Here is a 288,358-nt window from a genome sequence, read left to right as displayed (position 1 = left end):
GGAGTAACATATTGAGTCACTAATACTTTAGCATGAATTAGTTTATTGAATGTTTACTCTGCTGGGAGAAAAGATCTGAATGATAGTGGGGAATGGGGGAGGGATCGAAGGGCAAAGGACAGAGGAGCAGCAATGAAAATAGTGGAAAGGGTGCTAAAAGAGGAAAGATGGCTTTGCTTACTCCATAACTGTATCTGGGACAGACCCTGGAGTCTGGGGATGAGCCGGAAATAGCACCCCGATACTTCTCTAAACTAGGTTGGTATCTCCTAAAATGGCACATCATAAAAGCTTTCAGGCAAATCAAACTCAATACATCTCCAAAAACTATGATTTACTTCTACCATCCTCTCACCTTTCCTCTTCCAAACGACCCTAGAATTCTGATGATCTGGAGCCATTTTAGAGGTCTCTGAATTTTCTTTGGGATTCTGGGACTTTTAATGGGCCAACATGAGTGACTTCAGGCTGAATCTCTTCACTATACCATCTGATCTTCCCAGTTCAATGCCTGGGAACATATTTCCCCCTTTGATTGGCCTTTCACTTTTGGCGGATTGGTTTCCTGCATCTAAGGAATAGAAATTAAGGGGGAAAGGCATATATATATATAGTCCCTCTCTACCTCAAGTTTGAGGCAGTTGGGGATGGAGTGCTAGGGTTGGGCATGACATTTAGGAATTGTTAGTGGTGAGACTTGGTTAACACCATTCAAGACCTCTCCTGGGCCTCTCAAATGAGGGATGAAGTAGAGCTGATGGAACTAGTGCTTTCTCCAACTGAGCTTTGGAGAGCCAACTGCTTTCAGTCTAGGGCAGGAAGGGGGGGAGGGGGGAGAGAATCACTAATATGAGTCTGGGATGGGGATTATGGAGTCTAAACACAGTCTTATGGAATCTATGTGTGTAGAACAAATTACTCCTTTATCTTTGCCTTCATACTGAAAAAATTATGAGGCTCAACAGAGATGGCTAAGGCTGCTTTGACAGAGCCGTTTAAAACCAGCCTGCAGACAAAACCCTGAACAATAGACCGCGCTCTCAGGCTTGGCTCGGTGCTGAGGTAGTCAGCGGAGGGGAAGGGGAATGAATTGGGGGTGGGGGTCTCTGTGATCTAATGAGGCAGAGCCCACACTTCAGTCTGGGTGTCCATGAGCCTGTCAAAGTGAAGGAAAGCAGAATCAGATGGCTGTGGTGGTGAGGAGTAAAACCAGATTTCCACCATCAGTTTCAGTTCTGGAAGGACAAATGCAGGGTTTGCAGCTGGCTCCCGGAGCTGTCCTTGACCTTGTAGCTGGGGTAGGATATAATCGGAGGGGGTGGAGGGTGTCCTTAGTAATCCTGGGGCCAAGAGGCTGGGTGGGTCATGTTACTACCCACAGCTCAGGTGGGAGGGAGTGGGGCACAGGTGGTGTGGGGGTCGATGGAGGAGGGTGACAGCAGGAAACAAAAAACTTCAGTGGACCCAAAGCTACTGGACTTGGGGGTGTGGAATTAGAGAGTGTAGATGAGGAAGATGCCCAAATTAGCAGTTATTAAAATTGCTAGAACACAGATGGGAAACTCAGATTTAAGACTGCTTTGGGGATAGGGAAAAGGGAGATACTGACTGTCCTCCAGCCCCTTTTTTCTACATTCTCCCACAAAAAATGAAAGGAACGTGAAAAACCTAATGACTCAGACATAGAAAACACACACACACACACACACACACACAGGCTGCTGAAATGTCCATTGGAGCCAGGGTTCTTAACCTTTTTTTTTGTTCCATAAAAAATCCCTTGGTCCAAATGGTGAAGCCTGGGAATTTCTCAGAATTACGTTTTAAAATGCATAAAATAACTACATAGGATTACAAAGGAAGTCAATTATATTGAAATACAGTTATCAGAATATATTTTTTAAGTTCCAAATTCCAGTTTAAGAATTCCTGATCAGCATAAAAAAAGGAAAAAGGACCCACAAATGCAAAAATGTTTGTGGCAGTCCTTTTTGTAGTGGCAAGATACTGGAAACTGAGTTGGATAATGTAACTGCCCATCAGTTGGAGAATGGCTGAATAAGTTATAGCATATGAATGTTATGGAATATTGTTATTCTGTAAGAAACAACCGACAGGATGATTTCAGAAAGGCCTGGAGAGACTTACAGGAACTGATGCTAAGTAAAGCGAGTAGAAGCAAGAGAAAATTGTACATAGCACCAATAAGATTATGTGATGATCAGCTCTGATGGTTGTGGCTCTTTTCAACAATGAGGTGATTCAGGCCATTTCCAATATTCTTGTGATAAAAAGAGCCATCCAGAGAGAGAACTTTGGGGACTGAATGTGGATAATGACATAATTTTTTCATCTTTTTTGTTGTTCTTTGCTTGCTTTTTGTTTCCTTTCTCATTCTTTTCTTTTTGATCTGATTTTTCTTGCGCAGCATGATATTTGTGGAAATATGTATAGAAGAATTGTACATGTTTAACATATATTGGATTACTTGATATCTAGGGGAAGGAGTGGGAGAAGGGAGGGAGAAAAATTTGGAACATAAGGTTTTGCAAGGTGAATGTTGAAAACTATCATTGTATGTATTTTGAAAATGAAAAGCTACCAAAAAAAAAAAAAAAAGAGTTCCTGATCAAATGAGTATAATGATTGTAATAATACAGCCAGGAAATGTCTGTCACCACAGAAAGTTATTAAAATGCATTTGGCTGATGGCCAAACCTTCATGTGTTACAGCCAGATTAATTAAGAATAATAATAATAATAGGAATGATTAAAAGGAATTCTCCAAATTTATAATACTTCCCTTGAGGACTACATGGTACTTTGGCCAAGTGATTTAATTTATTTTCAGAGCCTTAGATAGGAGGGCAAGGTCTAGCTTTATTATTCCCATTTTTCAGATAGAAAAACTAAGACCTTGAGAAGAGTCAGAGTGTGACTGAGCTAATTATAAGGCTGCTTTTCCCTTGGCCAGGATTATATCTGAAGAAAATACTCCAGTGCAGAAACTTGTTTTGAAGACAGAATATTCAAGGATGGAAGGACATGAACGGAAGAAGGTCACACATCAAGTTGCTAAGGATAATATTAATATCTCCCATTTCTATGTTGTTTTAAGGTATACAAAGGAACCCAATAAGATGCCACCAGGATGTAGGTGCCCAAGAAAGTCAGGTTCTCCCTCAGTCCTCGGAGACCCCCTGGCAGGCCATACATAGAATGAGCACAGAACTGAGGCATTCCTGGGAACTGAACTACTCTGATCATCACTGTTACCAACATGTGGTTGTTATGGCCTTAATGACTGAGCCATCATTTCTTCAGGTCCCAAAGGCTGAATGCTTTCTGCAGTGGGAGGAAGAGGATATCTCTTTCCTGAAGAAATCAGAGCTACCTAAGACAAAAGGAAAACAACTACATACGTTACTACTGATCATGCTTTCTTCGATCAATCAATTAATAAAAATGTATTAAGTACCTACTATACATCAAGCAAAGTGCTGGGGATATAGATATATAAAACATTTTTTTTTTTAAAAAGACAAGACATTCCGTGCCCTCAAGGAGTTTACAATCCAAAGGACACACTATGCAAATAAACATGTACAAGGCAAAATAAGTAGAATAAATAAAGTACAATTAAGAGAGAAGTTGCTGGAATTAAGAGGAATTAGGGAAAGCTTCCTGTAGGAGATGGGAGGAAATTAGGGAGATTAGGAGCTAGAGAGAAGAGGGAGTGCTTTCCAGCAAATATGGATAACATCCATATTTGATATCTCAAGCATTTAATATATTTATATTTCATAGGTCTTTACCTGTTGTTCAGTTTGCTTAGTTCATATGTGACCATTTCAGTTTAGTATCTTCACTCATTTCATATACATTTAAGTAGTCAACTCACAGGTGATTATCCGAAAGTTTTGTTTATATTTAGCTGGTGGTAAAAGAGAGTACTAGGCTTCAAGTCAGGAAGTCCTGAATTCAAATCCATTCATTACCTGGGCATGTCACTTAAACTGTCTGCCTCAGTTTCCTCATCTGTAAAGTGAGGATAATAATAGAGTCCAGCTGAAAGGGTTTGTTGTAAAGGAAATCTGTAAAGCTCTTAGCACAGGGCCAGGCACATAGTAGGCTTTTTAAAAATGCTTCTTTCCTTCCTACTCAACTCATGCGAGACTGACTGCCATCGCTTCTCATGCTCAGCTCCTATGTGATTTTCCCACCGTTTAGCATGCTCAGCTCAGCTCATATGTGATGGTCACAGCTTAGCATGCTCATCTCACTTATGCGATTATCTCACAGCTCAGTGGGCTCGGTTCACATGAGACTCTCCTGGAGCTTACCATGGGAGGTTTACATATCAATAGCTCACAGCTTAGCACACTTGGATTACATGTCACTAGCCTACATTTAGTATGTTTGGCTTACATGTGAATATCCCACAGCTCAGTGTGCTCAGGCCAACTATTTAGGAGGGAACCTCCCAGTACAGAAGGAAAATATTAACTCTGTACTCTGGCTTGTCTCCCTGTCCTCTCCCCCACCTCATTTTTTTCAGTCAAGTTATAAACCCCTCTGGCTCCTTCTCCCCATTTACCTTGTTCCATGCTTTGGTGGTTCTGGGGAAGCAGGAGGTAATACTGGAGAGTTATCCAGGTAAAGCAAAAACAAAGGCATTCGTACTCTTGGGACTCTGATGGTGATTGGGAAGGACTGCAGAAGTCTCATCTCTTTTAGATTTTTTTCTCTCTGAAAATTCTAGTGATCAACAGACACTGGTCTTCCATGATTCTTCATCTCACCATGGAGCCTGTTCATTGGTCTAGGCTTGGACCATTCTCCCTCCTCACCTCTGCCTCTGCCTTTTCACAACCTCAAGAATTAACTCAATCCCACTTTCTGCAAGATGCCTCCCCTACTCCCAGGTCCCCCACCAAGTTATGTGCTCTCTCTCTCTCTCTCTCTCTCTCTCTCTCTCTTTCTCTCTTCTGTCTTTGTCACTATCTCCTTTTTTTTCTCTCTCCTCTTTTTCTCTGTATCTCCTCTCTCTTTTTCTCTCTCCTGTCTTTCTTTGCCAGTATCTGTTATCTCCTCTCTTTGTCTCTCTGTCTGTCTCTGTCTCTGTCTCTCTCTTTCTCTCTTCTGTCTTTGTCACTGTATCTCCTTTTTCTCTCTCCTCTTTTTCTCTATATCTCCTCTCTCTTTTTTTCTCTCCTGTCTTTCTTTGCCAGTCTCTGTATCTCCTCTCTTTGTCTCTCCCCTCTGTCTTTCTCTTGTCTTTGTCTGTTTCTATATCTCCTCCTCTCTCCTCTTTTTCTCTTTCCTGTCTTTCTTTATCCATTTCCTCTCTCTTTTTCTCTCTCCTGTCTTTGTCTCTCTATCTCCTCTTTGTCTCTGTCTCTCTTTCTCTCTTTTTCTCTCTTTCTTTTTTGTCTGTCTCTACACCTCCTCTCTGTTTCTCCTCTCCCTCTCTCTCCTAAAGTGTTTCTTTATGTCTCTATCTCCTCTCCTATCTTTGTCTCTCTATCTCCTCTCTCTGTGCCCCTCTCCTCTCTCTGTTTCTTCTCCCTTCCTCCCTCCTCCCCTCTCCCTCTCTGTCTCTGTCTCCATCTCTTTCCTCTTCCTCACTCTGTCTCTCTCTCTCTCCCCTATCTCCGTCTCTGTCCTCCCTTTTTCTCCGTATATACCCATCCACTTATAAATCCATATATATATTATGTGTATTAATTATCTGTACGCCTCACCCCCATAAGAAGACGAATTCCCTGTGGGCAGGGCGCGTGTTTTGGCTTTACTTCATGTCCCCAGCCCGTCGCACGGTTTCCATAGTACACCGTACGTAGTATGTCCATAGTACGCAGTAACCTCTGAATAAATGCTTATTGACCGCCCACCTGAAGCACGAGACGGGACACTGCCCTGTGTGTTTCTGAGTTCACAAATAAATCCGTCACCGGCTCAGGAGAAGCGGGCGGCCGTCTCCGATGGGACATCACCCTGCTGCTCTCCCTTAGTTTTTTCCCTCTGCTTTCTTTTCTTGGTCTTCCCCTCCTTCCTCTTTCTCCCCAACTAGTCTACTCCCCCTCCCCCCACCGTTTTCTTCTTTCTCCTCATCGTCTCTCACTTTCCTCTTTCCCAAGCCCTTCTTGGCTTTCTTCTTCGCTCCCCCTTCCTCCGCTCCCTCCTTCCCCCCCCCCCCTTCTTTTTCTCCTCTCCTTTCTTCGCTTCGGTTCCCCAGCCTGGGGCGGCCCGAGCTCGGAGTCGGCACAGTTAACTCAAGTAGCAGGAAAAACTCGCCCCATTCTCCAAGCTGCGGAACATCTGTGCCCAGACAAAGCCAGCTATTAATTCTGGGCTTTGTGTGACTGTTTGGGTGTTGAATTCCACTCGGCTCTGCTGGCGATTTTAAGGGGAGGTTGGAGGGGATTTAGCAACAACAAAAGGAACCTACTGAGGGGAGCTGGGGGCGGGAGGGGGGAGGGTGTGCAAACCTAAACCACAGTCACTCTGAGCCTTGATGAAGGGACATTGGGAAACTGGCTGCTGGAGCTTCCCGGGGTGGATCCTTTAATCTGCCCAGCATCGGGAAAGCCTAAGTACAGTAAGCGGCGGGAACAAGCCACGTCTCCGTGTGTGTGTGTGGTGTGTGTGTGTTTTGTTTTTTTGCTAGAGTTCTCAATCCCTTCCTCCACTCATCAAGAAAGAAATAGCCTTTGCCCAGTCTCTGAGCCGAGAGTCTCCTCCCCTGGCAGGCAGGGCCAATTGAGAAAGTGTGGGGAAGCCCTCCTTGCCAGACATTCTCAACAGAAAGCCTTCTGGGAAGTAGCCCCACTCCTGCCCCCACCCCAGGGGAGGGGGTCCCCCTGCCGAACCCCGAAGGAGGAGGAGGAGGAGGAGGAGGAGGAAGAGGAGAAGGAGGAGGAAGAAGAAAAGAAGGAGGAGGAGGAGGAGGAGGAGGAGGCAGGAGCCATTCCCTGTTCGGAGCCACCGAAACGCAGACAATCACAGAGAGGGGTTGTTTTAGACGGCCCAGGGTTAACGCGAGCCACAGCAGGGAGGGACTGACAGAAAAAGAGATCGAGTCATACGAAACAGGTGTATAGAGACAGATGGGGATAGAAACAGGTTACTGCCCTAGAACGCTGTCCCGGATTGGGGAGATAGCCAAAGTGGGGCTCATTCCTCCTTGTTTGTCCTACGAGACCACCTCAGGTGGGGCGGCTCCCAGAGCACTGGGCCTGAGTTCAAAACCTGACTCCGAATACTCCACTGGCTGTGTAACCCTAAACAAATCACGTAAACTCTGCCTCGGTTTTCTTGTCTGTAAAATGGGGATAAGGATAACCCCTACCACTTAGTATTGATCACAAATTCTGCCTCAGTTTTCTAGTATGCAAAATGAGGATAATAACACCTACCACCTAAGTTGTTGATCACAAACTCTGCCTCAGTTTTCTCAGCTGTAAAATGTTAACACTTACCACTTAGGTTATTGGTCACAAACTCTGCCTTCATTTTCTCATCTGTAAAATGGGAATAATAATAACACCTATCATCAGGTTGTTTTGAGGATAAAAGGAGATCACATTTGTAAAGTGCTTTGCATTCTACATTTGTTGTTGTTGTTCAGATGTTTGCAGTCATATCCGATTCTTCCTGACCCCATGGCGGGGAGGGGGTGGGTTGGAAAAGATTCTGGAATGGTTAACCATTTCCTTTGCGGGTTCTTTGTATAGATGAGGAAACTGAGGTTCTAGCTACTGTGCCACCTTGCTTCCCCCAAATGTGTTGCTAAAATCCAGGTAAACCGCATTCCTCCGGTCTACCAGCTTGATAACCATGACCAAAAACAAAAGAAAAAAAAAGCGCAATAATTTTCATTGAGCATAATGTGTTCTCCATGAAGCCAGGGCTGGCTTTTTAAAATCTGGGGCAGTCTGGAGGAAGACCTGAGTTCAAATCTACCCTCAGACACTTTCTAGCTGCATGAGCTTGGGCAAGTCACTTAAGGCTGTTTGCCTCAGTTTTCTCATCTGTAAAAACAGGAATAATAACAATAGCATCAATTTCCCAGGATTGTTATGAGGGTCAAATAAGATAATATTTATAAAATGTTTACCATAGTGGCTGGCAGGTAGGAAGGTCAACAAAAATATTATCATCATCATCTTCCTCCTAAATGTTCACCAACCATCTTTTAAAAGTATATTCTAAAACTTTCAAAAAATTTTAGCCAAACTCACCGTCCTAGATTCTGCCGATTGTCTTCTTCTCTTGTCTTTTTTTTTTCTTTTCAATATGTGTCATCTGACATTTTACAACCTTTCATTTTCTCTCCTTTTCTCCATTGCTTTTCAGATATCATTGAATTGGCTCAATAACCACATCTGCCGATTTTTTTAGGGCCTAAGAATGAATTTGTCCCAATGACTTGAATTAATTGTGGTTTGCCAAATACTCTCATGTTATCTAACACTTTACTTATCTTGGTTATTGTGAAATCATTTGAAAAACCTAGTATTCAAGTTTTTTAAAGTTTGTCCAGAATATTAAATGATATTACTATGCTTTAAAAATTCCTTTCCAAAGTCCTTGCAATAGCCTCCTGGGGGGAAAAAAAAAAAGATGATAAATCAAAGACAAAAAAGGTTTTTCTGAGGAAAATGGATTAAGGGTAACAACGAAACTTAACTCTTTATCCTCCCCATCCATATGAAGTAATTAGTGCTAAGAGCCACCCTTTTCCATAGAAAAAAAAGGATTGGGATATCCATGAAAGGGAGAAAGTTTCTTGCTTGAACTCTAGGAGGGAATAGGATAGAGACTTGATTTCTCAGTAATTCTGGAATATTGCCTAAGTTTCCTATAAATGTCACCCGACTTTATGTTGGGGAATGTGGAAGACTATGATAGTCTGGACTTTTGTCTCCAAGTTAAATTAATATTAAATTCAATTAAAATTTTTCTTTTCTGATAGGCTTGACTCTAAATTGCAGAGTACAGTATTAGTATTACTATTTTTTCTTCAACAAATATCTTGATTATTTTTGTTCTATCATTTCCAATTCCAATTCATTCTCCTGCTGTCTTCTATTCTGCCTTCTCAGATTATCATTGTCTCTCTTATTCACTCAAGCTCTTATCTTTTTGATCCTCCTTTTCTTTATATAGCTTAAAAAATATAGCTTAAATATATATATAGCTTAAATATATATTTAAATATAGCTTAAATATAGTTTAAAAAATATATAGCTTAAAATATAGCTTAAAAAATAAACTTTTTATTTCCTTTATATTCCCTTGCCAGCCTCAGCTCATTCTGAGTTTCAATGCTCTGGGTGATATTTTGAAAGGATAAGCCCACATTCTGGTCATTATTTTCTTTCCTTCCATATTCTGTATATATAAGTGTGTGTGTGTGTGTGTGTGTGTGTGTATACACAAGCATACATGTACACACACACACACACATACATTTTAACATTTAACATTTTAACATTTAACATTTGGTGTCTAATATTAAAATGTTTTGAATGCATGTACATATTTAATTTATATCAAATTGCTCACCATCTTGAATGGGCAGTGAAGAGGAAGAAAAAAATTTGGAATTCAAAATTCTTTTTATACATAATTAGAAAAATATTATTAAGGAAAAAACCAAAAATCTATGCTAGTAGGTGAGTTCCCTTCCATCCACATCAGTCTGCTCAGACAATTCCCATTTGTCTTCCTTATGCTAATCCTTTCCCTTTATATCTTCAAAATTTGATTCTCAAGGGTTTCCTACACTTCCTAGAATTTTAATTCCTGACACCCTATTTATCCTATTGTAAGCCTTTTGAAATGTGCTTCCCCAAAATCAAGCAAAGAAGACCAAGGTGGGTAGGTTTGTCAGGTCATTCAGTGAATAAATAATTATTAAATGCTATGTGTCAGCCAATGTACTAAGTGCTGGGGATACAAAAAGAGAGGTACAAGATGGTCTCTGTCTTTAAGGAACTCACAGTATAATTAGAGAGGTGGGAAGAAGACCAAGAGAAAGCAGTATTTTATAAATCCAAAATGGAGAGAGTATCCAGGAAGGAATTGTCTCAAGTACCTTGCAAAGAGATGAAGGAGGATAACTACTAAAAAATGACCATTGGGTTTGATAATTGAGAGATCCTGGCAATTTTGGAGAAAGTTGTTGCATTGGAGTGATGGAGATGAAAGTCAAATTTTAAGGGAAGGGGAGTGAGAGGTGCAAATAATTTTTTTTTTCTTTTAAAGGAATTTGGCTATGAAGAGGAGGAAGGATTCCTGTTTTAACCAATTATTCATACTAATTAAGTTATTCCAGACTGGCCCCAGGCCTGGAATGTTGTGGTAGTTGTGGAGTTGTGGAAGAGCTGTCTGTCATCCTCCTATTTTCATCCCTATCACCTTTATTGCCATTCCCCAGGTAGCTGCTGATAGTGAGAGTCTCATTCCTAGGCAGGGAGTTTTAAAGGTCTGGAAACTCCCAACAAGATGCTTAAATAATGATAAGGGTTTACTATTTATAGAAGGGAGGATGTGAGAGTTTTTGTAGTTCCTGGATCATCTCTCCTCTCCACTGCATTGCCTGGTCTAGACCTCAGTAAGGATGGGAGGAAGATCTCCCAGCCCTCTAAGAGAAGGTCCCTATTTCTGGAGCATGTAAGTTGGAGCTAGTAAAATGCTACTTTCTTTCCCCTATTTCCTGTGCCCAGCTTGGGAAGAGTAGATGTCTGGCTCCATCTCCCTCATAAAACTTCTAAGTGGGCCCTGTTCAAGTCAGTGTGGGTGGAAGGGTGGCCGTATTATTAGACCAGGCTCCATCCATACCAGAGACTGCTGACTGAAAGACTTAATGAGTGTGCTTCAGGTCGGAGTTCCTTATATTCATTTCTAAAATAGTTTAAATAAAAATCTCCTGACCCTAACTTAATCTCGTAAAGCAGTGATTTTAAAATGGTCTTAAATATGTAGAAATTGAGATGCAAAAGGAGACTCCAGCTTCTTAATCAATTTTAATTCATTTAAACTCTATAGTATTTATAGAATTCAATAGAATTACAAATTTACTATGTAGTATTAGGAATAAATATATATATATATATAAAAACTAAAAAAAAAAAAAAACTAAAATCAAAGCATTGTTACCTCTTTGGAGAAAAGTATTTAAGCTAGCTAGTGTTGAGGTTGAATTTGAACTCAGGCCTTTCTAACTCCCAAGTCCAGAATTCTTAGTACTGTCATTATTTGCTTCTAATTTTTAGTCACTTTTCTCCAGTCTCACTAACCTCCCACAATATGTTCAAAAGGAGAAATTCTAGATCTGGGCAAATTTATGAAGTCAGAGAAATTGGTCTCTGAATCCCATTTGTTCCCTTTTCCTCATTCTGTTCCAAGCTCAGAGTATCGACATTATTATTATTATTTTTAATTTGATAGTATTTTATTTTTCCAATTGCATGTAGTTTTCAACCTCATTTTTGTAAGATTTTGAGTTCCAAAACTATTTTCTCCCTCCCTCCCTTCTTCCCAAGACAGCAAGCAATCTGATATAGGTTATACATGTGAAATCATTTTAAACATATTTCCATATCAGTCATGTTGTGAAAGAAAAATCAAGCCAAAAGGGAGAAAACCATAAGAAAAAAGCAAAAAAAAAAAAAAAACAAAAGAAAAAAATGAAAATATTATCCTTCAAACCACATTCAGTCTCCATAGTTCTCTCTTTGCATGTGGACAGCATTTTCCATCCCAAGTCTATTGGAATTGTCTTGGGTCACCACATTAACAAGAAGAGCTAAGTCTATCATAGTTGATCATCACACTACCTTGCTGTTAACTATATACAACGTTCTCCTGGTTCTGCACATTTCACTTAGCATCAGTTCATGTAAGTCTTTCCAGGCTTTTCCGAAATCAGCCTGCTGGTCATTTCTTATAGAAGAGTAATCATTGCATTTGTACACTATAACTTAGCCATTCTCCAACCGATGGGCATCCTCTCACTTTCCAATTCCCTGCCAGACTCTGTTGTTCACTCACATAGCTCTCTCCTATATTATTTCACTTCGTGATTTCATCAACTTCTTTGGATTTTTTTTTTTTTTTTTTGGTTTTGTTGTTGCTGCTGAGACAATTGGGGTTAAGTGACTTGCCCAGGGTCACAAAGCTAGGAAGTATTAAGTGTCTGAGATCACATTTGAACTCAGGTCCTCCTGACTTCAGGGCTGGTGCTCTATTCACTGCACCACTTAGCTGCCTCAAAATGATTTTCTTAAAGTACAAATCTGACCTTGTCATCACTCCTTGGTCCATGTAGTAAGCTCCAGTGGCTCCCGCTTACTTTCAGGAACAATTATAAAATATTCTGTTCAGCTCTTTATTACCTTTGAGGTGTATAAAAGCATAATCTTCCTAGCTTCCTAGTCATCCAAGTCCTCTGGCATCCAGAGACAACAGTGCCCTACCTATCCTTTGCACACTCTCCATGTTCTAGGGATTTTCACCTTCTGTTCCTCATACTTGGACCTCTTTTTTCATCTCTACTTCCTGGCTTCCCACAAGTCTCAGTTAAAGTTCTATCTTGTGAAGGAATCCTTTCCCAGCCCTCCTTTAAGCTCAGTGATTATCTCCAGTTTATCTGGTCTATCTCCTCATTTTTGCATTTTGTCTCCTTGATTAGGTTAGGCTCCTCAAGGGTAGGGTGGTTTTTTTATTTTTTTATCTCCCCACATTTATCCCTGAACCCCACACAAAGTAGGTATTTAATACATCCTTGTTGACTATCTCCCAAGAAAAGCCTGCTCCTAGGAAAATAAAGGGTACTAGCTGTTTCTTTGGTTCATTCAAAAGAAAGAGCTCTAAAGTAAGAAATGGGCCACCTAATTTTTGGCATTTATTTATTATTTGTTGATTTATTTTTTCATTTATTTTGTTTGTTTCACCAACATCTAGAACAATGCCCGTCACATATTCGATGCTCAATAAATGCTAGTTGATTGGTGGACTGATTGACTAGGACTCAATAATGGCTCTGCCTTTAATTAGCTCTGAACATCCTTAGCCTCGGTTTCCCCATGAGGCCATTTTTTTTTCTCAAGCAGATTTCTCTGTTTCCTTTCTTTAATAAGACTTGTCTTCTCCCAGATGCTTGTGTCTCTCCACTGCTTGCTAGTGCTTTTATACACCTCAAGCTATCTTTCACTTACATGGGAGGTCTCTTCCAATAATTTTGGAACCCCTTGGAGGTTTTTTCCTCTCTTTGTATCCATAGGGCTTGACACAGCACCTTGCAAAATGATAAGCATTTAAAACTTGTTTGCTGAATTGACTTGAATAGTAAAATGAAGGGTCAGCGGAACTTGTCTCTTTCTTCCACAAAGTTCTGTTCTAATGTCTCATGGTACCACGTTGATGATCTCATATTCTTAGAAAGCAGGGGAGTGAAAACCAACCTCTGGTCATTTCTATCATGCTAAAAAGGCTTTGGACATGAATCTGATGGCAAATTATCTCTGTTTTCAAGGGATTCTTCCACTTAATCACGGAAGGGAGTATGACCAGTAAACTGGCCACTTAGGGGAAATTAGGTGGCAGAGTGGATGAGACAGGTCTGCAGTCAGGAAGTTCAAATCTGCCCTCAAACACTTACTAGCTGTGTCACCTTGGGCAAGTCACTTAACCCTGTTTGCCCCAGTTCCTCATTTGTAAAATGAGTTAGAGAAGGAAACGGCAAATCACTCCATTATCTATGCCTCGCAAAATCCCAAATGGCTTTGATGAGGTCTTGGGTAGCCAGGTAAGGATTTGCAGAGAAAGCAAAAAATACTGATAAGATTATACTATTCCCTTAGACAAGCAATCTAAGTCTTAAGTGGAATTTTTGTTCTTAAATGGGTCTTTTAAGTGGATTTTAGATTACAGACCCACTAACTGTGAACAAATCCAGCCATTTGGGAGATGAAGTAGGAGCTATGCTCAAAAAGTTATCAAACCGTGCACACCCTTTGACCCAGCAGTGTTTCTACTGGGCTTATACCCCAAAGAGATACTAAAGAAGGGAAAGGGACATGTATGTACAAGGCTGTTTGTGGCAGCCCTGTTTGTAGTGGCCAGAAACTGGAAACTGAGTGGATGCCCATCAATTGGAGAAAGGTTGAGTAAATTATGGTATATGAATATTATGGAATATTATTGTTCTGTAAGAAATGATCAGCAGGATGATTTCAGAAAGGCCTGGAAAAACTTACATGAACTGATGCTGAGTGAAATGAGCAGGACCAGGAGATCATTGTACACGGCAACAACACGACAATCAGTTCTGAAGGACATGGACATCAACAATGAGATGATTCAGATCATTTCTCCTCCTCCTTCTCCTTCTCCTCCTCCTCCTCCTCCTCCTTCTCTTCTTCCTTCTTCTTCTTCTTCTTCTTCCTCTTTCTTCTTTCTTTTACTGGTTTCATTTGATTTTTCTTATGTGGCACAATAATTGTATAAATATGTATGCATATATTGGATTTAACATATATTTACCATGTTTAACATATACTGGACTACTTGCCAACTAGGGGAGGATGTGGGGAAAGTGGGGGGGGAGGCAGGATTGGAACATAAGGTTTTGCAAGAGTTAATGTTGAAGAAATGTCCATGCATATGTTTTGAAAAATAAAAAGCTTTAATTAAAAAAACAAACAAACAAACATTACAGTCCCAGTGCAGGTAGAGATTTCTGGAAATTCCATTTTTATTCTATTCAATCAGAAAGCCAAATTATGATGTCAAATCCCTCAAGGTTTTATTTCCCCTATAAAAGATCTGCTCATACTGTAGATCTTCTCTAATTCTTTTTAGAGTGTTTAATCCCCTTTTAGGTAAACTGGTGTAACAGGGGCTCCTCCCTACCAACTCCCTTTGGGGCTTAGTCTCTTAAACTTCTTTAGGAATTTAGTCCAAGAAACTGGAAACCGGGTGGATGCCCATCAGCTGGGGAATGGTTGAATAAGTTACGGTATGTGAATGTTCTGGAATATTATTGTTCTGTAAGAAATGACCAGCACGAGGATTTCACAAAGGCCTGGAGAGATTTACATGAACTGATGCTGAGTGAAATGAGCAGGACCAGGAGATCATTGTATACAGCAATTACTTGATTACTCGATGATGGTTCTTTTCAACAATGAAGTGTTTCAAGCCAATTCCAATAGTCTTGTGACCAAGCAAGTCACAGAAAGAGGATTATGGGAACTGAATGGGGATCACAATGTAGTATTTTCACCTTTTTTTTGTTATTATTTGCTTGCTTTTTGTTTTCTTTCTCATTTTTTCCCCTTTTGATCTGATTTTTCCCTTGCAGCATGATAATTGTGGAAATATGTATAGAAGAATTGCACATGTTTAACCTGTATTGAATTACTTGTGGGAGGTAATGGGGGAAGGGAGAGAGAAAAATTCGAAATCCAAAGTTTTGCAGGGGTGAAAACTATCTGCATATATTTTGAAAATAAAAAGCTATTGGAGAAGCTAGGTGGCACAGTGGATAGAGCACCAGCCAGAAGTCAGGAGGACCTGAGTTCAAATCTAGCCTTAGATATTTAACACTTCTTGGCTGTGTGACCCTGGGCAAGTCACTTAATCCCACTTGCCTCAGGGGAAAAAAAGAAAGAAAAGAAAAGGCTATTATTTTAAAAAAAGAAGGAAAAAAAAGGAATTTAGCCCACCAGTCAATAGCTGTGATCCTACCTCATGGAGTCTGTCTGTTTGCTCCCATTTAACAGCGTCCTTGTTATTTCTTCCCTCCCATTAATTGCTGAAACTCCTTTCTAAAACCTCTGATGGATTTAGCTCACTCATAGCATCATAATAAAATCTTTGCTCCTTGAGTTGGAGTATTTCTGTGCCGACAGATTCTTTTAGGAAGTTTGAGACACCAGCCTGTAACCCCAACATACTTTTGAGGTCTCACCCATACCCCATCAATTCGAACTCCAGTCTTCTTGGCTTTGAAACTAGTAATCTATCCACTTCTATTCTTTAAAAAATATCAATTAATTAAGGATGTTACCGTAATGAATAACTTCATGATTTTGGTGGTCTGGCATGGGAGAGTCTTGATTGCATCTCATAACCTCAACAGGGTCAGGAAGAATCAACAACCTTGGTGATTTGACTATTTTGGTATAGTGAACTCCCAGGTAAGCAAACTCCCCCCATCAGTACAGGTGGGCAGGTTTTAAAGGAATTGCCCAGAGCATTGAGATATTAACATAGCCACTCCTTGTCAGTCAGAATTTGAACTCGAGTCTTCTTGGCTAGAAAATAGCAATCTATCCACTCCTACTCTTAAAAAAAAAATCAATTCTTTAATTAAGGGTGCTACAGCAATCGGTAAACTTTCCCTATAGGACTATGATTGCCTATGGGAAAGTAGAAAGGGCGGTGGTGTGGGAGGAGAAAAGTGATAAGGCGGGATCTTCTTATAAAAGAAGATTTAGGGGACTTCTGGTTTCTGTTTCATCTACCTCCTAAAATGTAGGGCCCTTGGCCTAATCTAGGCTATAAAAAAAGGGGGGAGATAGCTAAACCCCTACCCGCACTCCCCTTAATTTAGGCTGTTTACGTGACTGAAAGATAAAGGGAGATTAAATCAGCGACCTCTAGTCTCCTGAAATCCCCTCAGGCCTGGAGGACAGAGGTGGGAGGATGGGCCCCGCCCTTCCAGCCCAGAGAAAAAAAGCCCTTGGGCCTTTTGGGGCAGCAAAATCCTGAGGTGTGGGCAAAGCAGAGCGAGAAGGAGTCTTTGGAATCTATTTGTAAACTGGCAGCCCCAAAGGCTCCCAAATTTACAAGTTCCACCAAGAGTTATTGATTTAACCCTTTCAAGCCAAATCAGCTGGGAAAAGCCAGGGCTGGAAGATGGGGCAGAGGATTCACACTGGGGAGTAGTTAGCAACGGTCCTCCATAGGGCAGTGGAGGCAAAAGATGGAGAGCCTGGGTAGCTAAGGGACTAGCACCAAGATCTGAGGAAGGAAAAAGCAGAGTGTGACCTGGGAGTGACAGGAGAGACTAGGGGGAGGAGGGAAAGAGTGGCCCAGTTTTGTCTGGGGCCAGGTCTGGGCCCCCCAGGCTTCAAAATGGGGCTCCCATTCACACTTGTCACTAACCAGACTTAGGGGAAGAAAGCGTGATAGCTCAGGTCCAGAAATTCTTAGATCTAGGGTAAAAATGGGACCTTGGAATTACAAGCGATTAGGCTGGGGCCTTGAGAGTTTAAGTGCCTAGTCCTACTCCTTCCGGCCAGGTGTAAAGAGTAAATTCCTCCTCTCTGGAAGAAACCATGATCATTTCAATCAACCAACAACAGGTATTGATTAGGCTCCTTCTAAATCCTGGACACTCATCTAAGCACTGGGGATACAGTGTGAGGAAAAAGCAAATAGGCCATGAATTCCCTAGCAATCTGTCCTTCGTGACACTGTTTGGGGTTTAATTAGCAAAGATACTGAAGAAATTTGCCATTTACAGCTATTTTTGCAGATAAGAAAATTGAGGCAAACAGGGTTAAGTGACTTGTCCAGGGACTTACAGCTAGAAAGCCTTTGAGGCTAGATTTGAAGTTAGGAAGATGAATTCTCCATCTCCAGGCCCAGCAATTTAGTCACTGTGCCATGGTGAGGTAAACACCAGGAGAGGAGTGGGATTGGTCAGGGAGGTTGGATAGGAGAGTGGGCAGGAGGGATGGGAGAGGAGAGAATAGAGATTTTTGTTCATTTTTTAAAGTGCTAAATTTAACCTCTGAATATCCTAAATGTATAAAACTTTAGGGAACCTCAGAGTTTACTTTTAAATGTCTCTAGATCATTACCCAGGTAACAATGACCCCCTAAATAAAAATTCCATTAAACTCACTGCTCATTAATATGAGCTTGGCCCAGGGGAAGGGCTTATACTGTGCACAGGCCTCTCTATACTTTCTCCCTCAGAGATCTTATCAAATCTCCTGGGTTCAATTATCATCTCTATGCAGATGATTCCCAACTTTCTACTCTCAGCCTTAATCTCTTCCCTGAACTCCGGTTCCTCACTCCTAGCTTCCTGATAGACTTCTCCCACTAACCTGGCTATACTCTCTGGCCCTTTGATTCAAAGGATCTAAAAAGGAGTCAAAATCTCCTCCCTACAAGTTACCCCTCCTCCCAACTTCCCCATTCCTTGTTGACAGCCTCTACACCCTCCCAGACGGCTAAGTTTGTATATTTAGAATAATCTTCCCTATCTCTTGACTCCCACATTCAAATAGTTCCTAAGGCACCTCTGATTCTACTTTCACAACATAATACTAAAGATAATTACTAGCATTTACATCAAGTTTTAAAGATTGTAAAGCTCTTGACAAATATTATCTCATCAGATCCTCATAATAACTCTGGGAGATGGTTGCTATTATTATCCCCATTTTGCAGATGAGGAAATTGAGGCACACAACATTTAATTCAGTTAAACAATGTGCACAAGTTTGCATAGCTGCTAAGTATCTGAAAACACTTTTGAACTCAGCTCTTCTTGACTCCAGGTACAAAACTGTATTAATTAAGCCACCTACTATTTGCATCTCTGCTCACATATTCACTATTTTCAAAATGGTACTGAGGATGTGGTTTGACCAGGACAGAGTAGGGCAGCTCTAGTGAGATAATGTATATCAAGCTCTTTGCTCAGCTCCACTCCTGTCCCCCAGAGAAAACCTTGGAGGGCTGGAACAGTTGAATTAATATCCCCAGCATCTTGGCACTCCAGTGTTGACCTGAATCAAGGAGGGGGACCATTGCCTCCCTCATTCCCCTCATTGACATCCCCAAGACTTCTGTCCTGCTAACACAGCTTCCCCTCACAAACCCCCATTTACCTCAGGACTTTCTGCATTTTCTCTAATGGTCTTGGGAGGGGGAGTGTAAATACTCCTTGCCCATTGCTACATCCAGACTTTCCCTCCCATGATCACTCAGCAACCTTATCCTCCTTTGAAATTCATTCCATCCATATTTATCACCAGATCCAGGTCCTAGTGGCTATTATCTATGGAATCCCCAAGACATTCACCTTCCTCAATGAGTTTAGTGCCTGACTTTCAATTTTTCTCTACACCCAACTCCTACTCATACATATTGATTCTTCCTCAAATAATCTAACATTCCTGGTCCTCCTTCCCAGTGACCTATTCCAACACTCCTCATCAGCTTTTACATAGAGATGGCCATACCCTTCATCTTGGCCATCATCCATAAAGGTTCTGCTTCCATGTTTGTCTATTTATAACCATTTATCTTTCTATTTTTTTTTCTTATGCCTTACAGTCCCTGATACTCTTCTTCATATCCTAACCTGGATTCTCCATCCCTTCATCTTTTCCCATTCTATTTCTGGAGAATTTTTTTTTTTTTTTTTTTAATGCTGGTTGGGTTCACTACAAATGTTTGTTATCTAATCTCAACTGGACCCTCAATGCTGCAAGGCAAATATTCTACTTCTGTCTAATTGATTCAACATCCCAGTCTTCACGTCTGTTATTTTAACCCTATAATCTTTCTTCAAGTTTCCCCCTAGTGACATCCCTGTGCCCATGCTTTTGGCCAAGGATTCTAGCTCATCCATAGCTCAAAATATTGAGGCTATTTATTGTATCCTCTCCCCTTCCTTTTATAAAGCTCATAATTTTTTCCCACTATCTTCCTCATCTGTCTTTAAAAAAGAAGTGACCTTCTCCTTTTCAAGACAAACCTTTCTACTTGAATTCTTGATTCAGCAGTGTCACTTCTACCATACTCTCTCTGATTCTCACCCTCTCCCTGTTTATTGCTGCCTTCCTTCCTGTCTACGAATACCCCTGTGTTTCCCCTGTTCTTTAAAAACCTCTCACTTGAGCAGAACTGAGAGAACATTGTACACAGTATCAATAAGAATATGTGATGGGCATCGGTCTTTTCAGCAAAGAGGTGATTCAGGGCAATTCCAGTGGACTTGGGATGGAAGGTGCCATCCACATCCACAGAGAGAACAATGGGGACTGGATGTGACTTGAAGCATAGAGTTTTCATCTTTTTTGTTGCTATCGTTTGCTCATTTGTTGTGTTTTTCTTTTTTTTTCCTTTCTCATGTCTGATTTTTTTTTTGCACCGCATGATAAATATGGAAATATGTTTGGAAGAATTGCACACATGTTTATATCAGATTGCCTGGGAGAAGGGTGGAAGAAGGAGGGAGAAAAATTTGGACCACAAGGTTTTGTAGGAGTGAATGTTAGAACTATCTTTACATGTGTTTGGAAAAATAAAAATACTATTAAAATAAATTTTTAAAAAATACTTCTCCCTTGAGACAACAACCTCCATTAACCATCATTCTATATCTTTCTTTTTCTTCTTGGCAAAACTTCTTAATAAATATATCTATTTTAGGTGCCTTTACTTCTATTTTCACTCTCTTCTGAACTCTTTTCAATATAGCGTCTGACTTCATCATTCAGCTGAAACACCCTTACCAAAGTTATCTCTTACCCTTCCAGATCGAATATCTTTTCCCAATATGCATCCATCTCTCTGCAGTATTCAAAACTACACATTACCTTTTCCTTCTGGATATCTCCCCTTCCTAGGGTTTTTTTTAATCTCTGTTGGTTCCCCTCTTATCTATCTGATTATCCCTTCTCAATCTTTGCTGGATCATCATCCTTGGTATTTTCATTAATCAGGGGCCCTTTTTTCTTTTCTGAATATACTAACTCACTTGGTAACCTCTTCAGCTCCCATGGGTTCAATTATCTCTATACAAATGATTCCCAGATCTGAATATCAGTCTCTCCAGTGAACTCTAGCCCCATACCACCAAGTGCCTTTTGGACATCTTGAAGGGGATTTCCCTCAGACATCTCAAACTCAATGTGTCCAGTACAGAATGGCTTCCCCCTCCTCCCCCCCATCTCTCCCTTCTTCTGACTTTCCCCACCACTATCCAATGTACCACCATCCCATCTTCAACTCTTTATGGACCCCCTACCATATATCCAAATTGAGGCTAATCCTTGTCATTTCTGCCCTCACAACATCTTCTGTATAGGGCTTCTCCTCTGTTGTCATGTAGCTATCATTGGAGTCCAGGCCCTTATCACCTCTTATTTTTAACTAAGCAGTGACCTTTTCATTGGTTCCTCTTCCACACAGCTGTCAAAGGGATTTGCTAAAGCAAAGGCCTGACCCTGTCTCCATTATCCAGTAAACGTCAATAGCTCAACACCTTCAGGATTAAATGAATTTCCACAAACTGGTGGTATTAGGCAGTACAGGAAGACCTGCATTCAAATCCAGCCTGAGACACTTATTAAGCATGCATCCCTAAGCAAGTCCCAACTTTGCCTCAGTTTCCCCAGCTGTAAAAGAAGGTAATAATAACACCTTCCTCCTATGGCTGTTGTGAAGATGAAATGAGATAATATTTACAAAGAGTTTAGCCTAGTGCCTAGCACATAGTAGATACCATATATCCTCATCACCATAATTATTATTGTTATCTCCATATTGTTGGGGGGTTTTAATTTTTATTTCTAACTCTTCATGACGCCATTTGAGTTTCCTTGGAAAGATACTGAAGTAATTTGCCATCTCCCTCTCCAGCTCATTTTACTGATGAGGAAACTGAGGCAAGCAGAGTGAAGTGACTTGGCTAGAGTCACACAACTGGTTAAGTGTCTTCAGGAAAAGGAATTTTCCCAGTTCTAGGCCCAGCAGTCTACCTACAGATTTTCAAAGTTGCCTCAGGCTCCCTTCAATAATTATCTCAAATTCTGTCTTTTTCAGTTCTTCTTTCCAGGTCTCCACCAGATGCCTGTCCCCTAGATTTCTTCCCTTTTACTTTGCATGAATCCTATTATCTATCCAAGTATCTAAAAGTTTTCTTCACTTCCAGGGAGATTTCCTTGAAGTAGCAACTATTTTGATCTCTCTTTGCATCCCCAGTGGCTATTATTTATAAGGGCAGATTTAGGAATTGACAGATTAGGTTAGGTGCTCAGCACTCTCACCTGCACTACTGAAATGATCTGGATCTCCCCTCTCCAATTTCTTCCTTCTCCCACCCCACTCTTCATTTAGCTTGTTGGCTATCTTCCTAATGCACAGACCTGACCATGTCACTCCCTTCCTTAAAAAATTTTTATTTATTATTGCTCTTAGCAGAGGTGAGCTAGAGCCGGCTCAAATGGCTTGTGAGAGTCCATCGTTAAATCTTCAGAGTGAGCATTTACACTTTGAAACAAATCAGAAATTACTTTTTTGATTTGTTTTGTTTTATTGGTCAACTGGACAAAGTCTAAAAAAAAAAAGCTTCATTTGTTCTGTTAGAGTGTCAGGTCTGGGGTCAAGAAGATTCATATTCTTGAGTTCAAATCTGGCCTCAGACCCCTAGATGTTACTTAATCTTGTCTGTCTCAGTTTCCTCTTTTGTAAAATCACTCCAGTGTCTTTGCTCATAAAACCCCAAATGGAGTCCCAGAGTTGGACACAACAACAATCAAAGTGCCTACAAAAAATTTTTGAATCAATCAATCAGATTTTTCTTAAAGAAAAGTGATGGAAAAAAATGTTAAAAATGCAGATTACTGTGTTAAGCATACATTGCCCCTCCTCCCCGCCTTGGAGAATCTGTTGGTAAACATGTACCAGCTCACCACTCCTTCCAGGATAAAATATAAACTCCTTGGTCTGCCTTTTAAGAATACATGCTGTCTACAATCCCAGATTTATTTCTCAAGACTAGAAAGTCTTGCATGCACTCTTGCATGCGCTCTTAGCTTCCATGTGACCAAGTATTTGCAGACATCTTCTCCCAGGCCCAGAATGCCCTTCCTTGTTATCACTGCTTCTCAGAATCCATTATCTTCCTATAAGCCTCAGATCAGAGAGTACCTTCTCTGTGACACATTCCCGGATACTCTTTGTTGTTAAGCCAACTTCTCCCTTTTCATGGTTTCTTCCAGAACTTGGAATGATCTTTCCCTTGCCCCCTTCTTTTCTTAATATTCTCTTATCTGCGTATAGGTTGTATAGTTCAGTAGAAAATCATCTCTTTGAGGGCAGGAGCTATTTCATTTTTGTTTCTGTATCTTTAGTGCCTGGGCAGTTAGGTGGCCCAGTGGATAGAATGCCAGGCCTGGAGTCAAAAGACTCATATTCATGAGTTTAAATCAAGCCTCAGACACTGGCTGTGTGACTCCGGGTGAGTCACAGAATTGGACACAACAACAATAAATAAAGTGCCTACAAGGAGGCACAATGAGGAAACCTCAGTTTCCCTATCTGTTAAATGAGTTAGAGAAAGAAATAGCCAACCATTCCAATATCTTTGTCCAGAAAATCCCAAATGTAGTTACGAAGAATTGGACATAACAAAGTGCCTGCAAAAAAAGAAGTGTGTTGAATTGAATCAGTCAACCAATAGATATTGAATCATAGAAGACTAAAGTTGAAAGGGATTAAGAAACTATCAAGTCCTAGTCCAACCTCCCTCTTCTACATTTGAAGAAACTGAGGTCCAGAAGGGTGGGATTTTTTTTTTTTTTTTTTTTGCCTAAAATTTCTAAACCAGCCACAGAGTAGAAACTTCTTCCTTTGCCTCTTACTCAGTTTTTTTCCCCCATTTGGTAGCAAAACTTGTTTTCTTGGAACCCTACCTTCAGCAAGACTTTGTGCTAATTGAGATGGACACAAAAAGGTACTTTTATCAAGTGCCCTGTCCTGCCCTCCAGAACCTTACACTCTAACTGGGGAGAGGAATAACGTGCACTTAAAATGCTAAAGAGCAGACATAGGATTTTCCACCTCAACATTCCAGTGTTTGGTACAGTGCCTGGTACACGAGAGGTACTTGTTTCAATTGTGTGTGCCTCTGGATGCCCTTCTGGGATTTTCTTGGCAAAAATACCGGGGTGGTTTACCATTCCCTTCCCCAGTTTACAGATTAGAAAACTGAGGCAAAGAGGGTTAAGTGACTAGCCTGAGGTCAGAGGCCAGATTTGTATTCTGGAAGATGCCTTCCCGACTCCAGGCCCAGGGCTCTACCCACTGCACCACCTGGCTACCTGGCTAATGAACAGTTGCGGACTGTCTCAGAGACCGCCGCCTCCGGAGAGGCCCCAGACTAGAACCTGGGACTCTGGTCCCGAATGTGTGACTTCCGGCCCGGAGGCCTTGGGGCCTCTTTGGGCCTTAGCTAGCTACTTGTGTGGAAAGAGAGGGTCGGACCCACCCAGCTCCTGGGCCGTTCCCTGAGGCTGCACAGGTTCTCCTCGGCAGGAGGCCTTTCCTCCCGCCCCGAATGCCTTCCCCTCTCGGATGGCTCCCACCCTCCCTGCCTTGTATCTTCTCCTTCTGGGGAAAGGGCTGAGGGGAGGCTTCGACAGGAGAAGTCCCGAGCGCGGCCGGCCCGGCTGCGGGGGAGCTGCGCGCGGATCCAGAACAACAGCCCCGGGCGCCGAGGAGCTTGCACAACCCCGCGCGGAGCGCTGCCCAGAATCCAGTTCCTCCCGCTCGGCTCCCGGAGCCTGTTTGATTGTTCGGTCCCTGACAGCTCCGGGGCTGCCCCTCCCAGCCCGCCCCACAGCTAGGGGACTTCCTGGCTCCCGTCTGGGCAGGGTGGGGGCGGGGACGGAGCCGCACCGGCTCGGCTTGGACGGGGACCCGCAGGTGGCCCGGGCCCCGACTGACCGGCCCTGGGAGGTAGGGCTGTTGCGCCTCCCCTCGCCCGCCGGACAGCGAGGCCCCGGAGCTCCGCGGACCCCGGGCGCTGGGATTTTCCCTGCCCCGAGCCCCGCAGGAAAGCTCGAGGTGTGGCGAGGACTTGGGCTACGAGAGCTTGGCGCTTCTTGGCGACACGCACGGAGCGGGAAAAACTGTCAGCCTCGTTTGGTCCGAACATGGCCAGAGCTAGCCCGGCCTGGGAGCCGAGGAAGAACCGAGGTCAAATCCTGCCTTCGTGACCCTGGGCAAGCCTGGACGGCTCTCAGCCTCAGTTTCCTCCTCTGTGAAATGGGGACACTCTTAGCACCTCCTTCATAGGGCTGTAGATGTAAGGGTCAAATTAGGTAATTGTAAAACACTTAGTAAACCTTAAAATGTTATGTAGATGCTAGTTATTATTATTAATTCAATTTAATATTATTGAGTGCCTACAATATTCCAGGGACTATGCTAAGTACTGAGGATACAAAAGAGGGAAAAGACAATCTAGGGAGGGAAGCCATATACGAAGACAAGCTATGTGCAGGATATTTTATCATCAACATCATCGTCATCACCCAAGGTCCCCCAAAGTCAGTGGTAGAGCCAAAATTTAGAGGTCAGGTCCTCTGCTTCAGGCTGTAAGCTCTTTCTAGAATGAAGAAAGGGAGCCCCTGAAGTTTGGGACGGGGAAGAAGGGGAATGACCTAGGGGAGGATTGGCTTTTGGGGGCACTCTGTTTCGGAGGACAGATTGACTTGGGGCAGACTAATTTGGAGGGACAAACTGACTTGGGGGACAGAGTGATTTTGGGGGCAAACTGAAGGGTTAGACTTATTTGAAGAGGCAGATTGATTTAGGGGTGACAGCTTAATTAGGGGCAGATTAATTGGAGGGGGGCAGATTGGCTTGGGGAACGACAATTTAGGGGCAGACTGATATGGGGATATTCTGATTTGGGGTACAGACCGACTTAAGGAGGACAGATTAATTTGGAGGCAGACTGACTTGGAAGAGACAGATTAATTTGGGGTCCAGGATGTAAAAAGAATGTCAATGACTTCCCAGTTTTGTCTGCAATTGGTCCTACCTTGGCCAATGGAGGTTGAGTTCTATGGAGTTCTTCCCTATTCTCTGCACCAATAAGATGAAGCTGGCTGAGTAAATTTTGGGAATCCCCTAACAGCTCCTATGTAGGTGTGCTGACGCTGCGTGCTGAGGATGCAGGGAGGGAGCAGGAATGAACACGTATCGGAAAGACTGGAAAATCCAGCCTGGCCAGAAGAGGACCTGAGCTTCTCTGCCCAAGTTGAGGCAGTTTCCCTCCTGGGCTTGGGAGCCAACTCTGGAGCTTTGCTCAATGAGGCATAGTTGGCTATGGAGGTCGTGCCAGGACCTTGGATGGGGCCCCACCGAGGGTCCTTGGAGAGAAAAAGGGAGGTAGCTTTGGAGCAAATGGGCCCCCAGAAAGAGAAGACCCTAGATTCTTGTGCCATAGATTCCCTCCTCTCTGCAGAGTCATGGATATATATGATTTTGGAAAAAAGTGAATCTTAATCGCTTCTTACATGTCAGATTCAGAAACTGATTATTGTTGCTCAATTGTGTACCACGCTTTGTGATCCTATTTGATTTTGTTGTTTTTTTAGTAAAATTACCAGTGATTTACCATTTCCTTCTCCAGCTCATTGTACAGATGAGGGAACTGAGACAAACAGGAGTAAATGACTTGCCTAGACTCACACAGGTAACTAAGTATCAGAGGTGAGATTTGAACCCATAAAAATTAGTCTTCTAGATGTGAAGCACTCTCACTCCGCCATCTAGCTGCCATAATGATAATAACAGCTAGCACTTTGTAGAGCACTTTTAGGGTTGCAAAGAACTTTATAAATATGATTTCATTTGACCCCCACAACCCTGGTAGGTGCTATCATTAACCCCATTTTACAAATGAGGAAACTCAAGCAAGACAGATTAAGTAACTTGTCTAGGGTCACACAGCTAATAAGTTTCTGAGCCAGATTTGATCCTCAAGGACTCCAGGTCTAGAGGTCTAGTTACTATACCACCTAAATTAAAGGTTTTTTTTAAAAAATTCTTTATTATTTTCTTTATAATAATAGCTTTTTATTTTTCAAAATACATGCAAAGATGTTTTTCAACATTCACTCCTGCGAAACCTTTTGTTCCAAATTTTTCTCCCTTCTTCCCCACTCCCCCAGACAGCAAGCAATCCAATAAAGGTTAAAGATGTACAATCCTTCTAAACATACTAAATTGTAGTTCTGATAAATATAGTAAGTAAGGACAAGAAACTTTTAAACCTTCTCATTTTGCAGAAAAATAAATTGAGACTTAAAGAAGGTGATTGGCCCAAAAGTGATCTTAGCAGCAGAATTAAGTGATGAGTTTTAGTCATGAGGGCAAATCCAGAACTTTCTTCAGGCTTTCCCTCTTTTTTAAATTTTAATTTTTTAAAGTTTTTATATATATATATATATACATATATATATATATATATATACACACACACTCATTTTTTATATATTTCTGTATGAATCATATTGAGAGAAAAAGCAGAACAAAAGGGGAAAACCAAAAGAAAAAAAAACAAAAAATGGTGAAAATCATATGCTTCAATCCACATTCAGTCTCCATATTTCTTTGTCTGCATGCAGATAACGTTTTCTATCCAAAAGTTATTAGAATTGCTTTGGATCACTGAATTGCTGAGAAGAGTCAAGTTTATCAGAGTTGATCATCGCACAATCTTGCTATTTCTGTGTGCAATGTTTTCCTGATTTTGCTGGTTTCACTCAGCATCAGTTCATGTAAATCTTTCCAGGCCTTTCTAAAATCAGTCTGTTCCAAACCCTTTCTTTTACAGAGGTATCCTATAATGGATCCTGTAAGGGAAAGAACATGACAAATCCAGGAGACCTTTATTTGAGTTCCAACCTGATACTTAATAGCTGGATATCACACAAGTCATTTCTGTTGGCCTTTTGTAGCTTTTCACATACCTCACAGAGAGATATGAAAGTGCTTTGTGCACTGAAAAGCACCACATGCTACTGTTATCCCCTTTTAATAAAGGAACTCGGATTTGTTTAATGCCACGAATCACCCCAAGCCTTCAGAGTAATGGACTAGAAGGACTCCTTACACAGTCCTATACGCCACTTTCCACATGGCAAGATCTGAAGGGAGCAAAGGAATCCCATGGATTGCAGTCAGTTACTGGTTGTCCTCAAAAGGCGAGACATTGGGGTTTCTCCTTGGAGAATGCTTTATAGCTGTGCTTGTAGGTAAATGCCCCGTCCTGGAACGGGGAAAGAATTAGTCCGAATGCTCGTTGCTGCCAGCATTTATTAAGCACCTACTATGTGCTAGAAACTGCACCCACATGGGGCAAAGACTATCCCTGTCAAGACTTTCCCAAAGACAGTCTCAATAAACTCACTGTCTCCAATTCTCCCTGTGCAACAGGAGAACTGTTCGGTTCTGCAAATATATATTGTATATAGGATATACTGCAACATATTTAACATGTATAGGACTGCTTGCCATCTTGGCAGGGGGTGGAGGGAGGGAGGGGAAAAAAAGAAACGTAAGCGAATGCAAGGGATAATGTTGTAAAAAATTACCCTGGCATGGATTCTGTCAATACAAAGTTATTATTAAATAAAATAAAATTAAAATTAAAAAAAAAAAAAGAAACTCACTGTCTCATGGAGGAGAAAACATGCAAAAAGTTCTATACGGGATAACTGGGGGATAGTCAACAGGGAATGGGCCAGGATTAAGGGAGTTTAGGAAAATCTTTATGTAGAAAGTGGGATTTTAGCTGAGACTTGAGAAAACCTAGAATCCAACAGGAGTTCTACTATCCTCCCCTCTCCCCTTTCTTCTCCCTTCTGAATTAAAAAAGTTCCCAGTACTTTGGAGAAGAAGAAAAAGCTCACCTGGTGAATGAAAGGAGTGGGTGGGTCTTAAGCAATCTTGATTATGTCCATTTCCTCGTGCACAATGGCAATCTTGCTTTCCCCTCATCTGTTCCAGTCAAATGAGGGGCTTTGAATGGTTGGTAACTAAGGTCTTTCCTAGGGGCAGTTAGGTAGTTCAATGAGTGGAGCTCTGGGCCTGAAATCAGGAAGATCAGAGTTCAAATCCAACCTCAGGCACTTAATAGCTGTGACACTCTGTATCCTCCTCAGTTTATCATCTGTAAAATGGGGATACACTGAAGAAGGAAATGCAAATCCCATTCCAGTATCTTTGCCAAGAAAACCCCATGGACTTTGTCATATAGACTCTGAAATGACTGAACAACAACAGGATTTCTTCCTACTCTAAAATAAATGACTAAAATGACCTTTGTTAGGATCATAGGATTGTAGATTTGGAGGCAGAATTTAACACAACACTCATAAATAAGTTCAGGACTAGATTAAAATGTAATAGGGAAATATTTAACAAAAGAAATAAAAATACAGTAAAATATAGATAGTGTTAAAATGTAACTTTCTAAGTCAATATGCTGAATGTTATTATGTAGTGCTCTAGTTTTCTAAGGCTCTAAGGTTAGAACATATGGCCTGGAATTAGGAAGAAGGCTTTCTGAGTTCAAATGCAGCCTCAGATACGTCCTAGCTGTATGATTCTGGGCAAGTCACTTTAATCCTGTGTACCTCAGTTTCTTTGTCTGTAAAATGAACATGAGAAGGAAGTGGTAAATCAGTTCCAAGAAAACCCAAATGTGGCCACAAAAGCCAGATAAGAACTGAATAGGAAAGAACAGCAAAGTCAATATTCTGATTTAATGGCCCCGTTTCTATTTGTTTGACACCACTGGTCTAGGCCGCCTCCTTTGCTTTGTAGGTGAGGAAACGGGCCAGAGAGAGGGGGCTTGCACCTGCCCACCAGGGAATGTGGTGGCTAGGCAAGGGCTCACACTATACCTTCCCACTTCGCCTCCGTCATCTCTCCCACTGCCCTGCCTGCTTTGACACCAAAAGTCAGGTGTTCTGGATGTGCCCCAGGATGTGCTCCAGAAGAAAGGGGAGCAAGATCTGTGGAAGCGCTTTCCTAATAATAGGGGCAAGGAGGAAAGAAAAGGAAATAAAAAGGCACGGTACGGGCGAACGAGCGGCCAGGATCTGATGCTTGCTTCCGGGGTGACCGCCTGTAAAATGAGGGGGTATGACTATGTAGCTGGCCGTTCATGAAAACTAACTGTTCCCTGACCCTCTCGGTGTGGCCCATCCGTCTCTCCGAAGCTGCCCACGTGGCGTGCCATAAAGGGAGTTTGGAGGTGATGGGGAAACTGTGTATATTTTCCTGATTATGAAGTCCCCCCTTTTTCCCTCTTGGTTGGGGGAGGGGCTTACTTAGAAGGCTAATTAGTAGCAATGTGTGTTTGGAGCCCCCCAGAGAGACCAGGAGGTTTTCTGATAGGCTGAGAGTGAGCCTGACTCTTTAGGATGGATAATTGAGCTCAGACAGGAACATTTGGCTAGGCTGATCCCAAATGGGCAGGGGGAGGGAGGGGAGTGTTCTGGGAAGAAAGAGGGAATTCTCATTTTGGATCATAAGGGAATAGGATGCCATAGAGCCTAGGGAATGATTACAGGCCTGGAGAATGTTAGCTAGCTAGAATAATTAGTATACTTAGGCACCACCCAGTATATAGTTACATTATTGGAAAACAGTTTTTTTTTTTAAAGTTTTGCTGATTTTTTGGGTTTTGTTTTCACATCACCTTTAAATTATATCCATAAACAGGGTGCCTCACGTGCAGTTTCCTAGTATTTAAGCTTAAAATTGCATTAAGACTTTGGGGACACCTTGTTTATGGACACCCATCTCCTCCCCTACCCAGAAGACTGTCTCCTGTAACAAAGAGTAAGAAAGGAGAAGAATCCTTCCCCTGCCAAAAAAAAAAAAAAAAAAAGCTACATAGCAAAACTAATCAACAGTCTTCTGGGTCTGATACATATAATAATAGTTCACCCCCACCTCTGCAAATTAGGGAGGAGAGCTGTATTTTCTCATCTCTTCTTCAGGACCCAACTTGGTCGTTATAATTAATTGGGCTTTTTTGTTTGTTCGTTTTAAATTTTCTATTGCTCTTGTTCCAGTCCTTTGCATTTTGGTAGGCATTTCCTCCCCACCTCCCCTCAGTGAGTGACTCAGTGCCTGGGTCACTTGACACTAGTTTTATATGTGATTGTTGTATTTTCTATTAGAATATAAGCTCTTTTGGGGATGGTTTGTTTCCTTCGTTGCATTTATATCCCCAGTGCCTGTTCACTGCCTGCTGGCACACAGTAGTCGATTTATAAATGCTTGTTGATTAATTGATGGGCCTGTATAAAATTCCTCCTCCTTTTCTGTATTCTTCATATTCATCACTTTTTTTTTTTGGTGCTTCAATACCGTCTGATTATATTCATGCGCCACAATTTGTTTAGCCGTTGCTTAACTAATGACTATCTATCTATTCCCAGTTTTTTGCTTCTACAAAAAGTGCAGCTATGAATATTTTGGCACATGTGGATCTTTTCTTTATGTTTCTGACCTCCTTTGGGGTATACAACTAAGCAGTGGGATTTCTGGGACAAATATGATGGGTATTTTAGTCACTTTCTTAGAATTCCAGAATAGTTGGAAATTGCCAATTCAGAGTTTCACCAACCGTGTATCTGTAGCTGACTTTCCACAGCCTCTCAGGAGTGACTATTTCCATTCCTTGTCATCTTGTAATATGGTTTTATATGTACTTCTGATTAATTGGTGCATTATTTTTGAATTTGTATTCTCTTTTCCTTTGTGAACCAAACCCAGAAAAAATTCGTCTGGCCTCGATCATTGAGCAGATTCCTGGGTCCGGCTCAGGAACAAGGCACGTGGGACAGTGAGCCCAAGGTGCCGGGGCGGGGTCTGAGCTCATATCTCTGAGGTTAGAAGTCCTGGGCCAACACCAGGTTCCCATGGGCGTTGGTTCTGGGGAGCTTAAAGTCCAGCGCCCGTGGAAATACTATGGGTACCATTTAAACATCCCAAAGTTTGGTAAAATCATGTGTTATGTAAGGGCAAAGGAGAGGGCTCTGAAGAGGAGCAGAAGACCTGATTCTAGGACAAATCACTCTGAGCCTGTTTTCTTCTTGCGTAAAATAAAGGGGTAGCTCTCGGAGACTTCTAACGGAGCCCCTCCCCAGGGGGATTCCCCACTCGTGATTTTGGATATTCGTAGTTAAATGCCGAGGCAGCTGCGACTGTCTCCTGCCTGCCTCCCATAATCCTCCTTTGACCACGTCCTGAAGGAGGCCTTTGAGTGCCTCGGATTTCACTAGAGAAAGAGCAGTCTGTGGTGTAAGTGCTAATTTCAGTTCAAGTGACATCGGGGAGAAATAGTCTAGTAGGTGCTAATCCCTTCGCTTAACACCTAGGGCCTCACTCCCTAATGGAGGGCGTTTCTTCACTTAGCACAGGTACAGCAAGGTGCTGGGAGGTAATTCTAGAATGTGTTCGACAATCTCGAGGGTCTCTGGGCTGGCTTTTTTAAAGACAGGGATAATGATGTCTTGGTAGTAGGAAAAAAGACAGCAAGAAGTTTCTCTCTCTCTCTCTCTCTCTCTCTCTCTCTCTCTCTCTTTCTGTCTGTGTTGTCTCTGTTTCTCTATCTCTATCTTTATCTCTGTATGTCTGTGTGTCTGTCTTTGTCTATTTCTGTGTCCCACTTTATCTTTCTGTCTCTGTGTCTTTTTTCTCTCTCCCTCCCTCCCTCTCCCTCTGTCTTTCTATTTCTCTGTATCTCTCTCTGTCTCTTTCTCCTTTCTGAATCTGTCTTTCTCCTCTTTCCCTCCCTCGCTGTTTCCCTCCCTCTCTCTGTCTTTCTATTTCTCTTTATGTCTCTCTGTCTCTTTCTCCTTTCTGTCTCTGTGTCTTTCTCCTCCCTCCCTCCCTGTTTCCTTTCTCCCTCCCTCTCTCTCTGTTTCTCTCTCTGTCTCTTTCTCCTTTCTGTCTCTGTGTCTCTATCTTTAAATCTCTGTCTTTGTCTTTGTGTGTGTCTCTGTTTCTCTTCTCTGTCTTTCTGTCTCTGTGTGTGTCTCTGTCTGTCTTTGTCTGCTTCTGTGTCTCTCTTTATCTTTCTGTCTCTGTGTCTTTCTCCTCTCTCTCTCCCTCCCTGCTTCCCTCCCTTTCTCTCTTTCTTTCTCTCTTTTTCCTTTCTGTCTCTGTGTCTATCTTTAAATCTCAGTCTTTGTCTTTGTGAGTGTGTCTCTGTTTCTCTCTCTGTCTCTGTGGGTCTCTTTCTGTCTCTGTCTGTGTGTGTCTCTGTCTTTGTTTCTGTCTCTCTCTATCTTTCTGTCTCTGTGTCTTTCTCCTCTATCCCTCCCTCCCTGCTTCCTTTCCTCCCTCCCTCCCTTTCTGTCTTTCTATTTCTCTGTATCTCTCTCTGTCTCTTTCTCCTTTCTGTCTCTGTCTTTCTCTTCTCTCTCTCCCTCCCTGCTTCCCTCCCCCTCTCTCTTTCTCCTTTCTGTCTCTGTGTCTCTATCTTTAAATCTCAGTCTTTGTCTTTGTGTGTGTGTCTCTGTGGGTCTCTTTCTGTCTCTGTGTGTGTCTCTGTCTGCCTTTGTTTCTCTGTCTCTATCTTTCTGTCTCTGTGTCTTTCTCCTCTCTCTCTCCCTCCCTGCTTCTTTTCCTCCCTCCCTCTCTCTGTCTTTCTATCTCTTTGTTTCTCTCTCTGTCTTTCTCCTTTCTATCTCTGTTTCTATCTTTAAATCTCTGTCTTTGTCTTTGTGTGTATGTGTCTCTGTTTCTCCTCTGTCTGTGGGTCTCTTTCTGTCTCTATCTCTGTCTTTCTATGTGTTTTTCTCTATCTTTGTCTCTGTTTCTTTTCTCTGTCTCTGTGTTTCTGTCTCGGGTGCTCTCCTCTCTGTCTCTGTGCCTCTGTTTCTCTCTCTTTCAGGCTTTATTTTGGTCTCTTAGCAGCTTAGATCCAGAGTTCAAGTCATACCCGTCTCCTCATAACTTTTAGACTAGAGATTCTGAGGATATTTAATGAAATGGTCAATTTTTGACAATTCTTTAAAGTAATTTCAGAATAATATTTTTAAGCATATGAAATAGATTATAAAGGAAACCAGTTATGTTGAAATATAGTTATCAAAATATAAAAAGCCCCCAAAGTTCAGGTCCAGGAATTCTAGTCTAGAACCCCTATTTCAGACTTATTCTTTCTCTTACTTAAGCAGTTTGTTCCTTGCTTTCCATATCTGGGGCCAGTCATGCTGTTTACCCTGGCATCAAGGGGCTCCAGGGACACAGTGAGAGGGAGTCAAAGTAAATGTATGGCCGGGAGCCCAGAATTGTTGGGTTGACCCCAAGTTCCAAGGACCGGCCCTCAACCCCTCCCTCGGTGAAGTTTGGTGGTCTCTTCCTTCTTTATGTGCCCTCCCATGACTCTTGGCACCGGCTGCTTTGTATTGAGAATTATTTATTATGTGAGTCTGTCTCAGCCATACAAGCCGAGGGAGAGTTCCAGCATCGAGAGCGCACTTTCAGGTCTGCAAATAGCTTTCTATCCATGGGTTTTTCTCATCTGATTGAGATCACAACAATCCTGGCAGGTAGGTGTGTGCTACTATTATCTTCCTTTTACTGATGAGGGAACAAGATCTGAGGGGGGTAAAGTGACTTGCCCATAGTCACACATGGTAGTTAGTGTCCCAGACAGGATTTGAACTCAGTTCTTTTTGACTGAAAGTCCAAGAAGCCTCCTGCTTTATGACCTGGTGCCTCCAGATCCTATTTTTTAAGTCTGGATGCAAGGGACCTTAGAGAGATTACCTAATCATACTGAGGAGGATAAAGTCCAAGTCACACAGCTAGGACTAGAAGCAGATCTTCGGATTCCTTGCTTCTCTTTTTCCCCTTACATTTGTCCTTGCAATGACAGTCCCTCAGCACAAAGCCAGACACATAGTAAGCTTATTGATTGGCTGACGATACACAGTAGATGCTCAGTGAATATTTGTAAATTGCTTTTATTTCAGAGATTGGCAGTGCCCTCTTTAGATACTTATGGCCCCTCTCCACTCACCACTCTTCCTGGGCATTCTTTTCCCTCCTGAGTATCTTAAAAAATACAGACATCCATTTATTGCTAACCATCCCTATCAAGCAGTTCCCCAAAGGGCCCTGTTTCTCCCCTGACATCAGCAGGCTGGGTCAAACCCTTATTTCTTATTCTTTAAAAAAAAAGTCAATTAATTAATTTTTTATTGAAGCTTTTTGTTTTCAAAATATATACAAGATAATTTTTTCACTATTATATTAACCTTTGCAAAACCTTGTGTTCCAATTTCCCCCCTTTTCTCCCACCCCCTCTTTTAAAAGGCAAATAATGCAATATATGTTAAACATGGTAAAAAGATATGTAAATAAATACCAATATAGGTATATATATATATATATATATACATTTATCTTGCTGCACAAGAAAAATCAGATCAAAAAGGAAAAAAATGAGAAAGAAAATAAAATGCAAGCAAACAACAACAAAATAAGTGAAAATGCTATGTTGTGATACACACTCTGTTCCCACAGTCCTCTCTCTGGGTGTAGATGACTCTCTTCATCACAAGATAATTGGAACTGACTGGATCATTTCATTGTTGAAGAGAGCCACGTGCATCAGAATTGCTCATCATATAGCATTGTTGTTAAAGTAAATAATGATCTCCTGGTTCTGCTCATTTCACTCAGCATCAGGTCATGTGAATTTTTCCAGGCCTCTCTGAAATCCTCCTGCTGATCGTTTCTTGTACCATCTACTGTAATATTCATATAAATATGAATAAATAAATATAAACATTCTTGCCCATCAGACCCTTATTTAAAAAAAAAAAAAAAGGTCTTTGGTTGTGGAGGTTATTGACACCCAAAGTTGCCTACTTCAACATTACAATCTGGTCTGCTGAAGACCTTCATTCTCTCTGGGAGTTGAATGAAGCACCTTTAAGAAAAAAACAAAAAAAGTACAACGTCCAAGTTAGAGACCATTGTCCATACGGCTGCTGTTCGTTCAATGGGCCCAACCTGTATTTGTGTCCGACAGCCTCTGAACTCTCTCACAAAGGCTATTGAGTGTTAGACAGTGACCTAAGCACAGGCCCTGGCTTCTATCGAAGCTAGAAGCCCCAAGAATCAATGCTACTGCCGTTTCTTCAAGGACTAATGTATTTTCGTAATACAGCAAACATGACACCCCTGAATAGAGTGCAGGTGATGTCCAAAGTCCTGCCTCTGATGCACTTTGGGCTGTTGCCCCTATTTCTTTATGTCCCCAGAGAGTTTTCAGAAACTATACCTCGTGAAGCAACAGAAGAGGATGTTTTCTCTGCAGGAATTCCTGGAACACGTGAAATAGAAGTGGACCAAACAAACAAAAGCCAAGTTCGGTTTCAGGAGGATGGTTAGAATTTTAAGCACTCATAGGGTGACTATCCCAATCAAGAAATGTTTCCTAAGCATCTACTGTGTGTGAAGATACTCTCTGAATACCTACTGTTAGGGCAGAGCACATTTGGCAACGTCCTGGGAGTACTAGACATAGTAGGTAGTAAGGGCCCGGACTCCCAAGAAATTTATAACTTTGTTCGACAGATAAGATCTGTGTGAAGAAGTGGAACTGGCCCTGAAGGATCATGGAAGGTCTTCCAAGCCTGGAAGAAGAATTTGGATTTGATAATAGGAGACAAAGGCAGCTATTGAAGGCTCCTGAGTGGAGAGCATGAGGATGGTTGAGGAAGTTCTGTGTGGCAGCTGTGAGGAAGTTCAGGGCCCAGGAGACTGGTCTACAAGGATTCTGGCTTTCCTTTTGTAAAAATCATTTCACCTCTTTCTCTATAAACACTGTCTTGATTTATTTTTTGTGTGTTCCCTCCCTTGCCGCCCTCCCCCCCATTATTGTTCATTTCCCTAGTCCCTGTGGATCATCTGAAAAGTGATTTTAGGAATGCCAGGATAAGCAGGATACACTAGACAGGTAGCTGTAATACCAGCTACTTAACTTTCTTCTTCCCACCTGGGGTTGGGGTGACACAGGTAACTTATGTCCACTTCCTTTCTTTCCCCATCTCTTTTTAAAACTGCTTACATGGGGACTCACTCACTCTGATCCAGGGGTGCTGAGCCAGCTCAAGAGAGCCCTTGTTTTCATTGGGAACATTTTCTGCTCAGAAATCTGCAGATGCTATAAACAGTTGGTGATCCTCTAGACCAAAGCAGGCTGCTTGAGTGTGCTGAACCAGATTAAAAGGTAATTAAGACATGCTTAACAAAATAAAAATACAATTTTTGTTGCTGTTTTTCAGCCATTTTAGCTGTGTCTGATTTTTTTATGACGCCATTTGGGATTTTCTTGGCAAAGATACTGGAGTGGTTTGCCATTTCCTTCTTTAACTCATTTTACAATGAGGAAACTGAGGCAAAAGGGGTGCAATGTCTTGCTCAGGATCACACAGCTGTTAAGTATCTGAGGTCAAATTTGAATTTAAGTCGTCCAAACTACAAACCGGCATCCTCTGCGCCACCTAGCTGCAATAAAATACAATACAACATACATAATGTCAATTTGTGTTTTTCTAAATCAATACGCAACGTGCTAGGATCCGTTTCTATTTGAGCCTAAGCACCAATAGTAGATTTAAGAAAGCAATGGAGAAAATGTTACTAGTGCAATTTAAATTTAAATGTGTTATGCACACATTAATCTCCATCCCTCCCTCAAAAAAAAAAATTGGTTCTTAAACATCATTGTTTTTATCATTATTCTGATCATTATCTTATCACCATATTCTTATCATTCAGCTAAATCTTTGATACCAATAAGGTAGTTTTCCTCTCCAAGCTTCTGCCTGGGACTCTGTCATCATAAAAGGCAGTTTCCAGAAAAGCTAAAGGTACCTTGCTCTCTTATTTCTCCCTCCCCTCTCCACGCCTCTTTTTTCCTCCTCCTACCTTCTGGGGGAGGGGTTTAAAATAAATAAAACAAGCAATTAACCAACAAATAAGTAAATAAACAAACAACTAAATAAGAGCATCCCGGACCTTTGGAAGTGAAGGGAAGCTTAAACGTTATTTTACAGATGAGAATACTAAGGTTCATAGAAATGACCAAGTTTACACATGTAGTTAATAGAAGATCCAGGTTTATTGGTTCCCAGTTCAGCATTCCTTCTGCATTTTCTCTCTCCTTTTTAGATATTTTTTGATGAAAAGTGGCAGCTAAGAGGAAGGCTGAAACTGCATCATAATTTGTGGGGTTCAACTGGATGGTTTATGAGGTCCCTTTCAGTTCTGTGCTTCCATGAAATCAATGTGCCTCTAGCTCTATGCTCAAGCTTTTTCTTTTTCTTTTTTTTTTTTAATTAAAGCTTTTTATTTTCAGAACATATGCATGGAAAATTCTTCAACATTAACTCTTGCAAAACCCTGTGTTCCAATTTCCACTCCCTTCTCCCACATCCTCCCCTAGAGGATAAGTAGTCTAATATATGTTAAACATGGTAGAAATATATGTTAAATCCAATATGTCCATACATATTTTTACAATTATCTTACTGTACAAGAAAAATCAAATCAAAATCAAATGAGAAAGAAAATAAAATTCAAGCTTTTTCTTGTTGGAGGTCCTTTTCTGACACTCTTGGTAAAGTGGATAATTCACTCCAATTCACTATTACATTTCTTCCCATGTTTTCTTTGTTTTGTTTTATGTTCAGTTTGGGGAACAAAACAAGCATGTCCTCAATGCCCACCACAGTGGAAAATGTTTGATCAAGGTCTCTTCAAGGCACCCCAAACTCAACATGTCTAAAAAGAAACTCATTACCTTTCCCTCTAAATTCATCCCTTTCTATTTCCCTTTTTTTTTCAGTTAATAATATTACCATCCTTTTTAGTCACCCATGTTCACAACATTTTCCCCCCTTCATTCTCTGTCCCCTTCCATATCCAGTCAGTTACCAGGTCTTGACAATTGGCCTGCCATAGCTCTTGCATTCCATTTGGTTCACATCTCTACCATCTTTATTCAGACCCTCATTCCTTCACCTCTACCATTGTGCCCTCAGAACTTTACGATCTTACATCCTTTTAGTGAAGATAACAGATACTTCTTTACTTTTCGGGGCAGATCATCACCTTTTCTTGTAATATGTAATATTAAGGAGTTGTCTTGGGGCACTAAGAGGTTAAATGACTTGTCTAGGATCACGTAGACACAGTAGGCATATACATTATGCACTGAATAAATATAAATTCAAAAGAATTCGAAGAGACAGAGGTGAGGGAGTACATTCCAGGCCTGAGGGACAATGATGGCAAAGGCAGAAAGATGAGAGATGGAAAGTAAGTGTGTGTGTGTGTGTGTGTGTGTGTGTGTGTGTGTGTGTGTGTGGAGAGAGAGAGAGAGAGAGAGAGAGAGAGAGAGAGAGAGAGAGAGGAGAGAGAGAGAGAGAGAGAGAGAGAGAAAGAGAGAGAGAGAGAGAGAGAGAGAGAGAAAGAGAGAGAGAGAGAGAGAGAAAGAGAGAGAGAGAGAGAGAAAGAGAGAGAGAGAGAGAGAGAGGAGAGAGAGAGAGAGAGAGAGAGAGAGACAGAGAGAGAGAGAGAGAGACAGAGAGACAGAGAGAGAGACAGAGAGAGAAGAGGAGGGAAGAGGAGGGGAGGAGGGAAGAAGAGGAGAGAAAGGAGGAGGAGGGGAAAAGAGAGAAAAAGAGAAAGCATAAGTGAGAAACAAGGGAAAAGGAGTCAAGGGAAGAGGGAGAGGGAGAGAAAAAGGGAGTGGAGAGAGGTAGGAGGGAGACAGAAAATAGACAAAGACAGAAACAGAGAGAGACAGAGACAGAGAAGGAGAGAGAATCAAAGCTAAACTTAAAAAAAAGCACTTTGGTGGTTCTTTGGAGGAAGTTTAGAGTTTGGAGGAGGAGGGATATGCGGCACGAAGATCTTTGAGGAAACCTCTGTAATAGCTCATCCTCCATGTAGTTGCCAAATTAATATTTCTATATGACAACGTCTGGCCATGTTACTCCCCTGCTCAAGAAGCTTCTAAGGATCCCTTTTTGCTTTTAAGATAATTTAAACATATCTCTTTGCATTTAACCCTTTTATCCCTTGGTTCCAACTTATATATCTAAACTAATTTCCCTTTATTCCCTTGATGATGCCATTTCACCCCTCCCTCCCCCCGCTCCCATCTGCTTGCTCTGAATGCTCCCCCTCTCTGCCTTGCCTCTAGGAGTCCCTAAGACTTTCCAAGGCTCGGGTCACATACCCGGTCCTCAGAGGTGTTTTCTATCTCCTGAAATGGCCTTGCATTTATTTTTCACATTTTTACACATCTCTGTATTTGTCATTTTCCTCTAGTCCCTACCGTAGAGTAGGTGCTTGAAAAATGCTTGTTGAGGTGAATTTGGCTCCTGGCTCTGCCCCTTATTCCGCCTGCATGACTCTAGATCAGTCTCTAGCCCTACGTTTTCTCATCCCTACAATGTAGGATTTGGTCTTGGTCTAAAGTTTCTTCCAGCTCTAAAACGAACCATTCTATAATCCAAATCCTCCCAGTCTGAGAATCACACAAATCACAGGATTTAGACATAGAAGAGGCTTTCAGGGATCATCTAATGAAATTTAACAGATGCTTTCTATTAGGGAGTTTTGTTTAACTTTTATCCTGTATAGATTTTGTACATAGTTGTTTTCAGATGGTTTTCCCCGTTAGTTTGGAAGATCACTGAGAGAAGGGAGAGGGTTTTTTTCTTTTTCCTTTGATTCCCCAGAACTTCTTAGCACAATTCCTGGTTTCTAGTAGGTGCTTAATAACTTCATGTTGATTGATTACTATAAAGATAAGATCATTAGAAAAACTATGATGTTGAATCAGATAACTGAAAAATCTGAGGGTTAGAGATTTTACAGGTTTATAAAACTGACCCCTCATCAAGTGATGTATGGGATGTGTCATGTCTAGCCAATTGGTATCAGTCATAGTTAATGATCAGGTCATTGGCTGAATCAGGAGTCCTATCTACTCACTGCATAGGGTGGTGTTGGAAACAGGATGGGAGATAATAAAATAATGATCAAAGGTCAGGAAAGTGGTGGAAACTTGAGCCTCAAGACAGGGGACATGTTCCATCAGAATAAGAAGTTTGAGAATTTAGACTGGATTAAATTATGGAATTGAATTGAATGGGAACTTTTCCTTCCTTCCTTTCTTCCTTCCTTCCTTCTTTATTTCTTTCCTTCCTTCCTCCCTCCCTCCCTTCCCTTCCATCCCTCCATCCATCCCTTATAACAAAGAAATTTTTAAAAAATAAAAAGGAAGAAATTTTTCAGTAAAACCAATCAATATATTAAAATATTATATTAATATTATATGCCATGTTACACCCTCGTGGACACTCCCCACCCCCAGCCACACACACAAACATACATATTCTGCCAATGAGCGGGGGGAGTTTTCTCATATATCTTCAATATTGTTTTGTTTTCTAAGTGTTTTACTTAAACATGTATTCTTTCCCCAAGTAATTATATCAAAACCCATGTCTTACATTTAAAAATCCTTCCTGGGAGTCACCACAACACTCTGGCTATATTCATTGGATATCTCTTGCTAATGCTATCCATCCTCCCCCCTTTTCTGACCAAATGTGTCTTTGATGATGACTTTTGAAGATGACTTTTTATTTTATTTTATTATTTAATTTTATTATTTTTAATTTAATTTTTTGGGGGGACTGAGGCAATTGGGGCTAAGTGACTTGCCCAGGGTCACACAGTTAGGAAGTGTTAAGTGTCTGGGAGCAGATTTGAACTCGGATCCTCCTGACTTCAGGGCTGGTGCTCTGTGCACTGCAGCAACTAGCTGCCTCCAAAGATGACTTTTAAACAAAATGCTGATGGTGCAGTAAATAGAATATTGGAGTAGGAGTCAAGTAAAGCAGACCCTCCCTGAATGGCTTTATGAATCTGGGCAAGTCATCTCACCTTTCTTAGCCTCTGTCTCCTCATCTGTAAAACAGGTATAATTCTAGCACCTACTTTACAGAGTTGCCTTCCCTCACTCATTGGCAGAATGTGTATGTTTGTGTGTGTAGCTGGGGGTGGGGTGGGGAGTGTCCATGAGGATGTAACATTGCGTGTAATATTTTAATATATTGATTGGTTTTACTGAAAATTTCTTTTTATTTTTTAAAAAAATTCTTTGTTACGATGGAAGGAAGAAGGGAAAGAAGGAAGGAAGGAAGGAACTCATCAAATAAGTTCATATATAGAGCTTTGCAAACCTTAAAAACAGCATATAAATGCTAGTTATTAGTATTATTTTTACATCACACTTGAGTGTGACACAAGTCATCATTTAGTAACTTGCTGCTGCCCACTTCTATCCTGCAGAGGGTCACTTTCCATTCTTCTGAGATGGCGGTGATCCATGTCTCAGGGCCATCCTTATGGTGTGATCACTGGTATCATAAAGATGGAGTTACTGGATGGGATCCCAGGGTGCTTGCACTGGGCACAGAGCTGGGTAGCTTTCTTCAGCATTACACACTTCAGCTTGTTGAGACGTAGCCTGATGCCCCACAGTTCCTTTAGTCTAGCCTCTGGTGTTAAAAATCATAGCTCAATTTGGGTTCTGCTAGGCACCCACCTTATAAACCCAACAAGATATTAAGGGCATATTTGCAGGAGAAATAGAATGGAGGGACTTCTTTTGTACTTTGGCTTGACACCAAGTCCCATGTTGAAATGATTATCTGAAATAACCAGCTCTTGCCTACTCTTTCACAATCTTTCAAAAGCAAATCACATGACAATTAAAACCATGGACAGATGAAGGGACCTGTTTATGGAAAAGCCCGGAATGAGGATTTCTCATAAGATTTCCCCCAAACACAGAAGCCACAAACCCATTCTTGCAATAGCTTTCTTTTCTAGCTCACCCTCTCCTCCACTCTCAAATCACAAGTGAAAGGCATTTCCAGAGGTATACTGTAGTGTTCATGATTAATTTTTAAAAATCCTGAATTTAATAAACATCAAATGAGTTTTTCCATCTACAAAACAGAAGAGAAAACTAGGATTGAACTCATAACCATTAATCTGCACTGGGTATAGTTTACTTTTTCCTTTAAGAATGCAACAAAGCAACAAGTTAGTTTCAAAGCTGTCCAGTTTGTCTGTATTTCTGATTTTTCAAGGCATTTAAAAAATGCTTCAGCTATTTAAAAAGTCTTTTTTTTTTTGGAGAAGGTGTAAACCTTAATATTGCTAGTCTTTCTCTTCCCCCTAACCCTACTGAGAAAAAGAAAAAAGAAACCCTGGTAAGTAGGTACTAATAGTCGACCAAATCTAACCCCCACTGAAAATATCCACTTCTCATTCTATATACCATGAACTGGCAGGAATCAGGTAACCGCCAGTGGCTTCTAGAATCATAGCTGATTATTGCATTGGTCAGAATACTTAAGTCTTTTAAAATTGTTTATTTTAAAATGTGGTTGTTATTGAATACATTTTTCTTTGGATTCTATTCACTTTGCTTTGTATCAGTTGTTTGACTGAAATTGTTGTTTGTTGTTTTTTATGAAGCAATAGTAATCCATTGCATTCTTATGCCATAATTTGTTAGGCCCTTTCATTACTGATTAGAATCTTTAGTTTTCAGTCTGCCCTTAGAAAATTCTGCTACAAATACTTTTGTACATATGAAATCTTTTCTTTTTTCTTTGATCTCTTTGAAAGTATAAGCAGGAGTATACTAGAGCCAGCTCACAATCTAACTGCTAAATTTTCAGTGTGAAAAGTACTTTTACAAACATTGTCTCATCTGATCCTCACAACAACAATTATTCCCATTTAATAGATGAGGAAACTGGGGTATGTAGAGTTAAGTGACTTTCCCATTGTTGCACAGCTAATAAGTGTCTGAAAACATATTTTAATTCAGGTCTTCCTGACTCCAGGTCAACAAAGGCCACTTGGCCTCCATAAATCAGAAAATACTACAAATCAAGGTTTCATTAATTTAATGTTTAGTTGATTGTCTAAAATTAAAAACATCCATTAAAAAACCCTTGAAATTATAGTTATACATGTATAATCCTTATATTGATTTTAAAAGTTTATCCAAAACCATCAGCAAGCACTATTTGAAATGGGAATAATCTAGAAACAAGAATGCCCATTGTTACCAATAAAGCATATCAATAATAACCAAATTTAAATAAATATATATATATATGTATATATATATATTTTTTTTCCCCCCTTTCTGGAGAATCTGTTGTTAAACATTTAACTAGCATACTCCTGGGTATAGGCCTAATAGTGGAACTAATGGCTCAATCCATTGACTTTTGGGTTATAGTTTCCTAATTACTTTTCAGAATGGCTAGGCTAATTCACCGCTCCAACAATAAGAGATCGGTGTTTCTACTTTTGGGGCAACCAAGTGGGATTTTTTTGTCCATCGGATGAGGTAGAACCTCAGATTTGTTATAATTTTCACTTCTCTATTTATTAAGAATTTGGTGTCATTTGTTCATATAGTTTGGATTTTTTTTTCCTTTTTGAGAACTGTCTGTTTATACCCTTTGATCATTTATTGTCTGAAGAATAACTCATGTTCTTATGCATGAGAATGAGTTCCCTATATGTCTTGGATATCAGACCTTTATTGGAGAAACTCATTGTAAAGATTCACATTTCTGATCATGTTTTTTTTTTTTTTCTCTTTTCGAAATGTTGTAAAATGGGGTCAACTTGCTAATATTACATTGCTTTGAGAAACTGTAATCTGCCATTGGTGGAATTTGCAAGGATTTTTCCTTTTAAAAGTTGGAGTAAGATTCACTTAAGGTTTTCTTTTAAAATAAAAAAGTACCTCTGTTTAAATCATAGAATGGACAGAGAGAACATGGAAATGGGAAGATATTCTGGTTTCATTGAAAATGGAGCTTTCTGGATGATCTTACTAAAGATTTTTCTTTCCAAACATCTGAAACAGCAAACAGATAATAAAATAAAAGGGATCAGCAAGACAGTGGCTTAAAGAAACAGACACTTCCATATTCCTGGGGCTGAAGCAACTGCAGCTTTGTAAGCTTCCCCGAAAGTACAAGGAAACTTGAAGGCACTGAGGAAGAATGCTGGAAAGAGTCTTAGAAAAATGACCTATTCTAGTTCTCTCACTTTCCACATGTGAGAAATGGAATTCCTGGTGGTGAACTGACTTGCTCAAGGTTACAGTGGTAGTAAGAAGCAGTTGGGATTCAAACTAAATCTTTCTCCCACATCAAGACCAAAAATGTGATTAAATATTGTAAGTGATGAAGCAAACAAGGAAAAGGGAGGATTTCTTTTGCCAATGTTAGGTTAATGGGGAAATGTTTTAGGTTTTTTGTTTTGTTTTGTTTTTTTGAAAAGATTTTATTTTAAAAAGATACTAAACATTGGCCTATGTTCTTTTGAGCAAATTAATTGATGATTTCCACCCATATCAATGTTCTGGTTGCCAGGGAAACTCAGGAAAACTGCAAGGAAACAAATTGTAATGGTTCAAATGGATTCTTTCTGTGATGGCATCCTTAACCAGGGGATGAGATGCTCTCCTTCCTCCTCCCACTAAGCAAAAATATCCATTACAGAAAAAGCTGCCTCGCCTGGGAGCTGGATTCTGTTGCTGCTTAAATTTTTCAGTAAATAACTAGCAGGCAGTGCCTTTGCAGGCTTTGGGCGGCATACTTTCTCAGTAAATTGACCAGATTTATGGTCCTGGGCCCAGGAAGGGGAGCTTGGCCCCAGACATAAAAAATTTCGCCAAGATTTCAATGCTTGGAGAAACACTACCCCAACACAGACTGAGGAGAATTAAGAAATACACATCTTTTGACATGCAAAAAAAGAGTAAAAGCAAAGAAATGCTGCTCTGAGAAAAGCAAGTTAATGGCCAGAAGGAAAACTGATCCCTGACTGGGCTGCTTTCCCCTCAGAATACACCTTCCAGTCACCTTCCTTCATATCATCTGAAACTGGGGACCATGAACCTGACAGCATCTTTCGGGGGGCATCAGCAAGGCAGCTTTGCTAGCATCTGTGGCCATTCCACAGAACATGTGGTCATCCAATGCATTCTAATCTATTTAAGTGATAAATGACAACACTATAAACTTGGAGCTCACAGGGCCTCTTTACTTACAGTTTTCGCATTCTTTGGCTATAAGATGCATGTCCAAGACACTCTAGGAGAAGCTGAGGGGTCCAGAACTTGCAAGCTGAAAAACTAAGAGGCCTCTGAGGAGTCTGGGGAAAACACATCCTATACCTGTGGGACTGACTGGTACAAAGGGAATCATTCTCAGAAGTGCTTCAGGAGAAAGCCAGGCCAAGGTCTCCCACTGCATCCAGGGCCATCTCCAGTAATCCTCATCTAAATCTGGCCCTGGATCCAGATGGCTCTGGAGGGGAAAGTGAGGCAGGTGACCTTGCATAGGCCTCCCTCACTTGAACCCAAATCACTTGTGCATCACGGATGTCTTTGAGAAGGACAAACAATAACAACAGATGTGGCCTGTTGTTTCCCCTGCTGGAGGGGATGAGGATGATGGATCGATTGAGTTCTGGAGTTCTGAGTCTCAGTAGGGTTAAAGCCAATTGAATAATGTCTGTACTGAACAGGGTCCCATATGGTGAGCTTCTAGAAGGAATGGAGGGCCACTAGATCCCTAAAAAGGGGCAAACAGGTTCCGGTTGGAAAACAAAGCACTTTAACGTCTCCATGCCAATTAGCATAGAGAACAAACTGGTGGGTGACTGCTGCACTTCCAATCTAGGTGAAATAGGGAGATAAAGTCTCCCCCCACCCCAAAATGGTGATCTCAGCTCCCAATACCTATACTACTTCAGAACTGAACTAAAGTTGAGGCAGAGAGCCTTCCTATGAGAAACTGTTTTGGAAAAATAGCTTTTTTTTTTTTTTTTTTAAATACATGTCATGTTAATATATAAAGGATTTATTGTTATTTTAAAAGGAATAGATAAATGTCTTCAGTAGGGAATGAGATTCAATAGTTAACACCTTAAAATGTGTTTTGATGAAGGGGAAACCAGTATATAGTGTTTTAGGATTTATTTAGAGAGATAACTGAATCTGTTATGGTCAATGATTGGATGGAAAATTTCAGTGGAAAAAAAAAAGCAAATGAGATAATCCACAGCTTGACTTCAGCTCCTTGAGGGTTTAGAACTGGATAAGAGCTCAGGGATCATTTAGTCCAGTGGTTCTTAAAGTATGATCCTTTAGGACTCTTTGAGAGTCCCCAGGACCCCTTCAGGGGATCTGTGAGGTCAAAATTATTTTCATGATAACACTTTACTTGCCTATTAAAATAGGACTCCCTTTTCCAGCTGAGGTTGGATTTTCTTCTTACATTTCAACCAAAACAACATATCACAACAGATTGAATGCAGAAGAAGATGCAAGAATCCAGCTGTCTTCTCTTAAATCAAAGAGATTTGTAAAAATATTTTTAAAATGGCATTCTTCTTACTAATAGAAGGCCCCTGAATCTTAATTAAAAAGTTAAATTTAGGATAAAAGAAAATAAAGTTTTATTTTATAGGTAAGTTAGGTTACGGAATTCATTATTCTTATTGATAGCACAGATTATCTAGAGATTTCAAAAAAAAATTTGAATTTGTGGAAGACACATACATTTGTTTAATTTCTGGTTTGAGAAAGACAGATATATTTCCCTTTTGCTGAAATTTTTCTAGCTGCTATCACTAGAGAATATCAATTTATTAACAAGTATTTATTAAGTAGCTCTGATGTGTCAGGGTCTATGCCAAGCATTGTGGATAAAAGTATAAAGGATGAAACAGTCCTTTACATGGAAGTAGCTTACATTCGAATATGGGAGACAAATATGTATAAAAATGTACTTAGCATAAATATAAAGTGAACACATAGGAATATATATGATAAATGTAAGATAGTTGGGAGAGATAAGGAAGTGCTTCATAAATTTAAGTGCTGCATCTTAATGGAAGTGGGGGGGAGGAAGAGAAAGAGAGAGAGATAAAGACAGAGAGACAGAGAGATATGGAAGTTGAGGGGGAGGAAGAGAAAGAGATAAAGACAGAGAGACAGAGAAATATGGAAGGACAGAGGGAAGGAAGGGAAAAAAGGAAGGGAGGGAAGGAAGAAGAGGAGAAAAGAGGGAGGCTGCAGTGGTGATGAGAAGGAAGTGCATTCCAAGCAATAACAAAAGCAAGGAAATAGAGATGTGCTATGTGTGAGGAACAGAAGGAAAGGCCAGTTATATTGGAACATAGAGTATCAGAAGGGCATTAATATAGCTGAGGAGGTTGGAGAGGTGGGTTAGGGTCATATTGTGAAAAGCTTTAAAAGTAAAACAGAAGAATTTACATTTTATTCTAGAGCAGGAGTTATTAATCTGGGATCTATGGATAGGTTTCAGGGAGTCTGATCTTAGATAGGGGAATCTTTATTTCAATATGCTTGGGTTTCCTTTGTAATCCTGTGGATTTTATCTTATGCATTTGTTCTGAGAAAGAGTATGTAGGTTTCAGCAGAAAGTCAAAGAGATCCATGATACATAAAAGTTAAGAACTCTTGTGCTAGAGGAAAGAGAAAGTCACTGGAGTTAATTGTGAGGAAGTTACATGGTCAGATTTTTGCTTTGTGTAGAATACACTGGAGTGATGAGAAGCTGTGATTGGGAGAGCAGTTAGAAGATTACTGCATAATAAGAGGTAGTGGCTTTGGAAAGGAGTAGAGCGTGAGAGATGTAATATTATTATATTATAGAAATGGCAAAATTGGGCAACTCTCTAGACATGTGAGGGCAATGGAGAGTGAGGAATTCAGGATAATACTGAAATCACTCATTTAATGCCTTTGATAGAAATAAGGAAGTTTAGAAAAAGGATGGTATGGGGAAAAGATGAATTCACTATTGGATAACAAGCACAGCACAATAAGAGAAAAAAGTGCTATGGGTATCCTCCTTCCCCAAAAGTCCTCCAAGCAGTTCTAAAAGTCACTTCAGATTGAATTTTGATGAATTCCTTTAAAGTAACAGTATGTTATTTGCCCAGTCCAGGTCAGCAGAGAGAGATGCAACCTTTACTTTGGCCACAAGAACACTGAGAGGGGCATCTTAGCACTCAGGAGAGGTGTGTGCCAAGTCTCAGATCCGCAGAGGGCAACTTTGTACAGGATGTAGGTATGGGTGCCCCTGGCAGCTTTGTCCCTCACTCCCCAGTTCTGAGTCACCGATCCAGAGCAGACTCCGAAGGGTGCTACACCCAGGGGTGATGTTCTGGCACAGTCTTAGGCAGCTCAGAAGCAGGCAGAAGAGGGGTCTGGTTGATGGCCCAGTCTAAGGCCTGCAAAGAAATAACCAGGCCAGGGATCCCAAATCAAAGAGGAGCTCACAATTTGGCTACTCTGAATCAAAGGAGTTTTTGAGCTGGCTAATGGGATGGAGTCCAGTAACAGTCTGCTGATGCTCAGACCTAAACCCAAATCAGTGACTTGCAGAGCCCAGATCAGAGGGGTTAACAACCGGATTTTGTCCTGAATCAGACCACTTGGGGAACAATGAAAGTTTACAGGTCCCCATCCTATAAAAGAATTAGCTTCGTCCTTTCCCAGAAGAAACAGAGCCTAGCCCTAATATCAAATCTGAAGTGATGAAATAGGCTGGAAGAAGAAGCAAACAAAATAGTCTCACCATAAAGGCCCATTATAGTGACAGCAGCACAAGAGACATAAATCCAGAAGAAAACAATTCCAAAATATTTACAAGCAAAGCCTTAGAGAAAAATACAGCAGAGGTACAAAATCAACTAGAATTCCTGGAAGAAATGAAGCAAGATTTAAAGAAAATAATTTAAAATGTTTTTGTAAGTGAAATGTGGGCACTTGAAAAATTGGAAAAGATATAAGAGATGCAGAAGAAAGCTTGGAAAGAGAATTAACACAAGATGTATGAAACCTTGCCTGAACAATAAACTCCCTGAAAATTAGACTGGATCAAATAAATAGAAGCCAGTGACTCCAGGAGTAATATAAGAAATATTAAAACAAAATAAAAAAACTGAAAAAAATAGAAGAAAAGATAAGTCATCTCAAAAGAAATACAATTGACCTGGAAACAGATGGAGAAGAAAATTAAGAATTATTGAACTACCTGAATGCCATGACCAAAAAAGAAAGCCTGAAATCATATTGTAAAAAAAACCCCAAACTACCCATATCTCCTAGAACCAGAGAGCAAAGAACAGAAAGAATTCACTACTTATTTCCTGAAGGAAATTTTAAAATGAAAACTCTAGGAACATCATAGCTAAAATCCAGAGCTTCCTGGTCAAAGAAAAGAAAATATTGCAAGCAGTCAGAAAGAATTCAGGTACTGGGGTGGCTCGATGGCAAAGGAATATAGAGCACTAACCCTGGAATCAGGAGGACCTGAGTTCAAATCTGACCTCAGACACTTAACACTTCCTAGCTGTGTGATCCTGGGGAAGTCACAACCTCAATTACCTCACCCCCCCCCCAAAAAAAAAAAAAAAAGTATTCAGGTTTTGAGGAGCTACAGTCAAGAGTCACACATGATTTAGTAGCCTCCATTCTGAAGGAATGAGGAACATGGATTACAATATTCCAGAAGTCAAAGGATGTGGGTTTACAGCTAAAAACAAATTACCCATCAAAACTAAGTATAATGCTATAGGGGAAAAATGGTTATTCAATCCTCATGAAAATACTAGCAGTGCCCAGAAATGTTAAATTTCAAACACAGGAGTTAAAAGAAATATAAAAAAGGTAAACGTGATTGAGCAATCATAAGTGACTCAATAAGGATTAACTGTTTACATTATAATGTGAGATGGATACCAGTGTCCATTCTCAACTCTACCATCACCAGGAGTCAGAGAAGGAGTCCAATTGGACAAAGGGTTTTATTATTTGGTTCTACTGTGTTTTGATCTTAAGAGAATGGAAAGAAAGAGGAATATATCAAAGCTTCTTAAACTGTATGTTGTACCTCAATATGGGGTCATATAAATGGATGTGAGGGTCATGAAAAATTTGGCAACAATAAAATATTCTGCCAAGATTTAATTTTTTATGTAAAAAAAAGCATATCCATTTCATTCATATGGAATTTGCTTTTGTCTTTTAATATTAAAATAATGCATATATATGTATATCAAAGAATTGTTTTAAATAAGTTTATGATTTCTTATCAGTAAATGTTTGATTTGTATGCCTATCTTATATAGCTATCTATTTACCCAGGGTTGCATAAAGATGTCTTGGATGGAAAGGGGTTGTGAGTGGAAAAAGTTTTAAAAGTTTTCTACTTTTGTAATACATTTTCTCCTTGTTCATCTCCTACTTATCTGGCCACTCCTAAGTCCCTTTCCTTCAGTTTTGTTCTAGAAGGAACTTGTAAGTAGAAGCTTACAAGCAGAGGCAAATAAATAATTATCCAGAAACAATATGGTAATTTTATGTCAATATTGTCCCTTAATGCATTGTTGGAGTTGTGAACTGATCCAAGCAATCTGGAAAGCAATTTGGAACTATTCCCAAAGGGCTGTAAAACTATGTATACTCTTTGATCCAGCAGTATCTCTACTGAATCTGAATCCCAAAGAGATCATGTTTGCAGTGGCAAAGAACTGAAAAATGAATGACTACCCATCATTTGGTGAATGGCTGAGTAAATTAAGTCATGGTATACTATTGTTCTATGAAAAATGATAAACAGGCTGATTTCACAAGTCTGTAAAGGACATGAACTGATGCTAAGTGAAACGAGCAAAACCAAGAAAACACATACACAGCAACAGGATGATCATCACATGATAGACTGATCCAATGCAATTCCAATAAACTTTGGATAAAAAATACCATCCACATTCAAAGAAAGAACTATGGAGATTGAAGGTGGATTGGAGGATACTATTTCATCTTTCTTTTTTTCTTTCTCATGGCTTTTTCCTTTTATGTTTTCCTTTCCCAACATGACTCAGGAAAATATGTTTAAAATGAATGTACACCTATAATCTATATCAGATTGTCTGCTAGCATGGGGAAGGTAGAGGTAAGGGAAGGAGAGAAAAAAAGTTGGAACTCGAAATATTACAAAAATGTATGTTGAAAACCATGTTTACATATAATTGGAAAAATAATATAATATTAAAGACTGCTTCGATTAAAAAAAAGTAAATTTTGTTCCTCAAAATATGTTTAAGTACTAGATCACTAGCTTGTTAGAAGTAGAATTTCTATCTAGGATAAACTATCTAGATAATAACCTATATAGATTATTATTTAAACATAATTCTATCTAGGTAAACTAGCATTTATCTAGGAAAATCATCTATGGGATCCAGAGATATATATATTCTATTTTCATTGCAATAAATTATTTAAATCTTTTATGATATTCAATGTAGAAAAATTAAAACAGGTGCGTGTCTGTCCAGTTCAATCATTACCAAATAGTGTTATTCAAAAGACCCATTGTCAACCTGGAAGGTTTTTAGTGTTGCTGTCATGCTTATCAAACATGAACAACAAAGTTAGGAGGGATAAATAAAAAACTAAAAATATTTTGACTGACTAAACAGTAGAATTAAACTAAAAATATGAAATTTAAATTGAAATAATATAGAGATCTCTAGAATAAAAATAAATAAAATGCACAGGGATAGAATATGGGGTGATGATTTATCAGCAGTTAAATGGGTAAAAGCTTCAGGGACACAACCCGATAACAAACTTACTCAATCAGCATTGTGCCGGGGCTAGCAAAGAAGCAAATGACATCTTAGCCTATATGAATATACCTGCAGTATATTCAGAACAAAGGAAGCATACCAATATTCAATGAAATGATGACTGCTCCTCTATGTCCTCAATCTAGAGTCAGAAGATCTTTCATGGACTATATGATCACTAGACGATCACAATCTTGTAGGGCTTTAAAATGGGCAACCTGGTCCAAGTAACTAAATCTATAATCCTATTATTACAAAGGCTAAACTTGGAACATTGTGCTCAACACTTTGGAAGATATTTTGAGGGATACTGACAGAAGGTAATAGACAGAGAGGTGACTGGCCTGGAAATCATATATATGTGAGGATATATATGTAATGACATTCAGTCAGGAAGACAATAGTTAGTAGGGATGTAATTTTGATCTTCAAATAATTAAAGGGCAGTATTGCCATGAAGTAAGGGTCTATTTAGATTTATCCTGTGTGAATAAAGAAGAGGACTAGGAACAGTAATTAGAAGTTACAGGGATGCAGATTTTGCTTCTTAACATTAAAAGCTGTCTAAAAATTATAGCTACTTAAAAATGAAAGCAGTTGCCTTATTATGTACTGAGCTACATTACCTTGGTATGAATTTAAGTAGTGACTTGATGATCAGATGCTGGGTAGAAAAAGTTTCTGTACTTACTGAAAGTTTGTACTGGTAATGTTCCTTCCAAAGCTGAGATTCTATGATTCTATTTAATCTAACCCCTTGATGGAAAAGGAAACAAATATTTGTGTCTACTATGTGTCAAAGAACTGCCCTAAGTACTTTATTAAATTATCACATTTAAATATCTTCACAATTTTGGGAGGTAGATACAATTATTAAGCTATTTTATAGTTGGAAAAACTGAGGCAGATTATGTGACTTGCCCAGTCACACTGCTAGTAAGCATCTGAGAGCAGATTTGAATTCAGATCTTTCTAACTCTTAAGACCCAGGGGTTCAATTCACTGTTCCACGTACATCCCTCAATTTAGAGCTGAAGAGAGGAAGTTCAGGAAAGTTGGAAGTGGGTTTACCCATATTGATGGCAGCACCTTACTCCAAATGGAATGAATACCTATTTCACTACACTATATATACACATAACCCTATCAACAACTTTTCTAATGATCTTTCTTTAAGTGTTGCTTCAGTCAACCAACAAGCATTTATGAAGTATCTCCTATGTTGATGCAGCTAGGTGGTACAGGGGATAGATAGGAAGACTCTCCTTAATGAGAAATCCAGCCTCAGAGACTTACTAGAAGAGGAACCCTAGGCAAGTCACATCACCCCATTTGTCTCAGTTTTCTCATCTATATGAGCTGTAAAAGGAAATGGCAAACTACTCCAGTATCCTTGCCCAAAAAATCCAAAATGGGGTCATGAAGAGTCAGACAGGGCTGAAGAATACAAATGAAAAAAAAAATGTATTAAGTACTAAGGATACAAAGAAAAAGAATGAAATAATCCCTTCTCATTTACATTCTAATGGGAGAGACACATGTACACGTATACACACACACACACACACACACACACACACACAGAGTAATTAAATGGTAGTTTGGTACTTGAGGAAATCAGGAAGGATTTCATATTCAAGATGGTACTTGAATTGCATTTTAAAACAAAGAGGTGCCCTCCATGGAGGTGGGATAGCCAGTATAAAGATAGGGGTGAAGGGAGATAAAGTGGGAGCAACAGAAGAATGACTGGAGGAGCAGAATATGTGAGGGAGAGTGATATCCAATGAAGCTGAAAATATAATTTGGAAGGCAGGTTGTGGAGGGTTTTAAAAGGTAAATAAGTGAGTTTCCAAGGCACTGAAGGTTAGATTTGTTGTATGTAAGAAAGTGAAGTAGCAATAGGGTGGAGGATAGACTGGAGCCTAGAGACTAGAAGAGAGGTTAATTAGGGGGCTATTGTAACAGTCGGGGAAGAAGTGAGGGTAATTATGTGAGTGAACTTAGCAAAATGTTCTCCTAAAGTCTCAGAATATCTTAAGACTATTTGGGGTTGATAGTGGTGGTGTTTTAGGTTATGAAAGTCTACAGAAAATTCCACAAAATAGCTCAAGAAAAAATATACCAGGAAGAAAAATTCTAACTTGGACCACTGAAGCCTACTTATTTATCACAATAATTCTGCCACTTACATTAATTTTCACTCTGTTGTTTGATGAATTATTCCAAGGAGAGTCATAAGAATGAATGTGAGATACAAAAAGTACCAATTTGTTATATCAAATACAATAACCAGGAAGTTATGAAGAACAGTCTATAGAATTCATGCAATAGAAATGTCAAGGGACAGAGGACAGTTGTCTTACTTGGGAGGCAGTGTACCATGTTTGAAAAAGTACCAGATTTGGATTCAGGAGTAAGAATTCAGGCTTGAATCATATTTGTGTGTTCCCGGACAAGTCACTTAAAGATCTGTAAAATGGAAATACAACTTGTAGAACTTAACTCAGGGTTGCAAAGAGCCAGTAAGAATGAATATAAAATGTGTTCTGAACATTAAGCTATTTATAAATGTTACCTTATTATCATTATTACTATAATGACCAGGGTAGTTTGAAATCAAACTTCTCATTTTGACCTGAATTGCTCCATGACAATCCTGGTAAATGAGATTCTGGGTGGTAGATTTACTGTTTCTATGGTACTGAATCCAGTCCTTATTGCTGATTTTGATGGCTCTGGCACCAACCAGCTCCTTCAAGTCTCAATGGATTTTTTCCCTTCCCCCCACACGGCTTGGTCCTCTGGCTGTGCTTAGGAAACAAATGGGCAGCTGCCACGGCGGGCAGTTGTGTGGCTGGGTATGGAGATCAGCTTGCAGCTGGCAGCCTCTCCCTCTGCTCCCCTCCCCATATTCACTAATGTGCCAGGAGCGATGAAGAGCCTACTATGTCAAGACTCCAAACATACTTTCCTAGACAATAGACAGTGCTCTTTAATACAATTATACCACTGGTTTGGCTTGAGGCTACAAATTTTAAGTTGTACAAACTGAAGCACTGATTTTAACTTGACAACCAAATGTTAACGTGCTTCATTTAAAAGGAAAATAAAAGAAAAAGCAGGCACAAGATTAGAAAGGGAAATAACTAGCTTGTCCAGAATAAGTCCTGAGATAAAGTATGCATTACAGGAATCATTACAGTGATGTTAAGAAGGTACATCAAAGAAGGTACATTGAACCTTTTATAATTGTGAGCAGCACTGCAATCTGAAGGAAGTCACAATAACGATAATATAGCATCTTTTCCAGCACAACCTGTGAGTTAGGTAAAAAGGCAGGCAGTAGATTTGGACATGAGAAAAATCTTGGGTTCAAATTCTGCCCTGTTGGTTCTGTATCTATAAAACTGGGATAAGTCTATCTGTATGACTCATATCTGTAAGGCACTTTGCCTTACATAAATAGTCTATTTATATAAGTGCCATATACATGTTAAATATTAGCAAAATTATATTGATTTTACAGGTGAAGAAACTATGGTCATATAATTAGTAAAGGCTAAGTGCCTCACTTAGAGACCTAAACTTAAGTTCAACATTTTCTATTACACTATCTGGTTTTGGATTTAAACTCAGAAGACATAGAATCAAATCTCACAGGCACCCCTTCTCACCAAGTAATACTCCTTAAGGTCACCATCCCTTGGAGCCCAGATTATTTTTAAAATGAGTGTTGTAACAATGTTTATACTACTTACTTCACAAGGTTCCTCTGAGGATAAAAGGTGATAATATGTAACACATCAAGTAAAGCATTACATAAATGTCAGTTCATAGAGAAGAATCGTCGAACTTTCAAGCTGAAGAGATTCACTGTAACCATAAGCTTTTCACTGATGATGGCTGTTTTCCACAATGTTCTCCAAAGACTCCAGGTCTGGCCACCCTCAGCCCGGGTAGGAATATGAAAGGCTGCTACTAGTCAAGTGAGCCCTAGATCATCATAGCCAAATAATCATGAATATATGTTTTCTGATGGTTAGTATATCATCAGATATGAATATAGAATCTCCTAAGATTTGGGTCCAAGTCTTATGATAATAAGATGGATGAGCACTTGGCTGCTTCTTCCAGAGAAGTGCCATTATTTCGTAAGATTTTCAAAAGCTCAGTGTAGAATTGTTACAAATTAAATTAAAAACATTACTTTTTTAAGTAGTTAAGAACAATTCCCAAATGTGTAGCTACACAGGAACAGGCCTTGGCTAATAAATTATTGAATGAAAATCTTATAGTTTAAGATTTAAAAATTACTTTGGAGGAATTTGTCACCCTATTTGACTTGATACCCTGCTTTGTTTGGGAAAAACCAAACCAGCGCTTTACTACTTCACTGTGGCATTGTCAATATACTTAGCTGAAACCATATCACAGGGCACCTCTTTGATTATTAGTTTTTTGTCACAAGGTCACATGTCAGCACAGTTCAGCTGTGATCCAATTCTCAGGGGCCAGAATCAAATTCTCTTCTAGTTTTTAGAACAGCATAAGCCTCATCATTTTTGAAGGGCTGTTTAGTATAGAAACTAAACAGTTTTATTATCAAAGCACCCCCCCCAAAGTTCCTGAACTTTGCTCTTAAGCACAAAATGGAACTGTTAGCAGCCCCCCTTCCCAAAGAGACACCAGACTATACATCTTTTAAATTATTTTATTTCTGTATAAGCTAAAAGGAAATTTACACACTTAAATCTCAAAAGACCTGGGGCATGCATATTAACCTTGTTAGAGGTTCTTCTACATCTCTCTTTTTTTCCATAGGAATTTCCCCAAACATTGACAACCCATAGTCTTTTACTGTATATACAGCCTAAACCATAGCAATCTATGATTATGTCATTTTACACTGTGCAAAATCCTCAAACAAAATAGTGGTATAATAGAACAAAAAAAAATCAGTAACAGGTAAGTTTCATTGCAAGACATTCATATAATTTTGGTCCTTCTCCAAATCAAACTGATTAAAGCAGACACAATTTTTTCCTAATACAACCCCTCCCAATCAAGTTCTGACAATGATCCATCCCTATTAACAGAATAGCAACTGATGAAAGTACCTTATAAAAGGCCGTACAGTAATATGCCAGATTGAAAAAGATTAAAAAATAGCCCCAAATCTTCAGCAACAGCCTTTTTTTTTTTTTTTTTTTTTTTAAAGATCTGAACCAAACCCACCACATACAAAATAAAACAAAATAAACAGTGACCTTTGGAGCTCATTTGTAATAGCAAAAGTAATTCAATGTGTTAGACAAAATTAAGAGGACATTCAATGCAATCTGAAAAACACCTGAAGGGGATTTCACAGACAGTGAAGATTTTTTTTTTTAATTTTCAAAGTTTTGTAAGAAGGACACCACCAGTGTATTTCACAAAGACATAAATGTATACACCCCAGCAACACAAAAAGAATAAATCTTCAAAAATGTTCACCCCCAATTATTTACATTTTCTAATATAAATTTAGGACTTCAGTATGTAAATAAATATACATTACTATGTATATCTTTCTAGTGCTGCTTACCAACAAATCAGCTGAACTTGAAATTTGTTTTTTGTTTTTATTTTTTTTTTAAATTAAAGCAAGTATGCTTTTGGTGGTGGGAAGGGAAAGGAAGGAAGGAAAGAAATCAATAGAAACTGTCCAATTCACATCACTTATCAGTCCGCCTTCTCGTGACAGCTTGTGGAAGGTGTCAGTGTAGCTGGGAACATCAACACCTTGGCGTGCATAAAAGTTAGGTCGGGAAGGCTAGCAATCACCTTGGCGGCCTCTTCACTCAGCCGCTCTTCTCTTTTAGGCTTCCTGTTTACCAAAGAAAAAGAAAAATGTTAATCATTTTGTTGTCAATTGGAAAAACCTGCTCCATGATATGAATCAGCAATCTATAAAGGACTTAAGTGCATGTTACTCCTACTCAACACCTATATTCTCTGTCCATCTCCATTTCTGACTTGCATTTGGTTCAGCACAAGGCAGCTTTTTCAAGCTTCTTCCTTTGTCAAGTGCTAGTGCAAGCACAATTATTCTTCTAAGTAATATACAGTTTTCATTTTTGAAAAGTTTATAATTTTTCAAGTAAAAAATGTTACTAAAGGACAATAAACCTGAAGTAGTAAGTCCACTTTGCCTAACAGGACTTTCCTTATTCTCTATGAAAATATAGTAATTAAAATAACATAGGATAAAATGTTTCTGGCCTGAATCCTTGCAAGAAATTTCAACCTAGGGCTTTGTTGGTTTTCATCGGGGAATTCCAGAAAAAGACAAAGTCCTCTATGTAAAAACACCCAGACTTTGCCCCTTTGGGATTCAGAGAGAGAGCCCATTAGCAGCAGCACTGAGGATGATTTCTTCTGTTGAGGATGCTCAAAGAGCAGAGGGAGAAAGGCAGTCTCTAAGGTAACCAGAGATGAAACCATACAGGGTTTTACAGGTTATGATCAACAGGAGACCAGGAGTTTGTACTAGAGGCATATAGACAAAGGACCAATGCTTTACTTGTTAGTGAGCAGAAGCTGCCAGCACCACAGGAAATTCTAAATGATCTTCAAAAGTAGCTCAGTAAGAGCATTTTATTGTAATCCAATCTGCAGGGTATTTCATGATACTAATTGTATTAAAAAAATACTTGCAGGAGGATCCTTCTTTATGTATGTATATATGTATTTATTTTGCTCCAAAAGTTTCTGATTTTAAATGAAGGATGACTTTTCTTTGGTTGAAAAAGAAAATTGGGAGCCAAGATAATTACCACCTAATGGCTAATCATTTTTTTCTGCCAAATAATTTATTATTTACTCTTTGAATTTGGGAAGGAGGGAGAGATAAGGATAGGAAAAGTACATGTAAAACAAAACAACTGTAGTCACTATTTTACACCTAAACTGGATCCTTCTATATAACTTCATTTCTCCTTAATTCAATATAACCAAAAGGCTTTGTTAAATAAGTAGAAAAGTCAACACTAGATTTTAAGGCCAAAAGATGAAATAAAAGTGCAAGGCATCCATTAGAACTGTCATCAAAGACACTGGGAACTACATCAATAGATAAACTACTGAACTGAGCTTCTATTGCAGTGAGAAAAGAATGAGATATATCCAAAGTTTTGCAGATCCCTATGATTAGCTATGCTTGAATGGACTGCTCCATCTGGAGGGAGAGAAAGAAGAAGAGGGATGAGTGGAAGGAAAAAAAGTATTTTTGCCTCAGGATCTTCTATTACCCTACCATTTTCTCTAAAAGTCTTCATGTTGAACAATTACTTGGGGGTGCACGAAGTATTACATTTTAAGATGTCAAGTAAAAACATATGGCTTAGTGTATATGTTTAATCTGTTATCATTTTAAAAGCTGACATGACACAAGGCTACTTAGAAACTGTAAAAGAAAAAGAATTGAAAACAAAGTTTCATTGTTGAGTTTTTTCAAAGTTCTTGGCACTGAGCAGGTAGTGACCTAATTTTGGTCAATAAATTCAGGTTCTCCAGGTATCGCACTTCCAAAATCTCCGGCTAAGATCTATCCTCAGGTTTTATTTTATTTGTCTGGGTTAATTTTATTCTTTTTGAGGACAGAGGTCTTTTTTGCTATTTAAACATTTAATTTCTTATTACAAAATTTAAGTATTTTATTTTAAATAAAAGAGTTAAATTTATTTTATTATAAAATAATTTTGTTACAAACTCTAGGGTTCTGAAATACTTTTTTAAATACTTAAAAGTACTCTTGTGAATGAAATATATATAAATGGAAGATTATGCCAATGAAAATATAAATTAACACATACTCTGTTGCTCCCAAAGTGAAGAAAACAAGGTGTTTATGTGTATAACAAACAATACACACATCATTTCTTTAAAGATCAATGCATCTTCATTAGCTGAAGTTAATGTCATGTATGCTTAATTCTCATTGTAACGAGTTGATGTTTAATAAATGACAGCTATCAATGACAGTTATGATTCTACTGTTATAATCCTAAAGTCATTATAAGATCTCTTATATATTATATTATATATTAACTGACTCAAAACATAAGATGAAAATTATATGTTTGGGATCACCTTCTCTAGATAAAAAAAGATAGACCAATAGAATTCCTCATATTGTAGCTCAACAAACATGACTTTAAGTGAAAAGAAACAGAAAATCAAAGTGAACCAATACTATGCCAGTAAAAATATTTTTTTTTCCCACTGTAGATCTCCGCCCCCCCCCAAAGAACATATAACAGATTTTTATCAGAACCGTGAGATATAGTTTTTTTTTTTTTTTTTTTTTAGTGATATGAAAGCAGGCTATAAAGAACACTTCATTCAAAATAAGTATTTTCTTATAAGGCTTCTATGTGATAGAAATTCAGTTCTGAATTTCAAATATTTTGATCAATGCTATATTTCAGAAAAGGATCTAGTTGAAATAAAGTAGAGGCCAAATGGCTAAATAAATTATAGTATCTGAATGAAATGCATTATTGTACTGTAAGAAATAATGACTGTATTTGGAAGAATACAGAGAGCACAAGAAGATTTATGGCTGGCACAAAATTAAAAAATAGACAAGATTACAAGAATATAAATAAAACAACAATTATCAAAATTAAATGTGAAATTATAATGACCACATTGAGCTCCAAAGAATAAATGTGAAAATGCATTTTCCTCTCTTTGTCAAGTTGGGTGTTTACTGTTGTAGAATACGGAATACAATATCAGATTTAGTTGATGTGTTGGTTAGTTTTGCTGAAAAGCCCTCCCCCTACCTTTCTTTTTTTTTTTTTTTTTTCCTTTTTTATCCTTTACTATGAGGTATGACTTTGGGAGGGTAGATAAAGGGTGATTTAGGGAAGTGAAAGTTAATACAAAGAAAAAGAAAAATAAGAGAATAACAAATATCAAATAGCAAATGCCTTTTTGATAATAGTGACCTAAACAAGGATTATGATGACCACAGGTAGACAAAAAGACTAGACATACCTCTGTAAAGCAGAACCCAACCTCCCCCCCAATAACTGTATAACAGTAACAAATGAAGGGATGAAAGGAGAATTATAAGCAATTGGGTACTTCATTTGAAATCAGCAGCTCTAACTCTAGAAAAGATGGGGCATTATCTCAAACTTCTACTCAGATAAAATGAGAGGCCTAAACAGCAAAATTATTTATTTTCCCTAAATTTTACCTTACTTCAAAAAAATGTTTTCTCAACTAGGCAATCTCACATTTAATTGCATCCTGGATCTGTAATATTGTACTTCAAATATAGACATTTAATTCTACATTTATACATTTCTAACTTACCAAAGTCCCATACTCACAATGTTTCCATTTTTAATACAACTTTACTGAACATTAAGCACTCCACCCCACTTCCCCAAACCTTGATCTTGCCTATCAAGACCTCTCCACATGGCTGAACTAATTACATTATGTGAACCTAAAATCGAATAAATAGTATTGCTCTGTAAGAAATGATGAAGGAGATACTTTCTGAGAAAACTGATGCAGAATGAAGTGAGCAAAACCAGGAAAACAATTTAAAACCTAGCAATGATAATGTAAAGAGAAAAATTTTGAATGACCCATATGTACTCTGATCAATATGATTGTGATTTCAGAGGATTGATGATGAAGCATGTACCACCTCTGGATAAACAGGAAATAAGACTCAGAATGCATGTGAAAATTTATTTTTCTTGACAATTCAAATCATTATGTGGGTTTTTCTTTTCTTAATTTCCTTTTAACTGGAGAGATAAAAGGGAAAAGGAAATCAGGGATGAATAAACAAATTTTAAAAATACAAAAAGGACAGAAGGAAGATCAGAAGCAATCCCAGACAAAGATAGCTTTGGAAGCTAAATGATAAATTTATTAAATACTTAAAAAGAAATGCAACTTTGATAAGATAGGAGTTTCAGATGCAATCTTTTTCTTCTATTCCAAAAGATATATATGAAAATGCTAGTTTTAGGTTTGTTAAGTTCAAAATAAAAAAAAAATGCAATAAAAAAGACCTACCTTCTAAAGAATCTGGGAATTGAATCCCCTTTGCAGGGTATATGATTTGGGACTAGGGAAGGGAGGAAAAGGAAAAAGGGTTTTTTGCTGGAATAATGGCAGGGATGGTATGTTAGGAGAGATGTGTTCTTGGCATCCCAAAAGCTAGATTCACAGGGGGACAAAAGCTATAACCACAGAATTCCTGAGTTGTAAGGGATCTTCCTAGAAGGCCACCAGTTCAGCCAATCTTTATTTAAATAATTTGTCTTTTAACATATCTAAAAAGTTGTCTTTCAATCTTTACATGGAGACCTGAAGGGAGAGGCCACGGTTATGTGGGAAAGTCTTACTACTGCATGGTCAGTTCATTCTGATTGTTAGGAAATTCTGCCTTAAGATCAAATCTAAATTTGCCTCTCAATCCAATCCAACAGGCACTTAGTGCCTGTTAGTGTTAGGTACAATGATGGGTGCAGTGGCTAAAAGATGTTGGCAGATAAACACATGCACCATAACTCGAGAACAGAGGGAGCATTTACAATGATGGGGATTGGCAAAGAGCTCCTGTAGCCAATTTCAAGTGAGAAGTGAAGGTGAGAAGGCTATCCATTCCAGAAAGGTAGCACAGTTTGTAGTAAGGCAGAGATGTAGGAGATGGGATGCTAAGCTATGGAAACAGTGCGGATATCTTCAGGAGCTAAGCTGGGAATCAGGACTTTAAATGCAACTTCTGGATCTGGGTGGCCAAGCCAAGCAAATTTTCTAGTCCTCATTGATCTCATCTACTCATTGATGTCCATTCTCAGATGGGGTTGATTAGGTCTCAGCATCTCCCTGGGTCCAGATACTATCTATGTCCCTAAAAGCTTTCATACTACTGTTGGCTCTACTCCTCCGGCATTTTTGGCTAAGTTGTTGCTGTGCCTGTTCCACATTGTTCTTAGTTTCCAAAAATCAGCCTCTCAAGTACAGGAGTTGTGTTTTCACATTAACTTATGAGAATTGTTCCATCTAATAATCAAGCCAGCATATATTTTGGATTCAGAATCTTATCATCCAGTGTAGTACTATCTTTTTCAGCTATGTCTTACCTGCAAATTTGATAAATACTGCATCTATGCGTCTTTATCCAAGTGAATGATAACACCTCTCTCTCACTAAATATAGGTCAAAGCCAAAATAAAGATTTTAATTTTTAAATTGTGTGGGGGAAAAGGAGCTATCTCTAGAACATCAGAGTTTACTATAATTCACATGATATAGGCTAAACAATTTTATAGGGTTAAGTAGGAATCTAACCATGTATAACATTTATTAGAATGGGAAAATGGTATCAAATTCCAAACAACTGATTTATATTCACACTTTTGCAATATGATGTATTAATAAGTAGAAAGGAAAGGCTGCCTAAAAAACCAAGTACATGTGCTTAAGGATCATATTTTCAGGAAGCTATTATTCATTCCTTTCTAGAACACACTCCTAATTCTCCAGATTTTTTCTAGAAACCTCTTTGCCCTGAAAGTTCACTCCCCTCTGAACTTTTCACAGTGTATCTTCCACTCTTGTGGCTCCTTCCCTGGATGGGCTGGTTTCTTTCAGACCCTCTATTTTAAGTAAAAAACTCAGGTCATCTGTCTTCATTGCTCTCCAGGTATACTCCTGATTTGGTTATTCAGATTTTTTCCACCATGCACTCATGGTAAGTTGAATACCTCCCCCTTCACCTCCTTCAGCTTCCTTTTATTATGTGTCATCTTCCCCTATCAGAATGTAAACTTCTTGAAAGGAAGCTCTTTTTTTTTTTTTTTTTTGGGGGGGGGGGAAGGGGAAGGGCGCCTGTATTTTTATTTCCAGTGCTGAGAACAAGGCCTGGCACATAGGAAGTATCTAATAAATGATTACTGACTTGACCTTATGCCCATTCTATTTATTGGTAGCAGATTTTAAAGTTTATTTTTGTTTTCAGAACTTATGTCTACATATGTCAACTTGGACATATGTAGATAGAACTGTAACAGCATAACTTCACTGCAACTATGAATGAAAAGGTTTGAACCAATTTTTCTCATAGTTTCATTCATTGGGTGAGTCTTGTCTGGTGAACAGATAAGAAAACAACCATACAGCTTTTTTAGAATGAGCTGAAATGCAGAACACAAGTAGGAGGTAAACAATACTTCAAGGAGGAATATAAGAATGACTCACAGCAGGTCAGAGATTTGACCTGGGCAGACAGTGCAGCAATCAAAAAGAAAGTAGACATTTTAAGGCAAAAGTTTTCAGCTAACTCTGAGTATAAGGACAGTTGCAAACAAAATTCACCACGCATACATATGGACACTGAGTCCATGTGCCATCTGCTCCCGTGTGACTAGCAACTACCATCAATAGGATATTCTCAGTTACAATGACTGGCAATGTCCATATATCCAAGAACATATGTGAAAATTAATATGCAGTTTTATTTGAGATCCCACAAGATATATGGCACCAAACTCTGGCAGTTCTAGGATCGAGAGATTCTTAGGTTTTAAATAAATAATTTTGAGATCATTTCTATGACTGAGATAAGGCATTACAGAATTACATAGTACAATTTAAGTTGTAATTGTATAGCAGTCCATTTAAATCTTAGATAACACCACACTATACACCTTGTTATACTAGCATTAATATTGGCTTCTTTTTTTTTCTTCAAAAATGTTTCAAAACCAGTAAATGTAGGTGCTGAGTCATTATGAAGATCATGGGTATTTTTTTTTTTTAATTGTAGGAAAAATAGGAGCTATCTTTGATGAAGGTTAATGTTTGAGATGTTTGATCAACATTTTCATATCATAGAACACTAGAATAAATGAACATCTGTGCTCCCAGCCTTTTTTTTCCCAGCATATATTTAAAAAGTAACACATTCAGAAATATGCTCGTAATCACTGCCTATTTTAGTTTAGAGTTAACTTAGGCAATTCCTTCCAAAAATCGCAACTAGGTGTAGATCTTTCTGCTTTATAAGATGACTAGTTCCATTTGGAAAAAAATTGCATATAGATCTCTGAGTCATGTAGCTAAGTGTCATTAGGAATAATATCTCTATTATTCATATGAAATTTCTGAATAAATTACTTTCATTGAGGCTAGTGAAACCTTTCAGATCTCTAAGCTTATTGTCAATAAAGTTCCCATTAATCTTTCTGCCTCTTTCCCAATCTACCCTACCTATTGAGGTAAATAAATCCTTTTGGTCATATTTAATTATATCCTACACTTAATTGTAGAATTTAATGGTAGAAGACTAAGGAAATTTATAAAGAAAATGTGAAATTCCATTCTTAGTTCTTTAACAAAAATAGTTATATTGTAAAGTTTCTAATACTATCTGATTAAGACTTTTAATTTAATTGTCTTTTAATTTCAAGGAAGATCAATGACCAGAATAAGGTTTGAGTCCAAGTAAAAATTTAAGGTATAAAATTACCTATGCATTTTTCTTTAAAACTCCCTTGGTTATGATTTAACAGGCAATTTTAAAAGAATCACTGATTAAAAATCAAAATGTTTTCTTTCAAGCATCATTTGTTCCAGTTGGTCTTAGACATAGTGCTTATAGAGCTAGACTTGAAATCAGAAAGACTAAGGTTTAAATCCCACCTTAGGCATGTTTGAGCTGTGTGACCTTGGGCAAGTCACCTAAGCCCTTCCAGGGTTAAATCTGATAGACCAATTTCAACTCTTAAATCTGGAACTTTTAATTCAGTTTCCTTAATCTCACAGGTTTGTTCTGAGGCTCAAATGAAAAGAAATTAATTATGCTATAAAAGTGTTAGTTATCATTACCTGTATAACTTGCCTCTGGAAAATGAGGAAACTGGAACTGTCATTGTGCATTGTGTTTCTACAGGGGGCCTGAATTTATCCTAGATCCGTTTCATGACCCAGGTATGGTGGCTTGGAGCAATTTCATTGGCCACTTAAATTTCTATCTTTCATTTACTCATAGGGTTTGCAACTAATAACAATTCCTGAAATCTAGAAATACTGGGCTATGAAAAGCTTGGGCTTTTTTTGTTTAAGAAGTTCAATATATGCTAAAGAACTCAATATAGCTGTAAGAATGATTATAGGAAACACCCTAAAACTTTTTGCCAACTCAATCCCAAAACATCCTAAAGAATGGGAAAACACAAAGGGAAGTTTTTAAACTGATAAGGCTTAGAAAGTTTTCTAACATATAGGACTACTGTTCAGTAGCTATTTTGAAAAGCTAAAATAAAGCAAGTCAATCATGAGGTTTAGAGCTCCTCCTAATGGTTCAAAAAATAAACTTTCATCACTGGCAATTCCCAAATTTTCCAAATCGTTATCATTAATTGGACAAAATAATTAGGAAAAGAACATCAAATCAAAATTCTGATAATAAAAGGAATTATTTGGGGAAAATGAACAATTAAAAGATTCTAAAAGTTTAACCAAAAAAAAAAAAAATCCAGCTTTAACTAGTTTCACTTGATATAGATTTTTATTAATTCTACATATCTCCCTTAAACATCCTGCTAAAGAGCACAAGTCGATAAAAATGATTACTAGTGAAGTAGTGAATCTAGGAAAAAACAATGTATAGTTTAAGATTTCAACCTGGGTAGAGTTGAAAGGGTGTCCTCAGCAAGTATTAACAGCATAGCTAAAATCTAAAAATGACTATATTCCATGGTAAGTGGAATTCTGATCGGCAACGTGACTGCATGCCAAAATTTAGAGACAGATATATAGGAGAAAAAGTTTTTATGACTATTTTCTGATGACTTAAAAAACAAATGAAAAAATTTTGGTGTAAATAGGAAACTTAGGATTTGATATGCAAGTAGAATGTACTCCTTCAAAAACAAGAGCCTTAACACTCAATAGGAAGCATGAACAGGAGATGGAAGATAAACATTTCCCTTTGAATAATGTTGATAAATCATTAATCTTTTGTAGCACTGTCAATATAAGAATTAAACATGATTATTTCTGCCAAAATATGTTCTTTCGTCGACAAACAATTAACTTTAGTTTTGGTTTGAATATGAATACACAATGTGATTTAAGGGACCAACAAAATATTTTAAAATAACTTTAGTAGATACTTTCCTAGGGTTCTGCTTTTTCCAAAATCCATGACCTTAGAGTTTCCATGAAATCAAAAGAAAAAAAATTTCCCCTTCTCCAAAACCAACTGCGTTTCATAATAGCATCTTTTGGAAGTATCTAGGAAAGCTGGATTTTACTTGTCTGAATCAGGTAAAAAAGGATATAAGGGCAAAGTTCAGGTGAATTTGAGGAATGAAAAATAGCATTTCCAAGTCTAGTTTGACACACAGTACATAGTTGGGAATAGGGAAGTGGGAGAAACATTGGATTTCCAAATGTGGAGAAATTGGTATTGACAAGTTCAAAAGAAATTCACAAATATTAATCAAATAACCTTATTATAATCTCTTTCATTCCGTTATAAAAAGAGATGAATCATTATCATTTCGCTAGATTATAAATTACTTGAATGAATTTATTTAATATTCCCAATTCACAGCATTTAATTCATTTTTACCTACTTGATAATTGCCATATAAACTTTTATCTTAAAATAGTAATTCAGTTTCTTAAAATAATGGACACTTTTCATATCTTTTCATTTCAGATTTACTTTAACACGGAATCTAAGTAATACTTATGATTTGCAATAAATAATTCTTATCTTCAAGATGTTTAGTTTGTTATTGAAATTTACCTGGTAGATGTGCTTGTCTTCTCTACTGTAGACATGAGTCTTGCAAACGCATCAGTCACTTTTATGCTTGAGTTGGTGGTTTCCAATTTTGAAGTTGTTAACTCATACAACTCTGGATCCACACCTTATAGTATAAAATGATAGTCAGTGATAGCAGGATGAAAATCTGTCAATCAGCCACAGCCCAAAATGCAAAAGGATTAATTCTGTAAACATCTGAGTAATTTATAATCACCATAAATTATTTCCAGAATATTATATGATTACATTTCTCATTATAACCTTCATTCTTAATGAAAGAAATTTTACTTTTGTGCATATACCCATATCTGGGTATAAAGGATTTTATAAGAATAATTTTTTTAAAAAGTAGTGGATTAAAAAAACTGCCAAATCATAAAGAGATGCCTTCAAAATTTTAATGTTCTATATGAGATTTATAATATACAATATAAAGCTAAGGTCCTCTTAAATCTTTTTTTTGGAGATAGGCAAACACAGATAGAACTCAAACCTCAACCTACAGCATTGGATCTAGGAATTATAATATTCAGTTTAAGTAAGCTGAACTTATATTCAGGGAAACAATTTTATCTGTTTATATTAGAATGTGAGGCTATTTTTTGTGCACTCAGCACAGTGCCCTAGAACACAGAAGGTACGTAATAAATGCTTATAGATAAATGTGACTTCTTAAAAGACACATCGTCTGACAGTAAAAAAAGATCCCTAAAAAGGATTTATTTGTAAAAACTGATTAGTTACTATTGGTAGTATTCAGAATTGCCCTTTATTAACAGCAGGAACAGATGAAATAACACTGCTTCAGTGATTGTTGCTCTTGCCTTTATTAACCCTTTGTCTCAGCTGTAAGTTGTGGTAGTAATTTTTGAAAATATGATTAAATGATAACAATTCAAAGATAATTTTTTATTGGTTCAATGTGAAATTGTGTTTATCCTTTTGACTCACTTATAAATTCCTGTTAATGTAACATGCATTTTGCAAGTCCCTTCTTAGTGAACAACACTGTATTTAAATCTGATTTTTAATATAGATCAGCAAACTTTAAAAATAGATCTCAGATGTTCACAGAACCCAAACAAGCAAAAAAGCAGCAAGCCCCACATTTTCCACTTCCAATAAGGGAGGAAGGCTATAGAAAATACGAGAACTTTCACAAGTTTTTGGAATCCCATTAAGGTATAAGACATATTATTTCAAAATAAATGATTGTTCCGTTCCTATACAATTCTGTATTTATTTAGGATTACAGTTAAGAATGTTAAAATTATGGATTTGAGAGACAAGTTGGATAGAGAAAAATTTCTTTTTAAAGGTTAAATTTTGAGATTACTTTGGAATTTAAGTTAATGCTCAATGCAGTAAGATGCTGTTCTATGGAAAAATTATATCCTGACTGGCAACAGAAAGGTGTGAGAGAAAGCTTGGCTCATTTTGACAGGTTTAATAAAAGTAAAATTGGCTGCTTTACTGTCAAAACAATTAAACCAGTATGGTTATTTCTCAAAACTCAAATACCATACATATAGATATAGAGAATAATTTGTAGAACTTTCAGCAGAACCTTAATGAGGCCTGTAAATAACTCAAGTTAGCCCACCAAATTCTATGCCAACCTCCTACATAAGTTTTACACAAAAAATAATAATTGCAAGCTAAGACAAAATGACTTTCCCAGAAACAAGTCAGAAAAAAAAAATGCAGGCAAGTGGTGAAATGACCTACCAAGGAAGGTGTTTATAACTGTTGCTTGATGACAAGTTTTGAATAAAAACCCAACAGCAATAAAATAAGCCAAAACAAGATTTAAATCATATAGCAGCTAGCACATTTATGAACATACTGAAAATATAAAAATAGGTAAAAAGCAAAGTATGCTATTTTAACTGTGCTAAAATGCACTTCTATTGTTATTGTTATGAGACAGTTAAGTCTGCCCTAAGGTATGTTCTTTTGGCTTTCAGCATTAGACAGTAAGCTGGGTTATCATGTCACTTCTATATCTCCTTTTAAATTCCTTTTTTTTTTTTGCTCCTATGGATGATTTTTAAATGAGTCTGTATTATAATTTATATTTTTAAATTTATTAGGAATTCAAAAGAAAAAATAGTGAGCTCTTTTAAATTATAAAATGAAATTATGAGAAAATGAAACTAAGGAAGCTCATTTCATCCCAAGGAAGTTGCATAAGTTGTTGCATCTTTCCCTAGTAATCAATGAAACTAAATGCATGATTGCCAGTTCATTGAGTGTCCTCCAACAGCTAATTGGCAAGTTCATTGAAGCAGTGCATTTAGAAGTAATTCAAATGAACGACAAATCATTTTAAAACAAACACTGTTGGTTTTCACAAGCTTGCAAAATCTTAAAAGCAAATGAAAACATAAAGAATCACCTGGATTCCAGGGTATGGTCATTGTACCAATTGGCAGCAATAAGTTTCCATTAATGAGTGAGCAAATATTGGGGGCTAGGAAAAACATTAGGTCACACCTCAGACACCCTTCTTGGGTCCTCCCCATTTCTTAGAACTTCTCTCCGACTGGGAAGAGGGTGCTGTCAGTTCTGAAGCATCTCTTGTAGAGCAGGACAAAATTAAAATGTGCCAACAGCTAGGGTGGCCTGGAAAGTGTTATCGAAGGGGATTTGTTTACATATGGGTTTGGGTCACCAATGCTGCCCTGTGACCAGTTAGTAGGACAACCAAACCACAAGTGGAGGTAACAGAAATTTTGTCAAAATATCTTAAAGAAAATGTAACCATAAAAACACCATTACAATGTTCATCTTTTATTTAGTTAGAAAATGACAAAATACATTAATCCTTTAGTCAATGGACTGAACTTCAGCAGAGCTGAACATTCCTTTTACAGGCATTCTCCAATATATTTTCTTTGTTTCTAGCTTTTCATGTCCCATAGGCAACTATCTTTCTACAATTTAATAATACTTTTCTTCAGAGGCAACAGCATACCTGCTATTTAAGAAATAACTATAAAAACTCTAATAGAGATCTATGTGTCGACTATTTGACTAAACAACAGACTCCAATATTTTGGAACCTAATTCTATATTAGCAGCACCAAAGTACATGTAATTATCTGAATGCCAGAATTTGCAATAACACTGTAATCACAGGTACTACAATGTAAAAGATGCATATACAATTGTACTTAGATTTTTTAAAAATGGCTTTATAGAATGTGCTTTAAAAATCAGCATACAAAGTCTCACATCTTTCATAAGAGGAGGAGGGGGATATTTTTCACACACTGAATCACTAAGAAGATTAAACTTTTGATTCCTAAAAGCTATCGTCAAGCTTTATAACATTACACTTTGCCCTTAAAAATACTTCAAATTAAGGTACTTGTAGCTTGGTACTGCAAAGTAACTAACAAAAGACAGATTAAAGAAAAAAAAAAGCATTAAAAAGATATCATAGAAAAATGCAATAAAATATTTTCCTTGCTTATAGGAAAGTCAAGTGCCATGATCATGCTATTAGTAACAAGTTAGATCACAGTTGTGGTTTGAACACTCTGCTGACCTGGGATGGTGGTGGTGCTGCTAGAGCTACTGTCATCCACGGGCCCAAAGAAATCAAGGTTCAGGAGAGTGGAACCTCCACTAGCTTGGAATTCAGTGACCGTGGTGGTAGGCAGCCATACAGAAGGTAAGCCAAGGGAGGAGGGGTTATGTGTAAAAAGGGGTAAGACACACACTTGAACATGCAAGTTATAATTAGTACTCATTATACAATTTAAAAATCAATATGAAAACAATGCTTACAGAATTAGTTTGTTATATCTAAAGACAGTAACAACTTAACTCAATGTACACTTTCTCATGTACAGTGCAAGTCATTAAACACTAGCATTTTTGTAGTTAGAAAGAAAAGATTTATTTCAATTTTTAAAAAATGGAACCATATCAGAAAGACCCAGGGAAGTCTGCCTGTTAAAGGGAAACAATACTATAATTTCAGTCCATCATAAATTCATCATTGTTCATGCCCAAACCGGTCTTCCAAAGTTAGTAATGCTGACTTAGTGACTTAAAAATCTGACAAATTTACTTGCCAGTTTCAGGCTACAGATCAATACAGTATCTTAGTTTGAAATATTCTATGTGGTCTTGGATGCCACAACTGTCCTACCCTGTTACGTATAACTTCAAGTTGTACTGTTCCCCTTTAACTCTGAAACAGTAATCAGAAATGAGATACAGATTTTTTAAAGAAGTTGTTTGTTAAGAGAGAGCATGATGGTTTGACTGAAGTAATCAGACACTAGACAACAGCAAAAAAGTCCATCCAGGCTTTCCTTCATCACTAAGGTATGCAATCTGCTACAATTGAGGTATTTCTGCATCACTACTATCATGAGGGACTATGAGAGTGATTAAAAAAAAGAAAAAAGATTTAACTCTTGTTTAAACAATATAATGAAGAATCATTATTTTTATTATAACCTAAGTTTTATTACAAAAAAGAAAACCTTCTTTAACTTTCTATGTTTTTAACCTTATTTTCAACCCTTTAAATCATAGGGATAACTTGTTTTCCTTGCCAGCATTTTTAGAAGTCATAAATAACAACAATGACACAGGCAAAATTTGAATTGCTGACATTCATTACTTATTAATAATTTTGAACACTGAAGTAAACTGAATTTAGAAAATAATCATCAAAACACACTTTCCACTTTAATACTGGTATTCTAAAAAATATGAATATATCTGAAAACTTTTGAATCAAAAAAAATATGCACCATTTGCAAACTGCTTTTGGCTAAACAATTATGCTTTGAAACATCTTTATTCACTATATTTTGCATTCATCCTCTCTCCCCCATAAAAAGAAGCTTAACAGGAAAATATTTTTCCAAGTTAAATATTTCAAGAGACAATACTATTTAGCTACTTAGAGAATGCTCAGAGTTACCTAAAATTTCAATGTAGTACTTCTAGTAATTAAAATAAAAACTTTATCTAGTTCTTACTAGATATACTGTGAAATTACATCATGAATATTAACGGATGCTTTTCTGGGGGAAACTACCAATTAGAAGGAAAGCCTGAATTTCCAAAGATAAGAATAAGGAATTATGTCTTAAAAAAAAATCAGCAGAGAGAAGTTTGTCTGAACTTTGTAGCTTTCTTAACTCTAGCTCTTGTGCTAGAGGCTCTACGGAGAGACGTACCATCTAAAGGGTTAGTAAGGCCACTGCTACTCCAGTCAAACTGGACAGGTGGTAGAGATTCCTAGAGTTGGAAACCAAAAAACAAAACAAAAACAAAAACAAAAAATAAAAATTTGTCAATCCAGATTATAGTAATTTAAGATATTTAAAAGTTTTTTAAAAAAAAATCTAAATAGCATAAAAGATTAGAATATCTCATAAAACTTCATTTTACTAAAGGAATAATTATGGACGAATCTCAGATCACATTACAGTCTTCTAAATCAAGCCTTAAACTTTTTGTTAAATGGCAATAAATGGATAAAAACTTCTAGTAAAAGATGTATTTTCATTAAAGGTCAAATTTAGTCAATATCTATGAATTATATATAATAAATATATACCGTAAAACCTTAAAACATTGTCCAAGAATTAGTTACTAAAAACTTCTTAGCTGGAACCATCCTGGGAGGCAGGAGAACAGGATTCTAGTCTTATTCTACTAGTAATTAGTTGTATGACCTTGGGCAAGCCATTTATCATCTATGATCCTTTGTTTCCTTACTCATACAAAGAGTTGGCTGAAAGATAATTTTTCTGCTTTAATTTTCACATTTTTCACTTCTCTTCTAAGGAAGAAAAATTTGATAACTAATAAAACTTTTAAAGCCAAAGGTGGAAAATGATAGACAGGAACAGTTTTTAAGGTTACTTAATTTCCAATATTTACCTGTTATCATCCCTTTTAGTGGGAGAAAAAGAAACCTGAAAATAGTTACTAATTGGACAATAATTTTTCTTTTTCTCAAAAATCTGATAGCTTAGCAGACCTAGTACTAATCTACAATTTTTAAGGAATCTCAATCTACTCTGTGAATTTAGAATACTGTCTGATTCTATAAAAATTAATCAAAGATTCTGCTCCAAAATTAGAAAAAGTTACTTTTCAGGTTTTAGCATCTATAATTTTAAGTGACATATATTAAAGACAATAACATTTAGAAACAAAAATATTCCTCCAAATTTCTTGAATAATCCATGCTTTTAAATTTCTTAACTTCCATAAAACATCCCAAACTAAATTGTGGAAATAAAATACAAGCAGAAATGAGGCATAAAATGGGTGTCAAGCAATAACAAAAAGATATTGTATAAGCATACCTGGAATAAAAAATTTGTAGAGAAACTGACAATCTGAAGTTCATATGAACTGGTAAAATGAACTGTTATTTCACCAGGCTCTCATTTTAGTGAGAGAAAATTTCCTAAGAATATTTTTATTAAGATAACAAAAGTAGCTATCATTTTAATACTTTTTTTTTAAGATTTGCAAAGCACTTTACTAATATCCCAATTTAGCATTACAACAACCAGGAGCAGAGAGAGGGAGAGGCACTATTTATTAATTCCCTTTTGACAGATAAGAAACTTGAGGCAGAGGTTAAATGACTTATCAGAGAGCTAATAACAAGTGTTTGAGGTCTTCCTGAATCCAGGTCTAGCACTCTATCTATTGCATCCACTAGATGTCTCATAGAATAAACACCCCCATTCTAGAAAGGGGACTAGGCATTGTAAATTTTTTGTATTTTTGCAATGTTTTATTTTTGTATATACTAATCCACACCACCCACGCACACACTCATATATCTCAGTATATACTAGTACCATTATATGTACATGCATGCAGGTATGTCTGTACTATGTACATTTATGCATACATTTAGTAAAATCAAATCTGTGTTCCTAGTTATTATTATATAACTGCCTGGATAAACAGGATACAGATATGAATCAATAGTGCTTTAACAAATTCTGTCTGTCAGGCAACAATGTTAACTGAAATGAAAAATGCACTACCACTGAAAATTCTGTATTTTTTAAAAAGCCTATTTTTCTTATTACATATATTGTTTATCAGTTTTGTAATGTCTGTTAAGTCACCTAAAAACAAAACTAAAGCATTCAACAAACCTCCCATAATTTTGTACATGAAATTTAGGCCATATATGCCCTCCCATTCAATTTAAAAATTAGTTTTTAAAATTAATAGTCAAATCCAATATATAACAAATCAAATACTGTATATAAGGAATGCCACATCATCCAGAGAGTGTTATGTGTAGTGCAAAGAATACTGGATTTGACAAGAGCCAGAAGGCTCAGGTGTGGACCTTGCTTCTGACACTTAGTAGCTGTATCAATACAGGTAAGTCTTAAAACTTCCCTGAGCCTCAATTACCTCGTAGGTATATAAATATACAACTTACTTCACAGAGTTGCTGAAAGTCTTCTGCTTAAAAGTCATTGAAATGTATTACTATCCTGATGAAAGGTTTAAAAAAAATTGTCTTGGCTATAATATGCTAAACATCTAGACATTTTAGACTAATAAAGGACTGGCTAAGTATTTTAGTTTTTCTTCCAGATGTTTGCTCTCATTTAGACATAGCCAAAGTTGCCAATAATGATGATGTGATGTGAATGCCCCCTCCCCCCCAATCTATCTACTTAAAAATCATGAACAAGTTGAACAAAGGGACTGGCTCAACAGCAATTGCTTTGCAGTAAGCTGCTGAAGAAAATATAGTTGAAGCAAAAGGCGGAGGAAACACTACAATAAAAATTTAAGAAATGTGGCAGCTAATTGTCTGAGAGTTGTAAGAAAGATGTGTTTGTACATGGATTTCAGCCATAGCTTTCTCATTAATAATCTGTAACTTTTCCTATGAATTTGGGTAACAATGTGATGTAGGCCAAAAGGCAAACACAGCCAATGTTAAAAGTGAGTTTTATAAAGATGGAGCAGACTATACACTCATTATGAAATGTGGACTTCACCATGATTGTGATTAACATTTAGTAAGAGGTATGTGGGTAACATGACTAACAGTGCTGTCCTTAATGCAAAGGATGCAATTTAAAAAAAACCAAAGAACTGTGAGAAACAATTCCCAGCTTGTCTCTATATACTATCTTCTCAAATTAAACTGTTGGAGGCACCAAAAAGTTTTGTCTTAGAGAAAAAAGCAATGACAAACTCTTGTTGATTTTTATCAGATTCAGACAAAGAGAATGGTCATCTGTTCTAGGAGTTTAAATCAATGTGGAATGTCTCAGTGGAGGAAATAAACATAGACATTACCTATATCTGAATGGAAAAAGATCCTTTATCTCAGAAGATAAACATGTAATTACATGATTTAATTCAATCAATTTTGAACATTATAGGATAAAAAAAAAAGTTATAGGATCAAAGGATTATAGAGTTAGAGCTGAAAAGACCTGAAGTTCACTCAGTCTAAAGGGGTCATGCCAAGGAGCATGCAGCTTTAAAATGTGACCTAAGATATACTAAGTAGGAATCAAATCCATGTCTTCTTGACCCAATATCCAGTACCTTCTTTACTATGCCCTACTGCCTCTCAAAGTTATTGATTAATTAATAGTGACAGGAAGTAAAACATGAATAAGATGATCTGATCTCTGAAGATCATACACATCTCTTAGTATGTGTTGGGAAAGTAATTCCTTAAAGTTTTCCAGTTCTGATGTCATATTTGTATCAGACTAAAGCTCACATGGACTAATATTCCTATGTAAGAAATCTCACTAAAATGCACATTAATACCTATCACTGCAAATTTAAATTGTGATATTGTTAACAATATTCACTTCTTATTATAAATATATAAATTTCTCACATAGCATGAATTACATATCTTTATATTTTCTACAATCTTGGTCACTTTTTAAAATAGATAAACACTTTTAACTTCAAAACTCTTACTCTAACAAATGATCACAATCCACAATAGTACTCAAAGCCCTTATTAATGAATTTATTAATTCTGTACTTGTATATCAAAGTATTTAACAAAAGAAAGAACACTGAATGACTTGGAAAGTACACTGTATATCCATAGCAGAAATGAAACAACTTTTGGACAAACAGTGAAAGAACATTTTTCCCCCAAGGTTTTTACAAAGCACATGAGGATTAAAAAAAAATAATTAGTTCTTTTTCTAAATACAAAATTTAACCCAGACACAACTCAAGATAAAGTAGGAAATCAAAAAACCAAAAGCATTTAAGAAATAGGCTAAAAATGGAGAAGATTATGTGGCATTCACTGTAAACACAGGCTTGACTGCTTAAAAAGAGCCTCAAAACTGAAAAAAAAAATATAATGTACTCTAATCATGAAATCATAGATGAATATTTATGTCTTAGAATTATAAATTACCTCAAAAGATCAGTTACTGAATGAACGTCGATTATCTCTAGGTCATTTACTTCACATTCCCACCTCCAATTAGAACACAATGGCATCAGTATGAAGGATGAGCATATACAAGGCATGACTATAAAGTAATGAGACTGATCCTGCACACAAACACCAGTCTCATTACTTTATAGTCACACCCTGTATCTTAAAGATCTCCAGTTATGAAAAGCCACCATTTCTTTTAGACTCGGTTTTACTGTTTTTAAGGGCCCCGTTGAAACACTTTAATTGTTTAGGCATAATTTTTTGTGAACCTAGAAAGTATGGTTAAAGATCATCTTTAATAAGTCATGAAATTTTAGCTTTTCTTTGTAGGGAATGTTTGCTAATTCTTTAATCATTTTTTATTTTTCCTATCTCCTAGTTGATGACATCAAGTAGAGCGAGGCAGCACTTTTATAACTTATCTTTTAATGCTTCTGATTCATACTAATCCCAGATTTTTTTCAACTACATGTGTTAAAGAGTCAAACAGGAAACCTGTGTTCTAGGCAATATCTGGTTCTGACATGTATTTACTAGCTCTGTGGCAGTGGAAAGGCAAATGATCTATCTTTCTGGCTCTAATATTACTCATAGACTTTCCTCATAGGATGTTTGTGAGAATCAAATGTATGTAAAATGCTTTATAGTCATAAAAGTAAATATTACTATAATTTATAATGCTGCCCCTTGCTTCACGACTTAATACTTCTGTGACGCTGGACAAGTTATTTAAACTTTCTGGAGCTACACTCTCATTTGTGCAAAAACAGTTCTTCATTCTTAACAAAGCTGATATGATAATTAGATGATACTACATGGTATCTTTTTTCCTATTTTTGGCAAGGCAATTCGGGCTAAGTGACTTGCCCAGGGATACAAAGCTAGTGAGTATTAAGTGTCTGAGGCTGCATTTGAACCCAAGTTATTCTAATTCTATCCACTGTGCCAGCCATCTGCCTAGCTATTACATGTAAAAAAAAAATTTTAAACCCCATAAAAGGCTACATATTTGTTAAATACTATTAAATTGCTTAAGAAACATTATCTATCTTTATGTAATCTTTCTATCTATATAGATTTTTTAAAGTATTATTTATTTCTGCTTAATTTGCCATAAATGTATATTAATTTGATAGGATTATGACTTAGATTTATACAGTACTTTGTAATTTATGAAGCACATTTATATACACTATCTTCTTCATTACTTATAATCACCCTGTGAGGTAGGTAATAAGAAGCAATATTATGTCCATTTTAAAGAAATTAAAGAGCTTTTATAAAGTTGTAGAGGAAAAAAAATGCAAACTTGTTTCTAAGTATAGTGGGTAAGTTGCTAGTGAAATCATATTAGGTTGATGATTTATTATAATGTGAAAAAGGTTTTTTCACAGTATGATTTCTCAAAAGAGTAAGCTACCGACAGATATTTTAGGTGAGGAAAATGAATAGGTTATATCTAAAATCATCCAAGAATATTCTATGTGAGATCTATAATTACTTGAAACAGTTTGAGTAAAACAAAGTTACCTCTGCTCTTATTACTTGACAATGTTTTAGAAATATAATATAGGGGAAAAGTATAAGAGAAAAAATAAATAGGTTTAAATATTGACACTAAGAAGGTAAAAATTACCCCATCTGTAAATAATATGGTTATTTAGACATCTCCAACGAATCAGTGAAGAGAATGAGATGATTTATAATTTCAATAAAATAGGATAGAAAATAAACCTAAAAAATACCCAGCACTTCTATATAACACTAACAAATATCAAAAGAAAAAAGATATGAAATTTCATCTAAAACAACTACAAAATGCATAAATTATCTATGAAATAACCTAGAAAGGTACACAGAGAAATGAAAATATAAACATAGTTAGAAAACATTCTCCAACAAAATAAAAGAAAACAAGAAAACAAATTACAGATATGTTCAGTGTTCATGGTTGGGTCATGCCAAAATAAAAATTTAAAATTAAAATTATATCTATATAAACTATATATCCATATATATTTCTATCAAAATTCCATTTATTCAGCAAGACAAAATAGCAATAACATTGTTTAGGAACAAAAGAGTTCAGAATCTCAATGAAAATAATGGGGGAAAAACAGGAATGGAATGGGCACAGCATTACCAGACTTTAAATTATATTACCAAAAAGAAATCATCAAAGCTCTGTTTAAAAAACAGAGAAATAAAGCTTGTCTGTGGAACAATTTAGAAATGATAACCAGAAATAATAATAATTTTTTTAAAGCCCAATAAGTAGCCCAGGACTTGATAAAGCCAAAGAGAAAATGGTTTAGAGGATATATTCCCTATTTAACAAGCTCTACTGAAAAAAATGGAGAACAATTTCAAATAAATTAGGTTTATTTGGGCAAGTGTATGTGTCTTAAGACTCTTGGGACATCATATGTACAATCAAGTATTAATCCTCTTAAATAGTTTAAGGATATGTAAAGAACTACCAATAACCATGTGAAAATATGCTCCAAATGAACAATAACTGAAGAAATGCAAATTAAACCAACTTTGCTATAAACTGACAATGGTGACCAAAAGTGGCAACATGTCCATGTTGGAAGGATATGGATTGAGAGACTCACTAATACAGTTAATAGAGCTGCTCTGCAAAACAATTCAGAATTATGTGAGTAAAGTAACTAAAATGCTTATGTCCTTTGACCCATTGATCTTATTAGTGAACCTATATACCCTAGAAGACAGTAATTAAAAGAAAGTTCTACTATATACCAAAATATTCATAGTAGCAATGTGTGTGTGTGTGTGTGTGTGTGTGTGTGTGTGTGTGTGTGTGTGTGTATAAATAAAGAACTAGAAACAAAGTGGGTACCTGTCAACTGGGGAATGGCCTGTCAAATGGCCAAGTGTGTTATGTGACTATAATGCAATATTATTGTGCATTAAGAATGACAAATGTAAGGAAGTCAGAAAAACATGGTAAGATCCATTTGAAATGAAGGTGAATGGTAGAAGCAGAACTAAAAGAAAATCTACAATAATATAAACAAAAGGTATTAAGTTAAAGCCTGCCAAGCTTTGCTACAGCAAATGACTTGTACTTTCTTTTCCTTGGTAGAGAAGAGGGGGACCACAGTTAGGGATGTACTTTTATATTTGTTTAGTCACTATCTTTGTTATTTTTTGCTTACCCCTTCTTTGTTGCAAAGAAGGGTCCAATTAAAGTGAAGAATGCTACATCCAGAAATGATTAAGATAAAAATATTTTTTAAAAATTAAGAAAAATTGTAGAAAATCTACCCAATCCACATAGAAGAAAAGCCAAATGGATAAAATAATACCTACTGTCCAAACTATGACATGCAGTTATAAAGAAAACACAATGAGGGAATCCATCAATAAATATACCTTGGAAAGACATTAAACACAGACAATGAGACTGGACCAGAAATGAATAGGAAAAGAGAGGGCTAGCCTACTTTGGAGAAACTGCCTAGTACTTTGAATGTCTTTAAGATTTTTAATGACAATAATCTTTGAATAATTTTGTATTGCTATGATTTATGATGCTATGATTTATCATGGAACATTACTCTCTGAATGATTAAAGTTTCAGGTTATCTAAAGGGCAAAATTGGTACATAATACTGGTATGTTTGACTTATCAATAGATAGCAATATGTTACCAATGCAAAGCTACCAATGGCATAAAACATAAGAAATATGAATACCAAGAAAAAGTGGTAGATTTGTCATAAAGTGAGCATAGGGATAACTGATAAAGAGGCTGCATGATCCAAATGATAGCCTTGGAAGGGAAAGATCTAGAGAAAAAGCATTCAGTATGATGGGCAGATCCCCTCTGTGGAGAAAATGAACATAAGTTATACATGAAGAAAAAGCATGGATGGGTTTCAATCTGTACTGTTGGGGGAGCTTCACATCGATGATACAATTCCAGGATCAATGTGGCCTCCTTATGATCTTTCAGGTAAAGAGCAGTTAATCATACTATTTGAATAAAGTACAAAGACTGAATGAATATAAACAGATTAGGTTTATATACTTGAGATAGGAAAATACTTATTTTTCTATCACACTATTTGTGTGGTAGGTGCTAGATATCAGAAAATTCTGATAAGGTATGATCCAGGCCCTCAAAACACTGTATTTAGAAACTGATGAACAAATGGAAGAAATATGGCATGTATACAGATAATTATAATGCAGTAGAAAGGTGTAAATCACTTCTGTGAGCTCCATATGGACAAAGATAATTTTCTTTTTATCTCCTCCAGTATCTATTACAGAATACTGCATATTTAGTTCACATTTAGAGTTAAAAATTAATTATGTAACAAAGTTAATTTGATATTTAATTATACCCATGAAAGTTATGTGATTCATGAAAATTCAGTATTTGTATCATAGAAAAAAATAAATAAACAAAACAAGCATTTTTAGGGTCAACTGGAGGAAGAAGTGGTTTTGAGGAGAAAGAAACTGTGCCCCAGAATCCCTTCCTGTCAATGAGTGAATCAGTTTTACTTCTCTCTCCCTCAGTATTTGTATTATGATGGATGTATTATGAGGGATATGCCCTGCTTTAAGCCAAGACAATCTCATACCACCAGTCTGCACTGTCTCATTTCCAAAGTCATGCCAGCTTACCATAGCTTTTTTTGGATGCATGCCTTTAATTCAGAAGAAAATTAAAAATATTGAGGAACTGATTTGGAGGATCAGCAAAGACACTTTTGGGGAAAGGGTAAGAGGTGGGGTATATTTTCACGCTAGGGAAATAAGACTGAGGTGGTAGAGAGTCAAAGGGCCACAAGGGGGCACTGATCCCTGGGGAGAAAAAATGGGTATCAGACAAAATGGGACTGCTCAAGCTCTGCCCAGAGTCAGGTCCCACCTTTACTTTGCTGCCTCAAGTGCTGAGACAAAAAAGAAGTCCAACCTAGAAGATAATTAAATGGTTTTGCTTAAACCATTCCCCATACTACCAACCCAAAGCTATGGATCCTCTGAAGTAGATACTCTGAGCTGCAAGCACATGCAATCACTGGGAATCCCATCCACATGTGTAAAGCCACTTTAGCCTTTGTAGCTCACAGTGCACATGAAGTCAAAAGATAGCAATGGTTTGGTCTGCAAACTAAGAAATGAAAACTGGTAATATAGTAAAATCTTCTAAAAACTGTAAGAGGAATTAAACAAACAAATAAATAAATAAATAACAGAAAACCAAACCAATCCGAATCCATAAGAAACCCAAGGTGAACAGAAAAGATTACTTCCCTGCAATGGAAAATAGTACTGTATTATTTATTCTATAAACAGTAATTTAAGTGTATTGATGCAAAAAACAGGAAAAACAAGCCAGTTTAAATTTTACTATGAAAATTTGCACATATAAAATGATTATTTTAATAAATGTTTTGGCTTTGTTTGGAAAATAAACTTAGCCCAAAGAAGCTAACGTTTAAAAGAGCTTTTAATTCAAAATGAGTTATCAAAATCATGGCTTATGTATATATAAGTTTAAATTTAAACATGAACACATAAACGGGCTCTAATGATTTACTTCCAATATTTTTAATGCTTCCTACAAACACAATATTTCACATATTACTTTTAAAAAAAGGGGGAGGTGGGAGGAACATAAGTAGAGTATATGTTATTTTAGAGTTAAATAGAAAAAAGGACCATCCTTTCACTATACAGTTAAGAAATGGGTTGAGCTGACAAAATTAAATCCTCCTTAAAAAAAAAAAAAAAAAAAAAAAAAAACTATCCCCAACTTAGTTTTTCCACTGAAGTACACATAATAAAATTCTAAACATTACCAAATAAAAGATTTTAAGAAAAAGAAACTTAGCTATACACATATTAAAGGAGAAAAAAGGTAACAACACACACACACACACACACACACACACACACACACACACACACACACATTTATTTTTTTTACCTGTAATTGATCAGACGTACATGCACTCATCTCCGGTGATATGAGGGGAGTTTGACCAATTGAAGCTATTTTCTCTGCAGCAGACAGTGGTTTCAATGGTTCCTTTGTGGGTTCTAACATACCCTAAAAAAGTTATAGTGGCTATCAGCAAAAACTATGCAAAGGGTTGGAAGATGCTAAATATAGGATTAATCAATAAACTACAGAAGGAAAAATAGGTCAACTGGAGAATACTTCCAGAAGTAAAAGAAATTGTATTAATAAATTAATAAACTTCTAGAAATTTCTTCTAGCAACTATATCCACAGATTTTAAGACTTTTGATCTCATATAAGATCTGTTTTTAATCTTTCATCTTCAGTTAAAGTAAATCATTTTACAGGTACTTAATATTTCCCCTTTCTGTTATTACCTACAAGAATAATAATATAATAAAAGATATCACTGTAGCCTGAAAACATACAAAACAGGTGTGGGAGGGCTCAATGCAAATACTCTATTCATGCTTACATAATTCAACATACAATATTCTTAAAGTATCATATTCTCCACTTTAAAGTTCTTTTAGGATATGATTTCCCCAATGCAGGGGTTCTCAAACTATGGCCCACGGGCCAGATGCGGCAGCTGAGGACGATTATCCCCCTCACCCAGAGCTATGAAATTTCTTTATTTAAAGGTCCACAAAACAAAGTTTTTGTTTTAACTATAGTCTGGCCCTCCAACAGTCTGAGAGACAATGAACTGGCCCCCTAAAAAGTTTGAGAACCCCTGCAATGTTCTTAGATAGATTTTCAACAAAAATGTTTATTTTGAGTAAAATTTGCAAGGGCAAATTAATCAAGTAAACACTTAAACTAAATGTTTCAAAAGGCCTCTGGTTACCCTTTTTCTTGCATTCAGTTGCAGCTTAAAAGGTAAGATAGCTTTCAATTCAAACATTTTCATGCCAAAGTTTGGAGGTGTTTCTCAAAATCTATACCATTTGGGATTGGCCTAAATTTACTTAGGTTCTGATCTTATACTGGCATCTTACAGATTTCAGTCAATAGAGTTTACCAATCTGTAACATAGGTTACTCTTCTAGAACTTTAAATCCTTTACAATCTGGTTTCAGCTGGCCTTTCCAGTTTATTACACATTCAATCTCTTTATGCACTCTATGGTCCTGACAAACTGGTCTTCTTGATGGTCCATTCCAACTCATATCACCACACCTCTGCACAAACTGTCCCTCACACCTAGAAGATATTCTTTTCATACCTCCAACTCTTAAAATGCCTTTTTTCTTTCAAAATTCAGCTCAAATGTCAAACTCTATGAAGGACTTTTCCTGATCCTCCTTGTGCCACCTAGCACATTTATTTTATGTGTTTTACTTTTATTAGTATACATTTCCTTTATTGCAATGTAAATTCCCAGCGGGCAAGGGCTATTTTACTTTTGTCTTTGTATCTATAAGTCCTGGCTTAGAGCAGGCATTCAAAATATCTATTGAGTGATTTAGTGTATGTGCTAATGGGCACCTTAGAAATTCTACTGGAGCATTGTAGGAAAAGCAGAGGATACATATAGATTGATGTTCAGTGTTTTGTATGAGCATCTATATACCACCACCAAAAATTTAATTGCAATAGAATACAGCCAGGTCCTGATTAATGAGAATAATGAATCCCATGGAATGACTACATTATTCAATTTCATATCAGATATTTCCAATGAGTTGGAACCAATTGTCACATTTTTACATAATTATAACTTTAAATAGTGTGATTATGAATATATATACCACTTCATGAGATGCATTATTCATACTTATCTAGTTCTAGTTGTACATTCTGGAGATGTAGCACAGCTCTTAGTACCTGGAAGCCAACCTACTTTCTGGTGATGAACCTCAATCTTCAGCTGGCTAGAATAGTCCTAAGAAAGACACAAAGACTTCATTTCCTAGTCCATGTTTAAAACCTTTCTAGCTGAGAGGATCCAAGAGACTTTTTGCTCTAATAATATAGGGTACAGCGTTCCAGAACCCAGAACTGTTTCCACATCACAGTGAAGCAACAGAATATAAGTTAGAATAGTTCAAACTATCTCAAAAATGACAAAAACTTCAAGCTGCTAAACCACTAATATGAGATAACATTTCTACATAAGCTATCAGGGGAGTTTATCCTTCAAGTGTGGCATAAGGAAAGTTTAACTGACAAGATTTAGATGTTAATCCTTATCAGAAGAGCATACAGAAGCCTTTGACTTAGCAGCCAGGGACAATTTAAAATAAAATTTATGTCTTATGTGATAATGTGCTAATTGTTCTTCAGCAGACTTTAAATTGCCAATTATATTTTCCAAAGAGTTACTGTAATTTTTTAAACTCCTAGTTTCATTCATTAAATAACAATGAAATTAATAAATTTCAGAGATCAAATTAATAAATTTTTAGGCCTATCACTTTTAAGTTAATCAGTAAGATGTTATGAAATTCAGATTCAAAAATCTAAGCCTTCTTTGGCTTATGGTAGTGGGAAAAGAGGAAAGGATAAAGGAAAGAGAGAGAACCCCAAAGAAACTTTCATAATGCAAGCTGGTTTTAGTTTCATTTTGTAAAATACACTGTATACAAAGTAATAGCAATGTTCTAAGATGACCAGCTATAAATTACTTTGTTATTTTCAGTAGTACCCAACTACTCTGAAGGACTTATAATGAAAAAATCCTATTCCTACTCAGAGAAGGAACTGATCGAGTCTGAATACAGATCAAAGCATTCTCTATTTCTCTCTCCATCTTTCTCTCCATTTTTAACTTAATTTTTCTTGAGGGTTTTTATTTTCATTAGGGTAGTATATTTTCTTTTACAACTTGACTTTTATGGAAATGTTTTACATAACACTTCATCTTTGGTTTCTTAATATGGTGGGGCTAAGGGAAAGAACCTAGAACTCAAAAATCTGAAAAACAAATGAAAACAATTGTTTTGAATGTAACTAGGGAAAAATATTAAATAACTAGATTTAGAATTGAAGAGTTTCATTTTGTACTTTGTCATTAAACTTAAATGGTGCAAGCTATTACATGGTCTACCACATCTATGACTATTAAAAAAGCTTTCTGTTAATTGGGGAAAAAAGGAGACAAATCTTACTAATATCTCTATTTCACTATCCCCCCAAATATCTGGGGGGTGGAGGGGAGAGACACAATAATGCTATGCATATGCTTTCACAAATGCATACAAATCATAATCTCCTCTACATGAAACTCTCAGTTCCTGCATCAGATTTTGTTAAAATAGTAAGAGATTCAGTATTCTTAAAAAATAAAAATAATATTTTGGATTATGAGTATCTATGTCAACAACAGAAACTTAAAATAATAACAAAGTAAAATTCACTAAAAAGAACAAATTTCACTAAATTACTTGGTCCTCTCATAAGACAATAATGATCATCTTTTAGAGAAACAGCAAAGATTCAAGAAAATATTTACTAAAATTTATATGATATAAACAGCAATCCAAATGTAAAAATACTACACCGTCCCTTCCTCTAAAACAGCATGATTCATTTGAAAAAGATTTTTAACATGTAATGTCTACAAAGATATATACTGAGAATCTTAGTCTTGTTGATTAGTAAAACTATATATTATATAGTAAAACTATGTAATATACACATGCATATGTTTATGCATGTGTGTATGTATATATACATATACATTCAACTTCTTTTGTAAATTCAGTTTATACTTCTACAAATAAGTTCAGTTCTTTAGCTTAAAGTTACTCCCCTGCCCTTTTTGTTTAGTGGGCCTTTTCTTTAGTGATTTTTCCTCTAGCTAAAAAGTTATTGGTGATAGGATTTTTGAAATATTTTTATTTCACACAGATAATTGTTTTGGCTACCAATAATTCATAGGCACATCAAAAAAGAAAACAAACTTTAAAGTACTATTTAGTCCTTCATAAAAAAAGAATAATTTCTTTTTAATTATTCCAGACTACCTGGCATATCTGGGGAAAAAAAACCCCAAACAATCCACAAAATAATAAAATTCAACTAGTTTAAGTGACTGATCAATTTACAAATATGTTCAATAGGAATTCATTTTAGTATGATTAAACCCAGTGTTTTTCTTGAAGCCTTCAAGTAAAGTTTAAAGAGGCAAAAATGAGCTTTAGTTTAGGATTAAATGGCTTTTAGGATCTTCATGGGAGAAAGGAAGTGAATATTAAAAGTATTTCTGAAGTTAACAGAAAGATTTTTCATATTTCCTAATTTCCATGCTAATTTAATATAAGAGCTTCTTTCTATGTGATTTTAAAAAATTGAAGACATCAAAGATTAAAGGTTTATGAGGATATTCCTACACTTACCAGTCCTGCTGCATACATGGGCACTATAACAGGTTGCTTCTTATTGCCTGTAAAAAGCTACATGTGAAAGAGAAAGAACAAAAATTTAAAGAATGCTTTACCATACCTTAAAAAAAAAAACTCTATTGTTTTCCAAAATATTCAATTGTCACTTGTTGTTTATTTTGAATTATGTTAAGAAGTTTTAAGATGACCTTTGATTATCTTTCTTTAAACCAACAAATTATTTTAAATAACAGAATTCTGATGTGCTGATAGCTAATTTGGGGGGAAAAAAAAGGGAAACAGCTCTTTAGGAAAAAAAAAACCAATCACATTTAAATTACAAATGTTTGTTACATATTAATGTGTCTTCTTAAGAAACTAATTCCTTACACTTAAAAAATATTAGAGTAAGGTTTACTTAACTGTTAAGGCATTTCTAATATGATTATCAAACTCACAATATTACGTGTGTCGATTCCCAAAGAGCACAAAAGTTTCTTGTTGCTATGGGAGCCACCCCACTGGTATCTCAGGCCATATGCATCATGGATATCCTGTAGTTCTGTCCACACATCCAGTAGTTCCCTATAATGGCCACAACCAATTGAAAGTCATCAGGATGAAGACTAGTTGATTCAGGAACTTTTACCATATATTGCAACTGTAATGTGACTGAGATATCATTATTATTTCTTTAAGCTTGTGCCTATACATGAGTACCTAGGAAACTAAAATTACTAGTGTTCTTAAAATAATTATTAACCTGTGTGATCCTGGGCAAGTCATTTAAACCCAACTGTCTCAGAAAGGAAAAAAAAAAAAAAAGCAAAAAACCTACTAACAAACCAGTTAATCAGACTTAAAATTGGAAATTAGTACTCATAGCAGATAGAATCAATCTACTTAAATTTCATCAATGTATAAAAATAGCAATTTATAGAAACTATAGATTATATAATATTCAATTCATTTAGGCATTGTCAAAAAAACTATTATCTGTATGGTGTTCAATAACAAATGTGATCATTATTAACGTGCTCTGATTTATATATACAATAGTAGAGGATCAAGTTTTGGAGTTAGAAAGACCTGGGTTCAAATCTTATTTTTGAGAATTAACTATATGTGACCATGGGAAAGTTCCTTAATTTAATCTTTGAGTACTCCTAACAATTCTTTAAAACTATAAATTATAGAAAATTTCAAAAATCTGCCTTAGCAGAGGTAATTTCCACATAAGAAATTTTCTACCCTTATGAAATTACAAATCTAGATTAAAAAATCTGTAACATAACTGATAGGAATTTAATCAGGAAAGTTAAATTTTTATAATCTTACTTCTAAGCTCATCTTGACAATCTGTTAATGGCTAAATCCAATGGCCTTTTGCCAAATCTTCAGCTTTGACACCCCCAAATCACCTGCTTCTCAAGTATTCTCTCTCTTTTCTTCCACCCCTCCTTTTCCCCCACTTTCTGCTCTTGCAGCTCTTTCCTATTTAACCCTATACCTGTATGATGATTCCTTTGCAAGTCTCCTAATTGTATGCATATGGAAGGATACTATCCTAAGCCTTCTCTCTTCCTTGGTAAACTCTCTTCAGTTACTATGGATTTCACCATTTCTATACCGGTAACTCCTAAATCTACAAAGAAGTTCTCCCTCTCCTTGCTTCAGTTCTGTATCTCCAATTACCTGCTAGACATCTACTTGGGATGCCCCACAGGTACCTGAAACCTCCCCCTCCTAATTTCCCTATTTGTTCAGGGCTTCAGCAACTGCTTAACAAGTTGCCTGGCATAATATAGGTACTTCATTAAGGACTATGACTAGGTGAACGGGCATGTCAATTCTCCGAGAGCCTCTATAGCGGTCAATCATAACACTTGAAGGAGCTGCAAAGCAGCCTTTGCAGATGTTTCTTGTGGATTGGGAATGAAACAAATTGGAGGCAAGAGGGAAGAGGACAGAGGTCAGAGAATGCAACTACCTCTCAGTCTCCTTGTATCACCATCATCATTATCATCCTTTCACATGAAGAGATCAATTCTACAGGTCTGAGTTAGACCTCCAGCAGCCACTGGCAGGTGGTTCCCACATCACAACACTATATAAATGTTTATTCTCTCACCTTTCTTCATTTACAGACTCTATCTTAACTCAAATCTTAATAGACTTTTTCTTGGACTATTGCAAACAGCTTCCTGATTTGCATCCCTGAACACAATCCCTCCCCTTTTCAATTCATCCTCCAGCTAGCTGCCAAAATTACCTTCCTAAAACACAGGACTGATTGCTGCTTCCTCCCTGCTCAAAAATTTTCAATACCTCTCTATTACCTTAAAGATAAAGTTTAAATTCCTATTTGATATTTAAGGCTAGCTTGAACTTATTTTCCATATTTATTTCACACTATGTACTCCAACTAAAACCAATCACTTTTTGTTCCCAATCCAGGACACTTCATTTTCTATTCCTATGCCTTTGTTTCCTATGAGCCGTGCTTGGAATATACTTCCTCACTTCTCCCCAAACATCCTTCAGAATTTCAGCTGAGCTGCCACTTCCTCCACAAGGTCTTTCCTGATCACCTTAAATTTCTTTATAGTTTGTATTTATTTACATGTTTACATATTGTATCACAACAGGAGAATGTTTGCTGAGGGCAAGAACTATTTCTGTCTTTCTTGTATTTCTAGCACTGTGCCTTATATATAGCAGACAGTCAATAAATTACATGCTGAATTAAATTTAAAATGTCAGTTACTCACCACTTCTCACCCAAAGAATCTCTTGTTCTGATCTGCGTATTGCTTGCTTCTAGCAAATGTTCCAGGGAGGTAACTCCTTCTTTAGTTTCAGGAACAGGTAAGGAAGGAAAACAGGCTTCAAATATTCGTTCAAGGCGGTTTAGCAATGCTATCTGCATCAAAACAACCCCCCAAAAAATTACTTTCATTTTTCTAAATATAATTAATTCAATTTCAAAAAGAAACAATAATCAGTGTGAGAAATTTAAAAACAATAAAAAACAAAACAGCAAATAGTGACAGAATTTATGAATGCTTTCCACAGAGTGTAGGATTGACTAAAAGGGGTCTTGGGTCACCTCAGTCCAATCCCCTCATTTTACCTATAAGGAAACCGAGATCCAGAAGTAAAGTGAATTGTCCAAAACCATAGAGATAGATAGCAGATGAGATTTGAAAACCCAGATTCTCTTTAAATCCAGGGAGGGTTCCTTCTTCTAAACTGTACTTTGAAAAGCACTGGGGATTTCTGTAGTGGAAATAAGTAAATTGCTTTAAAGTAAAGAGTCTTCAGTTTCAAGTTGGATGATATAGTTCTAGTCCTGACTCTTTATTAGCTATGTGACCTCTAGAAACTTACATTCTCTGGAATCTAGTTTTATTATGAGTAAAATGAGGTGGTTGAATAAATAAGATGATCTTCCAGAGCCCACTGACCATTCTGGAAGCACTTAAGAACTTTTTCACCTAATATATGCCCTTTATAGTCAGCTCCAGGACATGCTATCTGATTTACAACTTCCCAGCCCTAAGATGCCAGACTCTGACTGGTAAGTACTGAATGTATCTTGCTTGATTTCAAGCCTATCAAGTCTCTTCCCAACTTCCTGTCTCTCAACCCCAGTTCTGAAAACAACAATCAACTCAACGCCAGAATTCCTGGAAAGGATGTGTCGATCATTCATCCTATGGTATTCATAATATCTCTTTTCTTACCCTCCTCAATGGTGGCCTTTGTAAAAACGAGCAGATATAGGGAAGTATACTTCCCTATATCTGCTCGTTTTTACATATTTAAAATGTGAACTCCCTGAAGGTGGAAATTATCTTGCTTGTTTGTATTTGTATTTCCAGTCAATCAATGAATATTTATTCAGCACCTCCTAGGTTCCAAGCAATTCCAGTGGCAAATGGCAAGGATTCAAAAAACAGCAAAAGACAGTAATCTCTGCTCCTATGGAGCTCACAGTTTAATGAGTGAGATAACATGTAAATACCTATGTACAAACAAAACATATAGTGGATAAATAGAAAACAGAAGAAAAACACTAAAACTAAAGGGGAGAGGGAAAGAAAGGCTTTTCACAGAGGATGGGATTTCATAGAGGGAGGGAAGTCAGATGGTAAAGATGAGGAGGGAGGGCATTCCAATCATGGGGGAAGGGTCAATGAAAATGGTGCCAGGAACAGCAGAAGTATTGACAAGGATGTGATGGAACTGGGGAGAAAGCAGGTTATGAATGTGAATGAGAAGATTTTGTATTAGATCCTAAAGGTGACACAGAACTACTGGAGTTTATCAAATAGGGGGTGACACAGATCACTCTGACAGCCAGGTAGAGGATGTATTAGAGTGGAGAGAGACTTGTGGTAGTCAGACTATACAGCAGACTACTATAGCAATTCAACCATGGGATTTGATAAGAATCTGCACCAAGGTGGTTCAGAGGATGGAAGAAGGTGTATATCAGAGCTAACAAGGTAAAATTTAGAGGCCTTGGTGACAGACTGGATATGTGATGAGTAAGGGGAGGTAAGAGAGTGAAGAGTCAAGGATGACATATAGGTAGCAGGGGTGTCTAGTCAGCCAGATGACTGGAAGGATGATGGTACTTTCATCATAACAGGGAAGTCAGGAAGAAGGAAGAGTCAGCAGGGAAAGATGAGTTTAGTTTTTCTGGACATAATGAATTTAAGGTAATTCAAGGATATCCATTTTAAGATGTATTGTGCATATTAGAGAAATGTGCAATTTGGTGATCAGCAGAGATTAGGGATGATTAAAGTCAGTTTTTGAGAATCTCATCAGCATAGAATTACTAACTGAATTCATTAAACCGGATCACCAAGTGAGCAGTAGGGGTGGTGGGCTGGGGGAGAGAGCCAGAACAGAGTCCTGTGAGTCACTCAAAGTCTTTAGGTACAACCTGAATGAAGATCTGGCAAAGGAGATTAAGGATAAGGTCAGATAGGCAGGAGGAGAACCAGGAGAGAGGAATATCCTGAAAATCTAGACAGAGGAAAGAAATGAGTGTGATTTACATTGAAAAAAGCTGCAGATGTCAAATGGGATGAAGATTGAGAAAATTAAATTAGTTGTTTCTTTCCTCCTAAAGAAAAGGCCATTTAAGAGATCATTAGTAACTTTGGAGAGGGCAGATTTAGTTGAATAAATTTGGAAGTCAGAGAATGAGAGGAAAGGAAATAGAGGCATCTTTATAGATGGTTTTCTCATGGAGTTTAGACACCAAACAAGGAGGAGAGATGTGGGACAACAGATGGCAGGGATGGATGAATCAAGTGAATTTTTTTTGAAGATGAATAAGATATGGACAAGCATGTCAGGAGTAAGTAGTCTGCAGATAGGGAGAAATTGAAGACAAGTGAGAAAATAAGGATGATAGAGGAGCCCATCAAAAGTGGGATGGAAGGGATAGTAAGCACTTTCAATAAGTGCTTTTTTGTTTATTTGTATGCATTTGAATTCTGGAATCATGTTAAAAATTCATCCAGTACTAGTAGAAGATGTTTTAATCCTCTAACACAGAAGTTTCTATTATTCATAGACTAGTTTAATCTTAAATGTGATTGCTTTGATTTCAGTTTTACATAATAATACAACATATAACATATATAACATTTGTGTGAAAATAGTCATCATGAATTATTATGTAATACTATGTCATAATGAAATCTGAGCACTACCTTATACCAAGTCTACAATAATTCTATTAAGATGAGCTTTTTCATCTACTTTATCCTTTAATATCTTCAATACTTCAGTATGGGGAAATAATATTCTTACAAATGGGGAAAACTGAAATTAAGAATGAATGGACTCACAATCCCTGGACTCATGCAACTTGAGTATGTCAAGAGGGTTAGATATTTACTTTCTTCAACAGAGGGACATGAAATTAGCTCTAAAGGGATTAGATAACTTGTCTAATTGGAAATATGATGCAGCCTTTGCTTCTCTTGGGCAAAATAAACAAAAACCACATATATAAGGTTCTCCAAAATGTAATTTTGTATATTAGAACTAGATCTCTTTCCAGTATATTGAAATACTGGAATTTTGAAATACTTGGAATATTGAAATATTCTAGTACTCTCTCCAAAACAAGTAGAAACAAAAGCTGGGTTCTAGTAGAACCACATCCTCTCCTCCTTTTGACATTGTGTTGTTCTGTCATGTAAGCCTACTTGATCGGTGTGAGGTAGTATCTAAGAGTTGCTTAAATTGCACTTCCCTAACTTGTAATCTAAAGCATTTTTTTTCATGTGACTATAGATAACTTTGATTTCTTTCACATCCTCTTACCATTTATCAACTAGAGAATGACTTATTTTTACTAATTGTATGAGTTCCTCTATTAGACCTTTATGGTCTATTTCTACTGTAGTGATGTGTTTGTTTGTTTTTTTTCCTGAAGCAATTGGGGTAAAGTGACTTGCCCAATAGTGATGTATTTTAAGAGATACACTTCCCTCTAGGTTACTACTGCTTTTGTAGCATATCCCAAATTTTGTAATGTTGCCATTCTCTTAAAAAAAAATTTTTTTTTGTTTTCTGTGATTTGTTCTTAATTTCCCTCATTATTGAGGATCAGATGATTTGGTTTTCAATACATTTTTACTTTTGTTTTTATGGCCCTATATAAAAATTGTTTTGGTTTTTTTTGGTCTGAAAAGGACGGATTAACATTTTTGCCTTTCTGCATTTAGATGTGAGGTTTTTTATGATGCAGTATATGATCAAATTTTATGAAAGTGCCATATATAGCTGAGAAAAAAGTATACTACCTTTTATTCCCATTAAATTTTCTCCATTCTACCATATCTAATTTTCCTAAGGTTCTATTCATGCTTATTTATTTTTATGGTTAAACTGATTTAATTCTAAGAGGGAAAAATTGAAGTCCCTTTACAGTATAGTTTTATTTCCTCTTATAATTTGCTTAACTTCTCCTTTAAAATTTGGATACTATGTCATTTGGTGTAGATGTTGTTCATTCTTTGTTTTCAAAGAGAATCAATGATATTACAATGTTGGGGTAAAGTGATAGGTGATGCCTTTTTGATTTGCACGTGAATTAGTTTTAACGAAGGCAGAATTGTGCAAAATCTTATCAGGCTTGCTCACTCTTCTAGCTTCATCAAAGTTTAGTGATAGGACAAAAGACAAGATAACAGGTGATGGCCCAGGATGCAGACCTTGCTGTCTTTGATGTCTGACCAAACTCTTGAGTCCTCCACAGAAGTACAGGTACTTTTGTCACCTTCATGGCCACTGTAACAAGATGTTCTCATCTGCCCATTCTGCTCAGGAAAGTCTTCACATGCTTGGTGTAGGCACCTCCTAATTCACTAATAGGTTTGAAGCCTGCTGGTTACCCTCAATCTGGTTTAGCCGGCCTGCTGAGCCTGTTTAACAGTGTAGTTGCTGTATGTGCTACAGCTTCTTGGTGCCATAGGTGGCAGGCACCAAAGCAGATAAACAGCGCTGAAAAGGGCTTAGCAAGCATTCACACCAGAGGTGCTAGTCCTCCCTGAACATTCCATATCACCCAGTTATATACCAAATATCAGAATGTTGCCCTTTCTTCAATGAGTTCAGTGCTTGGCTCACTATCTTTCTCTCCTTCTCAACTCTTCCCTGTATATCAGCACTTCAACATATATATTGATACACAGTTTGAAACTTCTGGCTTCCCAGTTTCTCAATTTCTATAGTTGACTCATTTTCTATAACCAGACCTCAGCTACTATCTTACACTTACTTTGCCACGACCCATAAGTATTCCACTTCTGTGTTTGTTGCTATGGTTCCTTTTTTCCTCCCAATAGTCTTTTATTTGTTGAAATACATATATAGTTTTCAACAGTCATTTTTGTAAGACTTTTGTGCTCTAATTTTCCCTTTCCAAGATAGTAAGCAATCTAAGTTAAATACGTGCAATTCTTTTAAACATATCTCCATATTTGTGATGCTGTGCAAGAAAAAAATCAGGCCAGAAGGGGGGAAAAAAGCCAAGAAAACAACAAAAAGGTGAAAATACTATGCTTCAAATCACATTCAGTCTCTATTTTTCTCTGAATGTGATTGTCATTTTCCATCCCAAGTTTATTGGAAATGCCTTAAATCACCATATTTTTGAGAAATACCAAGTCCATCACAATTGATCATCACATAATCTTGCTGTTGCTGTGAACAATGATCTCCTGGTTCTGCTCACTTTACTTAGCATCAATTCATGTAAGTCCTTCCAGGATTTTTTGAAATCTTCTATTATTTCTTATAGAACAATAATATTCCACCACCTTCACATACCATAACTTATTTAGCCTTTCCCCAACTCATGGGCATCCACTCAATTTCTTGTTCCTTACTGCTACAAAAAGAGTTGCTACAAACATTTTTGCATATCTGGGTCCCTTTCTCTCCTTTATGATCCTTTTGGGATACAAACCTAGTGGTAAGGCTGCCAAGTTTTATAACCCTTTGAGCACTATTCCAAAATGCTCTCCAGAATGGATTCTATCAATAATGTATTAAATGTATTAAGTGTTCCAATTTTCCCAAATCCCCTTCATTATCTTTTTCTATCATCTTAGCCAAAATATGGGTGTGAGATAGTTCTTCAGTTGTCTTAATTTGCACTTCTTAAATTAATACTGAATGTTTAATGTCTTTAATCCCTTTAATCAAGATGTAATTTTGTTCCTCTTTTTACAATTGGCTAATTCTACTTTTAAAGTTTTTCTTTTTTTTCTTTTCTTTTTTAGGCAAACAAAACTGCAAGGCTCACTATCAGAACCTGTCAACAGCAGCTTTTTATGTGCCACTGCAATCTTCCCATGGAGAGTTTCAACAACAAAAGGCTAACAATTCTCTCTCTTTTTAAAGTTTTTCATTTTTTTTTTGGCATCGCTTTTACCAAAATGTTAATTGTCTTTTCATTATTTTCTTCTTTTGCTTTCATTTCTTTACCTAATTTTCCCCAACTATGCTTAGGTGGTTTTGAAAAAGTTTCAGGTCTTGCAGGAATTCTTGTTCAGCTTATATCCAATTTCCCTTTTGTAAAATTTGCATCTTTGCTTGTACCTATTTTAATTTCACTGCCTTCTCTTTCCAGTCACCATAGTAGACTTTTATGGTCAGGTTCTTTTTTCGTTGTTTGCACATTAAAAAAAAAAAAAAAAAAAAAAAAATTCTAAAACTTGATTTTGAACTTTGTGTCAATGTTGGGCTGTTTCCAGTTTTTTTTTGTATGTTTATATGTGTATGTTTGTGTGTGTGGGGGGGGGGAAGAGAGTGTCACAAATTTCAGGCTTTTTTGTACTTCTGTTTTCAGAGTTAGTTCAGGGGAAGTTCCCACTGCTTTCAAGGTTTTGTGTTCTGGGGAGAGCTGTGCTCACTAATCTGTACTCTGGTCCTTACACAGGAAAGGCCTTTGCTCCCTTAGAATTGCAACTGATACTGTTCCTCAGATCCTCTTAACCCATGGGACCAAAAGTGATACCATTCCTCAAGGTTCCCAGTCCTTTGAGACCAAAAATCATATTGCCTCTCTGGGGTTCCACTCACCCACATCTATACTTACACACAAAATTCAATTCACACACGAGAGAGAGAAAGAAAGAGAGAGAGAGAGAGAGAGAGAGAGAGAGAGAGAGAAAACTGGATATATATTATAGATTTGCCAGTGTCTGTCCTGTGGCTACTGCTAACCCAGGGATAAGCCTATGGACTGTCATTGTAACACTTTTCCTTGTAATTGTTTATAAACCACAGAAAGCATTCTTACATCTCATCACCCTCTTTTAAATTTGTCATGTTCATGCTACTCAGTTACATCATATTTTGCCTAAAACTCTGGTAAAGAATATTATCATAAAACAGGCAGGCAAAATTTTTTTTAAAAAAAGGCAATTTGCACTAGCTTTTTGTGGCCTACAAACAATTATAAAAGTGTTACAATGACAGAATTGAACCATCTTTTTGCTATATAGGAGATTGCAATATTTTCCAAATTATCCCTTTTAGCAGAGCAGCTAGTCAGAAAAAATCTTAAGTTTATTTAAAGCAGTAAAACAAAATGGAAATGAAGTAGATAGTAAAACACATTTTTTTGCAAGTACTGATTGATTCTGTGCTTTAAAAATGGAGTTCACTTGGGTAATGTTAAAATTACCAGAGATGTGTCCAGTGCAGATGAGAATGCGGCAACTAAATATACTGATGGTTTGGAGAAAATAAAATTGAACAAAGTACACACATTGATAACAAATTTTCAATGTAGAAAAAACAGGTTTATCCTGGAAAAGGAAGTCTTCTTTAGAACTTATATTTTTTTCTAATTTGCAGTGTAATCTGGATGTAATGTCTAAGAATTGCTTAACCCTTTTATTGATGGTAAAATCAGAAGACTTTAAATTAAAAATAATGCTTATTTATCTGTCTCAAAATCTTCAGTTCTGGGAATTTCCAACCATTAATTACCTGCAGTTCTTTGGTGATCAAGTAAGAAAGCACAGGTGTTTAAAGCTACTTTCAACAACTGACATTCAATTAACTCAGCTATTGAAAAATGATTGCAAGGACAATAATTTCACATTTAATGCATTAATTATTTTAAGATAATGAATTCACTGTGTGAAAAAGTAAGCATGCAAATTTGCCAAGATGTGGTTAAACCCTGTACCTAACTAACATATATGTAGGAAGATCTAAAGAAAAACAGTTCAGTCTATACTATTAAAAATTTTCAATAGCAATAATGATATCTTTGTTGTATCCTCAACATAGGTTTACATTGAAAGATAATATTCAGTAATATTTTTATTCTTAAATTTTGCTTTCTATAAAGACTATTCGTTTGTAATAGATTTTAATCAAAATTTTTAAATCTTTTCCTATATCACAATATTAGATTTTTAAACTAACTTAAAAATTTTTTTCATTGGATACTTCCATTAAGCTAGAACCAATGACCACATATGTAATTTATAACTTTGAATAGTGCAAATCTGAACAATGTGATCAATTTCATGAGGTTCATTCACACTGATCAAATTCTGGAGCAAAAGAGTATATATAAGCCTAGTTGTGCTATAGGCTCAGTACACTAGACTACAAGGTTTTTCTAAGCAAAATGCACTGGTTTAAAGCCAAGTACAATCCATTGCAAAGTGCCAAACTCTTTTGTCTCTCTCAGTACCAAATACGTATGAAGCCAAAGAGGATGGTATGGTGCCTATAAAGAAATATGATGGTTCTCACTTGGGTTCCCACTTGTAAAACTATTTGATGAATAGTTGTTTTTGTTCTCAGAACAGCCTCTCACATGAGTACATTGCCAAGAGGAAGCTCAAAGTACAATTCCACATGGTTGACCAATTACCCTATTATCTTCAACTGTTTCCTTTTAGATTTTGAGAACTACCTTCATTTGTTCATTTATTAAGTAGCAAAGTACTGTGCAAGGTGTTGAGTAGATATGAAGATAATTAGGTCAGGGTCTCTCTGTCTTCCCTTACAGAACTTAAAATCTCACTGAGGAACAGAACGTGCACACAACAATGGTTCAGAAGAAAAAGACAAGATAACAAAATGGATAGTGTATAGAGTGCTAAAAGAGATCAGAAGGAAGAGGGATAGGTTTTGATTGGAGAGAAATGAAGGAAGATTTTACAAGCAGAAGGACTTATCTGATCTGGGAAGGATAAATGTTGTTGCTGCTGTTCAGCTGTTGCATGACTCTTTGAGACCTCCTGAACAATAATGTTCATGGGCTTTTCTTGACAAAGATACTAGAGTGGTTTGCCATTTCTTCAGACATTAAATAACTTGTTAAAGACTTCACACAATTTGTTCTGAAGTTGGATTTGAATGTGGGTCTTCCTGGTACCAGGTCCAGTACCTTATTCACTAAATCATCTGGCTGCCTCTTCCAGGTATAGAAAAATACTATGAATACTGAATTGTCTAAGGAGCAGCTATAACAGTTGAGTTAGGCTGTAATATGACATGTGAAAGGGAACAAAGAAAGGAAAAAAGGTTCCAGGTTATAAAGGTTTAGAATGCCAATGATAAGAGTCTAGATTACTTTGCTATAATATGAAAGGCAGATTTTGGGGATAAGGAAACCTATGTTTCTGCATGTCATTAAACAGATACTCTGTGGCATCTTGGTTGCTAGGTGTCCCAGCGGAGAGAGTGTTAGGTTTGAAATCAGGAAGATTTCCTCTTCCTGATTTTAAATCTAGCCTCAGATACTTAGTAGCTGTGTAATCCTGAACAAGTCACTTAACCCTGCTTATCTCAGTTTCCTCATGTGTAAAATGATCTGGAGAAATTTCAAACCATTCCAATATTTTTGCCCAAAAAATCCCAAATGAAGTCATGATGACTTGGATAGTATTGAAATAACTGAATAACAACTTGGTATTTTCCTGGCCAGGTTCTACTCCTTAGTAGAATGTCTGGGCATAGAGTAAATGCTCATTAAATGCTTGTTCACTTGATATAGTCTACAAATAAATAAGTAATCTACTTTAAAAATAGATTGTTTTCTCTAATATTTGCTTCTTTTCTTTTACATCGTCTTTCTTTAATTGGGCTGAATGTTGATTTTTTTATTTGTCAAATTATATTGATTTAAATTTCTTGCTATCTTTTTGCTACCTATTTTTGCAAAAACAGTATGAAAATGGAAAACAACACTTAAATGCAATAAAAAAATACTGCTTAAATTTACCAGTCCTGGTCCAAGTCTCTTAAATTTTACCAGCTCTCTAATTTGATCTTTGTCAGGTCTGAGGTTCAGTGAGGAAAGTTCCTATTATTTCATATTATTTCATTCTTCCCTCATTAATAACACTTCAATGGATTGTGATCTCATCTGTGTAGATACTGTCTCCACTAACAATTTGCTTGTCTGTAAATTTAGCATTCTAAACTAAACCACATTGCCTCTCAAAGTCTCAAATGGTTTAACTTAAAGTTAAGCCACATCTCATTCTGTAACTTTTGTCCATTTCCTTCCGTAAATCTTTCATAAAGGGTCCACACTATATGCAGAAGGCCTTACTTTAGACCTCTTGATATTACATATGTGCTCAATTCAGCACAGAGCTATCTAGCTCCTATTTCTCTCCATTTCTATTCTTCCTTTTCTAGTTATATATCTGCTATCTTTTATCTTGGTGTCCACAATTCATCATTAGTAATATGCTGCAGCCTATTTATACCCATAATGCAGTCCTCCATTTCTTTTTGGATGACACATGATTTTGATTCCTTATAAAATGAGATATTCTATAATTTGCAGTCATATAGTATTAGTGAATGAATATTCATTTTTAAAAGATGGGGGTTTCTGTTTTACGCAGAAGCTTAGGTTTCCAACAAGAACTATATATTTTCCCAAATGAAATACAGTCTATTCTTTTCACCCAAGTATTTCTAGGCCCAGTTTGCCATTTATTTGCTTGTCTGAGTATGATATTATGTGTTGAGAAACCAGTTCTGTGGGTTGTCCATTTAACTCCATCAACTTCTATAACTGAGAATTATATCTACTGTTTATTGTTACAGAAATTCTGTGAGGTACACACACACACACAAAACATGTCTTTACAGACTGACCTAGGAATAAATCACATCCAGGTCTCCAGATTTTTAATATGGTGTTATTGTTCCTACTATTTACATCATCTTAAAGAGACCCTTAAAATTACTCTGAAAGGCTTCAAGCTATTTTTCCATACTTCCTTAAGCATAAAGGGAATAGCTCTTACTGATCTTTGTTGACACTACAAGATCCTGCACATATATGGAAGGTTAAAAAGCAATCTAAAAGCAAATGTCATTTAATCTTCCATTTAAGATGATACCATACACCTTAACATCATTAAATATTGAGTAGTGTTTCAGGTAGAAATCTACAATTGTATCTTTATCAGCCCTCAATTTATATTGAAGTATAGCTAATTGGTTTAAAGTAAAAACAGTCATACATATTGACTGCTCTTTTGAATAAGAATCAAATTGTAAATTCTTTTGCTGTAAATCTTTTTTTTTAAAGGACTACAACAATAACTACTTGAAATATAATAAAAATTATCATGCTCAAATTCTGAATATACACTTCAAAAGGTATCTGTCATCCTTAAATAGCTTACAAATAACTAAAATAGGCAGAAAAACTGTTTAGTGAGTTAAATAGAACTAGGGCAAATAACTAGGAATTAATATGTTCTCCCAAGTCAGACAAGAACGTTGTTCTGACTTCCAAGTGTTAAGAAGGCTTCTCCCTTCCCCTTTCCCTCCCCCCCCCCCCAATTTAGTTTTCCTTCTATTCTTCAACTAAATGCTGGGAAGAAGTCTAAGTTTTCTACTGCAGATGACCTTCGGGGTCTCAGACTCAATTTATGGCCTTAGGATATAAAAAAAAAAAAAAAATCTGTTTTTTTTTTTTTATTAGAGTTTTTCAAGAAAATTTTAAAAAATGTTTAAAACACACTTCAGTCTTACTTTATAAAAGTTGTAATTTAAATTTGAAAGGTTTTTTCTTAAACAAGATTTTCCTTCCTATTCAAGAGTTTTTCAAGTCAGTGTTTTCATAGTGAGGACCACACCATGACCACAATGCTGTTTGATCTACCAGAGGGTGTGAATATAGGATGCATTCCACTTTCACAATGACTATACCATATACTTCATCTACTATCCCTATAAACTCCCCTACTCTGACCAGTATTTCTTAGATGATTAAAAGTACTGATCTTTCAGAATGTTAATAAGCTAGTTGATTCCCAGGTATTTGATTGCACTTAGGAAGGCATAATTTTCTAATCTTTTGGTATAGCCATCCCTATCCCTAGAACTCTATCCCTAGTTCTACTCCCCCATCATCTTGGGATGTAGTAAATGACCAGAGGACAGGTTCTGTTCTAGGGCAAGGCTAATGAACAAGACTACTCTCTTTTTCCATTTTAACTAGGTCAGGATACACTGAAATCTATATTGCAATTCTCATGTCACTTTTCCCCCAAATCCCTCCCTCTTGATTATGAGGGCATCACCATGCTTGTAACCTCAATATATTGCTCAATAATTTACTTGTTCTACAACTCTAATTAGTTGTCAAAACCTTTTTCACTATCTTTACAATCTCTCATATCTATAATCATCTCTACTTATAGAGCTACCACACTAGTTTAAGCTCTCATTACTTCTTACTACTTTGTAACAGTTTCCTAATGGTCTGCCACAAGTCTTTTTCTTTCTAATTCATCTTCCACTCACCTGCTGACTTGATATTCTTAAAAGTACAAGTTTAATCATGTCACTCAAATTCTAGCTGCTCTCTATTTAAAATGATTTTTAAGTTTCAAACTTTTTTATCTTGGATAAATATTAGAATGCACATAATTATTAGTATAGGTGTATCTTTACAAGAAATAAACACATTGGGGGATTCTAAAAATTTTTACCATCAAAGAAATTTGTAGACCACTGATCTAAATAATTGCAAGCAGGATAATGCATTAAAAGCTAATATTAGAAATAAAAGCATTTGTCAATTATACCAAAGTTCTTTGGGCACACTAAAATATAAGAATGCTATTATCATTATACTAGGTGTATTCAAATGAGAATAAATGGGAATTGATTTATTCAAATAAATGTTCCCAGTTGAACACAGGCCAAGCAACAGATTGCAGCCTGAGGATAAACTTGAATGGCTAAAAAATGATTAGTTTCTTTTTTGACCACTGTAATCCTTAGGGACAGTTACAAAAAATGCCTTTTCTTTTTGCAGACTGGAGAGCAGAATTGGGATAAAGGATGCTAAAATTCACATTCTTTAGTCTGCCAATCTTAACGATAATAGTATCTACACATAATGCTTTAAAGGTTTGCAAAGCATTTTACAATTATCTCAATTTATCTGCAGAAAGAAGTTAGGGGAATTGTTTGGTATCTCAAGAAAATATAGGGCTGAGGCCAGATCTGATCTCAGGTGTTCCTGATTGCAAGACTAGTGCTCTATAGCTGCCTCACTACCTGCCTCTTGACTAATTAACTACTGGCACTCCGTGCATAATGTCAAAAACTAAATAAGGTAAAGGTAAGTGTAAAGTACATTGAAAACTACAGTGTTTTAGTTATTAAAACTAAAAAACTATAATACTTTTGGAACATCACGTCTAAAAATGTTAAGCTAACATCATCATCATCATCATCATCATCACTATATTTATCTAATGGGCAATAATATGATACAATACTGGAGGAAATGATCCAGGTTTCTTCAGTGAGGCAAAAATAAATAAGTTGTATAATTAGTTTCATCTTGCATCCAAAGGAAACAAGAAACAAACATTTTATGAGATGTTTGGTCACCAAGGTCTTCCAAGACAATCTCAGAAGAACAGACCATCATAAAAATAACTACTACAGCAACTCACCAACATGTTATGCAGAGGAAGTACAAAAATTGCACAAATAATTTGAGCAGACATTCCATATTATTTATACTTCAATATGAGAGGTTACATGGCATAATGGATGGAGATGGCATCAAAGCCAGAAAGATTTGGGCTCAAGTCTCTCAATTAACACTGGCTATGTGATTCTGAGCCAATCATTTTACTTCATAGTACTTTAATTTGCAGAAAAGCTGCTGCCTTTCATTAGTAGAAAGAACGTCTAGGATTTTCCTGTACTGATGAAATCTAATCTAGTCTTGATGCCTATACTTTGATGCTAACTTCAATACAAAGGTAGGCCTAAGGAAGGACACTCTGTTGGACAATATGGGCTTATTACTACTTAGAAGCGTCATATCTATATATATCACAACTACTTTTCTTTTCGAAAATAGTCAGAAGATATTAAATGTAGCTGTACAAGATGAAAAAAAATGAACTCAGCATACCTTTGTTATGCCACAGTTCTCTTTAACTGTCCTGTCTCAGTTTCCCTGCACTAGTTTCCCTTGTCTCAGTTTCCTTAATTGTTCTGTCTCAATCCCCTAAGCTGTAAAACTCCCCCTCTGGTCCATTAAGACTGAGGTTATAAATTGCTCTAAAGTTATAAATTGTTAGCAAGATAAACAAGAGAGTAGACTTCTTGATTCTTTTCTATCCTCAAGAATTTACAATATCCTTCTAAAATATTCCAAGATATCTCACTGATATCTTTATTTCTGTGTATTCAGACATCCAGTCTCTGGGTTTTTAGGATTTATGGCCTCCCCCATCCTGACAGAAGTTTTCCTGCGTTTCTTACCCCTTCCTTTGTTTAGAGAAAAGGTATTTAAGAAGTTGGGGTTCCCCCATTCATTGCTGGAGGCTGGATGCTGGATACTGGATTCTTTGAGATGACAGTCTCCTCCAGCCCTGGGACCAACATGGATCCCTTGGTCCCAGTATATCTTTATCTCTGTCTCACTGGATAATTTGAGACGAGAGTCCTGTCCAATCAATTATGCTCTCCAATTAATAAAATATTAAAAACTCTCTAATCTCTCTCCTGCCTCAGTTTCTCCGGCATTACACCTTAACAGATAGGAAATCTAGCAATTATTTCAGTCTTAGTACACTCAGATTATTAACTGGTTAGAGAACAAGTCAAGGAAAATGCCTACTTTGAAAAAAAGATATAAAGATATATGCATTTCCAACTTTTATGTAAAAAGTTAGTGATGAAAAGGCAATTTAAGGGGATAGAGTGAGAGGAAAAAGAGATGGGTAAAAGTAATGATTATCATTATTTTTCAACAATATTTTTATTTATTTTGAATAAAGTTGATGCAAAAACTTCAACCTCCTGTCATGTGGAGAGGGATGGTAGCCAAGGGTTGATGCCACTTTAGTAGTATAAGCACCAAATACTGGAAAGCATCTGAGGAGAAAATGAATCTACAAAAACTTGGCATGGGATCTAGCTAAGTCAAATGACTATTTGAATATGGAAAAGAAAAGGAAGATACAAACAGACTTTAAATGGAACAGATCTGCCAACATTTTATTTTCTCATCAACACTGCTACGGCAACAACATTATACACCTATCCCAGGACTTGATGTACCAGTTGTTACAAGGTACAACAACAGACTACAGCAAAATACATCTGAAAGAAATCCATCACAAAGACAAACTTTTTAATACTCTATTTTTAAGGTTTTAAAAATTAATAAGTATTTATTTTTGCTTTTTATCCTACCCTCCTCACTAAAGAAAAAAAAAATTCCCAAATTGGTTCTGTCCAAAAATGTGACATTGTATACTTGTCTTTTAGAATTTTTTAAAATTTCTTTTAAAAAATCTCATTTTACCTTTCTTAGTGAAAATCTACCTTCTTTCTCTTTCCCACTTTTCCTTTCCCCACCCCCCAACTGAAAAAGAAAAAGAAAACCCTTATAACAAATATGCATAGTTTAGCAAAACAAATTTCTGCATTGGTTATATCCATAAAATATATGTATCAATATATACCCTGAGTCTATCATGGAGGTGACAATTTTAAAGGCAATCAGGAGTAATTTTCAAGATATTAAAGAAGAAAAGAATAAACTGACTGGAGGAGAAAAAAGGGTATCTTCATTTTCAATAACTCAACCTTATATATAAAACATCAAAAGAATTCACTAACCCTAGAAATTGGCTCTGAAAATGTAATGGAGTCTTCCTTCCTTCATCCTAAATTCCAGATAGTAACAGACAATAGATATTGGACAGAAGAGGGGAGGAAATTTTGATTGCTTAATTTAAAGAAGGTATTCTTAATATCTTTTTTTCCTATCATTCACCCCCTCCCTCCTTGGTAGTTAGGTAAAACTAATGGATTTCTTCTTAGAATAATGTTTCTATTCACAAAACATAAAATCTTACAAACCATACATTTATAGTGAAACACAACTATCAAAATGCAAAAACAAAAAAACCAACCAAACAAAAACCACACCCCCCCCCAAAAAAAAAATTTTTTTTGATATAGTTCATGGACTTTCTGAAATCCATCCCAAGGAATCTGTAGACCCTAGGTTAAGAATTTCTGCTAAGACTTACTTATCAAGTTCAGCAGACTATGTTGCTCTTTTCCTTTAAAGAAATTGAACTTTTAAACTTCAAATTCTTTTTCAATCTAATGTATATTATAACTCCCAAATAATTTACAATTTACTCAAATTTGTTATTAAATGAAATAATTTAAGTCATGTATTAAGTAGCTGAGCAACTTACAAATGACGTAAATGAATCCCTAACTGAAAAAATACAACTTTTAAATATAGTTTCCTTAAAATGTACATGGATAATGATGAACATCTGCAAAAAATAGAAGTCCAACTCTAAAATGGATAAGGCATTTGTCCACAATAACACTAGTTAGGAACAGAGGCAGGATTATTAGGCTCCAAGTCACCTCAGTCTTAGTCCAGTGGTCTTTCCACTTCACTAAACTTGGGAAAACCTTTATCTTCACAGGGTCATAGATTTAGAACTGGAAATGATCTCAGAGGCTATCCAGTCTCATACTGTCATTTTACAACCATCAACTTTCGTTTGTTTATAATGTCCTCCTCCTTCCCATATCTTTCTCTGCTGAATTTTTATTAAAATCCAACTAAAATGCCATCTCTTTTATGAAGATCCCTCTCCCCAGTTCCTCATCTATATTTATAATAATTCAGTTTATAATCATCTAGAGCAATATTGATTGTCAACTTTGGTTTCAGAACACTGTGTATTCAATTATCTCAAGTGCTGAGAATCATAAAATTTCAACTTTTAAAAAATATTATTACAATATTATTTGCCTAACTATTCATATAAGCATGTTGCTCACATTGGGCTTAATGAGTCTCCTTAGAATCCCAGAGAAGAAGTTCTTGCCACCAAAATGTGATTGTCTATATAAAAATATCATTTTTTCCCCAGGAGAAATGATTTTATATGTTTCTAGCATCTCTGGGTTGGATCTGATTTTCACTACAGAATTTCAGTTACATTATAGTTTAATTGGCTTTTGTGGACTGGCTTAGTAACTTAACTGACAGAATATTGTTTCCTTGAAAAAAAAATGCTTACTTCCTAAGAATTGACCTTCCAAACATGTATTTAGGACAAAAATTATCAAGGATCTTCCTCAATATGCCACAACTTTTCTGCCTTAAAAGTTGAGACCAAGTGGTTAAAAATCAAGTTTAATGTTCAATACAATGCTTCTTACACTGCTGGAATTTAAAATGGAAATGTGTTAATTTAAGATCAAGATTTCACAGCTGAAGGTACAAGTTTATGTTTAATAGAGGACATGTGCCAAAGATTTATTAAATCACATCATTTTAAGCAAGAAGTTCACAAATATCAATGCTGCTCCTTTCTATCTACTTTCATTTCGGCAAAAACAATTACTCTCCTTCAAATTAAGGTGAAGTTTTAAACATCAAATTGGAAACTCTTTGAGATAATGTAAATATATTTTCAAGAAATTTATCAAAATAGTAAAATATGTACTGGATATAGAATTATAACATAAGATAGAGAGCAAGGTGAAGGGTATTTTAAGTAAAACTCATCAGTCAAAAAAAAATAATAGAAGTTAACTTTTAAGTAATGTTAGCATCACTGTATTACACAGAAGCAAAAAAAAGGAGGCAATTATTTCAGCACCTTACAACTAAATTCAAGTGACTTGTCACTGCCAATTCACATGGATTTAGCAATTTAAAAAATACTATACATATATCAGAACAGTCACAACAAGGGAAGCCTGATTTTAAGAAAGTGTAGAACAATTAGTGACAGCTCTAAAGGACAGTGAAGGATTGATAATAAGACAAATTAACATGGATAGTGACAAGTATGTAAATGCACTAAATGACATATGTATGTATATAAGTATACTGAAGTCCAACTAGATTAGGATAGAGATTTTGTCAAGGGGAATAAGCTAAAATAACTAAGATTGGAAAGGCAGGTGGGAAACATTGTGGAGGGCTTTAAATGACAGAGAACATGTTTTATCTTAGAGATAATGGGGAAGAGGGGGAGACAAAGAGAGGGAAAGGAGGAGAGATGGAGGGAAGAAGACAAGAAGAGAGATGGTCAGATCTGTAGTTTAAGAGAAATTAAAGCTAAATATACTGACTTTGGAGTCATCTACACATAAATAATTCAACTCAGGAAAACTAAAGGGAGCACTAAAAGAGAATAAGTGGAAAGAGAAGTGAGCTGGAGAAAGCTTCTTCTCACTTAATAATCAGGAGGAAGAATATGATAATCCGACAAGGACAAAGAACCATAAGAGAGTAGTGTTACAGAAAGTAAGGAGGAAAAGTCTAGGTTAGGGATGGAGTATAAGAGTATTAATGGTCAAGTGCCAAATGCTATAGAGAAGTCAAAATGGATTCGAACTTGGGAAGGGGGTGGGGGAGAGAGAGAAACCTTTTTTTAATGATTAAAAGTTTGCTAGTAATCTTGGGAGGAATAATTTTATTGTAGTGGTGGGGTTGGAAATTAGGCCACAAAAAACTGAAAGGCAAATGGGAGTCAAGGAAATGGAGCTTTGTGTGTGTATATAATTTAGGATTTTGGCTCCGAGAGAATACAGAGTGTTATAACATGAGGGATTCAGATTTTGAAGTTTTCTTTTCTTTTTTTAAGAGTTGGGAGCATCTGAAAATATTTGTATGTGACAGGGAAGAAGTCAGTGGCTATGGAAAAGTTGAAGATGAGAAAAAAAGAGGGGATAATAGAATGAAAAAGCTCCCAAAGGAAACAAGAAGGAATAAGATTAAGAGCATAAATGGAACATTTGAAAAGAAGTCTTACCTTTTCATCACTAAATAGGGAGAAAATGGGAGAATGATGAAAAAGTAGGGTTTTGAGGTAAGGAATGAAGAAGAGGAGCTTCAGATGAATGGTCTCATTTCTCAGTAAAACAGCATGTGAAATCCTCTGCTGAAAAGAAGGGAAGGAAAAAAAGGTGGCATAGAAAAGCTAAAGAAAATGAACCCGATTTAGAACAGCTGTGGAGAATGTGATCAGCAAATTAAACAAGGAAAAAATAAACACTTTACCCAGTAGTGAGGGCCCAGATGATAAGAACATAACCAGCAGGGAACCCAGTTGACAGTTATAAAACATTCTTCCACAATCGTATGGAGCATGGAGGTAGGAATGGAAAAACAGTTCATTAGCACTAACACAAGAGAGTGAGAGATTCAAAGGTACTTACTAGTAATACATAAGTGAAATAGTTGATAATAGGTTCTAGACTGAAGGGACGATGCTCTGGGAGACTAGGGAGGAAAGAACAAAAAACCTGGAAGTCTCACTTGGCCAGGATGAGAAATACACAGAAAACAGAAGGATAGGAGGTATAGTTAAATAAAGATAGATCACTGTTCTGGACAATGAAAGTGAAACAATTGTATGGCTGTGGTAGAATCAATATTGGGGGGGAGGGGGAGAGTCATGTGAAATTCGGGGACTGATGACCTTGGAGCTTAAAAGCGGACATCAATATAGATGTTAAAATTTGAAGGGGTGAGCTGGAAAGGAAGGCTGACTTAGGTATTGAATTTCTCAGGAAGGGAAAACCTCCTGGAGTTTGGCAGTTTACTTAGTCAATTTGATAAAAGAAGTGAATCTCTTAGTGAGGTTACTGAGTGATGATACAAAAGTACAATCTGGAATGGAAATGAGGAGCAAGGAATATTCCTATTCCATTGCTTGTCTTTGCAATCCTGGCTCTTATTAAAGTTCTTCAAACACAGTAAGAACTTACTAAGTACTTGTTAACTGCCTCCTACTCCTCCTGCCCAATGCTTATGGGATATCCAGTATCAGACAAGGTATCTAGGGACAAACTTTTCTGGGAAGAGCTAGCTTAAGAAGGTGAAAAGAACGTAAACCTTTTTATCCTTTATCTAGGATAAAAGGAAACTTGTTTATAAGAGGAAGGATTTCAGAAGGCACAAAGGCACTGAAGGGCAGAGGATGATATAGCCTTGAAAGGGTAAGATTGAGGTGGGTAGGGATGAGTATATGGGGAGAGAATTTTCATTTCAACATGGGGATAAATGGAATTCTAACTGGAATCTGTTTATTTTAGAAAGATGAATGATCAGGTGATAGGGTGCAGGCACTATTTAGTGTCCTGCTATGTCTAAGTTAGTCAGAATGAGCACTCATTGTTTCCCAGAATGCCAGAGTCTCCCAGTTCTGAAACCTTCATGCTTGAGGAAAATTAGTTGGTGATCTTGTCCTTGGAGGCTGGACTAAACTAAAGCTGTCCAACCTTCATTCCCCTTGCACCTGCTTTCTCCCATATAATCCTCAAATTTGAGGAAAAGCCAAACTGGTCAATTCTTTTATTCCCAGCTCTTTACTCCCTACTCCTCAGCCTTTTGTGACTGTTTTTTTTAGAATTTAAGCTCCTCAAGGACAGAGACTGCCTTTCTTTTTGTTTGTGTGTGTGTATGTATGTGTGTGTGTGTGTGTGTGTGTGTGTATCCCTAATGCCTGCTCCACTGTAAGCACTTGAAAATGATTGTTTACTTCTATAGTCTCAAAAATGGTGGGTTTCCATCCATTTCATGTTACACTGACATTTAGCTCCTATTCATAAGTCTTAGAAGCAAAGGCCCTCATAGTATCTTAGGTACAAGCAGCTTGGGACATAGGTGGCTTAAATATTTTTCAGAACAGTTTGTTCTCTGATCCCCTAGGTGCCTAGAGACTGAACTCTGAGATGGCAGAAAACCTTTCAGAGCAGGCACTCTCTAGCCTCAGAGGATAAGTGGTTGAGGCCTATAAATGTCCTTAGGGAACACCTGTATGGGATGATGTGTGTAAGTAAACAGAGAGATACAAACATACACACAAACACACACAGAATAATATGTAGTAAAGACAAAAAAAAAAAAAAAAAAAAAAGTCAGACCAAGCACTACAAGAAAATTTGAAGAAAATCTATTAATGGTTCTACTTTTCTATGACTTGCTCAACAAAATCTTGTAGTTTTTACTTCCATCACCTTATCCCTCAAGAAAAACTTTCCTTTAAAAAGAAGGAGAAAGAAAAGGAAAGAACAAAAGAAAAAATACTCTACTACTATTCTGCTTCATCTAAGAAACTTTAAACAAACATTATTATTTATGGACTTCTGGATCTCATCAAGCTTCAAAAACCTAATTTAAATGCTTAGTGGTTTTTATTTTGTTTTTTTTTAAGGGGTAAAGTTAAGAATTAGAGGTTTCAGTGTAATAACTGAGCTATCTCATATTACACTTTTGGGAAGTTTTAAATGCATTTGTAAAGGAACAATCACCTAACATTATAAACTAAAATATAACAACATTTTCTGTAATCATAGAAATTCATTTTGTCATGTAAGAGAAAATTTTTAGATATAAGCTAGCACCACTTTCAATCTAGAAAGTATGAAAAATCTAGAAAAATATAACGAATCTATAAATCTATCAAGAGATATTTGTCAAAATAACATTTTTAACATATCCATTAAAAACATCTTTTGAACATCTGAACTGTTTCCAAAGCAATTCACATCACAGAAAAAAAGGGGAAAATATAATAAATTACCTGAACTGAAGATGCTGATTCATGTGAATGGTCACTAACAGCTGCTCCTTGTGAAGTTGCCAGAGAGATCGTGTGAGTCTTTGGGGTCAATGGACTAACAATACTTTCACCTGTCCTATGTGACTGGCAGGCCTCTTTTTTAAGTGGCGATGCCACAGACTGCTCATCTCCAAATGCTGCCCAAGAGCAACTTTCTTTCTGTTCATCCTCAAAGGCATTCCAATCAGCAGCTTGATTAGGACCAGCTGAACTAAAATCGGCAAAATCATCAGGGTCTTGAAAAACACTGCACTCATCTTGAATTTTTGGCCCCAAATCAAGATTCTCAAATTGACTGTAACCACCATTCTTTAGCTCTGAAAGAGATTCAATTCCTGACACAGAAGACTTTCTTGTTACTTCATATCCTTCAGGTACAATATCAGAAGTCTGTTTCAGTTCTAACTGAGAACATGTTATTTCCTCTTGGCAAATAGCAGCATCTGTATCCCCAAAATCACCAAAGTCATCACCGGTTCACTAAAATGTAGAAACTGTTCTGAGGATTCTTCAAAAGTTATGTCACTCATTGAATCTTGAGTACCACTAATAAAAGGTGGAGTTGCACCGCTGACTGTGCCAAAGTCACCAAAGTCATCTTCATTTGTATCGCTACAAGATACAAAATCATTACTACTATCCCCATTTTTCAAATCTGTAGAATTATCCAAAACATTTTCTTCTGTCAGATTTATGCTGGTGCTTTGGATGTTTGTAAATTTAACAGTTTCTTCTTTGGGATGATAACTAATGTTGTCATTGGTTTCAGAAGTTTTAATACTGTCCATACACAGGGCTGCACGTTTAAACATTAAGAAATCAAGTTTCTCATCAGTTTCACACTGTTCTCTCCTACTAACTATTTCTGTGTTATCAGTTGTGTGTACTGAATTCAGGGCTGATTGTGCGCTTGTATTTGATTCAATTTGTTCCAGTGTTGAAGGGTCATATTTTTCATTACTTACTACATTGATTTCTGAAATGCAAACCTGATTCTCTTGACCAAGAGTCTTTTCTTCATTTTCACGGCTTCTATCCAGAGAAGCTTGTTTTGCAGAACTTTCTTCATGGATCCTGTTTATTTTATTGTTTTCCTGAATAGTTAGTGCTTCTCTGACATTTAAAACTTCACATCTTGTTTCTTCCAGTTGTATCTTTTCTTTTTTCGAAAATGTGGCAAAATCTGCAAATTCCTCAGCAGGGCTAGATGTAGAGTCTAAATGAAGTTCAGTGCTGTGATTCTTTATTCTCTTTGAGTCAAGAATGTCTAAATCTTCCTTTCCCTGAGGATTTACAGTGTCCAGTGCTGCAAACCCATTTGTTAGAATCTCTATACATGTAGGTTTCTCACCATTACAGCTATCTATTTGCTTGTCATGACTAACTACTTTCATATCAATTCTAAAGCTGTCAGAAGAGAAACTTTCAGATGTTCCAACATTCTCTTTCTGCCCTACTACTGCATTAAAATCTCCAGGACTTCCTATACTGTCAATTAAAGCATCTGAAGTTCTGGACTGAATTATTTCTTTGCTGGTGGTAGAAGGTAAAATATCAGATTGTTCTTTCGTGAGACTAGGAAGTTCAGCAATGCTGTCTTTATCATTACCATTTTTAATGGGCTTAAAGCTTGTAAAGTTATCTACATTTTCTGAGAAACCATGAATAGGCATAAAATGATTTGAAGGTATAAATTCTTCCTTAGAATTAGTAAACTCTGGGGCATCAAAATCAACAAATCCTATACCAGATGGGCTCACTTCAGAAAACCCACCAAATTCTCCAAATTCATCTTCATCATCATCATCAGCTCCATTGTCTAATGGTGGTGGAGATGAAGAGTACATTCGAATGATATCTGGTTCCATTGTTCGGCTGCTTTTAGAAGATTAATTTATACCTGCCCAAAAAGAGGAAGAAAAAAAAAGTAATTTTTTTATTCTAATTATGTTTTAATATTCTCAAAATTTTAAAAGGTGAAGCAAAATTATGTGGAGATTTTTTTTTTTTTGCTTTCTTTTAAGGAGTAACTATTTTTAAAAAGCTGCATTACAATAGACAGGAAAGAGTTCTAAATTTTAGGATTTTGGGTGGAAGGGTTTAATTACTATGATAAAAATGGAAGGATTTCGTTAAAATATTGTGCATATTTATATAATTAAAAATTTTATAATGTATCATAAAAAAATTTGGCTATGGTTCTAAAAAGTAATCAATGACTAAAATATCAATACCTTTAATAACCTCAGACTTAAAGCCTTATATGAACCACAGAAAAAGAAAAGTCATTGACATTCCCTAATACTTCTGGTACAGGGACACTAATTGACACTAGGAATGAAAGAGGAAGAATCTAAATTTTCAAGAAAGTGGGAATAAATTAATTAAATTTTATTTCAACCATCTACGAATTTTTAAAAATTATGACATACCTAATGCTTTTACTTGTTCTTAAAACCTAATGTAATTTTCTTATTGAAGAAAAAAAAAAGTAGCTTAATTCAGCAAAAGCTTAAATGACAAAATGATGCATATTTCTTGGCATATTCCTTCAGTTACACGTAAAGCTTTCTTCTAAAATGTCTAAAACCCAATTATATTAATACTTTCTATTACTATAGAATAATATAAAATTTTAAAAAATTATGAAATGTACTTGATTGTGTATGAAGTTTCAATCTTGTGTATTAATGCCAAATAAGAAACATAATATGAAATACAAAAAATTATTTTTTTAAAACTAAAAAATTTGCTAATGAAAACTACATAGGCTTTTTAATAGCAATACTTCACAGTAGAGAAAATTCAATCTTTAAACTTAAAAAATGCTAAATGCTGATTTTTAAGCAGGTTTTTGAGATATCTAAAACAACAAACCAAACAAACAACATGGCAAATACAAAATACCAGATGTAGATTCAAATTCCTCATGCCATACACTAATATTTTACAAATTCCTCCTTCCTCTACTACAAAGAAATAAAGCAATTTGTGATTCAAAAATAAGCCAGTCAACCTGAACTCAAGAAAATAATTTGGGATAGTCAGAACAGCTCTATCTTCAAGCTACACAAAAAGCTTTAGAATAAAAGTTAAAAAAAAAAAACAAAAAACCAAGGAGTTCAGCATATCCTATCATGTATGTCTCCAAAGAAACAGGGAATATTAAGACAATCCAACTAACATAAATTTTCATTTTAAATCTACACTACCAATAAATAAATAAAGGTAAGAACTAGGCACCTGAAGGGGTGGGGGGGTGGGGGAAAGTGAGTGTAGTTCCTAAGTCTTATAAAATTCCTTACTTTATTTAGGAGATGCTTTTAAGGTGATCCAAGTTTTTAAAACTGGGGAGAAAAAAAGGATCAGAGAATTATTCTAGTCGTTTCATGTGTAAAAAAATTTCTTACCAATGCTTATTATTTTATTTGCAAAATAAGTGTTACTAATACCATTTTAGATAACATGATTAGGTATTCCTCTGACAACTCTGTAAGTGAAGGACAAAGAGTCATGAAGATGTGGATTTAAACACCAGTTCATTTAGCCTTTATCTTATCTATAAAATATGATTAACAGCACCTACCTTAAGTGTTGAGAGAATCAAATGAAAATTATGTAAGGTGATATATAAATGTGTGATTATTAATTAGACCCCTATTTTATTCCAAACAATATTAATCAGTATGATATGATTCCATAGGGGTGATGATTATAAATTCTGTATATTAGGCTTCAGAGCTGTGAACTGTGGATTGCAAAATTCACTTGTTTAATCACAGGAAGGTAACTAGAAGACCTCCCCTCTTGTTTTCACTTTTTATGGTAACCAAACCCAGCTTAAGGAAGTGATTCAAATGGAAAGTCCCCTATTTTTGTTTCCCCTCTGTCCCATGTCATCTATTGTCAACATGGGGAGAAAACTATGAGCACTTGACCCTGGTTAAGTCACCATGGGAATATACCTCAATTCCTTATCTTTCTCCTTCCATGAAGACCTTTTTCACTAAGCCAATTAAAATCATTAAGTAGGTATTAAGAAGATATTGCCTTCTCCATTACCACATACTTTTCTCTATATCAATCCTCTAATTCTTTCTTCTAGGCTCCAAGGAAGAGACTCCTTTCTCTTAAAACTAAACCATTAACTATGTTCAAGAATACAATATTTTTGGTTCCTGCAGGATCTTGCTCCAATCATTATCCTCTTCAAACTTTCTAAGCGTGTTTGGCTCCTCTTCCTGTCTTTAAACAATACATCTTCATTATCTATCCTGGAGGTAGGAAGGAAAAAGAGATCTAACTATAATTCTATTTCTTTCCTTTAGATGCTACTGTTCATATAAGTTGTCTCTAATCTCCTTCATCTCCAAATCTCCACATTTACTTTCAGTCTGGCTTTGTTTCCAATGTATTCACACTTTTCTGAAAAATCACCACTGACCCAATTATAGGATCTTTTCCTACCCCTCCTACCTCTCCATCCTCATTAAGTGTCTTCCTTGTATTCTTCCTGATTTTAACTACCGTCTTCATGAAAATGCCATTCAAATTGATATTCTAGTTCTATCCTCAACTAAGACCTAGTTATTTATTTTCAATTAGACAACTCCATCAGACTTCTTCAGGTCATATCAAATTCAATAGATATGGAGTAAAACTTCTCACCTTCCCCAAACTAGCTTCCTTTTAATGCATCCTTGTTTCTACCAGTAACATCATTTTATCATTTAACCAGGCTCACAGTCACAAAGCGACTCTGACTCATTTCATTCTGTCTCTACCATTCAGTCTTTATTAAAGTTATTTCATTTTTTTTCTTCAAACAATCTGTCCCTTCCTACCTTTGACTCTAATCATCAGGTCACTGACTTAATTAAGTCACCTTAAGGAACCTTCTAGGTGATATCATTGATCGTTCCCCTCTATAATTTATCCTGCCAATCAATAGCAGTAAAACTTTTTAGCATCATTTTCATCATGGCAGAACACTGATCAGTTTTCAGTAACTTCCAATTTCTTGCAATATCAAGTCTAAATTTCTCTATGTCGTTTTCACATCCTCCACACTATAATCCACATTTACTTCTCTTTAGAATAAGCCTTTTACTCTGATAAAGTGTCATACTCATCCCTATGAAATTATGGCTTCAATCATCTCACCCTTTTACCTGGTTCTTTCCCTCTTTCTTCTCTTTATCTAGTTAGATGGTAGTCATCCTTCAAATCTAGTTCAAGATTCATTTCATTCATGAAACATTTTGTCTTGTCTACTCACAGATCTGTTCAGAACTTCTACAGGACTTAGAAGTCCTTAGGAGTCAATTTAGCACTGAACAGGTTTTTCTGGTTTATAAAGCGCTTATGAATATGAATATATAATTCATCACCACAATCGTGCAAAGAAAGGAAATTATTTCAGTTTTACTCAAACTAGTGATAATGGTGACAAGCATTAAAGTGTTAAATTTAGCTAGATAAAGCTCCTTATCCAGAAGACACTCAAGAATTTAATAAAGATGGTCTTCATCTCAGGTCCATGAATTTAAAAACAAAAAAACATTTTGCCAGCTATATTTCAACAAACTGTTATCCCTTCTATATCACAACTTTTTCCATTGGTTTTGATATATTGCAAGTTGGCATAAGACATTAAGTGGGCATTTTTTCAGAGTTTTGTGGAAGCCACAGATGACCCAGAGAAAGTTTAAAAACTCAGAAATGCATAAAATGTGTGGTACTAATAATACCAACATATTTTAATCTTTCAGAATTATAGTAATTCAGATTTTTTCTCTGGTAGCAAGGGAGGGCCAAAAAATTTTACATCGAGTTTTTAGAGCATGTAGGTATTGTGTGCCCTAAACTCCATAATGTGGAAGTTATAGTTGGTTTTCTTTGTAATTCTACATATTTTCCATTATACCTTTAAAAATGATTCTGAGAAAAGGGGTTTGGGACCAAGAAAAATAGCTCAGAACTTCTAGTCTAATCAATATCAGCCTTGGTAGCACCTCTCTTACTTTTTTATGTGAGCCATAGGAATACTTCCTGCCTGTCAGGTAGATTCAGACTTAGCTCTTGAGAAAGACAGTCATTTTCCCTTTTTTAGTCACTGCTGCTAATTAGTGCAATTAGACCAAACCTATATTATCTTTTCCACCTCAAGCCAACTGTTTTAGAAAAGGTCTTGTCTCCAAAGGATATTATTAATTTAGGTTATTAATGTGTAACTGAATGTGTACATAGAAATTCTTAATCCGACCATAAATGAGCACTTTGAAGCACCTTTAATATGCCAGAACTGGAGACTAAAATGCAAAAAAGCAAGACAAGTTTCTGACCACAAAGAGTTTACAATATTCAACCATCTGCCCCCAACTCGTGTGTGTGTGTGTGTGTGTGTGTGTGTGTGTGTGTGTGTGTGTGTGTATAAAAAAGCTGACCTTCAAATTATACAACACTAAGTGAAGAGGAAAGAGGCAGTTCCTTGTTTCTTGTTCTACATAAGATACTCCTGCCCTGCTTTCTTAACTTACTCTATCATCAGGAGAAGCACAAGACAGTGTGCTGTGCTACACTGAGAAGAATGCTAGATTGGAAATCGGAGGACTTGGGTTCCAGTTTTGATCCTGCTACAGGTTATTTTCATTGTTTTAGGTAAAAAAATCTATTCTCTCCAAATAAATTTCTTCATCTGTCAAAATGAGGGGCATGGACTAAATGCCCCTCCAAGGATTTTAAAAATTCTGAATCTTGGGTTTTGTGGTCTGGTACTTGTGTGTGATATATTATTATTAACAATGGATCATGCCATTTGAAAATTATTTCTCAGAAGAAAAACTCTTAGAAGGATTCTAAATGTATTAGCTATATTATACATATAAAATTATTGTACTTCTTAGTAATAAGAGGAAAATCTCTTGCAATATGCAACATATTTTTTTATGTAACTTATAGTTGAACCAAAATCTCACAACTGTTTTAAAAAATAAGTCTGCTGATACAGAAATGTTTAAATGACTATCACAAAATGTAAGGAAGTATTTTAAAAACAAAAAATTAGTTCCCTCATTAAGATTATATAAAATAACCCCTAGCCATAATACACATTCAAAATTATAATCTACTTTATTCTTTTGAAAATAATTTTCCTGTTATCTTTTTTTTGGTCAATCATCATTATTTCCATCAGTACCTCTCCCTCTTTCAAAGAACCATCCTATATTACAAATATTCTTTATGAACCCAAAGGGGGAATCAGCACATCTTTTTAATATTATCAAAAAAAAACTTGAAAATATATGCAATGTATATTTGTGAACCTTTTGCCTCTGCGAAGTAGAATGGTGTTATCTTCTCATATCTTTTCTTTCAAGTCATGGTTTTTCTTCATAATTTTGCAATATTCAGTTTTGTAACTATTCTTTCACTTTTTATGTAGTACTCATTAGTAATTTCCTCTCTCTGCTTACTTCATCTTCATCAATTCATATAGATCTTCCCATATTTTCTGTATTTATCCCATTCTTCATTTCTTACAGCAGAATAATACTGTGTTATATTCATGTACCACAATTTATTTAGCCATTCCCCAGTTTTTTCCCAACACAAAAAAATGTTGCTATATTTTGATGTTTATTGGGACTTTCTTCCTATACATGGCCTCCTATACATTGGGGTATAAATATAGTTAACAGAAATTTTTTTTAATCAAAGGTATTATTATTATACATTTTAGTTTCTCTATATGTAGAACTCTAAATTGCTTTCAAAATGGTTGTACCACTACAGATCTCTGATTGGCTAAGATGACAGGAAAAGATGATTACTTTTGGAGGGAATGAGGAAAAACTAATAGGTTGCTGGTGAAGTAGTGAATTGATCTGACCACTCAAGAGAAATTTGGAAATATGTCCAAAGGGCTATCAAACTGTGCATACCCTTTGATCTAGCAGTGTCTCTACTGGGCCTGTATCCCAAAGAGCATAAAAAAGGGAAAAGGATCTACATGTGCAAAAATGTTTGTAGTAGCTCTTTTTGTAATGGCAAGGAACTGGAAAATGAGTGGATGCCCATCAGTTGGAGAATGGCTAAATAAGTAAAGGTATAGGAATGTTATAGACTATTATTGTTCTATAAGAAACGATCAGCAGGAAGATTTCAGAGAGACCTGCAAAGACTTATATGAACTTTATGCTAAGTGAGTAGAGCTAGAACATTGTATACAGCAATAGCAAGATTATACAATGATCAATTCTAATGGATGTAGCTCTTTTCAAGAGCAAAGTGATTCAGGCTGGTTCCAATGGTCTTGTGATGAAGACAGCCATTTGCACCCAGAGAGAGGAATGTGGATCACAACATAGTGTTTTCACTTTTGTTGTGTTTGCTTGCATTTTGTTTTCTTTCTCCTTTTTGATCTGATTTTTCTTGTGTAGCATGACAATTGTGGAAATCTGTATAGAAGAATTGCACATATTTAACATATACTGAATCACTTGCCATCTATGGGGGAAGGGAAAAATTTGGAACACAAGGTTTTACAAGGATGAAATGTTGAAAATTATCTATACATGTTTTGAAAATAAAAAGCTTGAATTTGAAAAATTGGTTGTACTGATTCACAGCATCATCAACAATATAATTCCCACAATTCCTCTAACATTGATTAGTCCTATATTTTGTGATTTTTGCCAATTTGCAAACTAAGATGAAATCTTTGGGTTATTTAGATTTATATTTCTTTCAAATGGCTGTTAACAGTTGGCAATTTTTCTTCTAAGAATTGCCTCTTCATCTCCCCTCACCATCTATCTACGGGGAGATTTTTGGTTTTATATATTTATCAATTGTTTATAAAGATTTTCTCCCTACTGTACATATTTCATTTGTTATCCTAAGTAGATTAATTTTATTTGTGCAGTAGCTTTTCAGTCTCATGTAATCAAATTTGTCTATTTTATTTTTTAATTAATTATTTCTTATCTCTTATTTGGTTAAGAATATATCTCTTACCCATAATTGTGAAAAGTGTATTATCTCTTTCTATTTCAGTTTTTATTTTTATTTTTGTAATATAATCTTTAATACTAAGTTCATGTATCCATTTAGAAGGTATTGTGGAATATGGTATTAGGTGGCAGTCTAATTTCTGCCAGACTGTTTTCTATTTTCCCAGCAGTTTTTATCAAATAGTAATTTACTTTTTCTCATTTATCAAACACTAGGTTATTAAGTTTCAACATTTTTGAATTCCCCTTATCTAGTTTGTTCCATTCATCAATCTATTTTTTAACCAACAGCATATGTTTAACAACTTTATTTCATCAGTTTGAGTTCCAAAAGTATCATTCCCCTTTGTTCCCACCTCTTTTCATTTTTCCTTTTGATAATCTAGATCTTTTATTTTTCCAAATGGATTTTCTAATTATTTTATCAAGTTCTGTAGAGCCCAGCTTCTTAAACTTCTAAACCCCATATGGATTCTCATAACTCAATATGGAAGTCACAGAATTTTCATTTATTATCAGTGCATGTTTGATTTGAATACCTATTTTATATACTTCATACATGGGATTATATAAAAATTTCTCAGACAACTAAGAGCCAAAAGTGGAAAAAAAAACTTAAGTAGAGGACCCCTTTGATAATTTAATTGACCTTAAAACAATAATCTAGATTATCATTTTTATTATATTGACACAGGTCAGCTGTTAGCGCTGAATAGTCTCACGAAGTATTTTGAGTGCTCTTATAGGCTGATTTAAAGATATCTTATGTATTTTGTAGTATTTGGATTGAGATTTCCCTATTATTGCCTTTTTTATTTTGCTATTATTATATTAAAATGCAGTTGATTTAACAACTCTGTTAAAGCTATTATTTCAATGAGTGTTTTCTTTAATTCCCGAAGATTTTTAAAGTAAGCTATCATATCAAATATGGATAGTTTTATCTCCTTTTAAACTATCTTTATGCCCTTAAAAGCTGCCACGTGGTAAAGTAGATAAAGTACCAGGCCTGGAGTCAGGAAAACTCATCTCCCAGAGTTCAAATCTAGCTTCAGATACTTATTAACTGTGTGACTCTAGGCAAGTCACTTAATCCTGTTTGCTCCAATTTCCTCAACCTGTAAAATAAGCTGGAGAAGAAAATGGCAAACCATTCGAGTATTTTTGCCAAGAAAACCCCAAATAGGGACATGAAAAATCAGACAACACTGAAAAACAACTGAAAAACACTGAACAATAATGCCTTTAATTCCCTTCTATTTGCTATTGCTAAAATTTTTGGAACTGTATCAAACAAGAGTGGACATCCCTGCTTTACTGCCACATTTATCATAAAAGGTTCTAGTTATACCTATTTTACATGACCCTTGATTTTGGTTTCAGATATTTTTAATGATATTTTTAAAAGGTCACTTTATGCCTATATTTTGTAGATTTTTGAGGATAAATGAACACTGCATTTGTTCAAAGCCTTTTTCCTTAAGACTTACTGAGGTAGTCAAATAGTTTTGAATGTTTTTTGTTTATATGTGATTAATTATGCCTGACTTTCCATGAAGTAAAACATCCTTGTGTTCTTGGTATAAATCCAAGTTGGTTAAAATGAACGATTCCTTGGTGAAATGCTTTGGTCTGATAGGATTTCATTTAAAATTTTAAAATCTTGATTACTACCTATATGAGCCTGGACAAGTTACTTAATCCCTGTTTCGCTTAGTTTCTTCAACTATAAAATGGGGATAATGCTAGCACTTACTTTCCAGGATGGTTATGAGAATTAAAAGAGATAATAATTGTGAAATATTTAGCACAGTATCTGGCACATAGTAAGTGTTATACAAACAAGTATTCCCCTTCCTTGACTCTTATTCTCTGTATTTTCTTTTTTTTTTTGTTATGAACTTAAATAATTTATCAAACACCAACACTTTAACATCCAAAAGAACAGAAAAGAGGATTAAATATAAAATCAAATTTCTATCATATACAGTTTAAGTTTAGATTACATCCTACAAGATAATAACAAAACTGATATTTTTCTCTTGCTCAAGTTCCTTTTGCTTATTTATATTTTTTCCAGTATTTTTTTTTCTATCATTAAGTCCTCATCTACCAATTCCCTCCTCACTACTGTTTCCTAAAAAACTATGGATCTAAGCTCCTGTTCAACATCTTCAAATGGGATGTCCCATAAGCATTTAAAACAATACCCTTTCAAATACCATCACTGTGGTAGGCACCACTATTGCTCTAGAAAATTGGAAATGGAAACTTCGAAGTCAGTCTCTCTTATGTCTGAATCAGTTTCCCAGTTTTACTGATTCAATTTCTACAATATAGCGTGTATCCAAAGTTATCTCTGCATTAAAACAGCCACTACCCAGGTCAGATTCTAATCATCTTTTATCTAGACTACTACTACTGTAACATACTAATGGGTTTTCCTGTTTCCCCTCTCTTTCTTCTCCAATCTGTCTGCTATAAAGCTGCCAAATTGGTATTTCTAAAGCTATCACAAAACTGGATATGGGAAAATGTCTCAAATTTAAAAAAAAAAAGGGGGGGGGGTTTGCAAAAAATAGACCACGGAGACCAACTTCTGGGAAAATTCTACAAAGTATCACTAAAGACATGGTTGCTGAATATCAAGAAAGATAAATGTTGATTACAAACAGCTAGCAGAGTTTCATCAAGAACCCATCTTGGCTAAAAATCAAGCTCTTTTTTATTTTAATGGGATTACTAACTAGTAGGTAAGGGGAAATGCTATGGATGGATTGTAACTGGAATTTAGAAAAGCTTCTGATAAAAGATATCATGCTATTCTTGTGGATAAAATGGAGAGATTCAGAACTGGATGAATGGCTAGATTCCAAAAGAAGGTGTTCATAGTTCAATGTAAACATAGAATGATGTCTTCAGTGAGGCTCTGAAGGGAATCTTCCCTTTTGCCTGTTGCTATTTTTAACATTTTTATCAATGACTTGAATAAAGGCACAGACAGCACACTTGTTTGCATTTGACACAAAGCTAGTAGAGATAACTAAGTAAAGCACTGGACTGGATTTATTAAGATAAATTTAATAAGCAAAATAAATGTAAAGTCCTGCACTTGGATACCAAAAAAATCAACTTCATTCACAATTACAAGATGGAATGGGAAGCATGGCTGGGGATATCAGTTGTCCTGAAAGATTTTAATAGAAAACAAGTTCAATGTAAATCGCCAGTGTGATGTGGAAGCCAAAACAAAAACAAAAACATTGATTCTTTACTAGGCTGTATTAAAGGAAGACATAGCAACCAAGAAAAAAAGTAAACAATAGTTCCATTGTACCATGTCCATTAGATCTCACCTGGTCTTTTTTAGTTCTAGGTACCACTAATAAACTAGAGAGAAAATGAGTGCAAAAGATGGTAAAGGATCTTGAGTTCTTATCACAGAAGGATTTGGTTAAAGCAAACAGGGATATTTGGTCTCAGAGGCCAGAACCATTAGTAGTGAATAGAAATCACAGAGATCCAATTAATTTTGATGTTAGAAAAAATTTTACAACAATGTGACTTGTTAAAAAAGCAGAATAGGCTGGTAATTTACCACCTCCTCCTTCCTTGGAGGTCTTCAAGGATAAGCAACACTAACTGCTTGATGAGCATACTAAAAGGTTTCTTCTGGTGCTTGGGTTTAACTAAATTGGGCTCCCTCTAACTCTCAAATTTTATGATTATATAAAAACAAATTTTTAACTATCATCCTCCTGACCCCAAGAAGCTCCAGTAACTTCTCTTGGCTCTATAATTAAAACATAAATTCTCCAGTCTGGCATTTAAAGGCCTTTACAATCTTGCTTCAACTTACCTTTTTGCCTCATTACTTGTTCCTTCATGTACATGTACACACACAATACATACACACACTCGTCCAAACAGTATTCCAAATAGATCCAGAAAACACACCAGAATTAATCTGGATGGTGAAATCCAAACAAGATCACAATGACTTACTTTTCCAGCCCAGATCAATGTGGGGAAACAAAAAAGGCTCTGGGCACTGGGGATGGCAATTTGCTAATGACTTACTTTTCCAGCCCAGATCAATGTGGGGAAACAAAAAAGGCTCTGGGCACTGGGGATGGCAATTTGCTAAGAGAACTATTTGTAGAGCATTCCGGCACAGGAGACTGTTGACCAAAATAAGAAGTTTAAGACCTTTATATCAGGATGTCTGTAGACTCATAATAGAGCACTTCAATGAAGATAGGTACCCCCTATCCAATTCCAGGGCAAAGATCCATAGCATACTGATGAAAGTTCTTATTTTCAGAGGTGGCATTCCCAAGTGGGGAGGCCCTGGGAAGTGAACTAAAAAAGAAGCAAGTTCAGAAGTGAGCATTAGCAGCAAGCAAGTGGCTCTGAAATCTACAAAGGAATAACCATGGCAAGAATTTCTAATCCAAGAGAAATCCATGCTTCTGTCACTGAAATAGCAGTTTCCCATCTGAATCCAGCAACATTCTACTATTGCCAAGAACCAAACCCAGGTCAGAAAATCACATAGCTTATACCAAGGAGGCAGCAATAAAACTTTACTCTAGATCAGACCATTGTGGGAACACTGAAAGCTTGCAGATTGCTAGCTTAAGCGTACCCTGATAATCATTATAACCCTCCAATTCTTCAAAAAGCAGCAACAGATCAGCCCAGATGTCTCCAGAGAGGCACAATGCCTGGCCCTAACATCAAAGCCAAAGTCAAAGGGGAGAGGGAGGAGGAAGAAGAATTTCACCATAAAAAGCTATTATAGTAACAGGGATGTTCAAGGCAAGCACAGGAATATTCCAAAGTATCTACAAGCAAAGCCTCAAATAAAAATACATTACATGTACAAATTCGACAAGAATTCCTGGAAGAAATGAAGCAATAATTTTTTTAAAAAAAGTTAAAAATACTTGTCAATGAAATGAGAGTTCTAGAGGGGGAAAATTGGAAAAGAAATGAGTTACAGAAGAAATTATTGGAAAGGTAATTTAACAGTTTGACACAAAAGATACAAAACCTTGGTTAAGCAACAAACTCCTGGAAAAATAGAATGGACTAAATAAAGTCAGTGACTCCATTTGACAACAAGAAATAATAAAACAAAATCAAAAGCAAAAACAGCTCATCTAGAAAACAAATTGAGAAAAATAATTAAGAATTATTTGACTACCTAAATGCCATGACCAAAACAATAACCTCATTATTTCATAAAATCTTAAAAGAAAACTGCCTGGATTTCTAAGAACCAGAGGGCGGAATAGAAATAGAAAGAATCTATGGTAACCTTTCAAAAGAATATCCAAAATGAAAACTCCCAGGTGCATTTATAGCCAAACCCATAGCTTCCACGTTAAAAAACAAAACCAAACACCAAGATCAGATATGATTCTTAAGGACAAAAAGAGGAATTTTAATGAAATAGAGGATTTCCAAGCATTCCTGATATAAAATCCAGAGCTGTGTAGCAATAGTGAAGTCCAAACACAAGAGTTCAAAGAAACATTAAAAACAAACAAACAAACAAACAAACAAGATAAAGAACCAAACATAAACTGCTTACATTTTAAGATGAAGAACTGATACAGGTATTTCCACTGAACCCTTTCATTAGGGGGACACAAGAGTGACTAATTAAAGAATGATTCTGTTATGTCCTGATAATCTTAAGTATCTTAAGATACCCTTTGATCCAACAGTGTCTTTACTAGATCTGTACCCTAAAGAGGTCATAAAAAAGGGAAAGGACCCACATGTGCAAAAATATTTGTAGAAGCCCTTTTTGTAGTGGCAAGGAACTGGAAAATGAGTGGATGCTCATCAGTTGGGGAATGGCTAAATAGACTATGGTATATGAATATAATAGAATATTAGTGTTCTATAAGAAATGATCAGCAGGAAGATTTCAGAAGGCTTGTAGAGACATGAATTGATACTAAGTGAAGTGAGTAGACAATAGAACATTGTACATGGCAACAATAAGATTATATGATAATCAATTCTGATGGACATAGCTCTTTTCAACAATGAGATAATTCAGATTAGTTCCAATGGTCATGTGATGGAAAGAGCCATCTGTATGCATGGAAAGCACAGTAGGAAGTGAGTATTTTTCACTTTTGTTGTTTGCTTCTTTGTTTTCTTTCTCAATTTTTTCCTTTTTGATCTGATTTTTCTTGTGCTGCATTGCTAATTGTAGAAATATGTATAGAAGAACTGCACATGTTTAACATATAATGGATTACTTGCCATCTAGGGGAGGAAGAAGGGGGAAGGGAGAAGAAAAAACAAGGTTTTGCAAGAATGAGTATTGAAAATAATCTATGTACATATTTTGAAAATAAAAAGCTTAAAAAAAAGAATGCAGAGAGGAAGAACAATACACTGGAGGTGGAGCAGTGGGTAAGAGAAGGTGAGAGTGAATCATCTCACAAAATCAAGGTGTACATGTAGACATGTACATAAACATGGAGGAAAGAGCTGTGGAAGAATTGGCTGACCCATGTACTTCACTGTCATTTGAACAAGTTAAAAAAGGGAAACAGATACACTTAGATTTGGTAACAAAAATACAACTTACTTAACAGGAAAACCAGAGAACATGGAATGAATGAGAGGATATTTTAAGAATATCACAAGCAAAGTAAACATATGGTTTCAGTCATTATCTGACCCTTCATGGCCCCATTTGGGATTTTCTTAGCAAAAATACTGGAGTGCTTTGCCATATACTTTTCCAGCTCTTTTTATAGATGAGAAAACTAAAGCAGATAAGGTTAAATGACATGCCCAGGATCACACATAGCTAGGATGATGCCAGATTTGATCTTGGAAAAATGAACTAGCTTATTTCAGGCCTGGTTCTCTGTCCAACTGGCTAAATTAACTCTAAGGATGTATAAAATATAGCTCCTTTTGATGTGGCAAAGAATGAAAATCTGAGAGGACACCCATAAACTGGGTAACAGACAAACAACTTAATAGTATATAAATGTAATATTTTTGTCTCATAATAATGGAATTAGTTTCAGAGAAATCTAGGAAGACTTGCATGAACTGATTAAGAGTGAAGCAAAGAAAACCAGAGGAAGAATCTGTACACTGACAGCAAGCAATAAGGACAAATAGCTTTAAAAGAATTAGAGATTTTGATCGGTGTAATCTTCAGTCATGATTCCAAAGGACTAATTAATGGACCATACTACTCACTTCCAGATAGAGAAAGATCCAAATTGTAGAATGAGCCGTGTGTGTGTGTTGTGTGTGTATGTAGTTGGAATGGTAGCTTTTTCTTTTCTTTTCAATAGCAGTGGGAGAAAGGAGATGGGAAGGAGGTGGATTTCAGCTGACTTTTTTAAAAATATAAGTTTTTTTTAAAGAGCAGGAATTCATCTTTTGTACTTATATTTGTGGCACCTAGCATCATGCCTAAAATGCCTAACACATTTTAGATACATAAATTCATTCTTCTTGACTGATTCTAGACAAACTGGATTGTTTGCTGTTCTTCAAACAGGATTTTCTGTTCCTTTGTCCAGGCTAAAAACAGAATTTTCTCCCTCCACACCTCCCGCTAGAAACCTATTTCCTGAAAATTTTTAAGCTCAATTCACAGGTATCCTGATCCTTCCAGTTTTTAATCCCAACCCTCCCTCCCTTCCCTGGAAATTATTCTGTATACATTTTGTATTTCATTTTCTGCTAATAGAATATATGTTCCTTGAGGTTTCTGTATATGTCTTCTCAGACTTAGTACATTTAGTACCTGGCACACAGCAAAAGCTTAATACTTTTTGAATGAATAGATATGTACAATTTTGCTTTTTTCTTAAATTTTCTCATGGATCTTGACGTTATTTCACCTCATTAAGATGATCTAACATTATACTTTCTGAAAAAGAAAAACTCAAAATACCACAAGACCACAATCATGGGCTATGAAATGTGTACTGCATAGCTCACATGTGTCTATATATGTATAAATACATATATAATTTTTTATTTACATAAGTAAAATGACTTTATACTCATGTAAAACATGACTTCTTTTAAAGGTAAAAGATAAATCACTTATCTTCCATTTGGCTTCACTCCTTTTTTCTTGATGTTACATTAAAGTATGCTTATATAAAAAACTAAAAACATAACAACTTTGAAAAACATTCATTATCAGAAAAAAATTCAGAACAATTAAAACAACCCAAGACTATTTCTTAAGACCTTACCTATCCTATCTTTTTCATACTATTCATCAACCCCCCGAAAAAACTGAATTCATGTTTTTTAAAAAAAAAAAACCTAGCAAAATAAATCCCAGCAAGCAAAGCTGAAGTCTCTTGTTTCAATATTTATATGCATGGCAATTAATAACAAACAATAGTGACTATGGGTCTATTTGAAGCAGCTTGAAATAGTAGGAAAATGTGCTTATTTTAAAATTCAAACAATCAAAATTTATGTGATTATTATCCTTACATCCATAGACCAGGCTACAGTTTATCTATCAAGTTCTAGGGAGTTTTGAAGATCCACAGATGGAAGTTAAATACCTTTACTGCTCCAAAGAATAGTGTCAGAGAAGAAATCTGAACTCAGTTTTTTTTTTTTTTAAAGTAAAATTTTATTCCTCTCTCCTCAATTAAGTATTAAAACAATCCTTAATTGTCTCAGCATCTCCTACAAGATTAGTAGGGTATTCCTGAGAAATGACAAGTTGGCTAGGACAACCTGACCTTGTCACATCGTTAACAATGAAAGTGGTCTTTGTTTGATGTAGCTAATAATAATCATTCATCTTTGTAATGCTGGCCAATTAGATGGCTTCTGTTCTGTTCTTTGTTCTATGCTTATCAAAATGTATGTATTGCAGCCTTAATCAGTGGTCACATTCCCCTTATAATGAATGACAGCTAGCTCCAAAAAATTTTCCTTAACATTTGTTTTCTTTTAAGTTTTGAGTTCCAAATTCTATTCTTTTTCTTTCTCCTTCCCTGAGATGGCAAACAATCTGACATAGGTTCTATCTGTACAAATCATGCAAAACATTTCCATATTAATAATTTTGTACCTGAATAACAAAAAAGAATTAAAGTGAAAAATAGTATGCTTCAATCTATATTCAGACATCACTTGTTTCTCTGGAGGCAGACAGCATGTTTCATCATGGGTTCTTTGGGACAGTTTTAGATTATGGTTTTGCTGAGAATGTGCTAGTCATTTACAATTCTTCACCTTACAATATTGCTGTTGCTGGGTACAATGTTCTCTCTGCTCACTTCACTTTATATTAGTTCCTATATGTCTTCCCAGATTTTTCTGAAATCATCTGCTTGTCATTTCTCATAATACAATAATATTCCATCACAATCATATACCACAACTTATTCAGCCATTCCCCAGTTGATGGGTATCCCCTCAAAGTCCAATTCTTAGCTGCTACCAAAAAAGTTGCTATTCCTATTTTTGTATAAGTGGGTCCTTTTTTTTTTTTTTGGATCTCTCTGAAATCCTGAACTAACAATGGTATTTGTCGATTCAAAGGGTATGCAGGAACTCAGATCTTAACTCAAGCACAGCCCTCTATTTACTACACCATACCGTCTAGATAATCCCAGGGCCTGGATCTGAATCTTGACTCTGCCACTTATTGTCTGTATATAACTTCTCTGGACTTCAGTTTCATGTCTAAAAAAGTGAAGATAATGAACTGGATGATCTCAAAGGTTCCTTTCAGAAACATAAGGGACCTATGATCCTATTATTAAAGCTATGCTTTCAAATATTTTAAAAACTGGGCAGTCAAATATTCTTTCAAATTTTCTCAATTTTAATAATAAAAGATTACACATATACATCACAGTGTTAACAAACTGATGATAGATATAACATTATTTAAATTGAATGAAATAACATCAACAACCAAATATGACCAAATTGTTCATTTTTGAGAGGAAGTACAGAAATGCTTTTAATAACCTAATTAGAGTTGAACAGCAAAACAAGACCAACACTAAAATTATCATAGAGAAATAAGAAAAAGCTTTATTTATTTTAAAAATTCATATTAGAAGTATTTAAAATATTCATTTTGAAATTTAAAAAAATCTATCTGGGACAAGACTGGAAAACTAAGAAAATAAATACAGAACTGAAGACAGCTGAAGAAAAGAAATGAAATTTTCAAGGATGGAATCAATGACATTTTTCTTGGGTACAAGTTTTTTGTTTGTCTTCAACATTTGTTTTTGTAAGATTTTGTGTTTCAATTATTTTTACCTGATATGGATTAAACATTTATAATTCTTTTAAATATATTTCCCTATCTGTCATTTAAATTGTAAAAATTGAAGATGCCAATTTTTAGACTTAGATTAATTTCTCCTAGGGAGTATTTTAGTTTATATTTTATAGTATAAAATTTATACTTTATAGATAAAAAATAAAGTGACTTGACTTTTTCAGTTTTCCAGTCTTCACTGTTTTGGCAGAATGTTGCAATAGCAAAGCTGTGCATTAGGAATCAGGAATCCTAGGGTTCTAGTCTTAGCTCTGCTGCTGACCTTGAGCAATCTACTTATTTCTCAGCTTCTGGTACCTCAACTGTAAAATGAAGATTATCCAAAGACATCCTTTAGAGCTTTAACCTTTCATAATTCTAAGCCTACTGGTTATTCTCTGCTTCTTAATTTCCAATTCCCCTCACACTCTAAAATTCTTCCAATTTGTTCTATCCTTACTTTCTAATTTTTGTTTCTCTGCAACTATTTCAATAGTTCACATGCTTTAACCAGGTTTATCTTTTGGGATTAAAAATTCTTCATGAAATCAGTTCTTGCTTGAGACCTGGATTTATTTCTACAAAGTGTATCAAAAATATCAGAAATTAAAAATAACAGAAATTATGGTGGTAGTAACCATGAGCCAAGAAAAGATATTCTCTGCATATACCTGTAAGTTGTATTTCACGCTAAACTGCAATTATCATTACAGATCTTTCACTGATAGAAATATTATACAGAGGTCATAAAATAATTAACAAAATGTAATCAACTCAACATTATCCACATTATTTGAGGACAAGTGATGTCATGGATAATCTAAAAACGGTGCTTTATATTTGACTTATCATATGCTATATGAGTTTGGAGACAGGCTTTATTTTCTCCATTATGTGTCTGTTAAGGTAATGAAAAAAATAAGTTTCCATTTCCTAAAAATTTGACCTGTCATATTTCAGTTAGCAAAGGAAAACTAGTCACTGGTTTGTTTGTTTTTTTAAAAATAAATCACTACATATCATTTAAGTAGTGTATATGTATATAACTCCTATGTATATAAAGAATAATTGAATTAAGAACTGACATTTTTAAAAGCTGTCAAGAAATTTTGTAACAGTTTCAAATGAAGTTATGTTTACTCATTAGTTATCTGGCAAAGTGGTATGGAAAAAACACAGCTCATCTGGAGTCAGAGCATCTGGGTTCAAATTCCAGCCCTGTCAATTACTATCTGTGGGATCTCACACAAGGCACTTAATCCCTGTGGGCTTCAGTTTTCTCATCCATAAAAAGAGGATGCTGGAACCTATCACTTTTAACTCTAACTCTGACCCTATGGACCTTCTTGGATATCCATTCTCTATATGTAAAGTAAGAAAGTTGAACTAGATTGTCTCTAGTTCTTCTTGTTCTAGATCCTACAAATTAAAAAATTATTTGGGGAGAAGGGAAGGAAAACAGCCCTTAAATTCTAGACTAATACTTATAAGCCTATATATTCACTTTTTATTTATATGTATACGTATGTTTATATAGTATATATTTACCTATATAAGATTCAAGAAATTCTACATTCTTCTAGAAGGCAGGAGTCCTTTTGGCACATAGGGCAGAAATGTAAAAGTATAAATTTAATTAGGCTATTATTTGTAAGTCAAAATAAAAGATTACCTGTACTTCCAACCCAACTAGCTGGTTGATCTTTTATGATGTTTTTCCCTTGGTTTAAAATTTTGCTTTTTACTGGGAAAAGAAAATAGTTAAGAGTTAGAAGTCAAGAAATAAGTAACTTATTTTATTAATGGTTATAATACCAAGGAGTTTGTAGGAGTTATCTTAAAGACTTTTTCCCCCCTTTTCTTTCTTTATTGGGAGGAGGAAAAGGGGAAGCTATATATCAATGATATATATTAGCAAAGGAGAATTCTTTGTATAGAAACTACTTCCTCAAATGAAGTCTGAACTTAGTCCTTAAGCCTGGGACTGAGAAATGGAATGAATAACTTTCCATGTTCAGATAACTAATATAAAGTAAAAGGAAACACTTAAATCCAAGGCTTATTTACTTTAAAGAAAGACAGCTGCCTATGCATATTCCATGCGGATTCAAATTGAAAGATTATGTAAATTATGGAAAATATTATTGAAAAGCTATAAAATGATGGTAACATCTATCACCACAAAATTGTTTGTGTGTGTGTATGGGGGGGGGGGGAAGAGGGGAGGAATTACCTTACAATGGTGCTGTGAGCAATTATGTTTAGTTTATAGCAGATCTTTTTTGAACAATAAGTCATGATGTTTCTCCTAGCTTTTAAACTATATGAAAAGTGACTTGAGAAAAATCTAAATTTCAAAAGTATTTCTATGCCAGATATTCTTAAGACTTGCTTCTTGAAAGATTTTAGAGAATAAATAGAGCAGCGGACAAAGCATGTGCCTTGAAGCCATAAACCCAGTCTCAGATACTAAACCTTCCTAGCTGTCTGACTCTAAGCAAGCCACCCAATTCCAATTGCCATCAAAAGAAAAAAGAGGAAATAATTATTTTACATTCTATAAGTTCCTGTGGGGGAAAAAAATTGTTAACATTCAATTCAATAAATATTTATTGTGCGGCTTCTGTTGTTAAACAACAAAAAATTTTTTTAGATCTCTTTTGGAGAAAGACTAGAAAAAAAGAGCATGTTAAATGACTCCAGAACAAATCAAGAATACGATAAGAATAGTTTATATGCAACAATTTACATAACATTAGCTGGACTGACACACAAAAAATAAACAAATAAAAGAAGTTAAAGAGTTTTCTGTTCCCAATGGCCTTTCCTATCTCTATTTAAAAATTCCCTTTCTTCTCAGTATTCTTTTCCCTTAAGGCCATTCAAGGCAGCTACCTAACAGGATCTTACAGGATTACTTTTTCTTTTTTCAAGGATTTACTTTCAAAAATCAGCTTCATAATAGTCTAGAAATCAACACTGTACAAAGTAAAAACTAAATCATTTGCACTTTCCTTACACAGGGCAGAATTAAAGCTCAATTATATGGCTTAGGAATACATAAATAATTTAAGGGAAAACAAAACAAAACAAAACTGCTGTCTTCAGACAGAATAGTTACTACGTAGCTGACTTCCTTAAAAATCTTTGACTATCTGTATACAAATGAAGTCAGAAAGAAATGTCACTTGTGTAATATCCTCAATTTACAGATGAGAAAAAAGGCCTAGAAGGCTTACTCTACTCATCCAAAATTACATAAGATTCTAAAGGGCAGAGTTAGGATTTTAACCCCACATTGAAACAACTCCTATATCTTGCTGGTTTTCTTCCACAATACTTCTTGAATCTTCTATCTACTCATACAGTTATGACCTACTTAAGATCCTCCTATTACCTATTGCCTAGATTACTATAAAAGTTTCTCAATGAGTTTGTTTCAAGTATCTCAATATTCCAGTGTAAATCTATTCAGTAAACTTTCTCTCAAACCATTTGAATAATGGTATTAAATACCTGTTTAAAAGTACTTCACAATCTTACCCTAACCTATTATCCCCGCTTCCCTCCCCTCCTTTCCCCTCCCCTTTCCCACAATCTCTAATCCAACCAAACAGCTCTTTCAGTTTCTCTTATTTCTTTTCACTTGCTTTTGCATTGAGGCTCTTTGTGCCTATAATGCTATGCTCCTCACCTCCACTTCAAGGAATCATTTTCTTCAAAAAGCTCAATTTTGAGTATTAGCTTTTAGAAGCCTCCAACTGCTAGGGTTCTCTCTTTGTAACTACTTTGTAACTAGTAGCTTTGTGTTTATACTTTTTTCAGTAAATTGTCCCATTTTTTAAATTTGAATTTTGGTATGAGGCCTGGCAAACAGGATGTACTTATTTGTTGTTTGGTCCTTCCTCTTAGAAGAGGATCAATGGTATTATAGAGTGATCTTGAATTGCTAATGAATTAGATTTAATTACACAAAGTCTCACTCTCTCTTCCAGTCACAGAAGTCCAATTTGGCAAGAAAAATGTCAAGATGATTGACCATGGCTCAGAATGCAATGCCATACTAAAAAAAAAAAAAAAAAAAAAAAAATTAATTATAGCTTTTTATTTATAAGTTATATGCATGGATAATTTTACAGCACTGACAATGCAATGCCATATTTGATGTCTGACTAAGCACTCCAAAGCACCTGCTTCAGTCAACTTCATGACCATTGAACAAATTGTTCTCATCCACTGGGTGGTCTTTACATGTTTGGGGTAGACATCCTATTAACTCACTGATGGATTTGAGGCTTGTTACTGTCAACCTGGTTAAACCCATCTACCAAGAAGTTTTTAATAGGGTGTGCTACATGCTACAGATTCTTGGAGCCAGGTGAATACCAAAAGTGGATGAAGAAGTCCTCATACCAGAGGTACTGGTCATATTTTAACAACTAACTCATATGTCCTGGGTCCCTAACAAGGGCTTAGTAAATTCTAATTTCCAAATCAATGTTCTTCTCAATACACTGCATACTCATTCTAAAAAAGAAAAGGCCAAGTGAAAAAACTAATGAAAACAACGGCTTAAGAGGTTTTTTTTTTTTTTTTTAAACTAGTTCAAACATTCTTTTTTCACAAAACAGGGTACTGATGTTATAAATTGACTAATGAAAATACTTTAGTATAATTAACAAATTCTTCAAAAATAATGACAAACTATTACAGTCAGCTCATAACTAGTCAGTCAACAAACATTTATTAAGTGTTCACTGTGATATGCACTGGGAATATAAATTCTCAAGGAGTCACATTCTAACGGGGCAGAAAATATCCAAATACCTAAGTACATAAAAAAACACATACATGGGGTAGAAAAATAAGGTGGGGATAAGGAAAGACTTCTTGTAGTAGACAGGATTTGAAGTGAATCTCAAAGGAAGCTTGGGGAAAAAGGAGGATTTGAAGGTGAAAAAAAATGGAATTCCTCCAGGAACTAGGAGCAGCCAATTCTGAGGTGGAGAGCCAGGGGATGGATCATCCTATGTGAGGAACAGCAAATAAGCATGCCAGTATAGGTGGGTTACAGAGTAAAGTAAAATGTAAGAAAGGATCCAGTTTGTGAAAGATTTACATGTCAAACAAATGTTTTCCTTTTTTCTATATTTAGGAAAATCACTTTGGCAACTGAGATGAGAGATTATGGTAAGGAGACCTGATAAAGGGAGATCAATTAAAGACCTACTGCAACATTCCAAGTGAAAAGTGATAAATATCTTATAATCTATCTAGAGCTGGATGAGTGAAGAGAAGAAATAAGAAAAAGAGCAGAGGGAAAAAAGTACTATTTGACAATAGAATGGTTATGTACCATAGATGCAAGAGCTGAAGATGATACCCAAGTTGGGGGTAGCCTCAATAACAATACATTTTGGACGAGGAAAGGTTTATATGTGTCTTGGGGAAGATAAATTTCTGTTTTGGATATATTTGTTTAAGTTTAATTTGTTTAATAGAATAATCAGTTTGAGATGTCCAAGGAGGATCAGGTGTGAAAAAAGGTCATTAGATAGAACAATTGAAAGATCATGGTTAATTTGGAGAAGGCAATTTCATTTGAATAATTAAGGGCCAAAAGCCAGATTATAGACAGTTTATAAGACAAAGAATAAGTTGAAGTAGCAACTGTAGAAGACTTTCTCAGGTAATTTAATCAAGGAGGTGAGGACAGCTATAAGATAGTAGTATCAAAGATGGGGTACATAGAAAAGACTGAATATGAGATATTGGGGATGAGACTAGTGACCATTTGCGAGAAAAGTAAGTAGGGGATTAGATCACTGGTGCATGCAGAAACATTAGTTTTGGCAAGAAGGGCACATCTTTTTGGCAGACAAGGTGGAGCGGATAACGGAGGAAGATGTCTGAGTGCTGTTTGTCTTCCACAACATTTTTTGAATCTTCTATCTATTCATACAACCTACTTAAGACCCTCCCATTACCTACAATATTAAAGAAAAGTTAGTAATAATTCTATTATTCCAATGTTTTTTAAAAGTCAATTTAATTCAGCTTCTATGATTAAAGTAATCCCCCCCCCCAATTTTATAACTAGCTATGAAAAACAAAAGTCTGCCTCCAAAGTCAAATTGGGAGGGAGGAAAAATGCCCTCTCCCCCATTCTGAGTATATTACTGCAACAAGAATATCTTGTCTGCATGTACTGAGACCAACAACTGTTTGCAGACAATAAATAGTTAAGAAGGAAAAAGATTTTTAAAAGCCAAAGTAAATAAGATGATCTATTAGATATAAGCACTGACCAAAAACATTTAACATAGTTGTGGGAAAAAACAGAAACATTTTGTTTCATAACATAAAAACCTCTTTAAGGTTTAATTAAGTCTTATCAACTAACAAGCACTTATAAAACAACCACTGTACCATGTAAAGAGGATTCAAAGACAAAAAACAATTAGGCAAGAGAACAAGCATTTATATAGCAACTACTTTTTGCTAGGCACTTTGACACTTCTGCAAAAGAGATGCTACTCATATCTAAAATACTAAGGCAAGGCAAATAGAAGCTAAATGAATTGACTAGAGTCAAAAAATTAGTAAATAGGGCTATTCTGAACTCAGGTTTTTCTGACTATAAGCCCAGTTTTCTATTCACTGTGCCTCTAGATCAGAAAAGATTTTCACTATTGTAAGCCATTCTTTGAAAAGGTTAACTACCGAACACCTTTCAAATATTCAACTAAGGAATGACCTCCAATATTATATAAACAATATTAACAGCGCCATATTAATAAAAATGTCACCTTTATAACCAACATTCCTTTAGCTTAAAAACACAACCCTCACCAACTTCCAGTTTTATAAAGGTATCACAGATTTTTTATCTGGCATTTTATTCCTCCAGATACAAAACAATATTAAACATACTTCCTGGTTCTTCAGTAAATCTTTGCAATTTATAACACTGCCTGAGATTAAAAGACTTGATTTTTAGAAATAAAAGTCATATAGTTATCTTAACTAAATTTCATCATGCTACAGTAGTTGCAAAGTCTTTATTATGTACTCAGCTCTGGGGAAGGAACTTGTTTCCTAAGAATTAAATATGCATTGTGTAAGATGATCTACACACACATAAAAGAATAAGTATTTAACTCATTTGGCCTAACTTATCTCTCAGCTTGACTTTTATAAATGTTTTTTTCTAAGTAGCCTGAATGTTTCTCACAAATGCCTTTAAAAATAATTTAAAAGAATGATGAAACATTTTATTAACATCAGGGTTACATTAGATTATCTATTCCTAGTAAAAATAAGATTCCCATTTTTTTAAATTAGGGATAAATTCATCCTTTATGTTATATGGCATATGATATGCCATATCAACTTTCAGCTGTATTTGATAAAGAGAAAAAATCAAGGTAAGGTTGCTCCACAGTGGATTTCTCTGTTTAAATGTTATACTCACTAGCTGATCGGACAAACACTTTAGCAAAAGGCAGAAGAGCTCTTATTACCCTTTCATTATCAAAGAGCTTACTAGTTTAGGAAAAGAGAGCTATATTAAAGGAAGAAGTGAAATGCCAAATGACCAACTATTTGAGCTGTGCACACTACAACATATATTTGTTTAAATAATACATAAACTCTTAAGAGTCTACTTAGTTTCTAAAATAATAAAGTGTTGTATTCTTTGTCCACAGCATACCCACCTCAAAAAATTTTTTAAAAATTTCTATGATTATATAACGAAACTTTGAGTTTTATTATAAACAAATAGAAACAAATCATTGCTCTAAACTAGAAACATACCTTTCTGAAACACTCATTTCAAAGAACTCAAAAGCTAAAAGTAAAATAGGGCTGTTTTGACTATTATGAAGTTTCAATCTAGAGTTGCCATTTTTATAATGATAAAAACTTTACAATCTTTACTGTTTTAAAGTATACATTAAAAAAATTCTACCTGGGGCAGCCGGGTAGTGCCCAAGCTAGGTGGCTCTAGTGGATAGAGCACCAACCCCGAAGTCAGAAGGACCTGAGTTTAAATCTAATCTCAGACACCTAACACTTCCTAGCTGTGTGACCCTAGGCAAGTCACTTAACCCCAGTTGCTTCAGGGGAAAAAAATTCTACTGAAAATTTATATTTTACTGAAAATTGCTTATGACAAAGTCATAAGGATTTAAAGTCATAAATCATTTATGTTACTATAATGTCTAGGGGATATTTCTCCTGCTGATAGCTACTGCATTTTCAAAGCAGAGAAGTGGAGATAGGGGCTGGAGCTGTGATTTCATTGATACAGGAAACTTGGGAAGGTGATGAAAACTCTACCAAGGAGAGTGAATGCCATCCTAGGGCACTGGTTAATTTGCATAGGATCACACAAGCAGCATGTGTCAGAGGCAGGTTATCCAGGTCTTCATAATACTCTATGTACTCTATCATTCTACCTCTCCAATGTATATTAAAAACACTAAAAGAAAAACAAACTCTACTAATTTACGACCTAATTGTCTCTCTGTAAATTACTTATTTAGAACTGGGACAAAAGCAGTGAAAGTTGGTTTTAGCCTACAGTTGGTAAAAATAAAGAGAATCTGGAGGCTAGAAGAGAAGCACCTGAGATGCACTTGGGGAGAAGGGGCTTGTAAAGAAAGAGCTGCAACAGAGGCCTGGGGAGAAAGGTCGAGGTGAGGGTTCTGATAGGAATAGTAGGAATGGGAAGGGAAAGAATTAGGCCTCAAGACTCCTCACCTGTAAAATGACTGGCTGGGCGATATAAACTAAGTCTCTTTTACTTCTTACTATCTGGTCCTAAAATGAGGTCGTCCTTCCTCTTACAATCATATCAACCAGTGATTAGAAGGATGGAGAGGATATTTTGTGGATGGGGGAAAGTAAAAACCCCCAAAGATTCAAGTTTTATTAGGAAGGAAAGGGAAAAGAAATTCTAAGCTCTACCCCTTTTGTAATGTAAAAGAGAAGTCTTGAAAGATAATCATTTATGTTTTAATGTGAATTATCAGATACCTATCTCAAACTTTCAAACCAACTAATTCTTTAAGGCATTTAAGAATTTTTGGTAACTGCTTTTTTTCTTTATACAAAGTGTGACTAGAAATTCTAATTACATAACAACTGTAAAGTCTCAGATATACATGCCAAGCATGGGATGGGGAAGAGGGGGGAAATAGGAGACATTAAAATCATTTTATAACTAACTAGATACAAATCAAACACACGGAATGCATGACATTTTGGAGTACACATAGAATACTAATAAATTCTTCATTCAATAGAGTGAATACAAAAATTTCTGCCTGGAAACTCATACACTGGGGAAAATAACGTTTTGCATTGTCTAATAGGAAAAATATAAAATACAAAATAACAGATTAATAATTTACTAATAGTAAATGCAGTTGGGTAATAAAGTTTTCAATTGAAAAATTTTATAATAGATTTTTAAAAGATCTTAACATTTAGTACTTTCTATCGTTAGGCATTTTTAAAAATTCTTGAGGAAAAGCAGAACACTTCATATGGTGATAACTGCCGATTAGTTTCCTTGGGGTAGGCTTTAGTAGTTATACAAAGTATACATTCCATACTGATACACAGCAATGTTTTTTTCTTGAATTAGTTAATTAGCTTTTAACTAAATGAACTCAATTAAAAAAAGAAACTTTGTAGGACTACAAACCTGGCTTACAATAATTCTTACATTCCTACATAAATTTCAGAGAATGAAGTTCCAAACTGTTTAACAAATAAGATTCATCTGATTTTGTAAAAGACAATGTGATTACTGATAACTTCTGTCCCTGCAACATCTAAATTAATAAAGTCACTGCTTTATAACACTTAAATAACTGTACATATCAAGAAATTGAACTATGCAATACTAAATATCTACTGTAAATACTAAATAAATGTCCACTGTACTCATGATTAAAAGAGTAGAAAGAAAAAACAAAGATACATTTTCAAAACTAATCTTTCCTGAATTCTACCAAAAAGTCTGACCTTCAATAGTTTTCACAACATAACATTTTATAAATTTTACCTATGTCCTCTACAGAGGAACACATACGATTTATTATACATGCTTTTCTTCTACAAATTTAAAATACAATTTTGTAATGATTACACCATCTAATGCTTCTGTGGATAAAATGTTAAGACAATGTTCAGGAAACTGATGTTTTATTTACTATAGTTAATAATGATGAGTTAATGTCAAGAATATTTCAGTAAAAGTTAAAATAATTTATTATACTGGCAAAAACAAAGGCTTTAGAGTCAGAAGGACCTGGGTTCAAATGTGAGCTATCACGTACTGCTTATGTGACCTTGGATAAATCACCTCTGATCTCATGTCCTCATACGTAAAATGAGGGGATTGTACTAAACTGCTTCTAAAGTTTCTTCCAACTATGATCTCTACAACAAAAGACATCATTTTAAGTTAGTAAAGTACGAAAACTTTTGATCCATCCTACTAGCCAAGTTAGCATTTCAGTGTTGTGACATTAGTTTCTATTAATGGCTAAAAAGGCAACTTCAAAATTACAAACAAGTTTCATTTTCAAAGGTAAACCCTATTCTTTTAAAAAAAAAAAAAAGGAATCAAAAGTTGGGGAAGTTCGCTGGCAGGAAGGGAAAGCTTAACTTTAGGTACAGTTCAAAAGCTTAATTCGACTTAACTTCCCTCTAGGAGGAAGAAATTTAAACACAAACAAAAAAGCACGAAAGCAACTTCAACGCTGCTTCCGCTTGCAAACTACTCAGTGAAAAAAGATAAATTAAATTCCTTTTTTTTCCAACCCAAATTGGAGGCTTATCCGGACACAGAAACAGGCCAGATCTTCTCTCCAGTCCCACAGAGGGGTAAAACCCCAGCAGAATTTAGGACCACCCTCCTAGGCATTTAAACCAATCCCCTCTTGAGGCGAGGCCATCCTACCTCTCAAACCGGTGAGGTCCGCTCGGACCTCACTAAATTAATCGTAATCCGAGGCACAAATGATTTGAGTAGGGTGACAGGGGGAGGAGGGCACGCGGAGAGGGGCAGGTGGCTCGGCGGGTTCACGGGCGGCGGCCTCGGGGAAGGGGGCAGTGTTTACACCTGTCACGAGGAAGGGGCGAAGGGTGGGGAAGAGAAAGCAAAGCTCCCAACTTCACAACTGTGCATATCTGTGTCTGTGTCTGGTGTGTGTGCGTTTGCCTTTTTTCCGAGGGAGCGGAAGAGGAGGAAATCAGGGCAGGTATAGAGGAGTTGGGAGCAGGAGAAGGGCGAGGGCTGGGTCCAGGTGGGAATGGGGCCCAGTCGGGGAGGGGGAGAGATCGCCCCGGCCCGGGGCTGGAGAATAGGGGCGCAAGGAGTGTCAGGGCGGCGGCCGGAGCTTCCGCAGCACGGTGCGGGGAAGGAAGCGGCCCCAGCCCCGGCCCCCGAGGACGGGCTCGCCCGCAGGGCCGCAGAGCCACTTCCTTCCCCGCACCCCCCGGGCAGGAGCCCCTCGCCGCAGCCGCCACCGCCCGCCACTCGTCACTCTCGGCCCATGCCCCTACCACCCGCGGGTCGGCCGCGGAGACCGCGCGGCGGGAGTTTCCAGCGCCGCGGCAGCCCCGACCTCGGAGGGGAGGAGACCCGGCGCGGCGGCCGCTTCTTACCTGGCTCCTCCAGGGCGGCCGCGATGGGCATGGCTCGGGGCCGGGGGAGGAACTGGCTCCTCCGGGGCGGAGCGGAGTGGGCGACTAGGGAGGGTAACCTTCCCGCCGCCCTCTCAGCGGAGCGGCGCCATCTACACCGACCTGGACTTTCAGCGCCGCCGTGGTGCCCCCATCCCGCTACCCTCCGCTTGCCGCTGCCGCCGCCGCCGCCGCCGCCGCCGCCGCCGCCTCCTCCTCCTCCGCGGAGATTCCCCCCTCCCACTCCACACATTCTCCCATCATGCAGCGGAGGAACCGCCGCTGGGGCCACGTCATTTCCGGGCGCAAGGTGGCTGGGTCGGGGCTGGGTGGGTGAAATGGGGAGGAACCCGTGGAAGAGAACGAGTGTCACAGACGCTCTTGTCGAGTTTGGAGCTCTCCCCGCCATTTTAGTTGCGGGTCAAATTGCCCTTTTCTTGGTGCGGAGGTAAGTGGAGAAAAAGTCCTCCTTCTTTCCTCCCCGTCCCGGAAGAGCCCGAGACCGGTGAACTGTTCGGACGGTTAGAAGTAACGGCTAAAGCGGCTCCTCGGTGGAGGGCCTCTTCTCGGCCGCCCCTGTCCTAGGGTAACACTGAATGAAAAGGGTCCAGAATCTGGCTTATCGCTCTCTGAGGAACCTGAGAAAATCCCATTCTAATTTGAATTCCCTCCTCCTGCCTTTCTTCCTTCTGAGCTCTGACCCCCATACCCGCTCCTATTTTCACTTCTTCCCCTATGGACTTGGCTACTCTGCTACTACTCCTAAAGATGCGGGACAGATTTAGGAAGCCCTGGGGTCAAAGGTGAAGTCGATTATTGTGTCTGCTTCTAAATGGAAAGAGGGGAATAGGGAGAAGGGCTGGAAGGAGCTGACTGTCCCGTGGGTCTAGGAGAATAATCGAGACAGGGACTATCGTATAGACTGTTTAGGTTGTAACCTTAATGAGGAGAGTAAATGACTCAACGAAAAGGTGAGAGAAATCAGATTGGATTCTTATCATGGAGCGATCTTCAAATGCTCCTGCCCTCTCAACGCTTATATTTTCTTTCGAGTATCCCGTTCATTCAGCAAAATTAATTACCTGGGTATATATAAGCATTATTGCAATCACGCAAAATAAGCCTTCTCTTCTTAACCTCCAAATCACATTTAGTTGTGCTCATTACAATGTATGATCTATCTGCTACAACATTCCTAGGTAATTTGAATAGTTTAAGATATTTTCGAAACTTTAGCAGAGACATTGAGAAAATCCCACTGAAACACTCAAGTGGGAGGGTGATGTGATACATGATGTGGGGTTTTACACCAAATACAGGACGATAACAGGGTATCATAATTTATCCCCTCATTTGCAATCTATTGAGAACTATAATTCTTTCCATTCAGTCCTTGCAAAACATGGAGAAATTGCATCACTGGAGATTGGTGGACTAATGGATTTTTTTCCTGCTTACCCTAATAAGAAGAAAAATCAATACTCTCTAATTTATCCTATTATTTTTTCCACCTGCTAATTCAACATATATTCTTGCAAATAACCCAACAGTATTTTACTACAAAGTGAAAGGAAGTTAAAAAAAAAAAAAAAGATTTAGGAAGAAAAAAGTAGATTGCACAAAAGTATATATGTGTTATTTTAAAAATTGTGCTAAGTGGTAGGATTCTGAGTAGAACATAAGTAAAAGAAATGCCACTATGATTTAGTTGTCTGATTACCTGTTCTCCATTTGGAGATAGGTTGCCAGATCACAAATTCAATTATCCAGGGTTCCACTTTGGGGAAAAGTTTGTTCTTGATCTAATCTAGTGTTTTATTTATGACTACAACATGAAGATTTTAAAAGACTTGTTTAGCCTGACCATTAGACTTGCAAAATTCTCCTTATAGGAATCCTTTTTATGTCAGGCAGTAGCTCAAAGAGGGTCAGGTGAGGTATAGTGGATGGAGGATCAGGTTCTGGAAGGCTCATTTAAAATCTGTGTGTCGTGGAGAAGTCACCTTGCCTCTATTTCCTCAAATGTAAAATAAGCTACAATAAATCATGCCAGTTATCTTTGCCAAGAAATCGCCAAATGGGGTTACTAGAGTCACAGGTGTTACCCACTGAATAATATTGCATTAAACTGTGAAGGCTTTTTATCCTTTTAAAAATTGTTAATATAAAGCAGGAGTTTTTCCAACTTTTTTTGTGTGTTATGGTCATTTTTAGTCTGTTGAAGACCTTTACTCAGAATAATGTTTTAAAATGCATAGGCTTACAGTACAGATGAATTATATTGAAATCTAGATATCAATATTTAAAGAAGGAACAAAACAAGTTCCTACAACCCAAGTTAAAAACTCCTGCTTTAAAAGAAAACTTCAGTGAGCTGATTTTTTGCTAAATGATAGATATATCCTTCATAGCATTAAGTAAAAATAAGATTCTAAATCATAATTCAGTAGGTTTTTTTGTTTTTGTTTTGTTTTGTTTTTTGTAAAAAAGTATTTCAGAATTTTCTACTTCAGAAGCAATTATTTTTAAAACTGGCTCCCATTTCTAGTTTGAGTTTGACACACTGATCTACTCCAACCCCCTCATTTTATATATAAGGGAATTGAACCTTAGAATATTTGGTTGGTTATTCACACAAGAAATTAGTGACATAGGCAAGGTCTAAAATCCAAATCAGACTCCTAAGACTTTACTGTATATCACACTGTTTATTAAGACATATCTGTTTTTTCAAATTTACATATATGGTCTTGATTTCCTTCAGTTCATTTTCCAAAAAAATGTTAACCTTAAGTGGATCTTGAAAAGAGTAGTAATTTGTAAAGGAGTTTTTCTTAAATGTGAAAATTGAAAGAAATAGGGACTATCTTTTATTTTAAATTTTTTATTCGTTTTGAACTTAAATACAAAAGATAAAATTTTCATTTAAATAGCACAACACAGAGGATTTAATATGAAACCATGATTCCATTTCAGACTGTTTACTTAAAAATAAAAAATAAATTATGTAATAAATACTATGCGTTGTTTTAAAAGCTCTCCTGTTTTTCTGTTTCCTTCTGAATTTTTTGTTCTGCTTTACACTTTTTTCCCTCCCTTCCACTCTTATCTTGCCCTAGAAAAGGCTATTATTAAACAGATGTGTGTATATTTGTAAAATTTAACCCATGTATATTCACTTTGTCAAGTTAGCAAACATTAAGGACTATGTTCAAAGAAAGTTAATTTTGCTTGATTCTGGGAATAAAAATACAATCCCAAAAGAGAGACAACCAGTGCCTTTGAGGAAATATAATGGTGGACAATAACACATAAAAGAAAACTGAAAATTCATCTTGGCTAAATTGAGAACCAGAGCCTGAGGAGGAATAAGACATGATTTACCTGAGCCTTTCCTAAAAGTGGAGGTTCTTGGAGAAACTCATTAATGAGAGAAAAGGACAATAGGGATGTAGCATACTTTCAATAAGAGTTCACAAGATGGATAGCATCTTTTTTCATGGGTCTTTTGTAGTTGATTTGAGTATCATATTCACAATAATTCACAGTTGTTAAACAGTATTGATGTTATTATATACACTATTCTCTTGGTTCTGCTTATTTCACTCTCCATTATTTCCAGCAAGTCTATCCATGTTGTTGTTTTTTCCCCTAAAAAGAACCCAAGTCATCATTTCTTATAGTTCAGTAGTATTGTAGTACCATTGAGAAGACATCAAGAATTACATTGATAAAAGGAGTACATAGTTTGAATAGTAAACTAAAGTTGGCAGTAATAATAAAAATCATGTAACACTTAAGGTTTACATTTTATAGTTAACTTTCATCCTCCCAACAGCCTTGGGAAGTAAGTGCTATTCCCATTCTACAGATGAGAAAACTTTGTCAGAGATATTAAATGACCTTCCCACCTGTGCTATGTGAAATTTATCGTTTATCATAGAATCATAGTCCCATATATCTGAAAATGACCTGAGTTCATCTTAACCAATACTTTGCTGAAGCCACAATCTCTAAATTTCCAAGTGATCACCTATCTGGTGTTTACTTAAAGATTTCTATTGATGGGGCTGAGGGGGAGTGTGGGGATGTGGGGCTAGGGTGGGTATGGTTTCCCTCATTAGAACGTAAGCAAGCTCCTTAAGGGCAGAAATGTCTTTTGTCTTTGTATCCCGGTCAGTGCCTGACAGTGGATGTTTGCCTCCTTATTTGATTTGCTGTTCTGAGGAGCAAGCTATTTCAGAGTACCAAAACAATAATAAAACTTTACCAAAAAATTTCCTAACCCTAATTTAAATGTATGTTGTAAGTGAATATCTTGGCATATTTGGGCATCAAAAAACAAAAAGCACTCACATATATACACTGTGTAGATATGGGTAGATGTTTAATGTTTGTTGAATAAGCACGAGAAGTTATCTAAGTATAACCTGTGGTGCTGATGTGGCATCATAAGTTACCTTTCAAAACCCATGTATATTCACTTTGTCAAGTTAGCAAACATTAAGGATTATGTTCAAAGAAAGTTAATTTTGCTTGATTCTGGGAATAAAAATACAATCCCAAAAGAGAGACAACCAGTGCCTTTGAGGAAATATAATGGTGGACAATAACACATAAAAGAAAACTGAAAATTCATCTTGGCTAAATTGAGAACCAGAGCCTGAGGAGGAATAAGACATGATTTACCTGAGCCTTTCCTCAAAGTGGAGGTTCTTGGAGAAACTCATTAATGAGAGAAGAGGACAATAGGGATGTAGGATGTCTCAAAATGACAAAGTTAAAAGGGTTGAGAGAACTCAGGAGAGAGTATAAAGATTAGACAAGTCAGAAGATGATGAAGAGGAAGGGTGAATGGCCTCCTCCTTTCTTCAAAGATTCTGGGAAAAATTCCTTGAGGGAAACTCCAGAGCCAGGAGAGCAAAGGCATTGAGGGGACTTTCAAGATAAGGTAGTTGAGGCATGGTGGCAGAGTCCAAAGGGTCAATAGAAATCTTGATTAGTTCAAGATACTTGTAATGTTAATTCTAAGAGGAAACTTAGAAGAGTGAATTGAGTCTGTTAATACAAAAGTTGATATATGATACCCTTCCACCAAATTTACTTACCAATTAACATCAAGTACATGGCAGGATTTATGACTATAAAGAGGTGTAAGACAAAACTGTTTCCTAGCAACTGGAAAGAACAGAGAAGATGGCTAAGCTATTGCCAGTGATCTTGAAATATGAAAAAGCCAAAAGTCCCAATTACAGAAAGGGGAGCATGAATGTTACAAACTATGTCAGGAATCCTGACAGTTCTATCAGTTTGTTCAACTTTCCGTTGTGTCCATTTATGTCTTATTCTTATGGTATGCAGACCAGCCTAGGTTATCAAAGGCCATGATGTCAGTACCAATTGCTAGCTTGAAAAGCTAACCTGAAAAGCTTTGATTATTCAAGTTTGGAGAAGACTAAAGTTGACTACAAGTATTGGAAGTTTTCTTCCACAGCAACTCATGAAGGTAAATATTAAAGCATAGAGGTTTAATCATTAGATGAGTCATCTTTTAAAATATTTCTCAGGCTGCTGCTGTGGTTTTGCAGACTTATCAAATCTCATTTGGAATATTTTAATGGAGAAAAGACATAGGGACTGGTAACATAGGGAGAGAACTTGGTCTTCATTTCCCCTACCAAGGCAGCTTTGGGGCCAAGAGCTAACTTCCAAAGATGGAGCAGAAGAGATAACCTGATATTCTACAAGAGTCTACAGCTCAATCACTGTGTTAGTAACAAAATAGGAAAGAAACTTGGGTTATATAGGAAGGCTATAGTCACTAAGACCCACTTAGGCACATCTGATTAGTAACCCCCTTCTATTGTCAGAGGCCTGGAGATGTTGGGGTTTTACTAGCAAGTTAGTAAATTTACTGAGCATTGGGTTATAGGAAAGGGAAATGTATTTAGAATAGTCAGCCTACTAGACATGATTGCAAAGATCCTTTGAACCAGAGGATTTTTAAAATTCTCATTCTACTGTTCTCATTCTCATTCTACATTCTACCCTCAAAAGGCTGTAATGAGGCAACCATATATGACTGGATACTCAAGCTCTCATTACCAATAAGATGAAATTAAAGCAAACAAAATAATAGCATACAATGGGTCAGCATACAAATCCCATGATCAGGATGAGTTCCCAGCTTTCAAAGTTAAGATGGTGTGCCTCAGTCTGTCCATCAGGCCATTCTTTTTTTACTGTGTGCCACTTAGTTCTAAGTGCTGGGAATACAAAAGGTGTCTGTTCTTGGACTATACATTCTAATTAGTGAACATGTAAATAATACATATGCAGTGAAGGTCTGACCAATGGGAGCCCCATTCTCATAGTAGGTGTAACATGTTTTGCCTAATGTTGGGGGAAACAGAGAAACTTGCTTCTATAAAGACAATGTGTAATGAAAGGGCTCTGCTTCCTACCCATATTCTGATTATTTTTGGTCTCCTTATCATGTAAAGAGAATATCCAGCCAAGTTTTTTTCTCCTTGATAAATATATACCCCCAAAATATTTTGCCCTGATTCCTGATATGCAAATGAATCAGCTCCAGGAAGATCATTTAAAATCAGTAAAAGAACCCCTCTCAGAGGGACCCGAACATATTCTCCCTTTCAGTAGGAGCACACCTTCCTCCTTAATAAACTTATATCTCTTTACTACTCAGTGCTGCACTACTCCTGTAGAAGATAGACTCAGTTAATATGTATGCCTGAGTTTTATATCAGATCTCTTTTTCTTCTTTCCCCATTGTATTCAATAAAGCTTTTGTTTTACATGTTATTTTAAGCACCTGAACTTATAAAGAAGTTAATTTTCCCCCGTCTCTGCCTGGCCCAGGAACCTTTCCTTAAACATAAATTGGGTATCTGGACAAGGATTTAGCCTATTAATAGTTGCACCTATAATGAGAGAATTATAGAAAGCAAAGGGTCAATAGGGGAACCTTTTATCCTCCCAGGAGATACTCTTTTAGGCTCATATTGATCTGATTAGCCATAGATCTAACTTGACAGTCATGTCATTTTGGTTCCCTTTAAGAACAAAGGACAACAAACCAATGTGGATATTGTGTCTCAAAAGTCTTAATGTGTAATGTGGAAAGGGAAGGAAAAGTGTTTTCTGGGGAAAGCTTCCCATAAAAGGCAAGAACTGAGTTCATCCATGAAGAAAGCTAGAAGAACTAAGAATTAGAGGTGAAGAAATAGAACAAAGAGAGGTAAGAGGGAGTGATGTGGTTGAGGGACTGCAAGAGGATCAGTGTCACTAAATTTTTGAGTGTATTGAGAGGAATAAAGTAGACTAGAGAGGGAGACAGAGCCAAGATGATAAAGTAGAAGAAAGAAATACTGTGAGGCTACCTCTTTACCCCTACCCCAGTTCCTCTAAACAGATATAGAAAACATACCAGATTGAATCCTGATAAGAAAATCCAACAGAAATCACAGTAATTTTTTCAGCCAATCTTGGGAGATAAGTTTGTGGAAACTAGAGACAGGATCTGATGAGTAAAGGCTATGCAAAACATTCCAGCACAGAAAGAGACTTTGTACCAAAGAAAGAAGAGGTATAAATCTAGCCTAGAAGGACTTAAAATTTGTTCAGAGTTTAGGAATAGGTGAAAACTAATAGCTCTTTCTACCCAGATTTGGATCAAAGATCCAGGGAGTGATACGTAAGTGTAGCATTCTAAAAGGAGCAGTTGCATTAGGCACTAGGATGTGTCCTGAGTAAAGAACAAGTTTAGCGGTAAACTGCTGCTGTGTGGCTTGGTCCCCAGTAGTCTAACTTCCAACCCAATGGAAATACTTCAGTGGAATTACCACCGCAAGACTATCAGACCAGTTCTGTTACTCTACGCTAGCAGATTTTTGGCATCCTGGTGGTAAACTAATTCTAAGCACACTAGAAACTAAACGGATACAGTCCCTAGATCAGGAACTTCCAGAGTTCTGACCAGGAGGGTAGAAATCAGATTTTATCCTAGATCAAACCACTTTGAGATCATTGAAAGCTTGTAGGTCCCCAATCTGAGTTATTCCTGAAATCTTAGAATAACACAATAATCAGTACCCCAAGAGAGCAACCCATCCATTCCTTTTAGTAGTGGGAAAATGAAAAAATGAAAAAATGAAAAGTCTGAAGTCAGTAGGCTAGAAGAAAAAAACAATCCTACCATAAAAAACATGACAGAGAAGTTCAAAACATAAAACTAAAAGAATGACTCCAAGACATATACAAATAAAGCCTTAAGAAAAGCATAACTTGGGCACATATTCAATAGAATTTCTAGAAGAAATAAAGCAAGAGTTTTTGGTTTTTTTAATCAAGTTAGTGCTAGAGAAAAAAAAATCAGAAAAGAGATGGGAGCCAAGATGATGGAGTAAGTAGTAAATCACTGTAATTCTCCTTTATTTACCTCCAGTCATAAAATGCTGCAATACTCCGCTCCCTTCAGCAAATCATGGGACAGCAAAACCAGCAAAAAGACAAAGTGAAACAATCTTTGAACCCCCAAAACTTGGAAAATGGGCAGAAAAGGTCTGTCTTATTTGGCTAAAAGAAGAGTGCAGTTCAGGACCAGAAGACTCTCGGTAGCAAATCCCACCTCAGCAAAACAGTGGAAGATCCAGAGCCCCAGTGCAGTGGAGGGGATAAACTTCAATTGGAACCTCCATTCCCATCATATGCCTCAAAATAGGGGAACAGTTAAGACTCCAGCTCTAAGAACCTCTATTGTGAGTCACAATAGCTGTGGACAAACATACTAACCCTTAAGCAAAGAGCAAGCTACAGTACTTCAGTGTAGCCTTGGGTAAACAAGCAGCTGCTAGCTATCTAGACCTCTGTGTGCTTCATTTTATCCTGGGGAAAACACAGAAACACCTTAAGGCCTCAGCACATATCAGATACCAACTGTAGGATCCCAGCTCAGCAGTAGATAAGCTATCAGACCTTTATGACCTCCAGCAACTTCAGCCAAACCCCCCCCCCCCCCCACCCTACTTCCTCAGTATAGTACCAGACATGAGGGTTCCCCCATGGGCCTCAGGGCAAATTTAGTGCAGTACCAGATAAATAGCCAGGGCCTGCATTCCCTAGCACAAGAAGATTGAGAGTACTCTTTCTACTCTGGGAGCAGAGCTCAAATTTAAAAGAAAAAGATCCTCCCCAAAAAACAAAAGAAAGCCCCCAAAAGAATCTAATCATAGAAAATGATTATGATAACAAGAAAGATAAAGACAAACTCAGAAAAGGATAATGTCAAAATAATGTCAAAATAACTACTGGCAAAACCCAAAGAAAAATGGGAAGTGGTCTCAAGCCCAGAAGGAGTTCATAGGAGATCTTAGAAAGACATTTAAAAATCACATAAGAAAGGTAGAAGAAAAATTGAGGGGAAAATAAGACTGATGTGAGAGAATTATGAAAAAAAAGATTGGAAAAAGAAAGCAAAATTGCTTAAAAGAATAGAATTGGCCAAATGGAAAAAGAGATACAAAAGTCTACTAAAGAAAACAACTCCTTAAAAAGTGCAACTGGGGGCAACTAGTTGATATAGTAGATAGAGCATCAGCCCTGAAGTCAGGAGAATCTGAGTTCAAATCTGCCTCAGTCACTTACGTCCTGGCTATGTGACTCTGGGCAAGTCACTTAACCCTAATTACCTCAACTTAAAAAAAAAAAAAATTAGGAGGAAAAAACAAGAGAAGGATCCTTAGAGGTAGGATAGGTAAAGTAATAGCAGGGTAAGGTAGTGGGTAGAAGTAAAGTAGAGGAGTCGCAGGAACAGGAAAGAAAAGATACACAGAAACATAATAATGATCAGGAGTAGAATTTATTGGGGAAAAAGTAAGGGTAATAATCATTCATCTCAGACAAAGTTAAAGTTAAAATAGATTCAATCAAAAGAGAAAAATTAGGGAAACTCTACTATATGTCAGCCATATTAGTTAATATTGTTTTAGACTAAAACAATTAAATAGTATAAGGTTGGAATATTACTATGGTATAGGCAATGATGAATTGATGGATTTAGGAAAATATGGAAAGATTTGAACCTAAGAAGGATGATGTTATCCACCTTCAAAGAAAGGGAAGACAAACAAGTGTAAAATAATATTACATAGATGTATATGAATAAATATATGTATGTGATTATAGATATATATATATATATTCATGCATGTGTATATGTGTGCGTGTGTGTAAATATATCCAAGGGATAGTCTACCTGTCCCATCTATGGGGAAAGGAAGAAATCATGACCCAATAAGAGTAAAGAATACATAAAATATAAAATACAGAATTTTGATCATATTAAAATAAAAACTTTTTGTACAAACAAAGCTAATACAACCAAGATTAGAAGGAAAGCAGAAAGCTGAGAAACAATAAAAACTATCTAGTATTAGATTATAGTAGCCTTGTGTTTGATAAACCTAAAACTCTGGCTTTTGGGATAAGGACACACTATTTGACAAAAACCTGTGGGAAAACTGAAAAACAATAGACACAAACTAGATATATATCAACATCTTACACAGTCTACCAAGATAAGGTCCAAATGGGCACATGAGTTCAATATAAAGGGGGAAAATAAAGAAATTAGAAGAGCAAAGAATAGTCAGAAATAGAAAGCATTATGAAATATAAAATAGATAATTTTGTACATGTTAAATTAATTGTACAAACAAAACCAAGTTTAGAAGAAAATCAAAAAGTTGGGAAACAATCTTTATAGAAAGTGTCTCAGATAAAGGCCTCATTTCTCCAATATATAGAGAACTGAGCCAAAATTATAAGCAATTTCCCAATAGATAAAAAGTAAAAGGATATGAATAGGCAGTTTCAGATGAAGTTTTCACACCTATCAGATTGATTAATATCCAAAAAAGGAAAATGATAAATGTTGGAAAGGATGTGGAAAATTGGGATGCTATTGCATTGTTGGTGGAGTTGTAAACTGATCCAACTGTTCTATAGAGCAGTTCCCCATGCTCAAAGGGAAACCAAATTGCACCCTCCTTTGATTCAGAAATATCATTCCTAGGTCTATATCTCAAAGAGATCATTAAAAAGGGGAAAAGGACCTATGTGTGCAAAAATATTTATAGTAGCCCTTTTCATAGTGGCAAAATCTTGAAAAACTAAGGAGATGCTCATTAATTGGGCAATTGCTAAATAATGTGTGGTGTTTGAATATAATGGAAAACTATTTTGCAATAAAAAATGATAAATAGGCAAATTTCAGAGAAATCTGGAGAGACTTGTGTGAACCAATGCAAAGTAAAATGTGTAGAACTAGGAAAACATTATATATTGTATCAGGAATATTGTGACTCAGCTCTTTATAACACAAAGGGCTCACAAAGGAAAATACTATCCATATCCAATTAAAGAATTATGGACTCTGAATGTATATTGATGCATATTTATTTTCACTTTGTTATTTTTTGTTTTTCCCCCTTTTGATTTATTTTTTCTTTTACAACTGTAACTAATATGGAAATATGTTTTATATGATAATACATGCAAAAAGTGAGGAAAGGAGAAAAATTTGGAACTCAAAATCTTGTAAAAATGAATGCTAAAGGGCAGCTAGGTGGCACAGTAGATAGAGCACCAGCCCTGAAGTCAGGAGTACCTGAGTTCAAATCTGGTCTCAGACACTTAACACTTCCTAGCTGTGTGATCCTGGGCAAGTCACTTAATCTCAATTGTCTCAGCAGGAAAAAAAAAAAAAAGGTAAAAAAATTATCTTAACATATAATTGGGGGGAAATATTATAAAAAAAGAAATGAGAGTTATAACAGAAAGGATTGGAAAGAAATTGAACAGATGGCACAAAAGATGCAAAAACCTAACCAACCAACAAATTTCCTAAAAACGACAGTGGATCAAATGGAAGCCAATGACTCCATGAGACAACAAGAAGCATTAAAGTTAGAAGACTGAAAAAAAATAAAAGAAGATGTAAAACATCTCATAGCAAAATCGAAGCAAAGATATGGAAAACACATCAAGAAAAGATAATTTAAAAATCATTAGATTACCTAAAAGCCATAACCAAAAAAAGTCTAGATACTACATTTTAAAAAATCATAAAAGAAAATTGTTCTTATCTCTTAGAACCAGAGGACAAAGTATAAATAGAAAGAATCCATTAGTCACCTCCTAAAAGGAACCTCAAAAAAGAAAACTCCCCAAATCCAGATTGTTCAGATCAAAGAAAAAATACTCCAATCATCCAGAAAGAAAAAATTCAAGTATTGAGGGACCACAGTCAAGATTACTCACAATTTATAACTACTACTCAAACTTCAGTCAGACAAATAGTGTCTCTTAAGTGTCTACTATGTACTTAAAACCCTGTGCAAAGTGCTGAAAATACAAAGAAAGCCACCTCTTCCCTCCCCCCCCCCAAGTTTCTGCTCTCAAGAAGCTCCCAATTTAATGGAGGAAGATAACATTAAAACTATTATGTACAAATTACACATGTATGCACACAAACACACACATATACACATACACATTGAGGATAATCTCAGAGGAAAGGTGCCAAGTTTAAGAAGGACTGGAAAAGGCTTATTGTAGAAGGTAAGACTTTAAGACATGAAGGAAACCCAAGAATCTAGGAGGTAGATAAGAGGAGGGAGAGCATTCTATATTTTAGGAACAGCCAGTAAAAATGCTTGGAGTTAGAAGATAGTGGATCGTATACTAGGAAGAGTAAGAATGCAAGTGTCATTGGATCACAGAATATATGAAGGAGAATAAGGTATATTGGGGGCAGCTAGATGGCCCAGTGAATTGAATGTTAGGCTTGGCTTAAAGAAGACCTAAGTTCAAATCTAGCCTCACACAATTACTTGTTGTACAACCTTAGGCAAGTGACTTAACCTCTATTTGTCTTATTCTACTGGAGAAGGAAATGGCAAAACACTGTAATAACTTTGTATCAAGACTTGAAAAAGTAGGAGATGCCTAGGATATAAAAGAGCTTTAAAAGCCAAACAGTATATGATATGTAGTCAATAGAAGCTGCTGAAATGTGTTAAATTGGGTAGAGGGTGATATGGTCAAACCTGAATTTAGGAAACGCATTTTGATAGCCCAGTAAAAGATTGGAGTGGAGAAAGACTTAACGGCAAGGAGACCAATCATCAGGCTGTTGCATATGTAGTTAGGAGTGAGGTTGGAAGAAGAGAAAAAGGATCATATAGGAAAGATGTTATGAAGGTAGGAACAAGAAGACTTGGCCACTGATTGAATATGTTGGTTGAGATTAAAGAGTTGAGGATGATGCCTAGTTTAGGTGCCTGGGTAATTGAGAAAAAGTGGCACATTTGATAGTAATAGAGTTCGGAAAAGGAGTGGATATAAGGGAAAGAATAATGAGTTCAGTGTTAGATATATTGAATTTAAGATGTCTATGCAATGTCCAGTTCAAGATGTTACATAGGCTGGAGAAGTAAGACTGGAGTTTAGAAGAGAAGTTAAAGCTGAACAAATAGATCAGACAATCATCTATAGAGATAGAGTTGAAACCATGAGAGCTGGTGAAATCATGAAATGAAATAGTTGGAGGAACACAAGGAATAGGAAGTTTAGAATGATATATTTCAGAAAACAAAAGAATATAAGCTCACAACTAAGAATAACTTAACCGGTAAAACTGAGTATAATCTTATGGGGGAAGAAGACATCTTTAAGAAAATGGAGGACATCAATGCATTCCTGATAAAAAGACCAGAGCTGCATAAGAATTTGAAGTGCAAGCACAAAAATCATGAGAAATATTAAAAGGTAAATGTGAGACACTTGACCCACTCTCAGACACTAGCTGTGTGATAATTTCTATGTTCTAATACAGGAAGATGCTATTTGTCCCTTCTGAACTCCATCATCAGGAGTCATAGAAGGAGTCTAATTAGAAGACCCAAGAATTATGCTATTTTTGTCTTGATCTTAAAAGAAAAATTGAAAAGGAGGAGAAGAGGAATACAGGTGAGAGAGATGAAGGATAAATCTCATTTCATCAGGGTATATGCAAGTAGAAATCTGTACAAACAAGGATGAAGGAGGAGTGGGGAGCATGTGACACTTGAACTTCCCATTTGAATTAATCAAAGGAAAAAACACACATATATATTTAGGCACATTCAACAAGAGAAATGAAGAAAATAGAAGGAAGAGGGAGGAATAAGAGGAATGATAGATTAAGGAGGGGATTTGTTTTCCAGTCTTTTTCAATTGTGTCTGACTGCTTTGTGATTCTTTTGGAGTTTTCTTTTTTAAAGATACTGGAATGTCTTGACAGCTCATTTTGCAGATGAGAAACTGAGGCAAACAGAGTGAAGTGACTTGCTAAGGGAAACACAACTAGTAATTGTCTAAGGCCAGATTTGAAATTGGGAGATGAGTCTTTCTGACTCAGGCTCAGCACATTATCCACTGTGCCACCTAAAGAATCCAAAAAGCTTAGGTCTAAGCAAAACAAACTAGGGATGCACAACAATATTTATAGCAGCTTTTTATGGTAGCAAACAATTGGAAATTGAGGCAGTGCCCACCAATTTGAGAATGGCTGATCAAAGTATGATAAATGAATGTAATAGAATATTATTATGCTGTATGAATTTATGAAGGAGATAATTTCATAGAATCCCAGGAAGCCTTAAATTAACTGAAGCAGATTGAAGTAAATAGAGTCAGGAGAACAGTTTTTTTTTCTTTTTTTAAATTAAAGCTTTTTATTTTCAAAACATAAGCATGAATAATTTTTCGACATTGACTCTTGCAAAACTTTATGTTCCAAATTTTCCCCTCCTTTCCCTCACCCCCTTCTCTAGATAGCAAGTAATACAATACATGTTATCCAATATATGTATACATATTCATAAAATTGTCTTGCTGCACAAGAAAAATCAGATCAAAAAAGAAAGAAATGACAAAGAAAACAAAATGTAAGCAAACAACAACAAAAAGAGTGAAAATGCTATGTTGTGGTCCACACTCATTTCTCACAGTCCTTTCTCTGGGTGTAGATGTCTCTCTTCATCACAAGATTATTGGAACTGGCCTCAATCATGTCACTGTTGGAAAGAGTCACATCTATAAGAAATGATCATCATATAATCTTGTTGTTGCTGTGTATATCTGTTCATTTCATTTAGCATCAGTTCATGTAGGTCTCTCCAGGCTTCTCTAAAATCATCCTACTGATTGTTTCTTATAGAACAATAATATTCTATAACATTCATATACAATAACTTATTCAGCCATTCTTCAATTGATGGGTATCCACCCAGTTTCCAGTTTCTTGCTCCTACAAAAAGGGCTACCACAAACATTTATGCACATGTGGGTTTCTTAGAACAGTTTATATAACATGAATAAATAGTCATGGAAAAAAATTATCCAAATCACTATTGATGAAAGAAATGCAGATTAAAATAACTCTGATCTATTACTTCATACCTGTCAAAATGGCTACTATGAGAAGAAAATAACATGTTGGAGGGTATGTGAGAAAATTAAAACCAATATATTATTAGTGAAGTTGTACCACTCTGGAGAACAATTTGCAACTATGGCCAAAGGACTATAAAACCATGCATACCCTCTGACCACATTACTAGATTTGTATCCCAAAGGAATAAAAAAGAAAAAGGACCTACCTGTACAAAAATATTTATAGCAGCTCTTTTAATAGTGGCAAAGAATTGAAAAGTAAAAGGGATATCCATCAGGAAGTTGCTGTAACAGAATACTATGCTTTAAGAAATGATGACCAGAATGCCCTCAGAAAACCATGAAAAGACTTACATGAACTAATAAAAAGTGAAATAAGCAGAACCAGAAGAACATCGTGTGTGTGTGTGTGTGTGTGTGTGTGTGTATACATATATATATATATATATATATATAGTAATTAGCAATATTATCTGATGATCTACTATGGATAGCTTAGCTATTCTCCACAATACAATGATACAAGACAATTCTGTAGGACTTTTGATGAAAGGCATTGTCCAAATCCACAGAAAGAACTGGTAAAAGCCTAAAGACAGATCAAAGAAACTGCACTCTATTTTTCTTTTCTTTTTTTAAATTTGTGTTTTCTTTCACAATGATTTACGTAGAAAATTTTAAATTACTATACATGTATAACCGATATCAAATTGCTTGCCTTCTCAATGGCAGCTGGGGAGGGGGAAAATTAGAGGAAAAAGAGAATTTGGAACTCAAAATTTAAAAAAAAGATTAAAGTTGTTTTAACATATAATTGGGGATAAAATGGTAACTTTGGAGAAAGTTGTCATTAATTAAATGATGAAATTGGAAGCTAGATGTATAGAAGTGAGTGAGAGAAAAAGTGGAGGCTCCAGATATATGGATAGTTTTCTTGAGGAATTGAGCTAAGAAGGGGAGAAGAGATAGAGGATGATAGCTGCCAGGATAGTAGGATCAAATGAGGTTTGTGTTTCAAGGATGGGGTGCCTATGAGTGTATTTGTAGGGAACAAGGAAGAAGTCAGTAAATAGAGAAAGACTGAAGGTGAGAAAGTAGGAAGGATAGTGGTGACAATTTTCTGGAGAAGTAAGGAGGGGATCAAGGATACATATAAAGGGGCTGAACTTAGCAAGGAGAAAATTGTTATGTCATCTGAGAATGGAATAGAGGAGAAATAGTAAAGAAAGATATCTGAATGATGTGAGATGGGGTGGCGGTGAAGGAAGAGCTGCTCTTTGTACATGATCTATCTCATAGTATCCAGATGGATTTAGAGCTGAAAGAACCTTCAAAGATCATCCTAGTCCAGTGGTTCTCAAAGTATGGTCTAGAGAATTCTGGGGATCTCTGAAATCCTTTTAGAGAGTCTACAGATTCAAAAATAGTTTTTATTTCCAATATGGTAAATGTCTATAAATATAATCCAGATAAACAAAAACGCTTTGGAAATATCATCAATAATTTTTAATAGGATAAAGATACTGAAAACAAAAGTTTGAGAACCACTGATCTAGTCTATCTCTTTGTAGCCCAGAGATGCTTAGTGACTTGTCTGTTATTGTCCATGTGGAAAACACCAGAATTAGAGTGAGAGTCTATGTCTTTTGACTCCAGAGCCATCATTGATCACTTATTTTCCCAAGCTGCCTCTGGTTTAATTCGGTGCAGAGGGAAGGAATGGTGTCCATTTTTGAAAACTGGAGACAATGTTAGCTCTTCTACTTCTCCATCCCTCCAGCACACATAAACCTACACTCTCAGAGATATGTCAAGGAAGAAACCTCTGGTAACTATAAACTCCTTGCCAGAGGACTGCTTTTTATCCCTAATCCTTACTTTATATAGCTTCAAAACTTTTGCAGCATTTCCTTTGTTCTTGAAGAGGATGAAAATGACATCACTACGTATAGTGTGTCCAATTGTGGCTGATCAGACCAATATGAACACATAAAGCTCAGCCACAGGTCAGACACACATGAACATCTGGGTGGAAATGTCTCTAAATTTGATCATCTCACATTTCTTTTGGGCTACTGCAATTCTCCTTCACTCATAGAATACATCTTCCTGTGATGGGGGCATGCCATGCCCCAGTCTTTGCCAGCATATCTCATGCCAAGCAATCAGTTTCAAAGTGAGAGTGTCCTTGTATTCCTTCTTCTGAACATCACGTGAATGTTCTTTGTATGAGTTACCCTTAAAACAGAGATAGCAGGAAGCCTTGTGAAACGTGTTTGGTGGTATGGTGGATAGAGTGCTTGGCTTGGAATCAGGAAGGCTGAGTTCAAATCCACTTCTCAAACACTTACTGTGTGACTCTAGACAAGTCAGTTAATTAATCTAAAATTTCATTCACTCTACTCTTTTGCCACTCTCGATTAACAGCATGTTGGAACCTCTCCTATTTTGTCTTTTAGCTGCTTTGTCTTGAGAGTATTTGTTATATTTTCTCAGACAGTAGGTGATTAGTCCTTTTTTTTCCTCAATACTTCAGTCCTTAGTTTAGGTGATAAAGTTTTGGTCCAGAATTACTAATCTTTACAGTGTAATTTCACATTATCCAAGGGGTACAATATACAAACCTGTAGTCAACTAGGGAAAATTGGAGCGGGGAGGAGGGGGAGTCACTTCTCATTTCAAAATGTATATAAGAAAGTTCAGTTTCCTTCCAAAAAATTTTGCCATCAATTCTGTACTTTTTCAAAATTTCCCACTTTTAAAGTTACCACATAGTATAAGTATTACTCTTATCTTTTCTGTTTTCTTTTTCATATGTGTATACTTAGTTTTCTTTCTTTTAAAAATGGTGATGATTTTCTTTTACTGTCTCTTCCCAGTCCCTTCTATCCTCTCTCCTACAAAACAACTAACTCCAATTAGGGAAAGCAAATGAACACATTGGCTTGATGAAACTATATGTTACTTCTACCTTTCCTATACTATTTTTTTGGTTAAGAGGTGAAGGCATATTTGATCATCATTACTTTATAATCATAATCAGTCACTACCTTGAACAGAATTCCGAAGCCTTTGTTATTTTCTCTTTCATTTGGAACTAATATCCAAGGTTTCCCAAGACCCTGAACTCATACAGACTGGATATTTTATTTATTTATTTTTGGCCTACTAGCTCTACCTGCAGATATCTGGGAGAAATCACTTAATATTTTCATGGTATAGTTTGTATGTAGTTTTCCCCAAATGTGGGTGAAAGGGGTTGCCAGCTCCTGAATAAGTAGTAGCACATGCAGATTAGGTATGAGAGCCCTTTTTTATTCCACAGACAAATGCAAGACATAGGAATTTATGGCAGACACTACAACAAAAAGAAGATTCAAATAGTTCATCAGGTCACCTTAAAAGGGAACTGAAATTAGAATAGCCATTAGAAAACCCTTTGACATTTCAGTGAATTCTTCTTTTCCAGAATCCTACATAATACCTTCTAAAACTCAAGGCTTAGACTTCTTCGGGTAGGTACTATATTATCTCTTTCCTCCCTCCTCACATTTTCCGACTTTCTATACCTGGAGTTAGATCCCCATAGGACAATTACAATTTTTCCTCCCTGGAATCTAAGTTAGGGAGATTTAAAAAAAAAATACTGTCACTCATGAGACCCCATCTGTAGTTCTACTCTTTGATTATCAATCAGCCAGCCAGAATTAATTCACTTTCAGAAACTCAAATCTTCCAGGCTTTCATATTTAGTACTGTTATCTTCTCATCAATGTGGGAATTTGGAAGATCAGTAAATTAATTCCCCTTTTTATCCTACCTAAAGACAATTCCTTTCACCGCCATTACATTGACTAGCTAGTGGAATCTCCTGCTGGAATGCAACTGTTGAAATGATCCAGTAAACAGAGGACTAGGAGACATTGTCTGATGCTTTCAACCATTCTCACTTTATTTCTATTATGATGTGGTCTGATTTCATACAGTGATCAAAATGCTTTACATTTCCTATTTATACCTCATAAAAACACCGTATGAAATATTTAAGATGCAAGAACAAAATGAAAAAGTCTCAGCCCTCAGGGAACTTAAATTCTATGGTCTAGAGATAAGTAAATTATGAAATCATAAAGTATGAATTATGGAAATAATGACTACTGGGAAAATTAGAAAAGCTTATCAGAGAAGGTGCCCCATGAGCTGATCTGTAAAGGAAGCCAAGAAGCAAATGCAAGAAAGGGTTTAATTTGAAATTTAATATTATTATTTATTATTATAAATTTGGGATATTATTATTATTTATTCTAGACAATGCTTTATGTAAAGATAAGGAGCATAGAGAGATGGAATGCCAAGTTAAGGGAACAACAATTAGGTGAGTTTGGCTGGAATGCAAAGTGTTTGAAATAGAAAATCAGCTAGAGCTAGATCATGAAAGGCTTTGAATGGCAAGCTAAAGAGTTTGTAATTTTATTCTAAAAGCCATAGAGGACTTGAATAACCTTTTTGAGGAGAATAGTGATGTGATCAGATTTGAGTGGCAGAAGATTTTTTGAGATTTAGAGAAAAAAGACACTGTTAGTTGTGAGTTCAATTAGGATTATAACAGTCTTGGTGAAAAGTGATAAAGGCCAGAGGAAGGTGATAGGCATGAGATAGAGAAAATGGGTAAATATAAAATATGTTGTGGAGCTAGAATCAGCAAGATGTGGGAACTGATCATATACTGGTGTGAAGGAAAGGGAAGAATCTAGGACAGGGGCTCCTAGCCCTTTTTTGTGTCATGGACTTCTTTGGCAGTCTAATGAAACCTGTGAACCTTCTTTCTCAGAATAATGTTTTATTGCCTTCATTCCTTTTAGGAGGAAAAGCTAAATTTCAGTTAGAGGTGAGTGAAAATGATAATGTAATTTTTTCTTTCCAAGTTCATGAACTCCAGGTCAAGAACCCCTGCTTTAGGATGACTTTGAGTTGGAAAGCTAGCTTGCTAGATAGCTAGATAGATAGATAGATAGATAGATGGTCAAAGAGACAGAAAGAGAAATATGATTGGCTATAAATCAATGAATAAACATTTAGGATCCTCCTATGTGCCAGGCATTATGCTGGGCATTGGGGATACAATATGTAAACAAATATATACAAAGCAAGCTATATACAGAATAAAAAAGAAATAATTAACAGAGAGAGGTAAGGGTAGGAAAAATTAGGAAAAATTTCCTATAAATGATGGGATTTTAATTGGGACTTAAAGGGAGTTAAGGAATTCAGCAGGCTTAATTAAGGAAGAACATTCCAGGCAGGGAGAACAGCCAGGAAAAATGTCTGGGGCTAAGATAGAGCATTTTATTGGTGGAGAAGCCAGGAGGCCAGTGTCCCTAGATAGAAGAGTACCTTTTGGGGAATAAGGTGTAAGAAGACTGGAAAAGTGGCAGGGAGATATGTGTTGAAGGGCCTTTGAATACTAAGCAGAGCATTTGTATTTGACCCTGGAGGTAATAGGGAGCAATTGGAGTTTATGAAGTGGGAGAGTGGCAAGGTCAGATCTGTGTTTTAGGAAAATCACTGGTGTGATTGAAGTGGGGAAAGACCTGAGGTAAGCAGACCCACAAGCAGACTATTGGAATAGTCCAGTGATGAGGGCCTTCATTAGAATGGCGGTAATGTCAGAAGAGGAGTGTATATGAGAGATCTTGTAGAAAAATAAATCCTAGAAAAGGAACTTCAAAATTTGAAGGAAAAAAAGAGGATTTAATGATTTGGCAAGGGGGCACTAATAATTGGGAACTAGCATTTGAACTGAGCCAGGAATTCTAAGATGTGAAAATTATAAGTAAGTGTATTCCAGGCATGATGGACAGTCAGTCTTTACAAAGGCACAAATGATAGATGAAATATTGTTCACACAATATTGTTCGAGTGCTGGGCATAGCATCAGTTTGAGGACAGTAACAGATCTCACTGTTATTAAATCCAAGTCATTAAGCTCAAGAACATGGTGTTGTGGGTGCTAATCTATAAGACCTAGCTTATGTACGAAGGTACATGATTATTAACTGTTCATCAATTTTAAAAAATCATTTTTCAAGTCAGGTGTCCTAGGTTTTAGTTAAGGAAATAAAGTCACCTTATAGAGAGTCATAGTACATAGATATAAACCCTGATGTCATCTGCTATACTTTAGAAATACTCAAAGGCCCATATTTGTATTTTTCTCATATTACTATAGCCACCATTGGGGGGAAGGGGACATTTTCCCATAAGAAACATTCTCAAGAGGGCATAAGTAACAGTAATAATAAGGCTACATTTTATCTTATAGGATATAGGTGATATAATACTAACTTGAATAGCAAGTGGTGTCAACTTGAGATTCATCTCTTGTGATATCTAAAGCAATCAATTAGTCAATCAATTAACAAGTTAAAAATTATGCATGTACTATATGCCAGGTACTATGGATACAAATACAATGAATGAAACAATCCCTACTTACAAGAAACATTCATTCCAATGCAGGAGACAAGTACATATATAAACCTATACCATGTAAATATGTAGTGGGGTTCTAGCACATGCCTAGACTCTTGACTACTTGCTAAGCTGTTGACTAGTGCAATTAAAAGGAGGTGGGGAATGAATCATGTGTGAGGAATAGAGACCAGATCACAGTGAAGGAAGGGGACAGATATAGTGAGGACAAAAAGATAAATTAGGGTGAGTTTTTTTAAGAGCTTTAGAAGCTAAACAGAAGAATTCATATTTTAAAAACAAATTGAAGTCCCTAAAGTTGACTGAGTAAATGAGTGACATGGTCGGTTATGAATATAGTTTTCAGGATGGACTCAAGTGATTTGAGGTAGAGAGACCAATTAGTAGATTGCTGTAATAATCTACATTATTGAGATTATTGAGACATTAAGGGCCTGAACTAAGGTGGTAGCTGTGTGAGTGGAAAGGATTTACTAGATTCAAGTTATGTTGTAGAGATAGAGACAGCAAGATTTGGGCAATGATTATGTACTTGGGATATAAGACTGAGGAGTAAGAAAAAAATACTGAAATTGTAAACTTGGGAGACCAGGATGGGGTGCCTTTAACAAATACAGAAAATTTAGAAGAGGAAAGGGTTTAGGGGGAAAGATAACATGTCTAGTTTTAGATATGGTAAGTTTAAGATGTCTCCTGGACATCCATTTTACATGAGGCAGTATGATGTTTTAGAAATGAGATAATACTTTTGAAGTCAAGCCTTTCAAGTTCTGCCACTGACAAATACTGTCTGTATGTCTCAGAGGCTCTCCACCAGTCAGTAAGTCACCATCCATATGTGGGACCACTGGTCACAATAAATGGAGAAATTCTGAATGTTTGGATAATTTCACTTACCCTGGCAGTACACTCTCCAGGGCTGTCCCACATAAATCATGAGGTTGACATATGCATCACCAGAGCTGGCTCAGCATTTGGTAGATGCCAAAAGAAACCATGGGAGAGAAGAAGCATTAGGCTGCATATCAAGGTGAAGGTCTCCAGGGCCCTTGTGCTGACTACACTGCTGTCTATCAGCACCATGCCAGAAAATTGAATGTTATCCACTTGAGTTGTTTCCAGAAGATCCTGAAGATTACCTGACAAAATAAGGCACCAAACATGAGGTCTTATCTAGAGTTTAAGTGCCAGGCATTCTAATTCTAGTGCAGAGAGCATAATGCCAATAAGTTGGCATGAAATTCTAATGCTAAACACACACTTACCCCCCAAAAACTATTATATGGAGAACTTGCAAAAGGTAAATGCTTATATGGGGTCAGAAGAAGTGGTATAAGGACACTCTTTGCAGATCTTTAATATTGACTGCCTGACATAGAAATCTGACCCAGGATCATCCAGGATGGCTTGACAGTAAGGAGACACTGTACTCCATGAGCAAAGCAGAATCATAGGAGAACAAAAGAAACATCAACTGTGCAAATGCAGAGCTACTTCCACTCTAAATGTTCTAATGGACCACTTGTGCTTTTCAAACTTTAATTGGACTGATCAACCATAGCTGAACATACTGTGCTCTAATTCCAACATTAGGATATCATTGATCTTTAAAAATGAAGGATGAGGGCAGCTAAAAGGCACGTGGGATAAGAGTACCAACCCTGAATTTAGGAGGATCTGGTTCAAACTGGCCTCAGACACTTAGCACTTACAGTTATGTGACCTTGGGCAAGTCACTTAACCCCTCAGTTGCCTCAAAACACACACACAAAAATTTAAAAATTGAAAATAAAAGATGAACAACATATGACTCAGGACAAATTACTTCATTTCTCAGTGACCCTAAACAATTCTTTAAACCCTCAATTGCAGAGGAGTTGGTAGGACGAGGAAGTTTCTCACAAGGAATTCACTACACTTATGGAATCCCTAAAATAGAGAAAAACAAAATGAAGCCAGGAGGTAGGTGAACTTGTCAAGGGACAGATGGGAAGAAGAGGGTCAAATGCAGAGCCATAAGAGCTATCAACTTAGAGAGCAAGAGGAGAACTAGTGAGAAGGGATGTTCCTAGATGTAGAAGGACCAAGAAAGATTAATGTTGCAGGTCAACCAATATTGAATCACAGATTTAAAGATGGAAGAGGCCTCAGAGATGATCTAATCCAAGCCTCTAATTTTACAGATGAGGAAACTGAGCCAGGAAGGTTAAATGACTTCACCAAATGGCCACAAATCTAGCACTTTCCCCCCATGCATCAATGAAGAAGACATGATAATTCACAGCAAATCTTTGAAAATGTCAAGAAAGATGAGACTTGAAAAGAGGCAACTGGTTTTGTGAATTACAAGGTCAGTGATGACCTTAGAGAGTTTTCAAGAGGTTGAAATGTGAATGGTTAAGAATAGGGAAGCATTAAGTACATTATTCCCTCTAAAAGTTTTGAAGTATATGAGAGGAGAAAATGAGGAGGGTTATCTGGTGGATAAGAGGTGTGGAAGAAAGATTAAAGATAAATAAATGAGGAGATGATGGATGAAGCAAGATCCAAGAGGAAATGGGAGGATGAGAAGTGGAATAGGATTAAAGGCACAGGACACAGGTACATTTGTCCCCTGTAACTGGAGGAGAAAATAGTTGAAGATAGAGTTTGAAGCATAGAAGAGGGAAGTTGTCCCCTGTAACTGGAGGAGAAAATAGGTGAAGATAGAGTTTGAAGCATAGAAGAGGGAAGATTCTCAAAACAATCCTACCTGTTCTCTAGTTGAGGAGACTGAAGTTCTAGTCTAGGGTCACACTTTGAGGCTGGATTTGAACTCAGGTCTTTCTGACTCCAGACCTAGTATTCTATCCACTGCACCACCAGCTACCTCATATAATATCTGTTTCTAGTATTTCCACTCAATGTTAAATTCAGCCTTAGTTCAAACCACTGTCAGATGTCTTAAGGCACCAGGTTGACTTAGCTCATCAAGCTAAATTTCTATCTTGATTCTTATCTCCATAGTACTCAAATTGTAATCTGAAAGAAGTAGAGCTATTTCTGTCCCAGAAATAAATGGTGGCAAATTTATACAGCCTTTCATCAACAAATTCAATCCATCTAACATTTAAGTCCCTACTATATTCAACTTATTCTTTTGGCCCTCAAGATGACTTTCCTTGCTCCATCTTACAAGAATTATTCCTTTTCAGCTTTAAACCTGCTCCACAATTCTAGGGTCTCTTTGCCCAGGAAAAATGATTTTCTCTTCTTTTCATAGAATGGAAGCAGAAATTAACTGGCATCTAATTCATCCAAGTGTTTGAGAATACATACCAATAATATTAAGGCATTCTCTGACAAAAACAAGAACCTGATGTCATTGGAATCATATAGAATTTTACTTCACTTGGAATCATTATTGATAGAGTTATCAAAAAAAAAAACAATGAAGGAATTCTTATTGAATGGTGAAATTATTTATTTTGGGGTATATATGAGTACAGTATGTGTGGTTTACCTCCTTAAAAATTGTTTTCTAAAATATAGAGGGCAAGAATCCAAGGAAATAATTATGATCTTAACAGCTTACCATGAGTGGGAAATTTCATTTTTTAAGTATTGAAGAGTACATGCTAATTGTTATTCCCAGGCATGAATTAATCTCCCAAAGATATCCATCTGAGAACATTCAGATAGATGTTCCAACAAGTACCACAATCTGCATAGACCTGTAAAGACTTTTCTATTATTAATCAATCCATCCCCAATGCATTATCTAGGCATGTTTATTTTTCATGAATCATAAGTCATCTTGTTGTCAGGGAAATGTGTCTGTGATTTTGCTCCATATTTTCCCAGTTTCTATGGTACTGGAGGATGATTTTTTTCAATTTAAAAACTTGCAGATTTAAAGTTGGGAAGAACCCTAGAGACCTAGTCCAATGTATTCATTTTACAGATGAGGAAATTGAGGCCCAGAATGATGAAGTGACTGGACTGCAATTATTCAAGTGATCAGTAACAGAACTGGAATTTGAAGTGAGATTCTTTGATGTAAAATCTGGTATTCTTTCCATTATGCCAAGGGCCTCTCCTTAAAGCCCCAAAACCCAATAATTTTAGAGATGAAAGGCTTATAATTATGATAACTCTGTGATCTCTGTTGTTCAGCCTTTTTTTTTTTTTTGCGGGGGGGGGGGGGTGTTTGACTCTTTGTGATCCCATTGGGGGTTTTCTTGCCAAAGATACTGAAGTAATTTGTGGAGTTATTTCCTTCTTCAACTCCAGTGATCTTCAGATAAGACCAAAAATTAAGCTGATCTAATAGTCCTGCTTTGCAGTTTTTGCCATTTCAGATGTTTCCCCAAAGTGTCCTCTTCTAGAAGTTTCCTAAATTAACAAAGGACTTCTTAAACTATGGTACCCAGAACTGATCCCAATGTTCTAGAGGTTTAATGATGGTGATAGAATGCAGAGGGACTATCATCTCCTTATTCCAGGGATTTTTGGCTTTTGTAATGCAGTTTTTTAATCTGCATTTCAGAATGTGGACTCATTAGGACAAATTAGGAATTTAGCATTCCTAAATTTTACAAGATTCAATTCAGTGCTGTCTAGTCTGTCAAGATAGTTTTGGATTCTGTCTTTGTCATTCAGTGTGCTATCCCTCCACCTTGGTGTGATCTAGTATCTCTTTAATAATCTTTTAAAAAATTTCACTGTAACTGAAATCATTTGAACTTATTGGTTTAGAGCTTACAAAATACATACATATATATATATATTAAATCAAGACAATATTTGTCATTTTCTTTTTCTTTGGTATTTTTTCCTTTCTCTGATTTTTTGCTGTATCTCCTATTCTCTATACTCTCAAACGTTACTGACTTCCTAATGCTATCTACCATTTTTTTCATTACTTATGGATGTCATTAGTCTGGGCCAGGAAACTTGAATTCATCAAGAACATCTACTTGCTCTCTTACTGAAAATATTAACTTTTTGTTATTCAGTGAACTCAGCATGTTCATCAGAGAACTCATTATCTTTGTCCCTAAATACAGCCTTCCTCTTAACTTCCTTTTTTATGTCAAGGCAACTGCCATTCTTCCAATTACTCATATTCACAATCTAAACTCACCCTCAAACTCTTCACTCATTTATTCTTCATGCTCAATCAATTGCTAGTCTTGTAGATGCTACTTCTTCAACATCTCTTGCATCTTTCTCTCAAATCATACTATAACTGTTACTCTATGCTAGCCCAGCCTATCTCATCAGGATGCTTCAGTGATCCTCCATTGCCTTTAGGATAAAATGAAGTCTTCTGCTTGGCATTAAAAGCCTTTCATAGTGTGGAAGGCTTTCCAGACCAATTGTACATTACTACACTGACTCATACTTAAGCCAAACTATCCTCCTTACTCTTCCCCATACCTGACATTCTATTTGCTCCTATCCTTTTGCTCTTACCTCTGGAACAATTAGTTTCCTTTAAGGCTCAACTCAAGTAGTACTTCCTTCCATAGGCATTTCTCAGTTCTCCCAGTTTTTTTAGTACCCCTCAATTCACCCATATTTTTAATTTATTCTTTATTTAATTCTCTGGCAACATGTTCACTTCCTAGCACAATGTAAGCTTATTTTCTACTGAAAATCTCTCTAATATCTCTATAAGCATTTAATAAATGCTTAGTTTCCATGTCTAGATTACTTAATTAATTATTCATTTCCATGTCTAGATTACTGTTAACTACTTCAGATTTATAATGATTCTGCCTAACCCTGCATTATAACCCTTTTACGGAGGTTCATGATTTTATTGCTATGAATATCTCCTTCAGTGGTGCAGATGGCAACCCATCTATGTCCCCTTATCCTGTGTGACTCTTGTCCATACTCTTCCACCAATTCTTGATAAGAGTGCTCAATGGTCAATCTCTAGGTTTTTGATTATAGGAATACTAATAGTACTTGGGCTATGCATTTGTTATTCTTCATTTTTACTGTGCCAACTTCCTTGTTTACTTAAATGTTTATTGGATGCTATTTTTATGCCACTTCTTGTACATAAATCATTAGCAATATGCTGCAGCCCATATATACTCCCATATATCCCTCCATTGTACTTTGGGTAAGGGGCAAGAGGAAGAATAAGCATTTACCTAGGTGCCAGGCACTATAGTAAACACATTTACCAATGTCGTTTCATTTGATCTTCACAACAACCCTGTGAAATTTATGCTATTATTACCCCCATTTTACAGTTAAGGAAACAGAAGTTAAGTGACTTGCCACAGCTAAAATGTGTCTGAGGAAGGATTTGGTTTCAGATCTTCCTGATTTGAAGTCCAGAGCTCTACCCAGTGTGCCGCCTAGCTGGGTAACCCACAATTTGGACAGATGGTAAGATCCTCCTGCTGCTCTCATTTGAGAATTATAAATGCCTCTATTGCACCAAAGCCCCAAACACTACAGAGCTTTTCTGAATATGGTGTTCCTTTCTTTTCCCTCATTCCTAACTCCTGAGTTTCAGAATCCCTCTGATTAATAATGAGGCTATCTCCCTCTGATTAACAATAACAATTAACACAATAAGGTATAATTAACAACTCTATCCCCAACATGACCTTCCAACAGTATCCTTCATTTATATGTATGAATCTAGTTATTTAGCAGATTTTTACAACTTCAGTATAAAGGAAGCCCATTCTGCCTCCCCCCAAAACCTCATACAATGAATACAATGTATACAATATAATGAATCATGTATCTTGAAGGAGCCCTGCATTCATTCCCCATTGCAAGAAGCTGAGGGACTTTAGTTTCCTTTAGAGGGTGGGAAGAGGATGGTCATTTTTTACAATCTTAATTTCTCCTATAGTGCTTCTTTTTTTTTTTTTTTATTTTTTTTTTATTTTTTTAAATTTTTTATTTAATAATTACATTATATTGACACTCATTTCTGTTCCGATTTTTTTTTCCCCTCCCTCCCTCCACCCCCTCCCCTAGATGGCAAGCAGTCCTTTATATGTTGGATATGTTGCAGTATATCCTAGATACAATATATGTTTGCAGAACCGAACAGTTCTCTTGATGCGTAGGGAGAATTGGATTCAGAAGGTATAAATAATCCGGGAAGAAAAACAAAAATGCAGATAGTTCACATTCGTTTCCCAGTGTTCTTTCTTTGGGTGTAGCTGCTTTTGTCCGTCATTTATCAATTGAAACTCAGGTCTCTTTGTCAAAGAAATCCACTTCCATCAAAATATGTCCTCATACAATATCGTTGTCGAAGTGTATAATGATCTCCTGGTTCTGCTCATTTCACTTAGCATCAGTTCATGTAGTTCTCTCCAAGCCTCTCTGTATTCATCCTGCTGGTCATTTCTTACAGAACAATAATATTCCATAACATTCATATACCACAATTTACCCAGCCATTCTCCAATTGATGGGCATCCATTCATTTTCCAGTTTCTAGCCACTACAAACAGGGCTGCTACAAATATTTTGGCACATACAGGTCCCTTTCCCTTCTTTAGTATTTCTTTGGGATATAAGCCCAATAGAAACACTGCTGGATCAAAGGATATGCACATTTTGATAATTTTTTGGGCATAATTCCAGATTGCTCTCCAGAATGGTTGGATTCGTTCACAACTCCACCAACAATGCATTAGTGTCCCAGTTTTCCCGCATCCCCTCCAACATTCATCATTATTTTTTCCTGTCATCTTAGCCAATCTGACAGGTGTGTAGTGGTATCTCAGAGTTGTCTTAATTTGCATTTCTCTGATCAATAATGATTTGGAACACTCTTTCATATGAGTGGTAATAGTTTCAATCTCATCCTCTGAAAATTGTCTGTTCATATCCTTTGACCATTTATCAATTGGAGAATGGCTTGATTTCTTATAAATTTGAGTCAGTTCTCTATATATTTTGGAAATGAGGCCTTTATCAGAACCTTTAACTGTGAAAATGTTTTCCCAGTTTGTTGCTTCCCTTCTAATCTTGTTTGCATTAGTTTTATTTGTACAAAGGCTTTTTAATTTGATGTAATCGAAATTTTCTATTCTGTGATCAGTAATGGTCTCTAGTTCATCTTTGGTCACAAATTTCTTTCTCCTCCACAAGTCTGAGAGATAAACTATTCTATGTTCCTCTAATTTATTTATAATCTCGTTCTTTATGCCTAGGTCATAGACCCATTTTGATCTTATCTTGGTGTATGGTATAGTGCTTCTTTTATAAATTTAGCTACAACATTTGATGAAGACTTCTCAGTTATAAAGGGGGTAAGCCTTTCATTGTTTCTAGACTCACCTAACATTAATACCAGTGTAAACTCTTGCCTGCCTTCTATTGACCTAGGAGAAGCCTGTGGAATAATGTATGTATGTTCTGAAAGTGAGAGGTAAAGGTTTCATGACAGTGGCTACAGTGAACCAAGACACTTGACAGCCACACCATAGATTTAGTGGCTCATTAGCATTTCCACTGCACAGAATTCTCTCTTCCCAGCCAATCATTTTCTATACTTTGAGAGTGAAAACTATATCTTCAAAGCCTAATCTGCCCATTGGGATCCAAACACTTTTCTTTGATGTGGATTCATAAGGAAATTAACATTAATAAGAATGCTTTTCTTTTCTTTTCCTTATTGTAGATTTGAGGTCATATACTTCTACTTGTAAGTATCAGAGGGAGATAAAACATCATTGTTTTATCCTTTTATTCTTGGGCCATTTTTCTAGTTATTATTATTTTTTTTTTGGAGGGGGGTCTGAGCTCTGAGCAGAAAGCAGAGAAATTAAGATTAAAAACAAGAGAGAGCATAATTATCCCAGATAAGGAGAAGGAAAACTAAAGCTTGTACCAACTTGAGTACCATTTCACAAATGTGTTTTAAGGTTCTCTATTAGGCTAATTCTCATGATGCCAGTCAGTACTTGGGCAATCCTTAGAGGTGACCACTGGTATTTCCTTCTAGTTGCCTACCTACACCCTTCCTCAACAAAGGGGAAATAAGGGAAGGGAAGTAGTATTTATATAGGGCTTGATATTAAGTATTTTATAAATATTATCTAACTTAATCCACAAAGCAACCTTGGGAAGTAGGAACTCACTCCCACTTTAGAGTTAGAGAAAATGAGGCAAACTGTTTAAACGACCTGGCCAGGTTTGCACCAGTGATTAGGGTGTCTGAGGCCAAATTTGAACTCAGGTCTGAGTCCAAGTCCAATGCTCTATGCACTGGGCTGCCAAGGTGCCTCTGAAAAAGAGCATCCCATAAACTCTTAGGTAAATGGGTAAATGATTGGTTATCCTCTGGGATGATCACAACCTATTAGCTGAACTTGATCCTCAAAATGTGAGCCCAACAAAGCCAACCAAATAGGAATGCCCCCAAGAATAGAACTTTTTATTGTCATCCCCAGAGGCCAGTTTATTTTAACCTTCAGCCTCAGAAGTTAAGATCAGAACTAGACAAACAAAAGTCTAGATTTCAGGTATATTTCAAAAGAATTAAATTGTTTTGAGTTCCACCCCAGGAGTTCAATTCTTCCCAGGTTTTTTAAAATTATTGAACCATTGGTCCATATTTACAACTGCAGAGCTTAACAAGAATAAAAGCAGCTTCTAATAGCACTATTAACCTCAGCATTTACTGTGGTACATCTATTACTTGCTGAATCTTGATTTAGAACTACCTATATGAGGACATTCTCCAAATAATCATTTGGGATATAATATAAGAAAATGAGGGCCATTGCCAATTGTATTAACCTTTGTCTTGCCAATGACTCTGGAGCAGAGAGTAAGGTTGATGACTTTGAACAGCTCTGTTCCACTCATATCCAATTCTCTCACTAGTCAAACCATCATCCTCATATTACTAGTCTTCTTTGAGAATGAAGGAAGAACTGATATATGAATGTTATGGAATATTATTGTTCTGTAAGAAATGACCAGCAGGATGAATACAGAGAGGCTTGGAGAGACTTACATGAACTGATGCTAAGTGAAATGAGCAGAACCAGGAGATCATTATATACCTCAACAACGATACTGTTTGAGGATGTACTCTGATGGAAGTGGATTTCATTGACAAAGAGACCTAACTCAGTTTCAATTGATAAATGATGGACAGAAGCAGCTACACCCAAAGAAAGAACACTGGGAAATGAATGTGAACTATTTGCATTTTTGTTTTTCTTCCCAGGTTATTTTTACCTTCTGAATCCAATTCTCTCTGTACAACAAGAGAACTGTTCCATTCTGCAAACATATATTGTATCTAGGATATACTGCAACATATTTAATATATATAGGACTGCTTGCCATCTAGGGGAGGGGGGTGGAGGAAGGGAGGGGAAAAATTGGAACAGAAGCGACTACAAGGGATAATATTGTAAAAAAATTACCCTGGCATGGATTCTATCAATAAAAAGTTATTATAAAATTAAAAGAGAGAGAGAGAGAGAGAGAGAGAGAGAGAGAGAGAGAGAGAGAGAGAGAGAGAGAGAGAATGAAGGAAGAACAACAGTAAGAAAAAGAAGATAATGAAATGAGTTTTGGAAAAATGGAAATTTTGATGACTGGTTTTGGAGATGATATGTAACAATGATCACTCTGGCCTTGCCTAAGGCCAAATAGTTACATTTTAGTTGTCCCCCAAGGTTTGCAGGTATCTTATGAGAGTTTCTGAGACAAATGGTGAGGGGCATAACAGACTACTACTCAGTTCTAACTCTAGGGCATAAAATTAGCATATCAGTGACATGAAGAACTAAATCTCTCTTGTTTTTTTCTATAAATTTGTCTTCTTGCTCCTGGTTCTTTGCTAAATCCTTTTTGGAATTCAGCCCACTTTAATGGACTTAGGGGATGTGGGTTAGAAGTCATGAATGAAATAAGGTGAGATCTTTCAAGACAGTTGTGAAAATAGAGTAAGGCTTCATCTATTTCAAAGTTTGAGTAGGCCTGAAGGACTTTAAGCATTAAGTCAAGGGCATACTTAAAGTGTCTCCTCTCTGCCATCCTCCTAAGGACATACTTAAAGTCTTCTCCCTGTTATCCCCCTAAGGGCATACTTAAGCCCCTTTCTTATTATCCTCCCTATTTCAGCCAAATATGGGCAACTGTGACCAGTAGGTCAAGTTCAATTTCTTGGGTAGTTCCCTTGTTTAGAATGTAAGATCCTCAGCCAATAAGGATGAGGGTCAGTGGTGGGAGGGGAATTTGCGTTAGGGATTAAAAGCATTGACCCTGCCCCCTACGGTGCTTCCTCCCCTTCGATTGTCTGCTCGATGGGTGGGATGCCTGATTCTCGCGAGAATGTATAATAAACTTTGCTTTGCTTCTAGAGATCTATCCAGTCTTTTTTTTTTTATTAATGGTTTCTGACCCACACAGTCTTGGGGGCTCGTCTGGGATTACACTACTTGTGGTGAGTAGGTGAACCCTTGGGGTGCTGGTGGGCTGGCGCCCTGCCATGATTTAGGCAGCCCACCAGTGTCCAGGGCTTCTCCTTACTGCCCAAGGTAAAGTGGGCCCCAAGTGGAGAAACTCAGAGCAAAGCAAAGGGAGAAACTCCGCAGTAAAAGGTAGAAATCCCGACAAGTTGGTGGAGGACAGGTATCAGTCAAGCAATTTGTTGCGCAACAACCCAGAGGTAAGCCCCCTGTGAGACCCTTGAGTCATAAACTCTGCAGGGATCTCTGGACAGGAGCCTGTGAGACCTGGAGTCTTAAACTCTGGGTCTCTGGACAGGATAGGCTTGGCTAGGCCTTCTAGGGTGACTGGAGTCAATTGGCGACAATTGGCGTGTTTGGGAGTTTTGGAATTTAGATTCCGTCCAAATTCAATGGATGTGGCCCAGTCCCAGACAACCCTCGTGGAGAGAAATGAGAGAAATGATCAGAAAATACCGGTAGATAGTCCCTTGGGAGATAAATTAAGTAATTGGAACAAACTGCCCAAATATATAAGGAAAAAGCAAGGAAAAAGAAGAAGATGATAAGGTATTGCTGTTTTGTCTGGGGTGAAAAAGATATTGGTGAAGGCACTATTGAAGACTGGGGTACCAAAACCTACATTTGTACCTGAAAGAGAAGGAAAGGATTTAATTCCTTTAGCCCCTCCAAGGGCCCTCAGGGTTGGGAGGAGAACTTAGGTCTATTTTGAATTCTCTCCTCTTACTAGAGGAGAGGGGACTAATTAGGGGTGCAGCTATGAAGGAATGGGACAGGAGAAACCCTCTAGCTGCAGGAGTAGTTTTAGCTGACCAGAAATACCCTTAGCAGATCCCAATTGGGAGCATAATCACCCTATACATCAGGGAAGTATGTGGGATCGAGAGAGTGAAGACGTGGCTTCTTTCTTTTCCCTCCCCTGGGTCCTAACTGCAGCAGAGCCCCGTGGGACCAAGGGAAAGAAACTGCTATTTGGTGAAATTCATTATTTTAAATATGATGGCAAAAGTGGTTTTATATTATTGGGAATTTAAAGCTGTGTTTGGGATTTTAAGTTAAAATATAGGTTATTAAAACAAAATGCTGGTAGTTTACCTTGGGGGAGGTTGGGGTTGTATCTCCCTACTTAGATGATGTGTGTTTTCTAGAGGTATTGGATAATTTGTAACTGAGTTATGCCTTAAAATTTGTCATCTCTGTTGGGCAATTATAAGTTTTATGAAATTTGGTTCAGTTATTTGAGAATCTTGAAGTTAAAAAAAATTTTTTTTCTTTGACTTAAAGACAAGGGACAAAAAAGATTGATTTGCAAAAGCAATCAATAATTTAAATGGAGCATCTAGTATTGGTTTGGGCGTGTTTAACATATGTCGGAGAAGGTTTAAGCAAATAAGCTTTGGAAGGAGAGAGATGGGACAGGAAGAGATGGTGGGAGAGAAAAAGAGAGAAAAATAGCTCTCCAGAAATGGGGAAGAAAAAGGTAAATTCCCTAGTGAATCTGCCATTTGCCATGGGAAAAGGAGATATGTCCCATGAGATTGGGACCTGTCTTGAGCTGGCAGATTGGATCCTGAGGAAATGGCACCCTAAAAAGTTAACTGTGATAAGTTAGGGTTGGGAAGCATAATGGAGTGGGGGAAGGGTGGCCACATGGAGAGGGACCTTGTCAGGTGATCTAATCCCCTTTCCCCATTAAGTATGGTGGCTGCAACACCTTGCTGGTTCAGATATCAATTGCTTCTACTGCTTAAAAGAACAGCCTACATGTATATAGTGTTAATAACTGAATGTTTTATTTTTATTTTTCAAGTCTGTTCTAAGAAGTTTGTTGGAACTGTAAGTTATCTGAAAGTGATTTATTTCTACTAAGATTCCATCTGTCTAAAGCAAATTATTTAATGCTTATTTACGTGCATGTTAGTCTCCTTGTTTAAGGAAGATGATAAAAAATCTAGATCAGGATTTTAATTTGATCTGATAATTTGATAGGGTTATTTCCAAAAATTCTTTTTTTTAGAATGAAGAGAGTATTAATGTTAAATCTGAAAGATTTAAACGGGATGCACAACATGCGATTTAGAATTTTTTTTCTTTGTATTTCAGTATTTTAAAGGTAAATGATCTGTGTAATGTTAAATTTAGAACTATCTACTTAGATAAGAAAGGTAGCTGTGTAAGCTGTAAACCCTTTACTGTGATTCTTGAGAACTAGATTCATCTGAAGCCCTTGATTAATGATAATTGCTGTAGAAGATAAAATCCTTTGGGACTGCAGCTAATATTTGCTGGGAGTTTTGAATTCAGGTGTGACTGCATAGGTTATAAGGTGGAATGGTTAAAACTTAAGGACAGTTACCTGAAGTAAAACTGCCTTAAATAGATATTTTATTTTGCGGCCAGAGTTTGGTTGCTGCTATTAATCTTTTAACCTTTTTACTTCCTGGGGCTAGAGTTTCTTCATTTAAAGATTTACTTCGCCCAAGTACTTGGGGCCACTCCCACCCTGCCTTTTGAGAAAGCTGGGAATCTCTTCCTCCCTGATTAGGCTAAGGTTTAGGCCTAGAGCCTTTTACACTGTGTGTTGATGGAAGGCAGGGCTATCTCTGGAACCCCAATCCTAGGCCCCTGACTTACTTATCAAAGATCTGTATTGTCAGATGCATTTTTCATGTTTTGAATGAGCATGGGGGGGGGGGGGAGGGGAAGGTTATATGGGAAGAGAACATTTGATACCCACACAATTCCCCATTATATACGTGGAGAAAATGAAATGAAGGGGAATTCATTCTAGGTGAAGGGGATAGGATCAGCTGCCCATGTTGCATTGCTGGAGCAAAGGCTCCTGACGTGGCTTTTCTTTCTAAAGTATTAGATCTGGTAGCCAAAGGATGGCTGATCTGTGTACCAGCAGTAGCTGCTACCACTCTCTTGGTAGAAGAGAGTGGGAAGCTCACCTTTGGAGGCAGTATTATATTAAGTGTCCCACACCAAGTAAGAGCTATATTAAATCAGAGGGCTGGGAAATAGCTCACAGATTTTAGAATGTTGATAATCTTAATCCTGCCTCCTGTCCCCAGGAACAGAACCACCCCAGTAGAGGAATATTGTTGTTTAGAGTTAAATCGATTTTCAAATGAAAGTAAGAGGATTCATAAGACTCCCCAATGCCTGGGGGAGTAAATTGGTTTATAGATGGATCCTCTAGAGTGGTAGATGGGAAAAGGAAAAATAGGTTTGCTATTGTGGATGGAGATAGGACTTCCACTGTTACTTGGAGCAGTCTACCTGCCCATTGGTCTGCTCAAACTTGTGAATTGTATGCCTTAAATCAAACCTTGAAGTTATTGAGGGACATCAGATGGGAAGCTCTTTTGAGGCAAGGGATTAAAAGTAGATTAAAGGCCAAGGGAGCTGGAGACCAGGAGATTTCTCATATGATGGCTCTGATACCTGTACTTCCCCCAGTCTACCCTCTCCCAGCTTTACCCAGAAGGAAAAAGAGAAGGCCTCGACACTTGGAGCAGTTGGGAACTCGAAAGGACGATGGCTCTTACCTGATGGGAGAGAGGTACTGACCAAAGCAAGTATGAGGCAGGTCCTTCAGCAACTGCACCAGGGCAGTCTCTGGGATGTCCAAAACCTGTGTGATGCTATGCTGACAAGGTATGTTACCCCTGGCCTATATAGCATGGCCCAATAACTGGTGGACGGCTGTCTCGTTTGTCGAAGGACTAATAAGGCTGCTCAATGCCAGATCCCAGAAGGGAGACGACCTCCGGGAATCAGACCATTCCAAAGCATCCAGGTGGACTTCACTGAGCTGCCACCAGTGGGTTACCTCAAATACTTCTTGGTCATAGTGGACCATCTGACCTCATGGGTGGAGGCATTTCCCTCAGCCTGAGCAACTGCCTCGACAGTAAGGTCTTATTAGAACAAATTATTCCTAGATATGGAATAGTGGAGAGGATAGACTCGGATCAGGGTTTCTGCCCAGGTGTTGCAGAATGTGATTGGGGCTTTAGAAATCACTTGGGATCTCCACATCCCTTGGCATCCTCCCTCTTCTGGCAAAGTAGAAAGGATGAATCAGGAAATAAAATGGCAACTGACTAAATTATGTTTAGAGACCCAACTACCTTGGACTAAATGTCTTCCTCTTGCTCTGGTCAGAATCAGAACCAAGCATGTTTTCACCTTATGAATTATTGTACATCATCCTTTCCAGGCTTGTCCTATGGGAAACTGGGACCCTATCTTAGAGACAAAGAGTTTATTTCTTAAGAGATGTTAAATCATTGCTAAGACATTTACAAGGACTTCAACAAAAGAGTTAATAGCTCAGACTCCTCTAGGTTTCCCTGTTCATAGAATTCAGGTGGAGATTGGGTGTTGATCCTTTCCTGGAAGGATGAGAAGCTGACTCTGTGCTGGGACAGACCCTGATGGACCCTACCAGATAATACTGACCTCTCAGACACTGCAATTCGCACCCAGGGATGAGGCTGGACACACCACACCAGAACAAAAGGACCTGTGGTGCCACCTTTATCCGAGTGGACAGTTGAAGATGGGGAGACCTCAAATTACATTTGAGGAGGGGACCTCCACTGAATGGGAACACAAATTCTGAATCCAGTGCATTGTAACTGTATGACTTTTCTTACATTAATTACTTTGGGAAACTCTCATGGGGCTTTCCCTGAGCTTTGGGTCTGCCTATTTCCTCATGATAGCCATAGAAACCAGACCTTTATCTTCCAGAGATGAGAACCAGCTCCTCCTATTCATGCAGAATACAGGGAGAACTTTTAACTTATCAAATTGTTGGATCTGTGGTGGATCCCAATGACTGAGCTAATGGCCATGGGTACCTATCCCCTTAAGCCCAGCCTGGATCCTTAGTAACTGATCCCAAATTCATAATGGGACTGATTTCTGGAACTTAGAAGAGAAACATCAGTGGCCATTGACAGAAGATAGGATTTGTTAAACAGGGCAAAGTTTGAAGCTGGGAAATAGTGTATGTGAGTGGACTTAACTCTGGACAAGGTAAAAGACTTTCTTTCCTTATCTTGTAGTGGACACTGCAGTCGTTGTTTGGAGCTCTTGGGAGCTCTGGCACAATTCCTGAGGAATTGCTGTGGATTGACAAAGGACTTCCTTTGTCTGCTCTGTCTCTAGGAGACACGAGGGAGGATGCAAAGATTTGGAAAACTTAAATTTTTACCTGTCTAGACATCAATGGGGTTGGTACCATGTCACCCCAGGGACATCTGGGAAACATGGGACTCTGTTTCCCACATTTTGGAATACCTCTAATGTAATAGGTCAATGGCCAGTTGCCAATTGTAGGAGGAAGGATCAGGCTTTGTAGGGGAAGCTTCCCTAGGGAGGAGAGACCAGCAATATTGCCCTTTTACAAGGAATAGTTCAGACATATTTTCGAGGGAACAACCTATTCTAATGGGTCATTATTGGATCTGTGGTTTAACTGCTTATACTCACCTACTTCTTAATTGGACAGGGATTTGCTATATTGGACTAATAAGGCCAAAATTTTTCTTTCTTCCTGAATAGGCAAACCAATATTTAGGGATTCAGTTGTATGATGATTTGGGAAGAGAGAAATGGGGTTTAGATACCTCCATTACTCAGACTGGAGATGCAAATGGTTGGGGTGATGCGTGGCCTCCAGAAAGAATAGAGTATGACTTTGATAAAGAGAGCCTTAATTGATCAAAGGTGGACAGAAGCAGCTACACCCAGAGAAAGAACACTGGGAAATGAATATAAACTGCTTGCATTTTTGTTTTTCCTCCCGGGTTATTTATACCTTCTGAATTCAATTCTCCCTGTGCAACAAGAAAACTGTTCCGTTTTGCACACATATATTGTATCCAGGATATACTGCAACCCATTCAACATGTAAAGGACTCTTGCCATCTGGGGGGAAGGGGTGGAGGGAGGGAGGGGAAAAATCGGAACAGAAATGAATGCAAGGGATAATGCTGTAAGAAATTATACTGGCATGCGTTCTATCAATAAAAAATTATTTAAAAAAAAAAAGAATAGAGTATGAGCCAGCCACTTGGGCTTAAGATGGAAGTTGGGGATATAGAACCCCAATATATATGTTGAACAGTATAATTAAGCTTCAAGCAGTTGTAGAGATTATCACCAATCAGACGGCTGAGGCTCTAGATCTTTTGGCTGACCAAGCTCCTCAAACAAGAGAGGCTGTTTTACAACAGCCTTGTGCTGGATTATTTGTTAGCTGAGGAAGGGGAAGTTTGTGTGAAAATAAATTTGTATATTTTATTGTATAAAGATGTTGAAGAGATCTCAGTGTATAAATAAGAGGGGGGACTGAACGAGATAAGGTGAGATCTTTCGAGACAGTTGTGAAAATCGAGTAAGGCTTCATCTATTTCAAAGTTTGAATAGGCCTGAAGGACTTTAAACATTAAGTCAAGGTCATACTTAAAGTGTCTCCTCCCAGCTATTCTCCTAAGGACATACTTAAAGTGTCTCCTCTCTGCCATCTTCCTAAGGACATACTTAAAGCCCCCTCCCTGTTATCCCCCTAAGGACATACTTAAGCCCCCTTCTTGTTATCCTCCCTATTTCAACCAAATATGGGTAACTATGTACTTATTGGTCAAGTTCAATTTCTTGGGTAGGTCCCTTGTTTAGAATGTAAGATCCTCAGCCAATAAGGATGAGGGTCAGTGGTGGGAGGGGAATTTGCGTTAGGGATTAAAAGCATTGACCCTGCCTCCTACGGTGCTTCCTCCCTTCGTTTGTCTGCTCGATAGATGGGAAGCCAATTCTCGGGAGAAAGTATAATAAACTTTGCTTTGCTTCTAGACATCTATCCAGTCTTTTTTTTTTTTTTTTAATTAATGGTTTCTGACCCACACAGTTGTATAAAAGCAAATTTAATTTTGAGGAGAAGACATTTCTCAATAATTAGAGCTATTGCCCCAAATGAAAAGACATTCCCTCTTTCTTTTTCCCTCCAACTTCCCCATTCAAAGGTCCTTATACATTAGCTAGATGATTATATGTGGGTGAAGATTCTTGTTCTGAAAGAGGTTGGGTTGACTATTGGGGTTTCTTCCAATTTGGAGATTCTCTGATTATATTAGAAGATCAACAACCAGTTAACATTTTGGGCCACAGCAGTTCACCAAATTGTCTATGGAAGCATGGAGGGGTTTTTATTTGAACTGGCAGAGGCAATACCCATACAAATGAAATAATGGATCCTTAAAGTATTATAGAAGGAAAATAAAGGCATAGGAAAATTAGAGAGGAAGAAAAGGACAGGGATAGAACCGGAATATCTCTATTCAGCAGAATAGTCTGAATAATGCTGAATGAACCAGCAGAGGGAGCAAGAATCATTATATAATAGACTCATTAAACTCTGGAACTGAGTAGTTTGTTGACCACACCTATATTACTCCCAGACTAATAAAAATCTACTCTATTTGCAAAGACTTTTAGATCTTTGATAGTTTCCACAAATTTTCCATTTTGATGATTAACTTCCCTAGTCAGAAATCCTTTCTCCCCAATAACTTAAATTCATCTGACTATAATTTAAACTTATTTTATTTTATCAGTAGATAAGTAAAGTATTCATTATTTGTCGGATATTATGTTCTGGTGATACAAGTACAAACAAGCAAGATAGTCCTGGTTCTCAGAGAGATAACATTCTAATGGAGAAGCCAAAACTCAAAAGAGGTAGAAAACAGGAGCAGGGAGAGGATAAGTTCAACAGTGAGCTGTGGAAGTGGCTGGGAAGTTGTTTGGATTCCTGGTTCTGGATAAGAAGTGAAAGCTCACCTCCAGAGGCAGAACTTAGGCTTCCAGGAAGAAGGTGACAAGAAGATGGCCAAAATGCAGGTAACACGGCACAGAAATGGTATCTTCTGTTCTTTTAAAAGAAAGGTGCGTGGTGGCCTAGTCATAAATGTTCATGAGTCTAAAGACTTGTTCAAAACAACTTTTTCTCTGCAGATATGTTTTCTCAGCCTAAATACCACTAAGTCCTCCTTGAGCATTTTCTCACATGTCCTATTTTGCCTTTGCAACATTAACAGCTGCTACCAAGGCCACTGAATCCTCTCCCTCTTCACTGAGACTTTTCTCAGCAAATGACTCACACCTGTGGACCAGGTTCAAACTTGAAGGAATGTGATCTCCAAAGAGAAGGGTCAACTTCTTTTGTCTCATTGTTTTTGGCATGGTAATAATAGTAATAATGTGACTAAAATCATATACCTGAAACTCATCACCCTTTTTATTCTTTAATTTTTTTTAAATTTTTAAATTTTTTACCTTTTAGAAACTGATGACAAATCTGGCTTCAGACACTTAGCTGTGTGACCCTGGGCAAGTCAAATAATCCTGTATGCTTCAGTTTCCTCAATCCTAATTTAAGTTTGAGAAGGAAATGGGTTAAACTCCTCCAGTATCCCTGCCAATAAAAACCCAAATTGGGGTCATGAGAGTCAGACTCAACTGAACAATAACAACAAATTAACAGCATATTACAACTACAACCCCACAATATCCATGCGAGTTCAACCAGCAAACCAAGCATCATTACCAATAAAACTATTGCCCATAATTACTTGGTCATAATAGAGATTTAAAAAAATATGAGAACAATATTTTAAATAGATGTTACAACACAGAATTTTCATAGTATTCTGACTTGGTAGAATGACAAGTTTCAAAGCCTACAGATCTAAGAGAAGACAATGAAACCATCTGGGAGCAAGACATGTTCCCCCTCTACCATCCTACTGGAGTTATCTATTATGTCCCAAGGATGTGTTTGGTGAGTATGTAGGTGATGAGCATATGTTCCAGTGAACTGCCATTTACGCCACCTGCACAATAAGTTACAGAAGATTAAATATAAAAGAATAGCAAGCATAGACTTTTCTTAGATTCCCATAGTTTAGCTTCATTATTTTAACCCCCTTTATCTTAGCCTCATTAAAAAAAAGATGAGATGAATAAGATCATTATCATGAACATAATAAGTGATATCGTTTGACTATTTTGGAAAGAGGAGAAAGAGTGCTTGCTATCTTTGGAATAAAAAGCTGAATTCAAACCCCAGCTCTGCCACTTATTATTTGTATGATTTTTCCACATTTCCTTTCTGATCTTTTATTAATCTGTAAAATAAAGTAGCTGGGCCAGGCTAAATGGCCTTGAATATCTCTTTCCTCTCTAAATCTGAGATGCTATGATCCAATTATAATCAATAATCTCTCAAAAGTTATGGAGTATGGGGGAATGGCAAAGAAAGAGAGAGGCAGGCTGGATGATGGACAGCAGAAAATTTGTCTGCTCTGAGTATGGCAGTACTATCAAAAGCTCTCCCCTTTCTCTCTCAAATCTCCCTCAAAAATGAAAAAGAGAAAGATGTGTTCCCTGAAACAAATAAGTATAATCTGGGAAAACAAACTAAAGTATTACCTTGTCTAAAAATATATGTCTCTGGTTAATATATGGGAACTTGCTTTTCTGGATTATGCATCTATTTATTAAGGACTTTATTTTTCATTTTTAAAAATTCTGTGAAGGTGGAATAGTAAGAGGACATTGCTAAATAAAAATTTTTTTAATGGAGAGCTTTCTGGGAAGATGGTGGAGTAGATCCAAAAATTCAATGCTCTCTCAGATTTCTTCCACAAAAAAGACAAAATAGTATCTCAGAGTGAATTAGAGCAATAAAAATAAACAAAGGTTGGGGCAGAACAGTGGTCCTCCTGGGAGAACCAAGAAGATCTGAAGAAAAATCCTAGGAAGAAAGTTTGGCCCACTTGAAGTGTCAACACCTCTAAGAGTTAGAAGATGAGGGAACTTCTGCCTGTAAGCGTTGCCAGGCCCAATGATGCTGCTGAGACTGGCCCTGAGTTTTTAAAAAGCCCTGTGAATGCAGAAGTAGTGGGGCAGGAACACTGCTGGCTGTGGGTCCTTACCGTGTTTCCCTGATAATAAGACCTATCCCGAAAATAAGCCCTCCCCTTACTGTGTAAGAGTCCTCTAAAATAAGCCCTCCCCCGAAAATAAGCCCTATTGAGATTGCTACTGTAGTGAAGATGATCTCCTGCGCTACACGCTACATTACGGTACCCTCTGTATGCACCGTCTCTCCCCTCCCCTCTCCCTGGGGTGAAATGCACGCCGCGCTCCGAGCTGCATCCAATCAGAGCTGCAGCAGTGAGCGCGTCATCTTGCTCTTCCCCAGTGATTTGCTGGCTGGCGCCATTGAGAGCAGTGCCGCGGAGGAGAGCTGAGGCAGGACAACATAAAAACCCAGTATGTAAGTGGGAATGAGGGGGCATGATGGAGGATAAAAGAAGAACTCAGCCAGCACTCACTGCGCTAAAGAAATGAAGAACTTCCTTGCAGAGAGAAGAATAGATCAAGTAATGATTCCTGCAGGAATGACTGCCTATCTCCACACCCTTGATATTGCAATAAACAAGCCATTCAGGGACCATTTGCGCATGGAAGTCAATGACTACATTGAAAATAGAATGGAAAGAAATCAGCGTGGAAACTTTGTGAAGCCCTGTCTGCAAGAAGTCGTGACTTGGGTGAAGAAGTCATGGGATAAAATGACTGACAGCTGTGTCACCAAGGCACTACGAGCAGGTTACCTGGACAAGACATGTTCATTTAAAGAGAGCTATATTGCTGGACATGACAGATTGGGCCCACTTCTTCTGAAGGAAATAGAGGCGCAATACATCCAGGATGGAATTCAGGGTATGGACACTTATGACGATGTTGTTGAAGAAGATGACATGATCATTATTGAATAAAGGTACTTTTTTTTGTTCACATTTACCTGTTTATTAAAATTGCTGTCAATGTTCATTAAAATAAGCCCTCCCCTGAAAATAAGCCCTCTGGTGTTTTTCTGTCCAAAAAAAATTTAATAAGACAGTGTCTTATTATCGGGGAAACACGGTATAAGAAGTCAGGGTTCTTAATTTCTACGCCAGTGGGAAGAACTGAAGGAAGACCTGAGACCAGAGGCTCTATCATCTGGCTTCCTAGGATGAGAGGTGATTATAATAAGTTCCTATTTTTGAAAAATGAGCAGACAAAGGAGAAAGAAACCAACCATAGAAATTTAGTATGGGAATAGAAAAGACCTAGATTTATCTTCAGAGGAGAATACTGAAACAAAAAAAGCCTCAACTACCCCAAAGAATAATGTGAAATGGTTACCTACCCCACCAAAACATCCATAAAAGAACTTTCAAAAGTCTTTAAAAATAAAATAAAAGATTAAGGAAAAATATTTTAAAAATAAGAACAATCCAAGAAAAACAAGATGATTATGAAAAGAAAGTCAACCAGCTAGAAAAGGACATTCAGTATTTTAAAGAAGAAGATGACTCCTTGAAAATCAGAGCTGGGCAAGGAGAAGCAAACAAAGTTGAGATCAAGAAATAATAAAACAAAATATAACGAATGGAAAAAATAGAAGAGAATGAGAAGTAACTCACAAAAAACACCAATCGAGAACAGATCAAGAAGAGCAGACTATCTAAAAGTTACAATAAGAAAAAGAATTTTGATACAATAATATAAGAAATAAAGAAAAATATCCTAAAATGTTAGAACAAGAAAGGAAAATAGACACAGAAAAAAATCCATTGATCACTACCTGAAAAAGATTCTACAAGAAAAAAAAAATTCAAATATGATGGAGCTACAATTAGAATCAAACTACACTAAAAAGCTACACTAAAAGACAGCAGGTCTTGAAACATTATCTATTGAAGAGCAAAAGAACTGGCATTGTAGTTGAAAATATACCCACCAAAGTTAAACATAATTTTGAATAAAAAAGTAGGCATTCAATGAATTGCTAGATTTTTAGGATTTTATTGCAAAAAAACTTGAGCTTAATGGAAAATTTGACATAGAAGATAAACTCCAAAGACTAATTACAAGGGACTCAATAAGGACAAACTTTATTTTTTTTATACATGGAAATGTAAGCCATATGTCTAAGATGGGTAGTTTGAAAGAAAGATTGGGATAGAGTTAAATATGATATGATCCTAAAAATCAAAATCGTGTTGGAAAAGGTAAAAAGAATAATTATACAGATGAGGTGCAAGAGGAAGAATTGACTTAAATAAATTAGATGGGGGAGGAGGACTGGTGGTTCCTGAACCTTATTTTCAGCAGGAATAGGTTAAAGAGGGAGCAATACTGTTATCTAGAAAGGTAAAATGTCTTCTAAATTCAGAAAGAAATAAGAAGCTAAGGGAATAGAGAAAGGCAAGAGGATAAGGGATGTATTTTCAGAGAGAACCCTATTCAGATCTGGGTTAGAGAGAGAGAGAGAGAGAGAGATTTGGAAAGGAATAAAAGTTTTCTAAATTTATAAAAAATAAAAGGGTGAGGGAATAGGATGGGAGGGTATAAAAGGGTGTGTAGATTAATGAGAATTGGGATAAAGAGGGAACAACATATATATTCAGGAAGCTAAAAAAAGTCTTCTAAATTTGCATAGAAATAAAGAGAACAAGGGTAAAAGGGGAGGGGAGAAGATAAGGGAAGGATCCTTGGAGTAGGTGAGTAGGTTAAGTAATAGAGCAAGGTAATGTTTAGAATTACAGCAGAGAAGGCAGCTAAATGGTACAGTGAATAGAACACCAGCCTTGAAGACAGGAGGACTTGAGTTCAAACCTGGCCTCAACTACTTAACACTTCCTAGCTGTGTGACCCTGGGCAAGTCACTTAACCCCAATTGCCTCAGCAAAAAAAAAAAAAAAAAGCAGAGGAGTTAGGAGGGATAGGAAATGAGATACACACACAAATTTAATAACTCAGGAATAGAATTTATTAGCTTAAATAAAAAGCAGGGGGTAGTAATCATGATCTCAGACAAAATTAAAGCTAAAATAGACTTAATAAAAAGAGAAAAATAGGGAAACTACATTATATGCCCACCACATATTAGTTATTATTGATATTATATTATTATTATATTAATTATTATTTAAAATAAGTAAGGTTGGAATATTGTGGTGATGTAGGAAATGATGAGTTGCTAGATTTAGAAAAATAGGAAAGATTTGGATTTATGAAGGAAGATGTTATTGACTTTCAGAGAAACAGATGACAAACAAGCAATATAGTCTTAAATAGATGTATATGAATGAATGTGCATATATGTATACGATTATAGATATCTGTGTATGTGTATATAGATATATATGCATATATAAACATATTCACCCTTAATTGTAATCTTCTTTAGGGTGGGGGAGTTAAGAAAAGGAGAAAAAGAATAAAATAAAATATGCACAACAGAGGACAAAGAAAACCAAAAAGGAAGCAAAAAAAAGATGGACATCTCTAAACAAAATGTGTAATATTTATTATATAGGTTTTCTTAAAATGGAAATTTATTGCTTTATATTTTGAGTCTTCTCTTATGTTTTGCTGTGCACATGGCAGTCTTGTTTTTTTTCTATTCTATATGTTTAAAGAGGATGAAATAAAACAAAAAACAAAGATGAATATCTCATTCTAAATCTTAGGTCCATCATCCCTCCATGAATAGAATCAGTACTCCCAAGTAGTGGTTGGGCATTGCATGTTTAATGAATCAGAGTTCTTAAGTCTTTCAAAATTGTTTTTCTTTACACTGTTTTTAGAGTATAAATTGTTCTTTGCATTCTGCTCACTTCATTTCGCATTAGTTTATACTGAAACTCTGTCCCTTTCAAGATTTCTTACAGTAAAATCAAATTTCTTGCTAGCATAATTCATTATATTACTATGCATTAACTCATCAGTTATTCCATAAATGATGATCATCCCCTTTATTTCTAGTTAATTGTTACAGTACAAGCATAAGTAATGAACATCTTTGATTTGGGTGGGAATAGTGCAAAGAGAGGAAGATGGGAAGTAGAATGCAATGGTAAGGAGCAGAGAAAAGCCCAGTGTGGTTTAATCTCAGAATGTAGGAGATGGGCAGTAATGTGCAAGCAGTGAGGGTGGAAAGATCAATTGATTCAGGATTATGAAGGTCTTTTTACAGTATTTTTTAATTAATTAATTAATTTTTGTGGAGGCAATTAGGGTTAAGTGACTTGCCCAGGGTCACATGGCTTTTTATTTTCAAAACATGCATAGATAGTTTCCAACATTTACCCTTGTAAAACCTTGTGTTCTAATTTTTCTTTCTCCCTCCCTTCCCTCCACACCTTCTTGGGATGGCAAGTGCAATATATATTAAATATTTACAATTCTTTAATTGTCTTTAAACATTAAAAAGAGAAGTTTTTATTTTATCTGAATAGCAATACAAAATCACTGGAATTGTTGAGCAGGATAGTGACATGGTCACATCTGTACATATAGAAAGTTACTTAGGCAGCATTGTATAATAAAATGAACCAGTCATGAGAGATTGAAGGCAGGGATTTGGGAATAATTAAATCAAGAGGTGATGAGGACCTGAATGAAGGTGGTAACTGTGAGTAAAGAAAAAGGGCTGGATTCTAGAGATGTCATACGGTAAAAATGGCAAGAGTTGGCAACTGATTTGATGAATAGGATGAAGAAGAGTGAGTGATGACTTGTTGTGCCACAGTTTTCTTTTATTGTCCTAACTCAGTTTCCCTAATTGTCCTGCTTTGGTTTCCCTGAATTGTTCTGCCTGGTTCCTAATTGTTCTGCAACACCACCCCTCCCTCTTAATCATGATGATCCAGATAAGGAGAAAGACCTTACATCTTAGACATCATGACCCCAGCCCTTCCCTACTTATCAGAATGCTTCCCCTGACCCTGTCAGAACCAGATTGAGAATAGTCCCATTCCTGCTTTCAGCACTCTGACTCTGCCCCTGCTTCAGTCTACCCCTGTAGCTGAGCCACCTGCATATATCTTATTGAGAACTTGCATTGGCTGCTGTACTCTTGGATTCCATAGTCTCATTCAGTCCTGGAACCAAACCATGGATAAATTTGGTTCCAGTAAATTTCTCCCTTTCAAATAAAATATTAAAAATTCTCTAATCTCTATCTTATCTCAGTTTTTCTGGCATTACAGACTCAGAGATTATAAACCTGGGAAACTGGAAGAATTGTGTTTACTTTGTGTGACATTACTTCCAGTTATATAGTTTACAAACTAGTCCAAGAATATGAAACCTGACAAAGTAGTAATAGTTTTTAGTTTATGAAAGAGCTCCTTCAAAGATAAACATTAAAATTCTCTATTTTTCCCTAATGCTGCTCTTCCCCCTATTTCTATCAAACAATAGATGCAAGCTGAATACATCTGAAAAGAAATTCCTGCTTTCTCCTGCTAGTTAGTCATATTCTTTCCCCATTAAGACAAAAATTATTTAACCTAATAAAGGCAGAGCACCACCTATTCGAAATGAACTATTTGCACTAATTTCTAAACCTATGACAATGATGGGAAACCCAGAACTGCTTTTTTATGAAAGAGAAGATTTATGTGGCATTGTTTGCAATGCCTTTGGGAGGTAGCAAAACCAAAGAGAGCATCCCTGGACCTTTTCCTCCAGATTCAGAAAGTCATAGCCTGGGCTCTTCATAAGATGCCAAACCATAACAATTTGAGAGAAATTCTATCAGCCTATTTGATTTCTTTAGTAAATCTTTATAAAGTCAAAACCAGATGAACAAAAGAAATCATAGAAAAGTGATATCTTAGGGATGTTGTTTAGGCTGAGTCATCCCTGAAACTTAGCAAGATAAATTTATATAGGTCATTCCTTCATAATTAGTTTCTGCTCTAAAGAGGGTGAAGAAAGTCAAATTCCTTGATCTTCAAAGAATCCTTGAAAGACCAGCAATTTTTTCCCCACAGGAAGTTCTTCTAAGAGGGAATATGAGAATTATTAATTAATAACTCTGATTTAAAGAGACATGACTTCAAGAAAATCCACTTGTAATCCATTTCTGAAGTATGACATCCTTCTTGTTCTCAATAATACTGGATGTAAGGGTAAAAATTATGTCAATATTATGTAGTTCTGATTTAAAAGCCTTTACAGTGACTTCACAATTATTGTCTTCTTTCTGTTGTCTTTAAATGTAAATTTAAGTTATGATAACAGCAAACAATTTTAGCAGGGATCTCTTACATAATATTAACAATTTGCATTTTGTAGTACTTTGGTGCTTGTAAAATCTGTAAAACTCTTATTTTAAAAAGAATAATAATCTTGTGAGGAAGTCACTGGAAATATTACTCTGCCTATTTTTCAGATGAGGAAACTGAGGCTCCAAAAAGTAAAATGATTTGCCCATGTCACATAGCCAGGATTCAAAACCATTTTTCTCCTGACTCCAAGTCCTAATACTGCTGCTATTTGACCACAGGGGACAATTCTTTTTTGTTTCCTCTTTCCTTTGTATAGGGTCTTGCAACCTGAGGCTTGCAGCTGCACCAATTATCCTTTGAGCAGTGGAGGTTGAGCAGAAGGTGAACCACCTGGATTGGGAAGCTTGGTTATTGTCCAGGGAGGGAGTGCCATCAAGAGTGGGCTTGGCACCAAAGCATGAGTCAGCCTCAGAAAGGAGCTGCTGTAAGGAAGACCAATGTTGGCTATTTGATAGGACAAAGACCAGGATAAAGGTGAATAATTAGCAAAATTACAGAACTGTTTTATGTCTTATGGCACAGAGGGTAGAGTGCCAGGTTTGGAGTTAGGAAGACCTGAGTTCAAATTTGATTTCAGATACTTACTTTCTCTGTGATCTCGGGCAAGTCACTCAATCTTATTTATATCAATTTCCTCTTTATAAAATAAGTCAGAGAAGGAAATGGCAAACCACATTAAGATCTTTGCCAAGAAGACTCCAAATGGGGTCACAGAGAGTTGGACAGAATTAAATGACTGAATAACAATGCAAAATATAGCAATAAATGTAATTCAGAAACCCATCTTATATCTTGATAAGACTTACTGATGGGGTTCAGGTGGCAGTCAGAGAGTTGTGGAAATCCCCTTTTGTGAAAGAATTCACGAACCTAAAGAGTTTTAAGTAGCAAAAATGGAAATTTATTGTTGGATAAGAAGTCAGCTTTGCTAGAAAAACTGACTTCTTCAGTGGCAAAGTCCTATTAGGGAAATGGAAGCTGGCACTGGGAAAAGAATGTCTTCACAGTGGACAGGAGTGCTGGCAGGCAGCCATGCCCTACTTCCAGACTTCTGCAAGGATCAGGAGTTTAGAAATATCCTATAATAGGAAAATCTGAGGCTCAAGTTGAAAAGAAAGCCAAAGTCCCCAGGCCTAGATTTCCAATTGAATAGAAATCACTTTTTGAAGGCTTCTAGAATTTGGAATTTCCTGAAAAGACTGAGCATCAATGAGATGATTTGCCTTAGAAAAAGCCCAGCCAAGAGGATATGCTCTCATAGACTCTCTGGAGTCTGGGGGTGGGGCAGGAATCAAAGGGGACAGAATTTCAGAGTGTTAATTTTACAGATCAAAAGGGAACACAATTTCACAGCCCCATGATTACTAGTCTTTCAGCAGGCTGCATCTGGATATAAGATGAGTTTCTGAATTCTGTTTAAACCACCTTATCTACACAAACTACAGTTTGTGTAGTGATCCTCTCATGTTTAGCACTCCTCTTTCTTTGTAGGAATAACGATCTGCCTCATCCCTGAATCCTTTCTGTACATTGAATATCTTTATTTTTTTTTAATGGATTGCCTCTTTGAAGATAGGGTGGCCTCAGAATATAGAGGCTAAAATAGGGCTAAAAATAGAATTGTCACAATAACTAGGATGGGGTAAAAAAGGGAGTAGTCCCATTCCCTAAATTGAGGTGCAATCTCACATACCCTCAGTATCTATGGGTCCAGCAGAGATAACTATGTAAACAATCTCTTTAAAATGACCATTTATAGGAGTGGGGGGGGGACCAGGAAAGGTTTCACACCCCCACATCCACCAGTCTTGCTTATACTCTAGCAGAGGTCCTCAAACTACGGTCCACGGGCCAGATGCAGCAGCTGAGGACGATTTTCCCCCTCATCCAGGGCTATGAAGTTTATTTAAAGGCCCACAAAACAAAGTTTTTGTTTTTACTATAGTCTGGCCCTCCAACAGTCTGAGGGACAGTGAACTGGCTCCCTATTTAAAAAGTTTGAGGACCCCTGCAGCTACCACAGCCATAATGAGGGGAGCAACAATTATGGTGATGGTTCTGCCATCTCCTCCTCTTCCACTGCCAACTGCTACAATGAGAAGGTAAACCCAAGAACATCAGAAAGAGCAGGGTACCCCTCACCCTGACATCCAGTTCTGCCCCTAGCTTTGGCCTTGAAGCCTTTGTCCAAGGGAGCAATGTTTGGGAAGATGAGATCCCTTAGCCACCTCAGCATGTGCTGCATCCCCCAGGGGATTGGAGCTCAACACCAGATTCTAATAGGATAATCTTTCTAGACTAATGAGCAGAGGAGCTGCCACCTAGGAAGAGGTAGAACTGGAAGAGAGTGAAACCTGATTTATGAGAATCACAGGAAAAATTTTTTTCTTTTTGAGTGCCCTCTGAGGTTGGGAGGAACCAACTAATAGAGTGAGCATGAGGTTAGTGGTTCCTGAGTTCTCTGAAAAGGATCAAATAATAATGTCTAACATTTGTATAGAACTTTAAAATTTGCAAAGTCCTTTACAAACATAACAGCTCTGGGAGAAAGGTGCTACTATTAACCTCATTTTACTGAAACAGATAGAATTGTTGAGGTTGGAAAAGGGGGCCCCAAAATTTTGGGGTCATAGGCCAATTTCACAAGGTGTCTCAAAAGAATTTGCAGCCTTGAATCCATTTCCTAGTCAAGGGGCAAAGTTAATTTTAAGCCATTATAAAATAACTGAATTACAAAAGAAATTAGTAAAATTCTAAGAGAGTAGACCCCTTTATTTGGCTTTTTATTATTGACATGCTAATTCTATGACCCAGAGGAGTGGTCTCCTGAATTTGGTTATCACTGACCACAGATTATCTATCTGACTGTCAGCAATAAACTGAGAAGTGGTCTTTTACTGTTGTCTCAGGAGTTTGATCTGTGGGACTATCCTGAGTCCAGAAGCTATCTGAAAAGTGGTCTATTCAGAATCAGACAGATTTAGGCATGGGATTTTCCTGAGGCAGACTCTAAAGCCAAAAGATTTAGGAATACTGACTTATTGTTAAAACAGAAGCCCCCCCCTAAAATCAGGGGACCACAAAATCATTTTTATATTACATCAGAATCATAAGAGATTTATCTAGAGTCATATAGCTAGTAATGTTAGAAGTTGTCTCTGAGTTCAGGTTTTTCTGAATTGAAGTCCTGTGCTCTATTCACTTCATTGCTTTACTAAGGAACTGGACTGGAATATTCCCCAGTGGCTAAACTAATACATTCATTTATCTTCTGGCCACTGCTTCTTACTCTTTCTGGACTCTTTTGTTCATTCATTATTCATTGTCTCTTTGATTTCCATCTTCCACTCTCCTTCCCTCAAAAATATTGGGTGATGAGTATTCTTTTTAATAATTTGCTCTGAAGATGTTTGAGAATTTCATGACATCCTCTTGGGATAGGGGAGAAAAAGGAGCTAAGATATTGAGTTAGATTGGGAAACACAGCTTTGGACTTGAAGTTAGGGAATATTACTTCCTTCAGGCAATATCTTTTCATTCGTTTACTTTTATTTTAATAAAAAAAGATTCCAAAGTTAGAGAATAGGATACCTGTTAGAACAGAGAAAAGAACTTTTATTATTATCTTTGTGTCCCCTGGGGTTATCATGGTATCAGACAAATGTGTTCTATGGTATCTAATTCTTTGAGACTCCATAGGCTGCCATTTCCTTCTCTAGTGTGTCCCCATTTTACAAAATGATTTTTTATTTAGAGCTTCCTGATTTTGAACTCCTAAATTCAAATCTGGCCTCAGACACTTAATAGCTATTTGACTCTTGGCAAGTAAATTAGCCCTTATTTGCCTCAGTCCCTCATCAAACTGGAAAAGAAAATAGCAAGGCACTTCAGTATTTTTGTCAAGAAAATTCCAAATGGGGTCATGAAGAGTTGGATGCAACTGGAAAATAACTGAACAACACTAACAACTTCTAGACTTCAGCCTTAGGTCCTATCCACAGTCCCAGCTAGCCACCCCCACCATGTACACATAATAGGTATTTAATAAATGCTTATTAATTAATTGATAATAGAAAAAATAATTGGCTTTTTCAAGACATTACAAAGTATTCAATAAAAATTATTAAATGTATTTGCATTCTTATCAATGTGACATTTTAAGTCTTCAGAGTAATCTTCCATCAGGGCAAGAGAAGGGTCTTCCACAAAAAACTAGGTTCGTGATTAGAGCTTTCCTTTTCTGAAAAATTATTTTGACTTCCATTAACATGTGAAGAAAGTTGAATCCTCTTCTGCTGCCCTTCACCACACTTTCAGAAGGTAATGATCATTCCTGATGAAGAAATTAATAAGTCCTATTGCTGTGGTTGCAAGATACTTGGGCTTAGTGGTATTCTTCAATGACAATATGCCATTCCTGGATGTCATTGCCATTGGCCTCCTTCACAACATTCCTGCCCAACATTTATAATGACTTTTTCTCTGCCCCATAACAATTAAGTATTCCAAAATACTGACTTTTCTCCAGGCTTGTGGCTACCTCCTGCTTCTCTAATTCCTGTGATTCAGAGCAACCATCTCCTGAGTTGAAAACTCCCTTTCTTTTATTTTCATCCATATCTAGGCAAATCCAAAAATCTCTTCAGTACCTGTTTCTGCCTTCCCTATACCTGGAATCTAGTCAATGACTGCAACACCTATTATTCCTCCTTTTTCAATGTTTGACTTTTTCTCTACCTTTACTCTTATGCTCATCCTTAGAGACTTCACATGGATGCTCCTTTGAATATTTTGGCCTCCAAGTTTATTAATCTCTACAACTTCCATGACTTATGTATCTTCACTCTACCTCAGCTAGTTCCCTAGGTAGTCATATCTTAGCTCTCATCATTATCTATAATTGTACCACCTCCATGATCTTGAACACTAAAATTCCTTTTTTGAACATAATCTGTCCTTTTGTCTGTCTTTCTATCTGTTCTTAAATCTAATGTTCATTATTATCATGGTCATTGGTTCTGCTATCCAGAAGTATGCAGATATATGTTTAACAACTGATTCTCCCCCCAGTCCCCCTCAAAATATTCATGACTTTTTTTAAGCTCAGTTTGTATTATTAATTCAAATCACCAAATTCACTTCCTGGCTGGGAGAAGGAAAATCATATTCTTCTGACTTCTGCCATCAAGAGAAAAGACATTCAATTCTAGACTCTCTTCAGGTTCCTGAAGGGAAAGAAAGGCTCTGGGCAGAAGCTAAGATATAGAAAAGTGGGCATCTTGATCATGTCTCTATCCCCAGCTAATTACACCAGAGATGTTGGGTTATTTCCTTTTTAGTGAGATCTCAAACCCTCTTTCTTGGTGAACCAGAGAGTTTTTTCCCCAAATGGGAAGATTTCTCTCTCTCTCTCTCTCTCTCTCCTCTCTCTCTCTCTCTCTTCTCTCTCTCTCTCTCTCTCTCTTTCTCTCTCTCTCTTTCTTTTTCTTTCTCTCTCTCTGTATATATATATATATATAAACTTTTTTTTGCCTGATTTCTGGGTACTGTTGATTTGGATCAATGGGTTTATTTGCTATGTGTCCTTATAAATGTGGAACTGTCATTTGGCGGAAGCCTTGTATATAGGGGAGCAATTTCTCCATTACAGGACAGTGATCAGGAGCTCAGTTTGAAACTAAACATATATTACCCCTAGACTAAACATAATTAAGGTGTCTAGTCTGGTACTCCCTCTTTTTAAGGAGAGCAGAGTGACCAGTCTCTGGTCCCTCTCTTAAAAGAGAGCAGAGTGGGTGATCTTTGGCCCTATTCTCTTGTTCTTCTCCTGGCAGGAAACATCTATTTACACTTTCCTGTAGGTTCCATCTAATCCAACCCATGTGGACACCTGTAATTTACATAGGCAAAAGCAGCATATACATAACCTTTCATGAGCTCTTAGGGCCTATGCAAATTAAGACAGTGCTAATCAAACTAAACACTATACTAATTAAGACATTGCTCTCAAAGACTCACGCTCTAACTGGAGGATGTCTCATAAACAAAGTCATAGAAGCACTACTGGGCAGGGATGAGGTAATGGAAAAGTCCTAATATTACCTTGAATTTAAGATAGAATAAGATAGAATGTGAATTTTTAAGATAATAGTGCTGAGCATTGCAGAATGGAGAGGCAGGACAGATAGTATGATAGCAGGACAGGTAAAGATGTTAAAGAAGATCTTGTGATTCTCATCCTAGCAGAAGGAAGAGAGCTGTTGACTTCCTAGCACTGATATAATGCTTATTAGCTTTACCTTCTGATCTGTAAAACAGCCTGGGCACAAAGGGAAGGCCAAGATGGGAAGGCTTCCAGTTGTCACTTCTTGACTATCCCAGTTGGGCTGTGGGATGGGGTGCATGGTCAGAGGAAGAAGTAGGAGGACTAGGCCACCTGTGGAAGTGAATGCTCTTCACACTATGCAGCTGTGTTGGATGGGAGAAATATTGAAGAACTGGAGAAGGTAAATGTTGACCCAGTTTTCACAAAGGAAAAGAGAATAGAGCCCTCAAACTATAAATCATAGAGCTTGGCTTTGTTTCCTGGGGAAAATTTTAGAACAGATAATTAAAAAATGGTTAATGACTATCTAGAAAAGGAAGCAATGACTATAGAGAGCCAGGTTACCTTTAGTAAGAACAGATTTTATCAGGCTATCCTGGCATAAGGATGTGGGGAGTAGAGAGGAAAGGGGAGGATGTTTTTGTGAAACCAACAAAAATAGAAGGTCTAGAGGGACTAAAGGGCAGATACATTGAAATGTAGAATAGAAGACCTTCAGGTAAAAACTAGAGACTCTCACCACCCATGAAGGGAGAGGTATAAGGCTTGCATGAAGCATCTAGGTGGTTGGGAGAATAGTTAAAGACAAGTTCAAATCTGGCTTCAGCCATTTAGCAGTTGTTTAACCCTGGACAAGTCATTTAACTCCTATTTGATTCTGTTTCCTTATCTGTAAAATGAGCTGAAGAAAGAAATGGCAAAAACCACTCCACTATCTTTACCAAGAAAAACCCAATGGGGTCATGAAGAGTCAGACACTATTGAACAATAACAAATACAGATTCCTGGAGCACTTTCCAGTGACATTGAATCATCATTGATTATTCTTTGAGTCTAGCCATGAGACCAATTTAGAACACATCTAATTATGTGATTGTCTAGTCCAGATCTCTTCTCCTAGTTTATCAAATAGGGATTAGGACTGGTTCAAATAGCTCGATTGCATGTGAAAAGATCAATGAAACAATGAACCTGCCTCCAAGGCATAAGTTGCTTTCAATCTTTGGTCCCTGGATACTTACATACCTAAATCTATAAAGAATTATGAGAGGCAGAACTGACTGAATTGATCACCCTAAAGAAGATTGAGTATTTTAAGAAGGAACTTTTGAGCCTGGAAGTGTTGTCACTCAAAAGAGACTGTATCTCTCTAACTTTCTACCTGGAAGAGACAGCCTTAGAGCCGAGTGATTTGTGAGTTAGTTCTAAAAGGCTAGCTCCCAGAGTGTTATCTTTAGGACCATGGTAGTAGTAGCGGCCACTTCTCTGTGCACCCAATCTGACACTGAGAATGGAGATTATGTGAGTAAGGCTCCAGAGAAACAACTGAGCTGTTCAAGCCTCAGATCATTTCTGAGATAGTCAAGGTCTATTTTGTGTCCAAAGACTTTCTTCCCCCTTTGTATTTAAATGTCTCTTACTTTAGTCTTTCCAAACTTTCAGCTTTTTAAAAAATCTCATCAGGACACCCTCTTCTCACAATGATTTCCTTTTGTAGGGACAGGGTTACTAAAATATTTAGCAAAGCTTTTGAAATCATGTGGCTTAGTGGCTAGAAATCTAATTTTGAAACCAATAATATCTGGGCTCAAGTCCCATATCTGACACTTAATGACTGGGTGATCTTGACAGAAATCACTCACCACCACAGTGCCCTAAGCAATTCTCCTAAGTCAAAAAGAAGTGTCCAACCTGCCTTAGGACAGGAAATTTCCTCAACTAGAATTTCCCACTCCAATTAAACTTGCATTTGATGAAGTATCTCATGCTGTTCCCATAAAGAAGAGAGAGATGGACTAGACAATAACATATTGTCTACATATAGATGTATTCTAAATTGGACTCATGGCTAGGCTCAGAGTAGTCATTGATAACTCAATGTTGCCATGTCAGGAAATCTCTAGTGAAGAGCTCTAGGTACTTGTTGTTCAGTTGTTTTAGTCATGTCTGTCTCTTTGTGACCCAATTTTGGAGTTTTCTTGGCAAAGAGACCACAGTGGCTTTCCATTTCCTTTTCCAGCTCTTTTTATAGATGAGGACACTGAAACAAACAGGATTAAGTGATTTGCCCAGGGTCACACAACTGGTAAGTGTCTGAGACTGGATTTGAACTCTGGAAGATCCATTTCCCTGACTTCAGGATGATATTCTATCCGTTGTGCTATCTAGTTGTCTATATTGTATTATACTATAATTGTTATGATATCATCTACTAACACAATTTTGTTTTATATGTAGCTATATGATATAACAATAATATATTATGTATAAAACATTATGTATGTATGTATATAAAATTATATCAGTAGGTCTAGGAGTATAAGTATAAAATTGTAGAGGCAACTAGGTGGCACAGTACATAGAATACTAGATATGGAATTGGAAAGAAATACCTGAGTTCAAATTCTGCTTCAGATACTAGTTTTGTGACCTCAGCAAGTCACTTTACCCTATTTACTTCAGTTTCCTTCTCTATAAATGGAGATAATAACACCTACCTCCTAGGGTTGTTGCAAGGATTTGTAAGATGTTTTGCAAACCATAAAGCACTATATCAATGCTAGTTATTGTAATGTAATAGATTTATAGGTTCTTCAGTTTGTATGCTTGCTCAGAGGTATGATCATAGTATGTCTCTTCAATATTATGAAAAATTTGGATGGAATCATTATCAGCTCTTTCCCTTCCTTCCATAACTCTCCTTCTCCAGCCCACTCTCAAGCTGGAATATGTCTCTTGTCTTTCTAAAGAGGTCAACATTTTTTATTGAATCTGCCTGAGCCAGGCATTAGTCACACCAGACAAGGATTAGTGGCCGGAAAATTTTCACTTTATGCAGGGAGGAGAGAGATAGCAGTCAAAGTATAATGAGCAGTGGCTGGGTGGAGGAAGAAAAGTTTATTTGGATAGGAAAAAGGCAGTAGCTTACTTACACACATAGTGAGAAACAGAAAAGAAATCAAATGAGTTAAATCTTCTCCTTTACCTGGAGTAGAGACAGGTAAGGACTCCACATTCCCTCTGCTACCTCAAAATATGATCTCAAGGACCACAAGGTAAGGGAAAAATTGCCCCATGCTAGTCTATGCCATCCCTAAAGGCTCTCATGCTTTCATTTCTCAATATGGAAGAAACACCTATCTCTCCTCCAATTTCTTCTTTCCCCAAACTTTCAAAGCCAAGTGTAAAGATGTCACCAACCTAGGGAATGCTGTGATAGCATATTCTTGAGTCTTGAGCACTACTTTCTTTTTAAATTTTTTTCATTAACTCAAAGTTGTTGGGTTTTTTTTTCCAGGATAAGGAAATAAATCGCATAGTAAACAGGAAAGATTTAAATTGGCTTGAAAATGATATTCTGTGGAAATCTTTGTTTATATAAATTGCTACTTGTTGATGAGTCTCTCTCTTCAAAGTATGGAAGCCATTCTGCTAAGCATCCTCTTAGACTCCTCAATTCATATTTGATTTAGTAAACCATGTCAAGAATTCTGCAGCTTTAGTCAATGAGACTATAAAATAATTATGTATTTCTACTCTTCCTTGCACCCATTTTATTAGTTGAAGTTTAGTGTGGTCATTTAACTGGCATAGTTAGGGAAGAGCAGATATAATACCTGGAATCAGTTTCTCATACTATTTAACTCACATTAGCCCCCTTTCTTGCAATTTTCCTTTTTAGATATGTCCTTTTTCCTTATCCTATTTCCCCATATACCATTTTGAGGTGGATAGAATCCTCTTGTTATTTATAATACTGCTTTATATTACTGCCCAAAGTACTTAGCACTACTGTCTTTGATATCAGGGAGAAAAATAACAATCACTGGGCCACTATCTAGAATAGATGGAAGAAGTAGTTTGCTAAGTGAAGCTATTCGGGGATTGCCTTTTAAATCTTTGCTTTGTAATATTTTTTATATATTTAATTACTGCCAACCAAAAGAGTCTTACCCTTTAGCTCACAGTTAACCTTTAACATAGGATAAAACCTTTATTCCACAATTAGAAATAAGGTTTTAAACATTCCTAAGACACAGGAGTGATTTAAATGTAGAGTTATACCTCATCTATTTCTTTATCTATCATCCCTACTGGCAACAAGGTGACACAGTAGATAGAATGCCAGAACTGGAGTCAAGAAGACTTAAGTTCAATAGCCTCAAACACTAACTGGCTGTGTGATCCTGAGCAAGTCACCTAATCCTTATTTGCCTCAGTTTCCCTGTCTGTAAAATAAGCTAGAGAAGGAAATGGTAAACCACTGCAATATCTTTGTCAAGAAAACCCCAAGTGGGGTCATCAAAAGTGGGACATGATTGAAAACAATTGAACAGTAATAACAACATCATACCTACTACTCTCAGGAAAAAGTTATTATCAGTCATGTATAAATGTATGTACTGAGGTATAATTCAGTGAAATTTAAATCCTTCCTATGTCTTTCTCAGGAGTATTTTAAACTTTATTTCTAATTATGGAATGAAAGATTTTTATCCTATATTAAAGGTTAAGCTTCATGACCTAAAGGGTTGGCAAAAAGAGCACTCCTGAATAGCTTCACTTAGCAAACTACTTCTTCCAACTTTCTAGATAGTGGCCCAGTGATTGTTATTTTTCTCCCTGATATCAAAGATGGTGGTGCTGAGTCCTTTTGGCAATAATATTAGCTACGTAGGAAAGAAGAATATTTGAGAAAAAGACTAGGTACTAAAAGCTAAGTCTTTACAAGTTTCAGATCCCAGATGTGCTCTTTCAGGTCTGGCTCTAGGGATCTGCACACAAGCCTTCCAGGCCCAGGCCTTTTCATCTAGGAGTGAACTCCCTCTTTGCTGGATCTGTTTAAATAATTGCAGCATGGGGAGAGAAGTGTTGACAAGCTGATTTAGATTTATATGTTGAATCTCACCACAGAAGCTGAGAGACCTGAGCTTGGAGAACCTCTCCCGTCTGAAAATCCCAGAAGTCCCTTTAGGCATGTATGAGAATGGGGCAAGAGTTTAGGTAAAAAACCAACCAGCTGAGGTTGTAAGAAGAGCGTGTTTTCCCAGCCCACCTGTCCAGGTGTGCTAGTATTCGTGGGAGTGGATGTGGGCGGAAAGGTCATCTTTCTTTGAAATAGACCTTATGGTCTTGGAAACCCCACAAAAGGCTGTGGTTAGATTCAAAGAAATCCCCACTGTGACACTTAACTGTCACCATGGACCAGCCAGAACCTCTCTGCCTCTGTTCTTTGTCTGTAAAATGAAGGAGTAGCTGAAAGAGATACTGGGCTAACACAGAATTATAGAGTTTTAGAGTTAGAAGGAACCTTTCAAGATCATTTAACCACTTGTAAAGAGATTCCTAATGTTATATTGTTACCTTTTATCTATTTGTTAGTTACTATAATAAAAATCCTCTCTCTTTAATTCAAGTTAGGGCAGCCAGGTCTTAGAGGAGGAGGAAGGTAAGGGCCCCGCAGCTATCACAGCGCTCTGCTCATCGGAGTTATTCTACTTCTTACTTGAGGATTAAAATGACGTCGCCATGTTGAGGAGAGAGCAGTGTGACCAGTTGTGACCGCTGTGACCAATACAAGTCGGAAGGCTCTATCCTAGGCCAGCCCAGATGATCTGTATAAAACCATGATGTCTTCTGACTCACATGTAAATTGGGTATAAGTGAGGCAGAGTTGGCCAGAGTTGTCAGCCTCTCTCTCTTCTAGTCAGTGAAGTCCAATGACCAGACAGAAGTCACCAGACAGTGATGACATCAGAGGCAGGGTGATCTTCCCTGGCTGACCAACTAATAAGCATTCCCCCGCTCCTCTTCAGCAGGTTTCACGGCCGTCTGACCAGACTGCTCAACCCGCATGTGTCATGGGAGAAGTCTTTACAGGCTTGGGGCAGATAGGCCTAACTTATCGACAGGGTTGAGGCCCACTGGTTACCTCAGCCTGCTTTTGTCCCTCTGCCAAGAGAGTTGGCCCCTGTGCATGCTACTCCTTCTTGGAGCCACAGGTGAGACCTGGATGCCAGGGGACCCCAAAGGTGGATGAGCGGCCCTGAACAAAGTTTGGCAAGTCCTCACACCAGAGGGGCTGGTCCTCCCTCAGCGCCTCTTACACACCAACTCCATGCACAGTAGGCACTTAATGTTTGTTGAATGAATAAATGAAGCATCATTTGAATTGATTTTTAAATTTTCTCATGTTGGGTCATTTTTTTTTGCATTAAACTCACAATCAATAAAAAGACTTTCAGGATTAAACTATATGTGTAAGTACAGATATGTATATGTGTGGGTGGGTATACACCCATATAGCATTGATGTGTGTGTATAATGTACATGTATACATACATACAGATATGTACATATACCTACCCATTACATGTTTGTCATATATGTGTGTGTTTACATATATACACATACATTGTTTACTATATATAAGCATATATATATAGTATATAATATATACTATTTGATACTATATATAAGCAATAAATTATTTTCTTTCTATATGTGTATATGTATGTAATTTTAGAAGCACACATGTGTGCACATGTATAAACATGTATATATGTATATACACATGTTGTGGAGAATAAAGAAACAATCATTTATTAAGTATCTTCTATGTGCCAGGCACTGTGCTAAGTGTTTACAAATATTATCTCATATAATCCTATCAGCTACCTTGGGAGGTAATTGCTATTATTGTCCCCATTTTATAATTGAAAGACTGAGACAAAAGAGCTTAAGTGCTTTGCCTAAAAGTCATATCAGAGATGGAATTTAAACTCCAGTTTCCTAGAGTTCAAGCATAGCACTTTTATCTACTTTGCCACCCAGCTGCTTACACCTTGCAGCATGACTGAGGAGACCTTCTTGGAATTTCATATAACTAAATAAAACTTAGAGCAAAGTTCATCTGAAATAAATAAATAAATGAATAGAAGATAGAATGAATGAGGGTGTTGGATGTCTTCTGGTTATAAATTTATATTTCTGTGATTCTATATTAAACAGACTTTTGAATTCTTGTAAACTTTATATAGAAGGGGAAATGAAGCAAATATAAAGGAGAGAAGAAAGTAAAAAATTAGCTAGGAAGAAGCCATGGAACTCTAATTTAGTTATAATTTTAAATGGCATCCAAGACAAGTAGTAATAAAGCAAATCCACATATATTATTACTTTAGTTATAAAATTTGTTATATGTAAATTTTACATATGTATTATATAGATAATAAAAATTATAAAGCAAAGATTTAAAAGGCAAAAGCTTTATTTCAACATATAAAATGTTAATATTAAAAGATTAAATGAGAAGAATTTCATCCCTGAAAAATAAATTAATATTTATAATCAGTATTTCAAGATCTCTTTGTGAGTCTGGGTGATTCCTTCAGAAGTGCAGAATGCATCTATCTCTGGGCCTTAATAGGCTGCTTATCATGAGATAGTAGAAAAATTCATCTTTCTGGCACTCTATTTGTGGTGATGAGTCTCAATTGTCTTAGGCAGGCTAAAAGGTACCATTCATTGACAGCCAAAGGTCTTTTCAGCTCAAAAGAACCTGTGTTCTGTTAGAGCTTGTATTCTGCTGGCCTGGCCTTAGAGAATCAATCAGCAAGTACTTATTAATCATCTATTAATGTGTGTACTGTTTGAAACATAGTCCACATTGAAAATCACATATCGAGGAAAATTTATTAAAGAAGAATCTTAAGGAATCATCTTAACATTTCTGGCCAGAAGCAGGCTACTTCTTCAGGAAGAGGGAGGTTGAGCACAAAAGCAAGAGAAGCTTTATTCTTGTTAGCTTGGCGCAGTCCCTCCCTTCAGAGACTGGATTGGTCCGTTCCCTTCTGGGTTGCAGTCTTTCTGATATGCCCACAAAATGGGTTTCTTAAATATGTTTTCCCCTAAATATATATAAGCAGGTCCTGCCTCCCTTGTCATATATCCCATGTACAAAAATGGTGGAAAACTCTTCCTATAGGATATGTTGCTTAATATTCAATTAACCTATTAAGTAGGCTCAATTGGGATTGGGGCAAGTCGGGTCATTGACCTCAACTAGTTTGAGCTGGATCTGCTATTATCTTAAACTTGTGATTTTCTTAGAACCACAAGACTCGTTCTGATTGGCTGAATTCACCTATGCCTTCCTAGCTCCCCAGTTCCTTCTTTGCTTAAGGCTTCTGAGAGATTGAAACTTAATTGTTCTGTGGAATCTTAAATTTCCTTAACTGCTCACATTCTGAAAACCTGCTAGTCAGTGGTACCCCCCCTATCCTATACTATTTGGAAGCTTAAAACACCCTGGAAACCCAACTTTTGAATATTTCTCATAGAACTATGCTAGGCCCTCAAGGATATCAATACAGAGACTGGACCAATTTCTAGTGTCAAGAAGTTTACATGCTAATGGGGCAGACACCATGTACATACATAAATTCACAGGGGCAATAAAATATGCATTTATATAGTGCCCACTATGTGACAGGCCTTGTGTTAAGCATTTATCAAGTCATGACCCTCATATTATATTTGAGAAAACTGAGGCAAACTGAGCTTAAATGAGTCCAAGATCTCAAAAAGCAGTTGAGACTGAAATTGAATTTAGGTGTTCCTGACTCCAATCCTAGCACTCTAACCACTAAGTTATCTAATATGGACTGCATAAATATAAAGTGAATAAATCCCAAAACACAAGTTTCTAACTATAGTCCTTAAATACAAAATACACTAAATTGGGGAGATTAGGAAAGGTTTCATTCAGGAAATGGTGTTTCAGCTTTATCTTTAAGGGAGAAATTTGGGGAGGCAGCAATGAGGAGGAAGTGCATTCCAGGCATGTGAAACAGCTGGAGCAAAAGTTTGGAGATGGGAGATTGAGAGTAAAGAACGAGGAGGAAGCCAGTTTGGATCACAGGATGTGGGAGGAGAAGTAATTTGCAAAGAGATGGAAAAGTTGGTTTGGAGGGTTGTAAAGGACTTTAAAAGCTAAACAATTTATATTTTATCCTTGAGGCAATAGGAAAAAATGGAGTTGATAGAACAGGGAAGTAACCTAGGCAGATTGACACTTAAGGAAAATTGCTTTGGCAGCCACATGTAGAAGAAACTGGATTGATGAGAGACTTAAAGCAGAGAGACCAATTAAGAAGCTATTTTAATCATCTGAGTGAGAGGTGATGAAGACTAGAATTGAGTTATTAGCTATACAAGTAGAAAGAAGGGTTTGGATTTGAGAAATATGTGGCTATATTTTGTGGGGTAGGGGAGAATGGGAAGTCTTACAAGGCCTGGGAGTCAATAGCAAGCAAGTCAACAAACATTTATTAAGTGTTTACTATGTGTTAATCGCTGGTGATTATTTTGTCCAAACTCTTCAGAGAAGGAAATAATTATGTTTTTATTTTTAAATCAGAAAAAACAAATATTAGTTTTGGAGGTAATTGGGGTTAAGTGACTTACTCAAGATCACACAGCTAGTAAATATCTGATGCTTGATTTGAACTCAGGTCTTCCTGACTCCAGCTATCTATTGTGTCACCTAGCTGCCTCCTAAGCAAATACTAAAATGATAAGGTTGGAGATAAAAATCATGAGGATTTTAATAACATCTCTCATTGCTTTTTATGTAGCTTCTAATCCTAGCCATAGTTGAAAAAAAAAGGTGAAATATTTTCCAACTATTAATGGCATGTAGCTGTCCAAGGCACTGGAATGATAATAACAATGACAATCAATCTACAAGCACTTTTGGGAGTCTACTATATGCTAGGCATTGAAAATACAAAGATAATCTTGTAGTTGCTGTCTAGGGCATGGAGAATTGTAAATTAAAGGTAACATCCTGAGAGCAGGAATAGAAGACTTGGCTTAGCAAAGCTGGATGGAAGAGGGGGTGTGAGTCTCAAGAGGACAATGTTTGGCTTTTTCCCAGCCTTGTCTGGGGGATAAGATAGATTGAGCAGTGATGAGGGGCTCCAGCAATGAGAAGTTAAATAAGCACGTGGAATTTGGGCCAAGATTTCCCCACGGTGCTGGGGAGAGGTCAAGGAACCTCCATGGCCTAAACTTACAGCATTGGGGGGGAGGAGTGTAGAGGGGGTAAAGCTGATCATTGGCTGGAAGGGGATCTAACAAGGGTAAGGAGTAAGGAAATGGAACAGTGCAAATATGGAGTACCAAGAGGAGCTGCTGGCCATGGCTGGTGTTAATGAGACCAGCTTCAGTGGGGCTGCTGTTGCCTTTACTCAGTGAGGCCGGATGGGACAGTTGAGGCCAGAGGGAAGCCCATGTCTGTTTGGTAGTGAAGTTTCCCTATGAGAATTCATTCAGTACAGTGGTACTGGACTGAATTTATATTGATATTTGTAAATCTACAGTTTGTGGAAAGAAGGAGGGATGGAGGGAAGAAGAGAGGGAGAAAGGAAATATTTATCAACACACTTCTTGGTACATATTAGGTACTTAGTAAATATTTATTCCCTTCCCTTTCCTTCTCTTTATCATTTCCCCTCCCTTTTTGTTTGAGAAGGCAGATATCTAATCTAAAGTTTTCTATTCTTTAAGCTCTTAATTTAGTTAGTACTTTAATACTGGCTCATATCAGATGATATAGAATTGTTCATAACTTCTTCTAATTTGTGTTCTTATTATGTGTGAATGGGAAATTCAAAAAAGAAGAAATCAGTGACTAAGCAATATACAGGCAGAAGTGAATCATTGACAAATCTGAATAATGACTGAGGGCTCAGGAGGAATATGAAAGAAAGAAAAATATTTATTAATTTTAATAAGGACAGCTTGGTGGATAGAGTACTGGGCCTGGAGTCAGGAAGACTCATATTTCTGAGTTCAAATATAGCTTCAGACACTTACTAGCTGTGTGATCCTGGATAAGTCACTTATTGCCTCAGTTTCCTCATTTGTAAAATGATCAAGAGAAGGAAATGTCAAATTACTTCAGTATCTTTGCCAAGAAAACCTGAAATAGGGTCATGAAAAGTCAGGCACTACTGAAACGAATATATAACAATAACAAATTGTAACAAGTGTCTCACAGTGGGTAAAGCTGGGTCAGGAATGTTTGCAGAAGGCAGAGTAGTATGGAAAACTGTTCCATCGCTTTCCTCAGTCATAAGTTAAGAGAGTTCTCTTCAGGGGGGCAGTTGAGAGCAGTGGCTAAAGAGCATATCAGACCTGATGGGAGGGAAAAGAGAGTGCTTGGACTGAGCCAACAGCCCCTGCCCTCCCAGAGGAGTGGAACTCCCTTTGGTTTTTAATCTTCAAACAAGCTCATCTCCAAGCCAAGATATAGATGGAGGGCTGCCCAAGGATCAACACCATCCTTGCCCTCAAGTAGCTTCACCCTGCCATGGACTGCCTTGGGAGCCATCCAGCCCAGTCCAAGGAGCTGTTGGGCTGAAGTAAGAAGATTCTAGAAAATTGGTTATTGTCTCTTCATTGTGCAGCTCCCCCTCCCCCGCTGTTAAGTTCCTTTAGGCTCTTTCTATCAAGTATTGGGTTATCTTTAACAGTGACTCTCATGGGATCCCCGGGGGCAGCCATCTTCCTGGCAGAGCCCCAGGGGCTACTCTTCATCTCCCCAGTATCTAAGCTCACGTATTCTGTCTGTGGCTTGGGATCCAACCCCGGATCTTGGCAGAAGAGCCTAGACAAGAGGCTTGTAAGCTGTAGTCTAAAACAGGACCCCCCCTCCCTGCCCCCTACCCCTTGGGGTCGCGTACATCAGAGGCCTTTAGCCTTCTCTGTGTGACCCACGCAACCGGACACCACAAAATGTATATATGTGTGTGTGTGTGTGTGTGTGTGTGTGTGTGTGGTAAAATATGTTAAAAGTTTGTCTCATCCCTGCCCCGCCCCTCCACAGGCTACCCTGAAGAGCAGTTTCCTTTCCTTCCTATTACTGGCCCTGTTGGACAAGGACATATCTTCATCTTGCCTGGGGGTCGGGTGGGGGAGTCCATTTCTTTCTTCTGGAATAAATTACTTCCGTAATCCCAAATGCATGATCCTGCTCCCTGGACCTCTAATGTTCCTGTCTAATCTGTGGGCCTTCCTTCCTCCATTAGACAATCCAAGGATGCAGAGTATAATCCATTCATGGTTGCCTATCCTGTGGGACTCTCATCCATGTCCTCCCACAAGTGTGACACAGGGAGTGCATTCCCTGTGCTGGGAGACAGAGCTTTGCATTCTCTTGACTTTATGTGGCTGTCAATAGAGTATAAATCCTATCCAATTGTTATCTCTCCCTCTTGCTACATGACTGCCCAACATTTTGAAATTTTTGCTTATATACATAGATGACCAGATATCAGATAGTCTTTATCCTATGTCTCTTTTGTAACTTCCCATCTGTAAAATTTTGTAACATCTTTACACCCTGGAATGTGAGTATTAGAATTCTGCTCTAGAAATTGTCTACGACAAAGGGTTTCAAAATCTGGTCTGGAAATATCTGCTGGCTCATCATAGTTCTGTTGGTCAGTTACAATTCTTCTCTTTTCTTCATACAGATATTTATGGATTTTTCCTTATATTTATTTAGCTGTTTTTGTTTTCATAGTATTTTCATGTGTATGCACTCATTTGCTCTTAATAGCAATCTCGTGATATAGGTCAATGAGATTTTTTACAAGCACAAAGAAATGAAAGCATTTGCTTAAAGACACATGGAGGAAAATTAGTACAGACCCAGATCACTTTACCTGATGCCCTAGGAATCTTTCCAACACACTCCCACTTTATACTTTTGTTTCCAGCATGAATTAATGATTAACATTTGATATTTAAGGAAAACCAGGCATTCCTCAAGGAATTGTACCAATAGTAGGTCCAATGTTTCCACTTGTTCCCTCAGAATTTTTATTTGAAATGACAAGTAATGAAAACACAAGTGAGGGCTTTTTACCAGGTTTTCCCTGACTTGGACAACTGTATAAACTGCTGGTGTTATCTATTTCCTTTCTTTCAGACAAGGGAATACTTAAGTAATCTCAAATGCATGATTTAAAAAATGTATAGTATGTTGCCTTGTCAGAAATTAAGAAAAAAAAATAAAGCATTCTCTCTCCTCTCTCTCTCTCTCTCTCTCTCTCTCTGTCTGTCTGTCTGTCTCTCTCTGAATATCTCTTTGTCTTTGTTTCTGTGTGTCTCTCTGTCTCTGCTAGTGTCTGTCTGTCTCTGTCTGTCTCTCTGTCTATCTCTGTCAGTAACTATCTATCTGTCTGTCCCTGTCCCTGTCTGTCTCTCTCTGTCTCTCTTTGTCTGTCTGTCTTTCTCTCTCTCCCTCAAAGTATATGCAAGTTTTACAGCCCTTTGGGCACAGTTCCAAATTGTTTTCTAGAATGGTTGCATTAATTTACAACTCCACCAATTGTACCTTAGTGTCCCAGTTTTTCCATGTCACCCCCAGTATTTAACATTTTCCTTTCATATTAGCTCCTGTCCATATTACTCCCTGTTAGATACTTTTTAAAACGACCACAAGGTTACTGAGGGCCTGAGTGAAAATGACCACATGAGCCTCCATAAATAATTGGAATCGGTATTTTATTGCTTCTAGAAAGAAACTACTAAAAGGTGTATCTTAAGCCTGTTAAGAAACATTTCTGAATCTTTTAAGTAACTCTATTGATAGCTTGCCAATTGCTCCCGGTAAATTGTGTCTCAAGAAAGGGAGGAGAGAAAGGGAATGCTTATGTTCCCAGAACTCACAGTCTGGAACCATCAAAGGGCTATTTCAAAAAGAGGAAAATGTTTTTAGAATGTTCTTCCTAGGAGCCAGCAGCTTTGGAGGCAGGAGCTCAGTTGATATACCTGAAAGAACATATTCAAATTCCACAAATCTGAATCAAAGCAACGAAGGAATCTGAACATCATCTTAATTGAATAGTTTTGCTGATTTTGGAATTATTAGCCTCTAGATAATGGGAAACAATCTTAAGTGGTGCTGCATCTTTTTCCAGGCGTTTTATGGAAATTTACTATTTGGGACATAGAGTAAGACTATTAGATAGATAAAATTTGCCTTAGTCTTCTCAACTATAAAATGAGGATAATCATAGTCCCTACCTCCCAGGGTTGCTGTAAAGATCAAATAAAATAATATATGTAAAGTACTTAACATAATGCTTGGCATAAAATAAGTAATATATAAATGTTACTATAGGGCAGTTGGATGGCACAGTGGATAGAGTGCTGGGCCTGAAGTCAGGAAAACTCATCTTCCTGAGTTCAAATCCAGCTTCAGACACTTTCAACCTATGTGATCCTGGACAAGTCACTTAACCTTGAATTCTTCAGTTTCCTCATCTGTAAAATGAGCTAGTAAAGGAAATGGCAAACCACTCCAGTTATCTTTGTTAAGAAAATCTTAAATAGGGTCATGAAAAGTCAACATGACTGAAATGACAAAACAACAATAAACTCCCAGTAATGTGTTAGAGTTGGTTCATACCAATACATTGTAGAAATGGATTTATTTTTTTGTTTGTTATCTAGATTTTAAAAAGTAATGGAAAAAATGTTAAAAATGGAAATTAAACTCAAAAGTCTGTTCTGCATATATTTTTTTCCAAGAGATCTTTTGTTAAACATTAAGCAATACACTACTTTTGCTATTGTTTAGTTGTTTTTCAATCACATCTCTGTGGGACCTCATTTGGGGTTTTCTTGGCAAAGATACTGTAGTAGTTTGCCATTTCCTTCTCTAGCTCATTTTACAGATGTGGATCCTGAGGCAAACAGGGATAAGTGACTTGTCCAGGGCTACATAATTGAAGCCGTATTTGAATTCAGATCTTAACTCCAGGCCCAGCACTATATACTGTCCTATCTAGCTGCTCCTACTACCCATCCCTATTACTTGCTGTATACCGTTATCTAGTGTCAAAGAACAATTACAACAAAAAAGAAAGGATCTAATGAACAATTTCAAAGGAATACTTTTACGAATTGATATACAACAAAGTGAGAAGAAATATGGGAATAATTCATATGATGATAATATCATAGAGAAAAACAACTTTGGGAGACTTTAGAATTCTGATCAACATCATAATAATCCATTAATCTAAAAGAATAAAGAGGGAAAATATGACTTACTTCTTGACAAAGAGGGTAATGAACTTACAATTCAGGAAGATACTTTCCAATAGCCTAATGTGGGGGACTTATTTTCTTATACTATATAGCTGTGTAGCTTATTTATTTATTTGTTTACTCACTGTGGGAAGGGAGAATGGTAAGTGAAGATAGTGAGAGGGATAGGTTAATTTTTTGAAAAAAAAAAAGTCATTTGGTCTCTCTGGCTCTCAGTTTGTTGGTTAGTAAATATCTTGGAAAGGAGGTAATCACAACATAGAGCTAGAACAATTTCATCAAGAATAGATCATGTTGTACTAAATACATCTCATTTATTACCCAAGGGTCCCTTTCCCAATTTTCTGTTTAGTTTTTTATGTCTTAATAATTATCTTTGGAAATCCCTGTAAAACTACATTACTGGTATAGTTTTTTAAACTGTCTTTGGGGAAAAGGGGAAAAAGCATTTATTAAGCTCTTACTGCATGCCAGGTGTTTTACAAATATTTTCTCTCAACATATTCTCATAACAATCCTGTGAGGTACACACTATTATCATCTTCCTTTAATAGTTGAGGAAAGTAATATCTGAGGTCAGATTTGAACTCAAATTTTCTGATACTTAGAGTTCTACCTACTATGTCATCTAGTTACTTTGGGTATATAATCATGACCCACACAGTGAACCATCCATTTGCGCAACTTTCTGTTTGATATATTTGTTGTACATTACCATTGACCAAGAAAGCCCTTATTGATTACCTACTTTTATATCTCTTTCACTCTTGGGTACCTTGAATGATAATTCTGTCTGGCTTTCAATACAGTCTCTCCCTGAAGCATCACTGTTTGCCTAAAAAAAATCTGCAAAAATTAAAGCAGATTACTTGAAAGTTAACAGCAGTTTGTCTCATTTGAATCTTTCTTTTTCCAACTTGGAAGTGCTTACTATCTTGGGAGATATTTGCCTAAATTGTAATAATCCCGTTTCTCTTTTCATACCCCAGATCCTTTTTCTAAACAGAGTTTAGATCTTGAGACAGTTTGCCTAACAGGACGTTTTATTTCTTAGGTTCAGACATTTTTCTCTGGCTGTTCCCTATGCCTGAAATGCTCTCTATTCGCTGCTCTGACTTCCCACTTCAATGTTGTTCCTCTCTCCCTCATTTCCTTCCTTCTTTCCTCCACTCCTTCCTTCCTTCCTTCTTACTTTCTAAGTGGATCTGTAAAACATTTATGCTGGCTAATCTTTACTGGGCTTTCACTACAGCAAGGATATTTCTCTCTAGTTGATTTCTTTGACTGTGTTATCTTCTTTGGAATGTGTGTTTTGATTTTCCTTGTAACCAAAGTAACTTTCTATGGTCAGAATCTTTTTCTGCTGTCTGCTTGTTTTCCTACCCTATTACTCAGCTTTTAACTCTTTGTTAAAATAGGACTCTGTTTCCAGAGTGGAGGGTGCACTATCCCAAGCTTAAAGGGTTTTATGTAGCTGTTTTCAGAGATCCTTCTGGGGACCTGACCATAAGCTCTTTTTTCTGCTCTGAAATTGTTAGGAATGTCCCTGCCCCTCTGGAGCTGTAAGATCTAGTGTGCTAAAAAACAACAGAGTCCTTCCTCAGTGCTCGTAAAAAAGACCTCCTGAGAACTGTGGCCCTGGAAGCTGCCACTGTCACCACTGCCCACGCTCCTCCTGGTTTCCCAAGGCCCTCTCGCCCTACTGACAAAGCATTCCTGCCAACCTTCCAAGTCCTCTTTGGTGTCTCTGGGCTGACAGGGCTGGATATTGCCAGTGTTGCTACTGATTCAAAGGTCCCTCGGCCAGTTGGTGCACAGACCTTTCCTGCTGATCTCCGAAGTTGTCGTTGGTTGCAAAGTTGTTCTACTCCATCTTTTTGTGTGTTCTGATGCTCTAAAATCTGTCTAGAGTCATTATTTAAAGGAATTTGGAGCAGTATGGGGGAGAGCACAGCAAGTTCCTGCCTTTAGTCCGCCACCTTGGCTCAGCTTCCCCTTAGAGAATTTCTCTAATTGATTTCTTATTACACAAATAGTATTCCACAGTTTTTCTTCTCACCTCAAGCATCCTGTACCACTTCTTTTCCCCATTCCTCTATGCTGAGGACTCCACCTTATATTCTCTTGAAACCATTAACGACATTCAGCAATGAGAGCTACTTTTTATACCATTCTCATATCACATCCCTCCATCCTAGTTTCTGGTGATAAAGTGGCCGTCTGATCTGCTGAGGCCAGTCCCTCTCCATGTGCTGTGAACTCCATCTTCTCTTCTCCAAAAGATTGCCCCCTCTATCTCCATTTTCTAATTTGTCATCTTTTCTTATCTACTCAGTACCTCCCTCATGTGTACAATGGCCCATTCCTTAAAGTGTTATCACTATATCTACCATTCTCATGAGCTATTTACCTCTATTTTTCTTTCCCTTCAAGGTTAAACTTCCTTTTTTTAAATTCTTATTTTATTTTTTCAAGGCTAAACTACTTAAGAAATGCACCTGTTTACTCAATATATCCGCTTTCTTTACTCTTATTCTCTTTTAAATCTTGTGCAATCTAATTTCTGATCTAATTTATTCATCTGAAATTGCTCTCTCCAAAGTCACTAATGATTCTTAATTGGCATGTCTTTTCTTAATTCTCATTCTTCTTGACTTCTCTGCATCTTTTGAAAATGTGATCCACTTTCTTCTCCCTTATATTCTCTTTTTTTTAGGTTTTCATGCTATCTCTTTATTCTCTCTTTCTGGCCACTCCTTCTTAGTGTTTTGTTGCATCTTTTTTATATTCTACATACTAATTGTGGGTATCCTCTGAAAGACATATTCAGGGCCCTCTTTTCCATCTACATTGTCGACTCACTTGATGATCTCATAAGCTTCCATGAATTCAATTTTCTTTCCCATGCAGACAATTGCCAGTTTTATTTGTTCAGCCCTGGCCTCTCTCCTGAGCTTCACTCCCACAACTTGAATTGCCTGTTGAGCAATAAGAACTGGGCATCCTATAGGCATCTTAAACTCAACATGTTCAAAAGAATTTATTATTTTTATTGCCACTCTATCTCCTCCATCCCCAATCCTTCATCTCCTGAACTTTCTTATTAATGTCAAGGGCACCATCCTTCCATTCATCCTGGTTTGAAACCTGTGTCATTTTTGCCTTCTTTTTCAATAACCCAACAGATCCAAATCAGTTCACAAACCTTGTGATTTCTTTCTTTACAGCATCTTTCATATGTTTCCTTCTCTCCACTTACACGGGCACAACTGTAGGTTAGCTTATCATGTTTTATGTGGACTGCTGTAATAGTCTTCTCCTTCATTCAATATCTATTTCTCCTTCACTCAATCCATCTTCAGCTGCCAAAACAATTTACTAAAGTGTAGGTTTGATCAAGTCAAACTTCCCTGCCCCAACCCTGGCTCATTAAATTCCTGTGGCTTCTTATTTCCTTCATGATCAAATATAAATTCCTCTTTTTGGAATTAAAAGTTCTTTAGAAACTGATGCTTTCTTATCTTTACAATTATCTTGAATTTGTTCCTGCTCCTCCTCTTCCTCCTACTCTACACTTCAAACATACTAGCTGTTTTTACTACATGACACTATATCTCATCTCCCTCCCTTTGTATTAGCTGTTTCCCTTGACTGGACAGCTTCCAACTCTTAATGTCCCTGGCTTCCTTTTTCACATGTCTGGCAATGTCTTTCCCATCTTAGATTTGTTATTAGTTGTAGAACTGTACATTCGTGTCTATTGGTTTTCATCTAATTGGATTCATCTCATAATTCTGACCTGTCAAGATATTTTAAAATCCTGACTATGTTATCTGATAAGTTAACTATCCCTCCCAGTTTTATGTCGTCTATGAATTTGACAAGCATGCTTTCTGCATCTTTATCCAAATCATTAACAATGATGTTGAACATCAAAGGCCAAGGACAGGTTTCTGGGTTTCATCATTAGAGACTTTTCTCTAAATTGACATCAACACACATTTCTAGATCCTCCTCCTTTTGCCCTACATCTCAAGTCCTCTCCCCCAAACTGATCCTTTCATCTAAATCAGTGTCTCTGAATCTCATTTTGGTGCCTCATTATATAGTCATCTCTTGCTTACTGGTTATTCAGGATCCTACATTGGCCCTGTGTGCTAGATATGGTGCTAAATATGAAGATAAAGAGCTTACATTCTGATGGGGGAATATGAAGATAAAGCTCTGGAGGAACTTATGTTCTTTTGGGGAAAAATAATATATAAAAAGAGTATGTAAAAAGAAGTTTACAGGGGTAGAGAGGAGAAAGTACCTGAGTTGGGATATGATAGGGAAAGAAAGCTAAAGATTCAGGAGTGGAACTGGGAAAGAGTGAAGGACCAAACATGGAGGCATTTAAGTAATTTCTTAAAATAGACATTCTGGGAGGCTCCAGTCAATCAAAGGAAAGGGTGTCAGGGAAGAGGAATTTTTCAGAATGAGAAGGCTGGGGAAGAGGGGACATCTTCCAAAATGAGAATACAGTTGGGATATGATAGAGAAAGAAGTCAAGAGACTAAAGCTCAGTATTGAAGGTGTGCTATATTACAAAGCCTTCCTACCCTGCTCCCCATTCCTGCAGTGCCCTATTTTCTGCTAACATTGCAGCTTTCCAAACAGCACATTTGCATTTTAACAGGGACTTTCTAAAGAGGATGTTTAATATAAAGGCTCAGGATCACTCTACGGGATGATGTGAGGGTGGAGTTCTAGGCCCATGTCAGGCTGCTGAGGGATTGCATGGAGGCTGGGATTCTTTGGTGTCCCCAGATACCCAAACAGTGGGATTCCCACTCTCTTTGTTGTCTAGGCTTCTCTCTGCCTACTCAATTTAGTTCAATTCAACCAACTTCTTTTTTTTAAAAGAACCTGTTTAGTGGAGAACATCATGCTCTAGCAGGGACAATGCTAATTTTTGCTCCCAAATCTAATCTCATGCTGGTAGTGAATTCAGTACTTGCGAAAACATACATATAACTTGTCTTGGGTCCCTGAGAGCTGCTCTATTATTTATCACTTATGTGATAAAATATCAGATTTCCTTTTAATTTGAGGTCTTATAATTATTTATACTAAGCACTACATAATCACCTTGGGATCTGGACAAGAATAAAGATTCCTTACCCCAACACAGAGAGACAGATTCTTAAAAGATAAGGTATTTATTACTTCAAGGATTCATTATTTCCTACATGGGTATACTCCTTTAATTCATAAGTCCTCTATTTGAAAATTTTTATAGTGAAAAAAAAGAATCATTCTGTAGTCAACATGATGATGCACTTCTTTCAAATTAGGTGGACTGGTCCTGGGTCCTTGTTTAAAGTTTTTCTAGCTCAGTAGAATATTCTAGAACTTGGCATTGCCTTTGGGAACCCAAGATGGCCTCCACAACATGATAAGGCATCCGGGTTTGATGTAGTTAGTGTAGGTTGGGAAAGAAAGTGAACTAAATTTCCTTTATTTCTGGTCTTATGCTAAAGCTAAGGCCCCGACAATGAAAAAGAAGGTGATCTTTGGGATAAATATAGAACCAAGTGAGGTGAATTGAAGGAAGCATAAACCCAGGTGAAATGAATGTTAGTTGTGCAGTTTATAAATTACTTAAAATGTAACAAAGCAAAAATTATGCAGCATGTGAAGTAATATGATAAATGGCTGAGACAAAGACGTTTGAAAGTTTTCCTGTCCATTGAGGAAAATCTTCTAACAAAAAAGAAAAGAGAAAATTAGTAACTTTCAGAACTCTCAAAAATTATATACTCAAGCTTGTTAAGACCTAAATGTTTATTTTCACATCTGGTTAGAGTTGTTAGATACACCAGGGTGTCTTATTGGGGAAAATGATGTCCTGTCAGAAACATCTTGTTCACCACTCATTAATTTCTACAACCCCTGCTAGGTAGGTCTGGTGAGCAATCTTTTTGTGCAGAAACAGCTGAGACAGCTCCTAGCTATTCAGTTCACCTTGGCAATGACTTAAGCCTGGCTAGCACACAGGATCTCATGACTATATTATTGCTCCATCCATCAGCCTCTTTGTATGTCACTGTTTCTTCAGCACTGTCCCACACTCCTTTGAGTTAACCTTGCCAGATGTCAAAAAGCAGATGCAGCAAAGCATTTGGTAAACTCTGGGGAGATACTTCATAAGTGTGAATTGTACCAGAGGAGTATAGTAACCTATTGGATGTTCTTCTAAAATATACCCACGTTCATCTCTCTAGAAACTTCATTTTCTTATCTGTAATTCAATTTCCTAAATGTAGTTACATATACATACTCATACATATATGTGTATATATACACACATATTATATATAATATAGCATTGAGCATGGGCTACACTACATGATCTTTAAATGCCAAATATTTTAAAATTTTGGTTTCCTATGAAATGGTAAAACGGACTTGTCATAGAATTTCAAATAGAAGATACTTTGTAGGACAGAGGAATATAGGCATTTTTATAGCACCTACTTCATGCCAGGAACTTACAAATATTATTTCATTTGATTCTCACAATAATTCTGAGTAGATGATCCCCATTTGAGTAAGTTAAGACAGGCAGCAATTAGGTGACTTTTCCAGGATCATAGAGCTAGAAACTGAAGCCAAATTTGAATTCACGTCTTCCTGACGCCAGGCCTAGGCTGTATTTATTTAATGAGTTACCTAGTTAGGTATAGGTTTATGGCACAGTAGATAAGAGTGCCAGGCTTGGCATCAAGAAGATTCATCTTCCTGGGTTCACATCTGGCCTTAGACACTTAACTATCTGTGCGACCCTAAGCAAGTCATTGAACACTTTTTGCCTTGGTTTCCTTATCTGTAAAAATGAGCTGGAGAAGAAAATGGCAAACCACTTCAGCATCTCTGCCAAGAAAACCCCAAATGGGATTACAAAGAGTGAGATATGATTATAATAACCAAATACCACCAACAAAATGTCCAGATTTCTTATTTCATGGAAGACAAAACCACAGCTCGGAGAGATTTTGACTTCCCCAGGAATATATTTTTAGTAAGTAGAAGGTCCAGGATTTGAAGTGAGGTCTTCTTCCTCCTTCCGTTTTGCTAATATCTATGGTGGATACTCTGAATTTTTTCTTTTGCTGAAATTGAACTTTTTTCCTCTACCCACAACCATACTTGGAGTTAGAAAAATTCTATCCTTATTTTGTTCTATATTGCTGCCTTTGTTATGCAGCCATGTCAGCAAAGAAAAGAAAAGGAAAAAGAAAAATGCTAATTGTTGTTCTTCTCATCTCGAAGACTTAAACCTTTAATGTTTTTAATCCTGGAGCCCCATGATCCTGATTAAGGAATTCCTCACAAGGTGTTAGCTATATTTCACTTTGTTTACCTGTCCTTTCATGGATAGTCACCCTGTGATTCCTTTCCACTTACTGTTCCCCATTCCTTGCTTTTCAGTTCTGAAATTATAATCAAATGTTATCTTTCAATCATGTCAAACTCTTCATATTACAGAATCTCACTTGGGCCCTCGCTGCAGCAAGGCAATCTTTTTTAACCTGATAAAACATTCTCTCTCCCACTCATAATATTCTAATCTTTTCTTTATCTCTCCTCAAGTTTCCCATGCCACACTTTTCTCCATCCTCTCAATTGAGGATATTGTTGTATATTTTATTGGAAAAATAGAGAACATTCACTGAAAGCCCCCTTTTTTCCTCTCTACCTATTCTCACATCACTCAATGATTTTCATCTTTATCTCTGTCTCTCATGAGGAGGAAATAATAACTAATAATAATAATAATTGTTAATATTAACATGCTACTTAATATTAACATGGTACACATACTGTGTACCAGGCACTTTTATAAACAGTTCACAATTATTATCCCATGTGATCCTCACAGCAACTGTGAGAGGTAGCTTTTATTACAATTCCCATTTTTCAGATGAGAAAACTAAGGCAAACGATTAAGTGACCTGTCCATGGTCAAACAGTAAGTATCCAAAGCTAGATTTGAACTTAGGTTTTTCTTATTTCAGGCCAGAAGCTCACCCATCTCCTTGAGAAGGCACATCCCTCTATTAGTATTCTTGGTCCCATTTCATCTCTTCAGCAGATTAATCTTCAATCGCCTTCACTTTCTTTTTAGTTTTCTGTCTACTGGTTTATTCCTTGTTGCCTACAAACATCACATGCCTCCTCTGTCCTTTAAATGAGGGCTTCTTAAACTTTTTCCACTTAAGACCCCTTTTTGCCTGAGAAATTTTTATAGGAGCCTGGGTTTGTTGGTATATAAAATACTTAAACAAATCAAACATTTACTGATAATAAATCATAATTTTGTGACTCCCACATTCAATTATGTGATTCCATATGGGATCACAACCCATACTTGAAGAAGCTTTGTTGTTTGTTTGTTTGTTTGTTTGTTTGTTTGTTTTTTAAAGCTTTTTATTTTCAAGACATACGGACAGATAATTTTCCAACATTGACCCTTGCAGAGCCTTGTGTTTCAGATTTTCCCCTACTTCCCCTAACCCCTCCCCTCGATGGCAAGCAATCTATATGTTATATGTTATACATGTTAAAATATATGTTAAATCCAATATGTGTAAACATATTTATACAATTCTCTTGCAGCACAAGAACAATCAGATCTAAAAGGAAAGTAAATGAGTAAGAAAACAAAATGCAAGCAGACAACAACAGAAAGAGTGAAAATGCCATGTGGTCCACATCCAGTTCCCATAGACCTCTCTCTTGGTATAGATGGCTCTCTTCATCACTGAACAATTGGAACTGGTTTGAATCCTCTCATTGTTGAAGAGAGCTATGTCCATCAGAATTGATCATCATATAGTATTGTTGTTGTTGTGTATAATGATCTCCTGGTCCTGATCATTTCACTCAGCATCAGTTCATGTAAGTCTCTCCAGGCCTCTCTGCATTCATCCTGATGGTCGTTTCTTACAAAATAATAATATTCCATAACATTCACATACCGTAATTTATTCAGCCATTCTCCAACTGATGGGCATTCACTCGGTTTCTAATTTCTTGCCACTACAAAGAGGGCTGCCACAAACATTTTTGCACATGTTGGATCCCTTTCCCTCCTTTAAGATCTCTTTGGGATATAAGTCCAGTAGTAATACTGCTGTATCAAAGGGTGTACACAGTTTGATAACTTTTTGAACGTAGTTCCAAATCGCTCTCCAGACTGGTTGGATGCATTCATAATTCCATCAACAATGTATCAGTGTCACAGTTTTCCCATATCCCCTCCAACATTCGTCATTATCTTTCCCTGTCATCTTAGCCAGTCTGAGAGATTGTAGTGATAGCTCAGAGTTGTCTTAATTTGCATTTCCCTGATCAATAGTGATTTGGAGCATCTTTTCATATGGTTAGAAATGGTTTTAATTTCTTCATCTGAAAATTTTTCATATCCTTTGACCATTTATCAATTGGAGAATGACTTGAATTCTTATAAATTTGAGTCAATTCTCTATATATTTTAGAAATGAGGCCTTTATCAGAACCCTTAAAGGTAAAAATGTTTTCCCAATTTATGCTTCCCTTCTGATCTTATCTGCATTAGTTTTGTTTGTATAGAAACTTTTTTTCCTGAGGTAATTGGGGTAAAGTGACTTGCCCAGGATCACACAGCTGGGAAGTGTTAAGTGTCTGAGATCAGATTTGAACTTAGGTCCTCCTGACTTCAGGGCTGGTATTCTATCCACTGTGCAATCTGGCTGCCCTTGAACAAAAACTTTTTAACTTAATCAAAATTATCTTTTTTGCTGTTCAATTATGAGTTCCAGCTTTTCTTTGGACACAGATTCCTTCCTTCTCCACAGATGTGAGAGGTAAACTATCCTATGTTCTTCTAATTTGCTTATATCACTCTTTATGTCTAAATCATGAACCCATTTCGACCTTATCTTGGTATACAGTGTTAGATGTGGGTCAATACCTAGTTTTTTCCATACTAGTTTCCAATTTTCCCAGCAGTTTTTGTCAAATAGTGAGTTCTTATCCCAAAAGCTGGGGTCTTTGTATAGTGTCAAACACTAGATGATAATTTTTGTCTATTTTGTCTGTGAACCTAACCTATTTCACTTATCAACTGCTCTATTTCTTAGCTAGTACCAAATGATTTTGTTGACCTCTGATTTATAATATAGTTTTTGGTCTGGCATAACTAGGCTGCCTTCATTGGCAATTTTTTTTCATTAATTCCCTTGAAATTCTTGACATTTTGTCAAGTTTATTATTATTTTTCTAGGTGTGTAAAATAATTTATTGGGAGTTTGATTGGTATGGCATTAAGTAGATTCATTTAGGTAGTATTGTCATTTTTATTATATTTGCTCGACCTACCCATGAGCACTTGATATTTTTCCAACTGATTAGATCTAATTTTATTTGTGTGGGAAGAGCTTTGTAGTTGTGTTCATATAGTTCCTGACTTTCCCTTGACAGATAGATTCCCAAATATTTTATACTATTGACAGTTATTTTGAATGAAATATCTTTTTATATCTTTTGCTACTGGACTTTGTTGGTAATATATAAAAATGCTGATGATTTGTGTGGATTTATTTTGTATCCTACAACTTTGTTAACCTTGTGAATTGTTTCTAGTAGTTTTTTAGTTGATTCTCTGGGGTTCTCTAAGTATACCATAATATCATCTGCAAAGAGTGATAATTTGGTTTCCTCATCTCTTTTTAATCTCTTTTTCTTCTCTTATTGCCAAAGCTAACATTTTTAATACAATATTGAATTGTAATGGTGATAGTGGGCAACCTTGTTTCACTCCTGATCTTATTGGGAATGGTTCTAGTTTGTCCCCATTACCTACAATGCTTGCTGATGATTTTAAATAGATGCCACTGATCATTTTAAGGAAAAGTCCATTTATTCCTATACTCGCTAGTGTTTTTAAAAAGAATGGATGTTGGATTTTATCAAATGCTTTTTCTGCATTTATTGAGATAATTATATAATTTTTGTTAGTTTAGTTAGTGATATAGTCAACTATGCTTATAGTTTTCCTAATATTGAACCAGCCCTGCATTCCTGGTATAAATCCTACTTGGCCATAGTGTATTATCTTGGGGATGACTTTCTGTAATCTTATTGCTAATATTTTATTTAAGATTTTTGCATCAATATTCATTAGAGAAATTGTTGTATAATTTTCTTTCTCTGTTTTCACCCTATCTGGTTTAGCTATCAGCACCATATGTGTGTCATAAAAAGAATTTGGTAGGATTCATTCTTTCCCTATTTTTCCAAATAATTTATGTAGTATTGGAATTAATTATTCTTTAAAACGTTTGGTAGAATTCACATGTCAATCCATCTGGCGGTGGAGATTTTTTTCTTAGTGAGTTGATTAATAGCTTGTTCTATTTCTTTTCCTAAAATGGGACTAATTAAATAATTTATTTCCTCTTCTGTTAATCTGGGTAATCTATATTTTTATAGATATTCCTCCATTTCATTTAGAGTATCAAATGTATTGGCATATAATTGGGCAAAATAACTCCTAATTATTGCTCTAATTTTCTCTTCATTGGTGGAAAGTTCTTCTTTTTCATTTTTGAGACTAACAATTTGATTTTTTTCTTTCCTTTTTCTAATCAAATTAACTAAAGGTTTATCTATTTTGTTGGTTTTTCATAAAACCAACTCTTAGTTTTATTTATTAATTCAATAGTTTTCTCATTTTCATTTTCATTAATTTCCCCTTTTATTTTCAGAATTTCAAATTTGAAGGTTTTTAATTTGTTCTTTTTCTACCTTTTTTAGTTGTAAGCCCAATTCATTGATCATCTCTTTCTCTATTTTTATAAGTAAGCATCTAGAGAAATAAAATTTCCCCTTATAACCATTCTGGCTACATCCCACAAATTTTGGTATGTTGTCTAATTATTGTCATTCTCTTGGATGAAATTGTTGATTGTGTCTATGATTTGTTGTTTCACCCATTCATTCTTTAGCATTAGATTATTTAATTCCCATATTTCAAGAAGCTTTGTTTAAAAAAAAAGTCCCTCACTTGATCATATTATGTCATTCTCATCTGAATCCTCTGCATTCTGGCTTCTGACTTCATTATTCAACTACTTTCTTAGATCCCATATATAGGAGATTTTTTTTTTCCTGCAGCTTTACTTTATTTTAAAGTATTACTTATCTCTCCTGCCCCCACCTATTGTTGCTACTGTTCAGTTGTTTCAGTCCTATCTAATTCTACTTGTGATCCCATTTGGAGTTTGCTATGCATGAATAGAAAGGCTGAATTCCTTAGTGGTAAGATCCAGACAGATAAGTAAAGTAGGGGAGGAGTCTTGGCAGAGAGATAGAGAATTTCTAGCAGAGAAATCCTGACAGAGAGGTATAAATTTTATTAAGGAAATAGGTGAGGGAGATAAAGAGAGGGTAACACTGAAAGAGAATATTTCCTCGGGCAAAGGTTTCCTAGCATAGCATGGCATGGCATGTTAGGTCCTCTGCGAGGAGTGAGTTTAAAATTGGCTCTTTTTATAATAGAAGCTTTAGCTACAAGCTGAGGCTGCTTCTGATGGAAGCTGGTGGGTGGAGTTTGAACTAGAATTGAATAGAATTGAATCAATCTCTTTAATTCAATGGGTAGCTTAATCAGTAGTGAGTGTTATCAGTGGGGATGGTGCCCATCTCTCAGGATTTTTTACAGAGGCCAGGATTCAAGGAGAATCTGTCCTTCAAGGAATTTTAGCATTATGGGGGCTCCCCTCATCACATCCATCTCATTAGTATGAAATTTTATTTGTGTCTTTAATAAATAGCAAAATTATGTTTTAAAATAAATTTCTTTATACTTTTCATCAATAAATGTTTGCTTTGTATACCTATTTTACATACCTATATACTGGGTTGCATAAAAATTTCTCAGGCAAAAAGGGGTTGCAAGTACAAAAAGTTTAAGAAGCCCAATTCTAAACAATCACACTCAGATAACTAATAAATCTGTGGCTGACAGATCTGTGCCAAAGGAACAGAATACTGAGTTTTTCTTCCACATCACCCTTTCAGACTTTCTTCTTCAGCCAGTTCCTTGCTCAGTCATTGTACCCTTCTCTCTTTGCCTTTGAATTGACTTCTCTATTCCTATATGTCACTCCCTGTTTACCACCGCATACTTCCTTCCTTCATGATGCAACCCAAGCACCAATTATATGAATCCTTTCCTGACATTCTCTCCCCAGCTTCTGATGTCCTCCCTTCCTAACAGCTTTGTATTTTAACTCCCCTGTATTATTCTGTAAATGTCTATATATGTTTTTCTAGTTATTTCCCTTGAAAAATGAAAGTTCTTTAAGAGTAGATTGTTTCATTTCTTATTTGTATGTCTCAGTGGCTGACATATAGTAGGTGCTTAACCAGAATTTTGGAATGAATTGATGTTCAAAACTGGGTTTATTCTCTTCTTTCTTAAATCTGACCCGCCTTTAAATTTCTCTTTTTCTGTTTATGGCACCATTATTTTCTTAGTCATTTGGGTTTAAGGATTTCAGGATTTCAAGATTATTTTTGATGCTTTCCTTTTTTTCTTCTCCCATATCTAGATCTGTTGAAAAGTCTTGTTAATTCTGCCTCTAAACACTCTCTAATCCAGTGAGTGTTGAATTGGGAGTCAGGATGTCTCTGGGTTCAAATCCTCCTTTCAAACACTAAGAAGTGTGTGAATTTAACCTTTGTATGCCTCAGTTACCTCATCTGTAAATTAGGTATAATAGCACCTACTTCACAAGTTTGTTATGAGGACTAACAGATAGTGTATGGAAAGTGTTTTGCAAATCTTAAAGAACTATGTAAATATTATCTGTCCCTTTTTCTTGACTCACAGCTACTGCCCTAGATTTGGTCTAATTACCTCTTGCCTGAATTACCATATTTCAACTGATCTCCCTGCTCCTATATTCTTCCTTCACTTCCTAGTATATACATTTATATAGTCACCAAAATGATCCTCCTAATGAACAGATCTGACTTCAACTCTCCCTTGCTTAAAAAAACTTTCAAGGATAAGATATGTATTCTTTAATCTGACACTTAAGGCTTCACACATCTAGCTCCAATCCCCCTTTCTTGCCTTGGACGATTCCCAGAATTATGTATTCTTTGGAATATAACACAGAGGTCATCAGTCTGACATATTCCTGAAAAGCACTCCCTCTGCAAGGTACTTGACAATGGAGAGAGTAACTAACTTTTGCTTGACAATCCCTAGTGCATGGAGAATGTTCTACCCTCTTTAACAGTAGCCTACTTCCTTTCAGGATACCAAGAATAATTCAGCAATTTTTCCTTAAATTAAGCCAAGGTAAGTCCCTTTCACTAATGCTACAGTCTAATCAATGGTGCAGTAGAAAGAGGTTAGAATCTAACAGTGGTTCTCAAACTTTGTTTTCAGTATCTTTATCCTAGTAAAAATTATTGAGGATTTCTCCAAAGAATTTTTGTTTATCTGGATTCTATTTATAGACATTTACCATATTGGAAATAAAAACTATTTTTGAATTTGTAGACCCTCTAAAAGGGTTCCAGAGATCCCCAGGATTCTCTAGACCATACTTTGAGAACTACTGTAGATTTATGTTTGATTGTTTCAGGTGGAGAAAAAGTGGGGAAAGAAGGAGAAATAGATTTTGGAACTCAAAACTTAAAAAATAAAGATTCAAATGCTTAAAAAATAATTTTAATATATAATTGGGGGAAAATATAATAAATTATGAAAAAAGAAAAAAAAGAAGAAAAAAATCTAGAGAACCTAGATTCAAATCTTGTCTCTTTTACTTATAGAAATCTGTGTGATCTTGTTGCAAGTCACAGACTGTATCGTGAGCATGTTGGACTTACTGGTCCCTTACTGGACCTGTTCTAGCTCTAAATTTTTAACTATGGTAACTACTAACTGTTTTCTGATCTAGTCTTGTTTCCCATCTCTGCTCTTTTGTGCAGACCATCACCTTGTACAAACTCCCTCTTAAATTTGCTGAAATCCTTACCTTCTAGACTCCTCTTATGTGTTACCCCTCACTGGGGGGAAGGTAGCTAGATGGTGCACTGGATAAGAGTGCTGGACTCTCTAGTTCAAATCCAGCCTCAGAGGTTTCCCTGTGACCTTGGGAAAAGTCCGGTGAGAGGACAAAAAATCAGAGTGATTGGCAATGGCCCAAGATGCAGTTGATACCTTAGCTTCTTCATCTATTTTAGCTGCCTCCATGACCATTGGAACAAACTGTTTTCAATCTCCCCATTATTCCAAGGGAAATCTTGACATGCTTGGGGTAGACATACCCTAACTCATGAATGGGTTTGAGGCCTCTTGGTTATCCTTAACCTGCTTTAGTTCATCTGCTAAAATGGTTTACTGGGATGTGGATGCTACAGCTTTTTACAGGTAAAATTGGGTGGTTGGTTGATACCAAAAGGGGATGATCAGCCCCTGAAAAGAGTTCAGCATCATACCAGAGATGCTAATTCCCCTTCAGCCCCCAATGTACTCCATTAGTAGTATACTTCAGACTTGTATTGTAGTTGTACTAGTAATAGTAATAACAGTAAGGAATAGTAGTTAAGTAGTAATAGCTAATATTTAGAGATTGCTTGCAAAATGCTTTACAAATATTATCTCATTTGATGCTAAAAAACAATCCTGTGAAGTAGGTACTATTATTATTCTCTGTAATGGGCTGAGGCTTGAGTTGATGCACTGAGGTCCCAAGCACATGAGGCTAAATAGTAATTGGACCATAATCTATTAATATATAAGCTTGGAGAAAGAATGGCCCCGCCCAATCTTTGTGCAAGTCCTGATGTGTTGTATAGGAAATGACGATTTTGGTGGGTGGAGGCAGGGGAGTAGGTGCAGGGAACAAATTTAGGTTTAAGCTAAGATTCAGGAAGATGTTTAAGGCTCTCCATCTAAGGAGTCATGCTCCTTAGACATTTGTGAAATCTATGGTTATTTCACTCATGCTGGTTCAAAAAAAACTTTAGAAAGTCAGCTAGTTGGAATTAATGGGCAAAAAATTCCACCTTTTCAAGAAGAAAAAATATTTGTCAGTGTTTTGTTGTATTATATGTAAAATTGTCCATGATACCTGCAGGTGTTATCAAGCATATTAAACTGTGCTGGAAATGAGTAAAAACTGTTTAGGCCAATAGATTGTCTTTTGGTTTTCTTTTCATGTAGATAAGTGCTTAGGATTTAGATACTGAAATTAATCTTTTAAAACAAAAATATATTTCTCAATGTTTTGTTGTATTACATGCAAAATTGTTCAGGATACATGCGGGTTTTAACTAGCAAATTAAACTGCACTTTATACTGGAAATGAGTAAAAACTGCTCAGGTCAAAAAAAAAAAAAAAAAAGGGAGGGGGAGGAGATGGCTCAGTGGGTAGAGCACCAGCCCTGAAGTCAGGAGGACCTGAGTTCAAATCCAGCCTCAGACACTTAACAATTCCTGGTTGTGTGACCATGGGCAAGGCACTTAACCCCAACTGCCTCAGCAAAAAGAAGAAGAGAAAACAAACAGAAAGGTCGTGGCAATGGCAATGCAAGCAGTCTCTCCTCCCCTTCCTTTTCCACTCCCCTGCCTCTACCCACCAAAATCGTCATTTCCTATACAACACATCAGGACTTGCACAAAGAGTGGGCGGGGGCCATTCTTTCTCCAAGCTTATATATTAATAGATTATGGTCCAATTACTATTTAGCCTCATGTGCTTGGGACCTCAGTGCATCAACTCAAGCCTCAGCCCATTACAATTCTCATTTTATAAGAGGAGGAAACTAAGGCAGCTGAAAGTTATATGATTTGCCCAGCTTAATCACTGAACAATTACTAAATGTTTGAAGCCAAATTTAAATTCAATTCTTTCTAACTTCAGGTAAGGGACATTATACACTACAATATCTATCTGCTTCATATGTAATTAAATTAAATCAATAAATTTTAATAAAAAGGAGGGTAATATGCCCCCTAGTGGAGCATAAACCTTGGAAATAGGGACATTTTTCCATTTTTGAATTCCCAGTCTCTAATAATGTTTTGCATGTGGTAGAAACAAATATTTCAATATAATTCATTGAATTATGTAACTTATCAGTTGTGTTCTAGGAAGACTTGTAATATAATTTTTAAAAACTCTGTCTTATCTTTCCAAGTATATTGTAAACTCCTTCAGCATAGGTAACATTTTCTTTTTAGCTTTTTGTATTCTACCAAGACTTAGCATATATCCTAGAGTAAAGTAGGTTCTCTCTGTCTTTTTCTTTTTGCTTGTTTGAGGCTCTGGAACCCATATATATTATCAGTGAAGACTAACTTAATGAATTCATATAAAAATGTGATGGACTCTATTCATAATATAGAAATAGAGATAAGACATATTCCTTGTTTTTAGTTGCATTTATAATATCATAGAGATGTCTGACACAAATGCAAGTATATGTGGTAAACAATATTATTGGAGTGTTGCAATAATAGTATGATGTGAGGTCTCATAGGGAAGTTTATTACCAAGGGGAGGTAGGATGAGCAAGAATGAGTTGATGAAGGAGGTAACCCATGAATTTGGCTTTAAGGTTCTTGTGTGGCCAAAAGTGGTGACTTAGGCTAATGGATAACAGTGCTAACAAAGGTTTGCAATCTGGAGGCCTCAGATTAGTACATACAAAAGGATTGAAAAGTAAAGGGATTTTTTAACAGTTAACTAGACAAAAACCATCTTGATATTGACATGAAATGAATGGTTCCTAAGTATGTAAACAATGACACTTTTACCTTTCAATTCAACAGACTAATTATTTCAGTAATCAATAACCAACCAGATAGACTGATTTAAAAAAAAATCATAGTGTCCAATTACTTGTTGTTATATCACAGAATAACATAGAATCATAGACTGTTTGTATTGAAAGGGACCTCAGGCACTACTTGATCCAAGCAATACCAGAACAAAATTCTTTTCTACAATGTCCCCAACAAGTGGTCCTTTATATTTAGTTTTTGCTTCAAAACCTAGTAAAAGAGACTCCATCATCTTCCTAAGACAGAGGATGTCAATTGCAAGGTGATTACAGGCCATCACTTTAGTTAATCACAGAATTTTTTGTCTTGGGGAAGGTGGGTAAAAGGACAGAGGGTAGAATATAAACCCACATCTTTGACTCTGAAACCAGAACTCTTTTAGACCTCTCTGCTTCTTAGGACCTGGATGCGAAGGATGTTAGAATGTACAAATAGAAGCATGAAGGTAGTAACTATTGGACATGACTCTACTATTAGACTTGTCACTGATTGGAATAGTTACCCACTTGAATAACTAGTGCTAAGCTCACCTGAAGCATCTAGATCCTGGGGCCCATTCCTATTGACTGAAACACGGAAGAAATTTAGGTAAAAATCTCTAAGAACCAAAAGACAACAAATTATACTACTATATATATACATATATACATACATACATATATAGTTCATATTTGTTTTTTATTAAAAAGTCTTTCCCAAAGTGGCACAATATGGAAAAATCAACTTATGGTTTAGGATCCCCATATTTTCAAGTTCTCTAATGCATACCCTGGATTCATTTTTAAGATAATAATAAAAAAAATTCTTTGTGCTAAATCTGAAAACCATTATTGTTGCATTAGAAAATTATAGCTTCTCCTATTAAGATTAAAAAATATTGAGCATATTCTTTTAAAATTTCTGAAAGGCATCTAATACTTTTTTTTTTTTTTTTGATTGAGGCAATTGGGGTTAAATGACTTGCTCAGGGTCACACAGCTAGGCAGTGTTAAGTGTCTGAGACAGATTTGAACTCAGGTCTCTTGACTTCAGGGCTGGTGCTTTATCCACTGTGCCACCTAGCTTCCCCATCTAATGCACTTTTAATGCTAGTTATGCTTCAGTTTTCTAGGTTGCATACTTATAGAGTATAATAATTTTTAAAATTCACACTTAAGGAAGCATACTTTTAAGTTTCATTATCAAAATCATAGAAAATTAGTATAGAAATCAGTTTCACATTTATATTAACCCAGGATTACCACCTTTATTAAATATTATCTTATATTCATATAATACCTTATTTTCTAATGTCATAAATAAGTTATTATGGGATCTTATGACTTCTATCTTCTAGGTGAGAAGGCAGACTAAAGCAGAGATTGGATGACTTGCCCGTAAGATCCAAATTACGACTGGCATGGGATTGGTGGAACAGATTTTCCATTCCTCACTTTCACTCATCATCTTCCTTAGCTCACTACATTTCCTATTGTTTTCTATCTAATCAAAATGAGTAAGCTCTGCTGTATTTTGTTTTAACATTATAGAACTGATTATAGCAAACAATGTATATTATTCAGTAAACACTAAAACAAGAGGTGTAGGGATTATTAGCAGAATATTTCATTATTGCTCATTAAAAATTTGGGGATCAAAATACCCTACAACATTCATGTAGCCCAGGAAAAGGCTATTAGTTACATGAGAGTCTATTACCAGAGTACAACATATGTTACTATGTCAAATAAACAAGGATCCCTTTTTCTTTGGGTGTTTGTTCACATAATTCCATATTTTTCTAAGAGATGTTAAGGTGTATCAAAGCAAGGGAAAGCGTCTGTGGATTTTCCCCCCTTCTATTTGGTCTGGGCATCTTGAATACACCCATTTTAATTAATTGTTTCTTTTGAATGGGAGTTCTCTATATATTTTTTTCAAATCTTTTGGGGGTGAAACATTGTGAAATTAAAATGATTAAGAATGAATCTCACTTGAGGCAACTGTATCTTATATAGGAATGCAATGAAGCACATTTTAACTCAATTACATTTTTCCTTATCAAAGGAGGTTTTAAATTTAGGACTAATATGCTATGTATTAATTCATAGTTTCCCCTTGATTTTTAAATGCTTTTCGGCAAATTTTTCAAACCTCAATATCTAAACATATCCTTCTGAAAACATACCAAGTGTCTAGAAACATGACCCAGTCCTTATTTTTTCAAGAGTAATTATAATTGCCAACCCTGTAAAGAACACTCCGCCTTCTCACTCCTACCTCCACCTACTTTTTCTTTATTATAATGTGGCTCACTGCTCTCACCTTTTGGTATAAATCAAAATTACCTTCCCAAAACCTTGGGCCCTGTGGGTTTTATAAAACTCTTCTTTGTAAAGCAACAATTTTCTCTTTAAAAGGGCAGATGGAAAGATAGTAACAATTGTGACAATGCTCCTGACTTGCTGTGATGGGCATTGAAACATGTTTATAGGCAGATACAAAAGCCGTCATAGCAGTATCACAATCCCCAGATTACTTTATGATTCAGTTCTCTTACTTTACTTAAGAGTGACCTGAAGGTACATAGCTCTTTACTATCCTAGCCTTGGCTTGAGAAAAAATGAATATGTTCATGTCTTAGTGGTATATTGTCTCAGGGAACTTTCCTAATTGGAAAGTAACACATTTGTGGTTGACACCCAGCATCTTTTACCTCAGGACTCTCTCCCAGATTGAGTCCAAGTTACATTTAAACCTGGCATTGACTCATACAGAAAATTACTAAGATTAGTAAACCGGCTCTTTTGGCTTTGGATCTCTTAAAAACAAAACAAAACAAAAATACCAGATACTTGACCACTTGAGAGATAAGCATGGCCCTGGATACTTCATGTGGCTTTTTTCATACCATTTACATATTCATTATATGCATAGACTTTGCACAACACATACAGGGGTACTTAATAACTACTGAACTGATTGAAGTTTTTCAAGGTCTTATGTACTTAATGTTGTTTTACCAGATATTATGCAATGAAAAATGAGAGCTTATTACCTATATGTGATTCTCAACTACCTCCTGATTCTCAACTTTTAGAACAATTAAAAGAAACTTTAAAAATACAATCTCAAAACAGTATAGATACAGCTAGGATCATCTTGATTGACTCCACTATTTCTCAAGCACCTGCAATGTGCTTTTCCTCTTTTTTCTTATTCTTTCTAATGGCTTTCTCATTCTTAACCCCAATGTACCTAGTCAGTGTTGGCCATTTTCACGAATAATGGAGATCCTAATTTAAAACAAACAAACAAAAAAATCTCACCTTCCTTTAACATACTTTTCCCCCTTTAAAACACTAGCCTCTGACCAGTTTGCTAACATAGATAAATCACTATCAAGAGAATAGGTGTTGGAGATTCAGAAAGAGGAGTATGGAATATTGGTTGCTACACTTGGTACTTAAGATAAATTAGAAGATGTGAAAAATGCTTTGTACAAAATGCTCTTTTATTTTAGTGCAAATAATTTTCAGCAGTGACATAAGATAACACATTTAGCAACATTTTACACCACGCAGAAAATAAGAAAGTGTTTCTTTGAAAATCTCTTATAGGAATACTATCTCAAAATGAATGTTTAAGAATGTCAAGGCTGTTTCAGTCAAGGCAACATATCTCTTTCCCTTTTTTGCTTTGGGGGGGAAGGGTGATTTGAATAAAATGAAAATCATTATATCAATTTTATGAGGGAACCTTATCAGGAGTTCTATATGAAGGTTACCTTTATTAGAAACATGTCCAAAATAAAATCTTAAAGATAAATTCCTTAGATAACTCTAAGGAGTGGACACAAATTTCAATTCCGTTTGACGGACACAATATTGTAAGAAGGAAACAAGAGATTGTCTAAAGCAGGAGTTTTTACTTAGGGATATGTAAATTTGTTTTTAAAAATACTTAGGTAACTTGTATTTCAATACAAATAGTCTCTCTCTCTCTCTCTTTTTTTTTTTTTAATACTTTCTACTTTATTTTATGCCATTAAAAATTATTCTGAGGAGTCCCTAAGTTTCACTAAACTGCCAGTGGTTCATGACATAAAGAAGGGTAAGGATCACTGGTAAAACTTTATCTTTGAATAGACTAATTCTGATATTTGAGATGATTTTAATCATGTTGGGAATGAGAGCTCTGGTTCATTAACTGCCTACATTTTCTTGTGAAGTTTTAAATTGTAATTTCTCATCTTCATCTCTCACCTTAGACTTCACAGAAGGATGAGAGGTGAAAATTACTTTTAAGTTGCAGCTAAAAAAACGAATAAAACCACAGGATTATTCATCTTACAATTTAGCAGCACTTGAATCAAGCTCTCTTCACAGCTAACATGCATTCCTGAAAAGGCTTATTATGGGCTCTCAAGGCCTTCTCTGCATTGAAATGAAAGGGTTAACACTGTACCTTTGCTGTTAAGCTGTCTAAAGACCTGTTAATTGGTTCAGTGATAAGTAGGCAGAATTGAGTTGTTTTCAGCCTTACACTTAAGTGCCCTCTATTTTCTGCTGAATTATGAATCTGGTGGGCTACCTTCTAAAAGTGATGATTTAATGATGAGCAGAGCCCATTGATGCTATAAATAGATTTCCACCTACAAACTCTCTTCAGAATTAGGTGGGTTTATACTTCTCAAAAGTGAAAAAAGTTGATCAAAGCAGTAGAAACAAACTAGTATGCAAAATTCTTTAGAGCAAAAGTGGATGCGAGGGGGGATAGAGTTTTCTTATAGAAACACAGGGAGACTGTGTTAGACACTTTCTGAGATAGGGAAGAATCCTCAAACCTCATGATTGTGATTTTCTTTCTTTTTTTAAAGAAAGATTTTTTTTTTTTTTTAAAGATTGTACTTTGGTACTGAAACACTGTCTACCTTCTTTTGACAAATGGAAATAACCTGGTCATTTCCATGTCTGCATGCTGTGTAAATAACTAAAAAGCAAACATGACTGTAACAAGACTCAGTATTCTACCAACAAAATCTGAACTATATATAAATACACCTCCCCCACCCCTACCCTTACCCCATCCCCCAGCCAATCTTAGGATCATTACATTTTGGAGTTAGAAGGGATCATATAGACCATGATCCATATGGTCCAACACCCCCTTATTATGGCCAGATAAGAACCCAAGGCCACACAGATAACAGAGTGGGAGTCAAAATGAAGTCTTCCAGCTCCTCCCACGCCACACTCTGCTCTCCCAGGGACACTTATTAAAGCTGAAGTTCTAACCAATGCCACCAGCACAGCCTAGGAAGGTGAAACTCGAGTCCAAGCCTTACACCTTCCCTGCATAAACCTCTCCCTGGAGAAACCACGCCTGTTCATCAGCTCAGCCAGCTCATGGTACCAAAATTCTGCTGGGCCTAAAACTATCCACAAATTTGACATTGTTAATTAACTCTCTGAAATAAAATTACTTCGTTGGGATCCAACCTCAATCTTAGTCTTTCCCCCTGCACGAATCAGTTGAGAGAGAAGATAATCAATTCTGTCAGTCTGGAACGGATGAGCCAGAGCAGAGGCACTGGTTAGGGAAATGGCTAAGAGTGATAAAAGAAAGGAGATCTGTGTTCTGAACTCTGAAATTTGGCAGCTGTTGTTAGTACAGCATAAAAATTGTTAACCTTATTTCAAAATCCAGAAAGTTCTCTTGGTAATCTTAATTTGCTATCTATCATGTCACAAATACCCTCTTCATCATATGCTGAAAGTCCCTGTAAAGTACTTTTTAAAAAATTGTCTTTGCAATCATTTTATAAGTATTTTCAATTAACTGAACAATTATAAAATGAGCCATGGTATAAATTCCAGGAAAACATAGGAATTTATCCTTTGGAAAGCCCTATTATGTATCATGTTGATTCACAGAAAGGAGCGAAATCAATATAAATGTAGTTAAATGTAATGACCAATAACATGGGAAATAATTTTACTTAAATTACTGCAAAGCCTCCCCCCCCAGAGTATTAATAGCAACTATTCCAAAGGAGCTTAATTTTAGGGGTGTAAAGGACACCACCAGAACTCAATTATTCAAACAGAACTGTATATGTTCCAAAAATGATAAAAGTTTACTTTATCCCATGGACCTAAGTTATTTGTACATTCAAAATTTCATGACTCGCTGTTCTCTGTACTCAATAAAATTGCTTATTTTTCTAATACATATACTGAGTATAAATAAATAAACTACAAGAAAGCTTTAAAAACTGTATTATGCTGTGCAAAAAACTTGAACAACCTACATTCTATGTAAATACCCTGACTAAAATGTTATTGGTTGTGCTACATGAATCTACTTCAGTGCAGAAACAATGGTTGCACAAAAGAAAACTTTTCTGTGTACCGTGTTTAAAATTATTATTATTATTTAGCACTTTTGTTTGCAGACATTCTTCTGTAAAGGAAAGATGAATATACTGCTGCCAATTTAGCCCCAAACCACAAACGACCCCAAACCCATTCTAGTTTGATAGGAACAAAATCCAGCATAAATGTATTACTTTGTTCCAGGACAACGGCTCAGTCTGTTACCCCAAAGCTTTCTTCATGAGGGTAAGCCATGGTTCAAGTCCTCGTTTTGGGTTTAAACTGCACACAGAGAAGAGACTGGGAAGCTTGTCTTTTTGTTTGTCTGTTTTGTTTTTGTTAAGTCTCCATATCCTGGTAGGATAGCTTTTCCAGACAATCCAGGATGGCATCTGTTCCTATATGGAATAGGGACGATGATCTGGGCACCAAAGTCAGCCGAGTTTAGTGATCTGGAGGTCTCCATTGATCTTTATTGTGTCAATTGAAGACAGTGTTTCAATTCGATGATAAAAATCAAAAAGTTGGTGTCCATCCACAAATACTCTAAATCGTGGGTGTTCACAAAGAATTTCCACCTGGGGAAAACAAAATAGTGAATTAAATACATAACTTCAATGATTTTGGCCTAACATATAATTTTGTAATTTCTAGGAAAGCAATGGCACATTTTACTGACTTACAATTGTTTTTGCCTTCAAATACCTGACACCCAGGAAATGATGAAGCCCTTGGCAGGAATATGGTATGGTATTTAATGCCACCACTGCTTACCTACCACATTTATATCACTGATTTTATTAGGAGCTTCCTTCTGAAGTGAAAGGATTCTATTACTTGGCCAGAAGTTGACATGTCAATTCTTGTTAGATCAACTTATAATAAGAATAGTTGACATTTATGTAACACCTAAAGGTTGCAAAGCATCTTGCATACATTATCACCAGGCCTTTGTCAAACAAACATCCTGCTTCCAGGTTGCAAACATTAAGGCTTCATTCTTTCTTTCTTAACTATACCTTATTTACCACAGGATATAATTAATGGCCTCTTGGTACATGTTTATTAAGAGATAGGTATTCACCATAAGGAAAGACTCCACACATGACATTAGTCACATCTAATTAGATATTAACATAGAAGGCCCCAATTCTAATTTAATTTACTGTTGAGATATTTAAAAATGTTGGTCAAGAAGCTTTAGCTACTCCCATCTAGAAGTCACATTCTGGGATCTCTCATGCTGGCCACAATCCCACATGTGGCAGGTGAATGGGTACAATCCTGGGTGACTACTGTCATCGACATAGTTTTAAATTTGCAGAAGTCCTATCTCACATCCTCTCAGTTAGTGCCTACAACACATCTTGAGAAGTAGGTTATATATTATCTCCATTTTACAGATGAGGAAACTGAAGCCAAGAGAGGTTAAATGATTTGCATCTGGTTTGCCAAATGTTAAAAGTTGGATTTGAACCCAGGCTTTCTTGTCCACTATACTGTTTTGCCTCTATTTTTAAGATGGGAAGAGGTAATTATTTCTTCATAAACATGTATGGCATTTTCTATATAAGTAATTGAAGCAGTATAGAATTAGGGCAAAATTTTATTCAGGATGAGCTTATAATAATGATATAATAGCTAGCATTTATATGTCACATTTTAAAGTTTGCAAAACATGTTGCAAAGGTTATCTCATTTGATCCTCTCAACAATCTTGGGAAATGTTATTATTCCCATTTTACATATGGGGAAATTGAGGCAGGCAGTAGTTAAGAGACTTTCTCAAGGTCACACAATTTTAATGTCTTAGGCTCGAGGTGAACCCAAGACTTCCCAACTCTAGGTTCAGGATACTATGCACTGAACTAGCTCACTGCCCATACAAAAGGACAGCCCTTAAGAGGTCAGTGAGTTTTGCATAATTACAGTACATGTGACATGGAACTTTTAAATAGTAGCTGCCAATTGTGGGACACATGCTAACAAGAGGCAGCACAAAACTTTTTATCACTCACTTCCCACATTTTAAACCACAACACTGGGACAACTCTGTCATTCCTTTGTCCAGTCTTAAGGACAAAGACTTTAAGACAATCAGTAATAAATACACTAGTGAAATAATAATCATAATTCCATAGACAAAAAAGTATATAGAAGGAGCTGTGTGGGGATGTGTATGTGTTGTAATACTATCTATTTCTAAAACTATGTACATTTATTTCTGTGGTTCATGGGGTCCATCCAAATTATTTCACAAACAGATAGTTATTACTATTGCGAGCATTAATATACAACACTTACCCCTTTAAATAGTTAAAGTTTTAAATATTTCCAATTCTTAGGAAGCCTATTTCCTGAATGTGCAGAAAATGTCAGCAGCTTAGATATTCTCGACCCACCTAATTAGATACATGCACCAAACTCCCAGGCAAATGATGGTTCTTTGGACTCACCCTAAATGGTTGGTCTGGGATGAAAGGAAAATAAGGAATTGCTGATTGTTCTTCACCTCTTTCTCCCGCTATACATGAATTTCTGAGAAGCTGTTTATCTGTAAATACTGCTTTAAGTTCAATGGCCACATCTGCAGGAGGGTCTTTGGAGTCTCCACACGTCAAACTGATCTCGAAACTGAAAGACCAACAGAACCTCCTTATCTAATATGGAAATGGATAACCCCACATCCTTTCTAGATTATTCAGTCTTAAATTTTCTAAGTCAACTGTGCAAGCCATCTGAAGAGGTAGGGAAAAAAAAATTTACTGAAGGATAAGGATTACCTTTTCAATTTTCCATGTTTCTGTTATTCCCCTTAAGGGGGTGTCTCCCTCTTTCCCCAACCAGAGGCACCCAAAGGCACTTCCTCTATCCACTTTAATCCAACACAGCTATAACTTTCAGAAATCAGAAACAGTTCCAGAGGTTGACTATGGAAACAATAATTTGCAATAAATTTGATTTTCATTGAATTGGTGGTGTGGATTCCTTAAGACTTGCCCTGGCTTCATATAACACATAAAAGAATGATGAAAGGATCCTAACCCCCTCTATGGGTCAAAGGGAAAATGTGTATCTATATTTATAATTCCTGATAAAAATAGCTGTCTGCAGAAATGATGGGTGGGATTCACACAAATTCTTTTCGTGGGAACATGGTACTTTCTTGGCATTTCCTTGGCAGGAAATGTATACAGAAGGAAGAGAAGCACCAAACCACAAAGTTGGAAGGGGAGGAGAAGAGTTTTATTTCTCTGCTAGGCACTCCCATTAACATTCCCTAAGAAACAGTGATTCTGATGATTTTTGAAATCTTATTTTTATTGATATCTTTGGTCTTTTTTATACTATCATCTTTATTTCTAAACATAAAAGCTGTGCCCCTATCCCATCTTCATAACAAAATTTATAAAAGCAGGAAAAAATAAAAGCAGTTCAGCCAAACTAACCAAGATATTGATTATATATGTAGTAATTAAGCCTTACCTCTGAGGGTTGAGGTCTACAATCCCCATCACTAAGATCTTCTTGCCTGGCCTCATCCCACCTTTAATATGCCCACAAAATGGTACTATCTGGAAACAACAAAAAAGATGACAAAAGGTTGGTGGACTATCTGGGGGAAGAGCCTATTCTTCAAAGCTTAAGGAACTAGTCCATGAAGTAAACAGACCAAAAAAAAAAAAAAAAAAAAAAAGAGGCAGGGAGGGGGGAAGTGGGAGGTGGGTAGAAGAACATAAAACAAAATTATTTACCAGTCTCGGAAAGTACACATCTGTTTGGACAGGAGATCCCAAGGAGTTGTTTAAATGCCCATCCTCTAATTTCTAAAAATAGAAACACAAGCGATTCACTTTCAGAAGCCTTTGGTGGGAGATGGAAGGAGAATCAGGGGAACGACAGACCAGGGAACCACAATCAAGGCTGGGCATCCCCTCTACAGCTGGACTTGGAGATTCTACTTCTTCCATCTCTTATATACTTTTAAAAAGGGTAGTCGGGGGAGGGTTCGAGAAGGATGTCCTTGAAGCAGGCTCTGGACGTTTCCAGGTCCTCCGGATCCAACTCAATCCAAAGTCCCACAAAACCAACTTAAATTGAAAGTCCCACAGATGCTGCTCAAATTCAAGGTTTCATCACGAGTCCAGTTCAAATTCTCTCGGACTTGACACGGCAAAACCTTTACCTAAGGAGGGGCGGGCGAGGCCCTGGTCTCACCTCAAACTCTGTCCAGCCTGGGAACGAGGCTGTGCTCTACCTGGCGAGGAAACTCTCAACTTCCCGCAGGCAGGCCTCGGGCGCCAAAGCCGTACAGAAAGGGGGAATCCTCCGACGTGTGGATGAAACCCACCCGCACGTGCGCGCACACTCTCCCTAACGCCCATCGGCTCTTACCTAGCACCTGGCCGGTGGGAGGGGAAGCAATGGGACGGTCCTGGGCTGGCGGGGAGCAGGCTCTCCCCTACTCTAATCCCCGCCTTACCGTTTCCAGGCCAGGTCCAGCCCAGGTCCAGCCCGGGCTACCCCTCTCTTTACCACCATCCCCACCGCCTTCCTTTCGATTCTGGCCGCGCTACTGCGGGCCGTCTGCATGCAGCTCCAGCTCCAGCTAACAGGTATTCGGGATCCAGGGACTTACCCCATAAAGAGGCAGGGGGGAGTTGCAAATTAAACGCCCCCCCCCCCCCCATCTCCAGCAAATCGCCGCAGCGGGGGCAGTTCCCGCGGCTCCGGCCCCACAGCTGGGCGCCCGGGGTTGGGCAGGGGGCCGCGTCTCCTTCCCTCCCTCCCTCCCTCCCTCCTGTGCGCCCTGCCACACTCACCACCTCGTCTCTCTCGGCCACCGATCCCGCCATCTTGTTGCACCGCCGCGGGAGCCGGGGGGCCCGGGGGAGGGGGAAAGGGGAGGGGAAGGTGGGGATACCCGGGTTCCGCTGCCTGGGGGAGGGGGAGACCCAGGTTCGGAGCCGGGCTCCGGCACTCACAGCTGGGGCTTCTGCGGGCGCAGCGCTGGCGGACGGGCGCGCGCGCGCGCGCACACACACCCAGACACGCGCAACTCACAAACACACGCACACACACTTGGCGCTGACCTGACAAGACAGGACCGGGGGGAAGGATTGGGGGGCAGGAAGAGGGGAGCAAGGCTGAGTAAGCGGTGCTGGCAGGATGAGGCCCTCCCCCTTCCCTTCCCCCCCCCAGTGCCCGCGAGCAGCTCCTGCTGCTTTTGCCGCTGATGCAGCTAATGGTGCTATTGCAGGAGGACTGAAGGTGGAAAAGAAAGCCGCTGCGCCGGGCCGGCTCAGGAGGCATATAAAGGCCCAGCCCCGGGCCCAATGGATTACCCAGGCAAAGGAACCGGGAACAGGGCGGGGACCCTGGCTGGGGCTGTCCCGGCTTGTTCAGCTTGCCCTGCCCCGAGGCTATTGGACAGTGCAGGGCTCGCAGGAAGCTGGGATGGCCTCGAGGGCGTGCGTGTTCGTGTGTGGATGGCGGGGAGTGGGTCTCCTTTCCTGCTCCCAAACGCGCCCGTGTGTGTGAGTGTATGAGAGTAGGTGTGTATTGGGAAGACGGAATGGGGGAGGAGATAAGGAGGAAAGAAAGAATTGGAATGCTCTGGATGCTCTCTTCGTGTCTGGTCACCTGAGGTGGAGACCTCTCGTGACCCACAGGATACCCTATTCCCTCTTTTCACCGAGAATGGGCTTTAGGAGCCCCGGAGAAGCAGGCATGTGGGTATGTGTGTGGGATGGGGGGACGGGTAGAAGGGGATTGGGCAGAGAGTACCTTACTGAACCCCACTTTGCCTCAGTACCGCACGTAAACAGCACATACCTTCTGTGTAGATATAACCGTAGCAATCGGTAGTTTTTTGTTCCAAAAAGCTCTTTTTCTCCCGAGTCAGAATGTGAACTCCCCGAGGGCAGGGACTATAGGGTTTGTTTTGTTTTGTTTTTTGCTTTTTGTTTAGCTCTATGACTGGCATTTTAAAATCTCTTAGTAAGTGCTTATGAACGGATTGACCTAGGAATAGACCCCACGTATTATACTGTTGGGTACTTGGAAGGCAAATTAGAGGTTGCCTCATTTAAATAGAAAACAGACTCAGAGAAGTGACGAGTTCAAGGTTACATAAGTGGCAAAAGTGGGATTCAAACCTTCCCCCTTGTGCTCCATCCACATTTAGATTGTCTTGATAAAATTGCAATTGTATTTTGGAAGTAATGTGTGGAAAAGGTTGGCAAAGATGGATCCATCCAACGAGCTTTCCCTCCCCTCTGTCTGCCACTTCTCCCCCATCCCCAACCCCTCCATCCAGACATAGATCACGAACAAAGTTAGCCAGAGCTTTTCAGACACAGCTCTCCCAACGAATTGCACTTTTTCCCCCAGGGATCTTTATGGAGCTAGGGATGTGGGATAAATCACAGGAACAACATCGTAAGGGTTAATGTTTAGGGTCCTCTGCTGGATTCTGTTACAAAACTGAACCAGACACAGTATCGACTTAGTTGAGAGATTCTGTTCTAACCCTAGTTTCATCTCTCACCTGTCCAGCTAAATAAACTGCAGGAAGCCTTCTTTGGCAAGAAGTATAACTCCCTAGAAAGTGTCAGTCTCTTTTCTTTTCTTTCTTTTCCTCTCTCCCTCCCTCCCTCCCTCCCTTCTTACCTCCTTTCCTTCTTCCTTCCCTTCTTCCCTCCCTTGCTTCCTTCCATCAAATTCCTTTACTACTTTTACACATTAGGCAGATTATGTAATTCCCAGATAAAGCCATATCTCCATGTTATATATTAGGTGACATCTTTGGCTCAAACATTTCACTGTGTGAATCACCAGGGTGTTTTACACTAATACCCAAGGGAACATGTGTGACTTAATGCAAACTGAAGGCAACCTTCTGAGGTTTTCAGCTTGGCTCTGCCCACTGCCTGAGTAATCTTGGATGCATCCATATATTCATGGCAGTTTTTCCATTGTAGTGTCTCTTATAGAATAACCAAGTGGGGTGGGAGAAATGTACATAAAGTTACTTCACACTGTTTACCTCAGTTTCCTCATCTAGAAAATTAGCTGAAGAAGGAAATGGCATACCCTTCCAGTATCTTTGCCAGGAAAACGCCCAGTAGGGTAGCAAACATTGACATATTTGAAATTACTGAACAACAATAATAATGTTTATAAATGATATTCATATTCCCAGCTGTGGGACCTAAACTGGATTAAAGGTTTAGATAAGGTGGATATTTTGTTTGGTGCACAGTATTGCTCCAGCTGCTTACTTCTGTTCTGATAAATTTAGTGACTCCTATAGCAATATATTTCAAGGATTGTGACTTTGTTATTTCCTCCACCAATAATTCACATCCTTTTTGCAACTTAAATAGGTGTTCAAGGGTCAGTGTGGCCAGAAATCATCACCCAGCAGCCAATTTGTGACAAGCTTTTCTGATCTCAGTTGAGTTGGTCATCAGTTGATAAAAACTTGTATGCTTGGGAGCCTTTCCAACTTGGTAGGGTGAGAAAGTACTGAATTTGCCTTCAGAAAACCTGAATTCAAATGCTGACCATGCTTCTTACTTGTGTGACTTTAGATAAGCCACTTTAACCAGTATGGGACTCAATTTCCTCATGTGTTAAAATGGGGGCTAAAGTAAATGGTGACTAAAGTCTCTTGGTGCTCTAAATCCTATGATCTTAAGTGGTTTATTATCTTAAAATTTTTTTGATAGTTTTTATAAAGTGAATGGTTGTTTTCAAATGAAGAATAATCCTCTGATTTGATTTAAGTCTGGATGTTCAAATATCAAGTTTGCTTAAAGTAAGATGCATGGCTTGGTGATATATTAAATATGCTTAGAATATGGTAATACACTATGCCAGTGTTTGAATCAATGTAATATATTTATAATATGTTAGCATGATAACATAAGATGGTAATATTCAGTCAGTAGGAGAGTTGTTTTTGAATATGGATCACAGGAAAAGGAACCTACATAAAACATAATTCTAACAGTTTATGAGAGATAACTAAATCAGAGCAAGCCAATGTCCCTAATTGGGGAAAAAAAATCATTTATATGTTGGTCTTCAGTTCTGTGGTGAAAATTAAGTTACAGGACTCATGTTTTGATTATTAGTATCAGCATATTTAAACATTAATATTCAGCCCTTTAAGATATAAGCATAAGATGTTTTATCATTCAATCACTTAAGTTAGTGAGAACAATTAAGAGAGAAACCCCTAATTCTAAATAAGTGCATTTTTAATTTACCAAAAGGTATAAATTATAGTTAATGAATGTATTAATTTGTCTTCCCTGCTGTGAACTTTACCCTTAATATACACACTTGTCTATAGTGTCTATTCATCTTTTTCTGATTTATCACATCTATATGATGTTACATATATCCTCTTTATAGCTAAAATCTAAACTTAGATGTCAGAAGTATGAATCTTTTCATTTGGAAAATTATGGCATAAATGTATACAATCACAGCCATTCTCTTCCACCCTCTCCTAAAGCAAGGAGCAAAAGGACTTTGTTTCATTGTCATGAGAGTGGATATTCTTTCCAACTGAATGTTGAGGACCGTGTGTCAGCCATCATCCCTGTGGTTTTATTGATACCTCCTAACCCTCTGTGAGATTAAGATACAACTGAACAACTGAACTATAAGACAACACTGACAAGCACATTCCTTGGGAGAATTCACAGCTTAAAAAATATGCCATGTTTGTGATCTTGGGGACTTGGTAACATTACCTTTGAACATTTCAGTAATTACCTCTACTTCTATCACTTTTTTATTTATTTCCCTTTCTTCTCTTCTTCCATCACATTGACCTATGAATGAATAAAAGCCCACACTGAGTAAAAAACAGTGGGTTGCTATTTTAAGAAAGAAACTCTTAATTAGACACTATTGGGAAGAGAGTTCTTCCAATTTTTGTAGCATGAAAGGAAGACATTTGGGGATTGTTCTCAACAGGCTAACAGAGTAGGCTTTGAAAGACAAGGGGGACTGAGGGCAGAGTGGTGATGGGGTGAGAGGATGAGAGAGTGAAGGAATAGAAGTTGGGGGGAGGAGTAAAATCTGATGTGCCTTCATCCTTTTGTAATTCAAGTAGGTATCTCTGTTGGCTTTCTCTTACTTAAAAGGAATGTGAACAGGACTGCATAGTGCTTGGGAGGCCTAATTACACTTACATTTCTTGCCTCATTATGTTTGACATTTCTATTCTCATTTTCTGGTTTATGGTTCTTTTATTGTCTTTTTACTTTATTGCTGACAAGTAGTATGAAGTGTTTCTTAGTTTCATGGAAACTTTCTTGGGTTATTGGGTGGAAACAGACCAAGATTCTGATTTAGCAATCATCTGGGAATCCTGACTAATGAGCAAAAAACACAGGAAGAAGATTGCCATGTTTTAATTGCTAGAGAAAACAGACTTGAGTGACAAAGATTATTAAATTGCTTTAGATGGGAAATAGTAAAGAACAATAATTACCCTAGAACAAATAGCTTTTGATTTCCAGGGTCCTGTAACAGCTAAGATAAACCACAAAGGATTTGAATTTGGCACCTGGGTGACAGACAAAATGTGATGTCTGTCAAAAATGCCACAATTGGTTAGGTAGTTTCTTATTTAAACATATACACATATACACACCCTCCTTGAATCTGTATTATAGAGGATATCATCTCTGATATTCTTCCAAGTTTTGGGCCAACTTGCATTTTAGTTCATAAATTTTGCTATCTGCTTCTTTTGGCCAGCAATATGTAAAATGGATCTGAGGTTATCTCTAGAAATGGCACCACTCTGGTCATGTCCTCATCATTAACAAAATGACTGTCTGAGCTCCTTATCCAAATAGTTCAAGTGAAAAATTGCTCTAAATGGCTAAAGTACAAGTTGACTTGGATTATTTATGATTTATTCACCCCTCTGGCTCTTTTTACACAGTGAAATACTGTGTGACCCTAGATAAGTCATTTTTTTTTTCAGTCAACAGACAAATATTTTGGGCATATAAGAAAAGGCCTGTGAGTTTTTGTTTTTTTTTTTTGAGCCTCATCTTCTCCATCATTATTTAATTATTTAATTTTTAATTTATTTTTAATTTTCATTTTAAAATGCTGAGTTCCAAATTCTCTCTCTCCCTCCCACTGAGAAGGCAAGCAATATGATATCAATTATACTTGTGAAGTCATGTAAAACACTTCCATATTAACTATGTTTCAAAAAACAAAAAGCAAAAGACAGTGAACAACATATTCTTTAATTTGTATTTAGAGTTTAGCAGTCTTCTCTCTGGAGATGGATAGCATTTTTCATCATGGACCCTTTGGAATTGTCTTGGGTCATTGTATTGGTCAGAGGAGCTAAGTCTTCCAGAGTTGATGATTGTTACAATATTGCTGTTACTATGTACAATTTTCTCCTGATTTTGTTCACTTCACTTTGCATCAGTACTGGGCTAGTCAATTACTTTTGTAATTCTCAGTTTCCCTATCTATAAGATGCAGGAATTGGCTTCTAAAGTTCCTTCTGGTTTATACAGAATTGAGATGGAAAAGCCCAAATAGCCTTATGTCCTGATCAAAATTCAGTCTCTTTCATGTCCATCTATACAACTTCATTTGGCTTTGGAGACTGTACTTGGGTGTGCACTGAAACCTAAGGATTGATTGAGGCTAATGAAGGTTGGACATCGCCAGAATCTGTCTACCCAGCTCTATATTGCACAGATACAGAAACTCCACCTACAATGTTTTAATTGGACAAGCTTTTTTTTATGACTGTCAGTTGGGTATGGGTTTTTTGGGTAATGTTTAGTTTACGATTCAGTCTCATGCAATAGAAGGGCCCTCCATTAAACACCGACTCTGATGTGTCATGGCATAGAAGTGACCCTAGGGTCTTGAAGACTTATGTTATTTATTGGAACATAATGTTTGTAAACTCCACCCAACCTAGGAGAAGGGTCTGCTATCTAACGACCAGCTTCTCAGCTCATCATCTGGCCGATGACAGTACGAGCACATTATAAAGCACAACTTTCAAAGACTAGATTTTAAAGATTTCATAATCTACTCTTGTATTCAACAACAATAACAACATGAAAAACACTTTTAAAAACCCAATCACCTATTTCTTCTTTAGGGAGGAGGCCTTATAGGAGTAGGCAAAGGTTTTACTCTCCTTTTGGAGGTCAACAATTAGTTATCTTTTCTTCTTTTTGCAATGTTAAAAATGATGGTGATGAATGTTATTTTAGTATGTGGTATCTAAGAACTGTGCCAGATAAGATGCAGCTGGAAGGATAAGACAGAGAGGCTGTATTAGGTCACCAAGGATTAAATGACAGGATTCAAAACTAGTTCTTCCCATTCCTAATCCATCATTTTGCTCACTGTACTTCTGATTAGAAGTATCAAATTACCCAATGCTTATAGTCTCCCAAATGAACTTGACCTCCTGAGGTGAATAATGATCGGAAGGAATGGTTTTGGGAAGAAGATATAGGAGTCTAAGAGCTAAAATAAGGCTTTAAAATCATAAATTAGCCTTGATCAAGAAACTGAGGCCCAAAGAGACGTAAAGTCATGGCTAGTTATTGGGGTAAGATTAGTAAATAGCAATAATAATAATAGCTAACATTATTATTATGCTTGCTATTGCTAAGCACTTGGTAATTATCATCTCATTTGATTTTCCCAACAGCCCTGGGAGGTAGGTGCTATTATTATCTCCCTTTTACAAACTGAAGCAAATAAAGGTCAAGTGATTTGCTTAGGAGGTCACACATGCTAGTAAGGGTCTGAGGCTGAATCGAAACCCAAGTTTTCTTGACTCCAGGCCTGGTGCTCTATCTTTTGCCCTGATTATTTTTATAGGACTAGGCAACCTAAAAAACAAAGCTGATAATTTTATGTATATACACACAGTATGTAGTGAGTGTGTATTTGTATATATACATATATGTTTGTATGTATTTATTCCCTTGTGTGTATATATATATATATATATATATATATATATATATATACACACATTCCTGGATATGTATGTATATATTATGTATGTATTTGTAAATATGAAGATATAAGTGTCTACTTATCTATAGGTTGGTAACTATGTAATCTTTATTATAACAGCTCTCACAGAAGTACATAATAAACATTTAGTAATATGGATAATTTCTAAATATATATAGTTACCCAAGTCTGGTTAGCAAATAGTCACTCAGATCGTCTGGATCATCTATTGATTCTCTTCCTGTCTAAACTGCAGATCCCTTTTGTTGGATCTTCATCCATTATTCTCACTATTTCTAGATGTTCTCCAGAGTTCTGGGCCACCTTCCCTTTTCTCTTTTTACTCATTTGGTGACCTCATCCACTTATATGGGTTGAATTCTTATTTCTATGAAAATGTCTTTCAGATCTGGATATCATATGTACTTATATGTATGTATATCTATATCAACATACACACACATATATTTTTTTTCCTTGTGATCTCCATTCCAATGTCATCTACTGCCTACTTGATAATTTAAACTAAGTATCTCAAAGACATCTCAAACTCAACAGAAATTGTTAACGTCTCTCTCCAACCCTTCAAAACATTCTACTTGTGAATTTTCTATTTCTTTTGAGGGCATCACCATCCTTCCAGTCTCCAGGTTCAGTTTCCCTGTCACTTTTGACTTCTCACTTTCATTCACCTCATTTATGCATTTAATTCATAAATATTATCACTTCTACCTCCACAACAGCTCTTGAATATGACCCATTCACTCTACTCAAATAGCTATCTTCCCATTCAAGTCTTTATTGACTCCTGATGATGATTATATCAAAAGATTTCTCATTGATCACCTTTCCTCAAGTTTCTCTCTGTGATGACCGTGTATTTAAAATCAGCTGGAGTCAGGAATTCAGGTTAAGGGAAAAATCTTCAATCTTTATTCTCAGTAGAGGTGAGGGGGGATTGCGATAGCAATATGGGAAGAAGGATTGTGATAACAATATGGGCAAGAAGGATTGTGATAGCAATATGGGCAGACAGGAAGCCAGCTAGCAGAGGGGGATTGGAGGTAAAGGACGGTCACGATAGCAATGAGAGTAGCTGTGTCAAGATGCCAGCCAGCAGTCTCCCCTTTCTCTTCCCTTTCCACTCCCTTGCCTCCACCACCAAAATCGTCATTTCCTATACAACACATCAGGACTTGCCCAAAGAGTGGGCGGGGGCCATTTTTTCTCCAAGCTTATATATTAATAGAGTATGGTCCAATTACTATTTATTCTCACGTGCTTGGGACCTCATTGCATCAACTCAAGCCCCAGCCCATTACATCTCTCTAATCCATTCTCACACTATCACCAAAGTGAATTTGCTAAAATATAAGTATGACTATGCCCCACTCCCAAATAAAATCCAGTAGCTTCCTATTACATTTAAAGTTTTTACTATCTGGCCTCATTCTCCCTTTCCAGCCTTCTCCCATCTTACTCTCCCCCATACACTTTATGGACCAGCCAAAATGACCTTGGTCTTCCTCACTCATGATATTCATTTCCTCATCATTGCACCTCGTGCTTAGAGTTCATTTCTTTATCTCCTTTTTGAATTCCTAGTCTTTTTCAAAACTCAGGGATAGATCTAATTTCTGTTTCTTGAAGGAAGGGACTGTCTGCTTTTATTTTTATTTCCAGCACTTAAGACTGTGTCTAGCACACAATAAGTGCTTAATAAATGCTTGTGGTTAACTTTGGTCTTTAGTTTTCTGTAAGATCAAGACATTAGAGTAGCTAATTTCTAAGGTCCCTTCTCACTCTAAATCTTATTTTCCAATAAGACTACACCATAGAAAGATTTTCTTAATTACTCTTTTTTCAGCAGCAAGATTATGTTATTTTAAAAATTGTACTCCTTAGGTTTCTCTGTTAAAAGGTCAAATATTTCATTAAGGAGACTTTGAATATGAGCAAATTTTGGCCATTGGGTAATTAACACTGGACATTAAGCTACAGGGGCTGTATAAGATTTAATGTAAACTAAAGACAAAAACCACACACAAAGTATGAACAATATCTTTGCAAGGTCAATCATCAGGAAGCAGAATTTTTAAAAAATCAATAAATCAGAAGCATAATAATATAAAAATATATTTGCTCTCTGTTTATATTAAACATTAAACCACTGTAGAGGATATCTCATTTCAGCACAGAATTAAACATTAACCATAATAAATACAGGTCCAAAGAGAGTTGAGCAATGAGGATGTCACATTTCAACAGACGAGATTGCCTTATGATGAGAACTGAGGGGCAGCTTAATAGTCCTCAAGTAAATAAAGTGTTATTATTATATAAAGTGATCAGAAATTTTCTCTCTCCAGGGAAAAAAAAGAAATGGGTGTAAATTTTGCTGTTGTTAGAAATTAAGGCCAATAAACAAAGACATTTTTAAAGCCATATAAGTTGTTGAAATAGTTTGTGAGTGATGTGGTATAATGGAACACAATTCCCACCTGCCTATTTTATTTGGACAGATGGTTCTGTCCAAGATGAGCAAAATAAAAACTAGAGAAGAGACAAAAAAGGATAAGCCTATTTCAAATGAAGAATTTTAAATTGTAAGTGACCATATAGAAATGTATTCCAAATCTTTAATAAAGCAGCTGGGTGGCACGGGCCTGACTTCAGGACGACCTGACTTCAAATATGATTTCAGACCATTATTAGCTGTGTGAGCCTGGGTGAGTCACTTCACCCTCTTTGTCTCAATTTCCCCAACTGTAAAATGAGCTGGAGAAGGAAATGGCAAACCACTTCATAGTTATCACTAATAAAATCCCAAATGGGGTCACAGAGTAGGACACAACTGAATAACAAACACAAATCTTTTACAGAAAAATGCAAATAAAATAACTTGGTGGTTTTAATTTATGTCCTGAAAGTGGTCAGAAATTACAGCAACAGGAATAATCATCATTGGAGGGACTTTAGGAAGACAGACCTTGGCGGAGCTCGAATTAACTCAAGATTTTGTTTATCAATTTGTAGCAATTCAAGAAAAGTGATGAAGATATTTACGTACATTATTGTTGTTTGTCCTTGGTTTTCAAAGAGAACCAGTGACATTATAGGGTGATGTCTTGCCTCGAGTGTGAGTTGGATTTCATTGAAGCAGTGCTGCACAGTTGTCAGCCTCCCTCTGTTTTCCAGTCATTGAAGTCCGGTAACAAAACAAAAGTCAGGGTGACAGGTGATGGCCTGGGATGTGGTGGATGACCTTGGGGTCTTTTGCAGTCTGACCAAGCTCTAGATACTCCACAGTTCCTGCCTTCATGGCACTAATTGTTTTCATCCACCCATTCCACCAGAGGAGGACTTTGTATGCTTGGGGCAGACATCCCTCTAACTCACTGACAGGCTTTAGGCCCATCAGCTACCTCCAACCTAGTTTAGCCCGTTTGGTGAGACAGTTTGCCGGGGTGGGCTTGCTACCTTTGCTGCAGCCTCCTGGAGCTGCAAGAGAGAGTTGGCAGGGGACACCAAGGGTGGATGAGCAGCTCCCAAGTAATCTGGGTAAGCCCTCACAGCAGGGATGCTGGTCCTTTCTGAACACCCCATACCTGCAGGTAATTGGTGCAAAGCACTGGCCTATAGTCTCAAATCTGGCCTCAGACACTTACCAGCTGTGTAATGCTGGGCAGATCATTTCTGCCTCAGTGTCTGTAACTACGCCTACCTTGCAGGGTTGTGAGAGTTAAATATGATAATAGATGTAAAGCATTTAGCAAAGGGCTTGGCACATAATAGGCTCTTAGTAAATCCTTCCTTTCTTCTTCCCTTCTTCCCTCCCTCCCTTCCTTCTTTCCTTCCTTTCTCTTCCTGTTTTCTTTCTATCCCTTCCTTCCTTCCTTCCTCTTCCTGTTTTCTTTCTATCCTTCCTTCCTCTTCCTGTTTTCTTTCTATCCTTCCTTCCTTTTCTTCCTTCCTTCCTTCTTTCCTTCCTTCCTTCCTTCCCTCTCTTCCCTCCCTCTCATATGTCCTCCCTTCCTTTCTCTCTCTTCCTTCCTTTCTTCCTTTTTTCTTTCCTCTGACTCAAGGTGATCAAAGATAGAAATACAAACCCAGAATTTATCCAAAAAGCATTTATTAAGCACCTATTGTCAGACACTTTGCTAAATACATATGAACATTTTTGTAGTAGCAAAAACAAAATGAAAAAGTGGATGCACAAGAGTTGAGTAATGCCCCCCCCCTCCAAAAAAAATCCTGGTATGTGAATATAATGGAATAATTGTGAAGTAAAAAATGGTGAATATGAGAATTGAAGGCAAGGGATCTCTTCTGAGTTTATTATTTTTAGGCCATATAGAAGTACTGTATATTTGTTTTTGAGTTGATGACAAAAATGATTTGCAGTATGCATGAGGTAGAATAAGAGAGTGGTTAGGTGGAGGCCAGCTGGGACTTTTAAAACCTCTTCCCCAGGCAGCTAATTACTTTGTCAATGACTTGGTGTAAATCACTTAGTCTCTCTTTGCCTGTAAAACAAAGATACTGAAATGTATCCCCAGCTAATATCAGCAAAGTGCTTGCAATCTCTTGATGAAAAAACAGCACAAATGCAAGGTATTTCTATTATTACATATGCAGCATCCAATTGATCAAAGCCCATGATGATGCTAAGTTTCCACTTTAGTTTTATGTAGGTGAATCTATTCTGAGGAGTGAAATAAACAACATCCTCACATTTCTCCTTCTCTGTGTCTTGAATTTATAGAAACAAATTATCTCTTTTAGATATTTCAAAATTCCCTTAAAATTTATGGTTTTATATTTGTAATGGTTTTCATTTTTCTTGCTTTCTTTGTGGTGAGGAAAGAGGGAGGAAATTTGAAACTGAAAATAAAACTGAATTTTAAAATAAGCATATTTTTAAAAAGAATTTAAAAGTAAAGGTAAAAAAAAATTAAAATTATGGTATTAAAGTGCTGGTTGTATGTTTAGGACTGGTTCCAGACATATACTTGCTGTGTGACAATGGACAATCCGCTTAGTTTCCTTGTCTGTAATATGGGGATAATAATAGCACACACTTCTCATGATTGTTCTGAGGAGCAAATGAGACAATATTTGCAAAGCACTTATCATAGTGCTTTATACAAATAAGTACTTGTATACAAATAACTCCTTCTTTCCTTTCTCTCTCCCTCTTTCCCTTCCTTCCTTCTATCCTTACATCCTTTCTTCTTCCTTAAGGAAGGAAGGAAAGAAGAGGGAAAAGAAGGAAAAATTTACTGAGTCTATTATATGTCAAGTGGGTGTTGTCCTGACCAATCTAGGACAAATGATATCAAAGGCATTTTTTGCTAGTATGATATGATGACCTTGTAATTAGAGAACTTATGTATTAACAGAGGGCATCTTTGAGATATTTAGACAAATTTGGCTTTCTCATTTTGTTTTCATTTTCCTTCTGTAGGTCCCTCTATTGTAATCTCCATCTAATTTTGATGTCATTTTAGTCCAAATGATTTTTAGAATTTTTTAAATCCTTTTTTAATTTAAGAAATTTGCTACTATTTTTCTTACATCACCTACTTTTCTCAGCATCTCTTCCAGAACTAGAATAAAGAATAAAAGAGGGAGAAAAACCAGTTCAGCAAAATTAACACCTCAACCAAGTCCTATATGGTGCTCTAAAACCATAATCCCCTTACCTCTACAGGTAAGAGAAAGAAGTATATTCTTAATATCTCTTCTTTTAGGCCTATCTTGTACATTACAATTTTATGATAGCCAATCTCATGTTTTTTGATTGTTCTTTTTATGTACACTTTTGTAAACATTGTGAATACTGTTTTACTGCTTCTGCTCACTTTGCATATTCTTAATCTTTCGTGCTCTTCTGTATTCAATATATTCATTATTTCTTGTAGCTCAGTAATATTCCATTACATTCATGTATCACAAATTGTTATAGCAATCCCCCAATTTGTGGCTTTTTTTTTGTTTCCAGTTATTTACTAGCGCAAAAAGTGGCACTATAAATATTTTTATGAGTGTGTGTCTTTCTTCTTACCATTGACTTCCTTGGGATCAGCTACATTCCTACATGCAAGGCTATGCAACATTTAGTGACTTTTCTTAGCCCAATTCCAGAATGATTACCAAACCACAACTCCATCAACAGTGTCTGATATTTACCCAACCCCTGGCTTGGAGAAAGTGTGATTATCAGTGTACAGTATTCCTCCTGAGAACAGGAAAACAGGAGTACAGTTCAACAAAATGACACATAAACTTTCCTGGAGACAGCACATCCTCTTGTCAAGTGTTTTCACTCTTTCTGAGCCAGGGGATTGAGAGACTCAGGCTAGTGAGAGCAGAATCCAGGTCACTCCCGCAGCTGAGAAGATTATGTCATCATCACTGACCTTGTTGATGCGATGTTGACAGATTTTCTCCTTTGTGATTTTTTTTTTTATCACGTATACTGTTATGTATTGTCATGATTTATGTATCTAGTCATTTTCATAATGCAGAGAGTCCTTTTAAGAAAAGCCCTGTTTTCCAAAGCACAATGAAAGAACTAAATAATTTACAAACCAAAGCCAGTATATGGGTGTTTAAAATGGTTGGTTAAAAAGTTAAGGTAATTGTAGCTAAACATAGCATCCGGTATAGTTCTGTGATGCTCTTGCGTTGCCCTCTTAGAGACAACAGGACTGGTTTTACAGAGAGTTAATTATTCTCTAGAGCAAGTTGTGCATCTCTTTGGAGGCAAATGAATTCTTTCAGGATTTCAGAATTCCATTCAGGAAATGTTCTTTTACCAGCCAGTCTGTCCCCACACGGTAAGGATCAGAAATAATTGCCTGGAAAGAAATAATAATGACAATGATAATAATAATAATAGCTAGCATTTATATAGTGCTTTATGGTTTGCAAAGCACTTTATTTATGTATGTTATTGAATTTGATTCTCATAACAATTCTGTGGAGTAGGTGCTTTTATTATTCCCATTTTACAGATGACAAAACTGAGGCAGGTAGCTGTTAAATGACTTAGCCAGGGTCACATAGCCAATTAATCTCTGCCTCCAGAGAGATGACTGATGACTGAGTACGTGTTCAAGCATATTTTTTCCACATTATTTCTTGCCTTTTATTGTGAGAAAAAACTGATAAACGGAGTGTTAATTGAAATATAATCTTCTTCTTGCTTGGGTTATGATAGTTGTGTTCAAAGATTTGGAGGACTAACATATGAAAGAAAAATTAAACTTATTTTTTTTGGCTCCGGGGGGAAAGCAGGAGAAATGGGCAAAAGTTAAAAAGAGGCAAATTTACTCTTGACGTCCGAAAAAACATCCTGACCACAGTTGTTCAAAAACGCAATGATCTGCTTTGTGATATAGTGAGCTCCCTGTTATTGGAGGACTTCCAGGTGAGCCTGCATAGCTATGTGTTCCAACTCTTCTTGTAGGGATTCTTTTCTTGGACTCTGTGGTTGCTAAGGGCCCTTCTACTCTTAAAATTCAGTGATTTTATGTTTAATTCAGCTTTGCTACAATGACCCAACTTTGGGAATTTAGGCAGATTTTTTTTTCTCTATTTTTATCCAAAATCCCTGGTCAATAGTTCTAACTTTAAAAGAAAATGAGTTGTAAATAGATTTAAATACTGGTTTAATGAGCATTTAATGCATTGCATTATCTTATCCCACCTGGGAATTGTGAGACACCTTCCCCTTGTTCTAGGATTAACTGTACACCTCTTTCATTAGGTAACATTCTGAGCTACACAATAATAAGAGGTCAGTCCCAATGTTTGGAATGAAAGTGAGTGTGGATCATAAAACCAAGAGTATTTAAGATTTAACAAGATTAACAAGTGCTACTGAAAAGAGCTATTGGGCCTGAATCACAAAAGGGGAAAAGATGCCAGCTCACTTCTCTTGGCTCACTGTCACAGCATGAGGGTAGAATGCCACAAAGGAAATGGAAATAATACTCTTTGGAAAACAGGCTTGCAGTGAGAAATGGTGAAGATGATGAATTTAGAGAAATGTGGGAAAAATTGTAAGAACTGATGCAGAGCAAAAGGAGGAGACCCAGGAGATACTTATGAGAGATCAACCACAATAATGTAAATGAAAATAACTTTGAAAGACTTCAGAATTCTATTTAAAGCAGTGATCAGTCAGTACATCAGAGGAATAATAATGAAGGGTGCCAGCCACATCTTGGGCAGATATGGTGGAATGTAGGTGCAGAATAAGTCACACAATTTTAGATATGACCAATATGTTTAGTTGTTTTGCTTGACCATACTTAATTGTTACAAGGTAAGATTCCTTTTAGAATTGGGTGTAATGGGGAAGGAGAAACTGAAAATTAGTAGGTAGTGATAGAAATGAGTATCAATAAACATTAGTGCATGGAAGAATACAAAAATAATCACAGAAAGGAGCAAATGAACAATTTTGTTACTACCTTGTCAAATTTAATATATATTTAAAAACTCAAACTATTCATAGTAGATTTGTAGGGTTTTATACAATCCTCTTACTCTTTGTATATTTTGTGTTTGTTAACCACAATGAGAATGAATATTTTAAAAAGGAAGTAACATATTAAATCAAAGTTTCTTTAGATTAGGGTTTTTAGCCCAGAATTCAGTCACAAAACTTTATACTAGAGATGGGGAATGAATTTCCATCTTCTTGACTCTAAGGTTGTCTACTATTCCAGAGGAGTCAATCATAAGGCCTTCAGGCAAATAGCAGCTGGACCACTGGAAGTATGGCTGACCCAGATTAAAATGTAATTGGGAAATATTGAATAAAATCAATAAATATGTTCTTTTCTAAGTCACTGTGACCAACAAAGATCCTTATATGTAGTTTAGTGGCCCCTGTGTCTGTCTGAGTTAGACACCTCTGCAGTATACTATGCTACCTCCACAACCAGACTTTACAAAGCCCAGTGTTTTATAAAGTCTCTTTAGAGGCTTTATGGGAATACAGGATGGGAAAAGCTTGATGAAATAGAGCATTGCCATATTTACACACTTTTTTTTTTTGATACATCCAAGTGAAAAATGTAAGAGTTGATAATCAGAATAAGCAGTTTTGTGCTTTCTCACCTGGTTCTGACTTGCCAATTTATAATCATCTCTGGCAGAGGAAGTTTCATTCCAGAAAAAGTAACAACTCCTTTGGTACTATGTCTAAGTGAATATGATGTTTTGTGAAGAGTGATGTTCCTAAAGGTTCACTTGATTATTGAGAAGGAAGAAGTCCTACTTAAATAAACCTCAGTGGTGATTCAATGATGAGCACAGCCCAAAGAGCAAAAAGATAACACATTTGGCAAGAGGATAAGGGGAACTAGAGAGCATCTTGATATAGTCTTAACAATATTTTCTTGTGTAGTTCAGGGCTTTCTCTGGCCGTATTTCTGCCCAAACTCTCCCAAATAATCCAAATCTACTCAACAAGTATGAAAAACATTTAAGTGCCTACCATCTTCACAATACTATGATAGATCTGGGTTATAAAGACAACAATGAATTCTTTCTCTTAAAGCTCTGAAATTCTTTCTGGGGAAGAATACAAATATATATACAGATTAAATAAATACAAGGTAAATTGAAAAGGAAACAGGCTACTATCAACGGAAAGGAGGAGGCAGACTTGAACAAGGCTTTGTGGAGGAGATAGTCCCTAATATAAGCCTTGGAGAGAGATAAAGATTTTGAAAGGCGAGGATGAGGAGGGAAACATGGGGAAAAGTCTATGTGAAAGCCAGAAGACAATGATGAATTTGAGAAACATATTCGTTGGGAGTGGAGAAATGACAAATTCAATTTTAGACATGTTGGGTTTGAGATATAGTTGGGACAGTGGAAATGTCCAGCAGGTGACTGAAAAATATATATATAGAAAGAAGAATGCCAAGGAAAGCCCTGAAATTTAGGGCTTTCCTTGGCATTCTTCTTTCTATATATATATATATTTTCTCTGTTGATTTTGTCTAATTCTATGGTTTCAAGTCTTAGCTATTTATGGAGGAAACCCAAATCTCTAGCACCTGAGCTTAATACTCCTTCTTGTAGTGTTTTATGCTCTTTCTTGGAAGCTTAGTCTGGTTATTCTGCTAGTATCCTGAACTCAATATATTTTAAGCTGAAATAATCTACCTTCCAAAACCAGCTTCTCTTCTTGCCACCACTATTTCTGTAGTTACATTCCAATCTTTCCAGTTACTTATACTTAAAATCTTAGAGGGAGGGAGGGAGAGAATTGAAACTTAAAAATTGAATAGAAAAGAATGTTAAAATTGTTTTTAAGTGTAATTGGAAAAAATAAAATGTTAAATAAGATTTTATAAAAGCTATTTGAGCAAGGATGCTCAATGAGAACATTTACTTTTCTCCTGAAGTCACTTCTGGCCCCTCAGGTTTCCTAATAAATTGGAATGTATTGCAACATGGTATCTACTTTTGTTGGGGGCTAGTGATCTACAAGGTATTGGTGGAATGTTCATTTGGGGATTACAACTTTAGGTGGTATTACAGCTTTGTCTAGATTCTCCAGAAACTATTCTCCAAGATGCAGTGATACAAAAGTTGATCTGATAAATCTCTTACAATTTCTAGCATGATGAGTCAGTAAATATCACAATCCTGAGCCAATTATCCTTTAGCATTACAAAGGAATCAAATCTTAAGCAAAGTTTTACAGAGTGTTTTAATAAACAAACATTTTAGAATTCTCTCTTATAATTATCTTACAAATAAACCAATCAGGGAACTAAAACACAGGAATAGGGCATTACATCAAATGGCATCTGTTTTAGGGTGGGAGGGTCTTATCTGGACCAGATGTGGGATGCAAAGCATAAGAGAAGAGCAATTCCAGGAAGTAGTTGGGCGAGTGCCATGAATTGGGAATATATTAAGTTCTGGAACAGACATATTCAGTTAAAAGTATGTTTTGTGGATCATAAAGTTCTGTAGTGGGATAATTTAGATTTTTTTTTAGCATACAGATGGACTTTGGTGGCAATGTATTTGTTAGATTTTTAAAAATTTCATTTTATTTTCAGTTCCAATTTCTTTCCTTCCCACCTCCTTCTCTGTCATTGAGAAAGCAAGAAAAACAAAACCTGTTACAAATATGTGTAGTCAAGCAAAATAAATTCCAGCATTAGCCATGTCTAAAATAAGTTCCAATCTTCACATTGAGTCCATTACCTTTTCCTCTGGAGATGGAGATCATGTTTCATTATGAGGCCTTGAAACTGGGGCTGGTTTCATTGTGTTGATCAGATTTGCTATGTCTTACAAAGTTATATTTGATAGATTTTTCTAACCAGCAACTTAAAGAGAATTCCCTTTGGTTTTTTATTGACGTGCAGATTGCCAATGACAAGAGGAGGATAATCTACCACTGGTACCTTTTAGGATGGTTTATGAAACAAACCTCCACAGAATTCTACACTGATATCATTGTGAGACTTACCTTGTGTTTTCAAAGACTATACCAGTGGGGCTCTAGCCATATAAAAGTCTACCATAGTGAAAACACTTTACGTATAGTACTAGCAACAGTCTTATCTCTCTCTCCTTTCCCTCTTGCTGTCTCTCCATCTTTTTTCTGACTCTCTGTCTCTTGCTGTCCCTCTCTTTGTCTCCCAATGCTCTCATTGTGTCTTTTCTTTCGGTCTTTTGCTCTCCTCTCTCTCTTTCTCTCTCTCTCTCTCTTCATCTCTAGTATTCCTCAGTAGCTCTGAAATAAAAACGCAACATCTTTCTCTTTTCTCATTTTATAAAGCAGAAACTTATGAGGGTTAATGATTAGTAGTCCCACATATTCTGCAATCAATCTTTTCTTTTGCATTTAGGAAACTGTTGGTTCTATATCCTTTTGGATGCAGAGGAGGAAGGAATCACTGGCCAGAGAAGTTAATGCCAGGATGGCAGCAATTCCCTGATCTTTTACCAGCCAAATTTCTGTCACGGAGGAAAGTGCATGTTTATTTCAGAGAAACAGAGACTTTTTTACCCCTTTGAGTAGCACATCTATGGCATGATTGCCAGAGAAGCAGATTTCTGGCTTCCCTAGCTTCCTTATAGATGCCTTACTCAGCAACGTACAGGACACCAAGCAGTTGTACTGTTGGTTTATATTGGGTACAAAGCAATCTTACTCCCCTCTTTTTGGAGGGTATGTAAGGGTGTCTTTTAAGCATTCATGACAATCCACACCCCTTGGGCAAGTTGGGGAGAACTGCAATCACTGTATTTCCATAACTATGCAAGGAAAGGACAGAAACTTTGCCAAAAAAACAAAAAAGCCAAATTGTTAAAGCCATATTCTGCAGGCAGTCATAAAAAATTTGAGCCAAACTGCTGATATCAGTAAAGATAGACTCTTTGGGGATCTAATTTTTTTTTTTACCTCGATGAATGTCCTGCAATTTTTCATAAACTGGAAAAGTACAAGGCAATTGAAAATAGGCTTAAGACAGAAGGCATAAACAGAACTCTACTGTATATGATAATACTCTGCATATACTTCTGCCAAAACCCAAAACAAAGCACAAAAAAGGAACTAAAATGAGATGCCTATCTATGCATGCAAAAAGATTTGTATAAATATTTCATATCATAGGAATGGAAGAAACCTTTTCAGTGGTTTCCTTCCTTCCTTCCTTTCTTCTTCGTTGTTGTTCAGTCATGTCTGACTCCCCGTGACCCCATTTGGTGTTTTCTTGGCAATGACACTAGAACAGTTTGCTCTTTCCTTCTCCAGCTCATTTTACAGATGAGGAAACTGAGGCAAACAGGGTGAGGTGACATGCCCTGGGTCACCCAGCTAGTATCAGAGGTCTTCCTGGCTCCAGGCCTGCTACTTTCTTCACTGGGTCACTTAGCATTTGTAGTTAAGTTTTGTTTCAAGATGACATATCCATTAATTGGGGGGGGGATAAAATATTTTTTTATTAAATTTAAGTTTAAATAAAAAATTTTTATTAAAAACCCTCAAATCAAGATCATATATATTGAAGAGAAAACAAGGAGAATTTTTTTCAAAGATTCATAGTCTTATGACTCTAGTGTTAGAAGGGACTTCAGAGGTCGTTGAAAATGACCCCTTGGTTTTACAGATGGGGAGACTAAGCCCACTGATGTAGAGTGAAGTGATTGGGACCCGGAAAATGATCCATACTGTGGCTAAAACAAGGATGGTAGTGGAACAATGGTGTACAACCTTGGGGAACAGTTGAGAAAAATGCACCTCCTCTCTTCACTGCAGGGATTGTATATATCACACATATCAGGCAAGACTGATTTGTTGATGTTGCTGATCTATTTGTTTTTTTCCTCTTTCTTTTAAAATCTTTGCTAAAGGATAGATCATTGGGTAAGGGAGAGGGAGAGGGAGAGGGAAATATTTGGAAAAAATCTGATGCAAAACCAAGAGGCATTTATATTTAAAAATTTTAACCCAAATGCTATCACTATCAGTCATTAACCTAAATCACGATTAGTGCTAAAGGAAAGCTAATGCTAAGCAAAGCATTAAAGCTATTTTGGAAGAAAAATCTGTGATCATTAAGTAAAAAAATTACTTGACTCTAGGATTTCTATCAGGACCAGTGTGATACATGGAGAGCTCTAGCCAGAACATATGAAAGACACTCAATGCATCATAAAGGATTGAAGATGAGAATGGTGACTTGCCCAGCATCATACAGCTAATAACTACCTGAGACAGCATTTGAACTCAATGATAGACTGCCAGCCCTGGAGTCAGGAAGAACTTCAGACAGTCACTAGCTATTCAGACTTGTCCTAGGCAAGTCACTTAATCCTGTTTGCCTCATTTTCCTCATCTGTAAAAAGAACTAGAGAGGAAATGGCAAACCGCTCTAGTATCTTTGCCAAGAAAACCCACTGGGGATCACTAAGAGTTCGATCTATCCATTTGCTTTACAGCTGAAATATCCGTTCTCTCCTCCAAATATAGTATGGATTCTTTAAGAGCATGTATTTTTTTCTATTTGTATATCTAGTACTTGGCGCACAGTAAGCACTTACATGCTTTCTTTATATTCATTCATTCTCCAAGGTAATGTGCTCTTTAAATGAACAGTGGAATACAACTCAAAAATTTTTTTAAACTTGATTGAAATATTTGCAATATGATCACAGTAGTATAAAGACTCAGGTTGTATTTCTCAGAACTAAAGCAGGCTAGTGCTTTCATGCTTCATGCTACATCTGAAAGAAGTAAAACTTTGTTTTATTTCATATTTTCTTTCACACTGTGACTAAGTTCAAAAAGAAAGTCACAGACAAGGAAATGATTAAAATGACAAGTAGTATATGTATGTATGTGTATTATAATTTGCAATATTTACTGAGATGTCTATTTCATTTCATCTAAAGGTTAGAAATCATGAGTCTCTTATCTCAATTGGCAGAAAAGTAACTTTTAAAAATCATTTTCCATATAAAAGCAATAGCAGACCAATGTCTCAACCTCTCTGGATATTTCTTGCAACTCAAGAGAAATACTTCCTGGCACTCAATATTAATCAAGCATTTATGAAGCATCTGCTATTTTCTGGATACTGAACGAGGTATTAGAGCTTCAAATAAAAAAAAATCAAACGATTCTTATTTTCCAGAAGTTTACATTCTTAAATCCTGTTAGTCAGTCAATAATTATTATTAAAAACCCATTATGTACCAGATAGCTCTGGAGCTCTGAAGCTCCAAGGCCTACAGTGTAATGGAGAGACAATAAGCAAACACATTGGAGAGTACAAACAAACTAAAAATAGAGTAAATAGGAAGTAAATAAGAGAGGCAAGGCACTAGAATTAAGAGGAATTGGGAAAGATTTTCTATAGAAGACAGAATTTTAGTTGGGACTTGAAGGAATTCAGGCCTGCCAGAAGGCAGAGTTAAGAAATAAATCCAGAATAAATAAAAAATAAATATAAGATAGGGAGAAAGAGCCTGAACCTTTTTGGGGATCAGAAAAAAAATCTCATAGAGGAAGTAATAACTTGAGCTACATTTTAAAAGAAGACAGAGACTCTGTGAAAGGGAGGCATGCAAGCCAGGCATGGGGGATGGCCAGGGTAAACACACAGGCATGAGAGAGAGTGCATGTTGGAGGAACACAAGGAAGCCCAGTTTGACAGAATATGAAGGTGAGTAATAATATCATATATAATGAGATTGGAACTGGATCCAGGTTATGTAAGGCTTTGAAAGTCAGGGGAGTTTTTATTTTATACTCAAGAAAAGAGAGAGAGACTACTCAGGTTTATTGGTAGGGGAATGACATGGGTAGGTTTTCTAAATCTCTTTGGTAGTTACATATAGGATGAATTGCAATAGGTAAAGATTTGAGACGGGAAGACCAATTGAGAGACCATTGCAATGATCTAATTGAGAGGAAATTAATTAAAGTGGCACAATGGATAAAGTGTGGGGCCTGAAGTCAGAAAAGCTCATCTTCCTGAATTCAAGTCCAGGCTCAGAACTTACTAGCTATGTGACCCTGGTCAGGTCACTTTACCCTGTTTGCCTCAATCTGTAAAATGAACTGGAGAAGAAAATGGCAAACCACTCCAGTATCTCTGCCAAGAAAACCCCAAGTGGGATCACAGAGTCAGACACAACTGAAAAAGACTGTACTACAACGTGTGAACTGAGAGACAAGGTTAAATGTGAGTGATGATTCGAAGTAGAAATGGCAAGATTTGGCAACCAATTGGACAATGAGGGAGGAAAAGTGAGAAATTAAGAATACCAAGATTGACTTCAGGAGTGTAGAAGAATGGTGGTATTCTTAGAAATGGAAAAGCATGATAGAGGTTGGATTTTGATAGGGAATGGTCAGCAAAGAGACCAAAGCTGAGTCGATAGATCTGTGAATTTTATTCATGGAAAAGAAAAGAAAACACATGGGAACCAGTGATATTATTGAGAGAAAGAATATAGTGAAGGAAGAGAAGAGGATAGCATGAAGTTTTGGAGTAGACCCACCGTTTGGGAGCATGATATGGATAAGGAACCAGGTTAAGAGACCAAGAAGGCATGATCAGGCAGGTAGAACGGGGAGAAAATAGTCCTTCAAAAACCTAGAGATGAGATAGTTTCATGAAAGAGAAGAGGGTTAAAAGCAGCAGAGAGACCAAGAAGGATATGGCCTGAGAAAAGACTAAGATTTGGCAATTACTAGATCTCTGTTAACTTTAGAGAGAGCAGTTTGAATTGAGTAAAGAATTAAAAGGTAGATTGTAAAAGATTGAGGAACAAATGAAAAGAAAAAAAGAGACAGCAAATATAGATTGCTTTTTCTAAGAGTTAATGAGAAAAGTGAGGAGAGATTAGGCTGATAGTTTGAGGGGAAGGTAGAGCATAGTGAAAGATTTTTAAGAATAGGAAAACTTGGGTACATTTGAAATCAATAAAAAAAATTATAGACAAGGAGAGCTGGAAAAATTAGGGAGAGGGAGAGATTGAGGGGCAATATAATAGAGATGAGAGATAATGAGATCAAAGATGCATGTAGAATGTTTGGGCTTGGCAAGGAGAAGGGCTACTTCAATATTAAAAATGAGAGAAGAAGAAGAAAGAGTGAGGGATTTGATATGAAGATAAGGAGAAAAGAAGGAATATGGTAAATGGCTCAATTATCTTAGTAAAATTAAGTAGGATACGAGAGGGGAAAGGTCAAGGAGGATGTCAAAGTTCTTGGCTAAGAGTGGAGGAAATGGGAGTTGTGGAAAAGTAGGAAGAAAAAAGAAGGTTTGGAATAGTTTTTGTGGAGAATGGATTAGAAAATCAGCTGGGAAAGGGTAAATGGATTGCTTTGCAGAATTAAATATTTTAGGAAATAGTTAAAAACTTAAGAATGGTGATCAAATGCAATTCCAATAAGGATGCTAGAAGGCTAATCATGATTTATATTTCCTATTTCTTGGCATAGAAGTGATGAATTGAAGATGCCAGAATGAAACATATTCAAAGAAAATGTGTGGATTTGTTTTGTGTGATTTACCTTTGTTACAGGGCATCTAGATGGCTCAGTGGATAGAATCCCTCAGCCTGGAGTCAGAAATACTTATTTTCCTAAGTTCATATCTGGCCTTAGACTCAGTTTCCGCATCTACAAAATGAGATGTTAAAGGAAATGGCAAATCGTTTTAGTATCTCTGTTGAGAAGACCCCAAATTCCTGAAGAATCAGGCACGATTAAAAAAAACCTGAACAACATCTGTCACAAGTGAAGGCTTTCAGTTTTTTGATGGGAGAGGAAGAGATATAAAAGTGTCAATCATTTAAAAAGTACAGGAAAGAGTAGTTTAGAAAGGTACACAAACAGGACAATGATGGAAATACCAAGATGGAAATAGGAAATAGGAAATAGGAAAAACAAACACAAAGATGAACAGACAAAATAGGATGGCATGTGAAACAAAAAATACTATATAAAGTTTCACATGCCATCCTATTTTGTCTGTTCATCTTTGTGTTGTGAAATTTTCAATGTTGATGTTTGTCTGGTTCATAATAATAAAGAAAAATTAGGCTTGCCTGGAGGCAAAGGGTCACACAGGCAGTATGTTATCAGAGTAGGAAGCTATTATAATAATACTGGCAAAAGGTGATGGTGAGCTCTTAATTAGGGCAGTGGACAATGTGAAAGAACAAAACAAAACAGTCCACTATATTCAGTAACTATGCAGCTTAGGTTTTAACAAATATGTCAAAGATACATTTTTTTTTAATTAGCAGATTTAAATACTCCACTTAAGAGTATTTAAGGCCAATTTCCCCTGATGCTTTGTTCTCTGACACAAGCAACCTCAAGTCACATTCTTTAGCACAGTTTCTGGTATATAGTAAGTAAAAATAATTTTTAAAAATTCATTTATTTCTAGTGAAGAGCAGGGATTGTTTCCTATTCTGGTGTTGTTTGTTTGCAGTGCACAGTAGGCACTTCCTTAATTCTGGATTACAGTTGATTGCTCAGGAAAAATCTTTTATTTAAAGCTCCATCTCTTTTGATGCATTCAAAGTTTCACTAAATTTAAGTCAGGGTAGGGGGCTTGCTTCCAAAGTTTTTTTTTTTTTTTTTAAAGTTATATCTTTTCCCTCCTACTCTTTTAATCACATTTTTTTTTGTTTTCCTTTGTCCACTTCATTCTTGGATGTTCTCTCTTGTTCAGAACATTAAGTCAAATCTCTTTCTGGGCAGCAGCCCAAGGATATTAATCTGTACAACTGAGATCCCCTTCTTCTCATGATTAATCCAGTGGAAGATTAACATGTTAAACTGTCGTTAGAAGATTAGTATGTAGCCCTCAACATTCTGGGCTGGCTCAAGAAGTGATGCTAATTCCTATCACTGACTTGGTTTTTATTTTTTTTCCTTGGGCCAAGTGCAGACTGATCAGGAGACTGGTTCCCCAGTCAGTGCCACATGTTGGTTTGAGTCCTGTTGATTTGAGTGTCTATGGTCCCTAGAGTTCAGATTTCATTTTGGTGATATAGCTGAGACACACACACACACACACACACACACACACACACACACACACACACACACGTCAGCCAGAAAGTCTCTATATCTTTATAAGATATCAATAGTGGACTTGTAATTTGAGTCCCTTCCTCCTAGGGCCAGAAGTTATCTCTCATTTCTCTGAATTTCTATCATATGGGGAAATTTTATTTTTATGGCCAAATATGGTGTATATGCTATATCTTCCAAATAGTCCTCTAAAAAATGATACATATAAAGCACTTTGTAAACTTTAGAATACCTTGCAAATAGCAGTTATTGTTATCCATAGGTAAGAATGACTTAGTAAGGACATTATGCTTAAGGACTGGAAATACAAATAGAAAAAAGATATATGGTCCCCAACTTCAAGGAGTTTACATTATAATGAGTAATTTAATATACAAAAAGGAGTGGGGAAAAGGGAGAAGGCAAGATATCCTTTCTCTAGAAAAAGAGTGCATGGTACTGAAGTTAGGAAAGTCAGAAGCAAAGCCTACAAGGGAATGAAAGATTGCTAGCCTGGAACTCCTTTCAAAATGAAGGCCGTGAGGAACTTACCAATCACAGAAATGGGCCAGCATGGTGGAGGGATGTTCCAGGATGAGAAAGTCACAGGAACTAATGGATATTTCTGAGGTGCAAAAACCCCAAAAGCTGAAGCAGAGTGGCAATTTCTTAAAGATTGGAAGTAAAGCCACAAGGGTTTTAGTGTAATGGGGTCACTCAGGGAGAATAGACTGGGAACTGTTGGCCTTCTTCAGGCCCTTCCTTAAAAATACTTTATAGAGTAATTCCCAATCCAGCAGATCAGGACCCCTGATTACTTACATCAAGATCATCAATTTAGAGCTGAGAAGCAACACAGAAGTATCTAGTTCAACTTCCTCCTTATATAAGTGAAAAAACTGAAGAAATTAAATGTTTGTCTTTCCCAAAGTCAAATGGTTTTTGTTGTCTAACTCTTTGTGACCTCATTTGGAGTTTTCTTGGCAAAGACACTGGAATGGTTTGTCCTTTCCTTCTCCAACTCATTTTATAGATGAGGAAACTGAAGAAACAGGATTAAGTGACTTGCCCAGAGTCATACAGCTAGTAAGTGTCTTGGGCTAGATTTGAACTCAGCAAGATGAGTATTCCTGACTCTAGGCCCTGCATTCTATCCACTGGACCACCTGGCTGTCTTAATTCAAACTCCTGTGCCCTTTTTACTATGTCACACTGCCTTGGCTAACTTTTTCAATTAACAGGTACTCATTTCATTTACTTTCTTTCTCTGTGAAGGAAAAGATAAACCAAAATCTCATAAAAATATGTAAAGTCAAGCAAAATAATTTTCAATATTGTCCATATCCAACACTACATCTCATTTTGAGTCCATCATCTCTCTGTCAGGAGATGGTCAGCCTTCTTCATCATCAGTCCTCTGGAATCATGATTGATCATTCTATTGATCAGTATTCTTTTTATTTATTTCTATAATATGAGATCTTGAAGGTAGCAAATTTGTCTTTTGTATCTCTGCATTTTTCACAGTGCCTTGGCATGCTAGGGGATCAATATGTGATGATTGAATTAGTGTTTGACTGATAAAAAAGAAGTGTTTCAATGACAGAACCTCAGCTTCTATTTGGCACCCGTAGTTTGATGATTCATCATCTTACAGGGAGAAGAGAAGGATAGACCTTTGCAGTTGTTGTCAATGATATCCAGTTAGAAAGTTTAAACTATGCATAATATTTTATCTTTATGTATAGTCCTGTAAGGATAGATCTGAGGTTTCTAATGTGGGGGGAAGTCTTAGCCTGGCAGCTCTGGCTCCTTGAGCTCTGAAATAATCTGAGAAGTTAGAATCATATGAGTTGTTCCATTTGGAGCATCTCTATTTTTACTTTGGAAATGGAAAGATGAATTCATTAAAACAATGGTGTAAACTAAGTACATAGCTCTTATGGATTAGTCATAGTCTAGTGTTTTTATTAGTTAGGAACTGAATTTATTCTGAATGCCCTTAATATAAAAGTTCTTTTAGAACTATTTAAAGAAACAAAAACTGCCCACAGATCCTGATCTAAGGAATTTAGATTTGGAACATAGAATATAAAAGTAGAAGAAAGGTCTTGAGGTGAAGACCACCTTCCCCCCTACCCCCCCTTTTCTCTACCCCTTTCCTCTCCTTCCCTCTTTTTCTGTCTCTTCATCTCCCCTTCTCACCCCTCCACTCTTATTAGCTGTGTGACTCTGGTCAAGTCACTTAATCCTGATTGCTTCAGCAAAAAAGGTAAGTTATTGATGTGGCAGATATTATTTAACTAGGTAGAAAAAGGCCATTCTTTGCCTCAATTCTTTCTTAACTTAACTTCAATTATCGAATGGGTGTGGACTCAGTCATACTGAACTCTGTTGAAGACTTTAACCCAAAAAGGCCCAAATCTCCCACTGCATCCAGGGCCATCTCCAGTCATCCTGCTCCATATCTGGCCACTGGACCCAGATGGCTCTGGAGGGGAAAATGAGCCTGGTGATTTTGAACAGCCCTCCCTCTCTTAAGTCCAATTTAGTTGCATATCATGATATCACCTCTCTTGTGTTATAGTGGTCTTCAAGAATGAAGGCAAAAAGAACAACAACATTCAGGATGACTACATTACTATGTGTAATCAAATTACCAACTAGATAGAGTTGCTATATTAGAAGGTTAGCTATCACTGTGCATTTAAGGTAACTATAACTCAACGTATTTTTAAAAAGTTGCTGTCTTTGAAAAGTAAGTGGACTAAATTTAAAAATTGGTTTTGATTATAATCATTATAAACATTTCTTAACAAAAGTTTAACCAATATAAAACAGTTGCTACTAATGAGAAGACCCAAAGAACCAGAAACCACATCAGTGGGAAATACTTGACTTCCTTTCTAATGGAGAAGATGGCATTCTATTTCTTTCTTCTATTCCCTTCTCCCCATGTCTCCTTATTTCCCTGGGATCCTTCTGTAAGAGGGCTTTCCCTTATAGTTAGTATTTAACCTTTGAGATTATTTCTCATTGATATTTTGTATTTTACATGTCGATGATTGTTTGCATGTTGTTTCCGTTATTAGAATTTGAATTCCTAAAGGACAGAGATTTTATTTTTTCTTATCCCCAGCACTTAGCATAGTGAATGGCACATAGTAAATGCTTGATAAATGTTTGGTGATTGACTGACTCATTTATATGGTCCTTAAAAGTTTACACAAGACTTTCCCCACATCAACCATTTAAGGTATTAATGCTATTTTATAGGTGAGAAAATTAAAGTTTTGAGATATTAATTATAGTCAACATTTATATAGCCCTTTAAAATTTACAAAACATTTCACATACATTGTCTCATTTGATCTTCATCTTTATTTGATCCTCAAACCCTATGAGGGAGGTACCATAAGAGTTAACATTCCCACTTTTAGGCAGCTGGGTGACATAATGGATAGATAGGACTGGACTTACAGTCAGAAAGATCTGAATTCCAATCTGGCTTTAGGCACTTACTAGCTGTGGGATCTTGGAACTGTAAAATAGAGATAATAATAGCACGTATCCCACAGCCTTGTTGTGAAGATCAAATGATATGTTCTTAAAGTATTTTGTTACTCTTAAGATGCTATTATTATTCTTAGAGAAAATCTATGTGGAGAGGTTAGTGACTGGCAGATTCAAAGCTAGATTTGACTTCATTTTCAACTCTATTATTATTACACCAAGGGACTAAATGATTAGAAAAGATGATTCATGTGGTAAGAGCATGATTTTAACAGATGGGATGCTAGAATACTGCATGATTACCCATAAAGTAGGAAAAGGTCTAGAGGAAGACCTCTACCACATGGAATAGTTCTCCTTGGAATCTCTTTTGAAAGTCTCAGAAAAGAATGTACAGGATGGGAAAGTATGAATGGATGCTAATAGGTACTGGTGTCTAGTTTACCCACATCAATGAAATCACCGATCAGTTGTAGTACCGATGCATCATTTAAAAGCAGCACAGAGAAAACTTAAAATATAAAACCTCTTATGAGGACCTAGCTATCCTATAGGAGGGGGCCATTTAAACTACTCAGAAGCTCTGTGATGAGTTTTTTGGGCAGATTCTCAGATTACTGTGCAGGATGATTGGATTCATGTGCCCAGAGACCAAATGTCAGACATCCCCACTTGATAGGGACCAATTCTGCAGTTAGAGGGTTTGGAGGTGACCACTCAAAGAGTTTGGATATAGCACATAAGCTGGAGAGATAGTAATGAGTGTTCTTTTCTGCCTGCTTGACTTCAAAAAGTCCCACATTTTTGGAACTGACAGATTATTCCATAACTAACTAGGACCAAGATAATATTCAAGTTGTTATAAGTTAGAAAGAAATCACATTCTTTGGATGGGTCTTTAGTCAGTAGCAGTCCATCTTTGGTTAATGACCATGGAGAAATGTCCTAATTTCATATTTCACAAAGAATTCCACTAATGAACTCTCTTGGAAGTTCACTACTGGGTGATTTAAAAGAATTATAAACCAGGATATAATTAGTGAATTAGTCTTTTCCTGGACTCCAAGAAGGACTAGATGTTCTAGATGTCACAGTGGACAGAGCATGGGGTCTGGGGTGAGGAGGACCTAAGTCCAGATCAGTGCCTCAGTTACTCACTAGCTATATGATCCTGAACAAATTTTTTTCTTGTTTGTTCTTCAGGAAGGTGATATCTTGACTTGTAAGTGAATTGGATTTAATTTTTTTTTTTTTGGGGGGGGAAGCTATGCAAAGTCAGCAGCCTCATTCTCTCCTCCAGAGTCACTGGAATCCAATGGCAAGACATAGTTCAAGATGACTAGTGATGGCTCCCTGAGCTAGTCACTTAACTACTGTCTGCCTCAGTTTCCTCAACTATAAAATGGTGATGATAATAATAATAACTATCTCAGGGTTGTGAGGACTAAATGAGATAATGTTTTTAAAGCTTCAAACACGGTGTCTAGCACATAATATTTGTTCCCTTTTCCCTTTCCCCTCTTTAAAGGCTTCCAGGACAAGAACTTGGTCTTATGGCCTTATGTAATTCTACAATTTTAGGTGTACGGAGCAAAATGTGCAAGGGCCAGGACTGGTGAGGAATCAATAGGGAAGCCACAACTCCAAGGAGGGGCAAGACTACAATGGGAGAGGAGTAGGATTAGAAGTTATATACTGTATGATTTAGAACTGAATAAAGAGAAGCAGAACCTACTGTGAAAAGACCTGGAAATATGGATCTCCAAATTCTCTTTCCAGCTGTCTTACTGGCTTGCTTTCTGTCTATGAACAAGTCCTTTTACTTCTGAGTTTCTCTTTCCTCATCCATAAAATGTAAGATGAAATTCTAGGATTCCCTTCAGCTATATATAAATCCAAGCCTCTATGAATGTAATTTTATTACTCATGGTTTAGGCCAGGGCATAGAGAGTGAAAGAAGGGTTTATATCTGATGTGATAGTTATATTGCTCACTTCAGAAAGTATTATGATGATTTGATTCCTGTTCCATAAAGCATGACTGATGATTCTACTTCCCTCCACCCTTTCTACAATTCTCAATAAAACTAAAATATGAAACACCGGCAAATAGCCGCCCTAAACTCACAAAACATAAGCGAGATCTCTTAATAGTTGCTCATCTGGTTTTGTTGGATGTTGGTTTCCAAAAATCAAGAACATTGTTTTCTGGCCTGTCAAGCACATGGTGATACTTTATGGAGCTCAAGCATGCAACTTCAGTTAAACCAGCTAATGAGTTTCTCAGAGCAGATATAATATGAAAAAGATGTAAGAACTAAATGTCACATTGCCTAATTGGTTAATATCCTTTTTCTCCTGAATATTCAATTCAGTTGAATTCAATTCAAGCTACTTTTTTCACATTAACATCTTTATAGACTGTATCACTAGATACTCCATGGAAACTTAGACCAGATATAAAAGTAGATGATAAACAGGTATTTTATTGGATCTCTAAATTCATTAATGAGGCTACTTCTTCCAAAAGTGCCTATTTCCACCCAATTATATGTATTTTTATTTTATCTCATTAAATTCTTTACTATGTCTGCTTATAAATCCCTTACAGAGATTCTCTTCACAGGTCTGAGATCTTCCCCCCAGATCAATGGCAAATAACCCAAATAGAAACAGACCATTAAGCCATGCATAAGGATCCCTGTGGGCTTCATATTGACTTAGAAAATCACATGTTAACATTATCTATGTGTTATTATATTTTTAATTCATTTTGTTAAATATTTTCCAATTAAATTTTAATCTGGTTCAGTTTTCACTGGTAGTATCATGGGCTGTAATGGGGCCTACTGAGCACTGTTTGACATGTTGATATTACGTATCTTTTGATACATATATGCTGTCTACAAAGAGCTTTCTGTTTACTATTCCTCTCTTTCACTCTATGATCAACCACCTCCTTTCCCACTATCAAAATAATATTTTTGATGTTGCTTTTGTATGTGATTTGTCATACACATATGACCGCATCATTAGCTATTATAAACGTGTATATATATGCATATATTTACATATGTGTGTATATATTACACACACACACACATATACATACATACACACATACACACACATAAATATATACGTCTCTATTGCCATTGGGCTATGTAGATGATTTGGACAATTATTAATGTTTAAAAGATGAGGGTTTTATTTCAGTAACTTCTAACTTCTTTGTAAAAATACTGTGTAATTTCCCAAATATTATCTTGGCTTTTCCTCTTACTTACTTCTGGCCTCATAGTCTTTCTTTAGTATCTGTCCAAAATACATGCACTGGTAGACCAGTCTCCTATGCTTATTGTCTGAAAATTAGACATTCTTCATCTATTGATTTTTTTCCCTTCTTTTGATAGTTATGCTGAACTCTAAAATAATTATAGATCTCATTTAAGAAATTCTGTGGTATTCTGGGTTTTAATGCAATAATCATAAGGATATCAAAAGTACCTTACAATCTATAGAGAATCCACCTTCCATATGTATTCTTTTTTTAGACATATATTAAGACAATAGTAAACACCTTCATCAAGTATACATCTTCCCATTATATACTCAATTTGCTATTAATAATCAATGGATTTTTAAAATTTTATTTTTTTATTTTATTTAATAATAACATTATATTGACAGAATCCATGCCAGGGTAATTTTTTTACAACATTATCCCTTGCACTCATTTCTGTTCCGATTTTTCCCCTCCCTCCCTCAACCCCCTCCCCAAGATGGCAAGCAGTCCTATATATGTTAGATATGTTACAGTATATCCTAGATACAATAGATGTTTGCAGAACTGAATAGTTCTCTTGTTGCACAGGGAAATAATCAATGGATTGATGAACAAAATTATGTTGGTTGTATATATTAAGGAACACTTTTTAGGATTTTAAGATATTTGAGAGACACCTTATTTGAATAATGTTTAAAGCCTGCATTATGCACTACTGAATCATTGCTTTTTTTAAAAATTGTAAATAAATAACAAGCACAGCAGGATCTTGTATTTATTTCATCTTTCAGTCAAATGTGAAATTGTAAAGATTATTCTGAAGTAGAATATCACAAATAAAACTACCTATTCATGTGCATAGAAAGAACAAAAAAAAGGAAATGAACTAGAATTATGAAGGGTATTGCTGCAATGAATAGTTGACTGGTTGATACTAGATCCTTTCTTCTCCCACTTTCTTTTGAATAGAGGAAAAACTGAATCCTTTTCAAGTCTTCTCCCTGGGCATTGATTTAGGTTGCAACATTTTCTTGAACTACTACCCTTTCTTCCCTATTCCTCTTCCCTCTGGAAATTTCATCAGTCACATCCTATTATAATGATTAGTTCAATTTTTATCCTATGGTCAATAAAATGACTCTTAGGTCCATGTATTTTCCTCCTCTTTTGTTTTAAGGAGTTTATATAAATGAAAAATTAGTACTGAAGTACAATAGCTCATAGTGTCCAGTTAGGAAAACTTTTCACATTCGAAGCAAAGATTTAATTTAAGTTTTTGTGTATCTCCAAGCTAATCCATGGCTTTTGTGTTTGATGTAAAATCAGAATACAGGAGATAGGTTAAAAAAATCAAGTGGAATAATGTGTGTTACTAAATAGATAGTGGAGAAGTTGGAGAAAGAGCAGAGCTTCTTTTGGAAATTCTCTTAGTCCTTGGAGAGGTGAACATAATTGGTAGCCTCAGCTTGCAGTATCTGTTCTGAATTACCTGTAGGAATCCCAGGGCCCACTTGATCCATCTCTTTTCTACTGAAGCTCTGCCTTCCTTTCAATTTTTCCTTTTGTTTCTTAAGTTTCTTCAGTTACATTTTGCTTCTGCCCCTCTAAAGCTTTATGGCTTCCTTGAGAAGTGCATGGTTGGTCTGGGAATGGGGCTACCCTATTTCTTCTTCCAAGTTTGTTTTCTCAAAGGCTATATCTGACTTCTTTTCCAATTTAAGAATCATAATAGTCCAAATAACACTCAGGGTTGTAAGGAAATATTTGTCCCTCTGAATTTACAAATCCTTTTATTTCTATTTTTGTTTTTTTGCATTCCCTTGCAAAATCAGCTTGATGATATTTGACACCTGAAATTATACCTAACAGCATAAAAAATGCATTGGCCCTTTAGGACAGGAATGATTAACCCAGTATCATTGGAAATCACTTTAAGGTGCCATTCATAAAAAATATACTTCAACAATACATGCAACAGAACTAATACAATTCAGAGTATAATTTGATAAGCTATTTTGATCCCTACAGGTCAAGTTACATGCAGGATATGTTGCATCAGAAGTGGGGAACATCTGGCCCATGAGCCATGTAAGATCTGATAAATCATTTGCTAAGGCAACAGCAGGCAATAAAGAGCTGAAAGCTAGGTATAGCAACCTCCCACAGCTTGATTTCTATAAGTTGATCGTTTTGTTTGTCTGCAAACATTATAAACATCCACATGGCCCTTGGCAGAAAAAAAGGTTCTGCACCCTATCTTACATGAATGAATCTTAACACGTATATCCATATAACACAAAATATGCATAATATCAAGCAAGATAAAAATCAGTCGTGTTGCCAAGAAAAAAAACAAAGCAAAACCACCACAACCCATTTTTCCTCCTACCAGCTACTGGAGTGACTAGACTAGTAGCAGATAGTGCATCCAAAGAGAGCTATACCAAGGACACACATAGATCACAGATAGATACAGAAGGGTAGCCATTCACCTTTCTAGAACCCATAACCATCATTCTCTTTACCATGAGGTGTCATACTTTGTGAAGCTGTATTATTCTGTATCTATCTGTGTTCATGTTTATCCTTTGGATATTTTTGGATGCACTGATAGAGGTACAGAGATCTTTCTTTTCAAGATGCTCTTGAGCTTAGAATCCTTTACTGCTTGACTTTTGTACTAGTGTTTTCTGTTGAAATTCTTCCTAAAACCTATGGATTATAGATGATTAACTTGTTGGATTAGATAATTAACTCTTCCCTTCATCCAATCAAAGGAATTTCCACCTTATAAGGAGATCATAGAGCACAAATCATCTATTGACATATTTAAAATTACAAAAAGCCTACATACTATAACATAGCATACTATACATTATAGATTATATTAGTTGAGATAGGGTGTAAAATAGCTCCTCCTCATATTACAAATAGATGTGTAATTATAATAAATAAACAGCTATAGAGAATAATTCAGAATATGCACCATCTATTTTTCTTTGAAGAAGATAGGTGATTATGGGTATGAAATATTGCATAAATTACCAACTATTTGAAATACATCTTTAAAAGAATCTTTGTTACAAGGGATGGTCTTCCCTTGTAGAAGTAAGGATGGATACTTTTAAAAATGGAGATATGAAAAAATGTGAACAAAAGATTTCAACAAATACATAATTTTAAAAAATATGTCTGTTCTCTTCTTGTAATTTTTTTAAAAAATTGAGATAAGTATAAAGTATTCTAATAAGAGTTGAAAAATAGAGATAGGGGTTGGAAGTTATAAATATCTACTCAGCTGCTTTTTTCCAGGAGTAATAACCGAGATTTCTCCCCTAATCATTCAATAATTTTCCCCTCTTTCAGGGGTATTGAAAATCCATCCCGAGTGCTTTTAACATTGTGTCATTCTCAGCACAGAATTCTTCTCTCTCTTTTATATGTTATGTGTTTAGAATTTTTAAATTTTGGAATTAACTTTTTTAGTATTTTCTTTGCTGTTGTTGTTTGTAGTACAATAGAAACTATGATTAAAATTTAAATGTGGTCGCTACAAAACCATTGATAGAAGACAATGATTTAGTATTATAAATGTGTAAATATCTTTTCCATTTTTATCTGTCAATTGTCTGCCTTCCAGTTTCATTTTTTAAGTGCTTTTGGAGTGATCCAGCTTAACTGAGTTTCATGCCAAGCTTTCTAAAAACTTGATTTTTTTCTCCTTACTTTTTTATGAAGTGATAAAATACATAATTTTCCATTTTCTTCCTTCCAGATCCTCTTGTCCTGAATACTCTTTTCCCTCTGGATTTAGATGACAATGCTATCTATAAATTCCTCTCCTACTTGTCTGACTACTCCTCTATGAGTATATACTCAGGCTTTGCCTTGGGTTCTTCTCTCTGTCTCTTTCTCTTTCTCTGTGTCTCTGTTTCTCTGTATTTGGGTCTCTGTGTTTCTCTCTTTGTTTCTCTGTGTGTTTCTTTCTGTGTCTTACTTTGTCTCTCTCTTTCTCTATATCTTGGCTCTGTCTCTTTTTTCTTTTTTTCTTTCTCTCTCTGTCTTTGTCTCTATCTCTGTCTCTAACATCATTGGTTCCAGTGGGTTTTTGTCATCTCTATTCAAATGGTTCCTAGGACTCTATCTTCAACCCTTAGCTCCCTCCTGAGCTTTAGTCTTGCATCATTAATTGTCTGTTGGATTTTTCAGACTGGATATCCTCTAGGTATCTCAAATTCAATATGTCCAAAACAAAATTTTTTCCTATTGTCTTTTCCCCAAAACCCTAAACTTCTTCCAAATGTCCCATCTTTGTTGCAGATATTATCACTTTTCTAGTCATCTAAATTTCAGACTTCAAGTCATCATCAACTTCCCCTATTCCATATAGCCATTCAATTGCCAAGTCTTGATCATCTTGATATTTCCACAACATCTCCTGCATTTGTTTTCTTCTTTCATTTCTCATGATCAACACTCTAGTTCAAGTCTTTGTCACCTTCTGACCCAAGACACTTATTATTCCCATCCATCTTCCACACAACTGCCACAGCTGACATTCCTAAGGCACAGATGTAGCCATATATATAAATACCATATTTTATTAATCTAGATTAAATACAAAATTCTCTGTTTAGCATTTATATCCCTCATAATCTAGATGCAGTGTAGTTCCCTTTAAGAACTCCATGGAACCTTAGAATTGGCTTTCATCATGTACCTAACACAAAACATTCATTTCCTATTTTTATGCCTTTACATAACTTGTACCCTATGCTTGAAAATTAGTCCATCCTCACCTTTGCCTCTTACAATCCCAAGTTTCCTTTCAAAATCTGCTCATTATGTCCTATATAAGGTCTTTCTTGACTATTGGAAACTAGTCCATCCTCACTTTTGCCTCTTACAGTCCCTAGTTTCCTTCCAAAATCTGCTCAAATATTATGGTCTATTTAAGGTCTTCCTTGACTATCCCACCTTCTGTAGTTTTTTCACAAAATTATTGTATTTTGCATGTATTCATATACATGCATGTTGTCTCACTTGATATAATGTAAATTCCTTGAAGGAAGGCTCTATTTAATTTTTAATTTGTATTCACAGTAACTATAATAGTATCTAGCACACAGTATACACTTAATAAATGCTAGTTAATTAATTGTGCTTTCTTTATAAGATTTTGCAAATGAGTTTATATTTTCCTCTGGCAATTGGCATTGGTTTTTCCACTTGGCAAGGAGGTTAAGTGTTGGCTGGCTAAAACTCAGCTGGACTCTTTGGACTTCTTGTTGTGATCATGGATTTATATCAGGTAAAATTCTTTAGGAAATGATGATAGGCTATACTAGGGGTGGGGAATCATTTTTCTGGCAAGGACCATTTGGATATTTATAACATCATTTGTGGGCTATACAAAAATTTCAACTTAAAGAACTCAAGCAGTGGGAGATTGTTGTACCTAGCCTTCAGCTCATCATCACCTATGGTTGCCTTAGTAAATAATTCCACCTACCCTGGGACATACAAATATTTTTTGCTTTATTCAATTCCCTTATTTCATTTTCAATGGCTTTTTAAAAACTAGGTCTGATTGGAGATGTTTTAATTCTTTGGCATAACAAGTCAATGGAGTGACTGATGTGAAGATATCTGATTTGGAAATCAGTCCCATATTGTTGACCAGGTGTTTCCTGACTGTTAAGATTTAGTCAGTGTCATTTTTATGATGTTATTTGATGTCTTCTACATTCAGTGCCTTCTGACTCTCTTATTAAAGAAAGTATGATATATAGGGATAAAAGTTCTGTTCGGCCTATAGGCTTTTGAACCCTTTTTATTTCTCGAAACAGAGGTTCCCCTGTGTCTCCCTTTGCACTGGAGTCATCTGAGCTAAGCATAACAAAAAATTTCTGTGGATGGACAAATAGGGTATAAGGAAAGAATTGTGTAGTGAAGAAAATGTAGTCTTTCATTCAATCTTATAAATGAAAAGTGCAGAAAAACTTAGTTGTAGAAGAGGAGAAGAAAGGATTTTGGGATGTGTGCATATACTGTGAAAGACTGTCTAGTCAGTGCAATAGAATATAATATACTACTACGAACCTCTTCCTATCCCATGCCATTAATTCATTTGTCCATTTTTACTATATTTCTATGGAACTGATGCACCATGCAAAGACATTTAATATAATGTGGCATTTCTCTGTGAATTCTCAATAAATAATAATTAAAAGACTATGAGGGAACTACAAGTACTTAACAAACCCACAGAAAACTAAAGGGAAAAGGCCTTAGAGACCTACAGGACTCCACAGGGGAGTTGGAGGCTTGTGGGTGAGCCACATGAGTGCTGGTATACCAGTGGAAAGTGTGACTCCTGCATAGGAGACCAGATACATGAAATCTTAAACCTTTTAGGATTCCTATACTTTGGACCTTCTTCCTTCTGAAAACAGAAATTTAATTTTCCGTAGTACCCCATTTAAAGCCATCAAACCCATATAAAAACCCATATAAAGCCATCAAAAGTGAAGGTTTTTTAATTTAAAATCAATTCACAAGGGGTCCTTTTTACATATGAGTTTACTCTGGAGAGATGTGTTTGTTCACAATTATTAGAAAGGAAGAATGCTTTAATAAAGAACACTGACTTTGGAGTCATAGGACTTAAGTTCAAATTCTCACTCATCCATTTACTCCTCCAACTGTGGTCAAATCACAACCTCTCTGGGCCTCAGTTTCCCTTTCTGTAAAAGGGGGAGGTTGGACTAGATAATCCCCTCATTCCCTTCCTGTAAACTCTTGTTATTTGACTGAGAGTGGGTAAGGAGCAGAAGAACTGTAAATTTGAATGTTGGCTGCCTTCTGCCAATTAAAGATCAATAGGTAATGAAGAAAAATGACTTCTGTAATGATCATGTAAGTCCTGAGGGGAAAATATTCTCTAAAATAGCCACACTCTTTCAGGAAGATTCATGATGTAAGGCCAATGTGTGGAGAGTTCCTTCTGCTGTTTTCCCATCACATTAAGGAATAATAGTTCAGTAAATCATCAAGCATTTATTAAGCACCTACTAGGCATTGTGCTAGGTTTAGGGATACAAAGGCAAAACAAACAAACAAACAAAAAACAACAATGAAACTTGCTTTCCTAATAGATACTCCATTGGGAGAAGACAACATGTACTTATGTCAAAATAAATTGTTCAAACTTGTTCAGTCACGTCCAACTTTTTGTGACCTCATTTGGGGTTTTCTTTGGCAAAAATGCTGGTAAGATTTGCTATTTCCTTTTCCAGGCAGACAGGGTAAAGTGATTTGCCCAGGTCATACAGCTAGTAAGTGTCTGAGGCCAAGTTTGAAGTCAGGAAGATGAGTTTTTCTGACTTCAGGCCCAATACTATCCACTATCCCTATCTAACGTCCTATGTCAAAATATACCAAAGTACAAATCAATATTTGGTTAAATATAGAAAGGCAGTAGAATTGAGGGGAATCAGGAAAGGTTTAAACGGAAGATTGTGCATTAACTGAATCTTGGAGAAAGTAAAGGATTCTAAGAGGAAGAAAGGAGGGAACAATGCATTCAGATATGAGCGTGACCAGTACAGAGATGGAAATGGGAGATGGAGCCATGTGTGAAGAAAAGAAAAAAGGTCACTCTGTGTGCAGGAGAACAATATGTGATAAGCCTAAAAAGGTAAGGTAGAGTCAGGTTGTATGGGAGTTGGATGTGAGAAGTGTTGTAGAATTAGAAGAATTTTGTTACTAATTGGATATATGGCTGCAAGAAAGCAGCTGTTCTGGGAGGATGCCAAAATTGGGCAATTGGAAGGATGATTAAGGTAGGAAAAAGATTTTTTGAGGGGAAATATAATGAATTCTGTTTTGGATAGGAGACGAGTCTGTGGCAAACAAAACAAGCATTGGGATTTCCCTTTTTTTGAGGGCTGGTTTATGGAAGGAATTAACTAAGTACCTGCAGCCCACATCTGGATCAATGGAAGTAAAATGACTGAGCTTCCTTCAATCTGACTCAGAAGTCTCTTCAACAGTAAATGTGACTCTCGATTCTTTATCTCCTTTGGATATCACTGGAAGCAGCCCTATATGATTTGAATAATCCTGATCACTTGTTCTGGAAGGACTTTTATGATTTGAGAGATCACTGGAGAGAAGTTAGAGAGCTTTGTCAAGCTTTTGAGGGGAAATGCTGAAGTGAATAAGAGACACAGTACTTGATGTTGAGTGAAAAAGAATGTTAGGCTATGAAGTTAATACATCATGTTCCAATTAATGACTAGTTCTAGAGATCAGTTCAGAAGTGAAAGGGGAAGGGTATTTTCCTGACTCTGGTGGCAACACTTCACATGAGACACGTAGTTGGTAAGAATCATTATTCAAATTAGTTGCTTGGGAGTGAGGACATGGTCCAGAGATACATTTGAACAATAACATGGAGAAAAGACTTGCATCTCTTGCAATAATACAGAAATTGAAGGATCCCCAATCAGTCATACAGAGAGATGGAAAGCTTCTTCTCTGTGAAAGGGCTAGAAATGCCACTTTCTACAGGAACTAATGAAGATGGCACATGCCAAGGAGCCCTGAGAAGCAATGCCTCCTGGAGTATCACTTAATGTTGCATGACTATAAATGAATAAATCTGTACAGGTCTCTGGGGAAGAGCTGCTCTTTGAGTGAGGTTGATATTTTCCATGTGCTCTAATATGAACTCTATTTATTTCCTGTACTATATGTATAAACTTTTTCTTCCTTGAGCTTTGTGAAGTTATCCAAGTCAGATCAACAAGCATTTATTAAATGACTATTATGTGCCAGGAACTATGTTTAAGTGCTAAGGATTCAAAAAAGGGGGAAAAAACCCCAGTCCCTGCTTTCAAGGAACTCACAATCTATGTGACAACTATGTACAAACAAGACACATACAGGATAAATTGCAGATAATCTCTGAGGGAAGGCACTAAGAATAAAGAGGCTTAGGAAGAGCTTTTTATAGAAAGCAGGATGTTAGCTGAGACTTTCTCCACAGCAACCCTGAAATGGATTAAATGCAAATATATTATCTTCATTTTATAGTGATTTTTCTTATTGTCATGTCTACTAATTGTCGGTCAACATTTGAACACAGGTCTCTTTACTCTACATTTAATACTCCATTCATTGCTTAACTACCTTCCTTTTACTAAGTCAAATTTAATCATTCTTTCAATGGACTAAATTCCTATTAACCTGAACTTATCTCTACATCTGCTAGAGAAAGTAGGGTACAACTGTACTTTAGTCTCATTATGTTTAAAAATTATCTTGAAACTAAATCATAAAGATTATGGAATATCTTTTGGAGGTTTTTCAAACAACAAAAGACTCTTTCTCTCCAGAATGGCTTAAATATGTCTGTGTTCAAGAACAGGAGAAAAAAAAAAACACAAAACCTACTAAGTACTTCTTCCGGTCCTTAGATTCAGTGAGAGAATAAAAGAAGGAAAGGAGAGTGGAAAAGGAAAAAGAGGAATAAAAGGATAGGCCACAAGGGTGCCAAAGGTTTTTACTAAAATTTTCTGCATCAGCAAATTCAGGCATCTCACTTTCTGGCCTAGATCCCAATGCAGTTGTGGCGTTGAGATCCGCCTCTGGCAGATGTGCCAGGAATACTGCACTGCAGTCATGGATTTAGGGAGGGAAGGAGGCCATGTCCCTGACTCACTGGAAGAAGTAGAGGAGAAACAACTCTACTGTTGTATCTTGTGGTTTTACACAACTCGGCTTAAAAACAAGAAAACAAGCTCCCTAGAAAATGGGAGGGATTTGGCAGGCCCCTATAACTTCAGGAACATTATGTTCCTTCCAGAGTGTCTTGAATAACGGAAATGGAGGGGCTTAGGGGAGGGGAGGAGCAAACAGAAGGACTGGAAACATCCTTTTTTCCCCCTGTTAAACAAGCTTAGCCTGTAAATTAATATGTAAGAAATTCAGGATGATTTATATACACCTAAGACATCTTCATTTATGCAAATGGCCCTTCCCAATCCTCTTAAGTACAATTACTCCCAAAAATTGCTTGTTTCCAGAGAAAGGAATGCCACAGAACCATCTCATGGTCTCACCTTGAGAATGTGCCGCAATAATATTTAGAAAAAAAAATTAACCATGTCTCTTAGGAAAAAGGAATCTAAGCTCTGGTCCTGGCCCCAAGTTAAGGATCTAGTTTTCTCTGGTACAGAGTTTCCTTTCAGTCAATCAGAGGCTATCCTCCCCAGAGGAATCTGACAAAGGGTATTTTTGAGAAGCATCATTGGAGTTTCCTAAGAGATGGGTTGGAGGGGCAGTGACGTAAGTTCTCCAGCTGCCTGAAAGGCACAGCTCTTAGTTATTTTGAATAACCAGGGAAGCCGCAGCTGAACCAAATCTGGAGGGTGTTTAACATAGTCCTATAGGAGGAGAAAAGGGAACAATGTGAGTAACTTTTTTTTTTTTAACTACCGGAAGATTTGCAGTGGAATAGGAAGACTACTATAAATGATTAACCAGAAAAAAAGCTAAAACTATTATGAGCCAGCCAAGACTGAGGGGAAGAAACTAGGAAAAACATTTCCTCAAGATCTCTCCACTCTCCACTCCCTACCCCCAACCCCTCCAGTTTGAAGCCACCATTCTCCCTTCACCCACCCAAGGGAAGCAAAGGTCTTGGGAGGGGCTCTCTGGGTGCTGAATAGATCACTCCAAAGTGAATTCAGAGTTTCAAGTATCCAGGGACTGAGGTAGTTCCACCACCCTGTTTGTCATGAATTGTAGACCCGCCCAGCAGAACTGGCACACAGGTTGGGCAGGCTGGTATTGGAAAGAGAATAGGATTGTAGGATTAGAGTTAGAAGGAATTTAAAAGCCAATCCCTCTGATTTAACAGGTGAAGAAATTGAAATACAGAGAGTCACATGAGGCACTATTCAAACTCTGGTCTTCCTCCAAGTGTTTTTGGCAAGTGAAGTATTTTGGGGACATACAACTCAGAGGTGTCAGGGGCCAGATCAGACTCTGAGATGTCAAAATTTAAAAACAGGGTAGGGAGAGAGTGTCTTTAATATTTGGGGGGATCTGTGTTTCTGAAACTAGGAACCTCGAGTCAGCAGCTTCAAATACACGCAGCAGTCTCTTTCCTCCTGGCTTCCTATGAACAGCTGGGCTTTTGCTTGTTTGGGGAGGACAGCCTGGCAATTTTCTTTAGTAATTCTGGGTTCAAGGTTATGAGAAACCAAAGTGGAAATGGAGGTGCCATTTCAAAGCCCCGGTTAGGACATTTCTCAACTAGTTTTCCCTTATGTTCCAGGCTAGGGTTACATAAGAGAATATGAATAGATTCCTGAGAAATTCAAACAGCCCAGAATCCTTTGAATATTACCTAGATGAGACAGTAGACAGAATATCTCACACACACACA

The 288,358-nt window shown here is 36.8% G+C and overlaps 3 protein-coding genes and 2 long non-coding RNA genes across 6 annotated transcripts in view; 3 read left to right on the top strand and 2 right to left on the bottom strand.

Moving 5' to 3' along the window:
- Positions 1-57,383: 57,383 nt before the first annotated feature.
- Positions 57,384-144,198, bottom strand: AFTPH (aftiphilin). Its single transcript, XM_051975387.1, is given in 11 exon segments — positions 57,384-58,552; positions 68,522-68,645; positions 72,096-72,269; positions 73,750-73,810; positions 83,977-84,099; positions 88,355-88,411; positions 88,798-88,924; positions 91,111-91,262; positions 112,996-113,507; positions 113,510-114,934; positions 144,046-144,198. Coding segments are annotated over 10 exon segments (2,868 nt in total). The 5' UTR covers positions 114,903-114,934; positions 144,046-144,198; the 3' UTR covers positions 57,384-58,407.
- A 170-nt stretch (positions 144,199-144,368) lies between these two features.
- On the top strand, positions 144,369-170,207 carry LOC127548139 (uncharacterized). The gene is made up of 2 exons (XR_007950324.1): positions 144,369-144,511; positions 170,018-170,207. It is a non-coding gene; the product is annotated as an uncharacterized LOC127548139 (long non-coding RNA).
- LOC127548140 (uncharacterized) lies at positions 148,163-158,292 on the top strand. Its single transcript, XR_007950325.1, has 2 exons — positions 148,163-149,569; positions 152,531-158,292. It is a non-coding gene; the product is annotated as an uncharacterized LOC127548140 (long non-coding RNA).
- A 66,371-nt stretch (positions 170,208-236,578) lies between the features above and the next one.
- LGALSL (galectin like) lies at positions 236,579-245,183 on the bottom strand. The gene is made up of 5 exons (XM_051975386.1): positions 244,283-245,183; positions 243,215-243,286; positions 242,946-243,034; positions 241,916-242,093; positions 236,579-240,037 (listed from the first exon to the last, which is right to left on the bottom strand). The coding sequence occupies exons 1-5, from the start codon at positions 244,313-244,315 to the stop codon at positions 239,894-239,896; spliced, it is 516 nt and encodes a 171-aa protein (XP_051831346.1). The 5' UTR covers positions 244,316-245,183; the 3' UTR covers positions 236,579-239,893.
- Positions 243,227-288,358, top strand: part of LOC127548133 (uncharacterized) — an 84,737-nt gene continuing 39,605 nt past the window's right edge. The window contains exon 1 of one of the 2 annotated variants that reach the window (XM_051975384.1): positions 243,227-244,075. In XM_051975384.1, the coding sequence (XP_051831344.1) occupies positions 244,051-244,075 (25 nt within the window). In that variant the 5' untranslated portion in view covers positions 243,227-244,050. Of the gene's footprint in view, positions 244,076-286,451; positions 287,377-288,358 lie in introns of those variants that run through there. The other variant, XM_051975385.1, reaches the window with a different exon arrangement.

The sequence above is a fragment of the Antechinus flavipes genome, chromosome 2, assembly GCF_016432865.1.
Source record: "Antechinus flavipes isolate AdamAnt ecotype Samford, QLD, Australia chromosome 2, AdamAnt_v2, whole genome shotgun sequence".
Taxonomy (NCBI): Eukaryota; Metazoa; Chordata; class Mammalia; order Dasyuromorphia; family Dasyuridae; genus Antechinus; species Antechinus flavipes.
Note: the sequence above shows the minus strand (reverse complement) of the source record. Positions and strands in the feature narration are given on the sequence as shown.

What these genes read in the sequence shown, in the direction of transcription:
- LGALSL (XM_051975386.1), bottom strand. Translation starts at nt 244,315, where the DNA reads ATGGCGGGATCGGTGGCCGAGAGAGACGAGGTG. An exon ending in ATGTGTACTTTCCGAGACTG is followed by an intron (nt 243,035 to 243,214) that starts GTAAATAATTTT and finishes TGTTGTTTCCAG; the next exon opens with ATAGTACCATTTTGTGGGCA. An exon ending in GTAGACCTCAACCCTCAGAG is followed by an intron (nt 242,094 to 242,945) that starts GTAAGGCTTAAT and finishes TTGGTCTTTCAG; the next exon opens with TTTCGAGATCAGTTTGACGT.